Source organism: Schistocerca piceifrons, chromosome 3 (genome assembly GCF_021461385.2).
Source record: "Schistocerca piceifrons isolate TAMUIC-IGC-003096 chromosome 3, iqSchPice1.1, whole genome shotgun sequence".
Classification (NCBI taxonomy): Eukaryota; Metazoa; Arthropoda; class Insecta; order Orthoptera; family Acrididae; genus Schistocerca; species Schistocerca piceifrons.
In genome coordinates, this window is record NC_060140.1 from 893307756 (window position 1) to 893596113 (window position 288358).

A 288358-nucleotide genomic window follows, 5' to 3' on the forward strand; every position below is an offset into this window, starting at 1 on the left:
TGCAATAGTGCAATCATTTACATTGACGAGAAAATATTTCAACCTAAATTTGAGTGAAATCTTTATTAATAAGACTTATATTGTCCCCTTTTTGACTTACGATTATACATCCTATTACAATGGAACGCGGTAAGGTCGAGATAGTTTCGGCAGATGAGTTAAGTGAAATAGATTCATCGTTCAACCAACAAGAAAGTCCGTGTTTCCCTCCGTGGACGAGTTCACAGATCAATGCAATGATCTGGCCTCAAACTCGCAACATTTATGATAATACACAGATAGCGCCTTTAAATGACGAAATGTGGAATGGACGCGAGACTAGACCGTCAGCGCCATTGTTAACATCAATGTCGGAACCGAATATGAGACAAATTCAGCAACGTTACACAAATAAGACACAGGAGACTGACAAAGTGGACCGACTATTAGTTATTTGGAGACATGAAACGAGACGTTAGTCAGAAAATTGACATATTAAACCATACTATGGCCTTAAATTTTGAACGAACGACAAAACAGATGACAGAATTAAATACCACAACTCAACAGCTCAGCCAGCGATTTGAGACATTGTCTGACCGAATCAATAAACAGGAAGAAACTTTGGTTGCATTCACACATGAAACAAAAAACAATATCACTCGATGTGAGAACCAGTTAACTCAAATCGTTAATGTGCAGCAGGAAGTCAACACCCATGTGGAAGAGTTAGCTCAAGCCCACACTTCAGCTAGCTCCACCCAAGAAAAGGTGACTGAAGAAGTGGGAAATATTACCCAACAGCTCACAATGGTAGTTCTTGAAAAAACCCACCTCAAAGAAAAGATAGAAAAATTAGAAGACCGAGCGGACCTCGCGTCACTAAACAACGACACCAATTGTACATGAATGTAAATTGTGTGACGACTATCTGGACAAAAAACTTGAAACAATTACACAGGACATACCTTCAAAAACAAAGATACATGTTAAAGACGAGACAAAACACATAGAAGACGAAGTGACAAAATTACGAGACAATGTTGTGCCATGTTTGACGATTGGTGCAAACGCATCGTCAGGGAACGACAGAACAGCTAAAGCCATGGCTAATGACACAGACAGAACACCTATTGTGGAATCACCCATTTCCAATCAAAATTACAATGTGCCGCTTTCTTTTCCACCAAACGAACAATATTACGGTACAACACCTAGAGTAGCAAGTGACACAAACCACGTCAGTACAGTTATGCCAACCGGCATGACCGATGACACGTTTGTAAGGCATGGTATTTCCAGACTTTTGCGGTGAGGACAAGCACAAAGTCCACCCTATTGTGTTTATTAGATCATTTGACGATTTTTTTCCACGTAGTTGGTCAGAAGTTGATAAAATCAGATACGTCCCCAATCTCATGCGAGGACGAGCAGCTAAGTGGAGTGCCGCTATGAAACAGCGGTGCCTTACGTTTGAACAGTTCGAACAAGCCTTCCTGGACGAATTCTGGTCCGAGAATGAGCAACGGAGTCTAAGGAGTGAAGTGTGCAACCCGGAGACCTATGACCCTAAAAAAGAGACATTAAGACAATACTATGAGAGGTACCTAGACAGGATACTGTATTGCTCCAAACCTGCCGACTTGCCACCGACAATTGACACTTTAAAGAGCCACTTACCCTTTCCATACCGAGACAGATTAATAGGAGTACCGGAGAATGTGAAACGTCCCCTTAGAAAAATTATAAATGACTGTACTTAAACTGACACACAATATTTTTAGCGCAACGCAATCAGACTTTTAAAAATCCCTACAATGGCCCTGACTAACAATAGCCTATACCTTTCACAAATCAGTTACCTCACAAAAATCTTCGTTACTCGAACTACTGCAATACAGCAAGCGCCACTACTGCCAGCTAAATAAAAGATTCAAACTACGGAAGGCACTAACTACTGATAGGCATAGTTAGCAGATGAAAGATTTTAATAGAGAATAAACAATGTATTTACCTTAATAGTCATAATATAGTATATAGCAGTTCATGACATCCATTCTTACAAATGTACTGTTTCTGATGGACACAACTCCAGATTATCCATTCTCAAAAATCCGCCATCTCACTTCCCCACATCCCCCACTGCTGGCGGCTCACCTCCAACTGCGCAACGCTACGTGCTGTTAACATCCAGCTGCCCAACACTACAATGGCAGACAACAATGCAAACTAGCCACAGACTGCACACAGCACAGCCAGTGATTTTCATACAGAGCGCTACGTGGAGTTACCAATAAGAAAACCTAAACAGCCTACTTACAAATGACATTAATACTTTCTTAAACTTCTTAGATCAAATGGGTGTAGTTTAGAGAGGCGATTCACACCATTCAAATTTTACTCATATAGTAACCAAAATCAGCACCCACCCCAATGGAACCGTAGTGACGGTTGTTGGTGGAACCATTCGTCCGTGCCGCGACATAATACGATGCCTGCGCGCGAAACATATTCAAATGGAAACGTGTATGACGGTAGGAACAACCGCAGAAATTTGTGGAATAATAATAATAACACTAATTATCACCCATATCAAAATGGTAACTACATGCAAAATGAAAATCACAGACAGTACAACAACAACCGCAATAGGAGACGTGAGAATAACCGGTACAACCCAGGCTACTTTGACAGGAACATGCCATATAACAGACATAATTACCACCAAAACAACAACAATCACCGACAGAATATGTGGAACACAAAAAATTCACGCATTACAAATCATAACCCTCCACGGAATCCGCCGCCGTTCCCCAGTACGGTTATGCACTCCACGCCACGAATTAGCAGTAACAATTGCGGCGCGACATCAGCTGACGCGTGATCGCCAACCGGCCGGAATGTAAACATTGTGGAGCTGGTCAATGAACCCATCCAAACACAGCAGACGACGGAAAACAGTCGACGACCGAGCTAAGCGCTCGTGCTTCGGTCGTGAGGTGGTGCAAGAGCGCAACGGCTGAGACGGTTTGTTTCCTCAGGTACGACGACAAAATGACAGCAGAACAGGAATTAACAAACCTATCAGGTTGATGACCTTGTTATTTTGCGTTCACAGCCCAAGTCTACAAAATCAAAACAACTGAACAGAAAATGGCAGCTGTTATATTCAGGTCCATTCAGAATAACAAGCATACCTCACCCAGGTTGTTACTCCCTAGAAGACCCGTTATCTCACAAGCCGAGGGGGCTGCATCCCCACAGGCATTTGAAACCCTTTGTGCACTAAAACAACATAATATAATGACAACTAATTTGAACATGAGCAAGTCGTTGTGAAAACGAGATCTTAAATATTTATATTGAATACACGAACATTAAGTTATACAGCCTAAGAACACAAACGTTAATTTGTGGAAATTATATACTGCAGTTACACTTGTACACGTAATTATGAAGAGAATGTAAACCCAGGTAAGTACACTTACTGAATGAGAAAAGGTATTCATATAGGAATGAGATCTACACAGGTTACATTTGTTGTTAATTGTAAATTATAAGGCGAATCAACAACTAGTTAGTTATTTCAAGGCACTCTAATGACAGGAGATAATAGCTATTGAGATCAGTAATGACATAGGTATGTAGCAGTATGAATGAGGATGTAAGAATGTATGATTAGTATGAATGAGTTAATATTTAGGTTAATATGAGAAGGTAAGTTACTGTGAAGTAGTTGATGGAGACAAGAGATTGTTTGAGGAAGGTATTAATGGAGTTTATGAGAATGGAAGTGCCAGATGGCCGCATGTATGTGATATATTAATGTTTGATGAGGAATATGTTTAATGTATAAGGATATATATATTATGATGAATATGTGAGTAAGGAATGAGTGAGAATGTTTTGATAATATTGTGCTACATAGAGAAGTGAGTAAACAGTCTACATCTTTAAGATTACATAAGAATTTCAGTTTGAAAGAAAACATTTGTGATGAGTTAGAACACGTGAGTACAAGACGTTAAATGTGAATCTATTTTCAGTTCCCTTGACAATGAACGAATGCAAGAAAAGCAGAGTGAACATAAGGATGATTACAGCTGTTGAAAGAAGTGTGATAAGAATGTAACTTGGAAACACATTAGCTATAATTTATTTCAGAAGTGTAACTTAGTAACCTTTTGTTAAGTTTTGTTAAGCCACTGTGTGGAAGAAAACATTTATAGTTCGTGTTCAGACAGGAGAATGATATTTTAAGGAACTTAAGCTGAAATATAATTTTTACACAGCCCTCATGTGAATACATTTGTATAAAAGTTTTTTTACGAAAGTGAAATTTAGTGCCATGTTAGCCTTTATTATACTTGCATACAACAGAAAAACCTGAGGAAAAAAAAGATAGAGTTATTAAGGCCGTTTTGCGACTCGTACAACACCTCCACTTAAGCGAGCCGATGACAAAATTACATCTACGTTGAAGACAACATTTGACTTTTCAGGCTATGCAAGGTACATTATGTTTAACCTTTACTAAAGTAGAAGGAAGTTCATGGTTGAACTCTTGAGAGGAAATTTGATATGTTATTATATAATACACATTATGAGAGAGACAATCTCTGTGAGATATATTTTCCATTTATATAGGCGGTATGCATAAGAAGTGGAGATATCGAGGCAGTACTGAGCAGATATGTGATTTAATCATGCAAGGATTGGTTAACGTATAATACGCTTAGTCGTATGAACAGTCAGAACACAAACTGAGAATCTGTCATTATGTTACACTACACAGACTTGACGTAAGGACACTTACATTTACCCACGATTTGGTAAATTGTAAGCACCTCCTTTCAAACACCCCTTGAAGGTGATGCAAACGTTATAATGTATTATGTTCTCTTTTATGTAGCAGCTGTAAGATTTGGTAGTTTATAGGTAGTGAATAGCTTCTTCCATTCTATCTTTCTTTCTTACTCCATTATCTTACCACCACCTGCAGATGGGTATTGTTTGTTTATGGAATGTAAGAGTATGTTGTGTGACAGTAAACTTTCAGATATGAATTAAAAGACATGAAGAAAATTAAGTATGGCATTACAAGCCTGGTCAACCACTAGCCAGATATGGAATCAAAAGAAAGAAATAATAAATGAAGGAAAGCCCGTGCTTTAAATATTAAGTCTGATATCCCTTGGCACGCCCAAACCTGAATAAATAAACTCAAAATGACCATAATCCTCAGTTAAAAAAAAGCCAATGGGACTTAGTATAATTTTTTAGTGTAAATATTTCACATGCATATTCTTGTAAAATTATATGTATGTGTGTTAAAACTTCGCATATTGTCAACATATTTTGAAATGTGACCACGAAGAGTAAGCTTTCATAATTAACGATGTAAACATGCTGGGACACAGTGAACTTTGTTGAAATGTAAATACGGTAAAAAGTGTTGCAAGCTGTGTTAAACTGCGAACGTTATAAACTACGAATTTTGTGTTATTTGTGAAACTTATGGTGCATAAACCAAATAACTGTTTGTAAACCGATATAAACTGCGAACTACTTCGACGATAATGAGGATTTTCACACTGCAAATGAACGTTTGTTGGCGAGTGTTAACAACATGATGAAACACCTACCTTCGCGAACTTCGACGCCGTTGTTCCCGGCCGGCCTTCAGATGGTTTGGACACAACAAACTCAGCACCTGTTGTAGACGATGTGGAGGCTAAAAAACTACATCGACCACATATGCCCCGGGAACAATAGTCATCAAAACGCACAAGGACCTGCAGTGTTGTGTCGTAACACAAGACATGGACATTGCTTCAGATCACGAACACGCTCAATTTTATGGTGTCACCGGACTTAGCATGCCATTTATGCTGGAATAATAACTTGTAATCAACACTATGTGAAAGTGAATACTGTGCAAGACTGTCATAACACAGCGATTTTGAAACTGCCGCACGCGAAATTCAGTGATGCTATTGCGCACGCACCCTTTCCTGAAGCCGTCCATCTGATTGGCTACGGCTTATTCAACATTATTTTACATTTTAACATATTTAAATAATCAAAGCTTGACCACTTTCACATTCTAAATAAAGTAACAATTGTAGCGGGACTTTGAATTTCTCCGCGCTACACTCGTTCCCTCAGATATAAATTATACCGTCGCAGCTGTATGAGCGCTCGACGGCAGAGAAAATATTTATAAGAAAATGACGGTACAAAAATTGTAACTCTTTTTGTTTTCTATCCGCTTTTGTCTTTTGAGAGCGGAAGCTTAACTTACTTATTAGCTAGTCTTGGTCTGATTAAGATAGAACTAACTTATTACTGTGCAGACGTACTGTGGAAGTTTATGTGAAACTTGGAGGATGGAAGCAGCAACGTAAAATACATTGCATTCAACATCAAGACGGTTTTAATTTGTGTACATTATTAATTCCTGGACAATGAAATTTATTCCAAGATTTCGGAGCAGCTACTACTTTTCCTGCAGAAATGAAGTAGGAGATTTTTGAAGACCTGGACGCCGCACGAAAGAAGACATGTTAACATGGTAAAGGATGAACTCTTATCTACGCCCTTTCCCCTGTTAATCACATTTTGTTATTCTCTGTTCTCTTTCAAATAATTTTTGTAGTGGAAATTGGTTTGACTTTTGCTCAGAAACGCCACAAGGACCACCCCAACAATAAGCTTTTCCGAATCACGAAGTCCGATAACTTCTCTGTAATACGAAGTCCGATTTGCATTTCATTCTTTCCCTTTGTCACGGTCATTAACGATTTTAAAACCCCCTTTTTATTCACCATTTCTTGCCACATTTTCAACCTTTTTGTTTTTCTCTTTTTCTTTTTTATTAACCACTACACAATAATATTCATTACATAATAAACGTTAAATTCTTTTACATAAAACCAATACCATTTCTTGTTAGCTTTGAATGCGATGGTCAGTAGCCTTGCACCAATGTGCTTTCTGATAAATAAATAAAGAACAAAAGTAACTATTATACACTCAACTTCACAACAAATATTATATTACCTAATGATTCAATAAGGTGTCATGCTGTCATAGTTCAATGCGTTTTGTGTGGAGGAAATGATGATCTCATGCTTAACTGAAAATACAGATAATTTAAATTTACTATATCTTTTAAACAAATAAAGTTACAGAGTTGAAATTTACAACATTTGTCTTTTTAATGATGCGCTTCTATATGAAACGTCGATCGTTAAGATCGACGAAAGCGTTCAGACTTCGGCATTCACGTCTTTGTTACAAAACTTATTAATTTCACTTTAACAGTAAATCCTCAACTATTATAGATATGATCAATATTAAAATTTTGCTGCGATCACAATGAAAATTTATGGAGAATGGCACATGACAATTACTGTGGCTTCATTCCCTGTATTACTGCAGAATTAAATAGTTTTCATAAACGTTTCCCTTTATAGGCGATCTTAGGTCCGCCATATTTAACGCTACTACGTCTCCTCAGCCACAAACGGCTTCTACGGGGTTTGCCTATGAACTAGGTTCTCGTCTGTCTCACTCACAGACTACAGCAATTAGGCCTCAGTAGACAACAGATGCCTGTGAATTTCCCCAATTCGTGGTGAATCTGCTCCACTGTGGCACATGGACCTCGACGACAGGGTATGTTTCACAATTCCTGTAGGCTATTTCTTTCGGCCGTATATTTAAATGAGAGTGCAATGCCCATTAACTCACACCTAGGACCATAAAATTTTGCACGAGACGAGGTGTACAAGCAACTTTACACGAGAAAATGCGAAAAGTAATAATTTCTAATAATATCTTAAGCAAACATACCGTTTTTGTTTTGGTTGTCGAAAACTAAATTATTGACCTTTTCAAGTGCTATGCAGTTGACCTAGGACCATAATATCTGGCACGAGACGAGGTTTAGCAGCAACGATACACAAGAAACTACGAAAAGTAATAAATTGTAATAAAGTAAACATTCCGTTTTTGTCATTTATTTTTTTGCTGTCGTAATGCTCTATGCGAGTGCAGGCTATTTCGGCGAATTTCATATCTAAAGTCTTCAAGGGTTTTCAGCCAACGCTACTCGGCTAACAACCCGTGAAGAATTCATATAACACATTGCTCTCCTTTCTCTCGAATATTTTTAAATTTATCAGGTGGAAATTTATGTCACGTACTAAGGTATCCGGTCTCTTTACTCTGAACAAAATTGAAGCTTCTAAGTTAATGCAATCGACAAGTACGCTGTATTACGGTTCATGCTTTGGTTAGGGAAAATTCAGTTACTGACCGTTTTTAGTGCCAGGCAGTTGACCTAGTACAATAATTTTGGCTCGGGACGAGGTGTAGCAGCAACGTTACACGACAGAACGCGAAAAGTAATAAATTGTAAAACCTTAAGTAATCGTTCCGTTTTTGTCATTTGTTTTCCTCCTATCATAATGCCAGAACATCACATTGCTCGCCTTTCTCTCGGGAGTGGTTATTGGTAAGTGGTGGAAGTTGTGTCACGTACTGAGGTATCTAGACACTTCGATATGTACAAAATAGAAGCTTCTAAGTTAATACAATCGACAAGTACGCCATATTATATCCCATGTTTTGGTTATCGAAAAATCCCTTACCGATCGTTTAAAGAGCCACGCATTTGGCCTAGGAACGTAATATTTGGCACAAGACGAGTTGTAGGAACAGCTTTACACGAGAAAACGCGAAAACTAATAAATTATAACAAATTATTAAGGAAACGTCCCGTTTTTGTCATTTCTTTTTGTATTGACGTAATGCCAGGAGATCACATTGCTCGCCTTTCATCGGGAATGGTTACATTTATCGAGTGGAAATTTATGTCATGTACTAACGTATCTGGACTCTCCGTTCTGTACAAAATCGATGATTCTAAGTTAAAGCAATCGACAAGTACGCCATATTACGGCTTTTGTTTTGGTTATCGAAAGCTCAATTACTGACCATTTTCAGTGCCTTGCAGTTGATCTAGGACCGCAATATTTGGCACAAAACGAGGTTTAGCAACAACGCTACACGAGAATTCGCGAAAAATAACAAATTGTAATAAAACTTTAAGTAAACGGTCCGTTTTTGTGATTTATTTTCGTGCTGTCATAATGCCAGAACATCACATTGCTTGACATTCTCTCGGGAATGATTATTGGAAACGAGTGGAAATTTGTGACACGTACTAAGGTATCTGCTCCCTTCGGTCTGCACAAATCAGAACCTTCTAAGTTAATGTAATCGACAAGAACGCCATATCACCACTCATGTTTTGGTAATCGAAAACTCACTTATTGACCGAATTTGGTGCGATATAGTTGCCCTAGTACTGTAGTATTTCGCATGAGATGAGGTGTAGCTGGGACATTATACCAGAAAACGCGAAAAGTATTAATTTGTAATAAAATCTTATAATAACGTTCAGTTTTTGTCATTTGTTTTCGTACTGTTGTAATGGGTAGTGGAGCAGCCTCCCCCCTCCCCCTCACTCTCCAGTCTTTTCAAAGAGGGCCATCTGTACAAGTTCCTCATGTGAGGTGATGGCTACTACCAGTGGATAGCCTTCCAGGATAACTTCTATCTTAAAAGCCGAGACTGCAGTACTATAGGTCTGTTTCCCTATTTCTTGCTTTGTTTTTTTTTAGGCTCGCTTACCCAGTGAGAAGGGAGTCTTAGATGCCTCCCTTATCCCCTAGCTGGCTGTCTTCGATGTTGTGGGGGCATTCGTATTCCCTTCAACTTGAGACGTTATTTTTTGGGGTCTTAGGTTCAAGCACCTTTAATTCGCTCCACTTATCTTTAGGAAGCCATTCTTTCCCTTCCTTTTTTCTCTGTTCCCTGAGTAATTTCCCCCTCTGTGCCCCAGACAAGGCTTTAATCTTCATCTGGTCCAACTTCTCGGTTACAGTTCCCACTTCTCAGATGTAGACCCTGATTCAGTAGTGGGAATACCTTTCGTCAGTCCTGACCCCGATATTTGGGTGTGTGAGGTCTCAGTTTGCTCCTCAGTTTGTTTTAATTTATTTTTTTAGTCGTGTTCATATTAGTTCCACGATATTTGGGGATCTACACGGTCCACACTACGAATACCCCACGCAGTGTAAGGCTACTTACTCAGGGAGGTCGCCTGGTATCTCCCAGGCTCCATTTGCGGCCCATCATTCCATGTGCCATGCATCCCTTGGCACAGATTGCATCACACCTTGGGTTGGAAGGGGAAATGGGTAAGGACTAGGAGTGAACAGGGAAGATGGGCCGTTGTGGGACCTCTTAGTCTGATCCATCAGCTGAAGCCTTTCCAACAGTAGGTCTTCTACCTTCGGCATAGCCCTCAGCTTCACGCAGATATACAAACCTTCCACCTCCATGGACAGAGCTTCGTCAAGGTGGTGTCCCCTAGAGCGATGTGATTATGATTGTACATTTATCTAGATTAAAATTTAATAATGTAATTTATTATGCTTCCATTCTCTCATAATCATTATGTTCTAAAAGTAATTCACCAAGCATGATTAATTCTCCTGAAAGAGGTACAGTTTTAACAGATTCATTTAGATATATAAATATTTTATAGTTCTTTTTCATTTCCAGTGATGGATTATTGAATTGTGTTGGATATAAAATTTGCAGTTCGCCAACATTGAATCTTTTGATCTCAATTTTAGAATCAGTAGATGACAGGTCACTACTTACATTGGCTCCAAGTAAAATAATTATTTTGATTTTTACATCATACCCAAATTTGTATTTCACTATTTCTCTACCAGTATTAAAATCAAATGTTTGTCACACATTTTTTTCTGATGATCACTTATCTGACTCAGATATGGTGTTAAATCTGGTTTTGAAAAATAATCTGTAAAAGCTTTTTCTACCTCCTCTTTTGTAAATTTTTCATAGTGTTATAATTATCTTGATGAATCTGATTAATTCTTTCATTAAGCTGTGCAGCAGTGACATAATTTTTGAACTATGTTAGTATACTACTATATTCAGGTTTTGTACATATTCTTTTTCTATGCACTGTTTAGTAACTGCATCATAACCAATTACTGGATATTTTATATCTACTATTCTTGTGCCTTTAAAATCAGTATATCCTTTAGCTACTTTAAAAATGGTTTGTAATTCTCTGTGAAATTGTTTAGTTAAACTTTCTACATTTGAATCAATATCACTTGATTTTTTTCTAATTCTTTATTTTTTATTTTCCCATTACTCACATTATTAGACTTATTTCCAAAAATGTCAATTTATTAAACTTAAAATATCATTAAATTCGAAATTATCATAGAATAGTTTTAAGACAAACATAAGTGACCACATATTGCTTCATCAAAATTACGTATTCTATCAGCCGTGTAGAACAGACCTTTTTTCCCAAATAATTAACTAGTTTAATTGGTATACTACCGCCAAACGAAGCAAAAACAAATTTTATATCTTTATTCTTATAATATCAAATCCAATGAGAACCAACATGATCAAATGTTTTAATATAATCCATTATGGAGTCGAGGTAGCAGTTGTCGTTATACTGGTTATCACTGTTAGCATTCAACTGCGATTCTTATACATATATTTTAACAACACGTTTCGAGAGACAATGCTCTCATCATCAGGTTGTAAAGTCTATGTAATGAAATTAAACAGACTAAAAAGACAAAATACCATCACAAATAGTTGGGAAGTCCATAGAGTAAAACAGAATTAAAAGTATATTGGACTGTGGGTCCTCGTCTTACATTGAAGTTGTTGACACAAGTCGATGGCCGTCCCATAGCTACCAAATATGCTGTCGCAATGTGCAGGCTTGGGAGCTGTTGTGGCCTCACGTGCCTAGGTGTTGTGGCGTGGTTACAGCCGTGTGCTTGATGGTAACGCTATGCTATTGGGCGCCTTATTTACTTATTGCATTGGTCTGCCATCGTTAGCCTCTCGCAGCTCCGTCAGTGACATGCTACAAGTTTAAAGTCGCATTATTAAACGAAAAATAATTAAAACTTGTAATGAGCTGTAGGAGTTCAATAAATTCAATTGTCTCTTGCGTTGAAATTTTACTATGGTGGACATTTTTATCAACGACCTTGAAGATAAAGTTCTAAATACTGACGATAACATTATGGATAAAATTGTTTATTACAAACGTTATGTTGACGACACTCTGTTACTTGTTGATGGTTCCCGTGAGGACATTGAGGAAAAAGTAAAAAAGTTCAACGATGCACATAATAAAATAGAATTTACCATGGAGTATGAAACTGACAATTGTTTACAGTTCCTGGACCTGAATATAAAAAAGCAGGGCAACAAACATGCGTTCTCCGTTTATAGAAAACAAACTACGACTGATGCCCTGATCCCGAATGATTCATGCCATCCGCAGGCTTATAAAGATGCTGCTTTCCGTAGTCTCATGCATAGGGCAGTCAATATACCTATGACCGAAAAAGATAGGGAGACTGAAATTAATACCGTTAAGAGAATAGCGATGAATAACGTTTACAGAATAGATATGGTTAAAAAACTGTTACAGAAAAGTAATAAGCGCAAAAAGAAAAAACCTGATGGAGAGAAAGTGAAAATTATCACGACGCCATACTACGGAACAGTCTCACAAAAGATAGCAAATATTTTTAAGCCAAACGATGTTAAAATAACTTTTCAGACTAATAACCTAATGAGGTATAGCCTTAAGCACGATATTGGCGAGAAGAGAAATAAGTTTGAAAGATCGGGAGTTTATAAGGTTCAGTGCAGAACTTGTGATGCAAAATATGTAGGGTAGACAGGAAGATCATCCGCGATCCGGTATAAAGAACATAAAGATGCGTCCAGGTTAGGAAATTATGACAAATCAGCTGTTGCGAACCATATATATGAAACAGGCCATCCCCTTAATAGCATAGAAGACAACGTAGAAATATTGCATGTAGAAAAGAAAGGGAGGAAACTTGATTTACTAGAGGAATTCGAGATAGCTATCCATGAAAAGAAACAAAGCAATATTCTAAATGCACAAGATAATTTTAAAGAAATTAGATTTTTTAACGGATTTTTAGAATTATTTTGGGGCAGGTATGCGACTTTAAACTTGTAGCATGTCACTGACGGAGTCGGCAGACCAATGCAATAAGTAAATAAGGCACCCAATAGCATAGCATTACCGTCAAGCACACGGCTGTAACCATGCCACAACACCTATGCACGTCAGTCCACAACAGCTCCCGAGCCTGCACATTGCGACAGCATATTTGGTAGCTATGGGACGGCCATCGACTTGTGTCAACAACTTCAATGTAAGACGAGGACCCACAGTCCAATATACTTTTAATTCTGTTTTGCTCTATGGACTTCCCAACTATTTGTGATGGTATTTTGTCTTTTTAGTCCGTTTAATTTCATGACATAGACTGGTGATGAGAGCATTGTCTCTCAAAACGCGTTGTTAAAATATATGTATAAGAATCGCAGTTGAATGCTAACAGTGATAACCATGATCAAATGTATCTAAACTAACTATTCCAGATTCATAATCTCTAGGATAACTTGATAATTCATCAATCATAAAAACGCCATGAAAGTGTTTCATTTTTAATTGTATAGCTAATTCTTCTATATCGAAATTTGATAATCGATTATAATGTTTATTAATCATTTCTTCAATTTTTTTTACTATTTTTCCTTTCTTTTCCATTGCTTCATGTCTTTTCTGTTCTTCCAATTCTGCATCAGCTTCTTTCTTGTTTATTACTGCATTTGCAATTGCTGCTGATCCACCAGCAAGTGAACCAATAGTTGCTAGATATGGAAATGCAGCTAATAGTAATGGAAGAAATCCATCTTAGTGTTGTGTTGTATTAGTCCTTTTCCTTCTTTCCTTTTTGCTAGGTATTCAATTATCTTTTTCACAACAGGAATATCTAGTGTAATTACCACCACTTTTCTCTTTCTTTTTTTTAGCATCAAATAAAAATGGTTCAATGCTATTTAACCGATCATTATTCAATTTAAATTTAATTGATTTTGATTTAGTCTTGCCACTTGGTAGCAAAGTATAATCGATTGAAAACTGATTCATTTATATAGATTAAAAATTTATTTTTTTCGTAATACCAACCATTGTCATCCACACCTAATCCAGCGCCAGCTGAAGCAGGCTTGGCTGCAGCCATTCCTAATTTTCGTTTTCCATACATTATTCCTCTAACTGCAGCTGCAGCTATTTTTTCACCAGTTGAAGCATCACTTGCATACATTCTTTCTTTCGTGGCTAATTAAAGTTCTTTATCTGTTTCATGTCTAGATTCTAAATATTTACTATCTCTGTATGCAATATCATGCTGTTTACAAGCCTCATCTAGTGGATTAATTCCTGGATCACCACATGCTAGTCTTTCTTTAAGTTTAGTGAAACGTCTGCAGTACGAGTAGCCTGGTAAATGCATGTTTGGCACTGGTATATTATTTAAAGCCCAAATGATTAATCCTCCATATTTATCACTTTTCCAAAATGTGTGGGGAAGATTATTGAAAAATCTAATTAAATATGGAATTCCTTTTGGATTATTGATTATGAAATCAGTGAATTTATTTGTTGTCATCTGTGCTATACCAACTTTTCCATTATGATAATTTTTATTTCCAGTTAACTCTTCTCCATGAATCTATCCATTAAATCTCTAACATTATTTATCCAAACCTATTCAACTGGGTTTTCTGTATATTTATTTATTAAACCCTTACTTTTTTCTCAGCGACAGTTGAAGCAGTCTTAGAACTGCATTCAGGCGAGCTTGTTTCTGAATTATCTGAAGAATCTATGAGATGTGAATAATCTTAAGAATATATACTCAATCTTCTTGAGTTTGAGAAATAGTTGTTGTATCAGATATTTATTACCTTTACTTGATTCTATTTTATTTGGGTTGCTATCACAATACAGTGCTCCTAAACTGAATAATATATCTACATAATTTGATTAATCCACTATCAAACTTTTTACCCACATCATCCATGGTAATCTATTTTCAGTTAAGAGACTCATTAATCCATCAGTTCCTTCATATGTTTTTTCACCAATTGTTAATTTATTTCAATCAAATTTTTCTGGATATTTGCCAACATAGTTAAAAGCTCTGGCAGGTTTCAATCCAAAAACTTTGTCTTCGCTATGATTAATGTACTTTAACATTCGTTCACTAACATCTATCTTTTTAGCTTCATCCCGATAACTGACAGACTGTCTTTGTTTTTTAACTGTTTGTTGAGATTGTCTCTGTTCATCATAATTCTTCAAAATGTTTTCAATCTCTGATTCACTTAATCTATAGTCATATTTACAGGAATATCATCAGACAAATCTTTTAATGGTTTAATTGTTGATATATCTCCAAAATCTTCTATATTATACCGATATGTTATCTGTTTCTCAACTTCTCTATTTTCTTCAGCCGCTTTCAAAACAATGTCACCTAAACTTTCAGTTCCTTATTTTACTTGTTCAATAGCATCAATGACTGGCTGATCTTTTTTATATTTTTTGTACTCTGTTCTTGGTTGTTTTTCCAAAGCTTGAATTGTTATTTCAGTTCTTCAGCTTTCTCTCTATTTCCATAAGCTTTTCCAACAACCTCTGGATAGTATTTTGCGACCATTTATTAATGAAAAAACATTAAACATTTCTAAGATTTGTGTTGAATGTTTATGATTTACATTTATGTTTAACATTTGTGTTATGAAATGTATTTTATTTCTGAACCTCTCTTCACTTTGTTTCTTAGTAATGTCTATTGTAAAAAATCCAAACTCATAATTTCAACATTTACTACACATTTCTTTAAGATCACCAAACTTTAAATCACCTACAATGAACTCTTGGTAAATATAATTTAAATTTATATCATCCTGTCGAAAAATACTTAAAAAAATAAGATTACCTCCGACTAATTGTTTTGGTATGTTTGAATATGTCTGAGATAAATAAAAACATTCCATTCCTTTGTATCTTCCTCTAATAAAATATTCTGTAACTATATCCAGATTTTCAAGAATGTAATGGAATAATTTCATAATTAATTTCGATAAAAGAAGCAATTTTCTCTTTATACTTATCTTCAGTTTTTTCACACCTTTATAAATTCTTGATATTTTGGTTGATCAAAACGTTTAGAATAGACATACAAATGATTTATTTGATTCCAGTTCAATCATCCAGGTGCTAGAATATAATTATCTATCATTAATGTTGTTTTTCCACAACCACTTGGTCCTATGATTGCACATCGAATAGAATTTGATAGTTTACCATGTTTATTTTTTGATTACTTTTCAGAAATTCTTATTTTTGGTTCCCAATCAGTATTCATTTAATTAAATAATTTTTTTATAATAAATGACCGGATTATTTCAACTCAGTGACAAATCATCTATTCTGAAAAAGAGATAGATCATACCTATGTGAGACAGCTTTAGTAATGTTGCAATGGTTTGTTTTTATTCAACTTTAAACCCATATCTTACATTGAAAAATAAACTATTGTGATGGAGAAGCGATAGAAATTCCAACTCGTCAGTATAGTTTGAAAAAATTATAAAATTATTCATTCAAAAAGTGGATGAAATTAAAAAAAGGCTCTAAGCACTATGGGACTTAACTTCTGAGGTCATCAGTCCCCTAGACTTAGAACTACTTAAACCTAACTAACCTAAAGACATCACACACACCCATGCCTGAGGCAGGATTCGAACCTTCGACTGTAGCAGCAGTATGGTTCCAGACTCAATTGCCTAGAACTGCTCAGTCACAGTGGCTGGTGGCGAAATTTTAAACAGATCTACTATTGAGAGTGAAGTAAAATTGTATATGGATAAAAAGATAGTACTGGAAGTGTACTTGGATTTAGTAACCATATTGTTGAGTAATGAAAAAACTGTTGCTAACAATGTTTCTAAAATTATTCCATTTGAATTAATAAATACAAATTTTAATTTGGCTGATGGGATGTTTGTAAAGCATACTGATCACTTTCATCGATAAACTAATATTATTGCCTCATTTAAGCATAACGCAGAATTTGATGGGCCAATAATTCATGAACCACATCATCATGTAAACATCCCAATTTTTGATCCTATTAAAATTTTAGAAATAGCTGTAGATGATGAAAATCACAAATTGACTGACTTCAATGGAGCTACTGTAGCGGTTGTTTTAGAAATGTCTTAATAAATTTTTTCCTTAATAAATCAGCAATACCTGAAGCAGTTTTTGTCTGCATCATGAACAAAATCGAGATTTATCAGTTTTACTCATTCCATGTGAATGAGAAGACTAAAAATAATTTAAATGTGCCAAAAAAGATACTGAAATTAACGTAAATATTGCTGAAGGATGGGTTCATCCTAATCATGTCCAATTATACATGAATTTCAATATTATTGGAAGTTACAGCATAAATTATCCAATTTATGATGGAAAATCCAATAAAAAATTAATTGATAATTATGAGGCAAAACTTGATTTTATAACCATACGGAAGGGAAATAATGTTATGTCTAAAATAGAGCATCCTCCTTTTTCAACAGTTTTACTGCATTTGAATTCATCTCTGGCTCATAAAATATGTATGGAAGGGTATATTCTTAATAATGGAAAAATAAAGAGCAAGAAAAATGAAGTGCTTTATCCATTAGCAATGCTTGGTAGATATATTAAAGATAAGGAAATTATGTGGGAAGGAGATTTAACGAAGTTTTACAAGGTTATCAAGTGCTGGAGATTCTAATCTCCGATGGTCTGATTATAATGACAGTAATTGAAATAAAAGACACTCTTCCAAAAGAAGGTAAAATAATTGTAGAATCCATGGAAATTCGTGTACCAATTGTTATATGAGACAGATCAAGAGTTAGAACAAAGGCAAAATATACTGAAAAATCTGAAACTTCCAATATATGTTTATGAACTACAAACTGTAGAAGTTGCTGGATGGAGTAGTAAGAACAATTTTGAACTAGATATCACGAAATACTGTAACTCAGTAGAATTTGATATGCCATATTTCGTATTTGTTATATTTCTGACAAATCATAAAAATAATCAATTAGAAGACTCTATTATTCAATCACGTTAAGCTGCAGAATATAGACGCGAAAATTTCCCACAGGAGATGTGGGATATTAACCCTCCAAATAATTTACTCAAAGCATACAATGCATTTCTCTATTTTAAACGAATTACACAACAAAGCAGACCTGGATATTAGTCCATATAATTTCACAACGAATTATCCAATTTATGTCAATACGACTTTAAGGAAGTATACTGTAACATCACAGAAAACGACTATGAAACTGTGTGCAACTTATAATGACAAAATTCCAGGAAACACTTTAGCATATGTAGTTATGTATCGAAAGATGAATTTTACACATGATGCTCAACACAGAATACTTACTGAAATTTTTATTTCTACATAAATGAATGAAAAAATTACAGAAGTGTTAACTTCATGTTTATATACATTTTTGAAACATTTTAAAACAGATAGAGAAAGTAAAAAATGAAAAGTGAAAAGTGAAAATTTTGAAAAGCTCAGCTAAAGCAGTTTTTGACTCCATCATGCTAGCACTTTGAATTTTTAAAATTGGTTGATATTTGAGAAATTACCAAAAATTTGCTCTATAGTGCCGCTATCGAAAGCTCAGTGTTATGTAAGGTCTTGCTCTAAGTGAAGACTAACTCAGACTGACCATGGCAGCAAACAGCGATGGCTTGCGGCGCGTGTCCTGTGGCTTCTTATCTGAAGGTTGAACCTTCTCGCTTGGTGACTAGTTCTTACTCTGCCAGTGTGAGACTCGTGCTCACTGATCATCGCTCTCAGTCAACTCTCGCTGTGACAGAAACACGCTACCTCTTTAGACATTCTACTAGCCTAGTACAGCAGCTCACTTCTAAGCTATTAAAATGAATTGGCGTTTCGAAAGTTTCGAGGCTGTATGATAGATGGCATTGATGCAAATTTCATTTCAATTAACAGAGGAACATGTTTGATTTGTAACGTAAATAATTCTTGTTTTAAAATTAATTTTTATGATTACACTCACATTAATGTTTTTCACATGTGTTCTGTATTTACAAAGTGTAGTAAAGTGAAAATATTATCTATTTTCGTCAGAATTTGTTCACAAAAGTAGAACTTTCAGAAGGTGCTTTGAAACTTAAATACCAGCTACATATACGGATTCCCAGCGCTATTGTTTTGCCCTGTAGGGACAAAAGCTGAATTGCTATAGAATTGGTTTGGCTGGCCAATACTATTTTAATTTTGTATTGTCGTCCACTGCTACAGGCCATCAAGAAGAAGACACCAACATCCACTGTCAGCAGTTCTTCCATGTGTTCCAGAGATAGATGACAAGATGCTGCCAGAAGATAATGCTGGGTGGGCGATGAGAAGCAATGAAAGTCTCAGAACAACAGCGACTTTCAGCAAAAAACCCAGAGGGCGAAAAATGAAATAAGAAGAGTACCATGAAGGAAAAACCTCCAGGTTTCCTTCAAATGGTGCTGAAGGTTTTGCACTTTTTGACAGTGACTTACGGCTGCTAACCAATTCATTTTATTTATTTTCTTACGTGCATCTTTTATAAACAATTTTATTAAATTCATTTTCTTACATGCACCAAACATTTTTTACATGCACCTTTTATAAAAAAAATTAAAAATACATTTTTCTTATGTGCACCTTTGTAAAAAATATATTCCTTTGAATGAAAGTGGGATGAGATGGACTTGAAAATTTGGAGGATTGTGGATCACTAGTTTACTTTTTGGCGAACCCAGAGGGTTTGTCAGAAAGTGGACTAGTGGGGTACAATCCCCTTTTTCCTCCTAATGAACATATGAACATTGTCTTACTTTGACCATAAGAACTTCTCAGAATGTTTGTTATAAATATTTACAAACAACATGAATGATTTCACTCCACACTGTCAATCGCACGAAGTACTGTTGTCGTTTTGAGATGTGAGATTACTGCTTGAGTGGAATCTAAACGCAGTTGATATAGGAGAGTGAGTGACACTTCTCCTGCTTTGTTTACAGACCAGGCGAAAAGACAGCAGTCAGAAAGCTGGTGATGTGAGCCACACTGAACATGTACGAGCAGGAACTGCTGGATCAGGTGAGTGGCAGAGGGGACTGCCATTGGTTTCCTGGAGTCCTCTAGTGCAGTTCACAAATGGGGGTTTTTGTGATAGACGCTAAATTGAAAGAAAATGACACACACACACACACACACACACACACAGAGGGAGAGAATGATGAGTAGGGAGAGGTATTGATACAGTTATCAGGTTGTATGCATTTATAATCCATGTTGTCTTTCCTGCCACAAGTGTTGGTTTTCTGCTGTACTTCTCTCCATGCACAGCCACTTGAACTTTAACCACCTTCAACTTTCATAATACTTTGGGAACAGTTCTGAACCTTGGAACACTTCTCAGACTTTTGCCCCTAAACAGCCCTGTAATAAAGGTTTAATAAATTTTCTTATTCCATTTTGAAATGATGACATTCACTGTGTGTGCTGCAATCTTTTTCTGAAGCTACAAAACTTACTCCAGAAAATTAAGTTGCTTCAAATGTGGGAACAAGGTCAGGTACATAGGAATAAATATTCCATTGAAATTTGAAAGTGTTGTAAACGAGAAAATTTTGTCAGTATATTTTAGTAATCTATGTTCATTACTAATCTACTACACACCAATAATCAGTAAATAATACCAAATTAAGTAGTATTATCAATAACCAGTTACAATTTAAAAACATTTTAATGTAGAAACTATGGACACCTAACAAATTTCCGTTTTGAAGCAGGAAAAAATGTTAATACATTAAAGAAACTATGTTCATTTGCAAATATCATGTGTTCCATTATAGAAGACCTTCTGTTTCAAGGTACAAGATGGCACACAACTGATGTATGGCTTAACTGTCCAAACATTATGTAGCTAGTTTTAGAAACATCCAGAATTTTACTCACCATAAAACTCTGTATCTGAAGAATTAACTGTATGCTTCAAATGTCGTTAATATATTCTGCATTACTTATATATGTATAAACACTGCACAAAACACAACCTCATGTCTCACAAAAAACAAAATTAGAAAATGTCAGAAACTGCTTACAACCTCTAGATGATATTCCTTTATGTGATTGTAAAATCATTAAATAGACAAACAATGACAAGGAAACATTAGATGTACCTAGGTTGAGAGATGGCAGAAGCCCTCTCTCATATTTCTATCTTACTCTGAGTAATTCGATTTTCCTCTCTAATTGCATGCGGTGAAAAGTTGCTATTCCTTCACACACGGACTTCCATGCAGCATCTCTCGTCACCCGGGTGGTTCAGTGACAGGCGAGTTTGCTGAGTTTGAAAGGGTTAAGCCGATGGGTGTGAAGGAGTCGAGTGGATGCTTTCCAGAAGTCGACATTGTCAGAATTGTGCAGATTACGGGAATCTGTGGCAATGCAGAGGCCAGCCGCAGCAAAAACAAGAGGTCATCAGCTACCTGCAAGAAGGGGAGCGTCAGCGCGCCACCTGACGAGAAGGGCGCGGGAGTGTCTGGTCCTACAAGCTGACAGTCACCGGCCTTATACCTGAGGGATTAGGTGGGGGCCAACCGTCGCCGGGCCACAAGCGAAAGTGAGGCTGGCTGTTGACACTGACATGCGACCAGCACACAACAGCCAGCTAGCTCTCCGGACGCGGCAGCCGTTTGGAGGGATTCCCTGCGGCAGACCACAGTATCGTGAGTACACGAAGAAGATCACATAAGGTGTCAGAACCTGCGCCTCATGTGCCTCAGGACAAAAAGGGACGTTATATAATCACCTGTTTGAGTTTTACAACTCACTAGCATTGGCCGATCTGCATACACAAAGCAGTATCATGCCACAAACTCTAACAAATGAATTGTCTCATTTCTAACTTCTCCTCTCACTTAGAGAGCAGTTGTAGCAATCGTCGCTCCTGGTTCAATCCTGTCTGGATGACACACACTTGTGGAGTCACTCCATGTGCCATCATCCCTCATCGAACTGCAATATTGGGAAACGTACTGTCCAGGGAGAGAAGAGATCTGGACTAGTGATGTATCCCAACTAGTAGACCTCTCTGACAATTAATCGACGTGAGGAGAGCCTATCACTATGTCTTCCTACTGTACCGCCGTGATCATATGCGTGGGTCTTGCTGCAATCTCAACAGCATACTGCAGATGCTCCAGCACACCCTATTACTGTTGCAACAACGTTGCAACAACACCCGACGTTTAGCCCTATGTGATGTCAGTACTGTGGCCCCATCCCAAAAGCCCCCTCCGATGCTCAAGACATGGAACCACATGCATCAATGCATGTGACTCAACATACCAACCCCTTCAGAGAAACTAACGAATTTCTGAAGTGCTTCGAATATTTCTAACAATGTGATTTAGTGCCTCATTCTCAGCACAGTCGTGAACATTGTGTAATGTGCAAGCACAACTTGACACCCTATGAACCTTGTTTTTTTCTTAAATTTCTTTCTCTAGTGTTTTTCTAATGTATGTTATACCTTGTATGTGTTTGTGAATTTGCACTGTAATTCTTATGTAAGTGACAGAGTAGGGCGCACAAATTACAAATTACTGTATTGTTCTCTACACCATGTTTTTTTTTGTATTCTGTATTTTTTTGTTGTGTGTATGCAAACAGTGTGCCTGAAGCCCCATAAACTGAAGCAGATACCACCACTGTCATTGTGAATGGACCATCAGTTCAGGGAACATTTTGTAAAGGTTATTCTTGCTGCATGGAGACGGAATGAATCGGAGGTTGTAATTAGATTCTGAAAGCTCACAAAGAGTTGTTAACTTAAATAGTATCATGTGTGAGTGAGTTCAGGTTAGTTTAATGATTCAAATTGTTGTAACATCTTGGGCATTTAATTGTGGAGCACTCCAACTCTGATTGTAAAGAATAAACTGCTCCATATTTGGCTCACATGCCCGGGCCATATTTAGAGCGTGAATGTGTGTGAATCGGTGTTTGGAAGGGGCTCCCTGGGTATGGATGTGTGATGTGAGTGTTACAGTTCCATTTTAAGAAGGTGGAGTTGGCTACATCATAAATAATCCTCCCTCTATGAGCTGCATTTTTCAGTTGCAGTGATTTGTTTTATAGAGTGCAGCATGTGGAGCCAGTTTGCAAGATTGTTCTTGGGCGATTGACTCACTACCTTGCTCCTAAGTGAGCCAACAGCTCACCAATTACAATCTAAAATGGCGTAGGGGCTATGAGAGACGGCAGAAGCCCCCTCTCATATCTCTGAGTAATTCGATTTTCCTCTCTAATTGCATCTGGTGAGAAGTTGCTATTCCTTCACATGTGGATTTCCCACGCAACATCTCTCGTCACTCGGGTGTTCCGGTGACAGGCGAGTTCCGCTGAGCTTGAAAGGGTTAAGCCGACGGGTGTGAGGGAGTCGAGTGGATGCTTTCCAGAAGCCGACATTGTCATAATAGCGGCGGAGACACGCCCGCAGGGGCCTGAAGGAGCAGCTGGGCTAGAGGTTCCGTTGCTTCGCAGAAACTTAGCGAAAACACTTTCTGGCGGGCTACCAGCGAGGCGTGTACCCAGGCAGTCTTGGCGGGCAAATTCCCGCGTTTTCTGCAAAATCGTAACTGTGATTGGTTTGCTCAGGGCATAGCTCCGTGACGTAGCAAAATCGGCGCAGAAATTGGCGCCAAGAATCTCCATTGGTGGAATGGTAGTGCTTCGGCAATAGAGTGGAATTTTCCACCGGTTTTCGAGTTGCTGATAGGAACGTTTAACCACGGCCACTGTCGTGGGGGCGGGAATGTCCTGTGTTCGGCTTGTACGGGTGCTCTTGAGAGAGTTGGCTCTCGCCTTTTGGTCGGAGTAGGTTACAAGACTGAGCTCTCGCTGCTCTGGACAGCCTGCCTTCCGTTGGCTGTCTAATATACTTTTATTTAATTGTAACTGTTTGACGAAGTTTCGACTTGAAAGTAACTTTCCGAGTACAGTTGGTAATTGAGCGTTCTGCATATAAGCGGCCTATGTTGTCTGTCTTGAGCAGTTTTGGCTAAAGTTGACTATATCGGAGTTACTGTGTGACTTTGCTTGTTAAAATCAATCACTATACCGTCAGTGATTGTGTGGCGAGCCTTTTTCGTCTCCCTCAGAGGCGCATTTGTATTGCTAGGAAGTCTTTAGTCTGGAACAACCAGACCAGGATAATTTGTTTCGGGCTATACTCGCGACATTATCATCACCACGATGGGACGTCGAAGCAACCAGCCATCGCCTCCGGTACGCCAGATCGTGTTCTTGCAGTTAAGAAGACAGTTTGGTAATGTATGTCCGCAGCACCGGCAGATAGGGATTTTCCTAGGTGATAATCAGAGCTCAGCAGAGCGCGCCTGTTCGTCTTTTTCTAACTTTGTTCTGTCTTGGGTGTTCATTGTCTGAGTTCTCACTACTGTAGCAGCAATTAATGTCAGGTTGGCTGTGTGTTTCTCTTATGATTTGAGTTGCAAGGAATTGGCTCCACATACCACTTCGTCATAAATGTCACAACCTAGTTTAGGGACAACTTCACCTTCACAGCATTTATTTGCGTATCCAATTTGATCAATTTGATGTATTGTAAATGTTTCATATCTTGTTTATTATTTTGAGTTTAGTCATAATAAATCAATTTCTTATTTTGGACAGAACTTTCATTCTGTTAATCGGTAGAGCAACCTTTCATTTCTCACTACGTCAATGAAACTTCCCTTAATTTGTATCCAATTAAATTATTGCAGGTGCCAAACTCTTTTCTACTCCACTTGTAGGGTCGATCACAGTCAGTTCGCGTTTCTCCTTAATCCCTGTGCAACAGCAAAAGTAGGAGTTAGAAAAGGGGGGGGGGGCTTAAAGCATCATTTCCATATGAAGATTCGAGAAGAATTTAGTGTTAAATACACTGCTAGCCCTGGCACCTCGCAAGGTATACTGAACTCTAGATGCAACGCTTTCTGCTACTCTGGTTTTTGTCCACATGTGTAATATTCTTCTCCTTCACCCTTGCCAGTAATGTTACCAACAAAACTTTTAATTTCTGCCTTTATCAGTTGGAGCGCATAGCTGACGCTTCGGAGGACAATTCACTACACAGAGCTGCACAGTGGCACCATGACGTCCTCGCCCGTGGAGAGATGGTGCATAAAAGAGCAGTCCTCTGACTCAGAGGTGATGGCAGCGCCTCTGAGTGGGAGGGTTGTGCATCCTTCACATGACAGCAGCAGCAGCAGCAGCAGCATCACGCTTATGCGAAATTCAGAAAATAAAATTATGACTGTTACTGCATTATGACTAATTGTTTTTCCTCCAATCCTCAGATAGGTCATATCTTGCTACTTCAACTATCTTTTGTTGTAGAAAATTGTTTACAATATACACTTTCAAAACCAAAGGGTCCTTGGAGAATGCTTTTGATCAGTGAACATCAAGAGACGTCGCAGAGAAGAAGAAAAAATGGTGAACGTTTAAACAGTTTTGTGGAACAGATGTTATCGAAGAAAGGCTGCCAGTACTTTGAGAGGACAGCTCACTTCAGAATGTTATGTTCGCTTCATTCGTCACAGAACCGAAACTTCATCTTCCACGGTCTTCATTCATATCGTTCGTCATTGTTTATACAAGACTGCCGTAGATAGTTTTCTCCAAGCCCTGGAGGCTTCTCGTTGGAGCACTGGCCATCCATCAATCTTTGGGAAAAGCTTGTTGGCTTAGTAAAGAAAGTCTCAAACATAAGCCGTTTTTCCGGTTATAAGTACTTCGATATCTTTTCCTCTATTCCTTACTGCTGTGTTTTATAGTTAGCCAACGTTTTCTCGAGAAATCTCGAGCATTACATGAAAAATCTCTATGTTGCATGCATTGGAAGCAAGTCAGCGAGTGAAAATCTTATTTAGAGTCGCATCCATAGCTGGCAATACACCTTCCGTTCCGTGTGTATCGGATGGTTCTTCTGGTGCCCTACTTCCTTGCTCTATTCATAATCGTTGCTCGAGAGGAACTATTGTGGATATGCCCTTGTATGATCTGATTTTTTTTTTTATTTGTTCGCAGTGATCATTTCGTGAAATGTGCGAGCATGGAAGTGCGGTCCTGTAATTTTAGCATGAAACATCATTATGACGCACAATACCGTAGGTCTGAGGCAGGCTATTAAAGTTCAAATGAACCACCGATTCAGGCAACTCACTTCCATGCATTTGCTCTAGATCCTTCATTAAAACTGAAGTAAGTGGGTTCGAGTGACTTAACACTCGAGAATCGGTCTAAAAATTGTTATTAATCCTCTTTTACGAGGATGAATTACATTTGATTAAGCTTCTTCGAGTGAATCTCATGGTTTTATTGTATGGATTTTAAGGTTAGTACTGATTTCAGCAAATTATCGGCAGTACTTATGTGGATACATTGTATTTATTTAAGTTCAGGGTCAACTGCCAGTGCTTCCACCAATCATCAATCCACAGTAGGTCTCCATTTCGCTATAGTCTTCTGGCGTTGCAACCTTCCATCTGCGAACAATCGCAAAGAGTTTTTGATCTGTTACGCTAAATAATACGCTACATTATGTATTTGTGTCTTATGTCATATCTGGAGACCCACTGACCTGAGTTCTTGGTTTATCCCAGCAGCTAGATGTAGGATGAACCATGTTATAACCATTCTTAAGCATAATTTGTCCTTTGTAAGGAATGAAGTTCTTATCTTCCCTATACCTCAAAAGGTGAGAATTTGACAGTCCTATTGGCGGAATATCAATGCAATGGGAATGAAGATCCAAAGTCGGTGTCTTGTGATGCATGATTTTGTCACAAAGACTATGACAGAGGCCTGATAAAACATGATAGGCCTTCAGCTCGGGAATGAGCAGATGGTTAATGCCTAGCTGTCCTAAAAACGTAGCTGCTTTCAGATCCAAGTTTTGCCTCGGAAAACAGGGAGTATCCACGATAGCAAACTTATACGGACAAAGTGAAAATTAGTGACATTTTGTATCCCACCTGGAAGGCGGCGCGTGGGTAGGAGAAGGAGCAGGAAAATTACGTCGGTACTGCAGTGAGTAAAGGTGGTTTACTGGCGCAAGAAAGAATACATAACTTTGTACACATGCGAAGTCAGACCCGTCGTACGTAGAGCAAAGCTGAAGCGAAGTGTCCTGGTTGTCTGCACCTGACGAAAATGGGCTGAAGCAGTCGTGGAGCTTGTAGATTGCGACAGCACCGGCCAGAGGGCACTGTCGGTGTCTCAGTACCAACCTAGCAGAGCGAACCTACATTGTGGCATCGTAGCTATCGATACCACATCCTCACCCCTGAAACGACGCGCCGTCGTTGAATATGGCTTCCGACGGGGTCTGGAGGGGACCCTGGGGCGGCGCAGCTGAGGCGGCGGACAGCGCGTCCACCCGACGTGCCCTTAGCGCTAGGATTTCACACGCCCATCCACCCCCTCCATGCCTATCCATAGTGTAAGGCCCTCCCCTAAACTGCCGCCAGTTCCGCAAACTGGAAGCTACATCAAAGTTGTTATCGTCACAGTCCAACACACGTTACACTGTGATGAGATTCAGCAATGATAAGAAATTCGGCAATGATAAGAAATTTAAGTTTTTCTGGACAGTAAATATGAATGTGCATTATTAAAGAAATAAAAGTATTTATAGAGAATTGAAAGCATCGCCAGCAACAGAAAACAAAAAAATAACGTGATGTTATTTAAGGGCAATAAGGAAAAATTTTCATTAACTAATTCACTTATTGTAATACGTTTGAGGGAAACAGCAGAGCAAACATGCAGTGCGAAAACAATGGTCTTGAATCTGTCATGTCGGTAGTAAAGCCACGGATGCAGTCTACTCACCCTTGTCTGAAATCAACATTATATAGGAACAAGTGAAAATCGTTTTGTTTACGTAGGCCCTCAGTAGCTCGCGATTAAAGAATATAAGAATGCCATAAAGTAGGAATGCCTAATGAAAGCAGTAAGATTATTGCTTATATGCCATATTTCGTTAGTATTTGCATGGGTAATGGGTAATGGGTGAATTTTAACTTGTAAATTCTTCCAATGCCATGCCTGCGCATTATAAACGAGGTTATGAAGAATTGTGACTGTTTATGTCTGAGTAGTGTCCTATATGCTATTGCAAACGTCTCAGGAAAATATTCTGTCGTTATTCTTTGTCCTGTCCGTTTTTAACCAAAAAATTTATTAATTTCGTAAATGTAATTCAAACCATTTTTTTAAAAAAAAACGATGATGTGTATGTTTGTCAGAGCAGTTATGGAGGAAATAAATGCTGCAGTGTTTCACGGCTGTAAAACGTCCTTCATGCTGTGCTAGTTCTTCTTGCACCCCCATAAACTTTTCAGCAAAACTATTCAGTGAATAACTTGCAAAAACAGCTTGGATCGATCCAGCAAAAACAAAGTAATTTTGATGCCATCTGGAAGTATAGTGAACATTGGTGCTTGTTTCACATATACTGTCTGAGTTCTGAAACTTAAGTGTCAAGTATACTGTGGTTCCTCTTTCTCCAAGCAAATTCTTTGAGGGTAGGATTTTCCTGTTGTAGCTTTCGGTGCTTTTTCTCACATAGAAGTATGTTTCTTCATAGGCTATTCATCTGAATACTGAGTTTTCGCATTTAAAGAATTCAGTGGTAAATCGTTCTCTCTTATGTTTGCTGTGGAAGTACCTGGCACAGCTGAGGCCAACTGTGCACGTTTTTTGTAACGTGTCTAACTATCTGGCAAAATTTAAGACCTAGCAAGATATTAATTTAACATTTACTCCAAGTGCAGCCGAATGCGGTAAACCACATGGGTCAACTGAAACGATGCCCAGGCGCCGAACAAAGACCGGGAAAACCGGGGGTGAGTGGGTGGGACTTGTTCCGGGTGAAATCCTAGTGCTAACGATTCCTGTCCACCTGCGACCCCGAATTGCTCGCTAGGGGGCGAGGAAAACGGCCCGTGGAAAACCTGCCCAGGCCGTGCACCGCTACCGGGTATGCTCGGATGAGGAGGCGGAGCAACGAACTCCATGGGCGGCGGCAGCGGCGACGACTGGAGGCGCGCCCGCAGCGGAGGCGTGGGCCGTGGCGGCGGAAACCGCGAAGCCTCCAATTCTGCCGAAAAACAACCAGCAGCAGAAAACCGAGGACGGCACAAACTAATCTGGTTCCAGTGTCGCTTGACAGTGCCGGAGGGACCAGAAAAGGCGCGGCCAAGCTGGCGAAGAATGCGCCCCTGCTCCCAGCGCTGCCTGCCAGAGAAAACGCGATAGAACACCAAATCGTGCGGCGCCAAGCCAGAACGAGGCGAAGCAGCGGGAGCGCGCGGCGGCGAGTGCAAGAGCTGCAGGAGCGACCGATGGGCGCGGCCGTGTAGCAGTTCCGCTGGGGAACGGGTGCCGCGCGGCCGAGAGCGATAGGAAGCAAGGAAAGTCCAGAGCGCACGCTCGCGAGAGTGTGTAGCGCGCAACTTGCTCATCTGAGACAAATGTACGCACAAAGCGTTCAGCCTCGCCGTTCGACTGGGGGTGGAACGGGCCTGAGGTCAGATGGCGAATGCTGTTAGCAGCACAGAACGCTTCAAACTGAGGACACGAATTGGGAGCCATTGTAAGAAAATTTCAGGAAGGCCCTCAATGCGAAAAATAGATGTCAAAGCCCGAATAGTACTCGCAGATGTAGTGTAAGGTGTCAGGCAAATCCAACACCTTCCATGAAAACCCTGACACTATAGCAAATCCGGCAGTGTGTCACGTAGCTCCGAATAAATCCTGACATTAAATTAACCAAAGTAACACGATCAACGAGTGAGCAAATGGAATACCACAGACTAACTCAAGAACGCCTAAATGCATGTCATACCTTCCCGCCGTGAAACAGATGCAGTTCCGAGGGGAGAAACGAGAACAGAAGCCGGGAGCAGAGTCGTGTAGGCTAGGAGGCCCTACGATAAGGGACGGACACCCACGTTGCCAGCCGACCGCCAAGACCACCCCCAGCCCATGTTAAAAGATAGAGCCCTCCAGAAGAACATTATAGATCTTGCGATAACACTAAAAGGGGCTCACCAGCTGCAAGCTTTAGTGTGAGACTTTAAGCGTCTGTTACGTAGAAAACATTAAAAACATTGCCCCACCACGAAAAGTATAACGTTTCTCATTGGATCGACAGAATTTTTGTAGGCAGAGCTTATGGTTAACATTGAGACCCTGATTGGTCAGTTGAAAACACAGCCAGATAGCTTTTCTTAAACCAACTTCGGTAAATTGTAGTAAGGAGAAGTTAGAAAGAGTTGCTTCCAAGACGGCGAGGTGTGTGGAGCTGCGCCGCCCACCGCCCCCTGATGCTGACTAACCACCGACAAGGTAATGAACACACGTGATGCCGCATGGGAGTGCATAAGGCTTCACTCAGAACTGCAGAAATCTTACACCCCCTTTTTACGTAATACTAGTGTCGATCGTCAATTAAACTTCGTGGTATTCACATTTGCTACTAGAAGTTAAAAATCTGAAACACCGTGATTTTTCTGTTATATAGTTATTGAGAAGCCACATCAGCCACTAATTTATGACAAGTTAAATAAGTAATTAATGATAATTGAGGGTCACTAGACCATTTTTGATAGTTTTCTCTTTTATGATGGCTCTGATCACTATGGGACTTAACATCTATGGTCATCAATCCCCTAGAACTTAGAACTACTTAAACCTAACTAACCTAAGGACAACACACAACACCCAGTCATCACGAGGCAGAGAAAATCCCTGACCTCCCGGGAATGGAACCCGGGAACCCGGGCGTGGGAAGCGAGAACGCTACCGCACGACCACGAGATGCGGACTCTCTTTTATGAAACTTAATTTAAACCTGGATTATAGATGTGATATGGCATAGGTCATCCTTCGATCCATTGTAGAACTTGGAAACCCATTCAGGGAATATTCGTTCACATTTTTGTTGAACGCAGTTGGTTTTTATCATCCTGTATTAAAATATTTCCTTTTATCAATAGTGCAATTTATAAACAATGTTTTGTGAGTAGAATAAAATTTACAATGGTAAACTTAACTGCTTTTTCGACGTTATTTTACCAGCTAACTAAAAATAGGAAAGCCTTGAACCCCTTCCACTAAATTTAGTTAGTATTAAAATTCTTTTACAGGAAGTGCAGTGGAGCTGACGCTGAAATCATTAAGTATTTGATTATATCACTAGTCTCACTGAACTCTACATGTCATGTGTGGTCTGGCGTCTCCTTACCAGAAACAGGTCCCAGGTTCAAACTAGTCAATTCCCTAAAAAACACGCTCAGAGCGTCGTTGCGCGAAAGTGGTAGGGAGACACGACTTAGAACAAACAGACACCACGCAGGATGTTAGAGTAGTAGAAGACATAGGTACAACAAAAGGAAAGTTGCTGTACGCATAAATAACTATCAACCAGCGGGTGTCCCAGAAAGGACCCGTAAAATCAATATGAACGCGCTGCCAAGGTGCAGTAGGAGTCAGCCACGCAAAGAAGCGCTGGCGGGGAGCAGATTGACGGTCCGCTCAAGATCGACAGTTAGCAAGCAAACTCTCAATTTGTTTATCAATGCCGAGCCAAGTGAAGTGACGACGCGCTAACTGCTTCGTCCGCACTATACCCCAATGACCAGCGTGCAGCAATCGTAGGATTTCCGGCTGCAACGAACGAGGTACAGCCCCACGAGACTGATGTCAGTTCGTAACAAGATAACACCGTGGTGTACAGACAAGTTGTGACGTTGCGCAAAGTAACGTCAAACAAGTGGATCACGAATTTGCGTAGCAGATGGAGGCCACTGAGTACGAATATACGGCAAAAGAATCTGCGAAGAAGCATCGGCGGCTGTCGCGGCAGCAATGCGACGAAGATCCACCGGAAAACCATCAGCTAAGTCCTTATCTTGCGAATCAGTAAACATACAGGACAGTTCGGAAGAATCAAACTCCTCGTCAGGACCGATAGGTAGACGAGACAAAGCAAAATTTCGTGATTGTAGTTGGACAAAAACAAAGACCAACGTTGCAACTTTTGTGCAGTACGGGCCGGAACTGGCTTTGACGGGTGGTACGACGTCAAAGGCTTATGGCCGGTGATCAAATAGAACTTTGTACCGTACAAAAAATCATTAACGTCAATCACTCCATATACAATAGCTAAAGCTTCCTTCTCGATTTGAGAATAGTTTTGCTGGGCAGAATTGATGCAGTGTGAGAGAACCGCTCCGACGCCGTGAGAAGATTTATCGACAGCCTAAACAACTGGTTTGAAGGGATCGAAAGGAATCAAACAGCGATCACTGAACAAAGATTTGAGCTTGTGGAAAGCAGTGTCACGTTCCGAAGACCAAACAATGCGAACGTTCTTACGCCAAAGGTGCTGCAACCTGCGCTGCATTTGGTATAAACCGAATATACGTAATTTTGCCCAACACAGACTGAAGTTCTTTCAAGTTGCTGGGTGCTGGCAAGTGTCTAATCCCACTGAGATGTGACGGTGAGGGGTGGATACCCTGTCCAATAATCATGTGTCCTACATACTGAATCAGTTTGAAAAAATTTACACTTGTCTCTGATACACTTTAGTGCTGCCTGCAAAAGTACAGTAAATAAGGCAGGCAAATTCTGCCAATGTTCGTCAGGGGTGCGACCTGAGAACACTATCGTCCAGATAATTGGAACAACCAGAGACTGGCACACAACTGCTGCAAATAAGACCGAAAAATAGCAGGATCCGAAGCACAATCGAACGGAAGGCGGCGAAACTTTAACAAGCCATGGTGGGTGTTGATCACAAAATAACGTTGCGACTGTTCGTCGAACGGAATCTGAAAGTAGGCGTCCCGCAAGTCAATCGTGGAAAAGAATTTTTCCACACCAAGCTTGTCAAAAATATCTTCAGGACGCGGTAAGGTAAACGTAGCTACCACTGTAGACTTAAAGTCAGCACAAATACGGAGACCACCGTTTGATTTCTTCACACACACTATAGGCGAAGCCCATGGCGAAGCTGAAACAGGTTCAGTTACACCACTGTCTTGCAAATGCGTAAGTTTAGCAGCTACGGCGTCGCGCAGGGCGTGCGGTACACGCCGGAAAATAGGCATGGCATTGTCTTTAACTACAACAGGCGCTGCAAAGTCTGTGGCACAACCAAGGCCATCAGAAAAGAGTTCAACAAAATCGCATAGTGCGGCAACACTGTCTGCATGGTCACTAGCGCTGATGCAAAGTACATTGACCTGAATGGCGAGGCCAAAAAATTCAAATGCGTCCATGCCAAAAATGTCCGTAGCATCACCAGAGGGGAGCACATGGAAAGACACTGTACGGATCGTTGCACTATACGTGGCTTGCAAACTACACACGCCGAGCACAGATTTCCTGTCCAGTAAATGCAGTCAGTGTGGAATGTGAATGTCGAAGCGGGGGCGAACCAAGCAAGTCATACGTTGATTTGTTCAGTAAAAAAACTGACGCACCAGTGTCCAGCTGCAAGCTAACAGAACGTCCACAAATGTTCAAACTCACAAAAAGTTTCCTCGCATCGCTCTGAATGCGAGAGGAAGTGTCTGGCAAAACTTGATTCACACGACGAGTTGTAGAAGCACGTGAAGCAGAAGGCTTTGAATAAATGGCATTAACGTCCATACGCTGATATGAATCATGGTCATGGTGGTTACCGTTGCGGTGACGCCCACGCGAGTCACGGGAACGGGAGACATGTTGTGAATCAGAGTTTCTCTGATTACACACAGCCTGCACATATTATTACAAAAATAAGACTGTGCTTGACGGGATGGGCAACTGTCCTGTGAGTGGGCACGAAAGTAGTTCGGACATGATGTGAGTTTCGTAGTGGGTGCCTAATTTGAACCATGTTTACCTGCGCGCGAGCGGCGCGGCGTGGCTGGCTTGGAGGACACGTGTTGTGCCGCGCTAACGGCACACACACCCGGAGTCACGTCGAACGCGGACGTAGCCATGTCTAATGTATCTTGTCTGTCTAGCAAATCCACTACTTCCTGCAAAGACGGGTTTTTAAATCTGGGGATTTGTTCGCGGATCGGTGATCCGCCACATTCTGCGCAATAGCGTCTCTAATCATTATATCCGCATATGAGCGTCCACAAGAGCAATTAAAATCACAATCAGAAGTTAGTCCCTGAAGGTCCGCTAACCAAGGCTTATTAGACTGAGTATGGCCACGCCGGAGACGAAAGAATTGTACCGTGCAGCACTGTCATGGAAGTGGGAGTTCAAAGAATCACTTTAAAAAAAAAGTTCAATGTGTGTGAAATGTTATGGGACTTAACTGCTAAGGTCATCTGTCTCTAAGCGTACACACTACTTAACCGCCGCGAAGGATTAGCCGAGCGGTCTAGGGCGCTGCAGTCATGGACTGTGCGGCTGGTCCCGGCGGAGGTTCGAGTCCTCCCTCAGGCATGGGTGTGTGTGTTTGTCCTTGGGATAATTTAGGTTAAATAGTGTGTAAGCTTATGGACTGATGACCTTAGCAATTAAGTCCCATAAGATTTCACACACATTTGAACATTTGAACTACTTAACCTAAATTATCCTAAGGACACACACACACACACACACACACACAAACACACGCACACAAACACACACACACACACACACACACACACACACACACACACACACACACACACACATGCTCGAGGGAGGACTAACCTCCGCCGGGACCAGCCGCACAGTCCATGACTGCAGCGCCTCAGACCGCTAGGCATTAATCACTTCGTCATAAGTTTTAGTTTCTGGGGGGGGGGGGGGGATGGTGGGAAACAACTTCCACGAGCACACGGTACAACACTCGCGTTGGCAATGAAAAAAGCAAGCCGCTCTGTACCTGGTACGTTGTAAGCTGTGAAGTGTGCCTCGAGCTGGGCGATGTATTCTGGCCAGCGTTCAACATCGAAGGCACGAAATTGCGGCGCCGTCGGCGACGGCATCGGTACAGGCGGTGGCGTTGGAGACGCCGAAGTAGCCGCAGTTTGTAGCGTGACCAGTCCATTTATGGCAGCAAGCAGCTGCGTCATTTGCTGAGCCTGAAAATGTACAAGATCGGACAGCGAAGCCTGTTCCTGTGGCGAAGCCATGGTGTACACAAATGAAAGTCTTATACCGAAAGATGGGAACACTCAGATACAGTCACTCAGGCACACGGGAGTATCACAAAAAAGCTAAAGCAGTACCGAGCAAAAGAGAGAATTGATAGAAGATGAAATGCGGCATCCTCGTTGCCAAAATTTTGTATCTCGCCTGGAAGGCGGCGAGTGGGTAGGAGCAGCAGCGGGAAAATTACGTCGGTACTGCAGTGAGTAAAGGTAGTTTACTGGTGCAAGAAAGAATACATAACTTTGTACAGATGCGAAGGCTTAGACCCGTCGTACGTAGAGCAAAGCTGAAGCGAAGTGTCCTGGTTGTCCGCACCTGATGAAAATGGGCTGAAGCAGTCGCGGAGCTCGTAGACCTCGACAGCACCGGCTAGAGGGCGCTGTCGTCCGTGTCTCTCGCAGTGCCTACCTAGCAGAGCGGACCTACGTTGAGGCATCGTAGTTATCGATACCACATGACAGGCAGAACTGTGTTAGCAACATGGAATGTAAGAATTGTTACTCTTAAGAAAGAGAAAATTTCAGATGTTTTGATGCAACAGAAAACATATTTCGTACACATCTCAGAAGCATTACATTGGTAAATACAGGCTTAAAAAATAAAAAAAATAAAAAATCACTCACCACGAAGGAATTATCGCAATGGAACAAAAAAACTGTAAATGTGGTGAACATGTATAGACAAACAAGTGATTACAATTTCTGAAAAACTGAAAGATTTATTCAAGAGAAAGAGCTTCACAAATTGAGGAAGTTCATAACGCGTTGGTCCACCTGTCGACCTTATGCAAGCGGTTATTCGGCTTGGCATGGATTGACAGACTTGTTGGATGTCCTGCTGACGGATATCGTGCCGAACTCTGTCCAACTGGGTCGTCAGATTGTCAAAATCCCGAGCTGGTTGGAGGACTCTGCCCATAATGCTCCAAACGTTCTCAGTTAGGGAGAGATCCGACGACGTTGCTGGCCAAACTAGGGTTTGGCAAGCACAAGGGCAAGCGGTAGAAACTTTCGCCGTGTGCGGGCCGGCTTAATCTTGCTGAAATGTAAGTCCATAATAGCTTGCCAGGAAGGGCAACGAAACTGGGTGTAGAATTTCGTCGACGTACCGCCGTGTTGTAATGGTGCCGCCGATAACAATCAGAGGAGTCCTCTTATGAAATGAAATGATACCCCACACCATCATTGCTGGTTGTCTGGCCATATGGTGGCCTAGAGTCTCATTGAGTGGAATAGAATTGTCTTCAGTGACCAGTCCCGTTTCGACCAGAGACTCAATTTGCAGCAAATGCGGGGACAGTTGTGGGACATCAACCTGAGTGTCACCCGCTGTATGTCACGACAACCAAGACTGATGGTCTGCGGTGCCATTTGTTTTCGTGGCGTGATCCCTTCGGTTGTCATTCGCATCAACCTCACAGCACAGCGGTACGCCGACGATACTCTACGCCCTGTTTTGTTGCACTTCACGGCAAGCTATCCTGGGCTTACACTGCAGAAAAATAATGCCCGCAGGCAAACGTCAAGAATTTCTACTGCTTGTCTTCCTGCTTGCCAAACCGTACCTTGGCGAGTAAGATACCCGGATCTCTCCCCAATTGAAAACGTTTGGAGCGTTATGGGCAGTGCCCTCCAACCAGCTCTGGATTTTGTCGATCCAATAACGCTCTAGTTGGATAGAATTTGGCACGATATCCCTTAGGAAGACATTCAAGAATTCTGTCATTCAGTACCAAGCCGAACAATTGCTTGCATAAGGGCCAGAAATGGACCTTTGATTTGCTAAATTTGTGAATCTCTTTCGCTTGAATGAATCATCCAATTAATCAGAAATCGTAATCATTTGCTTTTCTGCACGTGTACATCATGTCCAATGACGTCCGTCCCATTTGGATAATTCCTTCGTGGAGCACCATTTTCCCCTCTTAGTGTGTACATTGTAATCTCCATATTTCTGTAAAAATATTGCAGGACTAAATTTAAGAGTAGGTAAAGGTGCAGTAGTCTTCATACACAGCAGCTGGTAATAGACTAGTAAAGACTGTGAGCATGCCAATGACAGAAATGTAATAATAATAACCAAATCAGAAAGGTAGAATTTAACTCTGATTGTTGTGCACAGTCCAGAAGAGAGAATATGACGAATTCTAAGCCTTTAATGAAATTCGTCTAAAATGTATTTAATTATTCCAATCAAAATCACCAAATAATTTTGTTAGGCAATCTATGTGCAAGAGTAGGACATAATCTTAAGTGGAATGTAGTGGGTACATTTCGAGGAACCTTTTTGACGTAGCACTAATCGAAACGTTTCTTAAGAAATAAGCTCAGGGTTATGCATGGATGACTAAAGTGGTTAAGGCAACTGCTAGCCGTAAGTGGGAGATCGAGGCTCGTGTCCTAGTGTGGCACAGATTTTCATATGTCACTATTGGGTAGTGAATCTATATCTAATACATCTAAAATAAATAAAAAATGGAGTCAGCGAAGTAATTTCGAAGTATTTTGTTCTGATGTGGATCGTCAACAGTGTCTGTTCATTCAGACATTCATGAAGTAAATGGTGATTTGCGTATGGTGTAAGTGCCAATACGCTAACAGTGTTCTTAAAACTTTTAAAACCTTATCAGAAAACGAAAATCATCTGAACTCAGTAAACATTTTAGACCCTCTGCTGGCAGAAATGGAAAAAGCGAAATAGGTGCAAACTGTTAAAAATAAGACTGTGCAATCGAATGTGCGGTGCCTGTACCCAGTTTGGATGCAGATGAACATTTTGTTGTGAAGAAGCTGAAAGTGCTACAGATAACTAAAAACAATAGTTAATATGACAACAAAACTATGATAGTAGCTAGATGTTTGTATTCTGTATCTGCATACAATGCTCTCTGAACTAGCAGTCAAGTGATTTAACACATCCACGTGCCTTACAAAACCTAATTTGTATTTACCACTTGACCCAGCCATAATTAGTGTAAAATATTTGAAAGCCTATGAATGCCTTGTGTCTCTTTTGATGGATGAGATTTATATCCGGCCAAGACTTTAATTTAAGCGTGGTATGATGTATGGCGGTAATATTTTCTGATGATGAGACTTGTGCTAAAAGAGGACAGGCATTTATAGTACTTTCATTTTTGTCTAAGTATGGTGCTATAGTAGTTATTATTCTTGTTACTAATATAACAGGTGGGCAGTTTAAATCCTTAACCAGACATGTCTTGTGTGTGTTGAAAGAGATGGTTTCAAAGTAATTACCCTCATTGCTGATAATTATAGTGTTAACAGGAAAACGTGTGAACTTTTCAGCACCAGTAAAATCCTGCAGCCTTCTACTGAAGCTTTTTTTTAGTTGGTCGACACTAAGCACATTTTGAAATGTCTCAGAAACAACTAGAAAAAAATGACATGTAAACAAAACTTTGCATTTTCCTGATATGAAGGACCATTCATTAACGCTGTCAGCACAGTATCGACATTTGGAACTTGTTCTTAAGAAAGAGAAAATGTCTTTCGTTCAGTATGGCCACATTCCTTCATCAGTTCAAAGGCAGATTGTGAAACTCATTAAGAATTTTTAATAACAATAATGGTAATGAGAGGTGACATGGTCACTTTAAAGATAATAGCGATTCAAAATTTGACAATAAGTAAAAACCAAAACAGCCTCTGATCACAAGTATGCAAGTATGTTGTAGAATTGACACATGCCATAAGAGATCTGCCTAATGATTCCAATAAATGAACCAAACAGTAGTTTTCCTTCAATTTATTGTGAATTGGTAAAAGACCATTAATGTCAAAATCGTATTTGAAACGCAGAGATTTAATGATTCCAGCAGAGAAGCTATCAGAGGAACACCGCCTAGTCACACGCAGTTTTATGTGATATTATGATTGGATGAAAATTTTGTGACTATCAACCCCACCATGTGCTGATTTATCCTCACAGACATTTCAGTCTTTAATCTGAATTACAGGAACTTTCATTCAAATAATCCCATGTTTTTCAGATCTACATAAAGGACTACATTTTGCTCGGTAAGATTCAATCTGGCCATCTTGAGAGTCACTTTGGTCCCTACTGACAACTTTGTGGGGCCAGCTATCACGTAAATTATGTTCAAGTCTTGGAAAATGAAAAGAAGGTAACATTTAAAAAATATTGTGGTATTCGCTGTCCACAATACTAATATACATTTGAAAACTATAATTCCTGTTCAGAAAATTCCGGATCATAACACTGATTTACGGATGCTTTCAGAAATATTGAATTTAAATTTCTGGTGAAAACTTTTCAAATGCTAACATATATATGTGGCTACACAATGAGAAAATTTCCCCAAAAATCTAAATGTGAAATATGTATTGTATGGTTACATTTTACTTTTTATTGGTGGTGCCCACACACACACACACACACACACACACACACACACACGAAACGCCGCTGCTTGCATGCCGATAAGAGTAATGCAACGCTGGTACGTTATGTAGCTCACAGCGTCCGTCTTAAAACTATTTTTAGGACAATATCTATTCCGTTCTACTGGTCGTCCAAGACCTTTAGTGTATCTGACTGGGAGAATGACATCTGGAAAATAGAACTATCAAATACAATCAACTATTTTTAAGACTTTTTCTGTCAACATTAGTATTTGGAAATGACACACGGCTGACAAATAAGAAGAATGGAGGACATATTCAGAATACAGAGTGAATATGTCTGAGAAGTGTAAGTGAATGCAAAAGAACAGAAGTGGCAAGGGATACAAGAGTACTGAATCTTCAAGAGACGCAAAAGAGTAGGCAAAATCAGGAATACAGGTAACAAAAGATATAAACATATGCAGCGTAAAATACGAGACAGAATGCACCAAGAATTGATCCTGGAAGATCACAATAAAAATAAATAAATATTAATTAGAAGGAAAACATTGTCTTGGAACACTGAGAAAAGATGGGATCCGTAATAGGAAAGAAATAGCCTTAAACGAAGTGAACAAGAAGATAATCTAAATCAGAGACAGAGTTCACAGCTTGACACATTTTTCAAGTTTATATCTACCCAATAAGCATCATTATTATTTGCTGACCAGTCGTCAACAGAATACTTGCCACAAAAACACAGAGGAGCATGCTATACGAGTAATAGGACGATGGTTCAAAGCCGCGTCCGGCCATCCTGATCTGGGTTTTCCGTGATTTCCCTAAATCGCTTCAGTCAAATGTCGGGATGGTTCCTTTGAAAGGGCACGAGCGATTTCCTCTCACATCCATCCCTACTCCGAGCTTGTGCTCCGTCTCTAATGACCTCGTTGTCGACGGGACGTTAAACGCTAATCTCCTCCTCCTCCTCCTCCTCCACAGAGTAATACAGAATCCAAAACGCGGAAGCTTCACACACTGAAATTACATCATAACCCGTGTTTACACAAGGTGTTAGGATGAAATAGGCATGAAGAAACACGGAAGTTCACTTTAAGCGTGCACACTAATACCATTGATCCACAAAATCTGATCGTTTTAAGTGGAAATAATATGCACTACTGGCCATTAAAATTGCTACACCAAGAAGAAATGCAGATGATAAACGGGTATTCATTGGACAAATATATTATACTAGAACTGACATGTGATTACATTTTCGCGCAATTTGGGTGCATAGATCCTGAGAAATCAGTACCCAGAACAACCTCCTCTGGCCGTAATAAAGGCCTTGATACGCCTGGGCATTCAGTTAGACAGAGCTTGGATGGCGTGTAAAGGTACAGCTGCCCATGCAGCTTCAACACGATACCACAGTTCATCAAGCGTAGTGACGAGCCAGTTGCTCGGCTGCCATTCACCAGACTTTTCAATTGGTGAGAGATCTGGAGACGGTGCTTGCCAGGGCAGCAGTCGAACATTTTCTGTATCCAGAAAGACCCGTACAGGACCTGCAACATGCGGTCGTGCATTATTCTGCTGAAATGTAGGGTTTCGCAGGGATCGAATGAAGGGTAGAGCCACGGGTCGTAACACATCTTAACACATCTGAAATGTAACGTCCACTGTTCAAAGTGCCGTCAATGCGAACAAGAGGTGACCGAGACTTGTAACCAATGGCACCCCATATCATCACGCCGGGTGATACGCCAGTATGCCGATAACGAATACACGCTTCCAATGTGCGTTCACCGCGATGGCGCCAAACACGGATGCGATCATCATGATGCTGTAAACAGAACCTGGATTCATCCGAAAAAATGACGTTTAGCTATTCGTGCACCCAGATTCGTCGTTGAGTACACCATCGCAGGCGCTCCTGTCTGTGCTGCATACGTCGTCGAACTGTTCGTGCAGATGGTTGTTGTCTTGCAAACGTCCCCATCTGTCGACTCAGGGATCGAGACGTGGCTGCGCGATCCGTTGCAGCCATGCGGATAAGATGCCTGTCATCTCGACTGCTAGTGATACGAGGCCGTTGGGATCCAGCACGGCGTTCCGTATTACCCTCCTGAACCCACGATACGATAAACCCACGATACGATAAACCGCAACCGCGATAGGCTACAATACGACCTTTATCAAAGTCGGAGACGTGATGGTACGCATTCCTCCTCCTTACACGAGGCATCACAACAACGTTTCACCAGGCAACGCCGGTTAATTACTGTTTGTGCATGAGAAATCGGTTGGAAACTTTCCTCATGTCAGCACGCTGTAGGTGTCGCCACCGGCGCCAACCTTGCGCGAATGCTCTGAAAAGGTAATCATTTGCATATGACAGCATCTTCTTCCTGTCGGTTAAATTTCGCGTCTGTAGCACGTCATCTTCGTGGTGTAGCAATTTTAATGGCCAGTAGTGTAGGTATTTGCCTGAGTGTTAGGCAACCCATACTACAGTTGTGTGCGTCGTGCGACCTGATATCACTTCTACGGTTGTTATGCTAAAGCAACCGATTTAGAAGACGCAGGACATGTGGGGTTTTGCAATGACACAAGCTGTGTAGAGGTTGTCTCTCTATTGCCATTGTGAGGGTAGTTCACCCAGCAATCGCGTCTACATTAGATATACTCTGCAGTAGAGAGATGAGGAACTTGGCGATGTTCATCCAACCTGAAGTGCGTCAGCTGTATGTCACTGATGGGTGATGTTCTGGCGTAATGTCTAGCGCCGGCACGCCGGTCAAGAACGGGAGAGCAGAGAGGGTTGTGAGATTACGTCAGCCAATAGTACGCTTAGCGACCTCTCTCTAGGACGACACCGAGACAGGAGCGGCTTCTAGGTGCCGCCCCGCCCGGCCGCGGGCCAATTGAAGCCTAGCCGTTCCACGAACGCTACAGCAGTGACTTACGAACTGTATTGTTTCGCTTGTATTACGAATTGCATATACTGAAAAATTTCTTATTTGTCTGTCGCCCATTGCTTGCGACACTTCTGTATTTCACAAGTTTTATAATCATTTCCTTGTGTAATAAACTATATTAATGGATTTACTTGAATTGTCTAGCGATACGAGAAGCAGGTTTCCTTGGCACTCCATATAGGACGAGTGGGTAGGACACAACAGATGATGAACATTTTAAGCACTAACTGTTTTGCATTGAAAATAAAATCAATAAAATACAAACACTGGAATTTTTTTGCACTCTACCGCCATTAAATAGAGATATTAAATTGATGCAGACACCCATTCTGGCAGTAGGTAACGTCTCCAGCATAGTAAATATTACAGACTGCCACCATATCGGTTCCCACAGCATTAAAGACAATCGCTTATCTGTTCACATCTACAAAGCGTGATATCTATGTTAACAGTGAGGATTACGGTTACGACAAAGGTTATGTCTATCAATTTTTTACATGCTTCTTCCTCACACAACTTGTGATCTTGCTTCGACTCTAGGTTAAAAGTATAAACTCGAACCGCTAGAATCGAAGCACGGGCGTGAGCTCTTCCTTACTTTGCCAAAAAAGATTTCCATCCTGTCATCAATTAAAATATTTCAAATCACGACCTTTCTGGGCTCGTAGATGACACGAAAATCAATCTATTCAATTTATGGTAGTATACAGTATAGGTTTTCCTTTTTATTCATCACGAGGAGCTATACATCGGTGGTTAGCATAGAACAATGAAACTCTCTCTTCTGAACTGGTAGCGATTTTAACTAACTAAACTCCCGGACAGGCCATGAACGCGCAACGGTACTGACCAGCCGCCGTGTCATCCTCAGCTCATAGGCGTCACTGAATGCGCAAATGGAGGGACATGTGGTCTGCACACCGCTTTCCCGGCTGTATGTCACTCTCCAAGACCGGAGCCGCTACTTCTCAATCAAGTAGCTCCTCAGTTTGCCTCACAAGGACTGAGTGCATCCCGCTTGCGAACAGCGCTCGGCAGACCGGTTGATCATCCATCCAAGTGCTAGCCCAGCCCGACAGCGCTTAACTACGGTGGTCTCACGGGAACCGGTGTTACCACTGCGGCAAGGCCGTTGGCATGGTAGCGATTTTAGCTTTTGAGTTTTCGAATGCTGGGCAGTAACGATTCATTTGAGGTCGCGAACTATGACCCAAGTGAAACATACAACTTACATTACTATAATAAGGAGAACAGAACACTGTCTTAGAAAGACTACACTTGCAGCTACAAAAGCCACTACATGGTGTGAAGCATAGGGTACTTTTGCCCTCTCTCCTCAGTGACCTCATTGTAGATGTGACGTTAAAGAAAAATTGTCCTTCCTTCCTAATATGAGACGCGAAGATACTGTGAAAGCACATTCGCACACTACTGTCAACTGTTTTGTAACTAGCATTGTTACAGAAGACAGAGACATTTTATGAAGAAAATATGGTGATATTTTTGGAACAATATAGTAACAATTTATTGCAAATATGAAGATGGAAGCTTTCTAGAATGAAATTACAATCAAATAAGTACCATTAGCTGCTGACAGGCGTTGATATACACCAACGGGGACAGTTGAAAACGTGTGCCCCGACCGGGACTTGAACCCGGGATCTCCTGCTTACATGGCAGACGCTCTATCCAGCGGAACCACCGAGGGCACAGAGGATAGTGCGACTGCAGGGATTTTTCGCGGGCACGCTCCCCGTGAGACCGACATTCTCAACTTATAGTCCACACACTACATTCGTAGTGCTTCTGCCATTATACCCATTACTCGCGGCAGACAATCCACCGAGTCCCGCATGTAGTGTGTGGACGATAAGCTGAGAATGTGGGTCTGACGGGGTGCGTGCCAGAGATACGTCGCTGCAGTCGCACTATCCTCTGTGCCAGATGTAAAGAGCGTCTGCCGTGTAAGCAGGGGTCCCGGGTTCGAGTCACTGTCTGGGTACACATTTTCAACTGTCCCCTTTGGTGTATATCAACGTCTGTGAGCAGCTAATGGTATTGATTTAATTATAATTTATTGCAAATGCTGTTACAATCTTTTACAAGTACTGTGTAGTCATTTTCGCTGAAATCCTATCAAGATACAGTTTGTTAGCAAAAAAAGAGATTTCTATTAACATAAAGCCTGGTCTGGTTATTTTTCGTGAGAAATTGGTGAAGTACAAGTTCGATGTGTTGCACTGAAATAGAATGTACTTAATTTAATTTGCTTAGCTTCTCAAGATAAAAGTAAATTCAACCAGAAAATAATAAGTAACTTCACTTTTGTGTGAAACGATTCGTTCGTTTGACTGCTAAAAAATATTGATCCTAAATGTTTTGTGAGTTTTATTCTGGTACTAGAAATTAAAGTTGCATTCACTCAAAGACAATCTCATTAACTATTTCAAGTTCGATTAACAGAATGTTTTCCAGAACATGTCCGTCCAGGACTAGTGACCGATTGTCAGTAGACATTATCATTTTACTACTCAAGGTTAGTTTGTACTGGTTTCTGACCCAGTTGTAAGTACTGCACGGTGTTTAAAAGGGATATTCAGAGCTACGAAAATAATTACTAAGGTAAGAGTGCGGTATTAAATGTGTTTCTAGAGAGAAAAACACCCTAAAATTCCACTAAACACTCTAGAATATTTACCACACCCTTAACACAGTCAAGCAGGTTTACATATGGTTAACTTTTACTACAAAGTTCAGTTTAAGTAAAAGCAGTTTTGAGTACATTGTTTGATGGTTCGACAACCACTCTAGACTGTAGCAAGGCCACACAGTTTAGCAGAGCTGACCAGTAAATCTTAAAATAGAGAATAAAACTTCACGATATTGAGAGAAGACTGAGCGAAGGATCGTTACATGTTGCAACTGACGTGACAGCACTACATCAGATTTTGTGGTCCTGTGGCGCGGAGTGTATAGTCAATGATAGGTCACAAGAAGCGGAAGTATCATGCGTTATATACGACCGGTGTAAAAGGGCTGTATCACATTTGATATGTTCTAGTAGAGCAGACAGAGTAACCAACGATAGGTAGTAAATACGCAAAAACGGGATTTATTGCCTTTGATGGGTTGAGGAAAAGGATTATACCATATTTGGTAAAGTCTAGCATGACGAATTTGCAGACACTCCAAAACCAGATTTCATTACATTAAGTAAACTGTTATTGGATTGTATTTACATACTACTACGAGAAGGAAGGGATCGGCACTGTTGAAGTTGAAGAAACGGAATGGCAGAACAGATTGAAATTAACATAGAATCTAGTGATGACTGGCACAACATAGTTAAAATGATGAACCGGATAAAGAACAAGGATTCATTGACGTATTTCAAACTCTTTTGGCAGAAGGGCAAGTGGTCAGTGATATTTTTGCAGCTCTTATGGGAGAACGTGAAGCAAAGGTAACATGATTACAAATACTGGGGCAGTAGGGCTACGAAAAGCTCTCATCGGAATTGAAGGAATGAGTGATTAAAACATGGGGGATGTAGTGAAGATTAAAGCCGAGAAACCGATGAACGAATTTATGACATTAAAAGTGGGCCAGAAGGTTTCGAATATGAAAATGGTGAAACCATTTAGAGAAAGAATTTTTAACGGTAATCAGTCTTCTTCTTCTCACTTCACTGATTAAGTGGTTTCCTCTGTTCTGGTCAACAAGGTCCAGACGTCTTTTCCATGGTCTTTCCCTCTGTCTCGTCCCTCTAGGTTTACAGTCATGATTTTGTTTTGCAAGTCTATATTTATGCTTTTTATGTACATGCCTCCACCATCTGTTTCCGTTTAGATCAATTCTCTTTGAATCCGCTTGTAATTCATTCCCAACGACTTCGTTCCTGAACTGATTATTTCTGGTGCACCCTTTAACGCTATAGAGAAGTCACGTTTCTCCAACCTGTATCCTGTTCATATCCTTTTGTGTGGGAACCCCAGTTTCAGCTCCGTAGAGCACACTAAGCGCTGCCATCACTTTATAAAACTTCGTCTGTGCCTCTTACATGGCTTTTTGTGGCGTACATCTAAGTGTTCCACAGATTGTGTTAACTTTTCGGATCGTGTTATCAATTTCACTGTCGAAAATTTTATTCTGTGTCACAACCAATATACTGAAACTGGATCACCTGTTCCGTTGTTACATTATTTATTACAACTTTACATCTTATAGGCGATTTTCAATCCAATGACATAACCTTTGTTTCAGTAGTAAAGATGTTCAAGTAATATTTAGAAGCCAACAAATTAAGATGAGAAACAGATATTTCAAGATTATCTTCATTTTTATTGAATAATTATTTGATCATCTCTGTATATTAGACTATTAAAACCTTTCCCTCTGTTGATCTTTATTCCATAGGTGACATTTCACTTCCAAGCCCTGAATAGGTCATCTGTATCGATGCAGAAAAGATCTGGATTTAGGCCATATTTTTGTCTCCCTGTGTTGGTGTCAGTTGTTTAGACAAGTTATCAGAGCTCGATTTGTCTGAGTTCTGTTATAAAAGAAGTAAACAAGATTCAATATCAGGTCATCAATAAAAAAGAATGAAAGAGAATGTAAAACCTATGTTATAAACGAAAGTACAAGAATCAGTTTCAAATGTGAAAAATGAAATTCATGAAGTAGTCGGCGCTGAATTTTCAAATATGCGAAATATTATTTCTAGTATGCAGAGTAGCAAAGAACAATATATACTACGCTATATCGATAATTTTTACTTATGGACCGTCTGATGGTAAAAATTATCACAATATACCGTAATATTACACGCAACTGAGGAAGACAGGACTACAAAAGTTGAAGATAACAATATATACGTTCATATGAAAGTGCGACATTAGAAACTCGCTGTAAATTCGAATCTTTGCAAAATCTGGTACAAAATAAGTCTATTAGTTTACCATGGTTGGTACACAATGATAAACTCTTAAAGAAATAAAAAAAGTTTCATCCACAGAAGAAAACAGGAGTTAGGCGTGCCATGAATTTCATAAAGAATTGCAAGAGAGTTTTGCAAGCAGAAGTGACTGACTGGGAAAAAAATCACTACTGTAACATTACCTGGCCGGTTATGCAAAAACGTTGGGAATTAAAATTGGATATACCTATTACGACGTTTTCTGAATTTAAGAATTAGTTCTTACAAGAATTTTGGACAGAAAAGGAAAAAGTCGCTTTGTGGCGTGAGTTTGTAGTCACGCAAATGCTCATTCTCCTTGGAAAAAAATCCTTGAAAGTACAATCATTGTTACTTGAAAACTCTTGGGTTGGTCAGCGCCTGTGTAAAACAATATGGGATTGTGTATCCGCCTGGATGCGAAACGATTTCCACTGATTTCTTCCCTGAACTAATTCTAGTGAACATATCGCCAACAGCAGTGGGTTTCGTTATTCTAAATATGCGAAATTAGCATCGTTATCGAACATTATAAAAATCGTTATTACAGGCATTCTCTTTGGTTCCAGACGCTGTAGTGTGTGAATAGTTCAGTAATACATTTTTACTTTCGAGGTATTGCATGGTTTATACGTTTGTCACCGTTTCTTTGTGAAAAGCATGGAATTGTGAACATACTTACACCAGTGGAATACTATTGGGGATTGCGGTAGTCTTGTGGATACTACGATGGGTTGACAGAATTCATGGGATAGCGATACGCTCATATGCAGATGGCGGAAGTCAAGTTCACACAAGATATAAAAGGGCAGGGCATTGGAGGAGCCGTCATTTGTACTCAAGTGATTCACGTGAAAAGGTGTTCGACGTGATTACGGTCGAATGATGGGAATTATTAGATTTTGCCGGCCGCGGCGGTCTCGCGGTTCTAGGCGCTCAGTCCGGAACCGCGCGACTGCCACGGTCGCAGGTTCGAATCCTGCCTCGGGCATGGGTGTGTGTGATGTGCTTAGGTTAGTTAGGTTTAAGTAGTTCTAAGTTCTAGGGGACTGATGACTACAGATGTTAAGTCTCATAGTGCTCAGAGCCATTTATTAGATTTTGAAAGTGGAATGGTAGTTGGAGCTAGACGCATGGGACATGGTATGTCAGAAATCGTTAGGCAGTTCAGTATTCCGAGGTGTACAGTGTCGAGAGTACGCTGAGAATACCAAAGTGCAGACACCACAGACAGCACCGTGGCTGACGGCCTTTACTTAACGACCGAGAGCAACGGCGTTTGCGTAGTTGTCAGTGCTAACAGACAAGCAACACTACTTGAAAGATCCGCAGAAATCAATGTGGGACGTATGACGTACGTTAACAGTACGCCGAAATGATGCGTCAGTGGGCTATGGCAGCCGACGACCAATGCGAGTGCCTTTGCTAAGAGCACGACATCGTCTGCAGCCACTCCCCAGGTCTCGTGACCATATCGACTGGACCCTTAGACCAGACTGTAGAACCGTGGTCTGGTCAGATGAGTCCCAATTTCAGTTGGTAAGAGCTGATGGTGGGCTTCGACTGTGGCGCAGATACCACGAAGCCATGGCCGCAAGTTGTCAAGAAGCCACTGTGCAAGCTAGTAGTAGCTCCATAATCGTGTGGGCTGCGTTTACATGGAATTGATTGGGCCATCTGGTCCAAATGAACCGATAATTGACTGGAAATGGTTAAGTTCGATGATTTGTAGCCATTCGTGGACTTAAAGCTTCCTATCAAAGATGGAATTTGTGTGGATGATAATGCACCATGTCACTGGCCAACAATTGTTCACGTTTGGTTTGAAGAACATTCTGGACAATTCGAGCGAATGATTTGGCCACTCACATTCGATTCTTGCATAAAATTCTGCACCGGCAACATTTTCGTAATTAAGGATGCTGTAGAGGCAGCAGAGCTCAGTATTTCTGCAGTGGACTTCCAACGTCATGTGGAGTCATGATACGTCGATCTACTGCCCTACGTCGGCAAAAGGAGATTCAGCACGATATTAGGAGGTTATCCGATGACTTTTGTCGTCACCACAGCGTATTTTGGTGGGTACTTGATTGTAGTGTAATCTGTCGTGTACCCACGTTCGTTGGTCGGCTTGTAGTTCTCTAAAAGCACAAAAGTACATCACATATAGCGAGAAGGCTTTGAAAGCTGTAACGGGAGTTCTGACGAATTCCTTCATAGGTCTCTCTGTGTTATTAGAGATTATATATATATAATGTGTGATTAGACCCTGTTGGATCACGCAAAACTTCTTTATTCTTTTTCCTTTCTTTCCACACTGCTCTCATGTTTTCTGCATGGACTCTCTCCGTTTCCTCTGTCCATTTTGTTCTTGCTTTCTTCGGAGCTTCGTTTTCTGACTTAACTTCCCGTCTGTCAACTTTCTGCTTAAATATCTGCTAAAATATATGACTAATTTATCTGAGCTTTTTGTAGGTCCTTTTTGACATCTTGCATCCAACATAATTTTAACTCCTTCTATGTACTTAAGAATTTTTTTTCGTAAGTCTTGTTTTGGGAAGCCTACAGACGCGCCCATAAAATTTTAATCACCTTTTCCTAATGTCCGCTGCAAGGTTGGACAATTTCTAGTTGTTTGACGATAATGTAGTCTATAGCCCTCGTCTGTTTTCTTTGGCCTAGTATCTTTCTGATAATTTAAGTTCTTCCTTTAATAAATTTTCTAGGTCACCTTTTATGTGAACTGTCAGGGTTTCACTGGCTTACAGGACTTAAGGTTTTAGTACTGTATTATAGCGCCAAATTTTAGTGTTTTTGGACAAGCATTTTTTATTGTACACGTTGTAAGTTATTCCACAGACTCTCCTTATTTTTTGGAGGCGCAAGTTTTGTGCTATTTTCTCTCGTCTCGTAGGTTCAAGGAATTCAGCTAAGTATTTAAAATATGGGACTCTATTGATACGACCGTATTTTGTAGTCAAGTTTTGGGTGTCAGTTTTTGTGGTGATGAACTCAGACTTTAGGAAAGGTATTTGCAGACCAACTTTCTCTGCACATTCTTTACGGGTTTCAACCTATTCGATTGCTGTTATCTAATCATCGGCTAGTAAGGCTAAGTCATCAGCAAAAGCTAAACATGAAATTCTTATGTCATCCTAGACTCGCCCCATCTGCACAGGTTTCCAGCAATATTTATTTTTAAGTTCCTTTTTCCATTCGCAGATGACCTTATCCAGCACAAGGTTGAACAGGAGAGGAGACAGACAATAACCTTGTCGAACGATAGTTTTGATCAGGACGGGCTCGGAAACTTCACCAATGAATTTCACCTTGGAGGTAGTATCGGTCAATGTTTCTTTGATGAGGTTAAGGGTTTTTGGATCTAACCCTTGTTATTCAAGGATATAAAAAAGTGCTTGTCAGTCAGCTGAGTCGTATGCCTTTTTAAAGCCACAAAAGTGCAAATTATTGGGTTGTTGCTGACTGCTTTGTATTTTAGCAAGGTCTTTAGACTGAAAATTTGTTCTATGCAGATCTACAGGGGCAAAAGCCACCTTGATATTCACCAATTTTGTCTTCCAGTTGCTCTTGTGCTCTTTGAAGAAGACAGACTTTCTATACGAGCTGAAGTAGGGATATGCCTCGATAATTATTTACATCGGATTTCCAGTGCACATACACACTGTCAGCTTCTGGTGTTATAAAACTCTTTAAGATCCAGCAGCTGACACCTATTTTCATGTTTTGGCACATACTATTTGAGTTCTGAAGACATAATTATTTTGAAGTGTCAACTATGATTGCCTTGCCTTCTTAGCATGTTGTCCTGTTTCAGTTTTCCAACTGTTGTGCCATGCGTCCGTCTGCTGAAGTGGATGACTCTTAAGACCAATTCAGGAAAATGTGGTAGTGAGGAGGGCGTTGCAAGACACTTCAGTAACTAGGTGCACTGGCGCGAGAACATGTATTCAGCACCCTGAAGGACTATTAAAAGGAGAAGTTCGGACACCATTGCGGTACTAATGGGACTGTGGAGTTGTTGATATGATGGTAAAAACTTCAGTAATGTTCCACAGACGAGCCTTTCGCCTCAACAAAGACTTCTACTATTTCAGAAGTGATAGCAGGCTAGCAAATATACCACCAAATAAACCAAATTTAGACACTCAGGCTATCATCTGCTGTTATTCATGAGGGGACATATGCGCCACTTTTTGATAGAGGATGAGTCAGCTAACGACAGACACTGTCTTCAATATGCCCAGGATACTGTCTGTGCTGAGTCTGAATGTGGCCAACTTGACACCTTCCCAATGGCAGGCCATCTATTGGATGACTATCATCTGCTGTCAGCCACCATCCAGCCCAGATGTCATCACCCCAATGGGCAAATAATTCTACTATTCATTGCTCTGTGCAGGGACACAGTGTTACTGTTCATTATCACCCTGTGTGGGCATACACTGTTGTCATTCAGCATCATACCATTCGGGCCTAAGCCACCGTCATTATCCATGCTAGGGCCTATGGTTTGATTCTGACTGGCCCAGTACACTTAATGCTCCCATGAAGTGGGAGCTTACCAGCTGCTTCAGGTGTCATGCACTGTCTGACACATACCACTCCACTTCATTCCTGATTCAGTGCTACAGCGGCTGTACTGATGGCATCACCTCGCCGGCTGTCACCATCACGCGAGGGAAGACGCCAAGCGCTCTCCATTCACTGGGTCGCTGCTGATACCACCACCATTAACCAATCAAGGACAGCTTTCGTCACAGAGGACACTGCCTGGTTTCTCAGTACCATCTTCACTGCTGTAGCTTTCAATGAAATGAAGGGATCTTCCTCAACCAGTACTATTATGGATCACCACATGACACCTGACACCACACACTGCAGCCACGCTGAGGATCTGGGATTGTAGACATCCTGCTCTGTCATGGCCAGCCTCACTACCTTCTGTAGCAGTCACTCATCCTGGCCACTAAACTATTGTCACGGGGAAAGAAAAGGGAAACGAAATTCTCCAATAAGAAGAACATCAAAAGCTGCAAACTTCGGAAATTAAAAAAAAAAACAAAAAAAAAAAACGAGATGCCCATAGAAAGTGACAGTAAACTGTACAAAGTTTCTAGAACAACTCCTATATGTAAAAATATCTTGAAATACCCTGTTGAAAGGCAGATGGACCCACCTGTATACTGTGTGAAGAACGTGGAGCTCAGGTAGTTAAATGGATCACAGAAAGTCGAAAGATGAAGGAAACATGGTAAGAAATGGATGTAACTATTTTTGTAAAGACACCTAGAATTAAACAAAAAATCCCAGAGACAGTGACTTCGAGACGCAATGTTAGTGATAAATGACCATGGAGTAAGCATTTATCATATTATGTGATATCCAAAGGAAAAGGTGAAAGTTTAGGGTCTAACGTCCCTTTGAGACCATTTCATATATTGGGAAGGAAATCAGCTGTGCCATTCCAAATTACGGAAAAATTAAATTAGGATTGTCGTCTTCCGGGACTGCAGGCCGATGAATCCCGCTTCGAACTGAGCCCTTATGACCAGCGAAGACGTGCCTGGAGACGTCCTGGACAGTGGTGGGGTACCAACCTGACTGTCACCTGCCATATGGGCCCGACAACCAGGAGTGATGGTGTGGGGTGTCATTTCATTTCATAGCAGGACCCCTTTGGTTCTCATCCGTGGCACCTTTACAGCACGATATTCTACGCCACAGTTTGTTAACCTTCATGGCAAGTCATCTTGCGCTTACATTTCAGCAGGATAATGCCCTCGACACATTGCGAGATAGTTTCTACTACTTGTCTGCGTGCTTGCAAAATCACACTTTGGGCAGCAAGGTCGCCAGATTTCTCCCAAATTAGTTACTTTTGGAGCATTACGAACAGGGCTCGCCAACTACCTCGGGATTTTGACGATCTAACACGCCAGTTGGACACAATTTGATCCAATATCCCCCAGGAAGGCTTAGAACAACTCTGACGACCAGTGCGAAGTCGCATAAGCGCCAGACGTGGATCAATGCGTTACTAACCTGTTCAGTTTGTGAACCTTTCCTCTTGAATAAATCATCCCATTTTTCTGAAGTTGTAATAACTTTTTGTCTCTATATGTACATCAGATATACCGATTTTCGTCACATTCTGTTAATTCCTTACAAGCGAACCTCCCCATCGCACCCCCCTCAGATTTAGTTATAAGTTGGCACAGTGGATAGGCCTTGAAAAACTGAACACAGATCAGTCGAGAAAACAGGAGAAGTTGTGTGGAACTATCAAAAAAAAAAAAAATGAGCAAAATATACAAACTGAGTAGTCCATATGCAAGATAAGCAACATCAAGGATAGTATGAGCTCAGGCGCGACGTGTTCCCGTGGTCAGCGTGAGCAACTGTTAAATATTTAATTTTTTATTTTCAGACAATTATTATCTGTCCGTCTGTCCGTCCGATGGGAGGTAACTGCGCCGTAGTATGGGGACGCTACACCCAAACAAACATCGAAACAAAACATATGTTTTAATAGAGCACAGGGAAAATTGTGCGACTGTGAAACTGTTGCATTTATTTGTTGCAGTTTATGTGACAAACTCTTATGTTTTCATCACTTTTTTGGGAGTGGTTATCACATCCACAAGAAAACCTAAATCGGGGAAGGTATAAGAATCTTTTTACCCATTCGCCAAATGTACAAGTTAGGTGGGTCGACAAAATATTCCTGTCATGTGACGCACATGCTGTCACCAGTGTCGTATAGAATATATCAGACGTGTTTTCCTGTGGAGGAATCGGTTGACCTATGACCTTGCGATCAAATGTTTTCGGTTCCGATTGGAGAGGCACGTCCTTTCGTCTACTAATCGCACGGTTTTGCTGTGCGGTCGCAAAACGCAGATACTAAACTTACTACAGTGAACAGAAACGTCAATGAACGAACGGACAGATCATAACTTTTCGAAAATAAAGAAAGAAAATATTTCACTTGAGGGTAGACTTGAACCAAGGACCTCTTGAGAAAATAAAGAAAGAAAATATTTCACTTGAGGGTAGACTTGAACCAAGGACCTCTCATTCCGCAGCTGCTCACACTAACCACGGGACCACGGCGCCCCTGACCTCTGATTAACCTTGATGTTGCCTATCTTGCATATGGACTACTCAGTTTGTATATTTTGCTTATTTTTTCATAGTTCCACACAACTTCTTCCTGTTTTCTCGATTGATCTGTGTTCAGTTTTTCAAGGCCTATCCACTGTCCCAACTTATAACTAAATCTGAGGGGAGTGCGATGGGGAGGTTCCCTTGTTAGTAGTTCGTCGCTTTTTTCTGAGAGTGTATAACCAAATCATTAATCCTTTTTTTTTTAGATAAGTGGTGGATCATTAGTGAGAGATGATGAAATACATATCGACGAGGGGGACAACGAATATGCACTCGGCATTCAGGACAGGAAGACGATGTCCTGCAAATCATTAGCACTTACCGACTTCATCCATTGGTATAATCTGAGTGAACTGATGGAACGATTAATTTTCTTGACAGCTTCAAAAAGGTTGGTCAATGGTTGTCATGATAATTAAATAATATCTATTTAAGAGGAGCTTCAGGAAGCAGTGAATATGGTTTTAATTTTGAAAAGGCTATCGAAAGTGATAAAATTAAAGACTCAACTGCAAAATGCGAAGTTGGACACGAGATCATTCCAACATTTGAAATGCATCCCCAAAAGATACATATTCGAAATAGTTGGAAACAGTTCACGTAATTATTGCTTGGGATTTTGTGTAAAGGACACCATGAACTGGGAGTGGTTGGCAAGTGATCTTATTGGATTTCAGAGGAGAATTGAACATCTACGCAGAGGTCTAGTGCCATTTTTGCACGCTGGTTGTCACAGAAGGTGAGAGTTTAGCAGTGTTCCTAGTTCGCTCGCAGTTCAGTATCAGCTTGATTTTATAAAGGCACATAGAGCTGTTGGAACTTGGTTAGCTGCTGAAGAAGTTTCACTATTTACTTGAGTTGTAACATCTTACTATTTGCAATAGATGATATTCTGAAACGTGTTGAGGGCGAATAAATATGTTAAATTGAACGAAGAAGAAATGTAATAGTTTTGCAATAAATTTACATGTAGAGTAATTCTTGTTTGTGATGTTCGATTTTCTTTCTCTTCCATGTAATATATTTGATTGTAGTCATCATATAAACTGAAGAAATGACCAGAAATTTGATGTATACTCCAAACCTGCACGAACTGATGCTCTAAAGGAAAGAGTGAAACAGGTACTGAGATTGCAGATGTACTTAGAATAATTTATAAATAAACTTAGCTACGAGGTGCATTCAAGTTCTAAGGCCTCCGATTTTTTTTCTCCGGACTGGAAGGAGATAGAAACATGCGCATTGTTTTAAAATGAGGCCGCGTTCATTGTCAGTACGTCCCAGAGATGGCAGCACTGTATGGCAGATGGAATTTTACCGCCAGCGGCGAGAATGAGAACTGTTTTAAATACTTAAAATGGCGACGTTTTCCTTACTTGAACAGCGTGCAATCATTCGTTTTCTGAATTTGCGTGGTGTGAAACCAATTGAAATTCATCGACAGTTGAAGGAGACATGTGGTGATGGAGTTACGGATGTGTCGAAAGTGCGTTCGTGGGTGCAACAGTTTAATGAAGGCAGAACATCGTATGACAACAAACCGAAACAACCTCGGGCTCGCACAAGCCGGTCTGACGACATGATCAAGAAAGTGGAGAGAATTGTTTTGGGGTATCCCCGAATGACTGTTGAACAGATCGCCTCCAGAGTTGGCATTTCTGTGGGTTCTGCGCACACAATCCTGCATGACGACCTGAAAATGCGAAAAGTGTCATCCAGGTGGGTGCCACGAATGCTGACAGACGACCACATGGCTGCCCGTGTGTCATGTTGCCAAGCAATGTTGACGTGCAACGACAGCATGAGTGGGACTTTCTTTTCGTCGATTGTGACAATGGATGAGACGTGGATGCCATTTTTCAATCCAGAAACAAAGCGCTAGTCAGCTCAATGGAAGCACACAGATTCACCGCCACCAAAAAAATTTCGGGTAACCGCCAGTGCTGAAAAAATGATGGTGTCCATGTCCTGGGACAGCGAGGGCGGAATCCTTACGTTCCAAAGGGCACTACGGTAACAGGTGCATCCTACGAAAATGTTTTGAAGAACAAATTCCTTCCTGCACTGCAACAAAAACGTCCGGGAAAGGCTGCGTGTGTGCTGTTTCACCAAGACAACGCACCCATACATCGAGCTAACGTTACGCAACAGTTTCTTCGTGATAACAACTTTGAAGTGATTCCTTATGCTCCCTACTCACCTGACCTGGCTCCTAGTGAGTTTGGCTTTTTCCAACAATGAAAGACACTCTCCGTGGCCGCACATTCACCAGCCGTGCTGCTATTGCCTCAGCGATTTTCCAGTGGTCAAAACAGACTCCTAAATAAGCCTTCGCCGCTGCCATGGAATCATGGCGTCAGCGTTGTGAAGAATGTGTACGTCTGCAGGGCGATTACGTCGAGAAGCAACGCCAGTTTCATCGATTTCGGAGGAGTAGTTAATTAGAAAAAAAATCGGAGGCCTTAGAACTTGAATGCACCTCGTAAGTATAATTTAAGATGCAGTACTAAAATAACTAATCATCAATAAAGTATAAAGCAGAGAGATGGGATTTTCTGACAAAGCAGTATAGTAATTGACATAAACTTTAGTGGATTATAAAACAGAGAGGTCAAATTTACTTACGAGATAGTACAGTATTTGACATAAACATTTTTTTTTATTAGCGAAGTATGAAAACAGAAATGAAATAGAGGTGTGTAACGTTATGCAACCTGTGCCTGCATACAATGTGTGTGTGTGTGTGTGTGTGTGATGAATGTACCTAATTTATGCAGTTCAGGCGAAGTAATCTTTTAGAAATACTGTAATACTGTGATAAATAACAGGATACTGTTGAATGTGATGTGCTGCCAAAAATTTTTTTAAGCTCTTCCATCCACGTCATCTTACATTTTTTTGCTTTTTCCTACACCAGCATCTTACAATCTTTTATAAATTTCCCACCGCTGCCATCTTGTCTTTATTAAATTTCTTATTACAACCAGCATATGTGCATGTGATGGACCTGGCGATTTTCAGCACCCGCTTGAAGGCGAAAATGAAGTGGACGGTTGGTAGTCATACTACTACCGTGTATTACTGTTAACGTACCACCAACACTATTGGAAAACCAATAAGACACACACCACATACCGTCGAGATTTACACTGTTGTGCATATTTTCTCGCTGCAATAAAATTGCAAATGTACATAAATGGGGTAAGACATGAAACGAAATATACTTATCTTTCCATGGGTTGCGCCCACAGTCACATGATACTGTTTAGATGAAAGTTCCGCCATTCGATTGTTGTATAGATTGTTTATTCTACTGTACATGATTTCGGCAGTTGGTCATTTTCAAGTAGCACAATGTTAAGCATGATCAGATTTCTGTAAACGAAGTCATCGTCGAAATATATTAAACTTGGTTACATAATGCAGGTGTCACAACATATAAATGCGACATATTCACAGAGAAGTTAAAATCTTCTGCGTTATTAGGCCGCGTCATGCTTCTTCTAAGATGTTCGACCTTTCGACCCCTCTGCTGGGATCTTCCTCAGGATCTTTTGGTGTCCACTACTGCTAGAACACTGTGTTCTAGCAGTAATGGACACCAAAAGATCCCGAGAAAGATCCCAGCAGAGGTGTCGAAACGTCGAACATTTTAGAAGAAACATGACGCGGTCTAATAGCCCAGAAAATTTTAATTTCAGTGACAACGGCCACAAAAGCTTGCAGACTTACATATATTCACAGAGAGTCTGGCAGAAACTGGCAAACATGTTTGACATACACGGAGTAACTATACCATAAAATGATAATCAAAATCCGTTACCAAATGTCCAGGCACTATTATCTAAAGCAACTGTTATGTGTGCAAGTAGAATAAACAACATGTATATTCAAATGGCGGAACTTTTATTTAAACAACAAAGTTTTTACTTTGTAACGAGCTACTGGAGACACAGGTCACTTCGTTTTATCAAACTACTCAGAAAATATCCTTGTACAGTCTCCAAATTATTATGGGTTATGTTCAGGTTCATACTGTGTATGTATTAAAGTAAATTAATAATATACATCAGTATCTTTTCGCTTAAAAAGACATAACACAACCGTGAGTAGTTCAGTTACTGATGCCTACTCAGAGCCCTTGTCTTCCTGGCGCTGGTGCCGATGTGTCGTGTTCGTAGACACCACGTGACACCGATTACGCTGGGGAGTCGTCTTTTTGCACGATCGCTTAACTTTCGCTCACAAATCACGACACTTATGTCCCCCAACTACAATAACCTCCTCTCTCACTTTCAGTAGTGTGTCTGGAGATTTTCGGGATCCAGTGTAATTGGTCATTGATATCTGTCTCATGAAAGAACGTGCAACGTTGTTGATAACGATTTTCTCGCCTCTACATATGATGCAACATGCGTTCCTCTTCGCTTCAGGAGATAAAAGAATGATATCTCTGTAATCAGTTTCTATCAAAGAGCGCGACAAATCTCGAGATGTTATTTGGAGTACGACTTAATCGAGAATGCAAATGGCTCACCGAAGGTCAATTGCTTCTAATCATAAGGAGAAGAAAGAACGCAAATGGCTCACCGAAGGTCAATTGCTTCTTATCATAATGAGAAGAAAGAAAGCAAATGGCTCACCGAAGGTCAATTACTTCCTATCACAAGGACAAGAAAGAACACAAATGACTCACCGGAGGTCAATTGCCTCTTATCAAGAGGGCCAGGGCCCTTGTTACTGTCTTATGTCTAAGATATCACTTGCGCTGTGTTGCACATATAACATCTTGCGAAAGAGCGAGTTAAAATGAATCAGTAAATCTGATTATGCTTTACATGAGTGTGCGTAGTCAATTGTTAACGAAGTGGAGGATAGTTCTGTTGTTACCAACCAAAATAGCCTCGCTGTGCTGGTACAGGGAAGGCTGAAAGCAAGGGGAAAGTACAGCCATAATTTTTCCCGAGGGCATGCAGCACTACTGTGTGGTTGAATGATGATGACGTCCTCTTCGGTGACATATTCCGGAGGTACAATCGTTCCCTATTCGGATCTCCAGGCGAGGACTACTCAGGAGGATATCGCCATCGGGATAAACAAAACTGGCGTTCTACATATCGGAGCATGGAATGTTAGATCCCGTAATTGGACAGATAGGTTGAAAAATTTAAAAAGGGAAATGGATAGGTGAAGTTAGATGTAGTGGGACTTAGTGCAGTTCTGCAGGAGGTACGGAACTTCTGGTAAGGAGAATACAGGATTACAAATACAAAGTCACACATGTACAAAGTCCCAGTGCAGTGAACGCATTGTCATAGCCAGGGTAGGCACGAAGCCCACACCAACTGCAGTTATATAAGTTCTTATGCCAACCAGCACTGCAGATGATGAAGAGCTTGAAGAATAGTATGACGAGATAAAAGAAATTATTCTTTTAAGGGAGACGAAAATTTAATACTGATGGAGACTGGAATTCGATAGTAGGAAAATGAAGAGAAGTAAAAATATTAGGTGAAATTGAACTGGGGAAAGGATTGAAACAGTAAGCCGCATGGCAGAATTTTGCACAGAACATAATAGAATCATCGCTAAAAATTGGTTGAAGAGTAATGAAGGAAGGCTGTATACGTGGAAGAGATCTGAGACACCAGAGAGCTTCAGATTGATTATGTAATGGTAAGACAGAAGTTTCTGAACAGATATAAAGACCTAAGGCATTTCTACGACATGTGGACTCTGACAAAAATTTATTGGTTACGAACTGCAGAAACAATTTGTGAAAGCCTTACCCAAATATGGAGATTGTTCTCTGCAAGGCGTTTCTTCGTCTATAGAAATTATATTGGGAGGAGGTTTTTTTGTTGTTGTTGTAGCTTTCATAAATTGTTTCGCCAGACTGAAATTTATGTAGAGATCCTTCTTAAAGGTCAGTTCAGTATGGACCAGTAGGCCTACTGATCCCTTGCCCTGCTATTCCATTCACAGAATCAGGAGTATTTAGGAAAGCAACTCTTCTGGCAAAGGAGCGGAAACGACACTCTGAAATCGGCACATATATGGCAACGATGAGTGGAATAGTTTATGTAAAAGTATATCAAGATTTTGTACATATCTACAGATGGACGGTATGTACCGATGCATAAGTATTACTATTGTGCAACAAAAAAGACTTTAAGTTTCTTCTAAAATAATTTTTATCTACATGTTTCCATTTTTGCCAAACTCAAGTTCTGTTATCAAACGGGCTATATCTGTGTAACATATGATTTGAAAAATTGTGAAATCATCCGCTCTGTTCTACTATACAGGGTGCTCCATTGATCGTGACCGGGCCAAATATTTCACGGAATAAGCATCAAACGAAAAAACTACAAAGAACGAAACTTGTTAAGCTTGAAGGGGGAAACCAGAAGCCGCTATGGTTGGCCCGCTAGATGGCGCTGCCATAGATCAAACGGACATCAACTGCGTTTTTTTAAATAGGAACCCCCATTTTTATTACATATTCGTGTAGTACGTAAAGAAATATGAATGTTTTAGTTGGACCACTTTTTTCGCTTTGTGATAGATAGCGCTGTAACAAACATATGGCTCACAATTTTAGACGAACAGTTGGTAACAGGTAGGTTTCTTAAATTAAAATACAGAACGTAGGTACGTTTGAACATTTAATTCGGTTGTTCCAATGTGATACATGTACCTTTGTGAACTTATCATTTCTGAGAACGCATGCTGTTACAGCGTGATTACCTGTAAGTACCACATTAATGCAATAAATGTTCAAAATGATATCCGTCAACCTCAGTGCATTTGGCAATACGTGTAACGACATTCCTCTCAACAGCGAGTAGTTCGCCTTCCGTAATGTTCGCACATGCATTGACAATGCGCTGACGCATGTTGTCAGGCGTTGTCTGTGGATCACGATAGCAAATATCCTTCAGCTTCCCCACAGAAAGAAATCCGGGGACGTCATATCCGGTGAACGTGCGGGCCATGGTATGGTGCTTCGACGACCAATCCACCTGTCATGAAACATGCTATTCAATACCGCTTCAACCGCACTCGAGCTATGTGCCGGACATCCATCATGTTGGAAGTACATCGCTATTCTGTCATGCAGTGAAACATCTTGTAGTTATATCGGTAGAACATTACGTAGGAAATCAGCATACACTGCACCATTTAGATTGCCATCGATAAAATGGGGCCAATTATCCTTCCTCCCATAATGCCGCACCATACATTAACCCGCCAAGGTCGCTGATGTTCCACTTGTTACAGTCATCGTGGATTTTCCGTTGCTCAATAGTGCAAATTATGCCGGTTTACGTTACCGCTGTTGGTGAATGACACTTCGTCGCGAAACAGAACGCGTGCATAAAATCTGTCATCGTCCCGTAATTTCTGTTGTGCCCAGTGGCAGAACTGTACACGACGTTCAAAGCCGTCGCCATGCAATTCCTGGTGCATAGAAATACGGTACGGGTGCAATCGATGCTGATGTGGCATTCTCAACACCAACCTTTTTGGAGATTCCCGATTCTCGCGCAATTTGTCTACTACTGATGTGCGGATTAGCCGCGACAGCACCTAAAACACCTACTTGAACATCATCATTTGTTGCAGGTCGTGGTTGACGTTTCACATGTGGCTGAACGCTTCCTGTTTCCTTAAATAACGTAACTATCCGGCGAACGGTCTGGACCCTTGGCTGATGCCGTCCAGGATACCGAGCAGCATACATAGCACACGCCCGTTGGGCATTTTGAGCACAATAGCCATACACCAACACGATATCGACCTTTTCCGCAATTGGTAAACGGTCCACTTTAACACGGGTAATGTATCACGAAGCAAATACCGTCCGCACTGGCGGAATGTTACGTGATACCAAGTACTTATACGTTTGTCACTATTACAGCGCCATCTATCACAAAGCGAAAAAAGTGGTCCAACTAAAACATTCATATTTCTTTACGTACTACACGAATACATAATAAAAATGGGGGTTCCTATTTAAAAAAAAACGCAGTTGATATCCGTTTGATCTATGGCAGCATCATCTAGCGGGCCAACCATAGCGCCATCTAGTTCCCCCTTCAAGCTAGACGAGTTTCGTTCTTTGTAGGTTTTTCGTTTGATGCTTATTTCGTGAGATATTTGGCCTGGTCACTATCAATGGACCACCCTATATATGTGTAACTTTATTCCTGCTACCGAACAAGTTCTTTCATTGATACAGAACCAGGAAGATCTGTTTTTCCTTCATTGGGTCCAGTTGTCTAACCAAATCAGTTCAAATTTCTAGCACGACAATTTATACCACCACACTAGTTGAACTGGAGCGCCGAATTTGGATCGCACAGGTAGTAGCACAGGACATCCTGGCGCCTCTTATCTGTTGGAGGTGGTACTGAGGCCCGCTCCCCATTGCTCAGCATTTGCTTCCTCTGAACGGAGCGTCAACCTTGTCACAGCTTTTTCGCGAGTCCGTGATGTCAGTGGCCATTGGCTATTGGAAGTCTCAATTGCTACGTAGCCATTTGCATGTGTGGGCTATTCATGCTATTTAGAGAGACACAAAAGGTTTCTTTTTAAAGAGGGTTAAATTATCCTTCTAATGAGATCAAGATATCATCTAGGTGTTTCATATAAAAGAATTTACTGAGGCAAATAAATTAACTTACAAAGTAAGCACATTCTAGCTTAATGCCACTCAAGCTAAAGCAAAATCTATGAAAACTGGTATCTGACTTCACACAAATAAAAAAATACGTTTTTCAGTGTTTTTGGAAATTGAATCTGTAAGGAGATTAGAGTTTAATGACGAGTTCATGACAGACAAGGCACAAACATGGATTACAGAAGGATGGGGAAGGAAATCCGCTGTGCCCTTAGACAGGAACCATCCCGCCATGTGCCTGAAACAACTTAGGGAAATCACAGAAAACCTGAATGAGGATGGCCAGACGTGGTTTTGAACCATTATCACTCTGAATGCGAGTGCAGTGTGCTGACATGTGAGGGATGAAATAGGGAATGAAGAATGCTGTGAAAAAATTTCATTACGACAGTATTTCTAAACATAAATCTATGAAAATTCGTATTTGGGAGTAGTGGAACGAAGTTTGTTTCAGTGCATTCTGTTAGTGCAGGTTGCCTACATCAGGGGCAGGTATGCACTCAGGGGCAAACCTATTGTTCTCCTTTGATTGACATGTCATTAACCTAGTGTTCTCCTTTGATTGACAGGTTCTTAACCTATTGTTCTGCTAAAAGGAACCTTAATTTTCATTGACAGGTCCTTAACCTATTGTTCCCCCACCCCCTACCCCCACCCCTCAGGAAACCTCCCCCCTCGCTGATAAAGGTACACTTTCAGGTCTGAGTTATTGGAATAACCCGTCTTATGCTTATCAATTTCATTGACTACTTAATTAAATTCATAAATTAATTAACCTCCCCACCTGGTAAACGCACTCCCTCTCATCCTCCCTCCCAGAAATTAGCGAGAAAAAGACTGATTTGATCAGTCATTTGGAGGGAATTCGATTATAGCGTCTGGAATATTGTTTAAGCAATTAAGTCAATGTATAGAATATAGTTTGGTTATTTATGGCAATGTATGAAATATAGTTTATTTATTTATTTAATGAATTTTTCAGGAAATCAATTCCTGTGTACGGAATATTGTTTGAACAATTTAGACAATGTGTGGAATATTGTTTATTTAAGCAATTTAGAGGATTCAAGGCAGTGTATGGAATATAATTTATTTATTTATTTAAAGAATGTTTCAGGAAATCGATCACCACCCCCGCCACCCCATCCCCACCCCCCTCGCCCCCTCCCCTACCTGGAAACTGACGTCTCTGTGAAGGAGACGAAGGAGCTCATGAAGAGAAATTAAAGGGTATATTGCTTTTTTTTTTATAAAAAAGAATCAGTTTTCGGGGCTTGGATTTCACTTGCTCATCATTCTCTGCTGTTTGGAAAGATGCAGGACTTTTGAGAAGTAATTACTTCGATCGCATTTCTTTTTTTATTCTGATTGCGCAAGGAATACCATAATGAAACATACATCACATGTAATTACACACAGTTAAAAATCTTTCGATCGTGAAGCAAGCACCACCCGCCATCCCCTGTCCACTGGACTGCACAGGATGCTACCGCACACGCTCCCAGGAGTCGGGATGCACCGGCGTCCACCAAAAAGTGATGACGCAACTGTCTGCTGCCAGACCACATGCAGGTGTCAGTTCAGGTCCCACAAGGATGATGTGGCAGCATCCATTTCATACTTGATAGCCGAGAAATTCCTGTCAAAATACGTGTTCACCTAGGCACTGTTGCTGGTGCGATGACGGAGAGCCGTGGGTCCAGCATTATAGAAATCTGTGTCAATGCTTCCAAGAATAGTTTAGGATGCATTGTTCCTAACGGTCCTAACGGGACACGTGAGACGCCACAAGCCACCACTGGACACAAGCCAGTGCCAGAGCGCAAGCTACTGCTCTCAGGTCGCTGCCGACGGCAGGTGAAAGTCGCGTCTACAGTTAGAGCTCTTCAAGTGTTATACTGACGGCACATGTCCAATGTAAATAAGAGACACGTCACCCTCTGGGCCGTGCGCGTGTTTACCGTTGCCGAAGCAATACTTCTCTACCTATGGATACTGCCGACACAGCTCACACTATAGAAATCTGTTCCAATGCTCCCTCGGGATCCTAACGGGACAGCCCATCCATTACTTATCAGCCCTTTCTCGGAATTGGTAAATTGTCACAGAAATAATTAACCGTAGCTTTTGTTGTACTTCTCGTAACGTCTCAGCTTGTCTGAATGGAAATTCTTGTCCTAACAGGACCTGTTGACGAAAATAGCCCACAATAACACCGACTGCTTTCTCCCTCGCGACCCTAATGGCACACCCCATCCATTAATTATCAGTCCCTTCTATGAATTGGCAAAGTGCTGCTGCTGCCAGTATGGGAGCACTGTCCCCTTTCTTATCTGCAGACGAGACTTTCAGTGGCCAAGAACCTATTTTGTACAGATCGCCATATTGCACTGACAGTTACACCCTGCAAAGAGTGGTCTACAGATGGTCAAATACATCCCACTGTAACATCCACGAGATAAATTTTAGTTACAGTGTGACAAGAGCAAATTATGCCTCTAACAATTATAAACATTATCTATTTAACATATGAAAAAACAGTGAAAACGATGATAAATATTAATTATTTATATAATATTTTATGATGTAATTGGACATATCTATGTGTATCATACAAAGACATTGATAATTGTAAATTTCTTTTATGATCTGCGTTTGTCTTCCTTTGTTTTTACCTTTTGTTGGTTGGCTTTTGTAGGTTGCGGACGCATATCAAACTGAGGTCTGTTAAGAAATTGTAATTATTTGTTAATGATTACTTGAGAATAGAGTTCATTATTATTATAAATTTGAGTGAATAATTATTTGTAACTCTAATTCCTCTCTCAGTAAGCATTATCTGTGTTAATTATTTCTTTCCGCTCCAAGGAGCGCAGCCATTGATGATAGCGATTTGTATCGCGTTTCTTTGTCTATGTTTTCCTTAGAAAGAAATCAAATGTTTGCTTGATGAAGTCTAAATAGTGCAAAATACGAAAGTTAAGTTTAATAAGCATTTCAAATACTTATCCTATTTGCTCTAACAATAGAAAGTCTCTATCAATTGTCTGCCGCCATCTTAACAATTATCTCAGCGGCAAATTCAAATTACGCAACTCTGCAGACGTAAATGCGAAGGTAATACAAATGCGTAAAAATAAATGTGCACCGGTGGTCCCGAACTCATTTTAATGAAAATAATTCGAATCAGATTGGTTCTTTAAAAACAGTGCTCATAACACGATCCTTATAACAAACTTTTCTAGCTGATTTATGGAGCCGAAATTAATTACGCACGAGTTGCGAAGAATATTGTTTCAGGTAACATACGTCAGTGTTGTGCGCGGCTGACATTCTGTGGTTTTAATGATCATTTTGCTGAAGATAACTTTCCATCATAATCAATAGTTGTATAGAATCTGTTGTATGACTGTGATTTAGTGACACTTACACAGCTTACAGACAACACTTTAACACAACGTTAACTTGGAGTTCTTTAGCCGGGAGAAAAATTATTTAGTAATTACTCAATGTAATAAAATAAGATTATCATTTTCATTTACAAATTATTTAAATACAAAACCACTGAATAAAACAGCGAACGTCACACCACGTACTCACTGTGCCGCAGTGCAGCGCCGACGCAGGAGACTGCCGGCATCAACATGGCCCATGACGACAGCCATAGAAGCATGTGTTAGCCAGTGAGAGGCCAGCCGGTTGTGGACAACCCCTCGCCCCAGGAGGACTTGAGTAGTAAGAGTTCGAAGGCCATCAATACTCCCAGCCCAAACACTCGTCGTATTGAATCTTCTCAAATTTCCACAGAGTATACACATGACACACGCGGTCCCAATGGAAACTGGATATTAGTTTACTAATCTTACGCCCAGGGTGTGCCGCGAGCCAAATTGTCGTAAGCCGGAAGCTTTCTCAGACTCTCTGACCTGGTGTACAAAGGATGAGCAAGCCCCATCTCGGAACAAAGACGTTATTGTTTACGGCCCCGACCTGCTTGTTTGCTGCGACCATCTCCAGACTCACAAGAATATTGGGAACAAGACATATATTTATCAGTGTAACTAAAATTAAATATTAGGGTTGCTGCCACAGTCTGACACCGAGCAATGTACTGGATATGTCTCCTCTTAACAACTGTGGTTCTGAAACGAATCTCAGCATCATGTAAAAAAATCTTTCATTCCCGTTACAGCTATCGATGTGCTGAATATATACCTCCCTCACGATAGGGCACGCAGTAGCGACCACCAGACACTTGTACATGTATCGCGAAGACTGTTGTACAAAGGGTAGGTCGGTTCCCCTCGGCGCAAAGGTGTCACTGTTTCTGGCCTCGACCTATTTGCTTTCTTGCTTGATTTCTACACACATCTCCAGACTCTGGGATCACAAGAAAGCATGTATCTTCAGATGGTTTGCCAGAATATCATACCATTTTTTTCACGATACTTCTCGATATCAAGCACATTGCAGTAACCTACTGATCACTCGCACAACGTAATTCCGAAGATATAGAATGGAAATTATTTCTCTACAAACCCCAAACTTTAGAGAGGTGGAGCGTGCTGCAAACCATCGAGAAACTAGAAATTTTTCCTGTTTGCGGAGACCTTTACGTGAAAGCTCGAAAAAAAAAAAGAGGAAACTGATATTTCCACTCGCGAATACCGATGTATGTGATATGACAGATTCGAAATCATCCCTATAATTTACAAAGTCAGCTAAGGTGTTTCTCACGTCCAGAGAACCAGCAAACGTATCCTCCACCCGTCTTTCACCTGCTAGACGCACTCAACACACACCACAATCGATGTTCTCTCAACCAAATAAAGATGGAAAATGTGAACAAGCAGTCATTCGGACAATTTACATGGGAGGGAATAATCGTCCAGCGCAAACACTTGTCCATATTGTATCTTCTCAAATTTCCACGTGATCACGAAAGCTGTCCAACACGTGCTACACATTAGTTCTCTATTCGACCATCTAGAGTTCGACACAGTTAAATCAGCTACATTCTTGTATCCGAACAGGCCTTTCCAATCAGACGGCTCCTGCCGTTAATGGGAAACGTGAATCATTCTCGACACAGGTCACCACCGGCATGCCATGCACCCATAGACAGAATTGTCCTAGGAAGTCGGTTACATATATATTTGATCGCTATGCTTACAATTAAATGTTACGATTTCGGTCTCAGTTGAATGACATTCGACAATGAGCGGAATTTCGGAAATACACCCTGCTGACGGCTCTGGCTCTGGAAATAGAAATAGCTGTACCTTGAACCATGGACCTTGCCGTTGGTGGGGAGACTTGCGTGCCTCAGCGATACAGATAGCCGTACCGTAGGTACAACCACAACGGAGGGGTATCTGTTGAGAGGCCAGACAAACGTGTGGTTCCTGAAGAGGGGCAGCAGCCTTTTCAGTAGTTGCAAGGGCAACAGTCTGGATGATTGACTGATCTGGCCTTGTAACAATAACCAAAACGGCCTTGCTGTGCTGGCATTGCGAACGGCTGAAAGCAAGGGGAAACTACGGCCGTAATTTTTCCCAAGGGCATGCAGCTTTACTGTATGATTAAATGATGATGGCGTCCTCTTGGGTAAAATATTCTGGAGGTAAAATAGTCCCCCATTCGAATCCCCGGGCGGGGACTACTCAAGAGGATGTCATTATCAGGAGAAAGAAAACTGGCATTCTACGGATCGGAGCGTGGAATGTCAGATCCCTTAATCGGGCAGGTAGGTTAGAAAATATAAACAGGGAAATGGATAGGTTAAAGTTAGATATAGTGGGAATTAGTGACGTTCGGTGGCAGGAGGAACAAGACTTCTGGTCAGGTGACTACAGGGTTATAAACACAAAGTCAAATAGGGGTAATGCAGGAGTAGGTTTAATAATGAATAGGAAAATAGGAATGCGGGTAAGCTACTACAAACAGCATAGTGAACGCATTATTGTGGCCAAGATAGATACGAAGCCCACACCTACTACAGTAGTACAAGTTTATATGCCAACTAGCTCTGCAGATGACGAAGAAATTGAAGAAATGTATGATGAAATAAAAGAAATTATTCAGATAGTGAAGGGAGACGAAAATTTAATAGTCATAGGTGACTGGAATTCGAGTGTAGGAAAAGGGAGAGAAGGAAATGTAGTAGGTGAATATGGATTGGGGCTAAGAAATGAAAGAGGAAGCCGCCTGGTAGAATTTTGCACAAAGCACAACTTAATCATAGCTAACACTTGGTTTAAGAATCATGATAGAAGGTTGTATACATGGAAGAAACCTGGAGATACTAAAAGGTATCAGATAGATTATATAATGGTAAGACAGAGATTTAGGAACCAGGTTTTAAATTGTAAGACATTTCCAGGGGCAGATGTGGACTCTGACCACAATCTATTGGTTATGACCTGTAGATTAAAACTGAAGAAACTGCAAAAAGGTGGGAATTTAAGGAGATGGGACCTGGATAAACTGAAAGAACCAGAGGTTGTAGAGAGTTTCAGGGAAAGCATAAGGGAACAATAGACAGGAATGGGGGAAAGAAATACAGTAGAAGAAGAATGGGTAGCTTTGAGGGATGAAGTAGTGAAGGCAGCCGAGGATCAAGTAGGTAAAAAGACGGGGGCTAGTAGAAATCCTTGGGTAACAGAAGAAATATTGAATTTAATTGATGAAAGGAGAAAATATAAAAATGCAGTAAATGAAGCAGGCAAAAAGGAATACAAACGTCTCAAAAATGAGATCGACAGGAAGTGCAAAATGGCTAAGCAGGGATGGCTAGAGGACAAATGTAAGGATGTAGAGGCTTATCTCACTAGGGGTAAGATAGATACTGCCTACAGGAAAATTAAAGAGACCTTTGGAGATAAGAGAACCACTCGTATGAACATCAAGAGCTCAGATGGAAACCCAGTTCTAAACAAAGATGGGAAAGCAGAAAGGTTGGAGTATATAGAGGGTCTATACAAGGGCGATGTACTTGAGGACAATATTATGGAAATGGAAGAGGATGTAGATGAAGATGAAATGGGAGATACGATACTGCGTGAAGAGTTTGACAGAGCACTGAAAGACCTGAGTCGAAACAAGGCCCCCGGAGTAGATAACATTCCATTGGAACTACTGACGGCCTTGGGAGAGCCAGTCCTGACAAAACTCTACCATCTGGTGAGCAAGATGTATGAAACAGGCGAAATACCCTCAGACTTCAAGAAGAATATAATAATTCCAAATCCCAAAGAAAGGAGGTGTTGACAGATGTGAAAATTACCGAACAATCAGTTTAATAAGCCACAGCTGCAAAATACTAACACGTATTCTTTACAGACGAATGGAAAAACTGGTAGAAGCCGACCTCGGGGAAGATCAGTTTGGATTCCGTAGAAATACTGGAACACGTGAGGCAATACTGACCTTACGACTTATCTTAGAAGAAAGATTAAGGAAAGGCAAACCTACGTTTCTAGCATTTGTAGACTTAGAGAAAGCTTTTGACAATGTTGACTGGAAAACTCTCTTTCAAATTCTGAAGGTGGCAGGGGTAAAATACAGGGAGCGAAAGGCTATTTGCAATTTGTACAGAAACCGGATGGCAGTTATAAGAGTCGAGGGACATGAAAGGGAAGCAGTGGTTGGGAAGGGAGTAAGACAGGGTTGTAGCCTCTCCCCGATGTTATTCAATCTGTAGATTGAGCAGGCAGTAAAGGAAACAAAAGAAAAATTCGGAGTAGGTATTAAAATCCATGGAGAAGAAATAAAAACTTTGAGGTTCGCCGGTGACATTGTAATTCAGTCAGAGACAGCAAAGAACTTGGAAGAGCAGTTGAACGGAATGGATGGTGTCTTGAAAGGAGGATATAAGATGAACATCAACAAAAGCAAAACGAGGATAATGGAATGTAGTCGAATTAAGTCGGGTGATGTTGAGGGTATTAGATTAGGAAATGAGACACTTAAAGTACTAAAGGAGTTTTGCTATTTGGGGAGCAAAATAACTGATGATGGTCGAAGTAGAGAGGATATAAAATGTAGACTGGCAATGGCAAGGAAAGCGTTTCTGAAGAAGAGAAATTTGTTAACATCGAGTATAGGTTTAAGTGTCAGGAAGTCATTTCTGAAAGTATTTGTATGGAGTGTAGCCATGTACGGAAGTGAAACATGGACGGTAAATAACTTGGACAAGAAGAGAATAGAAGCTTTCGAAATGTGGTGCTACAGAAGAATGCTGAAGATAAGGTGGGTAGATCACATAACTAATGAGGAGGTATTGAATAGGATTGGGGAGAAGAGAAGTTTGTGGCACAACTTGACCAGAAGAAGGGATCGGTTGGTAGGAGATGTTTTGAGGCAATCAAGGGATCACAAATTTAGTATTGGAGGGCAGCGTGGAGGGTAAAAATCGTAGAGGGAGACCAAGAGATGAATACACTAAGCAGATTCAGAAGGATGTAGGTTGCAGTAGGTACTGGGAGCTGAAGAAGCTTGCACAGGATAGAGTAGTATGGAGAGCTGCATCAAACCAGTCTCAGGACTGAAGACCACAACAACAACAACAACCCTGCTGACGACTGTGGCTCTGGAAATAGAAATAGCTGTACCTTTCTTATGACTTGACATACTCCTCCCTTTGCTATCACAGTATTCCACGTCAAATCCATACCTTCCTTACGACTGGACATAGTCATTTCCTTTGTACATGTCGGAACACAAACACATACTTTATAAGTCTGATGCTCAAGGTGAACCTATCACACATCCCCTACTACTAAGTATAATATTTCGTCAATAACTGATTGCTCACGATACGAAATAATACTAACTGAAAAGCAACAATGAGTGGACATGTCTCATAAGTTTTTCTTGCAGGTGGTAGCACTGTGTCTTAGAAAGAGAGGCGTAATTGTCTTACAAACCGCCAGATGTTAAAAAACCCGATCTCAAAAACTACTGTTTGTTACTGTCACAAGCGATCTTGGTTCTACAGATGCATACAAGTATCCATATTAAAAGCTATACTGCTTCATAAATCGAGCTATGCCATTACCTCTGAAGCAAGTGGATTTTTCCAGACAAATACCGTTTTACTGAATATAGATGGTGATAGCCAGAGTGTATAGTATCAGACCAATTGTGCGGTTACACGTCGCCGACGGTGCAACCTCGAAATAAAAGTACCGAATTTAGAAATTGATTCTGTTAAGGTACGTGATGTGAAATCGGTATTTGCAACTCTCTCACACCGCCGCCGCTAGATATTTCTCCAGTATTTGCAAAGAACTGTGTCTCGATGCCATGTCGGAGGTTTGGTGATATATCATTGGGTTATAGGCGATGGTTGATTGAGAAGGGTCACAAACAGTAGATGGTGTACTGATTGAGGCTTTTCAGATTTCTAGTGTTATGCTATCCGCTAGAAATGCTGTCTGGCATTCGGAATCAAGTCTCTCCATTCAACCACATACCTGCATTGGACCCTATAGAGAAGTCCTTTAATGATTACAGCCACCAGTGAATCATATTTCTGGCACTCTCAAATCTGGAAACGAGTCACGTTTCTTGAACCTATCTGCTACAGTAAAATTCCAATATCGTTATAGGTAGTCCCTATGCATCTTGCAACTGCTGGCATTTCTGAGCTTTACTCACGCGATCGTTCAAATTTAAGTCAGAACAGAGGAGAAGTCAGAGATAGCTGTATCTACCACCTTCTGCAACTTGTGTAGAAGCAGGCTAAGTTGAGTTAGTGCAATAGGATTGTGTTTTGATCATTCGATGGAAACAGGAATATATTTTAGTAGCTCCACCAACTGTGCACGATGTGCAAGGTCAGCACCAAACGAAGCCCACTGCTGCAACACGAAGTAGTATAAAAGACAGTATGGGAACTGGGAGAAGGACGAGGATTTTTGCTACTGCATTGTGGTGCGTCCCCAAACTACATTCATGCTCATAAATTAAGGAAAATTGGAGAATGTTGTGCCACACAACGTGGTACTACACAAAACAGGTGCTAGTAGTATAGGCACATAGGGAACACACATGACAGATCTGTAAGTCCACAGTATTCGTGATAAGTTGAGAAAACCGTCCCGAAACACATGTGCTACAAGACACCATTGTTTTCTTTGCATGTACCCGGACATCAATATGGGATATGATCACCATGCACATGTACACAGGCCGCACAACAGGTTCGCATACTCTGGATCAGTTGGTCGAGCAGCTGCTGGGATAGAGCCTCCCATTCTTGCGCCAGTGCCTGTCGGAGCTCCTGAAGTGTCATAGGGGTTTGAAGACGTGCAGGGATGCATCGACCGAGATCATCCCAGATGTGCTCGATGGGGCCTAGGTATGGAGAACAGGCAGGTCACTCCATTAGCCTGATATCTTCTGTTTTAAAGTACTCCTCCACGGTGGCAGCTCGGTGGGGCCGTACGTTATCATCCATCTGGTGCAAAATAACGTCCCTATACATCTGATCTGTTACAGTTCCTCTGTCAAAGACATGCAGGGGTTTACGTGCACCAATCATAATCCCACCCCACAGTTCAAACCACGACCTCAATACAGGTCCCTTTCAAGGACATTAAGGGGTTGGTATCTGGTTCCTGGTTCTCGCCAGATGAAAACCCGGTGAGGATCACTGTTCAGACAATACCTGGACTCGTCTGTGAACTTTACCTGGGACCACTGTTCCAATGACCATGTACTGTGTTCTTGACACCAGGCTTTACGGGCTCTCCTGTGACCAGGGGTCAGTGGAATGCACATTGCGGTTCTCCAGGCGAATAAACCATGTTTGTTCAGTAATCTGTAGACTGTGTGTCTGGAGACAACTGTTCCAGTGGCTGCAGCAACGTCCCAAGCAAGGCTATCTGCAGTACTCCGTGGCCGCCTGCAGGCACTGATGGTGAGATATCGGTCTTCTTGTGGTGTTGTACACGGTGGATGTCCCACACTGTATCGCCTGGACACGTTTCCTGTCTGCTGGAATCGTTGCCATAATCTTGAGATCACACTTTGTGGCACGCAGAGGGCCCGTGCTACGACCTGCTGTGTTTGATCAGCCTCCAGTCGTCCTAGTGTTCTACCCCTCATAACGTCATCAATATGTGTTCTTTGAGCCACTTTCAACACACAGTCACCATTAGCACATCTGAAAATGTCTGCACACTTCCTCGCTGCACCATACCCTGCTATGTGGACTGCTGCCAGCGCCACCGTGCGACGACCGCAGGTCATACCCCAAGGTGATCTAAACCTGGAAACTGTCCACCAGAACGTTGTCTCACCATGTATCAGCGTTATCCATAATTTATGAGCATGAGTGTACATAGAAATACTGCTGTCCGAGGCAGGTCTGTGTGCCTCAGGGCCCATTCACTTCTGTCACCTCAACATGCTATTTTCGTTATTCTGTACCATCCAACTGAGAAAAATTACAAACCATAATATCTCCACTAATTTCATCCAATAGAGAACTCAATAAGATTTTTACCACATCTCTCTCCTCCCATATATCGAAAATAAACACCGTCTGCGTGGCAGCTTCAAGCACATGGGATGATCCTATTAAATATACAACTACTGATCCATTGCTTGGACCAGTGTAAAAGTGCATCGTCTGTGTTGTAGGAGGATGACAGTATCTCACCAACTATACTATAAGTCGAAGAGAATCTCCCTGTGACCCTGTGTCCTTATTTTAAACTTTGTTTTTTTTTTCTGTTGTAACGTGCTTTGTACGCTGCCATACATTTTATTTTATCCAACACGACTTCGAGGTCTGTATCAGGTTCTGAATTAACGCATTCTGGTCCATCGCTTCTCACAGAAAACTAGACGTCGCACGTTATAAGTCATGTTGTTACTGCTGCTACCATAACACGCCACAGACACTGGATGATTTTAAATAAAAGACAGTTACAACATAAGGAAACTGGAAGGGGTTTGGCTGCATGGTGGAGAGTTTCCAAACTGCTGTCCGAGGGTGACTGACGATCTCTACATTTAAACTCATCTGTCACAGTGACGGAATAACTGATGGCTCTGCGATCCATTTTGACTGATAAATCATACTGCAGTCATGCATGCAATCACTGTTTCGGTGCTAGCCATCCCCAAAAGGAATTATAATTATATATTAATACCTTCAGCTGCTGACAGGCGTTGATATATATCAACGGGGACAGGTGAAAATGTGTGCCCCCACTGGGACATGAACACAAGATCTCCTGCTTACATGGCAGCTGCTCTATCCATCTGAGCCACCGAGGGCACAGAGGATAGTGAAACTGTAGGGACTATCTCTCGCACACCTCCCGTGAGACCCACATTCTCACCTTGTATGTCCACACACTACATTCGTAGTGTCCCTACTCAACACACTCATTACTAGTGGAAGACATTCTTACCAAGTCCCGTAAGAGTTCAGGTAAATGTGTGCATCCGCACAGAAGAGGAAGGTCATAGCTGTTATCGCCAGAACGATATGCTTATATGGATATGGTGTCTGTTCTTTCGGACATGCAGAGTAATTTCAGGTGTCGACATACATTCCAGTACTTAGTCTTACTTCAATGTATTCTGGTCTCGTATCCCGTTTGTCGTTTGCAATAAACATGTAACAAAAGGAAGATAATGTAGTACATATAACAATTCGTCCAGACACTGAGTCACCAGTTTAATTAATTTTTTTGGCTCATTTGTAACTGGATCGAGACCATATAATGAATTATAGTAATGAATATTAAATATTATTATTATACAAACTCTCGGCGCTTGAGCATGGCATTTTCGTTACAGGTCCGTTCATGTATTTTTAACCGTGTTTCTTCTCTTTGTGTTTTCACTAAAATCGGACTTCGTTATCAAACAACACCCGAAGACCACGGTGGATCGAGCTGGACGACTTTTGCTTAGAAGTACAGAACCTTTTGCCATGCCAACTCATCCAACAATCTTACAGTGACTAAAGACACAAAATAAAACATACATAGGTTAATAATAACAACATAATTTAAAATAAAAACACAGTTTAATCTACGACACTTACATTATACAATTACGAGCACCGTTTGGTAGCAACTTGTGAATGAAATAATGTAATATTAATGGCAGAGTGACACATACGTCCGATCTGGACTAGATCTAAAACACAAAGGGTGACTCTTCCTCTTTCGTCAATAATATGACGATCAAAAATCTGCAAATGTTTCCAGATTCCGCATACAATATTTACACAGCTGTGGGTTATAGATATAATAAGGCTCAATTTCTTCTTCATTTCATTACTTATAATTACGTTTTCTGCTAATAGAAGCCCAGCATGCAAATGTACCTTTTAATAGTCAAATTGAAGAGAGTGACAGGAGCTATTCCAGTAGGCGCTACAGTCTGGAACCGCGCGACTGCTACGGTCGCAGGTGCGAATCCTCCCTCGGGCATGGATCTGTGTGATGTCCTTAGGTTAGTTAGGTTTAAGTTGTTCTAAGTTCTAGGGGACTGATGACCTCAGAAGTTAAATCTCATAGTGCTCAGAGCCATTTTTGAGCTATTCCAGTAACTGAGAGCTGAAAGTGTGCCTGTAGCAGCGAGGGGGAGGGGGGAGAGTTGGAGGTTTCCTGAGGGGTCGGGGGGCGGGGGGAGGGGGGGTTAGAGGAGTGGGGGAACAATAGGTTAAGGACCTGTGATTCAAAAGGAAGGATCCTTTTAGCAGAACAATATGTTAAGGACCTGTCAATCAATGGGAAGGATACTCTTAGCAGAACAGTAGGTTAAGGACCGGTCAATCAAAGGAGAACAATAGGTTAAGTACCTGTCAATCAAAGGAGAGTGCATATCTGTCAATGATGTAGGCAACCCGTACTAAAAAAATGCGCTCATACGAATTTTGTCCCACTACCTCCAGCATTGCTGATGTGGGTCTGTAGACAGCTGGCGGCCTCTTCAGGCTACGGCCGCGACATCGTTGGTACACTACCTCTCCAGCAGTGAAGGCCCCTGGAGAGGCTGCTCAACCCTGCACTCGTTCACTGCAGTGGCAGGTGGAGACTGCTGTGAGCGGGATTCGACTGGCTGCCCTCTGGCATTAGTTGGACTGCAGCTGATGCTGAAGCAAAAAGCCCTGTGCTAACTCAGTGTTAGGAGCAGCAGGTGCGGACGGCAGGTCGAGAGTGTTGCGGCACTAAGTCCCGTGTGAAACTCATTGCTACCAGCAACAGGCACAGCCCGGGCTCAAACACGTGGTTAGCACTGGTGATGCCCACTCCCCTCACGGCCCAGTGTGCCCGTGGCGTTGTGGTGGTGATGCTGCTGCTGCTGGACTCTGGAGAAAGGGAGTGACTCTGCCTCAAAATTCAGACATGTTTATACACCACTGGCCATTAAAATTACTACACTAAGAAGAAATGCAGATGATAAACGGGTATTCATTGGACAAATATATTATACTAGAACTGACATGTGGTTACATTTTCACGCAATTTGGGTGCACAGACCCACGGAAATCAGTACCCAGAACAACCACATCTGGCCGTAATAACGCTCTTGATACGCCTGGGCATTGAGTCAAACAGAGCTTGGATGGCGTGTACAGGTACAGCTGCCCATGCAGCTTCAACACCATACCACGGTTCATCAAGAGTAGTGACTGGCGTATTGTGACGAGCCAGTTGCTCGGCCACCATTGACCAGAAGATTTCAATTGGTGAGAGATATGGAAAATGTGCTGGCCAGGGCAGCAGTCGAACATTTTCTGTATTCAGAATGGCCTGTACAGGACCTGCAACATGCGGTCGTGCATTATCCTGCTGAAATGTTGGGTTTCGCATGGATCCAATGAAGGGTAGAGCCACGGGTCGTAACGCATCTGACATGTAACGTCCACTGTTCAAAGTGCCGTCAATGCAAACAAGAGGTGACTGAGACGTGTAACCAAAGCACCCTATACCATCACGCCGGGTGATACGACAGTATGGCGATGACGAATACACGCTTCCAATGTGCGTTCACCGCGATGTCGCCAAACACAGATGCGACCATCATGATGCTGTAAACAGAACCTGGATTCATCCGAAAAAATGACGTTTTGCCATTCGTGCACCCAGGTTCGTCGTTGAGTACACCATCGCAGGCGCTCCTGTCTGTGATGCAGCGTCAAGGGTAAGCGCAGCCATGGTCTCCGAGCTGATAGTCCATGCTACTGCAAACGTCGTCGAACTGTTCGCGCAGATGGTTGTCGTCTTGCAAACGTCCCCATCTGTTGACTCGGGGATCGAGACGTGGCTGCACGATCCGTTACAGACGTGCGGATAATATGCCTGTCATCTCAACTGCTAGTGATACGAGGCCGTTGGGATCCAGCACAGCGTTCCGTATTACCCTCCTGAACCCACCGATTCCATATCCTGCTAACAGTCATTGGATCTCGACCCACGCGAGCAGCAATGTCGCGATACGATAAACCGCAATCGCGATAGGCTACAATCCGACCTTTATCAAAGTCGGAAACGTGGTGGTACGCATTTCTCCTCCTTACACGAGGCGTCACAGCAACGTTTCACCAGGCAACGCCGGTCAATTGCTGTTTGTGTATGAGAAATCGGTTGGAAGCTTTCCTCATGTCAGCACGTTGTAGGTGTCGCCACCGGCGCCAACCTTGCGCGAATGCTCTGAAAAGCTAATCATTTGCATATCACAGCATCTTCTTCCTGTCGGTTAAATTTCGCGTCTGTAGCACGTCATCTTCGTGGTGTAGCAATTTTAATGGCCAGTAGCGTATCTCACCGAGTCACATTTCTTCCAGTAAAACCTGACGTCCAGTCACGTCGCCCATAATAAGAGACTTGCCTGCCTACTGTGGTCATCACCACTGCGACGCACGTGGCACCACATTGTGGTTGACAGCCTGGAGCTGCTAATGCACTACTTCACGGCAGTTTTCTCACTACTTCTTATTCCTGTTGCTAAAAGGCTTCTTACTTTTGTTAAAAGACTGGGTAGTTTCGGTAGATGTTGCGTTTTTGCAGTGCGTATACGGTTTCAGTGCAAACACAAACTGCCCATCACAGTGTCGATGGAAAGCGTCGATTTGTTTCCTGTAATAATCCACAGTATTTTAAACACAGGATTTTACGTGCCCATTCGAAAGGTCGGTTCCACATTATTTTAGTCTGATATTAGTTTTATCGATACGTGTAACAGGCTCAGCAAAACACGAAAAACAACCAGTTTATCCAACAGTGACAGCATTCCACTCTCCCGCGCTCACTGCTACCGCCAAGCACGCAGCACTATTGAGTCATTGCTGGACTGCTGTTTATTCTCCCTGTAAATATATATCGATAAAACGAATTTCGTACTAGACTAATTTGCGAGCGCTTTATCGAATGGGCACGTAAAATTACGATTTTAAAATAATTTTCTTTGCAATGGGAACTAAACCTACACTTTGTATTGCTGCTGGCCGTCGAATGAAAGACGTGATGAGCAGTAATTGTTTGGGCTGAGTCCAGATACGCAACACCAAATCGAAAATGCAAATATCTGTCAAAACACCAGAGAAAATTGGCCTGAAGACTCTTACGAGAGACACCCCGTGTATAATGGTAGGCAGCTCTCTTAGACTATTTGAAGACGATCTGTTTAATGAAGTCATCAAAAGATGGGAACCAGTTGCAAAATAATTTATGCAAGATATCTGTATGGTGCGAAAAGTGGCAATTCACTCTAAATGACGAAAAGTTGGTCAACCACATGAGTACTAAAAGGGATCAATTAAATTTCTGTTACACGATAAATAACACAAATCTAAAGGCTTTTAATTCAACTAAATGCCTAGGGATTATAATTACAATCAACTTAAACTTGAGTGATCACATAGATAACGTTGTGTGTAAGAGGAACCAAAAACTACTTGTTATTGGCAGAGTACGTGGAAGATGCGTCAAGTGCACAAAAGAGACTGCCTATACTACGCTTGTTCGTCCTCTGCTAGAGTATTGGTGTCGATATGGGATGTTTATTAGATAAGATTGATGGAGGACAACTAAAAAGTTCAAAGAAAGGAAACTTTTTTTGGGGAGACAGTGTCACGGATATAATACATGAGTTGGGGTGACAATTCATAAAACAAGTGCAGTTTTCGTTGCGGAGAGATGTTTTCATGAAATTTCAATCTCCAACTTTCAACTCCGAATGTAAAAATATTCTGTTTACGTCCACCTACATAGTGAGAAATGATTGTAGTACCACAATAAGAGAAATCAGAACTTGCATCGAAAGATTTAAGTGTTGGCTTTCCCGTGCGCTGTTCGCGAGTGGAACGGCAGAAAATAATTTGGAAGTGGTTCGATGAACCCTCTTTCAGGTACCTAAGCGTGAATTACAGAGTAGTAATACAGGTATAGTTGTAGATGTATATCAAGTCGACAGTTTCCAATATGTTTTACTAGTTGGCAATGACATCACACCTTCAGTAAGCAAATGAGAATGGGAGTTCGTTTCCTAGTTCTGTGCAAATGAAGTTGCGAATGGCAATAAGCAGAAGGCCAGCATTAAAGTCAGATCAAGAATACACGTAGGGCAGCATTTACGAAATTTGTTAGTACAAACTTAATCTATTACTATGTCATAAAATCAGAACGTGCCAGATCTGTCCCTAACTTTAATGCACAATGTTCAATATGTAAAACAAAGTAGTGTAAACACAAGTATATATTATATATTTTAGGCTACTGATGATGGCTTTCTAATAACAAAGGAGAAACGCATATGGCACAAAAAATTCGTTTCAATCAGTCATAATTAGACGAACCAAAAGTAATAATTATTAACGTAAAAGATTGGAGTATATACGCCACAAATAACTGATGTTAATGCAAATACTATTCTCAGATGAAGAGTTTAGAAGAGGAGAGGAAGTTATAGCTGGATGTATCAAATCGGCGATATGGGCTAGTGAAATCATTAACTGACTCTGTGTTGGGATACACATGCCAACGTCGCAAGCTGAAGATGAAAAGGTAGATGGTATATGAGGATATTGAAAGGGTAATACAGTACGTAAAGGGAGATGAAAATCTAATAGTCATGAGGGACTGGAATCAATTGCAGCGGAGAGAGCAGAAGAAAAGCTTACAGGAAAATATGGGTTTGGGACAAGGAAAGAGAGAGGAGGAAGACTAACTGAGCTCTGTAATAAACTTCAGCTAGTAGTAGCGAATACTCTGTTCAAGAATCACAACAGGAGGAGGTATACTTGGGGAAGGAAAGGTGATACCGGAAGATTTCACTTAGATTTCATCATGGCCATACAGAGATTCAGAAATCAGATACTGGATTGTAAGGCGTGCCAAGGAGCGCATATAATACAGATCACAATGTAGTCGTGATTAAGAGTAGGCTGAAGTTAAAGATATTAGTCAGGAAGAATACATACGCGGAAGTACTAAGGATTGACGAGATACGCTTGAAATTGTCTAAGGCTATAGATACAGCAATAAGGAAGAGTTCAGTAGGCAGTACAATTGAAGAGGAATGGGCGTCTCTAAAAAGGGCAGTTGGTACAACAATTTGTATTATAGCAGTACTAAATAAAACTTCATGAATCCTCTACAGGCTGAAGACTTTTTCTTTCAAATTTCATACTTTAATCTACACTCCTGGAAATGGAAAAAGGAACACATTGACGCCGGTGTGTAAGACCCACCATACTTGCTCCGCACACTGCGAGAGGGCTGTACAAGCAATGATCACACGCACGGCACAGCGGACACACCAGGAACCGCGGTGTTGGCCGTCGAATGGCGCTAGCTGCGCAGCATTTGTGCACCGCCGCCGTCAGTGTCAGCCAGTTTGCCGTGGCATACGGAGCTCCATCGCAGTCTTTAACACAGGTAGCATGCCGCGACAGCGTGGACGTGAACCGTATGTACAGTTGACGGACTTTGAGCGAGGGCGTATAGTGGGCATGCGGGAGGCCGGGTGGACGTGCCGCCGAAGTGCTCAACACGTGGGGCGTGAGGTCTCCACAGTACATCGATGTTGTCGCCAGTGGTCGGCGGAAGGTGCACGTGCCCGTCGACCTGGGACCGGACCGCAGCGACGCACGGATGCACGCCAAGACCGTAGGATCCTACGCAGTGCCGTAGGGGACCGCACCGCCACTTCCCAGCAAATTAGGGACACTGTTGCTCCTGGGGTATCGGCGAGGACCATTCGCAACCGTCTCCATGAAGCTGGGCTACGGTCCCGCACACCGTTAGGCCGTCTTCCGCTCACGCCCCAACATCGTGCAGCCCGCCTCCAGTGGTGTCGCGACAGGCGTGAATGGAGGGACGAATGGAGACGTGTCGTCTTCAGCGATGAGAGTCGCTTCTGCCTTGGTGCCAATGATGGTCGTATGCGTGTTTGGCGCCGTGCAGGTGAGCGCCACAATCAGGACTGCATACGACCGAGGCACACAGGGCCAACACCCGGCATCATGGTGTGGGGAGCGATCTCCTACACTGGCCGTACACCACTGGTGATCGTCGAGGGGACACTGAATAGTGCACGGTACATCCAAACCGTCATTGAACCCATAGTTCTACAATTCCTAGACTTGCTGTTCCAACAGGACAATGCACATCCGCATGTATCCCGTGCCACCCAACGTGCTCCAGAAGGTGTAAGTCAACTACCCTGGCCAGCAAGATCTCTGGATCTGTCCCCCATTGAGCATGTTTGGGACTGGATGAAGCGTCGTCTCACGCGGTCTGCGCGTCCAGCACGAACGCTGGTCCAACTGAGGCGCCAGGTGGAAATGGCATGGCAAGCCGTTCCACAGGACTACATCCAGCATCTCTACGATCGTCTCCATGGGAGAATATCAGCCTGGATTGCTGCGAAAGGTGGATATACACTGTACTAGTGCCGACATTGTGCATGCTCTGTTGCCTGTGTCTATGTGCCTGTGGTTCTGTCAGTGTGATCATGTGATGTATCTGACCCCAGGAATGTGTCAATAAAGTTTCCCCTTCCTGGGACAATGAATTCACGGTGTTCTTATTTCAATTTCCAGGAGTGTAGTTAGTTGTGTATATGAAAGTACCAGTTCTACCTTGCGATGTGCGATGTTGGTAACGGAATTGCAGTTGCGTTTCGTTGTTCTTTCTTAAATGGGTGAATACGGTACAAAGGTCTCAGTAGACAAGGTTAGTGAAAAAGGAGTGCTTAGTACTGAATTACTGTAAAACAGTTAGCGAAATGTTTATTAATGTAATTACAAACACGTTTTCCGATTCTCTTTACAAACAGACGCTTCGTAAGGTCAAATCTACGTTCTCCTGATGTATTTTGCTATAGCGCACAAATATCGAAAAACTAAAGCAGTTTGCACAAAAATGTTCTTAGTTTGGATAAAGATCGTTGCGTTAAATGTGTGCAAAAATTTCTCTTATAAGAAACGAATCCTCATTAGTCTGTGTTCTAGCGCATTGGCGACTGTATGTCGCATATTCTATGAACAACTAAAGTAGTTCAGTTGCAGTCATTCCTTTTAAACGCGATCCTTACTTACCGCGATAGTACAGAAAGTTAGCCTAGTTCAGTACGTTAGCAAACAAATTCAGTTCATACCTGACATATATTGGTGAATGATGGCAAATAATTTACAGTTGACAATGCGTACCATGACCCGACTAACGAGTGTCGAAAATAGATAGTACCGTTAGAATGTGTCATTTACAACAGTAGCATCTGATGCAACACGCATTCCGCTTCGCACCAGATGGTAATCTATATCAGCGACCTCTTTCTTTGTCAGTGAGTGATAAAGCTCGAGAGGAAGTTAATTGTTAGCAATCCGTAATCATGAAATCAAGTGCTTGGCAAACGTCAGATGCCTCTTATCGTAAGAAGCAAAACTGGTTACAGTGTTACGTCTAACGTACCGGTGGCGCAATCTCACATGACATCTATCACTAGGAGATAACCGAATGTCGAAGGAACACAATTACACTGCACGTAAGTGCGAATTGTCAGTAGGTAGTACAGATGCGGATAGCTCTTTTGATTATGGAACGACAGAGTACCGTATTGTTCGTTTATGTTCTGAAATATCGTATTGTATTTTGTATATTAGGGAACGTCTCCTCACCATGAACGGCACCGCGAAAACCATTTATGCATTCAAATGAAGTATCTTTAAAGTGAGGGAATAAGAATGAAAAGAATGAAATATAGACAACTTTGCACAAGAATATCGAATGTAAGTAAAACTTTTTTTAACAATTCCACGAATGTTCTTAAAGTGGATTGCACCTATCTGCCCATATCCCGACTTTCTAGAGTGCGTTGCTAGTTATCGACCACATGTTCAGTAACTGATGCAACGCTCCTACCGATATTTAATATGTACACCGGAATACCATATTATTGAGAAATAAGTGAAGGGTGTACCACGAATTTCAACAACTCAATTTTTCATAGGCATCTAGAAGCATCTCTCACTTCACAAGGTCTGTATTTCGTAAGGGGAAGTTGCTCCACAGAACGGCTTCTGGTGCAATTTTGATATCAAATAAACAATGCAGATTAATTAACTGACCAATTAATTACCCCATATCACCAGATGGCCTCATGAGCTTTCCCCAGCTGGCATGTGGGTTACCCTCAGGGAACTTCCAGCCAATCCCCTCTCCTAACCCCTTGTGATGCAATTCAAGGTGATGGCCCAGAAAAAATGGCGGGAAATTCAAATTTATTGGCAGGAATATCGAGTTCTTTGTGTTCGCCGTGAGGTCCAGAGACCAGCTGACCTAGTTCACAACATCGCCAATGGATGTAAGTCTTTAGTATTTTTTATGCGGTGTAATATATTGTTTATTTAAAATATATGAGTTGCCATTGATTGAGCACAATACAGTAGCTCCATCCAGTTTCGTCAGTAACTGCTAGATGTGGAGTTGATATTTTTTCTATTAGTCTAGCAGTGGAGAATTGCTCTAGCCAGTCTAGCCCATAATCCTACATGGCAAGGATGAATGGTAGCGGTGGTGATGGTGGAGGTGGTGGTGATAATAATAGGACAGCGAGCTATCACATCAGTATATGGGAGTAGCCTCCTGCCAATTTACAAGTGAATACATGCTGGATGTGGAGAGGAAGATGGGAATATAAGAACATAATAAGGGGAGACAGTGGGGGTTAAAATATACACTTTCACAGAGACGTTCATTCTTGGACACTGTTTAGAAAGTCCACATAAAAATAAGAACACAGTTGGCTATGCGTGTAGCATGGACAATACACCAAAGTCACACACAAAAGATAAAAGTTAGCCACATTATTAAAAATACACCATAATGATGATGCTGTAAAAAACCTCTGCACGAGACAGAGCACACATTACAATGAGCAAAACTGATGGGGGGGGGGGGCCCTGCCGAGGGAGGGGAAGTTTCAGGGAGGGGAGAGGAGTGGGCAGCAAGGGAGGAGGGGCTGGAGAGGGTGGCAGGAAAAGAAAAGGGGATGGGGGCGCACTAAGGGGCAGGAGACAGGCGGGATGGGAGAGAGAAGGAAACTCAGCAGATAGATGTGGAAGGGGTGCACTGGAAAGGGAGTGGGCATACTAGGGAGGAAAAAACCGCTCAGGGAAGGGGAAAAGAGGGGAGAGGGAACTCTAAGGAGGGGGGATGGTGGGATTAGAGTTGGTAGGAGGGGTATATATCAGGACGAAGCTCATCATCTGGGAGGAGTAGGTGCAGGAAGGTACAGCAGTGAAGGAGGTGGAGGACATAGATATGGAGAGGGGGCAGGACACAATAGTAAAGGCACGGCAATTGGTAGAGAGGATAGGAGACACCAGGGTGTTGGGGGTGATCGAGTCTGCGGATGATGTACAGGGCGTGGAAATGTTCGATGAAAAGAAGAAGATGTGGGAAAGGGAATAAGATCATACAGGATCCATGTGGAGGACAGGTGCCAGGTACAAAAAGTGAGGCACAGGGCATGGTGTTTGAGGATTTGGAGGACTTAATGGAATCTGGAGGAAATCCAGGTGATACTGGTGTAACAAAGGATGGGACAGATTAAAGAGTTTTGATTGTGAAGGATGGTGGAAGGATGCAGTTTCCATGTCTACCCAGAAAGAAGTTTCCGAAGGCTTTGCGTTGGATTATAAGGAGTTGGGTTGAAACGTACAGGATTGTTATTGTGGATAGTGCTATAGGAGGGATGATGGGAGTGAAAGGAAGCAAAGAGACGGACGAAATTGATAAGAAGGACATAGGTCTGGGATACCAGACGCAGTCATAAACGTTATGGAGGTCAAACGAAATAAATGTAGCAGAATGACAGGAGTTAAGTTGGAGGGAAAGAAGATTGGGAGCATTAAGGAGCTGGTCATGGCTGAGAGGGAGGGCCAGAAGCCACACTGAGTAAGGGGTGATGAATATGTCAGGGGTGATGAATATGTCAGGAGAGGGTTGTCTCACAGACCATACTGAATGCAGAGGTGAGGCAGATGGGATGACAGGAGGAGGTATCAGAGGGGGGGAGTTGTTGAGTTTAGATAACAGCAGGACACGGGAAGTTTTCCACAGGTTGGGGTAAAAGTCAGTGGAGAGGATGACTGTATACAAAGTACCAAGGACAATCAGGAAGGAGGGTGGGGGGGAATTCCTTGAGGTGGCGGTGTTGTGTTTGGAGTGCAGTATGAGTTTGATGTTGCGTGCTGTAATGGGAATATTTAAATCTGAGGGGGGAGGGTTAACTGATCCAAGTACAGGGAACTGGAGGGGCGAGTAACAGGATGGAGGTATCGGAGCATTCAAAGACCTACAGGAACTTTCTTTTTTTTTATTGTATTTCAATTCGCCATCCAGAGCAGGCTGGTAGCAGCATAGGTGCTGCTCTTCAGGTGAGAGACATTAAGTATATAACAAGAAGACATTTCAAACAATATAAAGGAGAAAATATGGTGGAACAGGGAAATAAAAATGGGGAACATAATGGAAGAGTGCATACAAAAGGTGGTGACTGTAAAAATGGAGATAAAAATCTAAAAAAGTACTTTACACAAATAATCACACACTGTAAGGATTAAAAGAAATCAAGGCGAAGTAAGACTGGAGTATGAAAGTTGTAGAATGATTAAAACAGCCATGCGATAGACAGCGTAGAATGGGGAACATAATGGAAGAGTGCATACAAAAGGTGGTGACTATAAAAATGGAGATAAAAATCTAAAAAAGTACTTTACACAAATAATCACACACTGTAAGGATTAGAAGAAATCAAGGCGAAGTAAGACTGGAGTATGAAAGTTGTAGAATGATTAAAACAGCCATGTTATAGACAGCGTAGCACAGAACAATCACAGACAGCAAAACTATTTACAAGTCAAGCATATGATAAAAACCACTTGATGTCACTGTAGATCGGAACTGAACACAACAGTGACACAGCACACTAATGACAAAGAACAAACTGGGAGAATCTGCCAGGGGTGGGGATTCAAGTGAGAATGGAAGAAAGGGGGGAAGGGGCAGTGCTAGAGGGGGAGAGAAGGAGAGAAGGGGAGATGGGGCAGTGTGGGTGTCAAAGGGGGCTGGGTGGGGGGGAGGATGGGAGAGGAAAACAGCCAAGGAGGGAGTGCAGAGACTCAGGAGAGAAGGAGGGAAAAAACTCTGGGGGAAGGAAGGGAGAGGAAATGGGGGCCCTGGGGAGGGTAAGGGACAAGAGTAGGCTAGAGTTGGTAGGAATGGTAGATGTCATGGTGAAGTTCATCATCTGGGAGGGGGAGGTGCTGGAAATTGCCCTGATGAAGGGTATGGAGGGTGTGGAGGAGGAGAGATAGGGGGATACAGTGATAGAGGCTTGGCGATGGTCTAGGGTGGAGAGGAAGGAAGACACCAGGGTGTGGGAGGGATCAAGTCTGTGGACAGTGTAAAATATGTGGATGTGTTGGAAGAAAGGGAGGAGGTGGGGGAAGGTGATGAGGTCATATTGGAGCCATATGTGGGACATGAGGAAGATACGGAAGGCAAGGTGGAACACTTGGCGCACAAGGTTTTGGGTGGCCTTATAAAAGTGGAGGAGGGGGGCGGAAATCTGGGCAATGCTGGCATAAAAGAGGATAGGACAGATGGATTTGTAGGTGTGGATGGTGGTGGAAGGATGGAATCCCATGTCTGGCCAAACAGGAGTTTCAGGAGGCAGAGGCAAATATGAGCTTTCTGTTGCATGGTCAGGAGGTGAGGGGTCCAAGTGAGGTGACGGTCGAGAGTGAGGCCAAGATATCTCAGGATGGGGGTGAGCTGGATGGGACGACCATAAATGGTTAGGTAGAAATCAGGGAGATGGAAGGAGCGGTCACAGCAACTTTTTTTCCTTTATTGTATTTCAATTCGCCATCTGGGGTGGGCTTGTAGCAGCATAGCACTGCCCTTCAGCCAAAAGACATTAAGTATATAACAGAAGACATTTAAAACAACATAATGGAGAAAATACTGCGAAACAGAGCTATAAAAAGGGGGAACATAACGGAAGAGAGCAGACAAAACGGGGTGACAGTAAAAATAGAGAAAAAATCTATAAAAGTACTTTACACACTGAAAGGATTAAACGAACGTAAGGAGAAGTACAGCTGGAGCATAAAAGCTGCTATGGGCGGCGTAGCACAGAAAAATCACAGACAGCAACACTATGTACAAGTCAAGCACTTGATTAAAATCACAGCACTTGATGTCACTGTAGAACAGCACTGAGCACGACACTGACGTAGCACCAACGACAAAGAACAAATTTAGAGGATCTGCCAGGGGTATTGATATGAGGGAGAAGGGAAGAAAGGGGGGAACAGGCAGTGCTAGAGGAGGGGGGAGAAGGGTAGATGGGGCGGGGAGCCCGCCGATGGAGGCCTGGGAAGGAAGGACAGGAGAGAAACAGCCAAGTGACATAGTACACTGATGCCGATGTACAAACTGGACCTGCCATGCAGGCAGTGTAAAGGATGCGGATATGTTGGAGGAAAAGGTGGAGTTGGGGGAAGGGGAGGACATCATACAGGAGTCGTGTGGGGGACGGAAGGTGGATACAGAAGGCAAGGCGGAGTGTGTGGTGTTCTAGGATGTGGAGGGCCTTATAAAATTCGAGGGGGGGGGGGGGGGCGGAGACACAGGCAATGCTGGCATAACAGTGCGCAGGCTGGGATGGCCGAGTGGTTCTAGGCGCTACAGTCTGGAACTGCGTGACTGCTACGGTCGCAGGTTCGAATCCTGCCTCAGGCATGGATGTGTTTGATGTCCTTAGGTTAGTTAGGTTTAAGTAGTTCTAAGTTCTAGGGGACTGATGACCTCAGAAGTTAAGTCCCATAGTGCTCAGAGCCATTTGAACCATATGGCATAACAGTGGACAGGATGGTTGAGGGAATTGTAGGTGTGGAGTATGGTGGAAGGAGGCAATCTGTATGTCTGGCTGGACAGGAGTTTCAGGAGGCAGAGGTGGGAATGGGCATCAGCATACTGGGTGAAGTCTACAGGTGACGGTGGCTTGGGCATATTGGTGGCGTAGAGGAGACAGAGAAATGTGGGGAGAGGACAGAGCCTTGAGGGATGCCAGCAGTGGGATGAAAGATGCGGGAATTGGTATCATCTAGGGTGACATAGGAAAGACGGTGTGAGAGGAAGAAAGTGTCCAGATAGACAAGATTGATAGACAGGGTGTAGGTGAGATGTGGGACTTAGGGGAAACAGGAGAGGTGTGGATGGAGCCAAATCAGTTACCACCGTTGGTTGCACAGAAAACGAATACACTTTATTTAAAAAAAAAATAAAACTCTCAACAATCATTTTTAAAAAGATTTTACTACACTGGAAGCTGAAAGCCTTATTAGAAAAATTGCAAGTTATTGTCGGCTGAAGGCCACAATCAATGTTACACACAATCAATGGCTGAAGGCCTGATTATGAAGGTTCAAAATTATTCGTTAGCTGAAGGTCAGAAGCAATTTCAAAAATGCACAACAGCTGAAGGCCTGATGTAGCGGGACTTTGAATTTCGCCGCGCTACACTCGTTCCCTCAGACATAAATTATACCGTCGCAGCGGTATGAGCGCTCGACAGCAGAGAAAATACTAAAATTGTAACTCTTTTTTTCTATCCGTTTCTTTATTGTCTCTCGAGAGCGGAAGCTTAATGCTGACGTAAAAACCTTAATAGCTAGTCTTGATCTGATTTTAATGTGTAGACATATTGAGGAAGTTGTTATGAAATTTGGAGGAGGGAAGCAACGTAAAATAAATTGCATTTAATATCAAGACAGTTTTGTGTACATTAGAAATTCCTGGACAATGAAACTTATTGCAAGATTTCGGAGCAGACTTTTCACGCAGAAATGAAGTAGGAGATTTTTGAAGACCTGGACGCCGCACGAAAGAAGAAGACATGTTAACATGGTAAAGGATAACTCTTATCTACGCCATTTCCCCCTGTCAGTTACATTTTGTTATTCTCTGTTCTTTTTCAATATTTTTCGTAGTGGAGATTGGTTTAACTTTTGCTCAAAAACGCCACAAGGACCACCCCAACAATAGCTTTTCCGAATCACGAAGTCCGATAGCTTTTCTGTAATACGAAGTCCGATTTGCATTTCATTCTTTCCCTTTTTCACGGTCATTAAAACCCCATTTTTAGTCACCATTTCTTCCCTCATTTTCAACCTTTTGTTTTCTTCTCTTTTTCTCTTTTATTAACCGCTACAACTGGCTCCCGCGACGGGACGCAATTTTCGGATGTGACGTTTTTGAGCAAAATTGAAACTTTAATTCGTATTTTTTCCCAACAGAGAATAACCAAAAATCCTGAAATTTAAATGGTAACTAGAAGACCAACTTTATTGTACCTAAGCAAATGATCATACAACAATATTGTAAAGAATTTTTGTAACTAATTCAATCTGTTTTTCATTGCATGACATATATTGATGCAAACCTGTTATTTTGAGACCTTTTGGTGATTATACGATGGAGATGCATTAAGAAAAGCCATATTTTGACGAATACGATTTACGCAGAAGTGATTGACCAGCCACTGCAGGGCAGAAAATTTAATGGTGAGTCACACAATTATGTTTCATTCAAACATTCAATAGCTAACTGCAGAATCCATTTTTCCCTTTCCACACATCCTGTAGTTTTCTTCTAGATTTTTCCAAAATTATCTATCTCTATTGTAGTTTGTGGTAATTATAGTATTATTGTAGCATATGAAGATCGTGAATTTGACCGCCAAACAGTCATTTGTTACGAAAAATTTTGTCCACCCTGCTGCACCTTTCTCAACCATTGTTTGCAATAGAGCAATCATTTACATTGACGAGAAAATATTTCAACCTAAATTTGAGTCAAATCTTTATTAATCAGACTTATATTATTCCCTTTTTGACTTACGATTATACATCCTATTACAATGGAACGCGGTAAGGTAGAGATAGTTTTGGCAGATGAATTAAGTGAACTAGATTCATCGTTCAACCAACAAGAAAGTCCGCGTTTCCCTCCATGGACGAGTTCACAGATCAATGCAATGATTTTGCCTCAAACTCGCAACATTTGTGATAATACACAGATGGCGACTTTAAATGACGAAATGTGGAATGGACGCGAGACTAGACCGTCAGCGCCATTGTTAACATCAATGTCAGAACCGAATATGAGACAAATTCAGCAACGTGACACAAATCGGACACAGGAGACTGACAAACTGGACCGACTATTAGAGTTATTTGCAGACATGAAACGAGACGTTAGTCAGAAAATCGACGTATTAAACCATACTATGACCGAAAATTTTGAACGAACAACAAAACAGATGATAGAATTAAACAATACCACTCAACAGCTCAGTCAGCGATTTGAGACATTGTCCGACCGAGTCACTAGACAGGAAGAAACTTTGGTTACATTCACACCTGAAACAAAAAACAATATCACCCGATGTGAGAATCAGTTAACTCAAATAGTTACTGTGCAGCAGGAAGTGAACACCCGTATGGAAGAGGTCCACACTTCAGCTAGCTCCACCCAAGAAAAGCTGACTGAAGAAGTGGGAAATATTACCCAACAGCTCACAATGGTAGTTCTTGAACAAACCCACCTCAAAGAAAAGATAGAAAAATTAGAAGACCGAGCGGACCTCGCGTCACTAAACAACGACACCAACATGGCCGAAAGAATTATACATGAATGTAAGTTGTGTGACAACTATCTGGACAAAAAACTTGAAACAATTACACAGGACATACTTTCAAAAACAAAGACACATGTTAAAGACGAGACAAAACACATAAAAGACGAAGTGACAACATTACGAGACAATGTTGTGCCCTGTTTGGCGATTGGTGCAAACGCATCGTCAGGGAACGACAAAACAGCTAAAACCATGGCTAATGACACAGACAGAACACCTATTGTGGAATCACCTATTTCAAGTCAAAATTACAATGTGCCGCTTTCGTTTCCACCAAACGAGCAATATTACGGTACGACACCTGGAGTAGCAAGTGACACAAACCACGTCAATAGAGTTATGCCAACCGGTATGGCCGATGACACGTTTGTAAGGCATGGGTATTTCCAGACATTTTCCAGTGAGGACAAGCAAAAAGTCCACCCTTTAGCGTTTATTAGATCATTTGACGGTGTTTTTCCACGTAGTTGGTCAGAAGTCGATAAAATCAGATACGTCACCAATCTCATGAGAGGACGAGCAGCTAAGTGGGGTGCCGCTATGAAGCGGCGGTGCCTTACGTTTGAACAGTTCGAACAAGCCTTCTTGGACGAATTCTGGTCCGCGAATGAGCAACAGAGTCTAAGGAGAGAAGTGTGCAACCCCGAGACCTATGACCCTAAAAAAGAGACATTAAGACAATACTTTGAGAGGTACCTAGACAAGACACTGTAGTGGTCCAAAACAGCCGACTTGCCAGCGATAATTGACACTTTAAAGAGCCACTTACCCTTTCCATACCGAGACAGATTAATAGGAGTACCGGAGTATGACATTAAGACTTTCTTAAACTTCTTATATCAAATAGACGCAGTTTAAAGAGGCGATTCACGCCACTCACATTTTACGCATATTAGTAACCAAAATCAGCACCCACCCCAAAGGAACCGTGGGGACGGTTCTTGGTGGAACCATCCGTCCGCGCCGCGACACAATACGATGCCTGCGCGCGAAACATATTCAAATGGAAACGTGTATGATGGTAGGAACAACCGCAGAAATTCGTGGAATAATAATAACAACAATAATTAACACCCATATCAAAATGGTAACTACAAGCAAAATGAAAATCACAGACAGTACAACAACAACAGCAATAGGAGACGTGAGAATAACCGGTACAACCCGGGCTACTTCGACAGGAACAGGCCATATAACAGACATAATTACCACCAAAACAATAACAATCCCAACAGTCACCGACAGAATATGTGGAACACACAAAATTCACGCATGACAAATCATAACCCTCCACGGAAAAAACTTAATAGCTAGTCTTGATCTGATTTTAATGTGTAGACATATTGAGGAAGTTGTTATGAAATTTGGAGGAGGGAAGCAACGTAAAATAAATTACATTTAATATCGAGACGGTTTTGTGTACATTAGAAATTCCTGGGAAATGAAACTTATTGCAAGATTTCGGAGCAGACTTTTCACGCAGAAATGAAGTAGGAGATTTTTGAAGACCTGGACGCCGCACGAAAGAAGAAGACATGTTAACATGGTAAAGGATAACTCTTATCTACGCCATTTCCCCCTGTCAGTTACATTTTGTTATTCTCTGTTCTTTTTCAATAATGTTTGTAGTGGAAATTGGTTTAACTTTTGCTCAAAAACGCCACAAGGACCAACCCAACAATAGCTTTTCCGAATCACGAAGTCCGATAGCTTTTCTGTAATACGAAGTCCGATTTGCATTTCATTCTTTCCCTTTTTCACGGTCATTAAAACCCCCTTTTTATTGACCATTTCTTCCCACATTTTCAGCCTTATCTTTTCTTTTCTTCTCTTTTTCTTTTTTATTAACCACTACCCTGAATTACCAATAAGGTGGACAACTACACGTTGAAAATACCAAAAACCCTTTTGACAATCTTAATAGCTGTAACAAGTTATAGAGACAGCTGAAAGCCTTATCAAGACAGGACTGAAACTATTTGTAGGCTGAAAGCTACAAGCAATGTTACAAACAATTAACGGCTGCAGACCAGCAGCAATTTCAGAATACACAATAGCTGAAGGCCTGAATTACAAGTGAGGAAGGCAGCTACACATTAACCAATACAAAGATATTTTCTTCTTAACAATCAAAACGGTAATAGGCTATAGTAATGGCTGAAGGCCTTATTAAGAAAAAAATTGCAAATTATTGGTCAGCTGAAGGCTACAAACAATGTTACATACAATCAACGGCTGAAGGTCTTATTAAGAAGGTTGAAAATTATTTGTGGGCTGAAGGCCACAAGCAATTACAGAATGAACAAGGACTGAAGGCCTGAATTACAAATAAGGTGGACAATTACACATTAAAAATACTAAAACCCTTTTTAATAATCTTAATAACCTGTACCAAGCTATAATGATGGCTGAAAATCATTTGTCAGCTCAAGCCCACAAGCAATGTTACAAACAATTAACGGCTGGAAGCCTGATTAAGAAAGGATTCAAAATTATTGGGGGCTGAAGGCCAGAATTACAAGTGGGGAAGGCAATAACATGTTAAAACATTAGGGTAAATTTTAAGTAATTATGAGAACTTGTCCAATAAGATGGATCGATCCCTGGATCGACCTGTGGAAGGTGACTGCAGCTGTGTAATCGGTGAGACAGGCAACCAAGACTTGTACTCAAGTAGCAGGATGGCAACTTTCACTACAGGTGTCTTAAGCGCCGACCGACCGACTAACCAATCCGCCTAAAGTCCGATCACCAGTACAACGATGGAATATTTTTAGGCGAGGGCGAAGAGACGGACAGCACCACGTCTTCAGAAACACACACAAGGTCGAAGGAAACACTAGAACCAAGGTAGACCTCCCAAAAACATATGCACAGTACAATTCAAGAGGTTGTAGAACTACACCCCGTGTTGGACAGCATCAACACGACAAGGAAAGGTACACAGCCGCAAAAGTATGCTAACCTCCAGGGCAGATAACTGGGGCCTTAGCGGCCACAAGGCAAAAAATACATCTGGTTGCACTTCACTAATAAGAATACTACTGAATCCAAACTAACATCAAGGAGTAGAAGGTGGCTAATAGCTTCCACCAACCAAACAGACTCCGGCCGGAGTGGCCGTGCGGTTCTAGGCGCTACAGTCTGGAACCGCGTGACCGCTACGGTCGCAGGTTCGAATCCTGCCTCGGGCATGGATGTGTGTGATGTCCTTAGGACCACAGCAGTTAAGTCCCATAGTGCTCAGAACCATTGAACCATTTTTTTGCAGTTGGTCTCACCGACCCTGGGAGCAGCAATACGCAGACAACAGCGAGATCTCAAACACTAGAGGTTTCAGAACTGGATATGGTTCACTCAGCTTCAAACGTTCTGGGTTCGATCGTCAGCTACATCTCCTCGATCCGACAGTGCCTGCATGCCGCCAGTGGTCCCGGCCTGCCCTCACGCTGCGCACCTCCTCACTGTTCTGTCTGAAGCCCCGAACTGCCTGACGCACCTGACGACCCAGAAAGCAGACAGCATATAAATAACTACACACTAAAAACCACACAAGATGCACACGGATTGGCGAAGACAATTCCACAATGTCTCAAACAATACTAAAATTAGTCACTGTGAAACAACATGGATGAATCATAAGTCAGCACAAACACAGGGAAGCCAGAAGTGGTCGGAAAACCAAATGCACGTCGTCCGCTGCGACGACCGACCGAACGACCTATGAAACGTTCCATTAGAAAAATTTATGAATTATTGTGCTGATAAACCTCTTACATTATTTCATTTTCAAACAGCTGAGCAAAACCGAACGTACTCAGACATTTCTCACTTTACTTATTCTGAACAAAACTAAACTGACAAACAATATTTTTAGCGCAACGCAATCAGACTTTCAATAATCCCTACAAAAGAATGCCCTGACTAACAATAACCTATACCTTTCATGAATCACTTACCTCACAAAAATTTTCGTTACTCGAACTACTGCAATACAGCGAGCACCACTACTGCCAGCTAAATAAAAGATTCTAACTACTGAAGGCACTAGCTACTGATAGGCAGTCAGCAAATGAAAGATTTTGATAGTGAACAAACAATGTATTTACCTTAATAGTGTTCAAAAGTCATAATATATATACATACATATACACACACACACACACACACACACACACACACACACACATATATATATATATATATATATATATATATATATATATATATATATATATATATCAGTTCATGACATACAGTCTTACAAATTTACTGTCTCTGATGGACACACTCTGCCATCTCTCTCCCCACATCCACCACTGCTGGCGGCTCACCTCCAACTGCGCAATGCTACGCGCTGTTAACATCCAACTGCCCAACACTACAATAGCAGATATTGCAACAATGCTGACCAGGCCCAGACTGCACACAGCACAGTCAGTGATTTTCATACAGAGCGCTACGTGGCGTTACCAACATAAAAACCTAAACAGCCTACTTACAGACCAACCAACGGTCGTCCCCACTCAAGTGAGGCACGGAAAAGATCCCAGTATAAATCGTCAACTGACAACTTGTTGCCATGAGGGCACTTCAATGGGCAGACACACACACACAGATGAAAGTTGCACTACTCGAATATCACGGTCCATTCAACTAAAACTCACTGAATCTGGTCCTTGACATGGTCGTACTATCTCGCGACCACATCCTTCCGTCGGACAGTCCATGTGTGTTGCCAGCGGTCGGGCGAGTACTAGCTGTCTGGCCTTCACTGCTGCTCCGTCTCAACTCAACTCTCCTCGACACATGATGACACAGAAATGCTAGAGGCTGTTCCAAAGATGGCATCATAGTATGTGCTATCGATAAGCGGTGCTGCTGCCACTCATGGACAGACAAGGTGAGTAAATGTAGTGGCGCCAGTGAACACATTAAGAAAACGAGACGCCACTGTCACTATTACAAGATGCCAAGCTATGAACGGCATCAACATAAGCCACACACGGCTCAGTAGGTTTGGAGTTTAAAGAGGACACCTGGATGCCATGAAGCAGGATCAGATGCGACACTGGGTAAGGGGGAGGAGGTAGTGTTGATTAAGATGGTAATGGATACGACAGGAGAGGATGGATTCGACGACATTACTGAAGACAGCGTTAATGCAAATATTATGACAGGAAGAGGCGACAGAAGGGGGTTTTTTGGGTTTGAGGAACAAGAGAATGCGGGAAATCTTCCGCTGATTGGGTTAGAATCCAGGACGTTGTAGAAATGTGCAAGGACAGTCAGCAAGGAGAAGGGGCATACTCTGAGGTGGCGGTAGGTGACACAGTCGTGACCAGGTGCCTTGTTGCATTTTGACTGGAGGATAAGTTTAATGTCTTATACTGTGACTGGAGTGTTGATCTCATCAGGTGGGGTAACTGCCCCAAGTACTGGAGACTGGGAGATAGTAGAGCAACTGAGGTATCGGCATGTTCCCTGATGGTGAGGAAAAGGGAATTATCAAAGTGTGGATCATCAGGGACGGAGAAGACCTCAGAAAGGCTGGAAGCGTAGTGGTTGACCTCACTGAGGTTCTCAGGAAGGGTGTGGTTATTACGGAGAAGGGGGTAATGGGGTGAGGAACTGGAACCATTAAGGCGATGGAAGGTAGACCATTGAGTTGTGTTCAGGTTTGATTACACTCCAGCATTTCTTTGCTGTAATGAGGTTCTGTACGTGTCGGTGTATTTGCCGGTGGCGTTGGAGTGTATCCCCATCAGAAATGTGCAAGAAGGAGCATTAGAGGCAGCGGGATTCACGGAGGAGGAGGACAGCCTGTGGAGAGAGAGTGGAAAGGTGGGTGTGGATGATTTTAGTAGGAACATGGGCCTCCATGGCATCAGTAATAGCGTTCTGAAGGAAGAAGGTGTGTATGATGTCGTCAGGATGGTGGTAGGTAAGAGGGTGGCTTTCGACATGAGTGGCGATGGACTCCCGGTAGGCCTCTGAGTTGGCGTGATGGTAGTCATGGACTACCTTGGGACGGGGTGCTGATTGGGGAGCCAGAGTGGATTGGTGGGCATATGGAATGGTGAGAAGGACATGGAGGTGGTCGCTACTTGTGAGGTCAGGGATGTCGATGGCGATATGCCCATGGAGATTGGTAGAGGCAATGACAACATCAGGGGTGGTGTTGCTTTCGGGATGGGTGTGCTGGGGATGGGGAACAACTTCACCTTGGATCATGAGGAGGAGCTGATGCTACTGCCGAAGGGTGGCTGGGGAGCAGTTATAGATGTTTCTTGTCAGCAACAATCACATAAGTGGAGAAGGCATGGTCAACATGGGAGAGGAAGTCATAGGGAATAGGAGCAGTGGAGCGGATGTAGATGGTGGTGGAGGTAACGGTGAGGGAGGGGAAGAAGACACTGAGGGTAAGGTGTTCTGTGGGGTCATTGAGAAGGGGTTGCGGTTGTACGGGAATGTGCTTAAGGTGGCCGATGGTGACTCCACCCTGTGCTCGAGGACCAAGAACATCAGTTTGGCGGAGGATATAGGAAGAGGTGGGGATAGTATGGTGGGGCTGGAGAAAGGTTTTCTTCAGGAGGAAGGTGTCGACTCCATGATGGGAGAGGGTGTCCATGAGTAGTTATTTGTTGGTGCAGAAGGGCAGATGTTCTGGAAGAGGATGCAACACTCGTGCCATGCCATGATAGGAAGAGAGAAGGTGAAGAAAGTGGAGGGCAGAGGCTTAATCTAGGGTGTCAAGGCGGGTGAAGGTGAAGTGAGCTTGGTTGTGGGAGTAAGTGGTGAAGGTGTTGAGGTGAAAGACAGGGTGGTGGCGAGGGAAATCTGTTGGAGGGTGTGGGGGTGTTGGAAAGGGTGAATGTTTTGGAGGACTGTGATGAGGAAACTGATTATGTCTTCAGCTGTGGGGGGTGGATGGAGGGAATTGTTGTGGTGGATGGGGGATCGATGGGAGAGGCAGGGACAGTAGGCTTGGGGGTGGCAGGAGGGGGCTTAGCTTTACACTTGTGGGAGTAGATGGGATGGGGGACATTGCAGGTGTTACAGGAAGGAGTGATGGCGTGGTTAGGGCAGTTTTTAAGAAAATGGGAGACCTTGCAATGGGGACAGGTGGGAGGGTTTTGCAATTGGGGATCAGGTGATCATTATACACGAGCCAGAGCTGGCAGTGGTAGGATTTTGGAGGGGATTTGGAGGATTCAACAGGGTGGTGGCAGTGGAAAATCAGGGCAGCCTAGGTGAGGAGTGGTCAATGGAGGGGGTGGACTCCAAAAAGTCCCACATGAGGTAGGTGGGACGAAAGGCATTGTGCATATGGTGGGCAGAGCGGATTTCCAGGTTGGTGTGGGAGTTCAGTTCAGCCAAGATCTCATCCTCCGTGACCACCGGGCTGAGTTTGGTGATCTCGGCAGTGTAAGTTGGGGGGCGATGGGGAGGCTGGGACTGACAAGGAGAGGAAGAGGAGAGGAAGGGTGTCACAGACACTTGGGGGCCAAACATGACGCAAGGGAGTTTACAGAGGAGATCTGTATGATAGGAGGGGGAGGGGGACTTATGAGTACAGAGTCCCTGCAGGGAATCAGTTGGGAGATGGGAGCTTTTGTATCTCAAGGGAGAGGGTACAGGCATCAAGGAACTTGGGGTCCAGGTTTGACAGGTTAAAGGTGTGGAAGGTGGGGGCTGGAGTATGGGTGTCAGAAGGATGGGAGGTGTCCATGGACACGACAGTGGGAGGCTGGTGACTTTTAGTGGGGAGTGGCAGGAGCAGAGTCGGCAATAGAGCGCTTCTGGGATTTTTTGGAGAGTGTAGGCTGGGAGGAGGGATGGGGAGGAGAGGGAGGTGGCAGGCAGAAGATCCTGTAGGTGCAGTTGAGGAGCTTGGAGATGCAGCTGGTTCAGTGGTGGCGATTGTGTCCCAGTGTGACGTGATGTGGGCGGGGCAAGCAGATGATGAAGTGACAGAGCGGGGGGGGGGGGGGGGGTTAACTTAGAAGAGTCATGCGGAATTTTCAGAAGCTGCATATCAACGATGTGGCCACGGATACCAACCATTAACTCTTTGCCCTACTCCCTACTATGCCTGCTCTGAGCAGCTCTACTTTGGAAATCAAACCAGAAGATCCAATGGGCACCAGTTCACAGACTGGTGATCGCGTACAGCACGCAGCACATGTCCTCCAGATAGGGTGTTCACGTTACTTCCTTGTGGCTAGCAGCAGATCAGAGCCCCCCAAATCCGGCGCCAGCCAGCAGGCGAGCGAATCCAGGTTGCCTGGAGGATGGACATCCTGCTCAATCCCAGACTCTGGTCACCGCGAGTGGGCTGTCAAAGGAGATGTGACCATAATAAAGAGACTGAATAACCAACAAGAAATATATTACGAGTCGGTGCTTGCATTATCAAAGATGCTGTAGGGAGGCTAGAAAATCTGAAAACTGCCATATGTAGACACAGTCTAGATGTAGTAAGGTTCCATGAAGTGAAATGGAACGAAGGTAAGGAAGTTTGGCCAGATGAATACAGGGTAATATCATCAGAGGTAAATAATAATATAATGAGAGTAGGGTTCATTATGAGTAGGGAGGTATGGCAGAGACTAAGTCATTCTGAATACTTAAATGATAGGATTATTCTCATTTGAATATACAACGAACCAATACCGCTAACAATAGTTCAATTATACAAGCCGACATTAAAGCAAACATGAGAGAGCAAAGTTAAAAGTGTAATGAAAGCGTAATTCAGTATGTAAAGGGAGATGAAAACTTAATAATCGTGAGTGATTCAAACTATGTGGTCGGTGAAGTAATAGCAGGCAATGTTACGGGAGAATATGGGTTCGATATAACGAATGAGAGAAGATATCTGCAACAAATTTTCTGCTAGCAACAGCAAATCAAGATTCATAAGAGGAGGATTTATAATTGAAACAGGCCCGACAACAAGGAATGACTCCTGTTGGATGACAACTGTGCGAGACAGATTTCAAAACCAGGTACTAGATTGTAAGGCGAACCCAGAGGCAAATACAGATTCAGTCCAAAATTTATTAATCATGAAGAGTAAGCTGAAGTTTAAGAGAATCACTAGGGAAAATCACCATGTAAACAAATGGTATTCGGAAGTACTAAGGAATGATAAGATGCATTTGATGTATCCCAAGGCCATGGGTACTACGATAATGAATGCCAGAGTAGACAGTTTATTTGAATAGGAACGGACGTCACTAAAAAGACCAATCACCGATGCTGTCCAAAGAAATATAGATACAAGCAAACTAACTGCGAAGAAACCTTAAATAAGAGACGAAATGCTCCAGTTGGTCGGCAAAGAAGACAGTACAAAAATGTCCAGTAAAAGACAGAAACAGACGAATATAGCTCAATTAGAAATTAATAGGAAGTGCAGGCTGACTAAAGGGTAATGGTTGCTGCAAATGTGAAAAAATCGAAAAGGGAATGGACTTTTAAAGGACAAAAAAATGGCTCTGAACACTATGGGACTCAACTGCTGAGGTCATTAGTCCCCTAGAACTTAGAACTAGTTAAACCTAACTAACCTAAGGACATCACAAACATCCATGCCCGAGGCAGGATTCGAACATGCGACCGTAGCGGTCTTGCGGTTCCAGACTGCAGCGCCTTTAACCGCACGGCCACTTCGGCCGGCTTTAAAGGACAGATTCAGCATACATAAAAATCAGAATAACCTTCAGTGTAAAGGAAAAGCATAGGCATAAATATTAAGAACGCAAAAGAAATTCTTATGTTTAACGTAGACGTGAGAAGAGTACAGTGTAGGCCTATAAAAGGAGAGGAACTGCCTGATTACATGATATAAGAAGAAATGGAAGTCATTTTGGATGGCGTAAAGGATCCAATATTAGTTACAGGGTTTGATACAGCTTTGGAATACCTGCGATTAAATAAGACAGAAGGAACAGATAACATTCCCTCGTAATTCATAAAATATTTGGAGGAGGTGGCAGCTAAACGGCAACTCAAGTTGAGTGGCGGGACCTACAAGTCTGGAGTTTAGCTTCAAGAAAGATAAATGCATTGGAGAGATACGTATTAACGTTATTGCACTTGATAGTGGTAGTAAGCCATTAGAATGTTTTGAACTAAATAAAGCAATCGATCAATGAAATTCTCATAAAATTACACACAAGTTGTAAGGAAAGACGAATAATATATATGTAAAAGAACCGATAAGAAACTAGAATAATAGAAGATCAAGACAGATGAGTCCGGATAAAGAAGAGCCTAAGGCAGTCCTTCTGCCCTCTCTTCAACATATGCCCAGGAGAAGCAAAGACGGAAATGAAAGGAAGCATCTTAGGTGGATTAAAATTCAGAATGAAAAGATTTCAAACATAAGTACCGGTAATAAAATTTTATCCTTAACGACAGTCACGAAGAATTATAGGACCTGGTGGTTGGAATGAACAGTCTAATGAGAAAGGTATATGGACTGAGAATAAACCATATGAAGTGGAGATTAACGAGGAATTCCAGATACGAGATTAGCGATAAACTTATAATCGCAATAAATGAAGCCTACAAGTATCAAGTACAGGCCATAATTTGAGGAAAAAGTTTCTGAAAATGAGGGGAACTTCGATGCAAGGAAATGTAACGTGAACTGCGGAAAACTTAAAAAAGAAGAGAATTGTGGAACCATGGAAGGCTGTTTAAAATTATGCGGAGTGACTAGATAAGAATGAGGCAAGGAAAAGAATATGTCGAAATCGCTGAGAAGAAGAAGGAACAGCATAATAGGGCATTTGTGAAGGGATCAGGGAATAAGTTTCTTGGTGTTAGAGAGAGCTACAGAGAGTAAAATCTGTGGGAGAAGGCAGTGACTCGAGCCAAATTCATTCGATCGTTGCCAGAGAATTAATTGGCGTTCATGTTTGTCGAGTTGGTGTAGCCTTGTGTGTGTCGGTGTAAATACGCCTATCGCAGCCTTCGTGACGCAAGCTCGATATTCACTTGCACTTAACCTGTTATTGTCAACAGCTCCGGAGATAACTGGTTTTGAGATACTTGATAATTACTTTTAGCAAAAACACGTGAAATCTTACTCAAGTGGATCTACACTTGACAGCAGAAACTTATCACTGTGTTATCTCGTATCGTTTTATGCATCCATGATGCAAATTTTTTTCTTGTAATACTGCAAGATATTAAAAGCCTGACGAAACAAGATAAGTATAAATGTCGATTATGATAAAATTCAGAGCACAAAAAAGTGGAAATTTCTCTGCATTACCTCCCAGCCTTTGTACCACGGAACTTGTGGAAATTAATACACTCTCGATAAGCGCCATTGTGAGTTTTGTCCGCTAATGTTGGTACACTAAATTAATTGCCATGCGAAGTTAAAGAATGTAAATGGTTCATAGTAGAATGAAATTATAACGAAATCCAGACTTTTAGCTGCTTACAGGCGTTGATAAATATCAACGGGGACAGTTGAAAAATGCGTGCCCCGAGGGGGACTCGAACCCAGGAACTCCTACTTACGTGGCAGACGCTCTAGCCGACAGAGCCACCGAGGACACAGAAAACTGTGTGACTACAGGGACTTATCTCTGGCACACTCCCCGTGACACCCACAGTTTCCAACTCTCTTTACTTTACTGTGTCCAGATCAAATTTTACTTTTCCAATGGTTAGCCACCTCTACGGCTTTGTCGTTGGCTTGTAGCAGGTCACTAAAACTGCAGGGCTCCGGCAGTATTCGGCACATGAGCAGATGTGCCTCGTCTTGTACCTCTCCGCATCCGCAAAGAACGTCGTCACCGTTAGACAGCAGTCCCCACTTGCACAGATTAGTTTTGCATCTGGGTACACCAGCCCTCAGCCTATTTAGTGTTCTCCACACTGTATAAGGAAGTTTGTTTCCAGGTGCCATTTGCTCTTTTGGTATTATCTGCAGTGCGGTTTGTTCATTCTCCCATTTACGGACTATTATCTTCCTGTGAACCGTCAAGGATCTTGGTTCTTGCAATAAAGCTATTTCTAGACTTAAGCCTCCGAGCCTGAGTGACGTGCCATTCAGTGGGTGTAGAGAATCTGTTTCTTTCTTTGTTCTCTCAGCGTCTGCTGCCACCTGCCTTCTGATCTTGGATGGGGCAATTCCAGCAAGTAGGTACAAATTACCCGTTGGTGTGGGTCTGAGGCAGCCTGTAACAATTCACATTGTCTCATTTACACTAACATCAACCAGTTTAGCATGTGCAGATGCTTCCCATACTGGCGCTGCATAGTCTGCTGCAGAAACACACAGAGCAAGTGCTGATGTTCTCAGTACTGATGGTTGAGCTCCACATTCATAGTTTGTCAGCGTGTGGATGATGTTATTCCTGGAGCAGACTTTATCCTTGGTATTTTGGCAATGCTGCTTGAAGGAAAGCGTTCTGTCAAGTACAACCCCAAGGTATTTAGGTGTAGGACAGTGCTTTAGCTTCTTACCTTGCCATGTAACGCCGAGCTCAACTCCAGCATCTCTATTGCGCAGATGGAAAGGACATACTTGGGTTTCTGACAGGGTTTGGCTTGAGGTGATTGGCGTCGTAGTATTGAGCCAGTTCTTCAAGCGCTCTAGAGAGATTTCCAGATGCTGCATCAAAATTGGACCCCTGGACCACCACAGCTGTGTCATCAGCATATACAAACAGTCTTGCATCTTGAGGTATAGGTTGGTCATTAGTGTACACATTAGAAAAGATGGGAGAAAGTACACTTCCTTGTGGTAAGCCATTCTTCTGCAGTCGCCATCTACTGTTCTTACCATTTAGGGAGACATAAAAATCTTCGATTCTGCAGAAGACTACCAATAACCATCGTCAACCTACAGTCCCCTGTGAGGTGATATAACTTGCGCAATAGCTTTCTGTGGTTTACTGTGTAGTATGCAGCAGTAAGATCTATGAAAGTTGCTCCAGTTATTAATTTTTTTTTCAAACCCATCTTCTATATGTTGCGTCAGATTAAGTATTTGCCCACAACAAGATCTTCCCGGTCTGAAACCGGCTTGTTCCTTTATGAGCTTTCCATCTATAGTTTCTGCCACCCGGTTGAGAATCATCCGCTCCAGTATCTTGTAGAGATGGCATAGAAGTGACACTAGCCTGTAACTTTTGGGGTCCTTTATCTCCTTGCCAGGTTTTAGTAAAGCCACCACTCTCGCCTGTCGCCATAGTTTTGGAATATTCAGCTCTTTAATACAGGTGTACATCATTTGTAGTAACCAGTTTCGAACTTTGGGCCCAAACTATTTTATCTGCTCCGTTCTAAGGTCATCAGTTCCAGCGGCCTTATTCAGTTTCATACTCTGAATGGCGTCTTCCAGTTTGGTTGCTGTGAATGAAGCATTGAGGAGTCCGTAATCTTTTTGTTCTTGGGGTACAACTCTTTCCCTTTCTCTTTTCCCTTTGGTTTTCCCATTCTTCAGAAGTTGGCTAGCAGTCTGATTTGCTGTTACCCCGTTGTTCTTCTGCTGGTGGTCAGTTAGACCTCCACTTAAGTTTTTCAGGAATTTCCATGCACGTCTGCTGTTTTGTTTCATGTCAAGATTCTCGACTAGTTTGCACCACCGTGATCTCTTATCCTCAGCAATAGCCTGCATTAGTTCCTCCCCAGCTTCCATCGTACCTTCGCTGAAGGGGTCCTGAGTGAAAAGCTTTTTGTACCTGTCAAGTAAGACCTTGCTGCTGGCGGTCAGACCCTGGATGTACTGGGTACGGCAGCTCCTTGGGATGTTTTTCCTTGAGATCCTTTTCACAAGATCGATAAATCTACCATACTCATCTGGTCGAGGAGCGATTTTCTCAATCTCTTCATCCAATTGCTCTTTAAATTTCTGCCAGTCTGCCTTTTTGAAATTAAACCGTCTTCGGAAAGGCACCTGCTCTGGTTTAACCATGGCATTCACAACACAAATGACGGGTCTGTGTTGTGTACTTGGGATAGGTTCTTCAACAAGCTTCATGCACTGTGCTGCCAACTTCCTACTGACAAAGATGTTGTCAGGATTATATCCCCTTCTCCATCTTCTGCTGTTGAACGATGCTGGCTGTTTTGGGTCATGAATGAGTTGTAGGTCATTAGTGTCAGCCCAGGATTCAAGCTGTACACCATTCTCATCAGTCTCATTATATCCCCAGGCTTCACCATGGCAGTTGAAATCGCCCATGACAAAATTATTATGGTCATATGTAAAATTGATTGGTTCATGGAAAACAAAGTCCACATCTGGTGGTTTGTACACAGACGTCACAGAGAACTTCTGAGCGCGAATGGTAAGTACTTCAATGTTATTTACTTCTGTCATTGCGGCTGATGTTACGATGAGCCCGGGTCTGGTGAAAATCGCACTCCCATACTTGTCGTGAGGTCTTTCATTGGCCAAATCCATTCCTGCTACTTTAGGTCTATGGCTGGTGGCTCCCCGGTGTGTTTCCTGCAAAAACAATACGTCGCATTTATGCTTATGGCACATGTCTGCTAATAAAACACTCTTATGACTCGAGAATCCCTCAATATTTATCGAGATCGTCACAAGGGGTGGTCTTGATAAAGGCCGTTGCATCTTGATGTTAAGTTGGTTTTGGACTTTAACTTGATCTGGTGTTAGAAGGATTAGCCGGTGAAATTTTTCACCGTTTCCGGGGTACGCCCGATTGTGCCCGTCTTCAGTCTTTAGGCTCACAATCTTCTAGGAGGCTCCTTCTTTGTACCCCAACCCTCTGTCCACACAGTACATTTGTAGTGCCCCTGCCCACCATACTTATTAATCGCGGCAGTCAATCTGCCGATTCCCGTAAGAGTTCGGGTAATTTGAGTGCATCTTCACTGAAGACGATCATTGGTTGATAAGCCTTATCTGTATAAAGCTGATATCTGTACAGGTATCACTGGTGATCTGGCTGCTCTCGAAGAATGAAATTATAATGAAATCTAGGCCTTTAGCTGGTTACAGGCGTTGATAAATATCAACGGGGACAGTTGAAAAATGTGTGCTCCAACCGGGACTCGAAAGCGGGACCTCCTGTTTACATGGCAGACGATCTATTTATTTATTTATTTAATCTCAATTTGTTCGCTTTCGTTTGTTGCATCTGATCGGGGCGGACGTCGAAAGACACCCGTTTAAGTTCGTTGTTGATCGATTAACTCAGTTTTTTTTATTACAGAGAGCAGCTAACTATCTTACCGAACACGGTGAGCTACCGTACCAGCATCTGACTGACCACTGAGGACACAGAACATGGCGCGACTTATCTCTGGCACGCTCCCTGTAGCACCCACTGTTTCCAATTTTCTGTCCACACACATTTGTAGTTCCCCTGCCCGCCATACTCATTACTCGCGGCAGTCAATCTACCGATTCCCGTAAGAGTTCGGGCAATTTGAGTGCATCCGCACTGAAGAAGATCATTGGCTGTTAAGCCATATCTTAATTACTGTCACAGAGAATTGTTGAAATTCATCTTTTATATTATAAACAGTTGCACTTAAAAAAAAATGTAGAAAGCTGCGCGTCACTTCAAGGTGGCCAGCTTTGGCTCATTTCGTTCATAAGAGGGTTGCCCTAAAAGTAATGCAGCGCATTTTTTCTTCAGTATTTCTTTATTGAACATAATGAGAATTACACACACAGGAAAGAATGGTGTTTTATCTACACACCCTATTTTTCCACGTAATCTCCATTTGATTCTATGGCCTTCCTTCAGCGCGAAACAAGGGCATATATGCCCTGTCGGTACCAATCCTTGTCCTGGTGGCGCAGCCAGTGCTTCACTCTGTGAATCACCTCCTCATCGTCCTCAAATGGTCTTGCACGAATGACATCCTTTAATGGCCCAAACAAGTGGAAGTCACACGCCCGGGTTCCCGGGTTCGATTCCCGGCGGGGTCAGGGATTTTCTCTGCCTCGTGATGACTGGGTGTTGTGTGCTGTCCTTAGGTTAGTTAGGTTTAAGTAGTTCTAAGTTCTAGGGGAGTGATGACCATAGCTGTTAAGTCGCATAGTGATCAGAGCCATTTGAACCATTTTGAACCAAGTGGAAGTCAGAGAGGAATAGGTCAGATGTGTCAGGTGTGACACGCCATTTTGAAACAGGCGCCATTTTGAAAATGTCCTGCAGCTACGCTGTATGTCGAAAGTGACGAAAACTTGGCGTGCTCACTCAGGAGACTTCAGATAATACATACGTAACGTTTCGCATTCGTAGCATTGTTTTCGACTGAGAAAAAAATGCAGTGCATTACTTTCTGGGCAACCTCGTATTTCTTGCTTTCTTTTCTTCGTCTTCTGATAGTTTTTTGTGCGTAAGACATGTTTGTTACCAAAAGGCATCTGACTGAAATTGTGACAGTAACACACGACTGATCGTGTCTGAAGCTCGTACAATATTTGATCGCCGTCTTCTTATCTTCGTCTTCCGTTTCATATTGATTAATTAATTTTTTTCTTAATTGGTTCCACACTGTCTGCTTGGAACCATCGTACTCTTATTATTCTTTTCCACCCTCTTCTACATTTCACATGTCCTTCCGAAAAATCTCCGACACACATTTCAGTCTTCAGGAAACATCTTGAGAAGTAATAATTCAGAAGAAGTTGATGAAACAGATGTGAAGGAAGTAACGGATGACGTCAGAGCACAATGTAAATAGAAAAACAGGGAGAAGTATAAAAGCCATCCGATTATGAGGCAATGAGACAGTTTCAGGAAACTGTTTCCAAATGAGAAGTATCGTTTTGCACTGTTTAGATTACTGGTATCGCCTGCATTATTGACACAGAACTTAATGAGTTCTGAAATCTGCTGTGTAAGATGGAGAAAGCTCGATCTCACTGCTTTTTTATCCGACTCCTAACAGGATGAAAATAGCTGTATGACTCACACTGTGGAGTAGGTTTTCGGTGGATAGAGATTCGGGCTGTGCAAAAATGGGCTCAATTTCACAAAGAATTTATTAAACATAAGATATTCTTCTTCATGATTGAAATTTTGCATGTGGTTAAGGGCTATAAAATGAACCTTTTAGAAGAATTTGAAATATATAAACATTCCCAGTTAAATTCAAAAGATTTGGTGCATGATCAACTCGCATTAAAAATTAGATTGAGGCGCTATTTGATTGAGAAGTAGCGGCTCCGGTCTCGGAAACTGACACACGGCCGGGAGGGCGGTGTGCTGACCACGTGCCCCTCCATATCCGCATCTAGTGACGCCTGTGGGTGAAGGATGACATGGCAGCCGGTCGGTATCGTTGGACCTTCACGGCCTGTTCGGGAGGAGTTTAGTTTTAAATATAACTTAGCTATACTTTTTAAATGTCTTATACATGTTCCTCTGCTGCTTGTACCACAGCTTGACATGTAAATAGATATGATTCAGTTACTGTAAATTGCCAATCTGTGTTTGTGATTATCAATACGATACGTACATTTTGGGACATATCATAGCATTTTGCTTTTATGTATAAAGTATTGACATCTGTTAAACCAATACTAAGTAAATTTTTATAATACAGTTCTTACTCTTTACTTAAGTGTATAGCCACATTCTAAACATTTGCAATATCCTAAAATTTGTAGGCTCTTGAAGATCACTAATTAATTTGGGGAAACCAGTAAAACGAAATAAAAATATATTTTCATCCGACGACTGAATATTTATTCTGAAATATATAGTACATCTGCTGAAAATTACAACCATGAATAACATGACAAGAGAGGACTTAATTTAAAGCTCTATACCATTCTTGAAAAAGGGGTTCAATAAGAAAATAGCAATATAAAATGAAAACGAATATCAAATCGACTCCTCCCAACCAGGTAGAATCGGGCCAGTAATAGTTTACAATGATAGTTTACAGTGTCTGGCCCCTGGCCACAGGCAAAAGGTGACATTGCAATTAACTTTTGTAATTACCTGAAGGACAAGAAACTAGAGGACAAATTCCTGTTTATATAATGGCACTTACATTGGCACTCAACTAAATACTGATATACCACCACTCCCATCACCAACCAGTCACTAGTGTCAACCATCTACAGGACTGCCTATGCAAATTTCTCAATACAACTTTCTGGGTAATATGGCATATAAAACGGATCACTTCTGGGCATAATAACAACATAATCTTTGATACAAAGGCATCGGCAAAAATAGTCACGCTCACAGCATAATAACAAGATCAGCTTCTATACAATGATACATACAAAATCAATCACGCTCACGGCATATAAAAAACAAAATAAATATGGCTCTCTTTTTTAGAGAAAACATCCAACCACCCACCATGCCACAACATAATAACAGTGACATCGCCACACTATACCCAGGAACCTTTAGTAATACTGATCACCCGGTATACTCAATGCACAGTCTGTAGTCTTCTCGTTACACTAAGTTGTATCACTCGTCCGACCAAATTACTGCTGTGGCTCAATAAAAGCAACCAGTTATTCCTCCTCTTGTAATTTGGAAGTTCGTGCCTGCACCTCCACTGGAATCGCCATCCTTGCGCGCGGGACAAGACACCAACCGCCCCACCGTGTCGTTTGCTTGCACTCATCGGATACGGGCCACACTGACCTCTGGTGAGAGCACTGACAGATCCCTGGCTTACCAGTTTAAAGAAGACTTCCTGTTCTAGGTTCTTCACAAGCTGACTGCAATCGTCGACAGCCCCTTCCGGCTTGCACCCAGCTGCTCTAGCGTCAGACACAGGCATGGGTAATGCGTCAATTCAGGGCCTCAAGCAGCCAAGCATAACACTGCCCACAGGCGAAGCAAATGTGCCGTTTGCTCGACACAGCATAATCTCCACCAACATCCCCTCACCCTCTCACCCCCCACAACGAAACTCCTGCCTCATCTCACGATAAGCAGGCCGTTGTGGCCGAGCGGTTCTAGGCGCTTCAGTCCCGATCCGCGCTGCTGCTGCGGTCGCAGGTTCGAATTCTGCCTTGAGCATGGATGTGTGTGATGTCCTTAGGTTAGTTAGGTTTAAGTAGTTCTAAGTTCTGGGGGACTGATGACCTCAGATGTTAAGTCCCATAGTGCTCAGAGCCATTTGAACCATTTTTTTTTTGTTAAGTCCCATAGTGTTTAGAGCCAATTGAACTTCTCACAACAGCTGACAGAAGGAGGCACCACAAACCGTAATACAGTAAATTATATCAATAACTTGTAGCAACATTCAACGTCGCACACAAAACAACACTTTAATGGGCCATACGCTGGTTTATGTTCAGAGACATGCGCCCTGCATTTCCTTGCTGCAGAAAGATTCCTGGTTATAACAGTGACCTGGATCACAAAAAGAACAATCTAAAAGGATCCTGGAAATAATGCCATTTCTTGCCCGTCAGCTTGCAAATTTTGGAAATTTATGGTAAGTTCCTATGGGCCTAAACCGCTGAGGTCATCGGTCTCTAGGTTTACTCACTACTACTTAATCTAACGTAAACTAACTTACTCTAAGGACATCACCCACACATATGCCCGAGGGAGGACTCGAACCTCCGGCGGGGGGAGCCGCGCGAACCGTGGCAAGGCGCCTGAGACCGAGCGACTACCCCGTGCGGCCCGTCAGCTTGGCCTCCGTTGTTCTTAGCTTCCTGAATTTTATAATATAGCTTTTTGGAATGGGGGATCCATCAGTCTTTTTACTGGTTTGATGCAGCCCACCACGAATTCCTCTCCTCTACCGTCCTTTCATCTCAGACTAGCACTTGCTGCCTAAGTCCTCAACTGTTTGCTGTATTTAGTCCTATCTCTTCCTCTACAGCTCTTACCCTCCACAGCTTACTCTAATTCTGTGGAAGTTATCCCGTGATGCATCGTGCCCATTTTTCTTATCAATTATTTATATATATTCCATCTTTCCCCAATTTTCTCGAGAATCTTATCAGTCCACCTAATTTTCAACGTTCGTCTGTAGCACCACATCTCAAATCCTGCGACTCTTTTGTGTTCTGGTTTTCCCACAATCCACGCCTCACTTCCATACAACGCTATGCTCCAGAGGTACAATCCCAGAAATGTCCTCCTCAAATTAATATTATCTTTGATACTAGCACACTTCTCTTGGCCTGGAATGCCCATTTTATCAGTGCTTGTCTGCTTTTTACGTCATTCTTGCTATGTCCGCCATGGGTTATTTTGATATGTAGGTAACAGAGTTCCTTAACTTCATCTACTTTGTCATCACCACTTCTAATATTAAGTTTCTCGTTCTTCTGTTTCCTGCTACTTCTCATTACTTTCGTCTTTCTTTGATTTGCTCTCAATAGATATCCCGCACTCACTGGGCTGTCCATTCTTTTCAACATATGCTTTAATTCTCCTTCATTTTCAATAAGGATAGTTCTATCGTCAGCGAATCTTATCATTCATATACATTTGCATTGAATTTTAATCCAACTCTTAAACCAGTCTTTTATTCCCATCAGTCCCTCTTCGATGAACAGATTAAACAGTAGGGGCGAAACTCTGCATTCCTATCTTCTACCCATTTCTAATCCGAGCACTTCGTTTTTGGTCTTCCACCCATATTATTCCCTCTTGGTTCTTGTACAAATTGTAGTGTATACTATCATTCTTCCCCTATAGCTTACCCACATGCCGTTTGACATTCTGGAACGCTTTTCCCATGTTGACAAATCCTATGAAAGTGACTTGATTTTTCTTCAGTCTTGCTTCCATTATCGACCTCAATGTTAGACTGCCTCTCTGGAGCCTTTACCTCTCCTAAAGACAAAATAACCGTCATCTAATACATAATAAATCTTTTTTTCCATTCTTCTGTGTATTATTCTTGTCAGCAACTTGGATACATGAGACGTTAAGCAGACTGTGCAATAGTTCTCGCACGTATCTGCCCTTACAGTCTTCCGAATTGTGTGCACGGTTTTTTTCTCATTTTTCAGGGTACGTTGGCAGTCTGATACATTCTACACACCAATGTGAATACTCCTTTTGCTATTACTTCCCCCAACAATTTTAGAAATTCCAGTGGAATATTATCTATCCCTTCTCCTTATGCAGACCCAATTGGATTCGAGAGCCTTTCCTGCTCGTAAGTCTGAGCTTCTTGCTAACAGGTCGCCACTATACTTTTCCTGGCATTACGACCCCTCCTCCCTATCTCCTAAGGAGATATCTTGCTGGACAACAAATCCTCGACCGACCACAAGTTAGCCACAGCGTAGTTAGTTCGAAAGTCTGTTAATTCCCGTACTGCGGCCACAATCGAGTCGAAAGTCATTTCACGTGAATCGCCTAATTAGAAATATCAGCTCCGCCAGTGCACTACAGTTTTATATCTTGTGTACTCGATATTACTGCCACCTGCATAAGTACATATTGCTGCCCCTTGACTTGTCACCTCAGTGTAATATAGAATCTAAAACGGGTGAGGTTTCGCACCCTGAATTACAACATTGTAACACATGTTTATGCAATGTGTTAGGAAATAGAAGTCAACAAGCAATATAGAAGGTTACCTTAATCGTACGTACTAATACCCACAACTACTACAGAAATCACGTTGCTTCAAGTGGAAGTGATATAGGCCTTCGTCTGGATGTTACGCAAACCACACGACAGTTGTGCGTGTTGTGTGACCTAATATGACGCCTACGGTCGTTATGCTGAAACAACCGACTTAAAAGACTGCTTAGTCACTAAGGCCATAAGGATTTTCGCAGTGACACCAGCTGTCCGTCTGTTACCATTGTGATGGTAGCCTACCCGGTAAACGGGTCTACATTGAATATACTCTTCGAGTAGAACAATGAAGAATTTACGCATGTTCATCGAATCTGAAGTGCTTCAGCTGGATGTCATTGATGGATGATGAACATTTTGAGCACATACTATTTTACACTGATAATCAAATGAATAAAATGTTAACGCTGGAATTTTTTTACACACTAAAAAGAAATATTAAATACCACTATTTTGAACCGTACATCCAATGTGTCTGTAGGTAACATTCCCAGGATTATAATGCTACAGACTGCCACCATATCTGTTGCCACAGCATGCAAGAATCATCTACCCAACCACATCTACAAATGTGATATCTAAATTAACATTAACAGTAATTTATCGTAAATCGCTTGAGTAACCATATGACCGGAAAAAAGCGCAGGTCATTCCCGTTTTTAAGAAAGGCGTAAGACAGATCCACACAATTATAGAACTACATCGTTGACGTCAATCTGTTGTAGAATTATGGGACATGTTCTATGCTCAATAATTATGATGTTCTTGGAAAATGAACAGCTCCTCTATAAAAATCAACATGGATTCCGCAAAGAGTTCCTGCGAAACTCAGCTCGCTCTGTTACTCCATGAGATCCACAGCGCAGTGGACAACGGCGCTCGGGCTGATGCCGTGGTCCTTGATTTCAGTAAGGCATTTGACACCGTCCTGCATTGCCGTTTAATGAACAAAATACTAGCTTACGGAGTATCGGAGCAGACCTGCGATCGGATTCAAGACTTTCTTGCAGACAGAACTCAACTCGTCGCTCTTAACGGAACTAAATCGACAGATGTAAAGGTAATATCTGGAGCACCACAGGGAAGTGTGATAGGACCGTTGCTGTTTACAATATATATAAATGATCTAGTAGAAAGCGGCGGATGCTCTTTAAGGCCATACAGAGATGATACAGTTGTTTATACCAAAGTAGCAACGCCAGAAGATAGTAAGAATTTGCAGAACGACCTGCAGAGAACTAATGAATGATGCAGACTCTGGCAGTTGACACTGAACGTAAATATATGTATCATATTGTGCATACATAGGAAAAGAAATCCACTACTGTACAGCTGCACTATTGATGAAAAACAGCTGTAGACAGCGTCTGCCGTAAAATATCCACGCATAACTATCCAGAGCGATCTTAAGTGGAATCAAAATATAAAACAGAAAGTGGGAAAAGCGGACACCAGACTCAGATTCATCGGAAGAATCTTAAGGAAATGTAACTCATCCACGAAAGAAGTGTCTAATAAGGCGCTTGTTCGCCCGATTCTTGAGTATTGTTCACCTATCTGGAATCCCTATCAGGTAGGACTGATAGAAGAGGTAGAGAATATCCAACCAAGAGCATCTCGTTCCATCACGGGATTGTTTAGCTGGTGAGAGAGCGTTACGGAGCTGCTAAACAAACTCCACTGTCAAACGTTACAGGAGAGGCGTTGTGCAACACGGAGAGATTTATTATTGGAATTTCGGGACAGCACTTTTCAGGAGGATTCAGACAACATATTACTTGCTCCAATATACATCTTGCGTATTGACCAAGAGGAGAAAATTCGAGAAAGTAGAGCCAATACAGAGGCTTACCAGCAATCATTCTTTCCATGCACTATTAGCTAGTGGATAAGAGTTGGAGGGATCAGATGGTGGCACCGAAAGTAGCCTCCTTCACACACCATTAGGTGGCTTGCGGAGTATGATGTAGACGTAGATGTAGAAAAGTTTCCTTAGAACATCAAAGGTACGTAATAGCACTGCTGAAAATACCGGGGTGCAACTTTGTAGGGATAAGACTTCCCTTCCCATTGGTTGGAAAAGAGTTTCTGAACCTCAGCCACCAGGACATAACGAGGAGTGGATGACCTGGAAACCGTTGATTAGGCGGAGATCAGGAGTGGGTAGATCAGGTTTTAATCTGGCAAGATTGAAGTTCAGTACAGAAAACAATATCAGGTATGATTGTGGGGAAGTCCAGACTGTCCAGCACATGCTTCAGTGCCGATTGTGTCCAGCCTCCTGTATTGCAGAAAACCTCCACCAAGCGACATAAAATGGTCTGCAAGTGGCCAAATTTTGGTCAAATACTGTATGACATGGGAACTGTGCACCTATAAATGTTTCTGACACGAAAATAGCAATGTATTCCGTTGGTGTGGTTTGTTAATGTATGTAAAGTCTGTAAACTTCCCCTTTCATTGGATAAGTATCTAGACATATTATACTGTTACACCAATGGAATATCGCAACTACTATCTTCTCTATAGTTACATACAAGCATTTATAGTGAATATATCCATAGTGGCTGCGAAAATGGGTACAGTAGTTAAAACTGTGATTGTGATAGTAATTCTTTAGAAACTGTATTGCACACAACGCACACTATTTACAAATATGAGACTGGGGAAAAGCACAACATCGACACGATTCGCTAGTCAAAATATCATCTTGAATCAATAGTCGATAATCGAGGGACATCAGAATTGCTTATGGAGATCTTCAAGGGCTTAGTAACACATATTGGTGTCTCAGCAACTGTCCCAAAAATTCTAAATGCAGCTGCTGTTCTGCAAACGATCAGACCACAGAATATCGTCCAGTTCCCCTGATACAAGGCATAGCAAGAAGTAGTACCAAAGTGGGTGACAGACTAACGACACGCTTCTTGTCAGTAACTTGCCTTTATCATTATAGAGGAGATAAATCAGTACACCTGCAGCTTTAATCAGTGTAATACGAGCATCAGTTAAACGAGATCATAGAATGCCCTTAATTCATTTCAGGCACAGATAACACACAACATATACCATACGATGCTCTCAGAGAGGCACAACTCTCAAGACTGAAACAGAAAGCTATGATACCTCCAGTACTTCCATCGTCATTCATTCACACACACACACACACACACACACACACACATATATATATATATATATATATATATATATATATATATATATATATATATATATATATATATTTTAACATGGAAAGGAAAAGTGGTGTACAGTGATTCCTAACCACAACGATGTGCATAAAGCCCAGATCTCTCCACAGTTTTGTAGTGTCAGACCTTCAGCCATGGTTGATGACGGACATTTCGTGGGGTACAGAAGCGTCATTTGATAGCTTAAACGGTGTTGTTAGAGAGGAGTAAATTTTAAGGGGATACTTGTATTCTTTTTTGTATTTCAAAATCACGTTCAGAACATAACATTGCGCTCGAGAGTAACACACATGGCCATATACCGGATTATCACAGAGTGTATGTTTCCAGATAGTATAGAAGACGTATTATGAAACGCATTAAACGTTTTGTTAGAGAAGAGTAAATTTTTAGGGGGATACATATACTACTTTTTGTATTTAAAATATATATATATATATATATATATATATATATATATATATATATATATGTGTGTATGTGTGTGAAGTGATTTTGAAATACAAAAAGTAGTATATGTATCCCCCTAAAAATTTACTCTTCTCTAACAAAACGTTTACTGCGTTTCATAATACGTCTTCTATACTATCTGGAAACATACACTCTGTGATAATCCGGTATATGGCCATGTGTGTTACTCTCGAGCGCAATGTTATGTTCTGAACGTGATTTTGAAATACAAAAAAGAATACAAGTATCCCCTTAAAATTTACTCCTCTCTAGCAACACCGTTTAAGCTATCAAATGACGCTTCTGTACCCCACGAAATGTCCGTCATCAACCATGGCTGAAGGTCTGACACTACAAAACTGTGGAGAGATCTGGGCTTTACGCACATCGTTGTGGTTAGGAATCACTGTACACCACTTTTCCTTTCCATGTTAAAATCTGTTCATTCCTTCCACAACCAGTCTTATATCAGTGATAGGAAGCTCAACAACTCGCAGCACAAATACTTTTCGTTTGCCTTTGGCAACTATTACGCCATTTGAAGCCCACAACGTGACTTATATCCCCAGGTGTTCCAGCATGAGGGTTGTGTGGTGTTTGGTGGCCCTGGAGCAGCTGGTGGTGGTGGCCCACGGAAAAGACGACCGCCTGCCGGGGGAGAGCCGACCCAGTTCCCAGAGGGTCGACATCACGGTCTACCAGGACAACGAGGGGTGAGTCACCCACCTCCTTCCTCGCTACTAGTCTAAGCTACACATACTTCTGCTGCACAGCCGATCTCGATGACTATTGATACTCAGTTTGCTGTACATGTCACACCCGTCTTCCACAGTGAAGAATCATTTCCTCTGGTTTCTGGATTTCAAGTGACTAAACAGTAGCACAATCAGTTAGCGAGTTAATAAGGCAGATGTAAATCTTGAAAGATACAGGTGAAGGCGATGGAGCACTGCCAGATAATTGTGTCTTTTGTGAATCTAGTAGAGTACAAACTGTGTATATTTCTTCAGGTAGTGTGGCTCACAGAGAGCAAATTAACCTGAACGATATTTATTCAGTTTTTGAGAGTAAGAGCACTTAGCGACTTCCAATGAACTTTAATTGTAATTTGAGGCATTTATGAAACCTATTTCACTCTGCCGCCCCCCCCCCCCCCACCCACGACAAGATATTAAAAGAAAAAAACTTTACCCCTTACTACATTATCGTTGTTCATGCGGTAACATTTCCGCATCAGATGTCTTGTTTTAATTCATTACTCATTTACTATTACCTCTGTATACATATCTATATAACTGAATATGCCTGCAAAGTTATATCATTATACGATAAATGGTTTAGGAAATTTAACGTCACAGACATCGAGACTGGTGAATAAATGGCTATTGTTTTTAACGGATTGCAAATTATCCAGAATATACTCATATTCAGGATTCTATAATGAGAGCACTTAGTTGCCCATACGCTTCATGTAAACATGTAGCACATTAACATATTTGTAAAGTTATCACACGTTTGAAGATGCTCTGTACACGGGAGCTCGAGTCATTAAAGAATTGTGTGAGAGGGGTTTGCTGGTAGTTAAGGAATTCATAACAATTTACATGAGAAAGCATGTCCTACTACTGTGGGTCGCATGAAACATTTAAACACTATTTTGTATCACTAGAGTAAAGTCGTACGGCATGATTCGTAAGGGGCGTCGAAAGGCAGCTTCAAGCCACCTAATTGGAAAGGTTTTCCCCGTCGTTCATGCCCGTTGGCGTCTTCCCTTTGCAAAGCGTGAGAGTCATGTATTTAAATGTACACTCCTGGAAATTGAAATAAGAACACCGTGAATTCATTGTCCCAGGAAGGGGAAACTTTATTGACACATTCCTGGGGTCAGATACATCACATGATCACACTGACAGAACCACAGGCACATAGACACAGGCAACAGAGCATGCACAATGTCGGCACTAGTACAGTGTATATCCACCTTTCGCAGCAATGCAGGCTGCTATTCTCCCATGGAGACGATCGTAGAGATGCTGGATGTAGTCCTGTGGAACGGCTTGCCATGCCATTTCCACCTGGCGCCTCAGTTGGACCAGCGTTCGTGCTGGACGTGCAGACCGCGTGAGACGACGCTTCATCCAGTCCCAAACATGCTCAATGGGGGACAGATCCGGAGATCTTGCTGGCCAGGGTAGTTGACTTACACCTTCTAGAGCACGTTGGGTGGCGCGGGATACATGCGGACGTGCATTGTCCTGTTGGAACAGCAAGTTCCCTTGCCGGTCTAGGAATGGTAGAACGATGGGTTCGATGACGGTTTGGATGTACCGTGCACAATTCGGTGTCCCCTCGACGATCACCAGTGGTGTACGGCCAGTGTAGGAGATCGCTCCCCACACCATGATGCCGTGTGTTGGCCCTGTGTGCCTCGGTCGTATGCAGTCCTGATTGTGGCGCTCACCTGCACGGCGCCAAACACGCATACGACCATCATTGGCACCAAGGCAGAAGCGACTCTCATCGCTGAAGACGACACGTCTCCATTCGTCCCTCCATTCACGCCTGTCGCGACACCACTGGAGGCGGGCTGCACGATGTTGGGGCGTGAGCGGAAGACGGCCTAACGGTGTGCGGGACCGTAGCCCAGCTTCATGGAGACGGTTGCGAATGGTCCTCGCCGATACACCAGGAGCAACAGTGTCCCTAATTTGCTGGGAAGTGGCGGTGCGGTCCCCTACGGCACTGCGTAGGATCCTACGGTCTTGGCGTGCATCCGTGCGTCGCTGCGGTCCGGTCCCAGGTCGACGGGCACGTGCACCTTCCGCCGACCACTGGCGACAACATCGATGTACTGTGGAGACCTCACGCCCCACGTGTTGAGCAATTCGGCGGTACGTCCACCCGGCCTCCCGCATGCCCACTATACGCCCTCGCTCAAAGTCCGTCAACTGCACATACGGTTCACGTCCACGCTGTCGCGGCATGCTACCAGTGTTAAAGACTGCGATGGAGCTCCGTATGCCACGGCAAACTGGCTGACACTGACGGCGGCGGTGCACAAATGCTGCGCAGCTAGCGCCATTCGACGGCCAACACCGCGGTTCCTGGTGTGTCCGCTGTGCCGTGCGTGTGATCATTGCTTGTACAGCCCTCTCGCAGTGTCCGGAGCAAGTATGGTGGGTCTGACACACCGGTGTCAATGTGTTCTTTTTTCCATTTCCAGGAGTGTATTTCGTAAGTGTAGATGACTGTAATGAGTGTATGTGTGGTCTGGTGTCATGTTTATTGAGTCATAATGAGAGAAGGGAGTGCTCTCGAAAAGCACCTAGGCAGCCGCTAAGGTTGAGACATTGTGGAGAGGTTCGGAATTTAATCTAGGACAATGTCGCAAAGAGTGGTGATTAGGAACGTTACGCAACTACCTCTCCTTCCCTTTACTCTAAAGGTAAAGGGAAAGCAGGAAACAGCACACGGCATTCACCTATGCAAGCTTTGCCGTTAACCATAGTTCATTAATTTCGGTGATGTGACGGGAACCTGTGTGTTCCAGGAGCCAAGGCCGTTGGCACTGTAGTATTTACCTGGGATCCGTCTCGTAACTTTTGTATGTCACCACTATATTTAGTCAGAATTGGAGCAAGCACTAAACATCGCCGAGTTTCTCAAGAAATTCACTAGTTACCATTCACTGTATTATATCTTATTTATGTTCATCGTCACCGTAACATTAAACAACGGGATTTCCACAGATCCAGCAGAAAGGTTCGTAGTGTTATTTAAATAAATTGCACTTCATTTCTGCTAAATGGCTATAACACATGTCAGATGGGCAACGTTTTCACTAATAGATGTTTAAAAGGAGAAAAACTTACATAACAGGATGAACAGAAATTTCATAACTTGGCTTGATCAAGTTTTAAACACTGTCTAAAAATTCACAGATCAGAGTAAAAAATTAGAGTGTGATCTACATCTCCTTCTACCACAAATGTCAGCATCATAGTTGCTGTTACTTGTGTAATGACTACCGAGCCAATTTGGTACACTAGTGCTTCTCTCGTCGTTTCGCTTTGTCAATACCATATCGAAACAACGTTTCTTCCTCTTACAAGTTTTAACACGAGATTTTACAGTATAAGCTACAGGCCACAAACCGATATATCGATAACTAGTTCGTTATTGATGACATAATTCTACTGGCGTCACTGGAAATAATGGACACACTTCGCTCTTGATTCATTCTATTGTTATTACACCAATAATGAATCTCCCATATTTTAGAAATAATCATAGTTTACCTGGCATAACATGATCAAATATCACATATGATGCTTCAACAGCTACACTGAAAGTAAAGGAATTTTCTGAATCATTGACTTGAATCTAGGCATCTCACCAAATTTCATCCCATTCAAATAGTAGAAGAATAGTACAGCACTGAACAGCCGCCAGAAATGCACCAGCAATGCCATACTTGACGATCAATACTGCACGAAGTATAAACACGAAATTCTAAAAACTGCTTCATCATTATGTCAAGTCCTCAGGTTTGATATACATAAAATTAAAATATGAAGAGATTGATTAGGGACGAGAGGAGGGCAGAGAAAAGTAAGAGATATGGTGAAAATACCAGGAAAGGAAAGTTAGAGCAAGTTCGAATTGATGAAGAAATGAGAGCAAGTGATGAAAGTGATAAGAGAAGTTAGCTCTTTGTCATGCACCCAACAGCAGATAATGTTTGTTTCCTTGTGTTTGTCACTCACTGCTTTAACGACTGTTGTGTTGGCTGCCCTGGCAGGGAGCGCAGCTTCACCTTCGAGGGCCAGACGAGCGTGACGGTAGAGGTGGTGCGTGACACGGCGCAGCTGGTGCTGCACGCCGCAGTCAACGTCTCCTCCCTCACAGTTCGGTGCCAAGGCGGCGACGTCATCGCCTCCAGCTACGAGCAGCCTCAAGACGGCCGGGACTTCTTGGTGGTGTCGCTACAAGAGCAGGTGAGAGATCATAAAATTTCTGCAGCAGAGTTCATCCACATTCTACGCCAGAATAAATTCTTGGTAGCCGCATATCTGAACTGCTACGAAAGAAGTGAGACCATCACACAGGAAGGTAGTATGTATCATCATTTAATAGTGTAAACAAATGTGGACATTGAGGAACTTATATTAAGAAACACAAATTTTTCTCCAGTTCCAATTAAAAAATATTCTAGACTTTTAGCTCAAAATAATAAGAAAGACAACAGTTGATATATTCTATTTCTTCCGTTTACCTTCAGGGAAATATTCACTGAAAAGGTACATTTAATTGAGTTTCATAAAGTGTGTACATTGACTCTCTGAATTAGCTGTTTCTGCATTTTACTCTTTGCTCTCACAAATTTTTAATTCCACTAGCTCATATTATGTACACTACTGGCCATTAAAACTGCTCCAACAAGAAGAAATGCAGATGATAAACGGGTATTCATTGGACAAATATATTACACTAGAACTGACATGTGATTACATTTTCTTGCAATTTGGATGCACAGATCCTGTGAAATCAATACCCAGAACAACCACCTCTGGCCGTAATAACGGCCTTGATATGCCTGGGCATTGAGTCAAACTGAACTTGGATGGCGTGTACAGGTACAGCTGTCTATGCAGCTTCAACACGATACCACAGTTCATCAAGAGTAGTGACTGGCGTATTGTGACGAGCCAGTTGCTAGGCCACCATTGACCAGACGTTTTCAACTGGTGTGAGATCTGGAGAATGTGCTGGCCAGGGCAGCAGTCGAACATTTTCTGTATCCAGAAAGGCCCATACAGGACCTGCAACAAGCGGTCGTGCATTATCCTGCTGAAATGTCGGATTTCGCAGGGATCGAATGAAGGGTAGAGCCACGGGTCGTAACACATCTGAAATCGGTTGGAAACTTTCCTCATGTCACCACATTGTAGGTGTCGCCAACCTTGTGTGAATGCTCTGAAAAGCTAATCATTTGCATATCATAGCATCTTCTTCCTGTCGGTTAAATTTCGAGTCTGTAGCACGTCATCTTCGTGGTGTAGCAACTTTAATGGCCAGTAGTGTAGTTTATCAGATATTATTAGAATTCCAGTTGCAAATCTACAAATAACTGTCGAACAGACAGTTTTACAATGTTCATTTGTTTCTGACACATATTTTAAAAAGTATATTTTTTGGCTAAAAGGTAATGGAGGATGAAGAGAGAGCTGGTTAGAGACAAAATAGTGGTGGTTACGATTATAATGTTACGGGTTGCATACTCCACAAATCAAGTAATTGACGCTAGATCAGGGGTAACGGGTTCCACCGTTCTCGCTGCAGTTAATCGAACATGACGAGCCAGAGCTGTAGCGCTGCGGTCGCTTCGTACTCGTCGACACGTTCTCTCTTACTCAAGCATGCTGGAGCGTAAGGCTAGTTGTGACTTGTTGTTAGCACAGAAGATGAGTACACAATAGTACTGCTGTAATGTAGCAGTGACAAGGCGAAATGACCGAATTCTGGGGTCAGATAGCCATTAATGAAGATGTGTTCTATAAGACTAGAGGGGGTGCGACGAAAATTACCTGTTGCAAAAGACACAGTTGCAGATCCGTTCCACTAGAGGAGGAGTGATATCTGGAATAAGTTCAGATGAAAAGCATACAAATTTCGTCCAGTGCAAACAAAATTGTTCTATTCTTTATTCCACCTCCACCATGAGAAAACAATTGCGCTGTGACAAACGGAAACTGGGCGCAAAGCAAAGTCACTCTTATAGCCCTGTGACAAAAAAGCTCGCTATTTCTGTATTCATTTGCTCGTGGCAACTTGCGTTTGTGGGCTAACGGCGAATTATGAGGCTTATAATTCATTTCTATAATTTATTTTAATAATCAATGATCATTCTGTGACTGTACGTAATCCTCATGTCATGTTTTCTGATACTGTCGTTTAAGACTCGTTAACACCTGGAAAGTCTTCATCTGCCAATGTAATCGTTAGACAATTTCGGAATAGGTATTAAATATTAAATTTGCAGTAGTCTTCGAAAAAGTTTTATATATATTAATGTTTGTATAAACAGAACTATATTTACTGCTCACCGAACGGTCATTATACTGGTATATACCAAACGTCATGCCCAATGGTTGGTTTTGCCATTTAAGGCAAGACGGACGTTTTGTGACATTTCAACTTGCTCTTGAGAATGCTTTCAGAGCCGAAATCATGACTGTATGAAATAAATGAATAGTAATTTACAGTTCAATGGTGGAAATTTATTTCAAAACGGTTTTGTATGTAGCGGGAGTGGCGCGAGTCCGCCGTTATACCTGCGATCTCGTGTACTTACTGTCCTTCGTAAGCGAATCGAGTGAACTTGTGCCCAGCAACAGACGCAGATGATGTGTGGGCTTTGGAAACGGTTCACGAGTCTGGTCTACGGACCCACGGGGACAGCGAGTTCCGAGATGGCTTCACAGGATACGCTGACGAGTTTAAAGCGAGTTTCTAATCTCTAATGGTTGAGTTACTTCGTTTCTAAACTTCGTTACTAAATGAAGGGAATAAAAACATTTGAGTCGTTCACCGAGAGAACAGACCAGCTAGTGGAAGTGATTTGTGTAGTTAGATGTAATCAAATTCTTTCTCCCACAATTTTCCAGTTGAACTAACATCTATCCTCAGTACCTAACAAAGCGTACCATGGTGCTGCTTCGTGGCTCATTCACGTCTCCATGTTGCAGGTAGCAGAGGGCAGCCTTTTGGTGCTGGACATCGTCTTCAGTGCCAACATCGGCGACAGGGAGCCCGGCTTCTCTCGCTATGACTATCAGGGGCGGGACGACCAAGCGTGAGTATCGTACAGGTCACAGTGCTGTCACCATCAGACACACATTGTGAGACACTACTCTTGATCCTTAGAAACCGCAATAACCTCTAACGCTATTTGCCAGCTACAAAATGTCCTCATGCAATCTATTTTCTAACACTACCCAAATGCATGTTTAGATACTTGTTCGATGTGTACACATTTGGTTGTTGTAGACGAGCAATAATTGGAGACTTGTCTAACTTGGAGGCCATAGGATAGTCAGGTAGAGAGGGTACTAGCAGCTATATCAACGATTGCTGTTATTTTAGTTGAGTAGCAGCGTGCGAGCTGGTGACAACTCGTAGAAATCAGTGGTCACTAATAAAACCTTACATGTATTCTCATATATACTGCATCCTTACTAATTTCAGCTACATGTAAAGTGATACGGTGGTTCTAGTGCACACTTTTCAAAGATACGTTTATTCCTCTCACAACATATGTCAAGGCCAGTTGATAAAGCTTTCATAGCCCTGTACAGTTCTTGTACAAAAGTTTTCTAGTTGTATTTGTTCCAACCAATTCCTTCAAACAAGTTTCTGTTTTGCTCTTAGCTAAATATGTTAATCTACTTTCTTTTCTAAGGAGTTGACTATTATTTGTTACTCATTATTAGCATGCTTCAACTAATAATAATTATTGAGACTACCATTTCATTTGAAGCATAGTAGTGATAGGATGGGTTGATATTGTGCATGTTGCCTTACTGGCAACTACAGGCGGAGAGTGGGGCGGAGGGGGGAGGGGGGAGGGAGAATTGCAGGGGGAAATGCAGTCGTACTATCCGGAGACATGTGTTATCAGTTCAATCAACACTTCATTCTCTTGTCCACAGTGTACGAAAAATCTCGCCTTCAATCTGTCCTCAGACATTATGGATATTACACATCCTAACTCGGACATAAAGTGATACGTTCCTTTGGCTATATCCCCAGCACTTCCTTATGAAATCGTGTTATGTTCAAATATAGCAATACATTATTATCATTACTTGGAGCTTGTAATACATAAATCAATGAAGAACGGTGAAATCTCCCCACCAGAAAAAACTCACAAAATGCTTCAGACATTTTTAAAAAGCAGGAATTTTTTCTCGGTGTTTATTCATCAATAGAAACTGTTCACAGTAGGAAGTTTGCGCTTTGTGCTTTTCAGTATGACGTGTACCAGGACGAATTTGTTATTCGGTATGATTGCGACGTGTAATGTTGTCTTTCATTTCTCACTCTTCACTGTAGCATTTATGGGCAGTAACACAACTTTATCAGGGAAGAAGGTGACATAGAGTACCAATGGCAAGATTAAAAACGATACACTGCAGAGAATAGTTATCTAACCCGACAGAGCACATTATCAGATACTTTGTAAGTAGGCTGTTTATGTTTTCTTATTGGCAACGTTACGTAGCGCCCTGTACGAAAATCACTGGCTATGCTGTGTGCAGTCTCTGGCTAGTTTGCATTGTTGTCTGCCATTGTAGTGTTGGGCAGCGGCAGCTGGATGTGAACAGCGCGCAGCGTTGCGCAGTTGGAGGTGAGCCGCCAGCAGTGGTGGATGTGGAGAGAGAAATGGCGGAGTTTTGATATTTGTAAGAATGGATGTTATGAACTCCTATATATATTATGACTTGTGATGATATTAAGGTAAATACATTGTTTGTTCTCTATTAATATCTTTCATTTGCTAACTATCCCTATCAGAAGTTAGTGCCTTCCATAGTTTGAATCTTTTATTTAGCTGGCAGTAGTGGCGCTCGCTGTATTGCAGTAGTTCCAGTAACGAAGATTTTTGTGAGGTAAGTGATTTGTGAAACGTACAGGTTAATGTTAGTCAGGGCCATTCTTTTGTAGGGATTTTTGAAAGTCAGATTGCGTTGCGCTAAAAATATTGTGTGTCAGGTTAAGCACAGTCCAGTATAATTGTTCAAAAGGGGACGTTTCAACTTTCTCAATCGAATTTCTATGTCCTTTTGTCATGATCGTGGCAGCTTCTGATTGGAATCTCCTTCCAATGAAATATGAGTGGTGCTTGTCGAAAATTCAGCTATAAGATTTGGTAATAGGACAACTCCTATAGATGCTAGACAGTTGATTGCGTTCCCAGTACTTGATCTCCACTCATACGTTGCAGAGTTCGTTGTAAATCGTATGTCACTGAGTTTTCTTTTTGGGTTTTCTGATTCATTTCTCTTATAGTTCCACACATTTGCTGTAACCGTGCCTCTTAGAGACTAACTTTCATTTTTGTTCATCTTTTGTAGCTGTTGAAATACATCTTCTGCAGCCGTCGCTCACCTTCTTTCCAGGAAACTTACACCTAGTGTTACGTTTAAGTAAAAGGGTGTCTGCTTTGATTTCACTCTGTTTGTTTGATTATGATGCTGCCCCCCTTTTGTAGTTGGTTAATTGGTTCTACTGAACGATGAAATGAGTAAAATACAGGGTGGTCCACTGATCGTGACCTAGCCAAATATCTCACGAAATAAGTGTCAAACGAAAAAACTACAAAGAACGAAACTTGTCTAGCTTGAAGGGGGAAACCAGATGGCAAAGTGGTTGGCCCGCTAGATGGCGCTGCCATAGGTCAAACGGATATCAATTGCGTTTTTTTAAAAATAGGAACGCCCATTTTTTATTACATATTCGTGTAGTACGTAAAGAAATATGAAAGTTTTAGTTGGGCCACTTTTTTCGCTTTGTGATAGATGGCCCTGTAATAGTCACAAACGTGTAAGTACGTGGTATCACGTAACATTCCGCCAGTGCGGACGGTATTTGCCTCGTGATACATTACCCGTGTTGAAATGGACCGTTTATCAATAGCGGAAAAGGTCCATATCGTGTTGATGTATGGCTATTGTGATCAAAATGCCCAACGGGCGTGTGCTATGTATGCTGCTCGGTATCCTGGACGACATCATCCAAGTGTCCGGACCGTTCGCCGGATCGTTACGTTATTTTAGGAAACAGGAAGTGTTTAGCCACATGTGAAATGTCAAACACGGCTGTAACAAATGATGATTCCCAAGTAGGTGTTTTAGCTGCTGTCGCCACTAATCCGCCCATCAGTAGCAGACAAATTGCGCAAGAACCGGGAATCTCAAAAACGTCGGTGTTGAGAATGCTACATCAACATCGACTGCACCTGTACCATATTTCCATCCACCAGGAATTGAACGTCGTGTACAGTTCTGCCACTGGGCACAAGAGAAATTGCGGGACGATGACAGATTTTCTGCACGCGTCCTATTAAGCGACGAGGCGTCATTCACCAACAGCGGTAACGTAAACCGGCATAATATGCACTATTGGGCAACGGAAAATCCACGATGGCTGCGACAAATGGGACACCAGCGACCTTGGCGGGTTAACGTATGGTTCGGCATTATGGGAGGAAGGATAATTAGCCCCCATTTTATCGATGGCAATCTAAATGGTGCAATGCATGCTGATTTCCTACGTAATGTTCTACCGATGTTACTACAAGATGTTTCACTGCACGACAGAACGGCGATGTACTTCCAACATGATGGATGTCCGGCACATAGCTCGCGTGCGGTTGAAGCGGCATTGAACAGCATATTTTATGATGGTTGGATTGGTCGTCGAAGCACCATACCATGGCCCGCACGTTCACCGGATATGACGTCCCAGGATTTCTTTCTGTGGGGTAAGTTGAAGGATATTTGCTAACGTGAACCACCGACAACGCCTGACAACATGCGTCAGCGCATTTTCAACGCATGTGCGAACATTACGGAAGGCGAACTACTCGCTGTTGAGAGGAATGTCGTTACACGTATTGCCAAATGCATTGAGATTGACGGACATCTTTTTGAGCATTTATTGCATTAATGTGGTATTTACAGGTAATCACGCTGTAACAGCATGCGTTCTGTGAAATGATAAGTTCACAAAGGTACATGTATCACATTGGAACAACCGAAATAAAATGTTCAAGCGTACCCACGTTCTGTATTTTAATTTAAAAAACCTACCTGTTACCAGCCGTTCGTCTGAAATTGTGAGCCATCTATCACAAAGCGAAAAAAGTGGTCCAACTAAAACATTCATATTTCTTTACGTACTACACGAATATGTAATAAAAAATGGGGGTTCCTATTTTTAAAAAAACGCAGTTGATATCCGTTTGACCTATGGCAGCGCCATCTAGCGGGCCAACCATAGCGCCATCTGGTTTCCCCTTCAAGCTAGACAAGTTTCGTTCTTTCATTTGACGCTTATTTCGTGAGATATTTGGCCCGGTCACTATCAATGGACCATCCTGTATATACGCAGCGCGCTACAACGTAACTGTCACGCTATGCTCTTCTGTTCACAGGGCCGTACATGCGGCGCAGTTCATGCCGAACTACGCGCGGCGAGCACTGCCGTGCTACGACGAACCAGCACTGAAGGCGCGCCACCAGTTCAACATGCGACTGCGGCCCAGAACTTACCAGGGCTACAGGTCCAATGCTCGGAGCAGCTACGATGGTGAGTAAGCAAAAGTGATGGCCTCCCACTATCACATGTGCGCTATGTAGTTTGAGTGTGACTTAATAGTATACAGTCAGCAAGAAGCATCAATGCAAATATTTCACTTTCCACGACAGCAGTTTCGTGGATACTGATGGCCGACATTTAAATAAAGGGTGTGCATGCAAAGAAAGGGAGAAACTGATAAATATTTTGCTGTCGTAAGGTCCACTGAAGGAACCAAAACAAGTACTGGCATTCGAAGACCTTTCTCTCATTCAATGCGTTTAATATCTCGAACAGGGTGACCTAGCGCTTGACAGCCAGAATGGATTCCGAAAACATTGCGCTTGAGATACTCAACTGGGGCTTTTCACATGTGACATTCAGAATTCAAGGTTCAAGGCAGTCATGTTGCAGCAATATTTCTTGACTTACAAAACTCATTCGTCTCACAATCAGTGGCATATTAACAATTATTAACAAAAATACGATCGTATGCTGGATCAACCTAAATTTGTGAAAAATGATGATTCCGTTTTAGAAAGGTCACAGCATGTAATCTTGGATGTAGATTTAACTGCAGGCGTGGCCCATGGAAATATGTTGGGACCGAAGCCGTCATGTTGCACATTAATGAGCTTGCAGACAACAGTTACCTAATACGTTTTACGGATGATACACTTGATAAGATTTCAAAGTGGTGAGAATGTTGGCCACGCACATCGCAATGCTTATGAGAGTATAGATGTAGATGTACACAACGTTCTGTCAGCTGCTTAGTAATGGTGTAGCATTTTAAATATATGTACTTCCAGAATCTCACAGAATGTGACGCGGAGCACTTGTCATTTGCAGATTGGACGCTGAGGGTTTCCGTGGCTACTACTTCGAACAGACGCCCCCGATCAGCGCCTACCAGCTGTCCTGGGAACTGCACGACATGGTTGGTAGGGTGTCGTCTGCGGACGTCAGCACTGTCGTCTGGCAAGTGACCTCCAGAAGCGACCAGAACGGTTTCGCGAGCTACATGGGACCTCCTTCTGTGGAAGCTATGGAGCAGCTGCTGGGCGTGCCCCTTTCATATTATGATACCAACAAGATGGATCATATGGCCGTACCTGGATATATAGAGGAAAGCACGTAAGGACAACATCAATCTTGTCTAAAGCACGGGCAGTGCAGACAATAATTTGACATACCTACTGAGCCAACTCTCATGGCAGACACATTTCTGCATCCTTTGTATTTGAAATGATAGGTTCTACTGGTTACGACGATATGAATAATTAATTTACTTCGATTCAGGAAGTCCTTTCTAAATGTTCTTTATAAAACTCACAGCTTTGCAAGTTACTACTGCCCCCTCTTGGTTAGACTACTAAAACTTCATGCATGCACTTATCGTGAGTGTCGCTAATACTCCATTTACTGTTTAATGTTCTAAGAGAAGTTTTAAGTTAGTATTTATCTCCATGTGGCGTCAGAGTCTAGGAGAAAATTACAGGTAAAAAACACCACCATATTAAAATTCATGAAGACAGTTTATCTTAATAACTAAAGCATTTTATTGTGCTTTAACTTTGACCTTTTTATTTCGACGAATTCTTATCACATGGTGTGATTACAGCAGGACTTGTTCACAAAAATAAAAGATACAGTTTTTCCTCACAGGAGATACAAAACAAAATACATTCTACATGTGCAGTATAAGTTCTTAGTGGTCATAGCCTGACTGACACAACACTGAGAGATAACGAGGAGTGAGTGTTTTGGCGCACGTTTCGATGTGTATGTAAAATAGTATTGCTTCCAGAATAATCTAGAAATTTCAGTACGTCATATTAGTAAGTCGTACAATTTCTTTTGTTGAGGTAATAACAAAATGAAGAGAAAATATATATTTTATAGCTGCTAAATTCTTAGAAATATAAAGGAAATAAAAGGTATTAGTATAGTTACGAAAATAAATTCAGCAACTTTAAAAGTTTCCCACTTTAAAATGTTTGTTTATATTTAGTTTTACACCAAGATAGTTCCTATCTGTACTTTAAGTCTCTTTCTGAAGTATAATGAAGATTCTTACAAGGAACCTCTTGAGTGCGAGGTTGCAGAAGGCCAATGTTGTTTGCGGCATTCGACACCCTACATATTGTCTACCATGCCACAATAATAATGGCTGGTAATGGTACTAGGCACCTTAACTGGAGGTAGCCATTGGTGAGCATAGCATGAGGCTGCAGAGCGTGGCTGAACTGCTTATTCTACGAATAACTCACAGTGCTAGCGGAGTTGATACAATGCAGAGCAATGGCAAAGATAAACGAAGCCGCCATTGCATTATTTGTGCCACATCAGTTGCCAAAGCAACCCAAGGAATTTCGCAGACTTATGAAGTTTTAACGCTTCTGCAACTTGAGTCAGTGCAATGTGGTGCCGTATACGCTCGAAAGTGCGGACAGTGTGGATGAGGAGTTCAAATGTTCAAATTTGTGCCGAGGTCATCGATCCCTAGACTTACAATACACACACCCATGCCCGAGGCAGGACTCGAACCTCCGGCGGGAGGGGCGTCGTAATTCGTGACATGGCGCTCTAAACTTCGCGGCCATTCCGCGAGGCATATGAGAAGTACAACGATGGCGATCTGCACTTAACAAGTGAAAGTGATACTGAAAGGTGTCAAGCCACGTAGTTCATCATCCTTGTCGGACACGGAGCCACAAATCCTATTCCCAGTCGAACGTAGTACAGGCTAATCGTTGTCCTAGGAGAGAGTGGTAAACATAATTACGTACATGGGAGATCATGAACAGTTATGAACAGATTTCGAATAAGTACGCAGCAATATGACCATGTAGTGCATAAGGCTTAACCTCGATATTGTGGGGATCAGTGAAGTGAAATGGAAAGAAAGATTTCCAGTCAGGTGAGTATAGGGTAAAATAACAGCAGCAGGAGATTGTATAATGGGAGTAGGATTCGTTATGAACAGGAAGGTAGGGCAGAGGGTGAGTTAATGTGAACAGTTGAGTGATGGTGTGTTCTCATCAGAATCGACAGCAAACCAGTACCGACGACGATAGTTCAGGTATACATGCCGATGTCGCAAGTGGAAAATAAAGAGAGAGAGAAAGCATACACTGAGCAGCCAGAACATTACTACCACCGACCTACTATCGATATAAATACGTCCAGGCGGCGGCAGCGTCACCTGGCGATGAATGACTGCTATTCAGACACATGCACGACGCATGTAGCGTCAGTGAGTGTACTGTCCGTGTGCACAATGGGGAAGACGCGCCATGTGAGTTTGGCCAATGGCAGACTGTAAGGGCGTGGAGTCTCGGTACGACAATTTCGGAAATTGAGCGACTTGTTGGGTGTTCGCAGAGTGCTGTTGTGAGTGTCTTCAACACATGGCGAAACCAAACTGAAATCATGTCCAGACTTGAGGGGTTGGGCGATCACATATCATTAAGATATCAGACGTCGTAGCCTGAGCAGACTGGTAAAAGACTTTAATGCTGGGCGGAGTAAAGTGTGTCTGTACATGCAGTGCACCGATCACATCAAACGATAGGCCTCCTCAGCTGATGACCCATCCACATGCCAATGCTGACACCATGATATCGACAGTTACGACTGAAATGGCCACGTGACCATCGGCACTGGGCGTTGGCCCAGTGGCAGAGCGTTGCATGGTCTGATGATCCAGAGACTTTCTTCATCATGCCTATGGGAGGACGCGAACCCTTTGTCTTCCAGGGGAACAGCTCCATGACACCTGTATTGCAGGATTGAGGCTAACTGCTGGCGGCTCCATTATGCTCTGGAGGCATCCATGGTCCCAGTGTTGCTCGTGCAAGGCACCATGACGGCCAAGAAGTGTTGAACATGTCGATCATGTTTCCCAATGACAGTGACATGTTTCAGCTAGATAATCCGTCATGTCACAAGCGCAGGAGTGTCATGGTGTTGTTAGAGGATCATAGTGGCGGGTTTCAGTTAATTTGCTAGTCCCCCAACTCGCCAGATCTGAAACCGATCAAACAAATCTCGGATGTGTTGAACGTGGCGTTAGAGCTCATCTCCACCCTCTCCAGAATTTTCGGGAATTTGTGTGACTAGTGTGTGCAGATGTGGCGACAATTCCCTCCAGCAATCTACCAAGGCTTAATTGTTTCTATGCGACGACGCGTCGCCGATGTTATCCGTGGAAAAGATGGACATCCGGCTATTGGGTAGATGGTCATACTGTTCTGGATGATCAGTGTACGAGGATATTGAACGGGTAACTCATACGTAAATGGAGATGAAAATCTAATAGGCGTGGGGGACTGCAGTTGTAGGGAAGGAGTAGAAGAAAAGATTGCGGGACAATTGGGCTTGGCAGTTGGAGAATCGAAGCATTAGAAATGTGATGCTACAGACGAATGTTGAAAATAGGTGGATTGATAAGGTAACGAATGAGGAGATTCAATGCAGAATCGGAGAGAAAAGGAATATGCGAAAACAGTGGTGAGGAGAAGCGATAGGACGTCTGTTAAGACATCAGGGAATGACTTCCATAAAACTGGAGGGAGCTGTAGAGGGCAAAAAGTGTAGAGGAAGACAGAGACTGGAATACATCCAACAATAATTGGGGACGTAGGTTGCAAGTGGTACTCTGAGATGAAGAGGTTGGCACAGGAGAGGAATTCGTGAAGAGCTGCATCAAGCCAGTCAGAAGACTTAAGACTCAAAGAAAAAGTAGGAATGAGAGAGGAGTAAGACTAATTGAGTTATGCAATAAATATCAGTTAGTAATAGCGACTACTCTGTTCACGAAGCACAAGAGGAAGAAGTATACTGGGAAATGACAGGGAGACACTATAAGATTTCTGTTAGATTGCATCATGGTCAGGCAGAGATTCCGAAATCAGATACTGGAATGTAAGGCGTACACAGGAGCAGACATTGGTACAGATCATAATTTACATGTAGTTTAGAGTAGGCTGAAGTTTAAGAGACTAGTCAGGAAGAATCAGTGCTCAAAGAAGTGGGATATGCTTGAAGTTCTCTGAGGCTATAGACACTGCAGTAAGAAATACCTCAGTAAGGTTTTCAGTTGAGGTAGAATGGACATCTCTGAAAAGGAAAATCACAAATTTTGGGTAGACAAACGTTGGTACCAAGAAGGTATACGCGAAGAAATCATGGATAAGAGAAGAAATACTTCAGTTGATCGATGAAAGAGTACAAAAATGTTCAAGGAATTCCAGGAATACAGAAATACAACTCACTTAGGAATCAAATGAACAGAAAGTGAGCGGAAGCTAAAGGAAAACGGCACCATGAAAAATGTGGAGAAATTGAAAAAGAAATGATTTTCGGGAGGACACACTCGGCATATAGAAAAGTTAGAACAGGAAGGGTTGTAACATTAAGAGCGCCATGTGAATTCCACTGTTAAATGCAGAGGAGAGAGCTGGTAGTCGGAAAGAGTACATTGAAAGCCTCTATGAGCGAGAAGACTTGTCTGACAACGCTTGAGAAGTAGAAACAGGAGTCGATATAGAAGCGATAGGGGATCTACTATTACAATCAAAATTTAAAAGAGCTTTGGAACACTTAAGATCAAATGAGGAACAAGATTTCGATAACAGTCCATAAGAACTTCTAAAATTATTGCGGGAAGTGGCAACAAAACGAATGTTCACGTTGGTGTGTAGAATATATGAGTCTGGCAATGTACTATTTGACTTTCGGAAAACCATCATCCACACAATTCTGAAGACTGCAAGAACAAACAAGTGCGAGAATTATCGCACTATCAGCTTAAGCATCATGCACACAATTCTGAAGACTGCAAGAACAAACAAGTGCGAGAATTATCGCACTATCAACTTAACAGTTCATGTATCCGAGTTGCTGTCATGAATAATTTACAGAATGGAAAAGAAAATTGAAGATGTGTTAGATGACGATCACTTTGGTTTCAGGAAAGTTAAAGGTGCCACCAAAGGTGCGGTTAATAAATAATGGAAGCAAGACTAAAGAAAAATCAAAACACGTTCATAGTGTTCGACAACACGAAATGGTGCAAGTTATAAGAAATTCTGAAAAAAGTATGAGTAAGCCATAAGGAAAGACGGGTAGTAGAGTATATGTACAAGAACTAAGAGGGGAAGATAAGAGTGAAAGACCAAAAACGAAGTGGCCAGATTAAAAAGGGTGTAAGACAGGGACGTAGCCTTTGCCCCTCCTGCCCACTCTATACATAAAAAAAGCAACGATGTAAATAAAAGAAAGGTTCAATAGTGAAATTAAATTTAAAGATGAAAGGTTATCAATGACAAGATTTGCAGCTAACGTTGTTACTCTCAGTGTAGAAGAAGAATTACAGGACCTGCTGAATGGAATGAAAGGTCTAATGAGTACAGAATACGGGCTGAGAGAAAATCGAAGGAAGACGAAAGTATTGAGAAGTAGCAGAAAAGAGTACATCGAGAAACTTAACATCTGGATCGGTGATCACGAAGTTGATGAAGTTAAGGATCTCTGCTACCTAGGGAGTAAAATAACTCGTGACAAACGGAACAAGGAGGACGTAAAAATAGACTATCACTGGCAAATGGGACATTGTTGGCCACGAGAAGTCTAATAGCAGCACTTCGTTTAAAAAAGAAATTTCTGACAATATACGTTTGGAGCCCAACATTGTATTGCACGACCATTTCGGAAACGGCGCGACTTGCTGGGTGTTCGCGGAGTGCTGTGGTGAGTGTCTTCAACACATAGCGGAAACAAGCTGAAACCACATCCAGACGTGGGCGTTCACATCTCATGAAGATGTCGGACGTCGTAGCTTGAATTGTGAATCGTATTTGTTCCCGAAAGTATTAAATACGCAATTATCATTTCGTTATGACTTTCTACTGATTCTAGGACTGCTTTGTGTTAATTAAACCAATCCTATAGAAGTGGTACGTTGCATGATGTTGTGGTGATGTCTGCAGGGAGAGCAGTGTGCTGGTGGACGACGACTACACATCGGAGGCGACCAAGGAGCGAGTGCTGGGCGTCATCCAACGCGAGGCCGCCCACCAGTGGTTCGGGGGCCTGGTCAGCCCCAGCTGGTGGAACGACCTCTGGCTGACCGAGGGCTGCGCCTCCTACTTCCAGTGGATCGCCGCGGCTCTGGTGAGTTCCGAGTGCTCGCAGCACACGGCCTCCCACTGGCCACTGAGAGAGAGCCAGCGACAGTGTAACGTGCGGCCCGTGTTAACAGGTGCAGCCCTGGTGGCAGCTGCGAGAGGTATTCAAGTGGTTCAAATGGCTCTGAGCACTATGGGACTTAACAGCTATGGTCATCAGTCCCCTAGAACTTATAACTACTTAAACTGAACTAACCTAAGGACATCACACACATCAATGCCCGAGGCAGCATTCGAACCTGCGACCGTAGCAGTCGCGCGGTTCCGGACTGCGCGCCTAGAACCGCGAAACCACCGCGGCCGGCACGAGAGGTTTTCTCGTAGTGAACACAGTGCTGCAGGCCGCCATGCCAGCAGACGTTGCCCCCGGTAGCTACCCGCTCTCCAAGAGCCCCAACATCTCTGTTCGGCAGGCCTTTGACGAGTACTTCTACGAAAAAGATGAGATTCAGTCTAAGCAAGAGACCAACGCAAAACGAATACTGCTACGGCATTAGCAGCGACTACTGCCAACACCAGTCAGTCAACATCACATATCCGTTCATAGTGGTCAGATTGATCAGCTGGGTAGTGCACAGTTTTGTACATTGCGTGATACAGATCATATGTCTTACTTGTACAGTATTACAATCGAGGAGATAGCCATCTGGTTGTGAACAGTGGACCAGGTATTTTGACTCATGAATACTTGAATGTGGAAAGTAAAGAATAAATTCAATAAAATCGGGAATTAACAGGATCAGTGAAATGACATGGAAGGACTAGGTCCCTCTAACTAACTTCGTTAATCCTTGGGCATCAACATTTATTTATATATATTTTTTATAACAACAGGTCCCTTTGAAAAACATGTAGAGGAATAGAAGATAATTTGCCATTAAAGGCGTTTAAAATGAGACAGCCGGTAAATTTAGTAATAATAACCTCAAACCAATTCAAGAAATAAGACGTTAACAATAGTGACGTTTTTAAAACTTTTAGATCAAAATTTTTTAAATAAATCAGCCAGGTAAAGTAACTAACACACTTCTAGATAAATTTATTCACGGGAATTCATGTCTGAGACATTAAGCGGATCTCCAAAAAATATTAAGAAAGATAATGCACGGATTACCCAAAAGGCTTACACAAAAAAACACCATGAAACAGAACAAGAAAATAGTATGTATTAAATTTTAAAGAGAAAGTTTCTTGTGTGAAGCCAGTCAACCAAAGACCCCTTGGCCGACAGCAAAATTTCGTTTACAATGTGGTACCTCAAAACCAAGATTGGGATAGATTTAAGGGAAGCATATGAAAGGTGGACCCAAATATTTCGTCATTTGTTGTCTCATGTATCATACTTTATTACTTAACGACAATAGTATCATTACAATTTTAAAAAATACCTATTAAAAGAATCCGAATTCTCGCAGTCAAAGCGTGAACAGACTCAATTCATTAAAAACAAAATTTAACAATTATACCATTAAGGGCAGGGCTTGAAACCGGAAGTATTTAGATCCCAAAGACAAGAAAAAGTCGCAACAATTGGACGTGGCTGCAAGAGAGTTAAAAAAAAAAAAGGTTCAAATGGCTCTGAGCACTATGGGACTTAACTTCTAAGGTCATCAGTCCCCTAGAACTAAGAACTACTTAAACCTAACTAACCTAAGGACATCACACACATCCATGCCCGAGGCAGGATTACAACCTACGACCTTAGCGGTCGCGCGGTTCCAGACTGAAAAGCCTAGAACAGCTCTGCCTCTCCGGCCGGAAAGCGAGTTCATCAATCCGTTTTATCAATCAAATGAATTACAGTCCAGCCATTACTAACAATTTCCACACTTAAGTAACCGTTACACAGTTGGATAACATTCATCCAAATACAGGAAGGATCACAAGTCCCGCTACTGATTGTAGCTGTTGGAATGCCGCTTAGAAATACGCAAGTCTCAACAAAAAAAATTCCTTAAGCAATAAAAAACACGTTCCCTCAAAATAGACAAACTATGTTCAGAATGTATGTGCATTCCTAAGGGACCAAACTGCTGATGTCATCGGTCTCTAGACTTACACACTACTTAAGCTAGCAACAGCACACACATCAATGCCCGAGGGAGGACTCGAACCTCCGGCGGACAAATTGGAAAGGTAAAAAATTTAAATATAGATTCCACTGACACACTGCAATCGAACATTGAAAATGACCTTTAATAAATATACAATTGCACAAAATTCAAGATGAGCTGAGAGTAAATGCAACTGAAATGTACTTCTAACTGGAACAAACCAGTAGAAACGGAGACAATCCTTAATAAATACACAATTGACCCAACTCCAAGATGCACTTCCAACAGGTAAAAACCAGTAGAAACGTTGACAATAACCTTTAACAAATGTACAATTACCAAAAATTCGAAGAAGCTGAGAACCATGGCAGATGAATGTCACAGCCAAAGCCAGTGAGGAACGAGCAGCCAAGTTTCACAATACCTGAGATTAACTAATGACTGTGGACCAATGTAAGGTCAGACAGTTGATACTGATAAGTAACATGTCTTAAACGTAACGCACTGAGAAGAAGTAATAAGAGTGTAAGGTTTAAACGAGTAATTATAGAGGTATAATGTCTTTACTCATATGGGTATATGGACAATGGTACTTTTTTCTGAAGTTATCTGCCTTTGAAGTTGCAGGTAAATAATATCAAAACAGGTAACATTTCATTGATTGAAATAATTGAGATGCATGTTCCCTTTTCCCGTTGCAGCTCGTAGATATTCTGCTTTATGGCTGATCTAAGAAAATGCTCAAATGGTTCAAATGGCTGTAAGCACTATGGGACTTAACATCTGAGGTCATCAGGCCTCTAGTCTTAGAACTACTTAAACCTAACTAACCTAAGGACATCACACACATCCATGCCCGAGGCAGGATTCGAACCTGGGACTGTAGCAGCAGCGACTAGAACCGCTCGGCCACAGCTGCCGGCCTAAGAAAATGAACCTAGAGTTCACGATACGCTTTTTTCATTGACAACTGTCACTACTTCGACTACAAAACGATGGTTGTTAAGTGTTTCATTTCAGAAGATCAAATATTAGTCAGATAGTCCTGTGAGAGTGTACTACACCTCCTGGACCTAGATAACGTGACCTCCCATTCCAGTCATCCGTTATTATCTCTCCAGTGACGAAGGTCGAAATGTAAGGTAGACGCAGCTTTGACATTTCTGATCCGTTGATTTTCTCCTAATTTGTATCTCTGTTGCAGGTGCATCGATTGTCTGGATGATAGAGAATATAATGGGATCAGAACCATTCTACAGAGCCCTCAACAAGTGCCTCACACAGAAGTATGTATTATTTGTCAGAATTCAAAAGATAACCTTTTACTTGCAGACTCTATTAAATAAAGCTTTTAGCTGTTAATGTTTACTTTCTGCCAATCATTCACTGAAATTTTCTGTTCAGTAGATATATCTGGAATAACAATACGCAAAATATTCAATTTTGATAGCCTCTTCTAAAATACTACGTCACAGTTTTGTTTGCTTGTTAGTAGAGCTCTTTTATCCTTGCAAATGTAGGCACGTTTGTTAGAATGTAAAATATGTTTCATAGGTATGTGGAAGCCACTGCTCAGAATTAATGGAGTAGTGGTTATTTGGTCCTAATACCTCACTTCTGCACAGTAGACCTATAATTTTATTGTCAATGAATAGACATGATACTGTTCTGTATTGTCAAAAATACATTAAGTAATATTGATAGAGGTCGTCTATCTCACAATATTGGGACATTGCTCAATTTACTTGTTGATAAGACAAGGAGAATTATCTCAAATGGAGTGAACATTTCAGTTTATTGTTAAAAAATATTAAAATAAACACATTTTAGCTTTATTTTATCGTCTGTACATGACAGAACTAATCGCTTTCCCCTAGCATATACATGGACATATGGGAGGATCTGCTCTTGGCTGCCCTGGACTCAGAGTCACCTGCATCTTCCCTGCCAGAGGGCAGCTCCCTGTCCTCTGTGGTGCAGCCGTGGCTCATCTCCGTCTCCAGGAACTACTCTGACGAATCAGCTGTCATATCACAGGTGCTTTGACTTCCCCACCTCCTACGGAGGTCTACTCAGCTGTCCCTGTGGTGGTCCATTGCAGCCCTCGTATCACCTCCCATGTGATTTTGCAGGCACCGTACCTGTCACAAGTGGACGCCGTGTGGCCAGTGTCCATCAGCTACACATCCCGCTCTGAGGCGAACTACTCGGCGACCCCCTCACGGCTCTGGCTACTGGACTCTGAGCTAGTGGTGCCGGGTGTAGCTCAGCCAGATGACTGGCTACTTCTCAACATGAATGTGACTGGTGAGTGTCTTGTACTCCCACCTCTTTAGTACATTGATACTGTTTATGCAATGTGCTAACTTTTGTCTGCATTATCTGAAGATTTCAGTCTGCATATTACATTGACAACTACACTGGTTGGTTATAAAGAGTACACATTGCTGTCATTAATTTCAGCCATTAGTCTCATGAACTGCGATGAATCTATTCGTCATGTCCTCTGCTGTAGTTATAGCTCCGCTGCTACGTATCTCACTCCTCAGAAGTTTTTCCAGATAGATCCTCCCACAATTGTACATGGAAGCTACACAATCTGTTCATTGGAATATTGTCCACCCTGCTGTTTGACTTCACCTGTGTCCTTATACTGCATATCCAGTAGAATCTGTACCATATTATATCATTTTCAGACTCATACTTAATTTCTTGTAGTTTTAATTTCATACAACTGTGATGAGAAATACTTTTCTCATAAAAATTATTTTTAGTGTAGGTAGAAATTCATTGTATTGGTGTTCTGTCACAGTGAAAGAGTTTTAGGAAATCAATCCCTTCTGTTTTTATACACTCTTCTTGGAAATTTAATCAGTGTGATCAGAAATCTGTACTGGGAAGCAAACTGCTGCGCATATTGTCCATCTTGCCTGCTCAAGACCATATTACTGAAGGTGAGAGGGACATAGGTCAACTCTATGAGGAAAATTTTTCATCTCCATCATTTGCAACATTACATGAAGCACATTGCAGATAATGAACTGAAAGTCTTGCTCTACAGTTATCATGTCATGATCGTTGATTCTACTACAGGCTGAATGATAGAACAAATCCAAATACAATCAAGAGACAATAGATACGATGATAGGATCTTAGGGAGGATCACAAGTGAGCGATCAGGTTATGGCTTAAGGATAAGTGGGAACAGGGGTGTGGATGATGCTTATCAAATATAAACACCATATCAAAAAGTAGTCAGGCCTACGAGACTTCAGTCTTATACTGTGCAACACTGCATCTAGCCTTGGTAATGGCCACTGTTCGGTGAGGAAGGAAGCCCACAAACTTCTTCAAGTATAGCACATCCAAATGAGACCACATATTGATAAATACATTCCATAGCGTTATCAAACTGCGGGGTTAATGATCATTGCATTTCATCTACTGTTTCAGAGATGTCAGGTATTTTGTATGGAATTAAAATCGGATGATCTGGAAGGCCAGGTAGTAAGCCAAAATTTTTGTCAAACCAGCAATGTCTGTTGTAGCCCTGTTGCAGTTGTAATATTATAAGATAGCAGTTTCCACAACATGCTTATATTTGTGAGTGTGGTTTGGTAAGTCAGGTAAATTTCAATGAAAAAATGGAACATTTTAATTGCGCCTTCGTGGTTGGTGAGCCTGATTGCTCCAAGGACCATATGAAGTATTTCAACAATGTACAGCATACAGTGCATTGTTGACTGCCAATGTTCTACTGTGATTCAAAGTGGGTAAAAGATTGTTTTACTAAACATTTTCACTTGAAGTGTTGGATTCTGCACAAATCAAAAAACAGAATTGGATAAATTTCTTGAGGATTCTGCACCATCACTGAAGAAAATTTACTTTTGGATTAATGAATTTAAATGTGGTCAGACAAGCACCAAAGACGAATGCTCTCCTGCCGTCGAAAGGAAACAATTGTCGAAATTCATAATATGGTAATGTAAGACGGCCGAATTAAATTTCATGAGAGTTCTATGACTGCAGGCTTCTCAAATGAGCGAGAGCATAACATTTTACACAGAGAATAGGCTGTGAATAAGCTGTGTACAAGGTGGGCGCTCCGATTGCTCACAGTCGACCAAAAGCGCAACTGGCACAACATTTCAACACAATGTATGGTGCTGTTTAATCACAGTCCGCAAGACGTTTTGCACCTATTTGTGACTGTTGATCAAACCTGAATCCATCTTTACAACTAGAGTCAAAACTTCTGTGAAAACAATGGATCAAGGCTGATGAAAGTGCAGCAAAGAGAGCACAGACCATTTCATCAGCTCATAAGGTCATGGTAATCTTTTTTTGGGATTCTCAAAGAATAACCCTCGTTGATTACTCAGAAAAAGACAGAGCCATAACTGGATCTTATTATGATTCGTTGTTGGATTGTTTGAAAATTGCGTTGGCTGAAGAAAGACCAATATTGGCACACAAAAAAGTGCTCTTTCACCAGGCAAATGCATCTTCCCACACATTAGCAATAGCAATGGTGAAATTGCTTGTCATTGGCTTTGTATTAGGTACTCCAACCTGAACAGAAACCTCGAGACCCCACTCCTCATTGGGCTGTCTGTGGCTTCGACACTTTGCATCATTTGAAAAAGAAGAAAATTCTCGACATGGTGGATCATAAAACACGCCTACAAAACAACAACAAGAAAAACAAGAATGATAAAAACAACACAAACCTACAGCAACAACAACTACTACTACTACCATTATTAATAATAGTAAATAAAAAGTATCCATAGGAAATACTACTGTTTTTCGACAGCAGGTGACTGCCTTTGTGTGTCGGAGTTTAGCAGTGTCCACTGTGTGCAGGCTACTACCGGGTGAACTACGACGAGCAGAACTGGGCGCTGCTGACAGCGCAGCTACTGCAGAACCCCTTTCTGGTGTCGGCGGTGGTGCGCGTGCAGCTGCTGGATGACGCGGCCAGCCTGGCAGGGGCGGGCCAGCTGCTGCCCGCCGGCACGGCCCTGCAGCTCGCCTCCTACCTGCGTCTCGAGTACGGCTACATCCCGTGGAGGGCCGTCCCTGGCGTCCTGTGGAACCTCGAGCTTCTTGTCGATGAAGACGTGGCGGAGGACTTCAGGGTGAGGCCTCGCAACCTGACATCACTAGCAGTCAATATATTCTCACTGCACTTACTGGTCTGTCAGTAAGTCTGGTTCCAGCAAATAATTTCTGTTCACACTTATGTTAGTGTTTGCTGTATGTGGTTTTCCAAGCACTACAACACTCTCCATTGTTTTAATCTGTATGAAACAAATGCCGGCAGGAGTTTGTGCTGTCCATGATCCAGCACGTGGCGATCCTGCTGCTCTACCAAGAGCAACCTGGAGAGGACCACACGACTCGCATTCTACGGGCCATCATTGTCAACATCGCCTGCAACTATGGTGAACCGTCGTGTCTCAGCTCCATGTATGAGCAGTTGCAACACTTCATGGCTGCCCCCGGCAACTCCAGTAGCCAGTGAGTGACCTGCTCAAAGTGCTTTGTCCTTTGTGTCACAATTGGAGTGCAGAGAATCTTGGCTAGTGCCTGAACTAATCCCATGATAGAGAACTCTCTCAACAAAGTACAGTTTCTACCTGAAAAATTCAATGTAGCTTTTGAACTACACGTAATTTAAAAGCTTATTGTTGAAGTAGAATGAAAGAAATTGATAGTCTGCGAAACTGTCACCTACATTTGGCTGCAGTAAAGGACGCATAATTTTATGTGCTCTGTTTCATATCGAAATCCATTCTTCCAATACATCCATCGTCAGTTACATAATAAGGCAACCTTTTTCAGTAAGACAATTTGCACTTCAAAAAGATGTCCATTACTTTGTAGCCTTAAACACTAATACGAATTTTTAGCTTTCTTTAAATCAGAAATAAGTTCCTACAGCTGTTATCCTAAACATTTCTTTTGGTAACTCTAATACCAATAAATAATCAATATTATAACGCACAAGTACACAAGTTCAACCATGGGATGTCACTTATTCATCAATGAAAATTGGTATTTACCTTTCAATACATACCTGCATTTCATAAGGTTCCTTAAGTTTACTTTATTGCATAACAGAAGGAACCAGCTGTGAATGACATCATATGCATCAAGTTACCTCTACCTGGACGTCACTGGAGTATCGTTTATATGCCACTGGATAGAGCTTCAAACGTAGTATAGGTACAGGACCAACTTACATGTAATTATATGAATGTGTGGTGTCTGTTATTTCGGACATGTCTGAAAGGACAGACACGACACATTCATATAATTTGATAGGCCTAGCTGGGCAAAGAATCCACCTTTTCAGTGCAAATGCACAAACACGTCCAACCTCCTGTGTGAGAATCTCGGGAAAGCGAATATGAAGGAAATGGTCAGGGGCAGCGGATAGGTGGTGCTCCATGGGAGCGTGGATAGGCCGTGAGGCGAGCCGAGATAGTCCATGCAATGGCTACAACACTGTGTCCCGGATGGCTCAGTGGTTACCCCACCTGCCTAGTAAGCAGGAAATCCTGGGTTCGAATCCTGGTCCAGTACGCATTTTCACTCGTCGTCACCGATTCTGCGTAATATGCCAGTGCAGATGACAGCAGTGATCGCTCCCCTTTCCTTTCCTTCTTCCTCTCCCCACCTTCAATTTATATGAAGGCCTTCAGCAACAATTATACATGGCATGTTCAATAGGTAATGCAACACGTTTTTTTGATTTTATGCAGTATTCGAATAGATCATATCATTCTCCATGTTTTTGTTACAAAACCCTATTTTTCTCTATTTTCTCTATTCCATGTGACAGCCTTACACCACCATACTGGCGGGGCAGTATGCCCGCATGGTACCACTCTACTTGCTGCATCAGTAACCTCCCCATCATCCACGTATGCCTTCCTGTGGCGTGCATCTTTCATTAGTCAAACAAATGGAAGTCAGAAAATGTGTAATCCAGGCTGTATGGTGGATGGAAGAACAGTCCAATGAAGTTTTGTGAGCTCCTCTCGGGTACAAAGCTTTGTGGTAGGCCTCACATTGTCATGGTGTCTGATTGTGATCCAGCATTTACCTCGAATAAGAGTGTCTGCCCTTTCTAACGATACTGGAGTCACAGCTGTGTACATCTGGCTGACATGCGGCAGATTGAACAGGTTCACGCGACTTTGTTGCAATGACGATAGACTTCTCATCGTTTGCTTATTTCCAGGTCGTAGACATTCTGCAAGTGCATATGAATATCTACAATGCTCTGGTTTTTCACCAACACAAACTTAATGACAGCTCTCTGCTTGGAATGCAAGTCTGTTACAGAGGCCATTTTGAAGGCTATGTATATCGCCACGACCTGTCGAAATTTCGTGAAACTATTGGGGCTGAAGTGGGAATATCCCACGATGTCCCACTACAAATCCCGCATTTCTTCTGTGGTGTCTAGGAAACCTGTTCACTGGGTTCGCTAGATACATCTACATATACATCTAAATCCATACTCCGCAAGCCACCTGACGTGTGTGGCGGAGGGTACCTTGAGTACCTCTATCGGTTCTCCCTTCTATTCTAGTCTCGTATTGTTCATAGAAAGAAAGATTGCCGGTATGCCTCTGTGTGGGCTCTAATCTCTCTGATTTTATCCTCATAGTCTCTTCGCGAAATATACGTAGGAGGGAGCAATATACTGCTTGACTCTTCGGTGAAGGTATGTTCTCGAAACTTCAACAAAAGCCCGTACCGAGCTACTGAGCGTCTCTCCTGCAGAGTCTTCCACTGGAGTTTATCTGTCAACTCCGTAACGCTTTCGCGATTACTAAATGATCCTGTAACGAAGCGCGCTGCTCTCCGTTGGATCTTCTCTATCTCTTCTATCGACCCTATCTGGTACGGATCCCACACTGCATAAACATTCAAACAAATCATATTAATGAGTTTTATTACAACATGAAAAGATACAATACTTTTGAGATTATATAGATGTGTCCCAAACAAAAGGCGACATACAAAATAATAAATCTTCTTCAGTATAAACAGTTCCAAGTCTGTGCTACATAGAGAGTACCAGCGAACTGAATAGAGTTGACACTGCTACTGTTGAACTGGCTGTCACCAGTCGGTCGCGGCGCTTATGTCCTCTTCGCACAGGGCCCGCTGGTGTTGCGTTGTCGTCCTGGAGGGAGGTCGGTCAGCGTGCGATTGGCTGACTTCTTATCACAGCCATCTCTTCTCTATCGTTCCCGACTGGGTGCCAGCACTTGACTTTACGCTGTACCATTTTGAACTGAAATTGGCCGAGAAAAAAATTGTGCTAAATTACTTATTGAACGTCCCTAGTACATTCCAATATTATGTGCTACACCACGCCTCCAACATGAGTATAGAAATTCGTTCTTCCATGTGAGACTTTCCAGTTACACCATCGTAACACGTACCACAGATCACAGATTTACCGAACATTCTATGTTATTATCGAAAAAAAAACAAAACGATCCGTATCAGAAATTGAGTCATACTGCGTCAAGAAGTTCAAGTTGTATCTTCAACTGCCTTACGTTTTTTCAGGGTGGGACCAGACTTGAAACGTGTCGTCTACTGCTACGGTGCCCAGCAAGGTGGAGAAAACGCGTACAGTTTCCTCATGGATCTGTACCAAACAACTGATATCGTCTCTGAGCTAAACGACATCATGCTGGGGGTCACCTGCTCACAGTTAGTGGATGGGCTACGGTAGGTACAATGTAATAACATTGTCTCTATGATGATAGGTGCTACTGATTTATCTTTCAACCCAGCTCCAGCAATATGCACTATAAGTATACATGGCACATATGCAATGGACTCAGAAAGCTTCTTGTACTTCAGTTGGTCTTAAAACATTCACTGCATGAATTTTTTCGAAATTACGTGCTGACCGCCACTGGAGCCAAGGGCGGCTTCCGGAGAGAGCACCTCCAGTGGCTGCTGGAGGGACTGCTGCAGCGCCGACACACCCTTGCATCCGCTCTCCAGTTTCTCAGCCGCGGCGCAAACCTTCTCTCCAGGTGGGTACAGCCGCCTTCTCCCTCAGCAGGCTCTCTGCGGCTCTCTCCAGAGAGACAAAATCAGCGCTGCAACACAATAACAAAAAATAATGATGAATAATAATAATGTGAGATGAACTTTGATGGTCACGCAAGAAATGTGCCTTTGTATTGGTAGTGCAGATAATCTAATTAAAGCTTTTTGTTAGGTCATCTGCTTCTATGTTTTCAGTCTGTATGGTTCAAAGTAGAAAGCTTTCCAAGCTGTCCAAAATCCAGGAACATCGAACACATACAGAGACATCCTTGGTGGTTATATAAATATAAATAATAAAGCATAATGAATAATATAACCAACACTGCCAGCGGACGAATAGATATCAACATCTATCTCTCAGTATCAATGAATATCCCCAATTTGCCTAGGTTGTACATTAGCACTCAAGTTTTGATCCATCCATCGCACTATTGACGAATATTAATTCACATAAACGACAGTGTGCATCTGTTCCTGTGATTCCTCCGACAAAATCCCAATATTGTCCAGCAGAGACATTAATTCATGTATCGAAAGGTTTATACTGACGTGACACTAAACTCCAAAATGTTGTCCTGGTCGACCCCTGCCTGACGTCACTGCTGCGTGTCTGCAGGCCAGATGAGAAGCAGGCAGCCAGGAAGTTGCTGAGGCAGGCCCCGCTGGAGATGCGCGACGAGCAGATGCTGGACAAGGTGAGTGGCGGGGAGGAGGCTGTGCTGCTCATGCACCCACTTATGTTTGCGATAGAGAGAATGTGGGAGCAATAGTTAACGATAGCATCACTAACGCCACACAAACACACACCACACACACACACACACACACACACACACACACACACACACACACACACACACACACAGGGTGGGGAGCAGAGAGTGAAAGATAAACAAATTGCTCCTATAAGGAAACATTAAACTAGGGACTTTTATGGAAAGATCAGGGGTCTTTATGCTGCAAATAACACATTAAAGGGCATCATTGCATTTCTACCCAGTATAATAATATAAAAATATTGTTGCAGTAGTCCAAATGCTAGTTAGTCTCAAGACATAATCACGGATTTCTATGAACATGCATCATACTCATATATATTTTGATAGTGTTGTAATTACATGTTCATGAGTGTGAATAAAGTTAACTCCAGAGGATACAAAAGTCCTAGCACTGGGTGAGAGGGGGATTACACTGGTTTGGGATATTATTACTTTTATTTAATGAGATTTAGATTCAATTTTTATATGTCATGTACCATACCATCAGTAATATGCAGAAATAAATGCAGTCATTTAGACATACATGGACATCATATAATCGTTTATTGAGATAAAGTGTTTCATCCCCCCTTTTCCGATGTACTCTTGCCGCACTGAGCCTTCACCTTATCCTCGTGACCTTCATCAGGCGCAGCAGGCAGTCGTCGCCCTGGAGGACGAGTCGCTGGCCGCAGCCGCACAGTGGAGCCGTGACGTCATCGCCAATGGAGCAGCCGCACGCCGCGATGCAGCTCGCTGGCTCAAGGGAAAACCATGGCGCCTCTGAAATGGGGGATGGTCTGAATCCCTGTATGCTGTGCTACCACAGTGACCAGACTGGAAAACTAGCAGAAAACAAAATGTAGCGAAATTTACACAGTAAAATGGTATCAAAATCTGGCTGAAATTTCTTTTGTGTATTTCCCTACCTAATTTACATAACTAAGTATGTGGTGATTACTCGATATATTAAGAAAACCGACTACAAAGACATATTGTCATATTAATCTCTACATATAAAAGGCAATAACCAGACTAACTGACTGACTTATCATCGCTCAGCCAACCCCTAAGGATAGAAACTTGAAATTTGCAGATGTTGTTGACCTTAAACTGTAGGCGTCATTTGAGAGAGATTTTCCGAAATTAAGGGTATGAAATAGGGGATTAAAATTTGTAAGAAAATATTTAGTTGTATTAAAAATCCTTCAAAGCTAAATCTATGATTATTGGATTTACCTTCTCGGTTAGATACAAATGGTTGAGAGTGTCTTGGAGATATCACCTTAGGAACGCCAAATTTATGAATAATTATAACCTTCGATTCCAGGTAACAGAATCGCTTTTTGGCCAGAAGTACATTCGCAAAAGACGATGCTTCTATGGCCCTCATTAGAGTGAAAAGTTTAGGTGTAGTAACAAAAAAATTTGAGCAGGTCATACAGTCTATGCGTGTGAAGCAGCAGGCGATAAGCTAGTAAATAATGTAGTGTAAAAGAGCAGTTAAAAATTCAGATGTTCAGAATAATGTCCTCTACCATAAACAGTTAAGTGCAGAGAATAGGGTACTTCCGATAGTACTGTGTAGTAGAGTTTATTCCTATTTCAGGGAGAGCGAGAAGAGTGATTGGTTAAATGCCTCTTTTCGTGTTGTAATTAATCTTGTGTTCACAGTCCGTGTTGTAACTATATGTAGAAGGGTATAGAAAATTTCTACATTTCACACATAAAACTGACTCCTGTAACTTTAGAAGTTGATTGCTAATGGAGAGTTAACGTCTATTTTCAAGCGTCTAACAGTTACGGTTTTCCAATATCTCTGTGAGGCTCTTCCATCGGTCAAATAAAACTGTGACGATTTCTGCTGGCCTTTTTTATCATTCAGTATCCCCTGTTCGGACGTTTTGTAATTAGTACTTTAAACTTCCGTATTGATTTAAGGTTGGCTGAATGACTGTTTTGTCAATTGATTGCATTCGGCTAGTATCATTTCAATGAACTGGAGTCTTCAAGCCGCATTCACTACGGCAGAGCCTAAGTGCCTATTCTGTTTCTTATGTTCATGAATTGTTACAGTCAGGCTACTGCAGATTTCTCCACATTTTATTCTAAAATTCTAATTCCCTTATACTTTTGGTGTAAACGCCACTCAAGCTAATTTCAGTCTCAGCTGCGCTATCAGTCACAAAATCACATAAAATAAACAAGGCATTTTATTTTATTTTATTGGCGGTGTTTGACGCGCCAATACATAAATTACATTGCAAATAGAGTAGATGTTACAAAAATTGTTTAGTAGGACGTGCAGAGGACACAAACTTGCTATTTGTACCAATATGCGTACATAACAATCTCTTAGAAAATCCGTCAAGACTGTTGTCGTCTCGTATGAACTATTTATGAAATCTTTAACGCATTTCCTTCCGATGCCAATAAAGAAGTAAAAATAGATAATATAAACATTAGTTTTAAAAGTTAAAAAACAACACCGGTCAATTTCCCATGACGTTAGATGTCGTCTGCTCCATGCCTAATCCGTGAACTACGGCTTTTGGGTGATTGTGTTGGACATTGCAGTCTTCACAGCCTCGGTGACGTCGTGTTTCTTCCCACAATTCATTCCATGAGTTATAATTCCAGCGATGTCGTCGAATAGATTGAAATTAGAGATAATGAAGTGCGCATTGTGTGTTGCGGTATTTGTGAGGAAGTCCAAGTACTCGATTCGTACGAGGCCACTGTAAGTTGGAATCCAGAGAAAGTTTCATGCCACAGCAACTGTACCACATAATGAGCAATTGTTACCCTTCTATACTGCTGAAACGTTTCGAGCTGGTAGTAGAAAAACGAATCTGCTGGAAACGGGATATCGTTTAGTCCAAGTAGACCGGCGAACTGGTGAGCGTACAGGAGAGCCACTGCCCCACAGGAAACTCACGCGTTCTGGGGGAAGGAGTACGATCGTCCTTTCTGAAGTTGAACTAAAGGTGGCACAAGTCACAATGTTGCGTGTAGCTGCTACATTTCTTCGAATATTTTATTAATATATGATCTTCCACTTTTTGGGTACCTGATGGATGTTGTACGAGCTGTGAAAAATATATTTCCAAGTCCTCATAAGTCTAGTGATGTTTTTAGTAAGGAAATGTTCTGTTAAGTATAAATTTCTTTTGCTTTACGTTTATGGTCACAAATTTTTGTCATCAGACTACCGGTTTCGGTCTATAATGGCCGTCTTCAGATCTACAGCAAAATATAGGAAAAAACGTAAATACACTAGGAGATTGTCTACAGCTTAAAACAAAACAGACCATAATAAAAAGTACTTTTTTTTTTGGTCCTCAGTCTACTGACTGGTTTGATGCGGCCCGCCACGAATTCCTTTCCTGTGCTAACCTCTACATCTCAGAGTAACACTTGCAACCTACGTCCTCAATTATTTGCTTGACGTATTCCAATCTCTGTCTTCCTCTACAGTTTTTGCCCACTACAGCTCCCTCTAGTACCATGGAAGTCATTCCCTCATGTCTTAGCAGATGTCCTATCATCCTGTCCCTTCTCCTTATCAGTGTTTTCCACATATTCCTTTCCTCTCCGATTCTGCGTAGAACCTACTCATTCCTTACCTTATCAGTCCACCTAATTTTCAACATTCGTCTATAGCACCACATCTCAAATTCTTCGATTCTCTTCTGTTCCCGGTTTTCCCACAGTCCATGTTTCACTACCATACAATGCTGTACTCCAGACGTACATCCTCAGAAATTTCTTCCTCAAATTAAGGCCGGTATTTGATATTAGTAGACTTCTCTTGGCCAGAAATGCCTTTTTTGCCATAGCGAGTCTGCTTTTGATGTCCCCCTTGCTACGTCCGTCATTGGTTATTTTACTGCCTAGGTAGCAGAATTCCTTAACTTCATTGACTTCGTGACCATCAATCCTGATGTTAATTTTCTCGCTGTTTTCATTTCTACTACTTCTCATTACCTTCGTCTTTCTCCGATTTACTCTGAAACCATACTGTGTACTCATTAGACTGTTCATTCCGTTCAGCAGATCATTTAATTCTTCTTCACTTTCACTCAGGATAGCAATGTCATCAGCGAATCGTATCATTGATATCCTTTCACCAAGTATTTTTATTCCAGTCCTGAACCTTTCTTTTATTTCCATCATTGCTTCCTCGATGTACAGATTGAAGAGTAGGGGCGAAAGGCTACAGCCTTGTCTTACACCCTTCTTAATACGAGCACTTCGTTCTTGATCGTCCACTCTTATTATTCCCTCTTGGTTGTTGTACATATTGTATATGACCCGTCTCTCCCTATAGCTTACCCCTACTTTTTTCAGAATCTCGAACAGCTTGCACCATTTTATATTGTCGAACGCTTTTTCCAGGTCGACAAATCCTATGAAAGTGTCTTGATTTTTCTTTAGCCTTACTTCCATTATTAGCCGTAACGTCAGAATTGCCTCTCTCGTCCCTTTACTTTTCCTAAAGCCAAACTGATCGTCACCTAGCGCATTCTCAATTTTCTTTTCCATTCTTCTGTATATTATTCTTGTAAGCAGCTTCGATACATGAGCTTTTAAGCTGATTGTGCGATAATTCTCGCACATGTCAGCTCTTGCCGTCTTCGGAATTGTATGGATGATGCTTTTCCGAAAGTCAGATGGTATGTCGCCAGACTCATATATTCTACACACCAACGTGAATAGTCGTTTTGTTGCCACTTCCTCCAATGATTTTAGAAATTCTGATGGAATGTTATCTATCCCTTCTGCCTTATTTGACCGTAAGTCCTCCAAAGCTCTTTTAAATTGCGATTCTAATACTGGATCCCCTATCTCTTCTAAATCGACTCCTGTTTCGTCTCTATCCCTCATAGAGGCTTTCAGTGTATTCTTTCCACCTATCTGCTCTCTCCTCTGCATTTAACAGTGGAATTCCCGTTGCACTCTTAATGTTACCACCGTTGCTTTTAATGTCACCAAAGGTTGTTTTGATTTTCCTGTATGCTGAGTCTGACCTTCCGACAGTCATATCTTTTTCGATGTCTTCACATTTTTCCTGCAGCCATTTCGTCTTAGCTTCCCTGCACTTACAATTTATTTCATTCCTCAGCGACTTGTTTTCTGTTCTCCTGATTTTCCCGGAACATGTTTGTACTTCCTCCTTTCATCAATCAACTGAAGTATTTCTTCTGTTACCCATGGTTTCTTCGCAGCTACCTTCTTTGTACCTATGTTTTCCTTCCCAACTTCTGTGATGGCCCTTTTTAGAGATGTCCATTCCTCTTCAACTGTACTGCCTACTGCGCTATTCCTTATTGCTGTATCTATAGCGTTAGAGAACTTCAAACGTATCTCGTCATTCCTTAGTACTTCCGTATCCCACTTCTTTGCGTATTGATTCTTCCTAACCAATGTCTTGAACTTCAGCCTACTCTTTATCACTACTATATTGTGATCTGAGTCTATATCTACTCCTGGGTACGCCTTACAATCCAGTATCTGATTTCGGAATCTCTGTCTGACCATGATGTAATCTAATTGAAATCTTCCCGTATCTCCCGGCCTTTTCCAAGTATACCTCCTCCTCTTGTGATTCTTGAGCAGGGTATTCGCTATTACTAACTGAAACTTGTTACAGAACTCAATTAGTCTTTCTCCTCTTTCATTCCTTGTCCCAAGCCCATATTCTCCTGTAACCTTTTATTCTACTCCTTCCCCTACAACTGCATTCCAGTCGCCCATGACTATTAGATTTTCGTCCCCCTTTACACACTGCATTACCCTTTCAATATCCTCATACACTTTCTCTATCTGTTCATCTTCAGCTTGCGACGTCGGCATGTATACCTGAACTATCGTTGCGATTAGAACAACCCGGTCATTGAACTGTTCACAGTAACACACCCTCTGCCCTACCTTCCTATCCATAACGAATCCTACACCTGTTATACCATTTTCTGCTGCTGTTGATATTACCCGATACTCATCTGACCAGAAATCCTTGTCTTCCTTCCACTTCACTGACCCCTACTTCAGCCTACAGAAGTTTTAAAAACATAATAAGAAGATAATAAATAATAAAAGCAGGCAATAAAAAAGGTAACTTTCAAATTGTAAAATGACGAAAAATTGTGGCAATTAAAGTATAAAACAAGAGTTGGCAACGATAATTAAAAAACACAGTAAGCAAAACAGGTACAATAATAGACAGGCAATTAAAAAACGTGGCGACAGTCTGGTTTCTGTTCACAAGAGATAAAAATTCACCCCAAGCAAGATGCCCAATACTTAACACTCACTTAAAATACTGCATTTAAAAGTTAGCACAGAAATGACACACCATACCCTAGGGCAGATAGGGGAGGGGGTGGACCCAGACAGATGAGGGGAAAGAAAGGGTGAGGAACCAATGGAGGGAGAGGACTCATAGGGGGTGGGGGCACAAGGTGGACACGAGAGGGAGTGTGGAAAGGCAGAGGAGCGGAATTCAAAAGGACTCGGCAGAGACAAGGGAGTCAAAGAGAGGGTAGGTGGTGAAAAGGGAAAAAAACAGAAAGGGAGGTCAGAGGGAAAGAGGGAACCCGGGAAAAGGATAGAGGTAGGGAGGGGGAGGTGAGGATCAGAGTTGATAGGAAGGATAAATGGAAGAAGAGAAAGCATCATTTGGGAGGGGGTGTTGACAGAAGCCACCTTGGAAAGGAGATAAAGGGTGTAGAGGTGGAGGGTAGGTCGGACATAGCGGTGAAGGCATGGCAGTAGTTGGGGGTTTGAGAGGAGAAGGGCAACCAGGGGATTGGGGGGGGGGGGGGTGGACGGGATCAAGCCTGCAGGAGGCGTAGTCAACTAGGATGTGTTCGATGAAAAGGAAGAGATGTGGCAAAGTAATCGGGTCATAGAGGATCTGTGTGGGGGATGGGAGGCATATACAGAAGGCGAGGCAGAGTGCAAGGCGCTCGAGGATCTGGAGGGACTAATAGAATTTGGGGGGGGGATTGGATATTCATGTGGGACTGGTATAACAGAGGATGGGATGGGGCAAGGAACTGTAGGTGTGGAGGATGGTAGATAGGTTCAACCCCCATGTGCGGCCAGAGAGAAGTGTAAGGAGATGGAGGCAGTTGTGGGCTTTGGATTGGAGAGGGTGGAGCTGAGAGGTCCAGAGTCAATGGTCAGTCCTAGGTAGGTGAGGGTGGGGAAGAGGCGGACAGGACTGGAGCAGATGGAAAGGGAAAAATGAAGGAGCCAGAAGGAGGGAGTGGAACAACCTATGACGATTGTCTGGGCCTTGGAATGATTGATTTTTAGGAGCCACTGGTTATACCATATGGCAAAAAGGTCAAGGTGATTTTGGAGAAGGCGTTGGGATCAATGAAGGGTATGAGCGAGGGCAAGGAAGGCGGTGTCATCAGCGTACTTCAGGAGGTGGACAGGATGGGGGTTGGGGCATATGTGCTGTGTACAGGAGCTAGAGGAAAGGGGGAGGACAGAGCCCTTGGGCGCACCTGCAGAGGGGTAGAAGGTGTGGAAATCGATGTTATGGACAGTGATGTAGGAGGGGCGGCAGGAGAGGAAGGAGGCAATCAGACAAACATAATTGATAGGAACAGCATAGGTCTGGAGTTTAATTATGCAGTCATGGCTGGGGGCAGTGTTGCATTTAGTGTGGAGTGTGAGGATAATGCCCTGTGTAGTGATGGGAGTGTTAAGTTGTGATGGTGGTGTGTGGCTCAAGTACTGGAAGCTGGGAGCAAGGGGAGGAGCAGAGGTATCTGTACATTTGATGACGTCAGTTAAGGGGAATAATTAAATTGGGGATCTTTTGGAATGGAAAAGACTTCAGATAGGTGGAAGGCGAAGTAGTTGGCCTTTCTGAGGTTGTCAGGAAAGTGATGGTCATCATGGAGGAGAGGGTATTGTGGGGCAGGATGGTTTCCAGTAAAGTGGTGGAAAGCAGACCAATACTCCATGCTCTACGCTCATAAGTAGCACACCATTCCTTGTACATTTCCACCACTCAGGTGTCACAGCACCAAGGTGCGCACCTGAAGATACACATATAAGAGCCCGAAAACGGTCGTGTGATAACAAAAAAACTTTACAACTGTAGCCGTATTTTCAACCTCTGGCTGGAAGAGTTTATTGGGAGCATGACGTTGAGTTGTGTGCATGTCTGTCGCCAGGCACGGCGTTTCTTCGCAGTAAGCATGTTGTGAATGTGTCATTGTAATTGCCAGTGGTGAGTGTGTTCCAGTCACAAGTGCGGAGGAAGGATCGGTAGAGGCGATGGGGCAGGGTTGGACAGTGAGGGTGGAGGGCCTTGGTAGGAATATGGGTGTCTACAGCGTCAGTCAAGGCATATGAAGGAAGGTAGCAGTATGGAAGATGTCATTGGGAGATTGGAGGGCAAGGTTGTGGCGTTTGATCTGGGTGTGTATGGAGTCATGGTAGGCATCCCGGTTGGCAGAGGAGTAATCGTGGAGAAGTTTAGGGGAATGTCAGACTGAGGCACAGGAAGGGATGGCGTCCCTCAGAGGTAGTGTGGAGGACAGGGACGTGGTCGCTGCCAATGAGGTCAAGGACTTCTGCAGTGAAGTGCCCAAGGAAGTAGGGAGAGGGTAGGATAACGTCAGCAGTGGTATTGAATTCGGGTCAGAGTTGGGTGGGGGGAGGGGAACCAAGTCTCCCTGGAGGGTGGTGATAAACCGATGCCACTGCTGGAGGTTGGTGGGAGCATGGCTGTGGATATTGAGGTTTGGAGCAATAACATAAGTGGAGAAGGTGCAGTCAATGTGGGCCAGGATATCGTACAGGATAGGGGTGTGAGGGCAGATGTGACAGTAAGGGTGGGGAAGAAAAGGCTGAAGGTGAGATGTTTGGTTGGATTGTTGAGGAGAGGTTGGAGCTGAACAGGGAGGTGTTATAGCAACGCTACCATGCACTAGGGGCTATGGGTTATAAGTGTGGTGGGGGGTGTAAGGGGCAGTGGAGGTGAATGGATGGGTTTGGAGGAAGCTTTCATTGAGTATGAAGGCATCCATGCTGTGTTGATTGAGGGTGTGCAGGCAGAAGTGTTTGGGGGTGGGCAGGGAGCATATATTATGGTAAAGGATACTGTAATGTTGTCACATCATGGTAGGGGAGATTAAGATGACGATGGTGAGGGGGGTGAAGGTGAAGTGGGCCTGGTTGTGGGAGTAGGTGGCTTAGGTGGTAAGGTGAAAGATGGAACAGGCAGCGAGGGCGATTTGGGAATGGGTGAGGGGGTGTTTGAAAGGGTGGATGTTTTGTAGGACTATGGTGATGAAGTGGATGATGTTCTCTGTAGTAGGAGGAGGGGGATGAAGTTGTGGGGGTGAATGGGAGCATCTACTGGATGGATGGGGACGGTGAGCTATGAGAAGGTGGGAGGAGTATTTGCTTTGCATTTATACAAGTAGGTAGAATGGGATTCGTTTCAGGTATTACAGAAGAGGATGGGGGGAGAGGCGAGGTTGGGGCTGTTCTTGAAGAAGTGTAAATCCTTGCAGTGGGGATAGGTAGGGGGACTCTTACAATCGGCAGTGACATGCAGATTATATTTAAGATATCGTTGGCAGTGATAGGATTCGAGGACGGAACAGGAGGGGCGAACTTTGTGGCGTCTGTTAGAGATGAACGCTACCTCTATAATGAGGCAATCCATGGAGGAGGAGGATCTGGTGAAGATCCTCATAAGGTAAATCGGCCTGGCATCATTAAAGATGCGACGGGCCGAGCGGATTTCAATGTTTGGGTGGGAACTGAGTTCGGCCAACACCTCAGCCTTCGTGACCATGGGACTAAGCCTCATGATCATGGCAGTGAAGGTCAGCGGACGCTGGCAAGGTTGAGGCTGTTGGGGGAGGAGGGGTTGTGGTAGGGGGTAAGGGTGGCTCATGAGCCAAAGTGAAAACATGGGATTTTTGAGATCATTGTGGAAGGATGCATTGGTGGACTTGATGAGGACCGAGTCCTTGCTAGGAATGACAAAGGAGATGGGGGCATTGGGGAAGTATTTATGGATGGCCAGGGTGAGGGTGCAGGTGTCGAGGAATTGATGGTCAGGATTTGAGAGGATGAATGTTTGGTCAAAGGAGATGTAGGGGGGATGAGGTCAAATCAATGTGGGTGAGTGTGTCGTGGGCACCAGGGGTCTCCTTTGTGGAGAGGGTGGGGCAGGGTCAACATTAGGGCGTTTGGTAGGTTTCTTGGATAGGACAGGGTGGGAAGGGGGCTGGAGGATGGATTGGGGGTAGGTGGCAGGGGCAGGTGATGCAGGGGGTGGGTTTGTGGGTGTAGCAGAGACTGTGGTGCAGTGTACTGAGATTTGTGCTGGCTGGGAGCCTGATGTAGGTGGTGCACAGACTGGTAGGAATCCTGGAGATGACGATGGGGTAGCAGCAAAGGGTGGGGGAGAGTCAGGTGAAGTGATGGCTGAAACCAGCACGGGAATAGGACAGACAGGAAAGGAAGCGCTAACAGGGATGGGGTCTGCCGATGAACTCCATGTGATGTTGTTGGAGCAGTGGAAGGGGAGGTGAAAATTATTGAAGTGGTAGAATGGGCCATGTTGGTGGTGAGTAAGTGGGAGGTAAAGATGGCAATGGTGGTGACAGCGATAGCAGTGTTGATTGCAACAGGGGCGAGAAAAGGCGGCGGCGGTGATGACAGCAGCAATGGTGGCAGCAGCAGTGGTGACAAGGTAGCCCTCAGTGAGGGGAAGGGGGGGGGGTATGACGGTTCAACCAGGGAGAGATGGCAGCCCTTATAGCAAGTGGTGAAGGTGGTCCGGCGAATCCCCTGGTCAGCAGCTGGAAGTGACAGCAACAGGGGAGACTCGGTATCCCAAGCGAGGGACGGTAGCGGTGGCAGCAAATGGGATGGGGCAGAGCCCCACCAGGGCGGTAACGGTGGCGGCGACAGTGGCGGCAGCAGGGGGCGCTACCAAAGGAGTCAACTGCACCCGGAGAACAGCCCAGGCAGCGTAATCCTCCGATTTGGAAGTGAGGGGATCCAACCCTAGAGGTACAGTAATATTTTTTTTCTTTGCTGTATTTAAAGTTCCCCATACAGGGCGGGCCAGCTGCAGCATATGCATTGCTCTTCAGCTGAAAGACATTACAGATAGACAGGAAGAGATTTAAAACAATATCATGAAGAAAAAGAACATAGAAACAAAAAAGGAGGAATGTAAGAGCAAAAAGTGTACAAAAAGCGGTGACTCGAAAACGGATGTAAAAATCTAAAAAAGTATTGTACACACAAAAACACCCACTGCAAGGATTAGAAGACGCCAAAAGAGCCAAGTGACGGACGGTGTAACACAGAACAATCATGGACTATATACAGGCCGAGCACACAATTAAAACCACATCACTGATGACACTATAGAACGGCACCAGACACAGCACTAATACAGCACACTTGATGAATAAAAACCTGGGAGGATCTGCCAGGGGAGGAACATGAGGGAGAAGGGAAAGGTGGCGAGAAAGAGGGGAGAGAAAGGTGGATGACGTGGGGGGCATGCTGAAGGGGGACCAGGGAGCAAAAGGACAGGTCTGCCATCAGTCCCGGCGTTTTTTTGCTATAATGAGGTTCCAGATGTGTCGCTATATTTGCCAGTGGCGTTGGAGTGTATCTCTGTCACGAGTGTGCAGGAAAGAGCCATAGAGGTGATGGGATTCGTGGAGGAGGACAGGCAGTGGAGGGAGAGTGGGATGGTGGGGGTGGATGGTTTAAGTAGGAACATGGGCCTCCATGGCGTCAGTAACGACCTTCTGATAGAAGGATGAGGCATGAACAGTGTCGTCAGGATGGCGATAGGTAAGAGGGTGGCTTTCGATATGGGTGGTGATGGATTCTCAGTAGGCATTCCAGTTGGTGCGATGGTAGTAATAGACTGCCTGGGGAGGGGGTGCAGGGTGGGGAGCCAGAGGGGGTTGATGAGCAGATGGCATGGTGAGAGGAATGGGGAGGTGGTTGCTACCTATGGGGTCAAGGATGTCAACAGCGATACCCCCAAGGTGGTTGGTGGAGACAATAAAAACATTGGGGGTGGTGTTACTTTCAGGATGGGTGTGCTGGGGAAAGGGAACAAGGTCACCTTGGATCGTGAGGAGGAACTGATGCCACCACCGAAGAGTGGCAGGGCAGCAGTTATGGATGTTGTCAGCGGGGTGAAGTCAATGTGGGAGATGAAGTCATAGAGAATAGGAGCATTGGAGCAGACATAGATGGTGGTGCAGGTGACAATCATGGAGGGGAAGAAGTCGCTGAGGATAAGGGGTGGGGTCACTGAGGAGGGGTTGTGGCCAGACGGGGATGTGCTTAAAGTGGCTGATAGTGACTCCACACTGTGCTTGAGGATCAGGAGCATTAGTTTGGTGGAGGATATAGGGAGAGGTGTGGATAGTATGGTGGGGCTGGAGAAAGGTTTCGTTCAGGAGGAAGGTGTCGACCTGCTGGTAGGAGAGGGTGTTCATGAGTAGGTATTTGTTGGTGTAAAAGGAGCAGATGTTCTGGAAGAGGATACGACACTTGTGCTGCGCCACGACAGTGAAGAGAGGGGAGGGAAGAGGCTTATATTAGGGTGTTGTGGTGGGTGAAGATGAGGAGGGCTTGGTTGTGTGAGTAAGTGGTGAAGATGTTGAGGTGAAAGATTAGCAACGAGGGAGATATGTCAGAGAATGTGGGGGCGTTGGAAAGGGTGAATGTTTAGGAGGACTATGGTGAGGAAACGGAATATGTCTTCAGCCATGGGGGTGGTTGGAAGGAGTTGTTGGGGTGCACACAGGGCTCAATGGGATGGACAGGGACAGCAAGCTCAGGGTTGGCAGAAGGGAGCTTAGCTTTACATTTGTGGGAGTAGGTGGGATGGGGCCATTGCAGGTGTTACTGGAAGGAAGGGTGGCGAGGCCAAGGGTGAGGAGCTGCTCAATGGAGGGGGTGCACTCCCAAAAGACCTGCATGAGACAGGTGGGACCGGAGGCATTGCAGATACGGCAGGCAGAGCGAATTTCCAGGTCGGGATGGGAGTTCAGTTCAGCCAACACCTAATCGCCCATCATCACCGGGCTGAGCTTGGTGATTTTAAAATTTAAAACGCTATCATAATCGACTCATTAAGAGGTATAACCATATCTTAAAAGTTTGATACAATAACACAAGTATAACAGTTATAAACTGTGTATTTTGTCTTGAAGTTGTGTAACTGACAGCTGGTGGATATGCGGAAGTTCATTATTTGAGAAGGCGAGCATTTAGCGACTTCCAATAAACTTTACACATAATTTCAAACCTTTACGACACTAGTTCTTGCCAACAGCCCAAGAACCTTCCACAAACACACACATACACAGAGACACGCACAAATACAAATTATGAAACGAGAAAAGTTTATTTCTTGCTGAATTTTCCCTGTTCATGCAGTAAAATTAAAGCGTCAGACATGAGGTTCTAATTTATTATTTCCTTACTACTGATTCTATTCGTAACATATACTTCTGGGACACATGACGTCATAGACATTCAGATGCGTGAGAAACTAACGTCTGTACAAAATGGTGCTCAGTAAAACTCCAACATCATGCATGACGTTTGAATTTATTGCTTTTTTACTAGTACCTCTACTCGCAATACAATATAGAGACGTTATCCACACCTATCGCTAAATGTACCTGCGAAATTCTATCATTGTACAACGCACAGTTCACGAAATATGACGTCATAAACATTGAGATGCGTGAAAACTAGCTTTTGCTTAAAAATGGAGGATTAAATTTATTATTTCTTTACTTCTAACTCTATTCGCAATATATTCTAAAGATTGTATATACCACTGAATTTTCCTTGGGTATAATTTCACTGTACGTCACATAGTTCAAGAGACATGACAACAAAAATGTTGAGATGCATGAAAAACTAGCGTTTGGATAAAATGGAACGTAAAAAATCAGCGTAGAAAGGGAGGATGAACAGCTTGCAACTTCCTAGAGACAGCATTACTCTACTACAACGATGGAACATCTGACGTGGACCGCACTCCTTGCAGACACTTCACACCTACTCAGACAACGCGGACATTGTTTCGCGTCTGCACATAGCGGCCATCACCCACCACACAAAGTCCGTAGTTAGTTTCTGGCATCTGTTGTCCGACTCTTTCCACAAATTCCAGTCCTGATCGTTGCACGCACAATAGTGGTCTCATTATGACAAGATTCTTTCTCTGAGCCAATGGTGAACGTTTTGCAAAATAATAAAATAAAGAGCTCATGGTAACAGCAACGATGGGATAAAAACCAACTGCACACCACTCACAATTCTGCCCACAAGAGCGTGCCTGAACAGGACTACAGTCAACTACGTCAACGACCTTAGCTAAACACTTAATAGAAAACCTAAGCTACAACTCCGACCAAACCGACTTAGCTTAAAGGAACGGTTGTTGTTGTTGTGGTCTTCAGCCCTGACACTGGTTTGATGTAGCTCTCCATGCTACTGTATCCTGTGCAAGCCTCTTCATCTCCCAGTACCTACTACAGCCTAAATTCTTCTGAATGTGCTTAGTGTATTCATCTCTTGGTCTCTCTCTACGATTTTTACCCTCCACGCTGCCCTCCAATACTAAATTGGTGATCCCTTGATGCCTCAGAACATGTCCTACCAACTGATCCCTTCTTATAGTCAAGTTGTGCCAGAAACTCCTCTTCTCCCCAATTCTGTTCAATACCTCCTCATTAGTTATGTGATCTACCCATTTAATCTTCAACATTCTTCTGTAGCACCACATTCCGAAAGCTTCTATTCTCTTCTTGTCTAAACTATTTATCGTCCATGTTTCACTTCCATACATGGCTACACTCCATACAAATACTTTCAGAAACGACTTCCTGACACTTAAATCAATACTCGATGTTAACAAATTTCTTTTCGTCAGAAACGGTTTGCTTGCCATTGCCAGTCTACATTTTATATCCTCTCTACTTCGACCATCATCAGTTATTTTTCTCCCCAAATAGCAAAACTCCTTTACTACTTTAAGTGTCTCATTTCCTAATCCAATTCCCGCAGCATCGCCCGACTTAATTCGACTACATTCCATTATCCTGGTTTTTGCTTCTGTTGATGTTCGTCTTATATCCTTCTTTCAAGACGCTGTCCATTCCGTTCAACTGCTCATCCAAGTCCTTTGCTGTCCATTTAGTAACTGGGTATCTGCATTTTGGATCAACGAACCGGCACATTATTGTAACACAGTCCTTTCAAACTAATAACTTAGATGAGTCAAGCAGAAATTCACACCAGAAGGTCCAGAGGGCACCAAGTCACAGAGCCGACTGATGATCGCCTCCAGCACGCACCTTTGTCCGCCAGAGAGGGCCCTCACGATACTGCATTGCGGCTAGCTGCAGATCAGCGAACCCAATCCGGCGCCAGCAAGCGACGCGCTAATCCAGGTCGCCGGAAAGATGCATATCCCGCTCAATACTACACTCTGGTCGCCGCGAGTGGACTCAGGGGAGATGTGAAGGTAATAAAGAGACTGAATAACCGCGAGAAAGATTTTACGAGCCGGCACGTGGATTATCAAAGTCTAAATATTGTAGGTTCTCTATAAAATCTGAAAAGGACCATACACAGACACAGTGTAGGTGGATTGAGGTTGCATGAAGTGAACTGGAAAGAAGGTAAAGAAGCTTGGTCAGATGAATACAGGGCAATATCAAGTGGAAGAACATACTATAATGAGAGTAGGGTTCATCACTATTAGGAAGGTATGACAGACACTAAGTCATTGTGAATACTTCAGTGATAGGCTTATTCTCATTAGAATCGACAACGAACCAACACCGCTAACAATAGTTCATTTATACATACCAACATTGCAAGCAAAAAAGAGACAGGAAATTTTGTGTGGATACTGAACATGTAATTCACAATGTAAAAGGAGGTGAAAATGTAGTAACCGTGAGTGATTCGAACGTTGTGGTCGAGAAAGTAATGGCATACAAGGGTGTGGGAGAATATGGGGTCAGTAGTAGGAATGAGAGAAGATATCTGTAACAAATTTTCAGCAAGTAAGAGTAAATTAAAGCTCATAAGGATTTATCTTTGAAACAGGCCAGAAAACATAGAATGATACCAGTTGGGTCACAACTCTGTGAGACAGATTTCAAAACCATATACTTTATTGTAAGGCGTACCCAGAGGCAGATACACTGTTCAAAATTTATTAATCACGAAGAGTAAACTGAAGCTTAAGAGAATCGCCAGGCAAAGTAAACAAGTGTGATACTGAAGTACTAAGGAATGATAAGTTGCATTTGCGGTATCCCAAGGCTGTCGCTACTACGATAACGAAGCCAGAGTAAACAATTTAGCTGAAGAGGAATGGACATCTCTAAAAAGACAAATCACCGATGTTTCCAAACAACTGAAGAACCAAAGAAACTGGTACACCTGCCTCATATCGTTTAGGGCCCCCGCGAGCACGCAAAAGTACAGCAACACGATGTGGCATTGATTCGACTACTTTCTGAAGTAGTGCTGGAGGGAACTGACACCATGAATCCTGCAGGGCTCTCCATAAACCCGCAAGAGTACGAGGGGTAGAGATGTCTTCTGAACAGCACGTTGCAAGGCATCCCAGATATGCTCAATAATGTTCATGTCTGAGGAGTTTGGTAACCAGCGGAAGTGTTTAAACTCAGAAGAGTTTTCCTGGAGACACTCTAGCAGTTCTGGACGTGTGGGGTGTCGTATTTTGCTGCTGGAATTGCCCAAGTCCGTCGAATTACACAATGGACATGAATGTATGCAGGTGATCAGACATGATACTTACGTGCGTCTCACCTCTCAGAGTCGTATCTAGACGTATCAGGGGGCCCATATCACTCCGACTGCACACGGCCACACCACTACAGGGCCTCCAACAGCTTGAACAGTTGCTGCTGACATGCAGGGTCCATAGATTCATGAGATTGTCCATCCGCTCCATCGTTAGCCTCTCGCACTTCCGTCAGTGACATGCTACAAGTTTAAAGTCGCATACCTACCCTAAAATAATTCTAAAAACCCGCTAAAAAATCTCTTTTCTTCAAAATTATCTTGTGCATTTAGAATGTTGCTTTGTTTCTTTTCATGGATAGCTATCTCGAATTCCTCTAGTAAATCAAGTTTCCTCCCTTTCTTTTCTACATGCAATATTTCTACGTTATCTTCTATGCTATTAAGGGGATGGACTGTTTCATATATATGGTTCGCAACAGCTGATTTGTCATAATTTCCTAAGCTGAACGCATCTTTATGTTCTTTATACCGGATCGCGGATGATCTTCCTGTCTGCCCTATATACACTCCTGGAAATTGAAATAAGAACACCGTGAATTCATTGTCCCAGGAAGGGGAAACTTTATTGACACATTCCTGGGGTCAGATACATCACATGATCACACTGACAGAACCACAGGCACATAGACACAGGCAACAGAGCATGCACAATGTCGGGACTAGTACATTGTATATCCACCTTTCGCAGCAATGCAGGCTGCTATTCTCCCATGGAGACGATCGTAGAGATGCTGGATGTAGTCCTGTGGAACGGCTTGCCATGCCATTTCCACCTGGCGCCTCAGTTGGACCAGCGTTCGTGCTGGACGTGCAGACCGCGTGAGACGACGCTTCATCCAGTCCCAAACATGCTCAATGGGGGACAGATCCGGAGATCTTGCTGGCCAGGGTAGTTGACTTACACCTTCTAGAGCACGTTGGGTGGCACGGGATACATGCGGACGTGCATTGTCCTGTTGGAACAGCAAGTTCCCTTGCCGGTCTAGGAATGGTAGAACGATGGGTTCGATGACGGTTTGAATGTACCGTGCACTATTCAGTGTCCCCTCGACGATCACCAGTGGTGTACGGCCAGTGTAGGAGATCGCTCCCCACACCATGATGCCGGGTGTTGGCCCTGTGTGCCTCGGTCGTATGCAGTCCTGATTGTGGCGCTCACCTGCACGGCGCCAAACACGCATACGACCATCATTGGCACCAAGGCAGAAGCGACTCTCATCGCTGAAGACGACACGTCTCCATTCGTCCCTCCATTCACGCCTGTCGCGACACCACTGGAGGCGGGCTGCACGATGTTGGAGCGTGAGCGGAAGACGGCCTAACGGTATGCGGGACCGTAGCCCAGCTTCATGGAGACGGTTGCGAATGGTCCTCGCCGATACCCCCAGGAGCAACAGTATCCCTAATTTGCTGGGAAGTGGCGGTGCGGTCCCCTACGGCACTGCGTAGGATCCTACGGTCTTGGCGTGCATCCGTGCGTCGCTGCGGTCCGGTCCCAGGTCGACGGGCACGTGCACCTTCCGCCGACCACTGGCGACAACATCGATGTACTGTGGAGACCTCACGCCCCACGTGTTGAGCAATTCGGCGGTACGTCCACCCGGCCTCCCGCATGCCCACTATACGCCCTTGCTCAAAGTCCGTCAACTGCACATACGGTTCACGTCCACGCTGTCGCGGCATGCTACCAGTGTTAAAGACTGCGATGGAGCTCCGTATGCCACGGCAAACTGGCTGACACTGATGGCGGCGGTGCACAAATGCTACGCAGCTAGCGCCATTCGACGGCCAACACCGCGGTTCCTGGTGTGTCCGCTGTGCCGTGCGTGTGATCATTGCTTGTACAGCCCTCTCGCAGTGTCCGGAGCAAGTATGGTGGGTCTGACACACCGGTGTCAATGTGTTCTTTTTTCCATTTCCAGGAGTGTATTTTGCGTCACAAGTTCTGCACTGTATCTTATAAGCTCCCGATCTTTCAAACTTATTTCTCTTCTCGCCAATATCGTGCTTAAGGCTATACCTCACTAGGTTATTAGTCTGAAAAGCTATTTTAACATCGTATGGCTTGAAAATATTTGCTATCTTTTGTGAGACTGTTCGGTAGTATGGCATCGTGATAATTTTCACTTTCTCTCCATCAGGTTTTTTCTTTTTGCGTTTATTACTTTTCCGTAACAGTTTTTTAACAATATCTATTCTGTAACCGTTATTCATCGCTATTCTCTTAATGGTATTAATTTCAGTCTCCCTATCTTTTTCGCTCATAGGTATATTGACTGCCCTATGCACGAGACTACGGAAAGCAGCTTCTTTATAAGCCTGCGAATGGCATGAATCATTCGTGATCACGGCATCAGTCGTAGTTTGTTTTCTATAAACGGAGAACACCTGTTTGTTTCCCTGCTTTTTTATATTCAGGTCCAGGAACTGTAAACAGTTGTCAGTTTCATACTCCACGGTAAATTCTATTTTATTATGTGCGTCGTTGAACTTTTTTACTATTTCCTCAATGTCCTCACGGGAACCATCGACAAGTAACAGAGTGTCGTCAACATAACGTTTGTAATAAACAATTTTATCCATAATGTTATTGTCAGAATTTAGAATTTTATCTTCAAGGTCGTTGATAAAAACGTCCGCCATAGTTCCTGAAATACTGGACACCATGGCTAACCCATCGTCCTGAATATAAAATTTGTTATTAAACGTAAAATAATTAAAAGTTGTAATGAGCTGTAGGAGTTCTATAAATTCAATTGTCTCTTGCGTTGAAATTTTACCGTACTTAAGGAAATTTCTCTTAATGATTTCTATAGTTTCGTTAACCGGAACACTGGAGTATAAGTTCTTAACATCCAACGAAACCAAACGGGAAGTGTCCGTGACTGGCGTATCTTTAATTTCACCTATCATGGTCATACTACCACGCACCGAATAGTTATTTTTATACACGTAAGTCTTTTTCAGAATTTGGTTCAACAATTTCGTCATTTTATATGCTGGACTATTTCGACCGTTAACAATCGGACGAACCGGATGCAGATCTTTATGTATCTTCACCTGTGATCTTAATTTGGGGGCCGTTGGATTCATGATAACGCCTCTTCTTTTTTCGGCTTCTGTCAGCACGAAGTGTGTGCGTTTAAGAACATTTTTTAGTTTAATTTGGAAACTGGCTGTTATGTCTTTCGGAATTTCCGTAATGTTATTTTATATGTTGAATAATTCGCACGCTGACACATGCTGATTGCCTACCATTGAAATCTGCAGCAATTTGAGGAGCGGTTGCACTTCTATAGCGTTGAACGATACTCGTCAGTCGTCTTTGGTCCCATTCTTGCAGGATCTTTTTCCGGCGGCAGCGACCTCGGAGATTTGATGTTTAATCGGATTCATGATATTCACGGCACACTCGGGAAATGGTCGTACGAGAAAACCCCTACTTCATAGCCACCTCGGAGATGTTGTGTCCCATAGCTCGTGCACCGACTGTAACACCGCGTTCAAACTCATTTAAATCTTGATAATCTGCCATTATAGCAGCAGTAATCGATCTAACATCTGTGCCAGGCACTTGTTGTCCTATATAGTCGTTGCCGACCGCCGCCCCGTATTCTGCCTGTTTACATATCTCTGTATTTGAATACGCATACCTATAACAGCTTCTTTGGCGCTTCAATGTAGATATAAGCAAAATAACTGCGAAGCTACTTCAAGTAAGAGACGAAATACTGCAGTTGATCGTCGAAAGAAGAAAATACAAAAACGTCCCAGAAAAGACAGAAATAGACGAATATAAGACAATCAGAAATAAATAGTAAGCGCAGACGGACTAAAGGGCAATGGTCGGCCTGGTGTAACGCTGTGTGTCTCCGATGTCAGTACACCTCTCGCGGGGTTTCTGATGCAAGCGCGATATTCACTTGCACTTAATCTGTCATTGTCAAAAGCACCGGAGATAACTAGTTTTGTTGTATTTGACCCGTACTTCTGGCATAAACACTTGAAGGCACACTCAAGTGGATCGAAAGTTTTTAACAGCAACTGAGCACTCTGTTATCTCGTATCGTTTTAAGTATCCATGACGCAAAATTCATTCTTTTAACACTTCGATATATTAAAAGCCTGACGAAATAAGCCAAGTATAAGTGTGGAGTATGATCTAATTTAGCACACAAGGCAGCATTTCCATCCACAAGGGAATTCAGTAAAAAGACTATAAAAAGAATGTGGAAAATTGAAAACAGATTGCAATTCTGTCTAAGGGCGCAGAGGATTATTGCAAAAAGGAAGTCAGTTATACGAAAGGTAGCAGCGTAAATGATGAAAAAGCGCTTACTGTTGTATGAATGATTATGGTTTCAGAATTTTGCAAAAAAATTGTATTATCTCTCAGCATTTACATCAGGAAACTTGTGGATATTAATACAGTCTCCCTAAACGACATGTCGGTTCACTGATAAGTAAATTGCAATGCGAAGTTAAAAAAATGTAAAAAATTCTTAGCACAATTGTCAACAAATACCATGGGTTAAATGGATGCTCACCTACTCTTAGTCCTTTGTCTTTACCACTAACGTCCACTTTTTCAGATACCACAGTGCTTTAACAGAGTCCAAACAAATTAAGCCAATTTTGCACATCAGAGAACCTGTATTTCGACAAACCTGCAAAATAGTTGCTCGTCCTCAAGATACAATGAAGGTAAGTAAGATTTAGTGCAAGAACTACTATCGTTATTAAATTTAAATTTTAGAAACAAGAAAGTGATAATGACAGATACTCCATACGAGGAGTAAAAAATAATGTATGCAGAGTTAAGCAGGATTGAGTCAAGTTGCTGTTACCTATGTCTGGCAGATTACAATAAATAGTTATTCTTGCCTACCTGTTTCTAGACTAATCGAAAATTACTATAAACCCAAGAGATTAAAACAATTATGCGTGTCGGTCGTTTTTATTTACTTTTTAGACGCATTTCGATAGCTTATACTCTCATCCTTACATGTTGGCTAGTGGATTACGTTATAACTTCAGTTGTTGGATGTTGTGAGTTTTCTTTTTTTAATTTCAGTTCGAAGATGTCACAGCAAAAATAGCCCCGTGCGTCGTTATAAATTTATAAATTATATAAATTTATATACTCATAATTAAATGGCACACAAGACAAATTATAATAATCATAATCATTAAAAGACATACAAGACGAAATGATATCGCACACATCTGTTTTCGGTCCATATAATGAAGAGAATGTATACTTCTAATGATTGTCAGAGTTCTTTCGCCAGAGCACCTTCGAATTAAGTTCAGAACAAACAAGTGGCTACATCCATCTGAAATTATAATGAAACTCACTGATCCACCTGAAGATGAAGGTGAGTCATCTAAACGCATCGTAAAAGTAGATAAAAATTGTTGTCGCAGATAGTTGTTTAAATTCATCTTTTATGTGATAAACATTGGCACTTTCAAAACAAAAAAAATAAACCCGATGTTTATCATGCATCGTTTAAATGTGGCCAGTCTCGGCTCGTTTCAGTCATATTTCTTGCCTTTTTTTCTTCGACTCCTGATGGTCTTTTGCTCGTAAGCTGTGTTTGTTACCAAGAAAGGCACTTCAACGAAATTATGACAGCAGGTACGACTGAAGGTGTCTGAAGCTCGCACGTTTTATCTCGTCTTTTTATGTCCCCTTCCGTTTCCTATTGATTAATTTAATTTTTATCTTAATTGGTTCCATGTCGTCTGCTTGGCACCATCATACTCTTATTATCCTTTTCGACCCTCTTCGTCATCTCACCTGTCCTTCTGCATAACCTCCGGCACATATTTCAGTCTTCAGAAAACATCTTGAGAAATAATAATTCAGAAGAAGTTGATGAAACAGATGTGAAGGAAGTAATGGATGACGCCAGAGCACGACGTAAATAGAAAACCAGGGAGAAGCATAAAATCCAGCCGTTTACAAGGGCAATAAAACAGTTTCAGGCAACTGTTTCAAAATAAGAAAGATCGTTTTGCACTATTTAGATTACTGAAACGCCTGCATTATAGACACAGAACGTTGCGATTTCTGAAACCTGCTGTGTAAGTCGTCGATCCTACTCCGTTCTCGTCCGACTCCTAACAGGTCGGAAATAGCTGTATGACTCACACTGTAGCGTAGGTTTTGGGAGGAAAGAGATTCGGGTTGTGCAGAAATGGGCTCAATTTTACAAAGAATTTATTAGACATAAAAAATTTCTTGACAATCGAAACTTGCATATAGTTGATAACGGCTACAAAGTGATCCTTTTAGAAGAATTTGAAATATATCAACATTCCCACTTAAATTCAAAATATTTGTTGCATGATCAAGTTGCATTGAAACATACACACTGTTTGGATCGCGTAACATCTCTTACAAAATGTGAAAATTAGTCCATTTCCTTTTATATTATAACTATGTACCATGTTTTTTAAATTTTCAGAATAAAAGTCTCTACACACCTTTGTTTTACTTTTTATATGTTTTATGTATGTTTCTCGCTGGTAGCTTGACATGTGAACAGATGTGACTCAGTTAATTGTAAAATGTCAATCTGCATTTATGATTATCACACACAATATGTTCATTTTTGGACATACCATGGAATTTTGTTTCTATGAAGAAGGTACTGACGGCTGCTAAACCAATACTAAATAAGTTTTTGTAGTACAGTTCTCATACTTTACGTGAGTGTATAGCTAAGGTATAAATATTTAAAATATTCTTAATTTTGTAGCCTTTCGAAGATCACAAATAAATTTGTTAAAATCACAAAAGTGAAATAAAAATATATTTGCGACTAACGACTGAATTTTTATTCTGAAATATATACTACAGTTGCTGAAAATTACAACTATGAATAAAATAACAAAAAACTTAATTTACAGCTATATACCATTCTTGAAAGAGGGTTTCAACAAGAAAACAACAGTATAAAACGAAAATAAAATTCAAGTCGAGCAGACAGAATCCAGCCAATAATAGTTTACAATGATTTTTAGAGGAAACATCCAACCAACCACTACGCCACCATAACACGCCACGTTATACCTAGGGATCTTTCGCTTTTAGTAATACTGATCATTCGGCACACTCAATGCGCAGTCTGTAGTCTTCTCGGTACACTGTGTTGTATCACTCGTCCTACCAAATTTCTGCTGTTGCTCACTAAAAGCACCCAGTTATCCCTCCTCTTGTAATCTGGAAGCTCCAGCCTGCGTCTTCACTGGAATCCGCCCGGGGCAAGACACAAACTGCCCCAATGTGACGTCTTCGTGCATAAATCGGGTATGGGCCAACTTACCGCTGGTGAGAGCACTGACAGATCCTTGGCTTACCAGTTTGAAGAAGACTTCCTGTTCTAAGTTCTTCAGCAACTGACTGCAATCGTCCACAGCCCATTCCAGCTTGGTCCCAGAGGCTCTCGCGTCAGTCACAGGCATAGGAAATGCGTCAATTCAGGGCTCCAAGCTGAAAAGCATAACTCTGGCCACAGGTGAAGCAAATGTGCCGTTTGCTCGACACAGCATAATCTCCACCCCCAGCCTCTCACTGCTCAACTAAATCACTACGTCCTCCCACCACAATAGCTGACTGAAGGAGACCCGAAAACCCATAGTACAATAAATTATACAAATAACTTGCGGCAACTTCCAACACCGCTCATATATCAACATGCTAATTCACTATATGCTGAATTACGTTGAGAGACATGCGGCCTGCATTTCCTTGCCACAGAAACATTCTTAGTTAAAACAGTGACTGGAATCACAAACTGAACAACCCCAAAGGCCCCTTAAAACAATGCAGCACCTTTTCCATCAGCTTGCCCTCCGTTCTTCTTAGCTTCTCGAATTTTCTATTGTAGTTTTTCTGTGGGGTGTCATCAGTCTTTTGACTGCCACGAGTTTCTCTCCTGATTCAACCTCTTCATCTCTAGTTATTCCTCTACAGTTTTTACCCTCTACAGCTCACTACAGTACCATGGAAATTATTCGCTCATAAATCCTATCCCTCCTTCTTGTCAGTGATTTCCATATATTCCTTTCCTCTCCAATTCTGCGGAGAATCTTACCAGACCACCTGATTTTCAACACCCTTCTATAGCACCACATCTCAAATGATTCCTTTCTTTCACATTCTGGATTTTCCACACACCCTTCTCACTGCTATAAAATGCTATGCTTCAAATGTACAATCTCAGAAAGTCCTCCGCATGTTTCATACCTGTAGGCCTCTCTTGGCCAGGAATGCCCCTTTTTCCAGTGCTTGTCTGCTTTTAATGCTTCTTCTGCTTCGTCCGCCATGGGTTATTTTGCTGCCTAGGTAGCAGAATTCCTTAACTTCATCTACTACGTGATCACCAATTCTAATGTTAAGTTTCTTGTTATTTGTTTCCTGCTACTTCTCATTACTTTCGTCTTTCTTCGATTTGCTCTCAACAGACATCCTGCACTCACTGGACTGTAAATTCTATTCCACACATCCTGTAATTCTCCATCATTTTCAATAAGGAGAGCAATATCATCAGCGAATCTTATCATTCATATACTTTCACCTTAAGTTTTAATCCCACTTTTGAACCTTCCTTTTATTTCCATCACTCTCTCTTCGATGTACAGACTGCATTGTAGGGACGAAAGACTACATTCCTGTCTTATACCCTTTTTAATCGGTGCACGTCGTTCTTGGTCTTCCACTCATGGTATTTCTTCTTGGTTTGTATGCTATCGTTCTTTCTCTTTAGCTTACCCCTATTTTTCTCAAAATTTTGAACATTTTACACCATATTACTTTCAACGCTTTTTCCAGGTTGACAAATCATATGAAAGGGTATTATAAATTTCAACGTCAGAACTGCCTCCCCGGTACCTTCACCTTTCCTAAAGCCAAAATGACTGCATCTAACACAACCCCAATTTTCTTTTCCATTCTTCTGTAAATTATTCTTGTCAGCAACTTGGATACGTGAGCTGTTAAGCTGATTGTAGGATAATTCTCGCATGTATCTGTCCTTTCAATCTTCGGAGCTGTGTGGATGGTAGTACGTCAGAGGTCTCATACATTCTATACACAAATGTGAATAGTCGTTTTGTTGTCACTTCCTCCAATAATTTTAGAAATTCAGATGGAACATTATCTACCTCTTCCCCTTAGGTAGATCTAGTCGGATTCGGACGTCTTCCGTGGTCGTAAGTCTGTGCTTCTTGCTGATAGGTCGCCACTATACTTTTTCGTGCATTACGACTCTTCTTCCCTGTCTCCTAAGGAGATTTGCTGGGCCCAAATCCTGGACTGACACAACTTAGCCATTGGGGAGTTAGTTCTAAACGCAAACTTAATACACCAATATATCCTTATGCATCTAATATGCAACTGTGTCAAAGGTATGCGTTAAAAATTCCAGAGTTTCGTCCAATGTAGTGTCGTCGGTGATGAGCAACCACACCCACTTTCACGTTATGTCTCACTCTTTCCACGAACAAGTTGTGGTGACAGAAGGCCGGATTCCCAATCCAAAAACGAACTCCTTACAGTCTCTGAAGGTAAATGTCGTGTCATTGTCAGAAACTCTCGACAAGGATCAAATGTACCGTTTACTCCCTTCATCGAGTATATCACAGTCTGTTTTGTCGCTGATCTAGTAGGGCACAACGAAGAGAACCTTGAGTAGGTACCTACGTACATCAGCGTGTGCTTGATTCTCACCCGCGATCTGGGTAACGGAAACGTAAGACACTGCTTAAGTGCTAGAAGTTAGTAACTGCAGTTGACGACTATTGCCTTCTGGTGTATACAGCAGCTCTGCACATCGTCTACAGGGGTAACAAGTGGTGTCACCCACTGGTCTGAAAATGGACTCCTGAGACTGAAACCAGTGACCACTGGCGAAATAAAACACCATTTGCAATCACGACTGATTATTTCCAACAGAATAATACAGATCGCTGCTGCCGGTAGCATGAATTCAAAACTTATTGACGTACACAATAGGCGTTTAATAAGTACTGAAACTCATTTTTTTCTCTCCAGTTTTGGTTGAAAATATGCGGAATTTGTTGTGGGGCATCTTGGAATAGTCCCGCTCGGCTCCTAAACTTTCATGAGGTGCCGACAGCTGGCGGTACTACATGTATCCTTCAAAGTGGCGTCTGTAACAGGGAAACGTTCCAAACAGAGATCTGTCACTGAGCTTCCTTTGGCGGCAAACCGTAGTATCGCAGATATTCATAGGTGTTTGCAGAATGTTTACAGAGACCTGGCAGTGAACAAAAGTGCGGTGAGCCTGTCATCATCTCAACAAAGTCGCGCGAATCTGTCCGATCTCCTGTGTGCTGGCCAGCCTCACCCAGCTGTGACTGATGCAATGTTGGAACGTGCGGACACTCTCACTGGAGCTGATTGACGGATCACAATCAAACACATCGCTGCCCCACTGGACGTCTCTACTGACAGTGCTGACACATTCGTCCACCAGTTTGGGTACTCAAAGGTGTGTGCCTTCTGGGGTCCTCGCAGCCTAACAGAACACCATAAAGAGCAATGAAGGACAATTTGTGCGGAACTGCTTGCTACACTCCTGGAAATGGAAAAAAGAACACATTGACACCGGTGTGTCAGACCCACCATACTTGCTCCGGACACTGCGAGAGGGCTGTACAAGCAATGATCACACGCACAGCACAGCGGACACACCAGGAACCGCGGTGTTGGCCGTCGAATGGCGCTAGCTGCGCAGCATTTGTGCACCGCCGCCGTCAGTGTCAGCCAGTTTGCCGTGGCATACGGAGCTCCATCGCAGTCTTTAACACTGGTAGCATGCCGCGACAGCGTGGACGTGAACCGTATGTGCAGTTGACGGACTTTGAGCGAGGGCGTATAGTGGGCATGCGGAAGGCGGGCTGGATGTACCACCGAATTGCTCTACACGTGGGGCGTGAGGTCTCCACAGTACATCGATGTTGTCGCCAGTGGTCGGCGGAAGGTGCACGTGCCCGTCGACCTGGGACCGGACCGCAGCGACGCACGGATGCACGCCAAGACCGTAGGATCCTACGCAGTGCCGTAGGGGACTGCACCGCCACTTCCCAGCAAATTAGGGACACTGTTGCTCCTGGGGTATCGGCGAGGACCATTCGCAACCGTCTCCATGAAGCTGGGCTACGGTACCGCACACCGTTAGGCCGTCTTCCGCTCACGCCCCAACATCTTGCAGCCCGCCTCCAGTGGTGTCACGACAGGCGTGAATGGAGGGACGAATGGAGACGCGCCGTCTTCAGCGATGAGAGTCGCTTCTGCCTTGGTGCCAATGATGGTCGTATGCGTGTTTGGCGCCGTGCAGGTGAGCGCCACAATCAGGACTGCATACGACCGAGGCACACAGGGCCAACACCCGGCATCATGGTGTGGGGAGCGATCTCCTACACTGGCCGTACACCACTGGTGATCGTCGAGGGGACACTGAATAGTACACGGTACATCCAAACCGTCATCGAACCCATCGTTCTACCATTCCTAGACCGGCAAGGGAACTTGCTGTTCCAACAGGACAATGCACGTCCGCATGTATCCCGTGCCACCCAACGTGCTCTAGAAGGTGTAAGTCAACTACTCTGGCCAGCAAGATCTCTGGATCTGTCCCCCATTGAGCATGTTTGGGACTGGATGAAGCGTCGTCTCACGCGGTCTGCACGTCCAGCACGAACGCTGGTCCAACTGAGGCGCCAGGTGGAAATGGCATGGCAAGCCGTTCCACAGGACTACATCCAGCATCTCTACGATTGTCTCCATGGGAGAATAGCAGCCTGCATTGCTGCGAAAGGTGGATATACACTGTACTAGTGCCGACATTGTGCATGCTCTGTTGCCTGTGTCTATGTGCCTGTGGTTCTGTCAGTGTGATCATGTGATGTATCTGACCCCAGGAATGTGTCAATAAAGTTTCCCCTTCCTGGGACAATGAATTCACGGTGTTCTTATTTCAATTTCCAGGAGTGTATTTACGAGGCTGGCCGTGACAATTTTTTATTGAGTATCATCGCGCGCTATGAAACGTACTTCATCACTTCAAATGGTAAGCAAAACGGCAGTCTGTGGATGGCGCCACACTCTGAAGAAAACGTTCAAAGCCACATCCACAGCCAGTAAAGTCATGGCGACAGTCTTCAGGGACTCTGAGGGGATCCTTTTGTTTGATGTCCTCCCTCAAGGCGCAACGATCAACTCAAAAGTGTATTCTGCTACCCTCAGGTAATTGAAGAAACGGCTTCAGCGTGATCGTCGTCACAAAAATACAAATTATTATTATTATTTATTATTATTGTATGCATCAATTACAGTAATACACTTTAAGCAAAACAAAGAAATATATATAAAAATGAACATGTGAAATTATATATAGTACACAAGTTTTAAAACGGCTCAGACTACACTCGGATGTTGATGGACTCGATCCAGCGGAGTGCCTAGTGGGATGCTTGTTGGAGCTTCTCAATGCCACCTGGGAAGCGTCTGACTGGACAGTCATTCACAATGTGGCTCATTGTATGGGTGTTACCACAGTCACACACACTGTCACTTGAAAAGCCCCACTTGTGCATGTTGTATTTACACTTACCCTCTTCGGTCTGATATCTGTTTAATTGCACCCACACATCCCTTTGTTGGTGGAAGCCTGGAATTGGAACTGTTGGACTGTCTACAAATCCTCGCACAAACGAAAAAATGGCTGACATCGAAATAAGTGTCCAAGGAATAGAAAAGCAACTGGAATCACTCAACAGATGAAAGTCCACTGGACCTGACGGGATACCAATTCGATTCTACACAGAGTACGCGAAAGAACTTGCCCCCCTTCTAACAGCCGTGTACCGCAAGTCTCTAGAGGAACGGAAGGTTCCAAATGATTGGAAAAGAGCACAGGTAGTCCCAGTCTTCAAGAAGGGTCGTCGAGCAGATGCGCAAAACTATAGACCTATATCTCTGACGTCGATCTGTTGTAGAATTTTAGAACATGTTTTTTGCTCGAGTATCATGTTGTTTTTGGAAACCCAGAATCTACTATGTAGGAATCAACATGGATTCCGGAAACAGCGATCGTGTGAGACCCAACTCGCTTTATTTGTTCATGAGACCCAGAAAATATTAGATACAGGCTCCCAGGTAGATGCTTTTTTCTTGACTTCCGGAAGGCGTTCGATTCAGTTCCGCACTGTCGCCTGATAAACAAAGTAAGAGCCTACGGAATATCAGACCAGCTGTGTGGCTGGATTGAAGAGTTTTTAGCAAACAGAACAAAGCATGTTGTTATCAATGGAGAGACGTCTACAGACGTTAAAGTAACCTCTGGCGTGCCACAGGGGAGTGTTATGGGACCATTGCTTTTCACAATATATATAAATGACCTAGTAGATAGTGTCGGAAGTCCCATGCGGCTTTTCGCGGATGATGCTGTAGTATACAGAGAAGTTGCAGCATTTGAAAATTGTAGCGAAATGCAGGAAGATCTGCAGCGGATAGGCACTTGGTGCAGGGAGTGGCAACTGACCCTTAACATAGACAAATGTAATATATTGCGAATACATAGAAAGAAGGATCCTTTATTGTATGATTATATGATAGCGGAACAAACACTGGTAGCAGTTACTTCTGTAAAATATCTGGGAGTATGCGTGCGGAACGATCATATAAAATTAATTGTTGGTAAAGCGGGTACCAGGTTGAGATTCATTGGGAGAGTCCTTAGAAAATGTAGTCCATCAACAAAGGAGGTGGCTTACAAAACACTCGTTTGACCTATACTTGAGTATTGCTCATCAGTGTGGGATCCGTACCAGATCGGGTTGACGGAGGAGATAGAGGAGATCCAAAGAAGAGCGGCGCGTTTCGTCACAGGGTTATTTGGTAACCGTGATAGCGTTACGGAAATGTTTAGCAAACTCAAGTGGCAGACTCTGCAAGAGAGGCGCTCTGCATCGCGGTGTAGCTTGCTCGCCAGGTTTCGAGAGGGTGCGTTTCTGGATGAGGTATCGAATATATTGCTTCCCCCTACTTATACCTCCCGAGGAGAGAGATTAGAGCGCGCACGGAGGCTTTCTGACAGTCGTTCTTCCCGCGAACCATACGCGACTGGAACAGGAAAGGGAGGTAATGACAGTGGCACGTAAAGTGCCCTCCGCCACACACCGTTGGGTGGCTAGTGGAGTATCAATGTAGATGTAGATGTAGATGTAGAAGTTCGTGTTTTCGGGTTCTTGTAGCTTGCCACTCACATTTCCACTCTGCATCCTGGTCGAATCCTGTGGATAGCATTTGGACTCCCATTTCATATGCTGGTCTTCTAGAAAAGTGAAAAGCAGATGGCATGCACTCTGTAACGTATTACCTCAGGGCTCTGTTCTTGCTCCAGTGATTTTCAACCTCTACACAGCTGAGCTGCCGAATTTGACCTACCGAAAATTTCAATATGCAGATGACCTGGCAATTTCATGTCAGAGTGAAGACCTTTCTGAATGTGAAGAACACCTAACGAACAGCCTTACTAAACTTTATGAGTATTTTGAGACATGGCGACTGAGACCACATGTTTCTAAAACCGAGGTAAGCCTGTTCCACCTCATTAATCGCCTTTCATCAGCAAAGATCAGTTCACAGTTCGGCCCTCTTGGCACAGTCAGATACAACGAAAGCCCAAAATACCTGGGAGTCACTCTAGAAAGAACTTTAACATACAAAAAACATCTTTCCAAGTTGGCCAAGAAGATACAATCACGAGTGAACCTTGTGAGAAAATACAAATGAACTTCTCTTTCTCCACGACAACGCAAGGGTTCACACAAGTCTGCGCACGGAAGAGGAGCTCACAAAACTTCACTGGACTGTTCTTCCTCATCCTCCCTACATTCCGAATCTCGCACCTTGCGGCTTCCATCTGTGTCACCCAATGAAGGATGCACTTCGTGGGAAGCAGTATGTGGATGATGGGGGAGGCTGGCTCCGACGTCGGCCAATAGAGTGGTACCGTGCCGCCATATAGGGCCTCCCAGTAAGTAGGCATAAGGCCGTCGCATTGAACGGAGATTATGTTAAGAAATAGGGTTTTGTTGCCAAAAGAGTGGGGAATAATATGGTGTATTGGAACCCTGAACAAAATCAATCTACTTTCAAAAGTAAAGTGTTGCATTACTTTTTGAACGCCCCTCGTAAAATCAATCACGCTTACAGTATAGAAACATCAAAATCAATATGCTTTTCACTTTTAGAGAAAACTTCCGCACATTCACCATTCCACCACACAATAACCATAACACGCCATACTGTAACCACATGGGTAGTATTACTGATCATTTGTTACACTCAGCGCACAGCCTGTACTCCTCACAGTACACAACGTTCCACCTCTCAGCCGGCCAAACTACTATTGTGGTCACTAAGAGCACCCACTTACTCCTTCCGTGGTAATCTGCAAGGCCCTGGCTACGCCTCCGCTGGAATGTCCGTCCTCTCCAGATGGCACATCTCGAGTGAGGTTCTAATGTAATGTTACACGATCTAGTGAGTAAAAGAGACCGATATAGAGACCATTTGTAAATCAACAGGCGTCAAAAATGTATGATTTAGGGATTTTCATATTAGAAAGACGTGCATTGTGTCCAAAAAACTATTTAAAGGCCGTTTTCATATTTCCCCTCATTACACCTGGTCAAGCATACGAACATCATAGATGCCTTTCGCACGAATACTAGAAGCAATGAATCCGATACTCAGGATCTTAAGCCTAACAAGGGAAAACGGGGAAAAAGATAATCATTGTTTCAACTGATACTACGTTAGACAGCTGCTGTGATTTGTTTAAAGAGAGAGCAGTAAGCAGGTACGTAGTCTGAGGTTGGTTAAGATCAAAATTAACTCGTCGAAGGTAAAAAAGGGATCAGAACATCAAGCAGATACCACAAACAGATGAGAGATGATGGTGAACAGGATTCCTCATAAGACTATGCACGGGAACGATTAGGAGACACTGGAGTGAATGAGAGACCAAACAGGAGATATGAACTGGATTTCTTTATTATTACATTTTCTGCCACGTGACGCATTTGTGCAAAATTACGATTAAGTCTGAGGAGCTGATATGTTTTGGGATATATTATTGAGCCGCGTCGGATTGTATCGACTTCTCTGCCGGCCGAAGTGGCCGTGCGGTTCTAGGCGCTGCAGTCTGGAACCGAGCGACCGCTACGGTCGCAGGTTCGAATCCTGCCTCGGGCATGGATGTGTGTGATGTCCTTAGGCTAGTTAGGTTTAATTAGTTCTAAGTTCTAGGCGACTGATGACCTCCGAAGTTAAGTCGCAGCCGGCCGGAGTGGCCGAGCGGTTAAATGCGCTACGGTCTGGAACCACACGACTGCTACGGTCGCAGGTTCGAATCCTGCCGCGGGCATGGATGTGTGTGATGTCCTTAGGTTAGTTAGGTTTAAGTAGTTCTAAGTTCTAGGGGACTTATGACCACAGCAGTTGAGTCCCATAGTGCTCAGAGCCATTTGAGTTAAGTCGCATAGTGCTCACAGCCATTTGCACCATTTGAACCATCGACTTCTCTTCCGGGCGACTTCTTCTGCTTCGTGTTTCCCCTGGTCGTCTGGAGGTTCTGCTGCCGCGACGCAGCGCTGGGAGGAAGTTGGCTCCGAGCTGAAGCGGTCGGGACTGGGGTTGGTCGATTGTGCGGGAAGTGACCAAAGCTCCATTCTGCGAGAGGATGACGGCTGCTGGTTTTCCATCGAAAGTGTGTTGCCGCTGCCGCCCATTGTGTTGCCGTCCGCCTAAGTGACCTCTTGGCAACAAGTTGTCAGTTGGTGGCCACAGGACTACATCCAGCATCTCTACGATCGTCTCCATGGGAGAATAGCAGCCTGCATTGCTGCGAAAGGTGGATATACACTGTACTAGTGCCGACATTGTGCATGCTCTGTTGCCTGTGTCTATGTGCCTGTGGTTCTGTCAGTGTGATCATGTGATGTATCTGACCCCAGGAATGTGTCAATAAAGTTTCCCCTTCCTGGGACAATGAATTTACGGTGTTCTTATTTCAATTTCCAGGAGTGTATTTTAAACCAAAGGTAAAGCCTCACCTAAGCCTTGTGCTGTTAAATCTCTGAGTAAGTTTCGTAATTAGAAATATGAACTGACTTTAATATTGGAAACCGACTGTCAAAATTCATAAAAGCACTTAGGATTATTTTCCTTTCAGAGAGAATCTCGCAGAAACTGAAATATTCTTTAGTATACGTAATAGCGTACTCAGCATCATTGAAACAGTCGAAGCCAGATGGGCAATCGACAGCATTAGTATTATTTTTAAATAAATGTCACGTCGAGAGAGAAGTATTTTTAAAAGGAAACATACGATATTTTCAGATAACAATATATTGTAACTTTGAAGTTCATAAAATAATACAGGCAGCGAGTTATACACACATCGACCCACAGGCGAGAGAGAATAACCAAGCGGAAAACAGACAACAAACAGGGGGAGCAACATGGATCTTATGTATACACACACATTAAAAAAAGTTTTGCATCACCCCTGTTCCCAGAACTCCTGAAGACAGATGTTGACTGTGGATATTGTATCACAGATACAGTCCCTTTGACTGTTCGGAGATGCCACTAAACCCGCCCAAAGATGTAAACAACCATGCATGAGCAGCGCCTATTAAACGGAGGGGGTCCGACAACCGATCACTTCCATTCATCCACCAGGAACGAGGTACACGGCTCGTGTTGTCTGTAGTTCAACCATGCCTAGACGGTCAATACCGCGGTTCGATCGCGTTCGCATTGTTACTTTGTGCCAGGAAGGGCTCTCAACAAGGGAAGTGTCCAGGCGTCTCGGAGTGAACCAAAGAGATGTTGTTCGGACATGGAGGAGATACAGAGAGACAGGAACTGTCGATAACATGCCTTGCTCAGGCCGCTCAAGGGCTACTACTGTACTGGATGACCGCTACCTACGGATTATGGTTCGGAGGAACCCTGACAGCAACTCCAACATGTTGAATAATACTTTTCGTGTAGCCACAGAACGTCGTGTTACGACTCAAACTGTGCGCAATAGGCTGCATGATGCGCAACTTCACTCCAGAGTCCACGGTGAGGTCCATCTTTGCAACCACGACACCATGCAGCGCGGTACAAATGGGCCCAATAACATGCCGAATGGACCGATCAGGATTGGCATCACGTTCTCTTCACCGACGAGTGTCGCATATGCCTTCAACCAGACAATCGTCGGAGACGTTTTGGACGCAACCCGATCAGGGTGAACACCTTAAACACACTGTCCAGCGAGTGCAACAAGGTGGAGGTTCCCTGCCGTTTTGAGGTGGTATTATGTGGGAACGACATGGAAGGCGCCGTAACGGCTGTACGATCCATGAATGCCATCCTCCGACCGATAGTGCAACCATATCGGCAGCATATAGGCGAAGCATTCATCTTCATGGATGACAATTCGCGCCCCCGTCGTGCACATCTTGTGAATGACTTCCTTCAGGATAACGACATCGCTCGACTAGAGGCCAGCATGCTCTCCAGACATGAACCATATCGAACACGTCTGAGATAGGTTGAAAAGGGCTATTTATGGACGAAGTGACCCATCAACCACTCTGAGGGATCTAAGCAAGCCGAATCGCCGTCGAGGAGTGGGACAATCTGGCCTAACAGTGCCTTGACGAACTTGTGGATAGGATGCCACGACGAATACAGTTATGCATCAATGCAAAAGGACATACTACTGGGTATTAGAGGTACCGGTGTGTACAGCAGTCTGGACCACCACCACTAAAGGTCTCGCTGTATGGTAGGACAACACGCAATGTGTGATTTCCATGAGCAATAAAAAGGGCGGAAATGATGTTTATGTTTATCTCTATTCCAATTTTCTGTACAGGTTCCGGATCTCTCGGAACTGAGGTGATGCAAAACTTTTTTTGACGTGTGTATATATTACACTTGTAGTTCCATGCTTTCGTGGAACTTACCGAAATATCGTATTCCTTATCTTTGAGATGAATGGATAATATTTACAATATTTGTCGCAGAATATTATACGACTCGACAAAATGACTCATAATACCTCAGGTATTATTTTCTCTGTTTACTTTACGCTCACGTCAGTTGACTAAATCGCGTCATACATTAGGTAGACTTCCAAGTGAGACCACAACGAGCGTTGGTTGGTCGGTTGGTCGTCTCAGCAGATGACGTGTATTGGGTGTTTTGGCCGCTTCTGGCCTCTGTGTGCCCCTGATTACTACCAGTACATCCCTATTGCTTCAGAGTGACTGGTTTTGGTATTGTTTGAGTTGCTTGTGGTATTGTTTTTTGTGGATCTGTGAAGGGGTCCAACTAATAGTAGTCCTACTGGGATGAACAGGCCAATTATTGCGCCGAGTTGTTAAACTTTTTTTTCAAACTGTGTTTGAGAATTACATCGGCCATCCAATGGGCTGTTCATTAGCCCTAGCCGTACAGGAAGATGGGTGTCATGTAGCGGATACTGTGAACATTCGTAAAATGCAGTTTTTGTATCCAGTGAAACTTTTGAATGAGCAGTGAATCTTAACGCTGGACAAGTACCGGATTTGTGTAGACAACATGTTTTAATTACCTTGGATTAATCTTGTGTTTAAATATTACCCTCTTGTTTAAATCTTCGTCAGTAAATATAATAGTTTTATTACAATCATCTTGGTTATTTCTTGGGCTTAACTGTTATAACCTTTTTTAATTTTTATCATTTAAAAATAATGAACAAATTTGTACAAGGTTAAAGTGGCGAATTATTCTTCTGCTTTGCTTGGTTACTGTGTAAGTTGATCTAACACTAATATCAGATTGACAGTTCTTCTGATCCAGGTACTAGTTGTCCGACTGGCCAACATGCTTTTCTGGTGTGCCTCACCAGTCGCCCAACTTGACGATGGGAGTGGAAGGGGGCACGTTTGTGGGCAGAGGCCGATAGTAGGACCTCATTGGGGTCGTCATTCCCTGCCGAGTTGTGGTTGTGGGTCGTCGGTCATTTAAGTTCTTACGCTTACTGCGACTCTCTGCCCCAGGGATCTTCCTAATTTTCCGTTTCTCGTTAAATTTGCACCTGCCTGCCTTCCCTCTCGGAATCAAGCCTTAGACGTTTGCTAATGGGAAGGTTTCAAGCAACGAGAGAGTTACTAAATTTAACCAAGTTAAACTCTAATGTAAGTATAGTTCACGACAGACACATGTAGGTCAGTTTTTTTTTTTTTTAGTTTTTCTAAAGGTGATATTTCTAAGCCTTTTGCGGCTTCGTATTGATCTTAACCTTCTTTTAATGATTGAAAACTTCAAGACAATTTCTAAGCATTCTGTCGCTTGGTAATTATTGATTTTAATCTTGTTGTAAGCTTTTCAAAGTAAACTCTAAGCCTTCTGGCGCTCTGTGATTATTGGTTGTTGTTAACTGGCTTTTCGCTTCATTCTATTGTAAAGGAAAACTTTAAAGGTTTTCACGACGTAAATCTAGATGTTGTCAACCACAAGTGGTGTTAAACTATGGGCTTGATCCATCCATGAATTTCTGGCGCCACTAATGAAAGAACATTTCACTCATATTGATGTTGGGAACAAAGTAAATAACCAGATATAATCAATCTTCAACAGGAAAAAATTATCAACTTATGAATCACAAAAAGTTATCTCTATTTCTGAACAATGTTGAAAATAATTAATGAGTAAAAACAAATGACACAAATAACAAATTTGTGTTATACATTTCAAATAGTATTTTGATGCTGCACTTCGAATATCAACCACCAAAATAAGATAATTAACTCGTATGTAGGCTCCAAATCAGGAACTGCAGGATTTCTGATCTTCAAGCATGGAGCGCAAGTGAAAACTGAATTAGAACATTCAGTAGGATTCACTTTTATTCATTACAACTTTTGTCCTACTACGAATCAGGCTGCTGATTCATGCCTGTTCAAGCATTAACAAAGTTGCGGGCCTCGTCTTAGGTGTTAAAGTGGAAGTAGCGTCTTTCCTCTTAAAATGATCATAAGTATTGAGTGATTTGGTTCTGACAGGGAATTAATGCGGTTTTCGTTACCACTCATGGGAAATTCTTATACCAGTTTATGAGTGGCTGAAAATACTCGTGGCTGTTACTACATCAATCACTGCTACTATCATAACACAGTTCAAAGTTAGAAAAGGGATAATATTACTTAATCGAAACATTTAATTTATAAGACCGCATTGTAAGTATCATCTCAACAGAAACACTAGAATAAACAATCAGATAATGGATTCAAACTGCATGTTGTATCATGTTCAGAGCATATGTGGAACAATTTTTTGATCAATAAATTTATTGTAATATTTTGGCTATCGACAACTGTTATCCAATACATTTTCTAATCTTGAAATAAGATTTAGTTCTTTACTCCCGTACCATAACTATGCACTCTCTTTCTTTCAAGTATTCAAGTTTCACGTTGCATTGAAGATTTTTAAAATTAAACGGTCTGTATTACTTAATGGCGAAAATGATCACCCCCTCCCAACGGCTTTCAGCAACAAAATCAATTTGATTTTTCAGTATCTTAAGAAATTGTTTTTATAATTACAACTGAGTTTAAAATTTTAAAGGGCTACCATGTATTCATTAAGAGGAATAATCTTACATCTAACTTTTAACACAATAAGTCAAGTGTTACAGGTACAAACTGTGTATATGTCCTGCAGCAGCATAATTTAGTGTGTTAAATCTTCATATGTTTGAAACTGGATTATACTTGGGAGTTTGCTAGTATTCCTAATAATTTCTTGGGATGTTGCAACTCTTTATTTGTCATTTACGCGAAGAAAATAGAAGCTATGAGACATGTAATGCAGGGTACCTGGTTTGTGTACAAACTAAACCATCCGCAATTTACATTATTCCACGATTCCACTGAATCTCTGCACTGTGCCCCTGGGACAGAGAGTGAATAAAACCACCACCCTTCCGTTCTTGGTGTGGGAACGATCTCACAGTGAAAGTCTCCAGAACTTTCTGAGGAAACCTTGCCTCTCGAATGTCATCCCGCCATTAGAGATCTTGATAGCGAATCTCACGTAACATTTCCATATGATCAGACAGACAGACAGATGTTACTTATCACTGGTGTTGCATCGGATGAGATACGGCGCATCTCAAGGTCTCCACAAGAAGTTCACATTTCGCCCAGATATATAAGTTGCTCTGATTGATAGATCATCAGTGCCTTACTGATACACAGCCTGCAGTGTTGTATGCGCTTCGTGGTGCCAACCAACTGTGTCTGAATCGTCAGATCTGTCTCCAGAAACAGGTCAGTCACTTGCACCCTACTGTTATGACAATGATGATTATTAACTACTATATACCACAGACTGTGGGCTCTGTTATACAATATTTACAAAAGTAAGATAATATGTAAACTAAGAACGTTATATAGATTTATGTACATCAGGAAAGTATTTTAAAGTATTTTCTTTTAATAATAATTCTGATTATCACTAGCATGCTGAATGACAGTATTTCTACCCTTGTTGACCTCAACAGAATAAACTGTCCTGATTTTATATTGACATAAAAATTGTAAATGTACAGGCTTCTGCATTCACGGACAGTAAGCTTAAACGTTTTCTGGGTATGATGTCACGTCATATTGTGACGTAACTGCCACTAGATATAAGCGACATTTCAACCATAGCTGCGCCAACCTTCGTCTGGTGTTAATTGTACAATGTGTTGTCAACCGTCTACTTACAGTTTGTCGTCTACTGAACACGACATTACAATTAAAAAGAAGTGATGATATGATTGGTTTCCTATAGCAGAAGGACTGGAAAAGTTCGTTAGATTGCTTTGTCGTGATGGAAGGAGCGGCGGATTGCTGTTGTCCCTTGTGGCATTCAGTATGAGCTATTATTCCCACTGGCAGTAATTTTACCACATTATGCAGTACAATGCCTAGAAAAAGTTATGCTAGTAAACTTGTGACTGAGGCTACAAATTTAGAAATAACTGATGACTAAGAAACACAGTTATTATCAGCAGCATATTTCACTGTAATATGGATTAAGTGAATAATGTGATGACACTGACTAAACAAAAGAAAACTGATGTATTACACTCGAGGCAGTCGTGCACAGATAACCAGCATGATGACTTCGTCTACTTATCAGTTTGCAGTTGGCAACAAAAGATTCAATGAGTTGGTAGGTCTAGCAACCTACCAATACTCAAGCCATGAAAAAAGGGCTGTAGCACTTCAGGTTATATTGAAAGAGAATACCTGTGACATTTCACATGTATTCTCTTGTTGATTTTTAAATTTATTTAAAGATTTCAAATATTCTCTTGCTTTGTTCAGAATTACACATATTATACTTTTATTCTTATAGTTTCGCATCTACTTGCTTTAATACACCTGTTTCGTAATGCATCTATAGTGACCTTAGAAAGGTGGAAACAACAATAGCGTGTACTGTGAATGGACTCAGTGTTTCAGTAACGATGAGCCACATAACACATACTGCCAACAGATATGCGATACGGAAACAGCATAAGATCTTCATGACGCATAAGTCAAAGTATCACCCTACATCAATATGTGAAGGCAGAGAACATTAAAATCGCTTGTGGAGATCTTGAATAAGGCATTATCACATATCAGAATATCAGTAGGTATCTGGAAACATGTAATCTTCATTAAGGTCCTATGTGGACGGTTATGTACTACCCTTGCAGCATAATTAAATATTATGTTCTGTATTACCTTTGCAGCATAATTAAATATTATGTTCTGTAAGTGATTTTGAAATACAAGGAAGAGTACAAGAACTGAAATTGTTTCTCCCTAAAAATTTACTCCTCTGTAAGGGCATCTTTAAAGCAGTCAGTTTTCACATTTCTGTCCTATGAAAGATCCATCATCAATCGTGGATTGTGGTCTGACTCTGCGACTCTGTGGAGAGATTTAGACTTTGTACCAGAGCAGTGATGAGCATCGTGGTGGTCAGATAGAATATGAGACCACTTTTCCTTTCCATTACAAATACCTGACAATTTCTTCCACAACCAGTATTGTAAACAGTGACAGCAACCTCAGGCACTGGTTCTAAAAACATTTTCAGTTTGTCGTTAGCAGTTCTTCCATTATTTGATTCCCACTGTGAGGCTTATATCCCCAGGTGTTCCAGCATGAGGAGTGTGTGGTGTTTGGTGGTCCTGACGCTGCTGGTGACGGTGGCCCATGGACAAGACGACCGCCTGCCGGGGGAGAGCCGACCCAGTTCCCAGAGGGTCGACATCACGGTGTACCGGGAGAACGAGGGGTGAGCCACCCACTGCTTGTCTTTCTACTAGCCGAAACTACAAGTATCCTGTGGCACAGCAGGAGTTGATTGATACTCAGTTTGTTGCATATGTCACTCCTGTCTTCCTCAGTAAAGAAACCTTTTTTTCTGGAATTGTATTTTACCTGGAATAACTTGAACAAATATCATTTACTATGCCTCAACAGCTACATTAAAAGTAAAAGAATTTTCTGAATCATTGGCTTTCTTGCTAGACATGTCACCAAATTTCATCTCATTCAAATAGTACAAGAATGACATAGCACTGAACGGCAGTTACACCTGCGCCAACAGTGCCCTGCTTACCGATCAGTACTGTACAAAATAAAGGTGTCCCAAAAACAATGACCCGAATTTAAATAGAATTATGTATTAGGAAGAAGGGCTTAACACCAACAAATTGCATACTGAATTACTCCGAAAAGACAGAAATTTATAAAAATCCATCATAAATGTTCAATATGTCCTCCACTGGCTGCACAGACGACATATAGCCGATAGCCGAATTCATCCCAAACTGAGCGTAAGGTGTCTTCTGTCACCGAAGCCACGGCAGTTGATATTTCGGTTTTAGTTCATCAATGTCATGAGGTAAGGGAGGAACATAAACACATTGTTATCGTATCCCCATAGAAGAAATCACATGGTGTTAAGTCTGCGGACCTAGGAGGCTAAGAGTGTAAAGCATGATTCAAAAATGACTCTGAGCACTATGGGACCTAACATCTAAGGTCATCAGTCCCCTAGAACTTAGAACTACTTAAACCTAACTAACCTAATGACATCACACACATCCATGCCCGAGGCAGGATTCGAACCTGCGACCATAGTGGTCGCGCGGTCCCAGACTGTAGCGCCTAGAACCGCTCAGCCAGCCAGGTCAGCATAAAGCATGGTCTTGCAGTCCTGTATGCACTGTCCAACGTTGAGGCACGTTGGCATTGAGGAAACTGCGCACGTTGTTATGCCAATGCGGTGGTGCTCCATCTTGCTGATAGATGAAATTGTCAGAGTCAAGTTGTGGGAATAACCACTTCTGTAGCATTGCAAGATATGAGTGTCCTGTTATGGTTTATTCCTCAAGAAAGTAGGGTCCATTAACCTTGCTTTGCGAAACAGCACAAAAAACATTCACTTTTGGTGAATCACGTTCGTGTTAAATTGTTTCATGAGGATTTTCGAGCCCCTATATACGCACATTATGACGGTGAACCTCACTGCTAATATGGAAAGTTGCCTCATCGCTGAATGTCAACTGTGACATAAAAGCGTCATCTTCTATGTCCTCTAAAATAGCGTTTGTAAAGTCCACTTGCTTCACTTTGTGAGTATCTCAAAGAGCTTGTACCAGTTGTAATAGGTATGGTTTGAGGGGTAAACGACGCCATAACACACGCCACACTGTCATACACTGTTACGCAAGTTCTCGGCTAGCACGACGCGTAGGCTTGCGGGAGCTCTGCTGGAATGCTCGTCGGATTTGTTCCACTGTTTGTTCAGGAGCTCGTGGCTGGCAAGGACTTTTGCCTTTACAGAGGCAGCTTGTTTCTTCAAACTGTTTATACCACCGTCGAATGTTCTTTGGTGATGGTGGTTTATGAAATCGAATATGAAATGCCCGCTGAACTGCGATCAGTGATTGAGTACGACTAAATTCAGTAACACAATACGCCTTCTGTTGCGCGGACGCCATATTGCGCGAAACTGGTTGCAAGCTTCAGGTCACCGCTCGCAGCGACATCTATCGGATTTTTTCTGAAACTCTAGACCATGCCGATTACATCTAGCGCTGATTCAGTTACATAGTGACATTTGTCTCAATATTATTACAAGTTAAAGTCGAGTCATTCTTTTGGAACACCCCGTAAAAACTCTTACATCATTTCATCAAGTCTTAAAGTTTGATATACATAAAGGTAAAAGTTTAAGGGTTGAATTATGGGTGAGAGGAAGGTAGAGAAAAATAAGAGAAATGGTGAAAAGACTGGAAAAGGAAGGTAGAACACGGCCGAATTAATGACGAAACGAATTAATGACGGTATGAGGGTAAGTGATGGAAAGAGACGAGGGAAGTCAGCTCTGTGTTGTGCACCTGGCAGCAAACGATATCCGTTGCTGTACATTCGCCACTCACTGCCCTAACGGCCGTTGTGTTGGCTGCCCTGGCAGGGAGCGCAGCTTCACCTTCGAGGGCCAGACGAGCGTGACAGTGGAGGTGGTGCGTGACACGGCGCAGCTGGTGCTGCACGCCGCAGTCAACGTCTCTTCCCTCGCAGTTCGGTACCAAGTGGGCGATGTCATCGGTTCCAGCTACGAGCAGCCTCAAGACGGCAGTGACTTCTTGGTAGTGTCACTCCAAGAGCAGGTGAGGCACCATAGAGTTTCTGTAGTAGAGATGATCAATTCTGTGTCAAAAGTAATTGTTGGCAGCAATATATCTGAAATGCTATGAAAGAAGTGGGACCCCACACAAGGAGGTAGCACATGTCATCATTTAATAGTGGAAATATAACTGAACCCTGAGGAATTTATACCGTGAAATAGAAAATTCTCTCCTGCTTCAATTAAAAAATTTCTGCACTTTAAGCACGGTGTAATGAGAAAGACAGAAGTTGGTGAATGCTATTTTTTCCGTTTTCCTTCAGGAAAATATCGACTGAAAATATATATTTAATTGATTTTCATACTGTATAAATTTTGACTCCTTCTGGATTAGATGTTACTGCTATTTACTCTTTGCTCTCTTAAATTTTTAATGGCACTTATCCATATTATGTTTTTTATCATATGTTATTAAAGTTCCCACTGGAAAATCTAAAAATACCTGTGGAATAAGAAGTTTCGCAATTTTCCTTAGCGTCTGACACAGCAAATTTGAGCTAAACATAAACGAAGCGAAGACAGAGTACCTCGTTATGACGCGTGGTCATTGTCAGACTGCTGATCATCTACAACCACTGCAGGTTGGGGATCAGTCCTACAAGAGAGTGCAAGAATTCAAATACCTAGGGGCACTTTTCGCTGAGAACTCGTCATGTGAAGCAGAGATCAGTGCCAGAATACAAGCAGGAAACTGATCTTACCGCAGCCTAGCACAACTGCTTCAGTCCAGATATCTCTCCAGACAGTTCAAGATTCGACTGTACAAAACCCTGATCCAGCCTGTTGTTCTATATGGCTGTGAGGTATGGAGTATCCGGAAACAGGACTTTCATAAGCTCCTTGTTTTTGAGAGAAAAGTGCTTCGGAAGATCTTCGATCCGATTCTGGATGCAGATACAGGGGAATGGAGGATCAGATACAACCAAGAGCTTGAGGAACTATACCAGCAGCCCAACATAGCAGGAACTGTCAAAGCCAAACGAATGCAGGGGGCCGGCCATGTGGCCCGGATGGAGGATCACAGATGGCCTCGGCTCCTGGATTTCACACCTACAGGAAAGACACCGCCAGGGAGACCCAAGAAGCGTTGGAAGGATGGACTCCGTGAAGATTTAAACCAAGTGTCAATAGATGTGGACGGATGGCTGATAGCAGCAATGGACAGAATACAGTGGAAGGGGAATCTTGTAGATGCATGTGGTCCACTGGGCCTGATCACGTAGTAGTAGTAGCACTAGTCTGACACATAGTTTAAAGAATAATTTTTTTTTGGTTAACGGGCATGGGGACATGAAAAATGAGCTGGTAAGTGGCCATAAATGGAGCGATTGTGAATATAATGTTGCGGTTTGCATACTCCACAAATCAAGTCGCCGCTGTCAGATCAGTGCTAACGGGCTCCACCGTTCCCGCTGTACTTCAACGAGTATGAAGAGTCTGAGAGCTGTGCCGCTGCGATCGCTTCATACTCGTCGACTCGTCCTCTCTTATTCAAGCACGGAGGAGCGTAAGGCTAGTCGTGACTTATTGTTAGCACAGAAGATGAGTACACAACCTTACTGCTTAAAATTAGCACTGAAGAACCTAAACGACCGATTGTTGGGATCAGACTGCCTTAATTGCAGCTGTACATTGCGAGACTGGAGGGGGTATGACTAAAATTAACTGATGCAAAGTACACAATTGCAGATGTGTTCCAGTAGAGGAGGAGTGATATCTGGAAGATGTTTCATGCTACAATCCACGCTTCAGACGAAAAACATACAAATTTGTCTAATGCAAACAAAATGGTTGTATTTTTTACTCCACCTCCACCATGAGAAAAGTTGTGCTGTGTCAAACAGCAAGTGGGCTCAAAGCAATGTCACTCTTATAGCCCTGAGACAAAAAAGCGCGCTATTTCTGTATTCATTTGCTCGTGACAAATTGCGTTTGTGGGCTAACGGCGAGTTGTGAAGCTTATCATTCATTTCCTTTTTTTTTTTTTTTTTTTTTTTTTTATAAATGACGGCCATTTTGTGACTGCACTTAATCGTTATGTAATGTTGTCTGGAAGTTTGGTTTAAGACTCGTTAAAATCTTGAAAGTCTTCATATGTCAATGTAGTCGTTAAAAATTCTTTGATCGCTGTTAATTATTAAGTTTACAGCAGTGTTCGAAAAAGTTTTATCTATGTAAGTTTTTGTGTAAACAGAACAATATTTACTGCTTACCGAACGCTTATTATACTGGTATGTAACCATTGTCATGATAAATGGTTGCTTCTCCCATTTAGGCGAGCCGGACATTTCGTGACATTCCAACTTGCTCTTGAGAATGGCTATAACGCCGAAATCATGACTAAGTGAAATAAATGAATAGTAATTTACAGTTTAATGGCGGAAATTTCTCTCAAAATTGCTTTGTATGTAGCGGGAATGCCGCGAGTTCGCTGTTATATCTGCGATCTCTTGTACTTACTCTCCTTTCTGAACGAATCGAGTAAACTTGCGCCCAGCAGCAGACTTATATGACGAGTAGGCTGCGGCAGAGACTCACAAGCCTGATCTACGGTCACACGGGGACAGCGAGTTCCCAGATGACTTCACAGCATACGCTGACGAGTTTAAGGCGAGTTTCTAATTTCCAATAGCTGAGTTTCTTCGTTACTAAATGATGCCACTAAAAACATTTGAGTCGCTCACTGAGAGAGCAGACCAGCTAGTGAAAGTGATTTGTGTAGTTAGATGTAATCAAATTCTTTCTACCACAATTTTCCAATTGAACTAACCTCTATCCTCAGTACCTAACAAAGTGTACCATAGGCTGCTTCATGGGTCATTCATGTCTTCATGTTGCAGGTGGCAGAGGGCAGCCTTTTGGTGCTGGACATCGTCTTCAGTGCCAACATCGGCAACAGGGAGCCTGGCTTCTCTCGCTATGACTATCAGGGGCGGGACGGGCAAGCGTGAGTATCGTACAGGTCACACTGCTGTCACCATGAGACACACATTGGGAGACACTGCTCTTGATCCTCGAAACTACAATAACGTCCAACTCTACTTGTCAGCTACAAAACATCCACATGTAAGGTATTATCTAACACTAGCCAAATGCATCATTTCGATGCTTGTTGGATGTGTAAACATTTAGCTGTTGTAAACGAGGAATAATGGAACACATATCTAACTTGGAGAGAGGGAACTAGCAGCTACGTCACCTATTGCCGTTATTTTAATTGAGTAACAGCGTGCTAGCTGGTGACAACTCGCAGAAATCAGTGGTCACTAATAAAATGTAACATGTATTCTCACATATACAGCATACTTACAAATTTCAGCTGCATCTAAAGTGGTATGGTCATTCCAGTGCTAACTTTTCAAAGGTACGTTTACGACTGTCACTACTTTCTCAAAAGGTGAAGGATAGATTCAGTGCATTTGTAGTGCCTGCTTTTCAGAGAATCAAAATATCCACTTTATATACCGTTCTGCACCTTTTGACCCACCTTCTGAAAAATGTGTCATAGTCCTGGCTGCTAATGTACAATTCTTATAGGAAAGTTTTCTAGTCATGTTTGTTCCGACCAATTCCTTCAAACAATTTTATTTTTTGCTCTTATCTAAACATGTTAAACTACTGATTATTAGCATGCTTTAGCTAAGAAGAGTTATTGACACTACCATTTCATTTGAAGTGTAATAGTGATGGGTTGGGTTGATATTGTGCGTGAAATAAAATTAATACTGACTGACAGATTTAAGGCCAAATTCTACTCTCTTATCGTAAAAAGCCAGGAGTCAACATAAAATCAGAGATTGGTTTAGCGTCCTTTCGTTGTCTTTCTGGCAACAACAGGAGGCTACTTTTCCGCTAATATGACGGGGGGGGGGGGGGGGGGGGGATGGCAGGGGAAAGGGTAGGGGGAGATGTAGTCGTACTATCCGAAAACATGTTTCCATGTGTCATCAATTCAGTCAATACTTCATTCAAAAAAGGATGAGAAGATATCTCGCCTTGAATCTATTCTCAGACATTACGGATAGCACCATCCGGCCATAAAGTGACACATTCTTTTGACCATATCCACAGATCTTCATTATGAAATTATGTACAAATATAGCAGTTCACTATTGGCGTTTCTTGGTGCTTGTAACACATAAATCAATGAAGAACGGTGAAATGTCCCGAACACACACGACTCAAAAAATGCTTCAGACATTTTTTAAAAAGCAGAAATTTCTCCTCAGTGTTTATTCAGCAATAGAAACTGTTAACTGTAGGATGATTGCGCTTTGTTCTTTTCAATACGACGTTCAAAAATGCGAATTTATTATTTAAATCAAGAAACTAATTCGTTTCAGAATACAGCACTTTTTCATTGTGCAGGACTCTGACTGAATATAGTGAAATCCTTTTGTTCTTATTTGTAGTTAATATCAGACAGTCTCTGAAGTTACTCATACCATTTACACTTTACTGGGCATTCTTTGGACATTTAACGACACTATGGTTACGTTATTACTGTACATAGTTATCTTTTTCAGCAATGTTGAAGCCATTTGGTCATTAAAATGCTGTCATTCACCTCTCACTTTTGGATTTTCCTTTCACATATCACGTTGTAAGCCTTATTACATTCCATCTACATTCTGATTCGTTGCGGTTGATGCTATATTACTATGAATTACATTTACTTTTCCCTGAAATTATAAATTTTGTTGAAATGCATTATAGTACGAATCTACAGAGACCGCAACCTCATAGTATGTGCCCCATTGTTGTTTCATTTATTCGAAACACTTCCACCGAAACCACATTATTCAGTATAACTGCAACGTATAAAGTTGTCTTTCCTTTCTCATTATTCACTGTAGTCTTTATGGGCAGTAAAACAGCTTTATCAGGGAAGAAGGAGAAAAGAGTAAAATATCAATGGCAAGGTTAAAAACGATTCACTGCAGAGAATTTTTATCCGTCCCTGCATAGCCCATTAGCAGATACTTTCTCTGTCGAATTTCTATTTGTTTCACCATGATCATGATACCATTGGATTGGAATCTCCTTCTAATGAAATATGAGTGCCGATTGTCGAAAACTGAACTATAAGGTTTGTTCAAAGGACATTTCCTACTCATGCTAAACAGTTGATCGTGTTTCCAGCGCTCGACCACCACGCCTACACTGTAAATCGTATGCTGTAGGGTTTTCTTTTTTTTATTTTCTGATTCATTTTTCTTATAGTTACATGTAACTGCCGTAGTTCTTATAGTAGCGACTAACTTCAATTTTCATTCATCTTTTGTAGCTGTTGAAATACGTCTTCTGCAACCGTCACTCACCTTGTTTTCAGGAAACTTACACCTAGTGTTAGTTTCAGTAAAAGGGTGTCTGCTCTGATTTCACTCTGTTTATTTGATTATGATGCCCCCCCCCTCCCCTTATGTTCTTGGTAAATTGGTTCTACTGTACGATGATATGAGTAAAATACATACGCAGCGCCTCAGCTACAACGTAACTGCCACGCTATGCTATTCTGTCCACAGGGCCGTATATGCGACGCAGTTCATGCCGAACTACGCGCGACGAGCGCTGCCGTGCTACGACGAACCAGCGCTGAAGGCGCGCTACCAGCTCAACATGCGGACCAAACCCCACCTGTATTTCGATTCCAACACTCGGAACAGAGCCGATGAATAGTAAGAAAAAGTGATTTCCTTTCAGTAGCATATGTGCGCTAAGTAGGTTGAGACTTTGTTGTTGTTGTTGTTGTTGTGGACTTCAGTCCAGAGACTGGTTTGATGCAGCTCTCCATGCTACTCTATCCTGTGCAAGGTTCTTCATCTCCCAGTACCTACTGCAACCTACATCCTGCTGAATCTGTTTAGTGTATTCATCTCTTGGTCTCCCTCAACGATTTTTACCGTCCACGCTGCCCTCCAATACTATATTGGTGATCCCTTGATGCCTCAGAATATGCCCTACCAACCGAGCCCTTCTCCTGGTCAAGTTCTGCCACAAATTGCTCTTCACTTCAATTCTATTTAATACCTCCTCATTAGTTATGTGATCTACCCATCTAATCTTCAGCATTCTTCTGCAGCACCACATTTCGAAAGCTTCTATTCTCTTCTTGTCTAAACTATTTCTCGTCCATTTTTCACTTCCATACATGACTACACTCCATACATATACTTTCAGAAACGACTTCCTGACACTTAAATCTATGCTCGATGTTAACAAATTTCTCTTCTTCAGAAACGCTTTCCTTGCCATTGCCAGTCTCCCTCTCTACTTCGACCATCATCATCAGTTATTTTGCTCCCCAAATAGCAAAACTCATTTACTACTTTAAGATTGAGTAAGAAGCACGAATGCAAAATATCTCACTTTCCAGGAGACCAGTTTCATGGATATTGATGATCGACACTTAAATAAATAACTGCGTGCAAAGAATGGATTTCGAGAACTTGGGTCTTGCGAAACTCAGCTGGCACTTTTCAACCGTGACATTCTGTGGTCATGGGTCTAGGCAGTCATGTTTATGCAATATTTCCTGACTTCCAAAAATTATTTGACTTAGTGACATAATTATTAATAAATATACTATTGTATACCGTACCAAACTAAATTTGTGAAAAATGAGGATTTCATTTTAGGGAGGTCACGACATGTAATCTTGCAAGCTTGGGCCATAGAAGTGTGTTGGGACCGTCGCTTTTCATGCTGTATATTAATGACCTTTCAGACAAGAGTTACCTAATACTTTTATGGGTGATACACTTGGTAAGGATTTCAAAGTGGTGTAAAGGTTGGCATCTTGTTTTAAATGTTCAAAAATGAAAAACTGTGCTCTTTAAACAATCGTAAACACATAACTCATATAAACACATACCTGTAACAATACACGGTAATTGAAGAGGTCCAGAGTAATTTTAGATTTAGGGCAGTGCATGGTACGTTGGACTGGTACATACCTCTTAATACAATATTTTCCAACATTTTAAATGAGCAGTGGAACTATATAGCGGTATTCTACGATGGAGCTATACGGGGGACTCCATTGACTGCCCTGCTGTTATTCCAAGATTCGGTTACCTCAAGACTTCACCGTCTTTGAAGCCTTATTAAACGTAATTTTGAGGTCGTTGGAGCAGATGAGATATGTCGTGCTTGCTAAATTCCTCGTCTGTTCTGTCTATGTGAGTGCCCTTCATAGTTTACAACACTTCTGCCCAACAGATAATGTGGTCCAGGATATATAGGACACCCTTCTCCATTTACTGTGGCTTGAGAAAGTGTTGCCTTTCTGCTGTGTGCCACGTCACTTGGGTATTAAGGGGAACGAACTGATGGACGGAGCAGCTAAGCAGGTGTGTCGCAATCCTCATTTCGTTCACTGTAGCATTCCTCTGCGTAGTGTCACCTCACTGTTGAGATACATGCGCAGATGCGAAGAAGATTGGCTGGAAGTGACAAAAAATAAACTGCATCTGGTTAAGCCCACAACTTGTCCGTGGAGTATCTCCTTCGAATCACCTAAACGGGATGAGGCCCTTCTCACTTGTCCAGGTCTGGGACACAGCTCTCATTGCTTCTTATTGTGGCGAGAGCATCCTCAAACGCATGGTGCTTTGGGCGTACAGATCACGATGCGTCACATCTTACGTGGAGCGTGTTTTAATTGACAGTTTTAGAATATACGATCATTTTAATGCTATCTTCCATGATAGTGTGAGTGTGCGAGTGATCGTAGATGAGATTGGGAGACAATGATTATAAATTTATTCTCAAAATGGTTCAAATGGCTCTGAGCACTATGGGACTTAACATCTATGGTCATCAGTCCCCTAGAACTTAGAACTACTTAAACCTAACTAACCTAAGGACAGCACACAACACCCAGCCATCACGAAGCAGAGAAAATCCCTGACCCCGCCGGGAATCGAACCCGGGAACCCGGGCGTGGGAAGCGAGAACGCTACCGCACGACCACGAGATGCGGGCATTTATTCTCATTGGTTGTTACTTGTTTTATCGCGATTTCTACGTCGAAACACGCAGTTTTGACTAATTTTTATATGGGTGCTGATAACCTCGTCGTTGAGCAACCCAGCCCACGAAAACAACACAGCAAAAATATGGAAAAAAGAAAATCAAACTAGCTCAGTCGTAGGGACAGAAGATGGCTTCACTTCACTGGCATGATATTGAATACATTTAATAGGTCTATAACGAAGTTTGTTTACAAAACACTGGTACGGCTTACGCTACAACGTTCTTGAAGTGTCGAGACCCATCCCAGACAGGGCAAACATGGGGTACTGAACGCTTACAAGGAAGCACGAATGGTCACGAATTGATTTGACCCAAGGGAGAGCCACACGGATACGTCAAAAAATCTGAACTGGCAGATCCTTAAAGATATCGCAAACTGTTCAATGAAAGGTACATTACAACTCTTACAGGGGATGTAAGTAGTCGTTCTTCTGAAGCAGCACTCGTGAATGGGATGGGAAGCACTTTTGTCAATGGTAAACTGAAAGATACCCTCGGCCAAAGCACTTCACAATGCTTATGAGAGCAGAGATGTTGATGAACACCACTATTCATTTTCCGGCAGCTGCGTAGTATCGGTATATCATTGTAAATACGTGTACTGAGAGAATCTCACAAAATGTGACCTGGAGCGCTCGTCATTTGCAGCGTCGACGCTGAGGGTTTCCGCGGCTACTACTTCCAACAGACGCCGCCGATCAGCGCCTACCAGCTGTCGTGGGTGCTGCACGACATGGTTGGCTTGGTCTCGTCTGAGGACACCAGTACTGTCGTCTGGCAAGTGACCTCCAGAAGCGACCAGTTCGGATACGCGAGCCACATGGGACCGCGCTCTGTTGCAGCTATGGAGCAGCTGGTGGGCGTGCCCTACGCAAATTACGATATCGACAAGATGGACCATATTGCCGTACCTGGATATATAGAGGAAGGAGTGAGCTGCTTGGGTATCATCACATACACGTAAGGACAACATCAATCTTGTCTAAAGCATCGACAGCGCATACAATTCTTGTCATTCCTACTGAGTTATCTTTCAGGGAGACACATTCCTGCGTGGTTTATGTCTGGAAAGATAAATTCCACTGGTTACGACAATACGAATAGCTAATTGACTACAGCTCAGAAAACAATTACTAATTGTTCTTAACAACACTTACAGCTTTGGAAATTATAACTGCCCCCTCTTGGTTAGACTACTAAAAATTCATGCATGCACTTCTAGTGAGTAAGGCTAATATTGCATTTAGTATTTAATGTCCCAAGAGAAGATTTTATGTTAGTACTTATCTTCATACTGCGTCAAAGTCTAGAGGAAGATTACAGATAGCAAATTCCATCATATTAAGGTTCATACATGCATCATATTAAGGTTCATACATGCTTTAATTTTGATATTTGTATTTCGACAATTTACATTACTGGGTCTGATTACAAGAAGATTTGTTCACAAAAATAAAAAAAACACAAAACAAAAGATATTCTGCATGCGTGGTAAAAGTTCTTACAGATCGCAGCCTGACTGGCCCAACACAGAAAGCTAACAAGAAGTGCGTGCTTTGATGCGCGTTTCAATGTATACGTAAAACAGTATTGCTTCCAGAATGATCCAGAAATTTTAGTACATAATATTAGTAATTTGTACAATTTCCACTTTTGGGGTAGTGACAAATTTAAGAGAAATTATATCTTTCGCGACCTAAGATTCTTAGAAATATAAAGGAAACAAAAGGTATTTATATAGTTACAATAATAAATTCAGTAACTTTATGTTTCCCACGTCAAAATGTTTGTATTTAGTTTTTACATCAGGATAGTTTATTTCTGATGATATTCAGCGTGTTTTTGATGATTCTTACAAGGAATCCCTTGAGTGCGAAGTTGCAAGAGGCCAATGGTGTTTACGGCACTCGACGCCCCACGTATTGTCTGCCATGCACTCACAGCATTGGCCGCTAATGGCAACAGGGGGCTTGAGTGGAGGTATCCAATGGTGAACACAGCATGTGGCTATGGTGCGTAGTTGAAGCAATTAGTCAACGAGTAACTCACAACAGTGCTACAGTGCTAGTGGTGTTGATACAATGCAGAGCAACGGCAACAATGAACAAAATCAACATTGCATTATATCTACAACAACAGTTACCTAAGTTGACATTTCGTCAGAAAGGAACCCAATTAATTTCGCAGGGTGAGAAAGAAGCGGTAGATGAAGTATTAACGCTTCTGCAAGATGAGTCAGTGGAATGTGTGGTGTCGTATACGCTCCACTGTGCGGACAGTATCCATGAGGAGTCGATGATCGTGCGGTTAGTAATGGAAGCAAGACTAAAGAGAAATCAAGATACGTTCATAGGATCTGTCGAGCTAGAAAAAGCGTTACACAGTGTCAAATCGTCAATTTATTGGAAATGCTGATAAAAGTAGTGGCAGACAATAAGGAAAGATGGTTAATATACAATATGTACAAGAACCAAGAGGGAACCATAAGAGAGTAGGATGTAGTCTTCCGCCCCTACCGTTCACCTACACATTGAAGAAGCAATGACGGAAATAAAAGAAAGACTCAATACTGATATTAAAATTCAAGCTGAAAGGATTTCAGTGATAAGAATCGCTGATGACATTACAGGGATATGCTGAATGGAATGAAAAGTCTATTGTTTGTTGTTGTGGTCTTCAGTCCTGAGACTGGTTTGATGCAGCTCTCCATGCTACTCTATCCTGTGCAAGCTTTTTCATCTCCCAGTACCTACTGCAACCTACATCCTTCTGAATTTGCTTAGTGTATTCATCTCTTGGTCTCCGATTTTTACCCTCCACGCTGCCCTCCAATACTAAATTGGTGATCCCTTGATGCCTCAGAACATGTCCTACCAACCGATCCCTTCTTCTGGTCAAGTTGTGCCACAAACTTCTCTTCTCCCCAATCCTATTCAATACTTCCTCATTAGTTATGCGATCTACCCATCTAATCTTCAGCATTCTTCTGTAGCACCACATTTCGAAAGCTTCTATTCTCTTCTTGTCCAAACTATTTATCGTCCACGTTTCACTTCCATACATGGCTACACTCCATACAAATACTTTCAGAAAGGACTTCCTGACACTTAAATCTATACTCGATGTTATCAAATTTCTCTTCTTCAGAAACGCTTTCCTTGCCATTGCCAGCCTACATTTTATATCCTCTCTACTTCGACCATCATCAGTTATTTTGCTCCCCAAATAGCAAAACTCCTTTACTACTTTAAGTGTCTTATTTCCTAATCTAATTCCCTCAGCATCACCCCACATAATTCGACTACATTCCATTATCCTCGTTTTGCTTTCGTTGATATTCATCTTATATCCTCCTTTCAAGACACTGTCCATTCCATTCAACTGCTCTTCCAAGTCCTTTGCTGTCTCTGACAGAATTGCGTCATCGGCGAACCTCAAAGTTTTTATTTCTTCTCCATGAATTTTAATACCTACTCCAAATTTTTCTTTTGTTTCCTTTACTGATTGCTCAATATACAGATTGAACAACATCGGGGAGAGGCTACAACCCTGTCTTACTCCCTTCCCAACCACTGCTTCCCTTTCATGTCCCTCGACTCTTATAACTGCCATCTGGTTTCCGTACAAATTGTAAATAGCCTTTCGCTCCCTGTATTTTACCCCTGCCACCTTTAGAATTTGAAAGAGAGTATTCCAGTCAACATTGTCAAAAGCTTTCTCTAAGTCTACAAATGTTAGAAAAGTAGGTTTGCCTTTCCTTAATCTTTCTTCTAAGATAAGTCGTAAGGTCAGTATTGCCTCACGTGTTCCAGTGTTTCTACGGAATCCAAACTGATCTTCCCCGAGGTTGGCTTCAACTAGTTTTTCCATTCGTCTGTAAAGAATTCGTGTTAGTAGTATGCAGCTGTGACTTATTAAACTGATAGTTCCGTAATTTTCACATCTATCAACACCTGCTTTCTTTGGGATTGGAATTATTATATTCTTCTTGAAGTCTGAGGGTATTTCGCCTGTTTCATACATCTTGCTCACCAGATGTTAGAGTTTTGTCAGGACTGGCTCTCCCAAGGCCGTCAGTAGTTCCAATGGAATGTTGTCTATTCCGGGGGCCTTGTTTCGACTCAGGTCTTTCAGTGCTCTGTCAAACTCTTCACGCAGTATCATATCTCCCATTTCATCTTCGTCTACATCCTCTTCCATTTCCATAATATTGTCCTCAAGTACATCACCCTTGTATAGACCCTCTATATACTCCTTCCACCTTTCTGCTTTCCCTTCTTTGCTTAGAACCGGGTTTCCATCTGAGCTCTTGATATTCATACAAGTCGTTCTCTTATCTCCAAAGGTCTCTTTAATTTTCCTGTAGGCAGTATCTATCTTACCCCTAGTGAGATAGGCCTCTACATCCTTACATTTGTCCTCTAGCCATCCCTGCTTAGCCATTTTGCACTTCCTGTCGATCTCATTTTTGAGACGTTTGTATTCCTTTTTGCCTGCTTCATTTACTGCATTTTTATATTTTCTCCTTTCATCAATTAAATTCAATATTTCTTCTGTTACCCAAGGATTTCTACTAGCTGTCGTCTTTTTACCTACTTGATCCTCTGCTGCCTTCGCTACTTCATCCCTCAAAGCTGCCCATTCTTCTTCTACTGTATTTCTTTCCCCCATTCCTGTCAATTGTTCCCTTATGCTCTCCCTGAAACTCTGTACAACCTCTGGTTCTTTCAGTTTATCCAGGTCCCATCTCCTTAAATTCCCACCTTTTTGCAGTTTCTTCAGTTTTAATCTACAGGTCATAACCAATAGATTGTGGTCAGAGTCCACATCTGCCCCTGGAAATGTCTTACAATTTAAAACCTGGTTCCTAAATCTCTGTCTTACCATTATATAATCTATCTGATACCTTTTAGTATCCCCAGGGTTCTTCCATGTATACAACCTTCTTTCATGATTCTTAAACCAAGTGTTAGCTATGATTATGTTGTGCTCTGTGCAAAATTCTACCAGGCGGCTTCCTCTTTCATTTCTTAGCCCCAATCCATATTCACCTACTATGTTTCCTTCTCTCCCTTTTCCTACACTCGAATTCCAGTCACCCATGACTATTAAATTTTCGTCTCCCTTCACTATCTGAATAATTTCTTTTATTTCATCATACATTTCTTCAATTTCTTCGTCATCTGCAGAGCTAGTTGGCATATAAACTTGTACTACTGTAGTAGGTGTGGGCTTCGTATCTATCTTGGCCACAATAATGCGTTCACTATGCTGTTTGTAGTAGCTTACCTGCATTCCTATTTTCCTATTCATTATTAAACCTACTCCTGCATTACCCCTATTTGACTTTGTGTTTATAACCCTGTAGTCACCTGACCAGAAGTCTTGTTCCTCCTGCCACCGAACGTCACTAATTCCCGCTATATCTAACTTTAACCTATCCATTTCCCTGTTTATATTTTCTAACCTACCTGCCCGATTAAGGGATCTGACATTCCACGCTCCGATCCGTAGAATGCCAGTTTTCTTTCTCCTGATAATGACATCGTCTTGAGTAGTCCCCGCCCGGGGATCCGAATGGGGGACTATTTTACCTCCAGAATATTTTACCCAAGAGGACGCCATCATCATTTAATCATACAGTAAAGCTGCATGCCCTCGGGAAAAATTACGGCTGTAGTTTCCCCTTGCTTTCAGCCGTTCGCAGTACCAGTACAGCAAGGCCGTTTTGGTTATTGTTACAGGGCCAGATCAGTCAATCATCCAGACTGTTGCCCTTGCAACTACTGAAAAGGCTGCTGCCCCTCTTCAGGAACGACACGTTTGTCTGGCCTCTCAACAGATACCCCTCCGTTGTGGTTGCACCTACGGTACGGCTATCTGTATCGCTGAGGCATGCAAGCCTCCCCACCAACGGCAAGGTCCATGGTTCATGGGGGGGGATGAAAAGTCTAATGAGTACAGAATGTGAACGGAGAGTAAATCGAAGGGAGACGAAAGTAATGGGAAGTAGCAGAAATGAGAACAGCGAGATCATCAGGATTGGTGATCACGAAGTGGATAAAGTTAAGGAATTCTTCTATCTAGGCACCAAAATAACCCATGACAGAAGGAGCGAGGAGGGCATAAGAAACAGAGTAGCACTGGAAAAAGGCTTTCCTGGCCAAGAGAAGTCTACTAGTATCAAATACAGGCCTTCATGTGAGGAAGAAATTTCTGAGAATATACGTCTGGAACACAGCATTGTATAGTAGTGAAACATGGGCAGGGGAGAACATCGAAGCAATTGAGACGTGCTGTTGCAGAAGAATGTTGAATGTAAGGTGGACTGATAAGGTAACGAATGAGAAGGTTCTCCGAAGAATCGGCAAGGAAATGAACATATAAGAAAAACAATTATGAAAGGAGGGACAGGATGATAGGATATCTGTTAAGACATCAGAGAGTAACTTCGATGGCACTAGGGGGAGCTGTAGAGGGTGGCTACTCTGAGAGGAAGGTGTTGGCACAGGAGAGGAACTCGTGGAGAGCCGCATCGAACCTGTCAGAAGACTGATGACAAAACAAATGAAAGTGCATAAGAGAAACTACGGATGTTCAAGGGAAGACAAGGCGCACTTGTTACAGAAAGTGATGTGTGCGCGTTGCAAGACTGCTCGATCCAATTTTCAGCATGTGCATCAAAGTGACCTGCTATGTTGTGCACATCAAATTCCTTGGGACGTGGATTACAAAGATAAGCAGTGCGTAGTTGCATAATTTCAAAAAGCGCTACAGAATTGGAAGACATAAGATACCGAAATGTCGAACAAAGCGTCAACTTTGCGATGCACAGAAAAGTGCGAAACCGGCCCGAAAATTTGTGGATTAGTTAAATGAATTTATCCCATCGCTCAGAAAGGAATTTTTTTTCAACTCCGACCAATCGGGAACTCTGGAAAGGTACGAAGAGAGCTGTATCAAGGTCAACTAACATCAATGCCTTCGTACACAATTATGCCGACTGTTAATCGGATGATAAACTGGCTGGACGTTTATTTATTGTGCTGCGAGAAGTTGGAGGTGCTCTCCCCCACGATTCTTTGTAGTATGCGTATTCTTTCAAGAGCAGTAGGGAATATTTACGTCACACCAAACAAGAGTGGGAAAAATGGCGTAAGAGAACTATAATACGGAATGAGCACTGCTTTTGGCCAATAGCTGGTCAAAATAACTTTCTTTTGTTTGAATTCTGATCTGCCTATAAAAATCATACTCCTTTAGAGCAAACTAACCCTCCTGAAAAGAGTGTCACTTTGCAATTCATGTTGTTGTTGTTGCGGTCTTCAGTCCTGAGAGTGGTTTGATGCAACTCTCCATGCTACCCTATCCCGTGCAAGCTTCTTCATCTCCCAGAATTTACTGCAACCTACATCCTTCTGAATCTGCTTAGTGTATTCATCTCTTGGTCTCCCTCTACGATTTTTACCCTCCACGCTGCCCTCCAATGCTAAATTTGTGATCCCTTGATGCCTCAGAACATGTCCTACCAACGGGTCCCCTCTTCCTGTCGAGTTGTGCCACAAACTCCTCTTCTCCCCAATTCTATTCAGTACCTCCTCATTAGTTATGTGATCTAACCATCTAATTTTCAGCATTCTTCTGTAGCACCACATTTCGAAAACTTCTATTTTCTTCTTGTCCAAACTATTTATCGTCCATGTTTCACTTCCATACATGGCTACACTCCACACAAATACTTACAGAAATGCCTTCCTGACACTTAAATCTATACTCGATGTTAACAAATTTCTCTTCTTCAGAAACGCTTTCCTTGCCATTGCCAGTCTACATTTTATATCGTCTCTACTTCGACCATCATCAGTTATTTTACTCCCCAAATAGCAAAACTCCTTTACTGCTTTAAGTGTCTCATTTCCTAATCTAATTCCCTGAGCATCATCCGACTTAATTCGACTACATTCCATTATCCTCGTTTTGCTTTTGTTGATGTTCATCTTATATCCTCCTTTCCAAGACGCTGTCCATTCCGTTCAACTGCTCTTCCAAGTCCTTTGCTGTCTCTGACTGAATTACAATGTCATCGGCGAACCTCAAAGTTTTTATTTCTTCTCCATGGATTTTAATACCTACTCCGAATTTTTCTTTTGTTTCCTTCACTGCTTGCTCAATATACAGATTGAATAACATCGGGGAGAGGCTACAACCCTGTCTTACTCCCTTCCCAACCACTGCTTCCCTTTCATGCCCCTCGACTCTTATAACTGCCATCTGGTTTCTGTACAAATTGTGAATAGCCTTTCGCTCCCAGTATTTTACCCCTGCCATCTTTAGAATTTGAGAGATAGTATCCCAGTTAACATTGTCAAAAGCTTTCTCTAAGTCTACAAATGCTAGAAAAGTAGGTTTGCCTGTCTTGTAAGATATGTTGTAAGGTCAGTAGTGCCTCACGTTCCAATATTTCTACGGAATCCAAACTGATCTTCCCCGAGGTCGTCTGCTACCAGTTTTTCCATTCGTCTGTAGAGAATTCGTGTTAGTACATTGCAGCTGTGACTTATTAAACTGATAGTTCCGTAATTTTCACATCTGCCAACACCTGCTTTCTTTGGGATTGGAATTATTATATTCTTCTTGAAATCTGAGGGTATTCCGCCTGTCTCATACATCTTGCTCACCGGATGGTAGTGTTCGTCAGGATAGAGGTCAGGAGCGGAGGGCGTTGTAAAATAAAAAGTAATGAAGTGGAATGGACCCAGTTTATTCTTGTAATGATGATACAGTGGTGCCTACGTAGGACCGAGCAGCCCCAAGAGGGGTTGCCGTCTGCTCATCAGAGAGGCAGAGGCTAGAGGAGCGACTACTCGGGGCAGAGGTCTGAAGCTAAGAGAGCGCGGAGCTGTTTCCAAGCCGCCCTCGCCGCTCCCGGCCGCGTCTCCACGTGATCACACGATTAGTCTCTGATTGATTGATTCCGCCAACGCGCCTTGCTAGTAGCGTACCCTCGTCAGCGCAACCAACCCGTGGGACTTGAGTCTGACCGAGGAGCACGTGGCAGGAATGTGCCGACCATTGTCTTCCGGCCAGCACCTTCCACCAAAGTATGCCCAAGCCGGCTACGGCCGAACATTATGCATGGAAAATTCTATTTAATAAAATTTTGTCGGCAATGATCCCTCTTGGGGGGTCTCCTCCCTGCACAGTAGAGTTTTGGCAGGACTGGCTCTCGCATGGCCTTCAGTAGTTCTAATGGAATGTTGTCTACTCCCGGGGCCTTGTTTCGACTCAGGTCTTTCAGTGCTCTGTCATACAATACGCATTCTTTAAGAGTGGATGAAACGGAAAATGAAAATTTCTTTAAAAAATCAATACAGCCATTTTTATTAATGAACAAATGTACAATTTTTCATGTGTAAAGTAAAAGAGCTGTGTTTTAACGGAAAAATATAATAAAATATGCAGGATTAATATTTTATCAGAAATTGTCTTTTTTTATAAAAAGCCATAACTCAAATTCTAGTCACGCAATTAATTTGAAAATATTATTGTAATTTCCTGAAAAGGTTGTAAGACCATTGAACTACAGTTATTAATTTATGGTACAAACTGTATCATTACCAGAGTTTTTAATTTTGCACATCCAAAATTATCTTTTATTCTACATACAATCATTAAAAATCAGAATGTAATTGCCAGATCTCGTATGTTTTAGTTCCAGGGAGACAGCAACACTTTGCGATCAGTGCCTGAAGATTTCATAGTATTAGAGCATATACTTCTTTGAGAAACTGCTTCTAATAGCGTTAAAAATGTAAAACAGAGAAAATGAGGTTCAAAGACTTTCTTCTCATATTTCTACATGTAATAAGTTTATCTCAATTTTAAAAGCCTTCAGGTTTCTCTTCTCTCCTCTTCGAATCTGCCTAACCTGTATTTGCCGGTAAGACAATGATCTGTTAGCTTTCTTGACCCTGCTCTCGTCAATGGTGTAAAATGCTTTTGTTGTAAACAGACCAGGATCTATACCAACTCTCTCCAGCACTTCAATTCTGCCATTATTTCTGTTATTGTAACGTAAAACTGCATCACAGACACTTATTTTGAGTGCTTCAAGTCCACAGAATGTCCCTTTTTGAGCACCTAATTTAAAATAAATTACTGAAGCTTTCACTTGCATTTTGTCTTTTCGTGAAGAGGCTTCCTCAATAAATCAGGGTTTGCAACAAACCTGAATGGGGCTTAATTGCATTCATAACTGGTTCAGATAATGAGTTTTATTTTACAATAACGGAAAGAAGTATGAGAAGAAAATCTTTGAACCTCATCTTCTCTGTTTTACATTTTTTTTTTTTACATTATGAGAAGCAAGAGATATAGATGTCAGCCAAAGATATCGAAAGAAAATAGCCTTCACACTGACAAAAATTCCACTGAAGCAAGCGGTTTCCCAAATGTCGGAAAAGGTAGGCGTGGCCGCCAGTGCAGAGTTAATCAGTTTAGCATTTTAAGTCATTTCTAAAGCTGCTTTCACGATAACATTAACACACAACATAGATTAAACTGTGTAGATCAAGAAAATAATGTTTTAGAAAAGTAGATTTTTTGGACCAAAATCTATTACACACAAAACACGATCAGTAATGTTTCAGATTTCGATGTACAATGGGATAGGACTGATGATGGAAATAGGACCACATTTGAGGACGTGGAGAAAATGGTCAATAGATTACAGTGCAATAAAGCGTCTGGGGTGGATGAAATTAAGTCGGAACTCATAAAATACAGTGGAATGTCAGGTCTTAAATGGCTACACAGGATAATTGAAATGGCGTGGGAGTCGGGACAGGTTCCATCAGACTGGACGAAAGCAGTAATCACACCAATCTTTAAACATGGAAACAGAAAAGATTGTAACAACTACAGAGGTATCTCTTTAATCAGCGTTGTGTGTAAAATCTTCTCAGGTATTGTTGAAAGGAAAGTGCGAATATTAGTTGATGACAAATTGGATGAAAATCAGTGTGGGTTTAGGCCTCTTAGAAGTTGTCAGGACCAGATCTTTAGCTTACGGCAAATAATGGAGAAGTGTTACGAGTGGAACAAGGAATTGTATTTTTGCTTTATAGATCTAGAAAAGGCACATGACAGGGTTCCTAGGAGGAAGTTATTGTCTGTTCTACGAGATTATGGAAGAGGAGGCAAACTTTTGCAAGCAATTAAAGGTCTTTACATAGATAGTCAGGCAGCAGTTAGAGTTGGCGGTAAATTGAGTTCATGGTTCAGAGCAGTTTCAGAGGTAAGACAAGGCTGCAACCTGTCTCCACTGTTGTTCATATTATTTATGGATCATATGTTAAAAAAAATAGACTGACTGGGTGAGATTAAGATATGTGAACACAAAATAAGCAGTCTCGCATATGCTGATGACTTAGTTGTGATGGCAGATTCGATTGAAAGTTTGCAAAGTAATATTTCAGAGCTAGATCAGAAATGTAAGGACTATGGTATGAAGATTAGCATCTGCAAAACGAAAGTAATGTCAGTGGGAAAGAGATATAAACGGATTGAGTGCCAAATAGGAGGAAGAAAGTTAGAACAGGTGGACGGTTTAAAGTAATAGTGAAAGAACTGGAAGCGAGGTGTAGCAAAGCTAATGCAGTGAGCGCTCAGCTACGATCTACTCTCTTCTGCAAGAAGGAAGTCAGTACCAAGACTAAGTTATCTGTGTACCGTTCAATCTTTCGACCAACTTTGTTGTATGGGAGCGAAAACTGGGTGGATTCAGGTTACCTTATCAATAAGGTTGAGGTTACGGATATGAAAGTAGCTAGGATGATTGCAGGTACTGGAAATGGAAATGAGCGTTTGGCGTCATTGGCCGGGAGGCCCCTCGCGGGGCAGGTCCGGCCGCCATATCGCAGGTCTTATTACATTCGGCGCCACATTGGGCGACCTGCACGCCGGATGGGGATGAAAGGATGATGAACACAACACAACACCCAGTCCCTGAGCGGAGAAAATCTCCGACCCAGCCGGGAATCGAACCCGGGCCCAGAGGACGGCAATCCGTCACGCTGACCACTCAGCTACTGGGGCGGACATTGCAGGTACTAGTAGATGGGAACAGTGGCAGGAGGGTGCCCACAATGAGGAAATCACGAAAAACTGGGAATGAACTCTGTAGATAGAGCAGTCAGGGTGAACAGGCTTAGATTGGATATCTAGCTGAACGTTATGCACGGTCTGTAGATCCCAAGGAGGTCGCCTTTCATCTTGATTGTGCCAGCCTTTGTGATAATTGTTCACACAACATTTTAAATGAGCCTTTCTAAAGATTCAAATTGAGACCTCGATCTCAATGGGTTCCTTGTTACTTTGAATAACAATAAAGGTCTGTGTATCAGCACGTAAATTCAATTTAGAAAATAATTATGTCTACGAGGCATTAGTTGTGAATGATATAAAAAATAAAAACATGATTACTTTTGCGTAGGTACTTACTCTATTTTGAATCTACGTTACTGTAAAGTGGATACTTCGCATTTATATGTGGAATTCCCTGTTAAAATTTTCCTATATGGCAACAGTGAGTGCTTTTTGCACCCAAATGATCAATTGTTTCCTTGAATTGCTGCAAGCAGTAAATGATAATGTTACCGACAAAGCGAGCGAGGCAGCACAGTGTTCAGCTAATTGCAATCGCTTTCGGGAGGACGACGGTTTAATACTGCGTCCGGCCATCCTGATTTCCCAAAATTGCTTCAGGAAAATCGTTGCTTTGAAAGGGCATGGCCGATTTCTTTCCCCATTCTTCCCTAACCCAATGGAATCGATGACCTCGCTGTTTGGTCCCCTCCCCCCAAACTAACCTGCTACCGACAAGTATCTTTTCAGATACAACCGGAAATGGGTTGCAGCCAGAAGGAAATTTACAAGGAAATATGTGTCTACCATCTCGAGCAGCCTCTCAAATTATGACAGCGCAGTACACCGCCAGTGAGATGGAACTTGCGTCGGTCACACAACATTCTGGTGGCCTGCCTGTTACACGGCTATCGCTGCTATGTAGTCACCAACACTGCACCCAGGTTTGAGGCAACCTGTGTCGGCCTCTTTCCTCATGAAAATAGGCCGACAGCAGACGGAAACTGTGTAACATTAAGGGATGCATGTACCAGGCAGCAGAGCTCTGTATGGCCGCAGTGGCCTTCAGCGATCAGAGACTGACCGTGTGGTCACGTGGCGACAGTATCATAGGTGGGCCTAGCCCACAGTTAGGAGACACACCTGGCTGTCGCAAGTCCCTGTTTCTGTGTCGCTTTGTCAGAACGCGTTAATGGCCGCCGTAATGTAGCCTGAGAATGGTGAAGCATACCTGTTCATGCAATTTGAAACCCAGTAAAATTCGGTGAACACTCATGCTTACAAAGCTAGCAAGCCCACCATTGCAAAGTTTGTACTATGACGAAATTTTGTTGCAATGACCACGTTTTTATGATGATTATTACGTGATCTACTAATGTAAACGACTGACAATTGCTGAAAGGAGGAAGCATTGTACATCCAGTGACCAAATCAAGATCAGTACAAAGGCAATGTTTTAGGCAATAAGGAGCACTGTCATATAATGTAATCAGCAGTATGCTTATATTCACTACTGACCATTAAAAAATTGCTACACCACGAAGATGATGTGCTACAGACGCGAAATTTAACCGACAGGAAGAACATGCTGTTGTGGCGGGTTTTGTGTATCATCAACATCGACAAGTGCAATGAATATGGATGATACGATACTCTATGGTATTCTGCGGTTTGAATTCACTCTGGTGTTTTTTTTTTTTTTTTTTTTTTTTTTTTTTTTTTTTTGCAGTTGCATTGATTTGATTTCGCAAATGATACTGACAATATTATACACATGTATAATGCATTATTCAAACTACAGCTTCTCCCGGATAATTATTTTGTTCAAATTGCACAAGAATGCCACCTGACGTAGTGTAATAATGTTGACTGTAAGCTGTGTTCATATCACTAAAATTACAGAAACTACAGCTTCTCCCGGATAATTATTTTGTTCAAATTGCACAAGAATTCCACCTGACGTTGTGTAATAATGTTGACTGTAAGCTGTGTTCATATCACTAAAATTACAGAAACTACAGCTTCTCCCGGATAATTATTTTGTTCAAATTGCACAAGAATTCCACCTGACGTAGTGTAATAATGTTGACTGTAAGCTGTGTTCATATCACTAAAATTACAGATCGTACATCAGAGCTTTCATAATTTTTTGTCTTCGATGGATTTAATTATTCTTAGCAAATTGATCATGAAAAGGAACCACAGAATACCACCCGCACAAAACACTGACGTATGCTACTAAAATTTATTTTTCTCCGTGATTCGTCCGTAGTTTAATTTTGGCCTCATACATCAGCAATGAAATCTTGTTCAACAATAAATACCATCAGCACTGTTCTTAGAAAAAACAGTCTGATTCGATTAATTTTTTCTTTTATAAATAGGGTTCAGTACCACCGGTGTACATTTATTTCTTACACATCGTAATATTGAAAGTTTGCAGTTTCAAGTAATTTAAATTTGCCGCTGTAATAAAAGTTAAGATTGCGGCCAACAAAAGATAGAGGATTTCTTTTTTAATTAAGATTTTCCTTTTCCCAATAAATAATCATTTAAATTGATGCTACTAATAAAAAAATTATTAAATTTTTTGCAAATTAGTTTAACACAAACCCATGCTGTCTTCAACTAGAAGTACAGACGAAGTTGCTATATTATCGCAACTAACAATGGCTGCGCTTCTTGCAGCTATGATAAAACAATTAATACAAAATTATAATTAAAAGAGGAAGAGAATTTTCAATAATTAATCATACATAGTATTAACGTATTTGGCTCTATTTGTTTTACCAGCAAATGAACGTAAAAGTACAATAATTTTACATTAAATGTTTTTCATTTAACAGACCTCAAATCGATTCGCGTCTTGCGTCGGCGATGTACATCATAAGAAGACGACAAGAGGGTACAAAACAAAAGAAAAGGACGACATAGATTAACAAGGAATGTGAGACAAATATTGTCTCTGTTTTACATAATTATCATATTTTTAAGAAATAATTACATAATTGAATGAATATTATCCACACGTTCATATTCCACACGTAATAAAAAATATATATATCGTGGATGTTATACTGTGATATGCAAATGATCAGCTTTTCAGAGCATTCACACAAGGTTGGCGCCGGTGGCGACACCTACAACGTGCTGACATGAAGGAAGTTTCCAACCGATTTCTCATACACGAACAGCAGTTGACCGGCGTTGCCTGGTGAAACGTTGTTGTGATGCCTCGTGTAAGGAGAAGAAATGCGTACCATCACGTTTCTGACTTTGATAAAGGTCGGATTGTAGCCTATCGCGATTGCGGTTTATCGTATCGCGATATTGCTGCTCGCGTTGGTCGAGATCCAATGACTATTAGCAGAATATGGAATCGGTGGGTTCAGGAGAGTAATGCGGAACGCCGTGCTGGATCCCAACGGTCTCGTATCACTAGCAGTCGAGATGACAGGCATCTTATCCGCATGGCTGTAACGGATCGTGCAGCCACGTCTCGATCCCCGAGTCAACAGATGGGGACGTTTGCAAGACAACAACCATCTGCACGAACAGTCCGACGATGTTTGCAGCAGCACGGACTATCAGCTCGGAGACCACGGCTGCGGTTACCCTTGACGCTGCATCACAGACATGAGCGCCTGCGATGGTGTACTCAACGACGAACCTGGGTGCACGAATGGCAAAACTTCATTTTTTCGGATGAATCCAGGTTCTGTTTACAGCATCATGACGGTCGCATCCGTGTTTGGCGACATCGCGGTGAACGCACATTGGAAGCGTGCATTCGTCATCGCCATACTGGTGTATCACCTGGCGTGATGGTATGGAGTGCCATTGGTTACATGTCTCGGTCACCTCTTGTTCGCACTGACGGCACTTTGAACAGTGGATGTTACATTTCAGATGTGTTACGACCCGTGACTCTACCCTTCATTCGATCCCTGCGAAACCCTACATTTCAGCAGGATAATGCACGACCGCATGTTGCAGGTCCTGTACGGGCCTTTCTGGATACAGAAAATGCCCGACTGCTGCCCTGGCCAGCACATTCTCCAGATCTCTCACCAACAGAAAACGTCTGGTCAATGGTGGCCGAGCAACTGGCTCGTCACAATAACCCAGTCACTACTCTTGATGAACTGTGGTAGGGTGTTGAAGCTGCATGGGCAGCTGTACCTCTATACTCCATCAAAGCTCTGTTTGACCAAGTCCCCAGGCGTATCAAGTCCGTTATGAAGGCAGAGGTGGTTGTTCTGGGTACTGATTTCTCAGGATCTATACACCCAAATTGCGTGAAAATGTAATCACGTGTCAGTTCTATTATAATGTATTTGTCCAATGAATGCCCATTTATCATCTGCATTTCTTCTTGGTGTAGCAATTTTAATGGCCAGTAGCGTGCATAATGATCATTTCATTGTGACTCTCAACTGATAGTAGGGCTGCTTTGTGTTGATTAAACCATCCTGTGGATGTGGTACGTTGCATGATGTTGTGGTGTTGTCTGCAGGGAGAGCAGTGTGCTGGTGGACGATGACTACACATCGGAGGCGACCAAGGAGCGAGTGCTGGGCATCATGCAACACGAGGCGGCCCACCAGTGGTTTGGAGGCCTGGTTAGCCCCAGCTGGTGGAACGACCTCTGGCTGACCGAGGGCTTCGCCTCCTACTTCCAGTGGATCGCCGCGGCTCTGGTGAGTTCCGAGCAGTCCTCGCAGCACACGGCCTCCCACTGGCCACTGAGAGAGAGCCAGCGACAGTGTAACGTGCGGCCTGTGTTAACAGGTGCAGCCCTCGTGGCAGCTGCGAGAGGTGTTCGTGGTGAACACTGTGCTGCAGGCCGCCATGCCAGCAGACGTCGTCCCCGGTAGCTATCCGCTCTCCAAGAGCCCCAACATCTCTGTTGAGCAGGCCTTCGACGAGTACTTCGAGGAGAAAGGTGAGATTCAGTTCAAGGAAAAACGAATATTGCTACAGCCTTACCAGCTAGTATAAGCAATACAAATCAATCATCATCCATGTGCTGCAAGATTGGTCAGTTATAAACTAAACCTTGCATTTTGCAGATATATGAGAGCATGTTATTTTTTGGAGTCTTTCTTACCTTGATCCATTGAGTAGTGTGCAGTTTTGTACATTTCATGCTGCAAGTCTTATGTCTCAATTCCACTATATTACAGTCAATGAGACACCCTTCTGGTTATGAACAGTGGATCAGTTATTTTACTCACGAATACTTGAAACTGATTAGTAAGGAACAGATTCAATAAATTCTTAAATATGGCATCGTTATTTTCAGAATCGCCACTTCCTTTTCGACAAACAGCTTACAAAGTGTAGTGCACTGTTTTCTACCATGACTGTAACTGGGCGCTGTCGAGGTGGGAGGGCTGGATTCAGAGTATGTGTGCTGCATAACTGAAGAATGGATATATAGTTTCCTTGTTTCAATTGGATGAAATACATACATAGCAACAATACTATGAGACGTGTATGATGGTTTCATTTATTCATCTTGCTGCATCTGAAACAGATTTTCACGGTTCATGGCTGACAAAGTGTTATTTTCTAAAATTATGCACATAGAAGCACATACATACTTCTCAGGCTAAGTGTGGATTTTAAATATTCTGGATTCCAAGTATTTGTTTCTGGTGTAATAATAGAAAATGCACCTAGCGTCCATGATAAGTTTCTCTCATTGGTAACTGTCACAGCTTCGACTACAAAACGATGGTTGTTATCTGTTTCATTGCAAAAGATCTACTAGTCAGATACTCCTGTGGAAGAATGCTACACTTTCCGGAATTAGGTAACATGACCCTGCACTCCAGTCAACCGTTATTATCTCTCCAATGATGGAAGGTCGAAATGTAAGGTAGACGGAGCGTTTATATTTCTGGTGCGTTGCATTTCGCCTAATTTGTATCTCTGTTGAAGGTGCATCGATTGTCTGGATGATAGAGAACATCATGGGATCAGAAGCATTCTACAGAGCACTCAACAAGTATCTCACACAAAAGTAAGTACCACACTGCAGATGCTGTGAGCTTGTCCTCCATGCAGACGTGTTTAATGGCTGTTTCTGAAAATTATTTGTCAGAACTCGAAATATAGCCTTTTCTTGCATTCTCCATTAAATAAAGCTTTTAGCTGTTAGCGTTTACTTTATGTCAATAATTCTGAGTAAATTTCTATTGACACAGTGAAGAGACGTACCTATAATACTAAAAAGCCAAAAACATACAATTTACACAGTCTCCTCTAAAAGACTACATCACAGTTCAGTTTGTCTCTTATATGTAGGCGCATTTGTAATGATACAAAGCTGTAATAGTACTTTCAATGAATACACGTGATACTGTTCTGTATTGTCAAAAATACATCAAATGATTTTGATAAAGGTGGCCTATCTCACAATTCTGGGACATAATTTGGTACTTAGAGAAGTTGAAACAATATGTAAAATTACCCTTGTGAATGCTGACAAAGTGACCAACTTACTTGTGCTAATATTAGTGGTGAAACCAAATACTTGATAGCGCAGAAAGAGGTGGTCATTACACTTTGTCTCACATAGAGCGCAGAAAGAGGTAGTCATTACACTTTGTCTCACATAGAGTCTACCTAACTGTCCCCAATATTTTTGAACCCATCTCTGTCTTTAAAAGTGTGCTCTCAGCCTGCGTCCCACCTACAAGGATAATTAACTCAGTTAGAGTGACTGTTTCAGTTTAGTGTTAAAAAATATTCAAATAAACAGGTTTTAGCTTTATTTTATCGTCTGTAGATGACAGAGCTAACGGCTTTCCCACAGCATGAACATGGACGTGTGGGAGGATCTGCTGTTGGCGGCCTTTGACTCTGAGTCACCTGCATCTTCCCTGCCAGATGGCGGCTCCCTGTCCTCTGTGATGCTGCCGTGGCTACAGCAGAGCGGCTTCCCGTTCATCTCCGTCTCCAGGAACTACTCCGACGGATCAGCTGTCATATCACAGGTGCTTTGACTTTCCCACCTCCTATTGAAGTCTACTCAGCTGTCCCTCTGGTGGTCCACTGCAGCCCTCGTATCACTTTCCCATGTGCTTTTGCAGGCACCGTACCTGTCACAAGTGGACGCCGTGTGGCCAGTGCCCATCAGCTACACGTCCCGCTCTGAGGCAAACTACTCAGCGACTGCCCCACGGCTCTGGATGCTGGGCTCTGAGCTGGTGGTGCCGGCTGTGGCCCAGCCAGATGACTGGCTACTCCTCAACATGAATGTGACTGGTGAGTGTCTTGTACTCTCACCTCTTTAGTACACTAATACTGTTTATGCAATGTGCTAACTTTTGTCTGCATTATCTGAAGATACCAATCTGCACCTTACATCGACAACTCATTGGTTGATTATACAGAGCACACATTACAGCGACTCATTACTGCCATTAATCTCATGAATTGTGGTGAATCATATTGGTCATGTCCCCTACTGAGGTCATAGCTTTGTTTGTCAGAAATGCTATTGCCAAAGTGTTTCCATAGATCCTCCCACAGTTTTACAAGGAAGCTACAGGCTCTGTTCACTGAGATTTTCTTTGCTCTGTTCTTTGACTTAAGCTGTGTCCTTATACCACATATCTAGCAGAGTCTGTACCATGTTCTATTATTATCAGACTTGTGATTAACTTCTGAAAGTTCTAATTTCACACAACTTCGTTGAGAAATATTTTGTCTAGTAGGTAAAAATTCATTCTATTGGTGTTCTGTCGTAGTGAAAGAGTTTTGGGAAATCAGTCCCTGCTGTCTTCATATATGGTTTCTGGAAATATCATCAGCTTGATCAGAAGTCTGTACTGTGCATATTGCCCATCTTGCCTGCACAAATCCATGTCACTGAAGGTGAGACAGATGTACGTTAACTCCACAAAGAAAGTTTTTCTTCTTCATCGTTTGCACCATTACTTGAAACACATTGCAGAAAATGTAAGTTTTGCTCTGCACTGACTATATCGTGATGGCTGCCTCCACAATAAGGTAAATGCCGTAACAAATACAAAAACGATGAAATCACATTAGATAAGACGACAGCATCTGAGAGATCACAATTGAGCGATCATTTTGTAGCATTAGGAGAAGTGGGAACAGGGTTGTGGATGATGTTTATTAAATACAAACACCAGACGGGAATGTAGTCACCCCTAGAATCCTTCAAACTTATACTATGCAATAATGCTTCTAGCCTTAGTAATGGCTTCAGTTCAGTGACGAAGGAAGTCCACAAATTTCTTCTGGTGTAGCACATCCAAATGAAACCACTTATTGATAATTATGTTACATAGAATATTACGTAGAATAACCACATTGCTGTGTTAATGTTCGCTGCATTCCACCAGCTGTTCCATAACTGTGTCAGGTATTTTGTATAAGATTAAAACTGTGTGATTTAGAAAGCCACTTGAATTATGGTTGTTTGCCTTAATTTTTGCAAAACCGCCAATGTCTACGTGCAGACCTGTTGGTTTTGACTTGTTGTAAGGTAGTAGTATCCACAACATGTTTATGTGGATGGTTTCAAAAGTCTGGTTAATTTCCATGAAAAAATGGAACATTTTTGTTGCGTCTTCACGGTATGTAGGCTTGATTACTCCAAGGATTGCATGAAGAATTTCAGCAATGAACAGTGTACGGTTCATTGTTGACAGATGTCTGAAATGAGCAGTGTATCCACTGCAATTGAAAATGGAGAAAATACGGCTTTGTGCCGTTGTTAAACATTTTATCTTGAAGGGTTGGACTGCCACACAAACCAAAACGAATTTCACGTGGACTATACACCACTGCTGTAGACCATTTATTCTTGGATTCATGAATTTTATCGTGGTGATACAAACACCAGAGCCGAACGCTCTCTGGCCATTCAAAGGAAACCATTACAAAATCCATGATATCGTAATGCAAGACCGCCAAATAAAATTTCGTGAGCTCCCTGAGACTGTAGGCTTCTCAACTAAGCGAACGCATAAAGTCCTGCACAGAGTTTGGCCATGGGGAAGCTGTGTACAAAGTGGCTGCCGCGATTGCTCACCGTCGACCAAAAGGCATCCGACAGAACATTTCAACACAATGTCTGGCGAAGTTTACTCGCAATCCGCAAGACATTTTACTACATTTTCTCAATGTAGATGAAACTTGCATCCATCATAACACACCAGAGTTAAAACGGCAGTGAAAACAACTGGCAAAGACTGGTGAAAGGGCACCAAAGAAGGCAAAGACAATTTTAGTATCTGGTAAGAGGATTGCCACTGTTTTTTGGGGTGGGGAGAGGGGGGGGGGGAATTACAGGAAAAATCTTCACTAAGTACCTGGAAAGCCACAGAACCGTACCTGGACCCAATTGTGTTTCATTGATGGATCGTTTGAAACTTGCATTGGCTGAAAAGAGATCAAGTTCGGCAAGCAAAAAGTGCTCTTTTATCAGATTAATGCACCATCCCACACATCAGCGATAACAAGGGCGAAGTTGAATGAATTGGGCTTTGACTTAGTTCCTCATGCATAAAATGGCTCTGAGCACTATGGGACTCAACTGCTGAGGTGATTAGTCCCCTAGAACTTAGAACTTGTTAAACCTAACTAACCTAAGGACATCACAAACATCCATGCCCGAGGCAGGATTCGAATCTGCGACCGTAGCGGTCTTGCGGTTCCAGACTGCAGCGCCTTTAACCGCACGGCCACTTCGGCCGGCACCTCAAGCACACTATTCGCCAGACATACCCTAGTAACTTCTTCCTGTTAAAACTTGAAAATTAGCAATTCTGGGAAGATGTTTTCTTCAAATGAGCAAGTGATAGTTGTAGTCAACGAGTATTCTGCAGAGTTTGAGAAATCCTGTTTTTCGATGGAATGAAAAAGCTGGAGGATCACTGGATAAAGTGTGTATCCCGTAAGCAGAGACTATGTCGAGAAGTAAGATGAGTTTACGAAACAAACTTTTTTCTTCCCTTTTTTTACCAGATTTATAAAACCACTGTTGTATCATGACAGTATCCTTTTAGTCACCAAGTATATTGTAGCAGCAATCCTGGTACATGCTGTTTCTTCTGATGTATGGGCCCATGTTATGGTACCAAACACACTTCTAAAACGTCATGAAATCACCACTAGCCTAAACAAAAACCTTGAGACACCATACTTAATATGAGAAATGTATATCAATGTCTTATATTTAACAAAAAATTGTAAATAACATATTAATGTCATTGTAATAAGATTTAAGTAAATTGCTTCCCCATTTGGGACTGGTTCGAAGTTGTTCCGATGCTCTTCTACCTGGAACAGCCAGGTAGTGGGACACTTCCTTCCATTAAAAACCTCTCCTATCATGTATTAGCTTCTTCTTAAATTTTTAATTCCTTCTGTTTTCTTTCCCTCATTTTATGTTCATTTTATTCATTATTGTTACACTTATTTTACTGCTTTAGGAAAAAAAATGTTAGAAAGTATGTAACAATGTGTTAAAACATGTAATATTGTAAAATGTACAACCCACTTTTTAAAATAGGCAACAGGTCTTCCAATATGCAATAAATGAACCAATAAAAAAACCTCATTGGAGTATTGGTGCCCTTGACACCATACATCATTTGAAAAAGAAGAAAATTCTCGACATGTTGGACCATATTACTTGCCTACAAAACAACAACAAGAAAAATAAGACCAGTAACAACAAGTACAACAACACAAAACTACTACCACTGGTGCTACGCTACTGGCCATTAAAATTGCTACATCAAGAAGAAATGCAGATGATAAACGGGTATTCATTGGACAAATATATTATACTAGAACTGACATGTGATTACATTTTCACGCAATTTGGGTGCATAGATCCTGAGAAATCAGTACGCAGAACAACCACCTTTGGCCGTAATAACGGCCTTGATACGCCTGGGCATTGAGTCAAACAGAGCTTGGATGACGTGTACAGGTACAGCTGCCCATGCAGTTTCAACACAGTACCACATTTCATCAAGAATAGTGACTGGCGTATTGTGACGAGCCAGTTCCTCGGCCACCATTGACCAGACGTTTTCAATTGGTGAGAGATCTGGAGAATGCGCTGACCAGGGCAGCAGTCGAACATTTTCTGTATCCAGAAAGGCCCGTACAGTACCTGCAACATGCGGTCGTGCATTATCCTGCTGAAATGTAGGGTTTCGCAGGGTAGAGCCACGGGTTGTAACACATCTGAAATGTAACATCCACTGTTCAAAGAAACGTCAATGTGGACAAGAGGTGACCCAGACGTGTAACCTATGGCACCCCATACCATCGCGCCAGGTGATACGCCAGTATGGCGATGACGAAAACACGCTTCCAATGTGCGGTCACCGCGATGTCGCCAAACACGGATGCGACCATCATGATGCTGTAAACAGAACGTGTATTCATCCGAAAAAATGAAGTTTTGCCATTCGTGCACCCAGGTTCGTCGTTGAGTACACCATCGCAGGCACTCTTGCTTGTGATGCAGCTTCAAGGGTAACCGCAGCCACGGTATCCGAGCTGATAGTCCATGCTGCTGCAAACGTCGTCGAACTGTTCGTGCAGTTGGTTGTTGTCTTGCAAACGTCCCCATCTGTTGAATCAGGGATCGAGACGTGGCTGCACGATCCGTTACAGACATGCGGATAAGATGCCTGTCATCTCGACTGCTAGTGATTCGTGGCCGCTGGGATCCAGCACGGCCTTTCCGTATTACCCTCCTGAACCCACCGATTTCATATTCTGCTAACAGTCATTGGATCTCGACAACGCGAGTAGCAATGTCGCGATACGAAAAACCGCAATCGCGATAGGCTACCATCCGACCTTTATCAAAGTCTGAAACGTGATCGTATACATTTCTCCTCCTTACACGAGGCATCACAACAACGTTTCACCAGGCAACGCCAGTCAACTGCTGTTTGTGTATGAGAAATCGGTTGGAAACTTTCCTCATGTCAGCACGTTGTGGGTGTCGGAACCTACCCCCAACCTTGTGTGAATGCTCTGAAAAGCTAATCATTTGCATATCACAGCATATTCTTCCTGTCGGTGAAATTTCGCGTGTGTAGCACGTCATCTTCGTGGTGTAGCAATTTTAATGGCCAGTAGTGTATTAATACAACTAATTGAAAAGTATACATGCTAAGTACTAACGTTTATGAACTGCAGCTGACTGCTGTTGCGTGATGGAGTGCACCAGTGTGTGCTGTGTGCAGGCTACTACCGGGTGAACTACGACGAGCAGAACTGGGCGCTGCTGACAGCGCAGCTGCTGCGTGACCCCCTGGTGATACCAGCTGTGGTGCGCGCGCAGCTGCTGGACGACGCGGCCAGCCTGGCAGGGGCGGGCCAGCTGCTGCCCGCCGGCACGGCCCTACAGCTCGCCTCCTACCTGCGCCTCGAGTACGGCTACATCCCGTGGAGGGCCGTCCCTGGCGTCTTGCGGAATCTCGAGCTTCTGGTCGACGAAGACGTGGCCGAGGACTTCAAGGTCAGGCCTCACAACATGGCATCACTAACCTTTCAAACATACTCTTTGCACTTACTGGTAGATTATTAACTCTGGCTTCATGAAATAATTTTTGTTCAGCCTGTAGCTACAGTTCCTTATGTATTGTTTTTCCTTGTGCTTCAAGCGTCTCCATTAGTTTTCATCTGTTTGTAATAAAAACTGGTAGGAGTTCGTACTGTCCCTGATCCATCACATGGCGATCCTGCTGCGCTACCACGAGCGACCTGGAGAGGACCACACGACTCGCATTCTGCGGGCCGTCATTGTCAGCATCGCGTGCAACTATGGTGAACCGTCGTGTCTCAGCTCCATGTACGAGCAGTTGCAACACTTCATGGCTGCACCTGGCAACTCCAGCAACCAGTAAGTGACCCGCTCGAAGTTCTTTGTCCATTTGTGTAACACATTGACTGCCGACGATCTTGGCTAGTTCAAAATGGCTCTGAGTACTATGGGACTTAACATCTGAGGTCATCTGTCCCCTAGAACTTAGAACTACTTAAACCTAACTAACCTAAGGACATCACACACATCCATGCCCGAAGCAGGATTCGAACCTGCGACCGTAGCGGACGCGCGGTTCCAGACTGAAGCGCCTAGAACCGCTCGGCCACTCCGGCCGCCGATCTTGGCTAGTACCATAACTTATCTCATCTACATCTACATTTATACTCCGCAAGCAACCCAACGGTGTGTGGCGGAGGGCGATGATAGAGATCTCTCTCAACAAAGTACAATCTCGACCTGCAAATTCAACGTACAATTTGAACTAAACATAATTTTAAAACTTATGTCCTGATCTTCATGTAATTGAATTAGAATGAAAGAAAATCACAGTCTCTGAAAAAGTCACCTACATTTGGCTACAATAAAGCATGCATAATTTTAAATGCTCTATTTCATACCGAAATCCATTCTTTCAGTACATCTATCGTCAGTTACGTAATAAGGCAACCTTTTCCAATAAGACAATTTGCACTGTAAACAGCACTCCCTTATTTTCTAGTCTTCAACAGTAATACAAATTTTAAACTTTTTTAAAAATCAGAAATAAGTACTTATCACTGTTGTCATAACCATTTTTAACTGTAAAATTAATAAATAACCAGTGTTATAAACCGTAAGCAATCTAACTCAGAGCGAGAAAGAACCTGTCATAGAGCCATCAGATGTCACTTACCCATCAACGAAAAGCGGTATTTACCTTTCAATAGATACATGTATTTTGCTTTACTGTATAACAGTAGGAATCTGCTGTAAAGGACTCCATACGCTACAAGATATCACTACTCAGACGTCTCTGGAGAATGATTTATACACCATATAATAGAGCATCAGAAGTGGTACAGTTACAGGACCAGCTTAAAATAAGACTTTCAACAACAATTATACGAGAGGAGTTCAGTAATGCAACACAATTTTTCTGAAAAACTGATTGGCTTTATTCAGGATTCCATATATCACACATCATTCTCCACTCCTTTTGCTACAAAACCCGATTTTACTCTATTATCTCTGTTCCGTGCGATAGCCATACACCACCTTATTGGGAGAGCCAGTACGCCCATATATTACCACTCTACTGGTTGACGTCAGAGCCAACTTGTTGCTGCATCAGTAGCCTCTCCATCACCAATGTAATACTTCCTGTGGAGGCCAAACAATTGGAAGTCAGACAATGCGTAATCCGGAGTGGATGGAAGAACAGTCCAATGAAGTTTTGTAAGTTCCTCTCGGGTATGTAGATTTGTGTAAGGTTTTGCATTGTCATGGAGGTGTTTGATTGTGATCCATCGATCACCTCAAGTAAGAGTGTCTGCTCGTTCCAACATTACACAAGTCACAGCCCTGTATGGCCGGCCGGCATGCGGGAGATCGGACAGGATGACGCCATTTTGTTGCAATGATGACAGACACCTCGACATGCTTTTGTTCCCTGCCAGATCGTAGGCATTCTCCGAGCACCTATGAGTATCTGCGATGCTGTAGAAACTTAAAGACAGATCTCTGCTTGGAGTGCATCTCCATTACAGACGGCATTTTGAAGGGCACATATAGTACTGCGACCTATCGGAACTTCATGAAACTATAGGGGCTGAAGCGGGAATATCCCACAATGTCCCACAACAAATTCCGCAGTTTTTCAACCGAAACTGTCCGAGGAAAAAATTGTGTTGCGTGACGTATTGAATGCCTCTCGCACATGATATGTGCTAGACAGGACCTCCAATATGAGTACCGAAATTCGTTCTTCCATATAAGATGTTTCAGTTATATCATCGTACGATATATCACACATTTACCAAACTTACACTGCTACTGTTGAAAAAAAAAATTCCTAACGAAAATCCTTATTAGAATTTCAGCAGTACTGCATCAAGAAATTCAAGTTGTAGCTTCAACCATCCTACATTTTTGCAGGGTGGGACCAGACTTGAAACGAGTCGTCTACTGCTACGGTGCACAGCAAGGTGGGAAAAACGCGTACAATTTCCTCATGGACCTGTACCAGACTACCGACATCGTCTCTGAGCTGAACGACATCGTGCTCGGCGCCACCTGCTCACAGTTAGTCGACGGGCTACGGTAGGTACAATGTCATACCATTATCTGTGTGACGGTGGGGTGCTACTGATTTATCTTCCAACCCAGTTCCAGCCTCCAGCAATATGCGCTACAAGTTTAAATGGGTCATAAGCTAACGACTTAAAAAGCTTCTTGTTCTTCAGTTGGTGTTAAAATATTCACTGCATGCATTTTTTTCGCATTCACGTTTTGATCTTGGACTATTTCCTTTACTGTTGTTTCTCATTTCGGATATCATGAACATCTGGAGCAAACTAAGAAAGATTATTAGGAAGAGGTCGTATCAGAACTGTACTTGAAGGGTTACAAACTGTAGACCTGTAAGGAATCGTGTGTCCTCAAGTGCGAGACTGTGAGTGTAAAGTGTCCCCTTTGTGCAGGCTGCTGGAGCTGACCGCCACTGGAGCCAAGGGCGGCTTCCGGAGAGAACACCTCCAGTGGCTGTTGGAGGGTCTGCTGCAGCGCCGACACACCCTTCCATCCGCTCTCCAGTTCCTCAGCCGTGGCGCAAATCTCCTCTCCAGGTGGGTGCAGGCGTCTTCTTCCTCATCGGTTTCTCTGCGTCTCTCTCCAGAGAGACAGCATCAGCGCTGTATCATAATAACAAAAAATTCTAGTGAGTAATGATAATGTGAGATGAACTTTGATGACCAAATAAGGGGTGTGCGCTTCTCTTGACTTTACAGGGAATCTAATTAACTCTTGTTGCTAGCCCATCTGCCTGCATGGTTTCCGTCTGTATGTTTCAACGTAGAAAGATTTTCAAGTTGTCCAACATCCAGACACATTAGAAACTTCACTCGAGTAGAGTATCATGTCACTAGTATTTGCACTCACGAATGATCCGCCATTGAAGTTGCCCATTAATCATCCTGTCTCTGGCATGTGCAGTTTCGAATTGATCGCAAAGTTGCATGGAGTAAGAGGCATAAGTATAATGTTATGTTGCATTGAAACGTCTGATCAAGGAGTGATATGCGAAGTGATATGAAATAAATAATTATAATAAAGTTCTCTTATAAATGTACAATAATATTAGTAAAACTATCATGAAAAAATGCGGGTAAGTTCTGTAATACAGAAATCGTTACACTGAAACATCTATTACATTTCAGCTTGGAAGTGTTTGACAAACAGTAAGTCGTTTATTTCCGCACTCCCACACAGCTCCTGTTGCCCAAATTTTGGCTAGGAACAGAAGCCACCACATTTAGAATAGAATGCCCATTAGCCTGATGGAGTAACAGAACTGAATTTCCTCCTTCAAAAAAATGACTCCATTTAGAACAAAGCAGTTAAAATAGTTGAAAATTTAAATGTCTTATAACTATCGGAAAGTAAAGGGGTTATAAGCACAGTCACTTGGTGATTATATAATGCCCAGTTTAAACCAATACTGCCAGTGGATGACTAGAGATAAACATCTGTCTCTCAGCATCATGGAGCACCCCAGTTTCCCCATGTTGTACATCAGCATTTATCCATCGCACTATAGCCGAATTTTGTTTCACCTAAACGACAGTATGCATATGCTCATGTGATTCGTCCAACAAAATGCCATTCGATTATTTCCACAGTATAGTCTATCAGGGTCGGTAATTCATGTATCTTGATCCTGATACCGACATGACACTGAACTCCAAAATGTTGTTCTGCTCGACCCGTGTCTGATATCACTTTTTGTGTCTGCAGGCCAGGTGAGAAGCAGGCGGCCAGGAAGTTGCTGAGGCAGGCCATACTGGAGATGCGCGACGACCAACTGCTGGAGAAGGTGAGTGGCGGGAGGGGATTGTACTGTTCATGTGTTCCTTATGTTTGGGAGAGAGAGCATTTGCAAGCTGTACATAATGACGACATCACTAACGTCACACACACACACACACACACACACACACACACACACACACACACACACATGCACACACATGGGTGTGGGAGAGAGGAAGGCAAACAAATTGGTACTATAAGAGTCAGAAACATTAAACTAGACAGTTTTATGGATAGATCACGTCTGTCTATGCTGCAAGTAAAACATTAAAAGACATCATTGCATTTCACATCATTATAATAAAGTAAAAATATTATTGCTGTTACCTAAATGCTAGTTAATCTGAAGATCTAATCATGAATTTCTATGAGCATATGTCATACTCATACATGTTTTGATAGCATTGTAATTACATGTTCAGGAGAGTGAATAAATTTAACTGTAGAGGATATAAGTGTCACAGCACCAGGCGAGGGGGTCTACGCTGGTTTATAAAGAGAAATAATTACTTGTTTACCTCAGTTTTATGTTTATATGTCATGTAACATTCCATCAGTAATACAAATAAATAAATGCAGTCATTTACACATGGACATCGTACAATCTTTTATTGAGATAAAGGATTTCATCCCCCCTTTTCCGTTGTACTCTTGCCGCACTAAGCTTTCACCTTATCCTCGTGACCTTCATCAGGTGCAGCAGGCAGTCGTCGCCCTGGAGGACGAGTCGCTGGTTGCAGCCGCACAGTGGCGCCATGACGTCATCGCCAATGGAGCAGCCGCACGCCGCGATGCAGCTCGCTGGCTCAAAGGAAAACCATGGCGCCTCTGAAATGGGGGACGGTCTGAATCCCTGTGCCATGCAGTCTACACATAGTGAGCAGGCTGGAGAACTAACAGCAAACAACATGTAGCGATATTTACATAATAAAGGGGTATCAAAATCTGACTGGAATTTCTTTTGTATATTTCCCTTCGTAATTTATGTAACTAAGTGTGTCGCCGTTACTCTATATATTAACGCAACCGACTACAAAACAGATACTGCAGTAACGACCTCAGCATATGAAAGGCAGTGACTCAATGACTCGTCTTCACTCAGTCCAAACCATAAGGATAGAAACTTGAATTGCAAAAGTTGTTGATCTTATACTGTAGGCGTCGTTTCGGAAGAGAGCTTTGGATATTCCGCAAATATGGGGGTGAGAGGGGAATGAAAATTTTTAATTAAATATTTCGTCATAGTAAACATTTGTTGAAGATAAATCTGTGATAGCTGGTCTTCCCTTCTCAGTTAGATACAAAGGGATGAGAGTCTCTAAGGAAATATCACCTTAGGAACGCAAAATCCATGAATAATAACAATCTTGGACTCCAGCTAACGGAATATTTTGTTGATCAGAAGTACATTCGGAAAGACCATGATTCTATGGCCGTCATTAGAGTGAAAAGCTTAGTTGTTGTAATTTGTGACCAAAATAAAAATTCGAGGAAAAGAAAAACAAAAAAAAAAAAAATCTGAGCAGAGCTTACAGCTTAAGCGAGTAAAGCAGCAGGCTATAAGCAAGTAGATAAGGTAGTGTTAAAGAGCCGTTAAAAATACAGATGTTCATTGTCTACAGTATTACTGTTCGTTTTTTTGGACTATATCCACTAACATAGCCTTCAGACCAGTTAAGTGCAGAGAAAAGGGTACTTCCAGTTTTACTGTGTAGAAGTGTTTATTCCTCTTTCATGGAGAGTGAGAAGAGTGATTGCTTAAATGCTCTGTTCATATTGTAATTATTCTAATCTTTTTCCTACTGTCTCTACTAGAGCTATGTCAAGAAGGCTATAAAAAATTTCTTTATTTCGCACATAACACTGGTTCCTGAAAAACTGGAAGTTGATTGCTACTGTATAGTTAACGTCTGTCTTCAAGTGTCTAACAGTTAAAACCTATAGAGCTGGTCATCTTCGTAACTGCCATTATCTGTGGACTGACAAAAATATCTAGTTTTTCTGGAAGTTATAACTCGTGTGTACAAATATTTAGTTGGAACTACAAAACAGTTTTACGTTTTTTGGACTTCCTTCTTTAAACAGACGTATTTTGAGATTGGTATTGCTAGAAATGAAACCACAGATGAAACCTCAATTTAACAGCAGTTACATGAAACGTATTCGCAGTTGCGAACACGAACAACCATCAGATGTGTAAATGAATGACGACAGTGAAAATTGTGCCGGACCGGGACTCGATCCAGGATTTTCCGTTTCACCCGAGCGGTCGTCATCTGCTTTGGACATCCGTGCACGACTCCCGGCCAGTCCGTATGTCATCGTTCCTCCATCACAGGCTATACTCGTACACACACTATGTAATTCCCGAAGAGGGGAGGACATTTTAATTGAAAGTCGCTACCTGATATTGGCAGGTAAATGCAATACTGCGGTGCCTCTGTTGCTAAGAAGAACGATACCGATGTGTGCCTTACGGAACAGTGCATCATTCTTCTTAACAACATGGGTATCAACAGTAATTATCACAGAAAAAAATTGAAAAGGAATTCTGGTATTCAAATACGAGTAGATACCATTAAAAACAAACATGTGAGCTTTCTATTTAAATTCTTTTTACATCCTATTTAAATCTAAAGAAACACACAAAAACAAAGAAAAATTTAGCTTTCATAGTGGAGTATAGTCTGGTATAAATTGAACATGGAGGCATACATACTGCAACGTTACATTCACCGGAATCTTATGCTTAGATTGATTTTCTGATTAAGTTGCAGGCAAATCCTTCATAGCAAGACAGTCTGCAAAAAATAATACGATAGACGTGTAATCCGAAGCGTCATCAAATATTTCGTCCCCATCATCTGCAGGCTTTGTGAATCATTTGTTCCAGACGTTTCTCCTCTCCATTGTGCATTCTGAACACAAAATCAACACAAAAGCATACAAGACGCGCGGGACAGAGAGAATTTGAACGTCACGTAAAACCTACGAAACAGAGACGATAAAAAAGGTTTCAAAAACGACTAGATTAGATTAGTACTTGTTCCATATATCATGAATACGACACTTCGTAATGATGTGGAACGTGTCAGGTCAATAAAAGGTGTCTATACAAGATATTACATTACACAAAATATTACATGACACTTAATATTTTTATTTATTTTTTATTTTTTTTATCTTTTTATTTTTTTTGGGGGGTGTGGGGGAGGGGAAATTACCCACTAACTATATCCAAAAATTCATCTAATGAGTAGAAGGAGTTGCCATTAAGAAATTCTTTTAATTTACTTGTAAATGCTATATGGCTATCTGTCAGACTTTTGATGCTATTAGGTAAGTGACCAAAGACTTTTGCGGCAGCATAATTTACCCCCTTCTGAGCCAAAGTTAGATTTAACCTTGAGCAGTGGAGATCATCCTTCCTCCCAGTGTTGTAGCCATGTACACTGCTATTACTTTTGAGTTCGTTCGGATTGTTAATAACAAATTTCACAAGTGAATATGTATATTGTGAGGCCACAGTGAAGATCTCTAGCTCTTTAAATAAGTGTCTGCAGGATGATCTTGGATGAGCTCCAGAAATTATTCTGATTACTACTACCATCTAGCGTAAACTACGGAACCTGCACACCTGGCAGACGTTTGCGGGAGCCGTAAATTACGTTCGACACGGCAGAGGATCACACAACTCGTGCGATGTAATTTACGTCCGTCGCACATTCCCATTTCCCGCAAGAGCCTTAATATTATGTCAGCCGCATGCTAAATGTTAAGGGTTTCCAATATCTTCGTGAGGCTGTCCCATGGTTCAAGCAAAAGTAAGACCATTTCTGCTGGCCTTCTATGTATACGTTCTGCAGTTAGTACTTTACACTTAAGTGTTATTTGAATGTTTTGTCAATTGATTACATTTTCCCAGTATCATGTCAATGAACTAGAGTCTGCGAGATACATCCTCTGTGACTGAGCGTATGTGACCATTCTCTTTCGTGTAGTCATAAATTGTTACAGTCAGGCAATTGTAGGTTTTTCCATATTTAATTCTAAAATTGTAATTCACTTAGACCTTTCTAACCAGTCATGTTAATCTCAGTCTCTCAGTCACAAAAACCCGTAAAACAAACAAGGCATTTTATTCTATTTTATTGGCGTTTGCTGGACGCACCGCTACACACAGTACATTACAAATACAGCTGATGTTACACTAATATTTGATAGTGCATGCAGACAACACAGAGTCTGCTATTTGTGTTAATATGCGTACGAATCAACCTCTTAGAAAATCCTTCAAGACTGATGTTGACTCGCATAAACTATTTACGAAATCTCTAGCACATTTCCTTTTGATGTGGCTGCTATATTTTCCATGACGTTAGACATCGTCTACACCATGACTAATCCGTGAACGACGCTTTTTGGTTGGAAATTACAGTCCTCACAGCCTCGCAGACTTCGTGCTTCTTCCCACTCTTCATTCCACACGTTACGTAAATTCGTTATAATTCCAGCGATGTCATCGGATGGATTGGAAATAGAGATAATGAAGTACCCATTGCATCTTGCTATATTTGTGACGAGATCCAAGTGACGCTATCCAGAGAGAATTTATCGATGCTCCATACCACAACAGCTCTACCATAGGATGAGCAATTGTTAACCTTTTGTACTGATGGAATGTTGAGAGTTGGCAGTACAATTAACAAATAGCTGTGATCGGGATCTCGTTTAGTCCAAGCAGACTGCCACTGCCCCTGCAAGAAATACTGACGCGTTCTCGTGAAAGCAGTACGACCGCCTTTCTTGAAGGTGAACTAAATGTGTCACCAAACGTAATCTGTCAGCGAATATTGTAATTGCATCCAGATGCTACGTTTCTTGGAATATTTTGTTAATATGTGATCTTTTACTTTTTAGGTAGGTGATGGATTTTGACGAACCGAGAAAAAATACTTTGAAGTGCTGGTTAGTCCAGTGAATTGTGTAGAAAGGAAATATTCTGGTAAGTGTTGTCTCTATTCAGCATCGCGCTTTTTGTTGCCAGAGAGAAACATTAATTGATCCGAGAAACTTCTTTAGGGCGGTTAATTTATAAACAATGAGAAAATCGGGAGTTCTAGTCCTCGGGAACAGCAGTTCACCCTCCAGGAACCTCCATACAGAACGTTAATTGGTGATGAAGACACCAGCAATTGTTTGTTATAACACACAGTTACTATATTTTGCCGAAGTACATACCAGTAAGAACGTAGGTCAATCTAGTTAGTTTCGCGCCAGAACACAATTCAGTTCACATCACAATCTAACTGAGTTCCCACCAGTGATCGGTGTGATGTGTGCTCCAACAACTATGTGTGTACATGCTGAAAAAGTTTATCTCGTATTCTAGCTTCCAAAGATCATGTATGATGCGATGATGTCACGTCACTCGTAAATTGTCGATTGGACCCATAAATTGTGCATTTGAACGTACTTATAGCGGATGGTCATTCACTTTCGATTTTCGAGCGAATAACGCTATTAGATTTTGTACTAGCCAGTCGCAAAATATTATCACACCATAATTTATATTATAGAAGCTATCCTGGAGAAACGGCCTTGAAACGTTGGCATATATTATCTACAGATTGAAATATTTTAACAGTCGGTAACAGAGAAGTTTCAAAACCAGCAGAATATATTTCAGGGTGACTGAGCATGGGATGTCCGAGGCTAATGGTAGGAGGGAGGGTGCTAATGGTATCTCATATTAAACAGGATGAATTTTCCTGAATAACACCTACCAGATCCAGATGAGGTACGATACAGCTGAATACACTACTAGAAAGTAAATTCATAGAAAAAACGTTGGATGCAAAGGGGAACCGATCCAGTGAAAGCTTTAGATGCAATTCTTATTTCAAACTGCATAATTTGTTAATTCACTATAATAATAATATCTGGCAAACAAACTTTGATACAGTGATCAACTAGTTCTTCCTAGATAACGTGTCTCAAGCACTGCTGGACGGTATCGAGATACTTGCAGCATGCTTCTTTACCTGGTAATGAGTTGTGGTCTACCACTAATAAACTTTAGTAATTAATTCCGAAGTAACGCCGGTTGAAAGCATAATAGCACATGTTGTAGGGTTAGTAAACAGTAATAATAACAATAATAATAAGAATAATAATAATAATAATAATAATAATACAAGTTTAGCTATACAACACTGAATATTTGGTTCAGTCTGCAGGTCTTTGCTTTTATTTCGAAATTACCGGTTTCAGGCAATTTTATCCATCTTCAGATGAAATGTAATTACAAAGTAAAGGAACTGTCAGTTCGGAGTTATTGATCAGCGATCTGCAGATTGAAAAAAAAAGATTATTTTGTTTAATCTTTTTACTGCCAATTTTATTTCAAAAACGCTTATGTATGGTTATTTTATTTAATGTCTCAGCCCTAAGTAACAATATGAAGAGAATATATCCCACCGTTTCGTTTTACAAGGGGACTGGGGGAAGAGTAGGACATAACACACAGTATTATTCGTAGTTACCTCCAGGGTTTCAGAAGACGACTGCGGAAAAACCACAAGACCTACTGAAAATAGACACATATCAGTGGACAAAGCATATGTCCAAGTTGGTAACACACACTACAGACGCTCAGAATGGGCCTCGTTTGCGATGTGGCAAACGTCAATTCGTGGGTGCAAGTCGTTGACGCGCTGTGTCCGGGCATCTGCAAAAGCAGTCCACCTTGTGAAACTTGCAACTGGGTTGCCCACATGCAGGTGCTAACTAATTCGATACCGAGGTGAGGGTTAGCAATAAAACTAGAGGACAGGGTAACCTACATGTGCAGCCTGCAATTATAAGAATTCTGCTAAGCATTAGTAGGCTTCCCTTTGCCAGTGGGCGACTAATACATAGCAGTAACATGCAACAAAATCAAATTATTTCCAACTCGTTCTATGATGACCTCTCGTGGGACACACACGCTCGGATGTTAGTCAAATGGTCAAACAAGGATCGTAGACAACCCATGGTGACGAATATGTTCAGCTTTAATAACCTATTGTTGACTTAGGCAACATTATATCGTTAATTATATTACAGGTAAAAATACGAAGTATGCAAATTCTGTAAGAGTACTCCAAAAAAGGAAGCGAAGAATTACGGGACCTGTTGGTTCCAATGAACAGTTTAGTGAGCAAGGAACATGAACTGAGAGTAAACCAAAGGTAGGTGAGATTAATGAGGAATTGCAGAAATGAGATTTGCGTCAAACTTATAGTCTTGCTAAAAGAAGCCTTCACGAGCAGACCTTAATTTGAGGAAACAATTTCTGAGAGAGAGTACAACTTGCTCGTAAGGAAGTAAAATGTGAACTGTGGTAAAGATAAAAGCAGAGAATTGAAATGTTAGATATGTGAAGCTATAAAAGAATGTTTAAAATTATGCGGAGTGATTAGAAAAGAACTGAGACGAGGCCAATTGCATGAGGAAATTATTGAAAAGAAGAAGGAGCAGGATAACAGGACATGTATGGAGACATCAGGGAATAACTTCCGTGGTACCAGAGGGAGCTGCAGAGGATAAAACCCGTGGGGAAGACAGTGACTGGAAAACATGCAGCAAGACCTCAAGAGCCAGATTCATTCGGCTGTTGCCATAGAAACAGATGGAGGTCACAACACATGTTTGTCCGCCTGGTGTAGACTTGTGTGTCTCCTGTTTAAATACGCCTATCGCAGCCTTTCTGATGCAAGCACGATATTCACTTGCACTTATCTGTTATTATCAAAACACCGAAGATAACTGGTTTTGTGATACTTGATTCATACTTCTAACGTAAACACGCGGACGCATACTCAATTGGATCCGCATTTTTAACAGCAACTTATCTATCTGTTATTTCGTATCATTTTAAGTACCCATGATACAAAATTCATTCTGTTAACACTTCGAGATATTAAAAGCCTGACGAAACAAGGCAAGTATAAGTGTGAAATATCATCTAATTTAGTGCACAAAGCTACATTTCATCCACAAGGGAATTTAGTAAAAATGACATTAAAACGAATGAGAAAATTAAAAACAGATTGTATTCAGTCTGATGGTGCACAAGATTATCACAAAAATAAAATTAGCTTCATGAAAGATAGGAATGAAAAAGATGAAAAACGATTACTGTTGTGCGAACGATCATGATTTCAGAATTTTATGAAAAAGTGGAAATTTCTCTGCATTACCTCTTAGCACTTATATCGCGGAACTTGTTGAAATCAATACTCTCCCGTGAGATGCCACTGTAACTTTCGTCCGCTAATGTTACTACACTGATAAATTAGTTGCAATGAGAAGTTAAAAAATGTAAGGAAGTTCTTAGCAGAATTGTCACGAATGCCATCGGTTAAACTGATGTTCACCTACTCCTTGTCCTTTGTTTTAACCGCTAACAGCTACTTTTTTTGCATACGACAGAGCTTTAACTGGTTCCAGACAATTTACGCAAAGAAATGAAGCCAATTTTGCACATAAGAGAATCTGTATTTTGACAAACCTGCAAAATAGTTGCTTCTCCTCAGGATAAAATTAGGGTAAATAAGCTTCAATGCAAGAACTACTAGCTTTATTAATTAAACATATAAGGAACAATCTCCAGAGGTCAGCAGCTACAGAGATTACAAAAAAGTCATAACGACAGATACTCCATACGAGGATGAAAAGTTAGCATCTACAGAGTTAAGCAGATTTCAGTCAAGTTACTCAAATTTACGTAGGACGGACCACAACAAATTGTTGTTGATGCCTAGTGGTTACTAGAATAATGGAAAATTACTATGAACCCAAGAAATTAAAACAATTATCAGTGTCAATCACTTTTATTTGCTTTCATGACTCACTTCGATAATTTCCACTCTCATCTTCAAGTTGATTAGTGGATTACATTAATTTCAATTGTTGGATGTTGCGAGTTTGCTGTTTTCGAACTTCATTTCGAAGATGTTACAGCAATAAAACCCTTTGTCATTATAAATTTATATTTTCGTCATTGAACAGCACACAAAATATATTGGGACAATCATTATGGTTAAATGACACACAAGACGAAATATCATCCCACACACAGGTCAATGATGAAAATATACTCATTACGATTCTGAGGGTTCTTTCGGCCAATACAATTTCGAAATTAAGTTCAAAACAGTGAAGTGGTTACATCCATCTGAAACCGTAATGTAACTGACTGGTCCACCTGAAGATGAGAGTGTAAGTACTCGAAATGCGCCGTAAAAGTAAATAAAAATTACTATCATAGTTAATTGTTTAAAGTCATCCTTTATATGATAAACAGTCGCACTTCCCAAAAAACATAAACCCTATATAGAAAGCTTCGCACTGCTTCAAGGTGGCCAGCCTTGCCTCGTTCCAGTGATATTTCTTCCTTCTTTTCTTCGGCTCATCTTGTTTTTTCCGCGTAAACCATGTTTGTTACCGAGAAAGGCACCTCACTGAAATTGTGACAGTCAGGTACGGTTGAACATGTCTGAATCTCGTACAGTGTCTGATCGCCGGCATTTTATCTACGTCTTCGTTTTCTATTGATTAATTAATTTCTTTTTTTCTTAATTGGTTCCAAGCTGACTGCTTGGAAGCATCATATTCTTACTATCCTGTTCCATTCTCATCGTCACTTCGCACGTTCTTCTGCATAATCTCCGAAACATATTCCAGTCTTCAGCAAACATCTTGAGAAATAATAATTCAGAAGAAGTTGATCAAACAGTTGTGAAGGAAGTAATGGATGACGTTCCGAGGTAACATCCCAAAGATGTTCGGGCTCAAACGCGGTTACTCTTCGTCGAAATGTCTTGGCTCAAACTCGTCTAGGGATTGAACCGCTCGTGTCGCATTACACTCCCTAAATTAGACACTTGTGACCGTTTGGTTAAATTGTCTGACTGATGACAAGTTTGTGAAATTGTATGAAACATACACATTTAATATAACTTATAATAACAGTAATAATAATATAGGGAACCAAATTACAGACCCATAAATGATGTAGGTCACACAGTTGCGATTCGATTAGAATAATGTTTATTCAGAAAGCAAACTAATAGCGAAAGTGGTCGTATTTGGAGTTACTGTTACATTCGAGCGCATATCCATTTGACACAGTTCGATCATTCACAATCTCATCGCGAAACACAAGTTCGATACTCCACCTCGTTAACTATGTGAAAAGTTCACCAGGTGCGCGACTGCTCACCGCTCAGAGACTTATGTCCAGCGATCCCACACAACGCGAAATTCTCTAAATCGTTTCCCTTCCTGGCTACCTAAAGACCGACTGTCCACTTTCGCGTCTGCGCCAGCACCGTCCCTCTGCCCGTCTCCGGCTGCGTCTCCCGCGTGCCGAACATCGTCGTTCAACTGACTAGCGCAGTTCCCTGTCCTGAAGCCGCCCATCTGATTGGCTACAGCTTATTCCATATTATTTTACATTTTAACATATTTAAATAATCAAAGCTTTACCACTTTCACGTTCTAAATAAAGTAACAATAATATCCATTACAAAATAAACGTTAAATTCTTTTACATAACACCAATACAATTTCCTTCTTAGCTTTGAATGCCACGGCCAGTAGCCTTGCGCTGCACCAATGTGCTTTGTGATAAATAAATAAAAACCAAAAGTAACTATTATGCACTAAACAACAAATATTCTATTACCTAATCATTCAATAACGTGTCATGCTGTCATCGTTCAATGTGTTTTGTGTGTAGAAAATGATGATCTGATGCTTAACTGAAAATACTGATAATTTGTATTTACTATATCTTTTAAACAAACAAAATTACAGCGTTGGTATTTACAACATTTATTATTTTAGTGATGCACTTTTTTATGAAATGTCGATCGTTAAGGTCGACCACAGCGTTCAGATTTTAGCATTCAGGTCACTGTTAGAAAACTTGTTAATTTCACTTTAACAGTAAATCCTAAACTGTTATAGATATGATCAATATTCAAGTTTTATTCGGATCACTATGAAAATTTAAGAAAGATAGTAGATTAAAATTACTGTGGCTTCGTTTCCTGAATTACAACAGAATTAAACAGTTTTCATAAATGTTTCCCCTTATGGCCGATCTTAGATCCGCCATATTTAACACTGCTACGCCTCCCTGCGCACAAACAGCTTGTAAGGGGTTTTCCTATGACGTAGGTTCTCGACTGTCTCATTCACACACTATAGCGCTTAGGCCTGATCAGCCTGGCCTCATTCAGCACAATTGACGCCTGTGAACTTCCCCATCTCGTGGCGAATCTGCGCTCTTTGTGGCACACGGTCCTGGACGACAGGGTTCGTGTCACAATTCCTGGAAGGCTGTCTGTTTCGCCCATATACTTAAATGAGAGCGAGATGTTCGTTACCTCACAACGTTAGAGCACAGCGCAAATAGAAAACCAGTTAGATGTATAAATGGCAGCCGACTGTAAGGGCAAATAGACAGTTACAGGGAAATGTTTCCAAATGAGAAGTATCGTTTTGCGGTATTCAGATTACTGATAGCGTCTGCATTATAGACAATAGAACTTATGAGTTCTGAAACCTGCTGGGGAAGACGGAGAGAAACATCTCTTACAAAATTTGAAAATTAGCCCATTCCTTTCATATATTAGAATGATGCGCCGTGTTTTTAAATGTATTTCATACAACTTCTTTATATTTCATGGTTATACTTTTTATATGTTTTATATATGATTCTCGCAGCTACCTTGACATTTACACACAGTAGCTGCGATTCAGTTACTGTAAACTGTCAATCTGTTTTTATGATTATCACATGCAATATGTACATTTTTGGACATATTCTATGACGTGATTCTATGACGAAGTTGTTGACATCTACTAAACCAATACTAAGTAAGGTTCTCTTTTATATACCGTTCTCATACTTTACGTAAGTCTATAGCCATGTTCTAAACATTTATAATATCCCTAACTGTGTAGACTTCTGAATATCATAAAGTAATTTGACGAAACCAGGAAAGCGAACTAAAAATATATTTCCAGCTGACGACCGAATTTTTATTTTGAAATATATACTGCAGTGGCTGAAAGTTGAAACCATCAATAAAATCACAAAATAGAACTTATTTGACAGCTCTATACCATTCTTGAAAGATGGGCTCAACAAGAAATTACCAGTCTAAAACGAAAAAAAAAATTGAAATCGACTTCGCCCGAGCATGTAGAATCAGGCAAATAATAGTTTACGCTGATAGTTTACAATATCTGGCCCCTGGTCCCAGGCAAAAAAGTGGCAATAAAACTAACTATAAGACAACTCTCTGCCTATACAGGGCTACTTAAGTTAGCATTCCATTGAATATTAGTCTACCACCATTCCCATCATCCACCAGTTCCTAGAGCAAAGCTACTATGGAACATCTACGGGACTACCTAAACAAATCTCTCAACATAATTTTCTGTGTAATATGGCATTTAAAAAGGACGACTTTTGGGTAAAACAATAACATAATCTCCAATACAATGGCATCAATAGAATCAGTCACGCTCACAGCATAAGTACAAGATCAGCTGCTGTACAGTGACACATACAAAATCAATCACGCTTATGGGATATAAATAACAAAATAAATACGGCTCTCGTTTTTAGAGGAAACATTCACCCACCCAGCATACTACCACATAATAACCATAACATGCCACACCATGCCCAAGGACCTTCCATTTTTGGTATTACTGATCGTCGGGTACACTCAATGCCCGTTCTGTAGTCTTCACGGTACATTATGCTGCATCACTCGTCCGACCAAATTCCTGCTGTCGCTCACTAAAACCATCCAACTACCCCTCCTCTTCTAATCTGGAAGCTTCTGCCTGCGTCTCCACTGGAATCCTCTTGTTATCGCCTGGGATAAGACACTAACCGCCCCAAAGTGTTCTTTGTGTGCACAAATCGGATACAGCCCATACTGACCACCGGTGAGAACACTGACAGATCCTTGACTTATAAGTTCGAAGTAGACTTCCTATTCTAGGCTCTTCACCAACTGACTGCAATCGTCCGCAGCGCGTTCCATCTTGGTCCAGCAGCTCTCGAGTCAATAGCATGCCTGAACAATGCGTCAATTCAGGGCCCCAATCTGCCAAGCAAAACTCTGGTCACAGGTAAAGCAAATGCGCCGTGTTCTCGACACAGCACAATCTCAACCCCTACCCCGTCCATCCCCCAATGGAATTCCTGCCTCATCCCACACTAGCTGTCAGAATGAGGCCTCAAAAACCGTAATACAATAAATTACACAAATAACTGATGGTAACATCAACGCCGAACACATAACATACTAACTGACTATATGCTGGTTTACGTTAAGAGACAAGCGCCTGCTATTTCCTTGCGGAAAGAAAAGTTTTTAGCTGAACAGTAACCGGGATTAAAAACCGAACAATCGGAAAGGCTTTTTAAATCATGGCATCCGTTTTCCCGTCAGTTTGGCCTCCGTTCTCCTTTGCTTCTCGTATTTCCTAATGTAGTTCATGGGGAATCATCAGTCTTTTGACTTGTTTGATGCTGCGCCCCAAGAATTTCTCTCTTGTGCCATCCTCTTCCTCTCAGAGTAGCCCTTAAGCCCACACCCTCAATTATTTGCTGACTATAGTCCTGTCTCTTTCCTCCTCTAAGTTCTTACCCTCTACAGCTCAATCAGGACCGTGGAAGTTATTCCGTGATACAACCTGCTCCTTCTTTTTGTCAGTGAGTTCCATCTACACTCCTGGAAATTGAAATAAGAACACCGTGAATTCATTGTCCCAGGAAGGGAAAACTTTATTGACACATTCCTGGGGTCAGACACATCACATGATCACACTGACAGAACCACAGGCACATAGACACAGGCAACAGAGCATGCACAGTGTCGGCACTAGTACAGTGTATATCCACCTTTCGCAGCAATGCAGGCTGCTATTCTCCCATGGAGACGATCGTAGAGATGCTGGATGTAGTCCTGTGGAACGGCTTGCCATGCCATTTCCACCTGGCGCCTCAGTTGGACCAGCGTTCGTGCTGGACGTGCAGACCGCGTGAGACGACGCTTCATCCAGTCCCAAACATGCTCAATGGGGGACAGATCCGGAGATCTTGCTGGCCAGAGTAGTTGACTTACACCTTCTAGAGCACGTTGGGTGGCACGGGATACATGCGGACGTGCATTGTCCTGTTGGAACAGCAAGTTCCCTTGCCGGTCTAGGAATGGTAGAACGATGGGTTCGATGACGGTTTGGACGTACCGTGCACTATTCAGTGTCCCCTCGACGATCACCAGTGGTGTACGGCCAGTGTAGGAGATCGCTCCCCACACCATGGTGCCGGGTGTTGGCCCTGTGTGCCTCGGTCGTATGCAGTCCTGATTGTGGCGCTCACCTGCACGGCGCCAAACACGCATACGACCATCATTGGCACCAAGGCAGAAGCGACTCTCATCACTGAAGACGACACGTCTCCATTCGTCCCTCTATTCACGCCTGTCGCGACACCACTGGAGGCGGGCTGCACGATGGGGCGTGAGCGGAAGACGGCCTAACGGTGTGCGGGACCGTAGCCCAGCTTCATGGAGACGGTTGCGAATGGTCCTCGCCGATACCCCAGGAGCAACAGTGTCCCTAATTTGCTGGGAAGTGGCGGTGCGGTCCCCTACGGCACTGCGTAGGATCCTACGGTCTTGGCGTGCATCCGTGCGTCGCTGCGGTCCGGTCCCAGGTCGACGGGCACGTGCACCTTCCGCCGACCACTGGCGACATCATCGATGTACTGTGGAGACCTCACGCCCCACGTGTTGAGCAATTCGGCGGTACGTCCACCCGGCCTCCCGCATGCCCACTATACGCCCTCGCTCAAAGTCCGTCAACTGCACATACGGTTCACGTCCACGCTGTCGCGGCATGCTACCAGTGTTAAAGACTGCGATGGAGCTCCGTATGCCGCGGCAAACTCACTGACACTGACGGCGGCGGTGCACAAATGCTGCGCAGCTAGCGCCATTCGACGGCCAACACCGCGGTTCCTGGTGTGTCCGCTGTGCCGTGCGTGTGATCATTGCTTGTACAGCCCTCTCGCAGTGTCCGGAGCAAGTATGGTGGGTCTGACACACCGGTGTCAATGTGTTCTTTTTTCCATTTCCAGGAGTGTATTTCATTCCTCTCTAGTTCTCCAAAGACTATTATTTTCAAAATTCTTCTGTACCACCAAATCTATAATATTTCCATTCTTTTCTGTTCTGGTTTGACCACAGTCCTTGTCTCAATACCATACAATGTTACGCTACAAATGTACAATCTCAGAAATGTCCTCCTCAAATAAAAAACTATCTTTGATACTGGTAGGCTTCTCTTTGCCTTGAATGCCCTTATGTCCAGTGCTAGTCTGTTTGCTCCGTCCATCATTGGTTATTTTGCTGCCTAGGTACTAGACTTCCTTAATTTCATCTACTTCGTGATCAGAAATTCTAATGTTAAGTTTCTCGCTGTTCTTATTCCTGCTACTTCTTATTACTTTCGTCTTTCTTCGATTTACTCTCAATAGATGTGCTGCACTCACTGGACTGTTCATTCCATTCAACAGATCCTATTATTCTCTTTAATTTTCACTAAGGATAACAACATCAACAGCGAATCATATCACTCATATCCTTTCATGTTGAATTTTAATCCCACTCTTTAACCTTTCTTTTATTTCCGTCATGCGTTCTTCAGTGTACAGACTGAATAATAGGGCCGAAAGACTATATCCCTGTCTTATAGCCTTTTTAATCCAAACACGTCGTTCTTGGTCTTTCACTCATATTATTCCTTCTAAGTTCATGTATAAACTGTATTGTATACTATCCTTCTACCCTACCGCTTATCCCTATTTTTCTCAAAATTTTTAACATTTTGCGCCTTTTTACATTCTCGAATGTTTTTTCCAGGTTGAAGTATCCTATGAAAGTGTCTTGATTTTTTCAGTCTTGCTTCCACTATCAACCGCAATCCAGAACGAGACTTTCACTCTGCAGTGGTGTGTGCGCTGATATGAAACTTCCCGAGAGATTAAAACTGTATGCCAGACCGAGACTCGGACCCGGGACCTTTGTATTTTGCGGGCAAGTGCTCTACCATCTCAGCTACCCAAGCACGACTGATATCCCCTCCTCACAGCTTCAGTTCTGCCAGTACTTCGTCTCCTACCTTCCAAACTTCACAGAAGCTCTCCTGCGAACCTTGCAGCAGAGATTTCTTTCAGGAGTGCTAGTTCTAGACCGACCACAAGTCAGCCTTTGGGGAGTTATTTTGAAATGCAGACTTAATTTCTCCGATATGTCCTTATGCATCTAATGCGTAACTGTGTTAAATACATACGTTAACCTCCACGTTATGGCTCACTCTCTCGGCGAACAAGGGGGCTGGGGAATCTGCATGGTGGCAGAAGGCCCGATTCTCGACCCAAAAACGAACTCCTTATGGGCTCTGGAAGTAAATGTCGTTACATTGTTAGAAACTAACAATGGCAAGGATCAAAGGTAACCTAAACTCCGTTGAACCAGTATATTACAATTTGTATTGTCGCTGATCTGGTACGAAACAACCAAGAAAACCTTCAGAAGGCATGTACATATATCAATGCGTACTTTATTCTCACCCAAGATCTGGAGAATGGAAACGTAAGACAATGGATGAGTGCTAGAAGCTAGTAACTGCAGTTCACGACTGGTGCCTTCTGGTACATACAGCAGCTCTGCTCATAGTCTACGCGTGTCACCAGTGGTATCACCTATTGCTGAGGAGGAAATTACTCACCAATAATGAATAAAAACAGCATTGGCAATCACGACTGATTATTTTCATTCGACTAATACATATTGTTGTTGTTCATAACAAGACTTCAAATTTATTAAAATATATGACGGGCTTTTCATAAGTAATGAAACACATTTTTTCCCTTTCATTTTTTGTTGAAATGATGCGGAATTTGTTGTGGGACATCATGAAATACTCCCGCTTCTGCCCCTGTAGTTTCGTGAAGTTGCCGTGGACAGTGGGACTGTTTGTAGCCTTCAAAATGGCGTATGTAACGGAGGTGCGTTACAAGCAGAGAGCTGTCACTGAATTCCCTCTGGCGGAAAACCAGAGCATCACAGCTATTCATAGGAGTTTGCAGAATGCCTACGGACACATGACAGTGAACGAAAGCACGGTGAGTCGTTGGGCTAGGCGTCTGTCCTCATCGCAACGAAGTCGCATGAACCTGTACGATACACCTGTGCCAGCCAGCTGACACAGCTCCGATTGCTGCAATCTTGGAACGTGTGGACACTCTCATTCGAGGTGAGCAACGGAGCACAATCAAACACCTCGCTGCCCAACTGGACGTCTCTATTAGTGGTGCTGACACACTCGTCCACCAGTTGGGGTACTCGACGGTGTGTGCCTCCTGGGTTCCTCGCTGCCTAACAGAAGACCATAGAGAACAACGAAGGGTGATTTGTGCGGAATTGTTCGCGAATTAAGTGGCTGATCGTGACAATTTCTTTCATCATCATCACACGCCGTGAAATACGGGACCATCACTTCGAACGGAAAACAAAACGGCAATCCATGGAGTGGCGCCACACCACCTCTCCTCTGTAGAAAAGTTGAAAGCCTCATCCTCAGCGTGTAAGGTCGTGGTGACAGTCTTCTGAGACTCTGGAGGGATTATCCTGTTTTACGTCCTCCCTCAAGGTGTAACGATCAACTCAGAAGTATTGTGCTACCCTCGGCAAACTGAAGAAACGGCTTCAGCTTGCTCGTCGCCACAAAAATGCAAGCGAACTTCTCTTTCTCCACGACAACGCAAGGCATCACACAAGTCGGCAAGGAGGAGCTCAAACTTCACTGAACTGTTCTTTCGCATACTCCGTACGCCTTTGGATCAAGCACCACTTCCATCTGTTTGGCCCAAACAAGGATGCACTTTATGGGAAGCAGTACATGGATGATGGGGTAGGAAGTTGATGCAGCAAGACGTTGCCTTCGACGTCGACCATTAGAGTCGTACCATGAAGCCATACATGCCCTCATAGTAAGTAGGCGTAAGGCCATCGCGTTGAACGGAGATTATGTTGAGAAATAGGGTTTTGTAGCGAAAAGAGTGGGGTATAATATGGTGTATTGGAACCCGAATAAAACCAACCTGCTTTCAAAAAAAAATATTTTGTATTACTTATTGAAAGCCTCTCGTAAATCAGTCACACCTACAGTATAGAAACAACAAAATCAATAGGGCTCTCACTTTTAAATAAATCGCCAGCACACTCACCGTCCCACCACACAGTAACCATAATACGCCATGCTGTAACCACGTGGATAATATTACTGGTCATTTATTACACTCAACGCACAGCCCCTGGCTACGCCTCCACTGGAATGGTCGTCCTGTTGCCCAGCAAAAGACACCAACTACTCCACTGGGTTGTTTGCATTCACACAGCTACCAAGCCTTACACTGAGTGTTGGAGAGGTCCTGCAGACAGCTCCTTGGAATTCAAGCTCAGAGAAGACTTCCCACTCCTGGCTCTCCACCAGCTGACAGCATTCATCCCTCCGCCAAAGCCCCAACGCAGCCCACGTCAGTCACATGCGCCGACAGCACACCCTTTCGAGGCACGAGCGTGACAAGACACTAGGCAGAACTCTGGCAGGGGGCGAAACAAATTTCCCGCTCGAACTGGCACATAATCTTGATTTATATTCATATGTAATGCTACACTATTTAGTGAATGAAAGAGAGCGATGTAGAAGCCACTTGCAAGTAACAGGCGTCAAAAAAAATATGGTTAAGCGATTTTTATATTAAAAAGGCATGCATTGTGTCAAAAAACTATTTAAAAGCCATTCTCATATTTCCCCTCGCTAGACATGTTCAATTAAGTAAACATCACAGATGCCTTTCATACGCAATACTAGAAGTAATGAAACCGATATACAGGAACTTAGCATAATAAATTTTTGTCGCTATATCCGCATGAGAAATCGGAGAAAAAGGGAATTATTGTTTCAATTGACACTTAAACGCTTACTTCAAAAAGTGTTTGTTGGCGTTCACCACCAGTCTACGTTTGTTACCTGCTGTAATTTGTTTAAAGACAGAGCAGTAAGCAGATACGTAGTATGAGGCTGGTTAAGCTCAAAATTTCCTCATGGAATATAAAAAACGGATCAGAACAACAAGTAGATGTCATGAACAGATGAAGTATCATGATGAACAGCATTCCTCAGAAGACTATGCAACGGGAACGAATTAGCAGACACCGAAGTGAAGCAGAGACAAATAGAAATTGTGAACTAGAGCTCTTTATTATTAAATCTTTTGACATGTTGTCCTTTTGTGCAAAATAATGATTAACACTGGAGACCTAAAACGTTTTGGAATGTCTCATACTGCTGCTGGGAACAAAGTAGATAATCAGCTATAATTGATCTTCAACAGGAGAAAATTTATCAACTACTGGATCACAAAAAAATAATCCCTAATTTTATACAATGCCGAAAATAGCTAATGAATAAAAAGACATGACATAAATGACAAATTGGTGTTATACATCTCAAATACTCATATTTTTAAAGTGTGCTTCAAATATCAGACATCAATGTAAGATAATTAGCTCGTATGTATGCTCCAAATCAGGAACTGTGAGGAGTTGTATTTGCTGATCTGTATTTAAAAAATAAAAAATTCCGATAATAAATAAATAAATAAATCCCGTCAGGAATTCAAGCTACTGATTCATGGCTGTGTAAGCGTTATGAAACCTGTTGCCCCTATTCTAAACGTTAAAGTGCAATGTAGTGCCTGTCCTCTTCAAACTGTCATTGGGAGTGTGTGATGCGGTTTTTACAGCGAATTAATGCGTTTCTTGTCACCATTCACGGGAAATTTTTATAATAGTTGATGAGTAGCTTGAATTACTCATGAAAGTCATCACATCAGTCACTGCTATGAAGACAAAATATCATAACAGACTTTAAAGTAAAGATCAACAAGAGTAATATTAGTTGAGCAAAACATCTAAATTATAAGAGATAATTGTAAGTATCATCTCAAAAGATATACTAGAATTTTCAATCAGATAACGGATTCAAATTGAAAGTCATATCATGTGCATTGTATATGGGAACAAACATTTGGTCAATGAATTATTGTAATAATTTTGACTATCAACACCCATTATCTAAAACATATTCAACATTTAACACAATAACTGAAGTATTATAGTTTGAAACTATGTGTACGTGTTCTGTCAGTGTAATGTATTGTGTTCAACCTTTAGAGATTTGAAGCTGGTTACACATGTGAGTTCGAATCTTTAAAGAATTGGTGCTGGTTGAGAGGGGGGTGTGGGGTGGGGGTAAGGGGGACGAGGCTGGGGGGAAGGGTGGAGGGGTGGATAGGGTTACTGGCTTCTAAGAGAAGAAATGTCAGGAAATAGACTATTGTTGTACTGGGGAACTTTTATCACTGTTGTCATTGCAACTTGTATGTAATGGCAGTTTCATTGCACCACATTAGATTTCTAAATAGTACTGTAAAACAAGAAAAATAATGTGATTACTTTCGATACAGGCCATGTTGCTTTATTAAATCGTGATATTTGGATGAAAATGACACCTCACATACCATGGAACAATTTACGTCTATTTTCCTATGGTTAATGTTTAACATTATAGTTTATTTTACTATGATAGTTTACTTAACTATGCTGATTTTTTTTGTCATTTATCATGCAGAGAATTCTAGCTTGTGGTTGCTAAAGTATTTGTAAATGTGTTACTTGCACACAATACATACTCCTACACCGTTCGCTAATATTCGTAATAACATCTTGGCTTGTTGCAACTAATTATATGTTAATCTTCAGGTTTTCGCGGCGCAAAGACTGCTCCATTAAATTTCGGGAATGCAGCCGCATAAATTCTGCTTCTTCTTCTAATATTTCGGCTGTATATCTTTCAGCCATCTTCAGAGAGAGCCGTACGACTGACGCTCCAGCGCTCGCTCCATCCTTTTAAACTCGCGGACCGCGCCACTGCGCATGCGGCCACAGATGAACAAGGCGCCAGTGATGTTGATCGGCGGCAAAGACGTAACATATGCATGAGTTACGTCTGTGGCTGCGCATTCGATCCATGCTGGGAGATCGATGTATTACTGGGAGCTGAACTGTAGCGACGTCTTTGTAAGTTCAATATTGAAAGTGCCGGATTCCATGATTTATCTAATGTGAAACCGCTGTCTCTATTAATTAAATTCTTCGCCAAGCGGATTTCAATGGCCTCTTTTACTACGGAGTCCCAGAAAGATGAAACAGAAGTCAGAATTTCGACATTTTCATATGCCATAGAGTGACCAGAATCAATACAATGCTCTGCCACAACCGATTTACTGGGTTGTAAAAGCCGAGTGTACCTGCGATGTTCCGTACACCTCTCTTGAACTGTACGATTCGTTTGTCCGATATATGAAAGGCCACATTCACATGGTATCTTGTAAACTCCAGGTTTGCGGAGTAGTAAGTCATCTTTAACGGAACCCAGGAGTGCAGCCGTCTTCGCCGGTGGACGAAAATTCACTTTTACTTTATGTTTAGTGAGGATCCGTCCTATTTTGGATGAAAGGCTTCCCACATACGGCAGGACAGCCATGGATTTAAATGTTTCCTCGTCATCTTCTGCATTCCTTACGGGCACCTTAGGTTTTATTTGTAGTGCCTTACGTATCTGTTGTGGAGAATACCCGTTGTCCTCAAAAACTCTCTTCAAATGTAAAAGTTCGTCTTTTAAACTACTTTCATCAGATATGACGTGTGCTCGGTGTACCAAAGTTCTTAGAACACTACTCGTCTGCGAAGGATGGTGACTGCTATTTGCATGTAAATATAAGTCCGTATGGGTCGGTTTCCGATATACTGCATGACCCAGAGTGCCATCTTCTTTACGCCGAACCAAGACATCCATAAATGGAAGACATCCCTCGTTTTGGACGATGCTATGATGATGGTCTTAAGCAAAGGACTGAATTTTGCACCCACGCCAAAGGTTTTGCCTATACCTGCATTCATCAGTGCCGTTGAAGAAGCTGTTCGACCACACTCTACGGATGCTGCAGATGAAATAAGACGCGAAACTTGTCGAGCTGTTATGAAGGCTCGCCCACAAAGAAGCAATATATCTGTGGCAGAGAGGACTGCACTACGTATGCTCCGCCAAGATACCGAAACGGTGGTTCTCCCTGCTGATAAAGGTAATGCCCCTGTTTTAATGTTACGTGACGACTACCATGATAAGATATACAGCTTACTGAATGATAGTATGTACCGGAAGATCAGTAAGGACCCCACCAACAAGGTGGTAAGGAAGACGGCGTCGCTTTTGAATGCCTCCCCATTTCCACCGGAAGTCATACGAAGACTGAAACCAAGTGGTGCAGTGCCTCCAAGGCTTTATGGACTCCCAAAGATCCATAAGAAAGACGTTCCTCTACGTCCTATCGCGAGAAATATTGGTTCTCCCAACTATGATTGTGCCAAGCACCTGGCGTCGCTATTGAGGCCGCTTGTGGGAAAATGTGATCATCATATAAGGAACTCTGCAGATTTCATTGGCAAATTGAAATCTTTGAAACTGAACACCTCTGATCTATTAGTCAGCTTTGATGTAGTGTCGCTATTTACTAAGGTACCTCTCTCTGAATCTTTAAATCTCATTGGAAAAACTTTTGATAAGGAGATTTTAGCTTTGTTTCACCATGCCATGACCTCCACATACTTTTTATTTAATAATGACTTTTTTGAACAGACTGACGGTGTTGCCATGGGTAGTCCTTTGTCACCCTTGGTGGCCAATTTATTTATGGAGGATTTCGAGGAGAAAGCCCTGGAGTCTGCTAGTTTGAAGCCTACAGTTTTTTGGAGGTACGTTGACGACACCTTTGTAGTGTGGCCCCATGGCGAGGACAAATTGCAGGACTTCTTAAACCATCTGAATTCCATCCATGGACAAATTCAGTTTACAATGGAAGTGGAAAACGAGGGATGTCTTCCATTTTTGGATGTCTTGGTTCAGCGTAAAGAAGATGGCACTCTGGGTCATGCAGTATATCGGAAACCGACCCATACGGACTTATATTTACATGCAAATAGCTGTCACCATCCTTCGCAGACGAGTAGTGTTCTAAGAACTTTGGTACACCGAGCACACGTCATATCTGATGAAAGTAGTTTAAAAGACGAACTTTTACATTTGAAGAGAGTTTTTGAGGACAACGGGTATTCTCCACAACAGATACGTAAGGCACTACAAATAAAACCTAAGGTGTCCGTAAGGAATGCAGAAGATGACGAGGAAACATTTAAATCCATGGCTGTCCTGCCGTATGTGGGAAGCCTTTCATCCAAAATAGGACGGATCCTCACTAAACATAAAGTAAAAGTGAATTTTCGTCCACCGGCGAAGACGGCTGCACTCCTGGGTTCCGTTAAAGATGACTTACTACTCCGCAAACCTGGAGTTTACAAGATACCATGTGAATGTGGCCTTTCATATATCGGACAAACGAATCGTACAGTTCAAGAGAGGTGTACGGAACATCGCAGGTACACTCGGCTCTTACAACCCAGTAAATCGGTTGTGGCAGAGCATTATATTGATTCTGGTCACTCTATGGCATATGAAAATGTCGAAATTCTGACTTCTGTTTCATCTTTCTGGGACTCCGTAGTAAAAGAGGCCATTGAAATCCGCTTGGCGAAGAATTTAATTAATAGAGACAGCGGTTTCACATTAGATAAATCATGGAATCCGGCACTTTCAATATTGAACTTACAAAGACGTCGCTACAGTTCAGCTCCCAGTAATACATCGATCTCCCAGCATGGATCGAATGCGCAGCCACAGACGTAACTCATGCATATGTTACGTCTTTGCCGCCGATCAACATCACTGGCGCCTTGTTCATCTGTGGCCGCATGCGCAGTGGCGCGGTCCGCGAGTTTAAAAGGATGGAGCGAGCGCTGGAGCGTCAGTCGTACGGCTCTCTCTGAAGATGGCTGAAAGATATACAGCCGAAATATTAGAAGAAGAAGCAGAATTTATGCGGCTGCATTCCCGAAATTTAATGGAGCTATTTATATGTAGTTTACGGGAAGAAAGTAAAATCTATGAGTCAGGTAATGCTGACGGCCTGGTTTGTGTCCAGATTAAACCGTCGGTAACTTATGTTATTTCACGGTTCCGCTGAACCGCTGCAGTATGTTCCTGAGCCGATAGAATGAGCAAAATCACCACCCTCCCATTCTGTCGGTCTGTTCGCAGACAGGAACAGTCTCACAGTAAAAGTTTATAAAATTTTGCACAGGGAACCCTGCCGCTCGAATGTCACCCGGCCAATAGAGATCTTTGATCCTGATAGCGATTCTCACGTAACATATTCGTGAAGTCGGACAGACAGACATTCCTTATTAATGATGTTGCATCCGACAGGATGCGGCGCATCTCAATGTCTCCGTATGAGGCTCACATTTCATTTGGCTGTATAAGCAGCTCTGATTGATAGATCCTCGGTACCTTACTGGTACACAACCTGCAGTGCTGTACGCAATGCACCGTGCCAACAAATCGTGTCTTAATCCTCAGATGTCTCTCCACAAACAGGTCAGCCACTTACGCCCTACTGTTTATGACAGTGATAATTATTAACTGCTACATACCAAAGAATGTAGGATTTCAGGTATATTAGTTTTAATGTGGAACTGTCTGAGAGCTCATTAATTTCTGATTAAAGAGGGATCCAACATATTTACAAAAGTAGACTAATACGGTTATTGATAGTGTTATATTGATTTATGCACTGTGTAGTATTCACCAAAGAAAAGTAACTTGTTTCAACAATAATTTTGCTAATTACCATCATGCAGCTTGACAGCATATGAATACTTGCTGACCTGAACAGAATGCACTATCATGGATTTATATTGGCATAAAAATTATAAATGTGTAGGCTTCCACACTCACAAACAGTAAACATAATCGTTTTCTGGATGTGATGTCGGTCATATTTTGATATAACTACCACTGAAAATAAGCGCCTTTTCAGCCACGGTTGCAGCAACCTTCCTCTGGTTGCAATGGTGCAGTGTGCTACCGAGCGTCTACTTACATTCGTCATGACTCCTCTACTCCTTTATTGTATGATTATATGATAGCGGAACAAACACTGGTAGCAGTTACTTCTGTAAAATATCTGGGAGTATGCGTGCGGAACGATTTGAAGTGGAATGATCATATAAAATTAATTGTTGGTAAGGCGGGTACCAGGTTGAGATTCATTGGGAGAGTGCTTAGAAAATGTAGTCCATCAACAAAGGAGGTGGCTTACAAAACACTCGTTCGATCTATACTTGAGTATTGCTCATCAGTGTGGGATCCGTACCAGATCGGGTTGACGGAGGAGATAGAGAAGATCCAAAGAAGAGCAGCGCGTTTCGTCACAGGGTTATTTGGTAACCGTGATAGCGTTACGGAGATGTTTAATAAACTCAAGTGGCAGACTCTGCAAGAGAGGCGCTCTGCATCGCGATGTAGCTTGCTCGCCAGGTTTCGAGAGGGTGCGTTTGTGGATGAGGTATCGATTATATTGCTTCCCCCTACTTATACCTCCCGAGGAAATCACGAATGTAAAATTAGAGAGATTAGAGCGCGCACGGAGGCTTTCAGACAGTCGTTCTTCCCGCGAACCATACGCGACTGGAACAGGAAAGGGAGGTAATGACAGTGGCACGTAAAGTGCCCTCCGCCACACACCGTTGGGTAGCTTGCGGAGTATCAATGTAGATGTAGATGTAGATGACATTACAATTAAAAAGAAATGGTAATATTATTGTTTTCCTGTAGTTGAAGAAGTGGGAAAGTTCGTTAGATTGCTTTGCTATGACGGAAGGAGTGGAGGGTTGCTGTTGTCCCATTGAGTGTGAGCTAAGATTCCCATCAGAAGCACTTTTACCGCATGAGGCAGCACAACGCCCAGAAAAAATTATGCTAGCAAAACATGTAATTGAGGCTCCGAATTTAGAAATAACTGATGACTAAAAAATACAGTTACTGGCTGTAACATATTTCACTGTAATATGGGTACTCTGAGAATTATTTAGTTAATATTCATCTTTGGTTCCATGACAGTGAAAATATAAACGAACTAGTGTTTGAATTACAGCACAGTACCATAAATGAATAACGTGATGACACTGAATAAACATAAGATAATTGAGGTATCACACATTTGATGCAGTTGTGCAAGGAGAATCAGCTGAGTACCAATGATATTTATCATGTATTCTCTTGTTAGTTTCTTAATTTATTTAAAAGCTTTAAATGTTCTCTTACTTTGGGTAAGAGTTAAACATATTATACCTTTTACCAATTGTTTTCGCACCTATTCGGTTTTCGACACTCCTTTCGTATACGAATCTATAGTGACCTTGGAAATATGGGAACAACAAGAGCAGGTTTTGTGACTGGACATCAGTACATCAGAAATGATACAGCATATAGCGCACGCTGCTTACAGACGAGGGTTATGGCAACAGGAAAAGCTCTTCATGACTCGAAAAATCAAAAAAATTCTTTAAATCAATATGAGGTAGCAGCGGATATCAGGACTGCTTGTGGAGTCCTTGAATGACTCTTCATCACATATCAGAATCTCAGCAGTTATCTGGAAATATGCAACCTTTAATAAGCTCATATCTGGCTGGATGTGTATTACTCTTGCAGCATAATATTACGTTCTGCAACTGTTTTGGAAATACAGGGAAGAGTACGAGGATTAAACATGTATACCCCTAAAAATTTACTCCTCTCCAATTGCAACCTTAAAGCAGTCAGGTTTCACATTTCTGTCCCACGACAAGTCCCTCATAAGCCTTGGTTTATGGTGTGACATAACGAAACTGAGGAGAGATTTAGACTTCATACCTGAGCGGTGTTGCACATTGCGGTAGTCAGGAACCAATTCTCATTTCCATTACAAAAATCTGTCCATTTCTTCCACAACCGGTATTATAAACAGTGACAACACTTGCCGTACAAATATTTGTAGTGTGTTTTTAGCATATGCTCCATCATTTGCAGTCAACAGAGACGCTTATGTGTTGTGCATGAGGAGTGTATGATGTTAGGTGGTCTTGGTGCTGCTGTTGGTGGTAACCCACGGTCAAGACAAGTGGGTTTAGACAGAGGGCAGGAGAGAAGGTGCCCTCCGTCTAAACTGCAACATTTCACTGTCCGCCACTCCCACCGTACTATCCCTCCCCCTTCTCACCACAGCCTCATCTTTACCTGCACCCAGTCGCCACTCCCATCATGCACTGGTGCTGCTGCTTGCAGTGTGGTTTCAGCTCTCTGAGACTGCAGACGTGTGTGCAAGTTGCATTTGCGTGAGTGTGTGTGTGTGTGTGTGTGTGTGTGTGTGTGCGCGTCTACTGCTGACAAAGGCCTTAATGGCCGAAAGTTATAACTGTGTGAATCTTTTTGTTGTGCCTATCGCGACTCAGCATCTCCGCTACATGGTGAGTAGCAACTTTCCTTCTCTGGTATTGTTTCTGTTACATGTTACACCAACTGCGTACAAGACAAGAAAATTATTACCGAAATCAGTCCATAAAATTTACAAGTATTTATCCTCAAAATTTGGAAAATAAGGAAGTCTTGGAACATTAAATGTTAAACCTACTACCAAGAAAACCGACCGGCAAAAGAAAATACGTAAGGTAAGAGCAACAGCCCTACTATGCTTCTGGTTGATCGTGAATGTGGGATAGAACTGCATTTTTGCGGCACCCACTGCGTAGCATGCACATTTTTTTTTTTTTTTCAAATTTCTTTTTCAGGTAGTTGTGTAGATTTTTGTAAATATATTATACGTGCATATAACACAAGATGGCGGATCATTTTCATCGACTGCGCGAGTAGAAGTCACTTAGTCTCCAGTTTCACCTGAGACATTGAATTTCAAGAACGAGCGCGACGTCATCTGTCATTTGTTATGTGTAGTACGAGCCGCAATAGTAGTGAAATTTGGCTGCCCGTTGATTTACGGCTGTATGGTGAAATTAAGATCACAAATCAAAACGATGGATAATTCATCTGAAGAGCAGTCAGTTGCTTACCCTGTGCCTAACACAGAGTAGAAAACATTGCAGATAGTGATAACGCACTCGCAGCGACTAGTGGTACTCGCAAGCGACAGACGGTAATAAGTCAACTTTGGAAACTGTACCAGATTCCGCAAATGCATAAGGCCCAGTAGAGCCAGTCATTATGCAGATGTGTAGAGTAATGCAGACAGCTTTAATGTCACAATTTATAATTCAGATAACAGCACAAATTAATACACAGACGTTAAATGTCACAACAGGGACAGGGAATGTAACAACTCAGATAAGCAATGTAACTGCACAGGTAAACAATGTCACAACACAGACAGGGCGTGTAACCACTCAAATGAACAAGCTAGACAGTGATGTAAAAAACCTTACTGATATGCGCAATAACCTGCCAACACAACTGACAACTAAAAAGAGAGGTAGCGGATCAGGTAATAGTCATACGTGAAAATTTAAATTCCATGAATCAGGATACTGATAACTTGAAAACCACAGTTAAGAATGTGACAGATCAGATACGTAAGTTAACTGAAAATTTCAATGCTATGGGCGTACAGCAAACCGAGTTCAATACAAAAATGCAGGAAGTTGTAAGTCAAGTTGAGGACACAGCAAAACATCAAAAACAGCAGTTTGAGAACTTTCTAGAAGAAAAAGACACACGCATAAACCGTACACTAGAAACAGAATTACAAAAAGCAATAAGTAACACAATGGAACAAGTATGCACTACACAAAACACATCTGTAGTTAAACTACAAACTGATATAAGCACACAGAAAACTTTGACACATGACTTACCAGGCTGGCAGAATCATATAGTCGAGCTGCTAAACCGGAAACTTAGTACGATGAAAGAACGACACCAAGACGCAGAAGAAGAGCTTGACAACATACCCACAAGTAAGAGCGATAGCGCAATTAGTGACTATCCTACCCCAAATGTACATGTGTGTTCTCCAAATTATAAGATGCATGGTAACCAACGACACCGTGATGAAAGAAAGAAACAGCAGATAGCTGAACCCACTTTGTCATCAGTTTTGTTAAAAGACAGTCATAAAACACCGGCGATTTCAAGTGTTTATCGCTCAAAAGTCGTTCAAAAATGTATTCTCTAAAACGTGGTCGGCACAGCAAAAGATACAATATGTTATGGGGTACATCCAAGGCAATGGAGCGTTATGGGTGATGGAAATATCAGAAACTAGTCAGACATTAGAAGAGTTTGAAAAAGTGTTTCTTTCAAAGTACTGGTCACATGGCGTTCAAGACAAATTAAGAAAAGCCCTATTCAACCCTGAACAATGTAATCCAAAATTTGGATCATTGCGAAAGTATTTTGAGGACTATTTAAGTAAGACGAGGATCTGGGACGAGCCAGTGACACACACTGACGTCCTACGCATTCTGAAAGCTAAACTACCGCTTAATATGCGCGAAAAGCTAGTACAAGTGTCCGAAAGCATTTTGGTGTATTTTCTATCTGTTTTGGAATCTATTGAATTAATTAATGAAGATGCAAGACAGAGCCACACCAACCAAAATAATTTCTGTAGCAATGGTGGCAACCAGCCTCCGCGGCGCCAGCCGCAGTATTGCGTCAACAATGTAGCATGTGAGGCTGAGTTACGACCGGCTTTTGTCGATCGCGCCGCAGCAGTGCATTTGCCAGGCCCCGGAAGGCAGTTTTAGTAATAACTATAACCAAAATTTTAATCCAGGGTATAAAAGGAAAAGAAAAATTTGTGACCCAAACTACTCTGGCTACTCCGGTAACTTGATACGAAACTGGAATAGAAACGATAACGGGAATTAGTGGGGTAACGCTTACAGTAATTTTCAGCCTCAATTTAGCAACAACAACACGGCTGACCCACGAAATGTGCAGCGGCAGTTGCCGATTAGTAATCAACCCTATCAGTCCCAAGTGCAAAGTAACGTTATGCTTATAAGCTCAGGGCAGAATCATGATCGTAATGTGCAACAGAGGAGCAACACATCAGGAGTGAATATTATAGAAGTGACAAACACAACACCTACAAACAGTAAAAATGGGACGTTAAACTATACGTGGCCTCATTATGCTCCCCAATGTTGGCCATGGTAAGACACCTACTGGCGGCCGGGATGGCCGAGCGGCTCTAGGCGCTACAATCTGGAACCGCGCGACCGCTACGGTCGCAGGTTCGAATCCTGTCTCGGGCATGGATGCGTGTGATGTCCTTAGGTTAGTTAGGTTTACGTAGTTCTAAGTTCTAGGGGACTGATGACCTTAGAAGTTAAGTCCCATAGTGCACAGTGCCATTTTTGAACAGGCCTATTACAGAACGAGCTCAACGCCGTAAGAAACATTCTGACAAACAGCTACATGGTGTTACCAGATTTGTGGTTGGAGAAAAAGTATTACTTAAGACCCATGTGAAATCATCTCTGTTAAACACGAAAAACACTAAGTGGCAAATACGGTATACTGGTGCATACATTATTGTACATATTCCGCATGACGGACGTTATTTACTTGCGTATCCTCACAATGGTAGAATCAAAGGACTCTATGCACACAGAGACTTGAGATAATTCTACCATGTTTAAGTATCACGCTTCACATCTATCTATGCACACGCGTGAAATAAATAACCTATGGTAAAAAAGAAGGAATGCGATTAGGGTAAAGTAAGTATATTTTACGCAGCTACGTGAATCAGAGCATTTCACTACCTTTGTTCAGATTTTTCGGTAACTGTGGACACAATACACATGCAAGCTAGGACGTACACATCAATTGATGACTAGCAGTGTTAGCTCAGGGTGTACTTGGAAGGTTTGACTGAATAGTTTATGATCACAGTGGTGTTTTAGGTTTAAGTTTACGTAAGAAAGGTTTCTGGAGTAAACAATTAACACAGGCATCGGAACAAAGTAGCTGTAAGTTTTTTTATGCCACTTGTGCATCAAGATTGTAAGGTACAGGGTTACAGAATATACTGAACTCCCTAAGGTACTGCATAAGTATATGAGTAGAGGGACAACCTTCGTACGAGGGCACGCTGCATTGTTGCCAAATTTATCCAAGATGGTGGCAATGACGTAATCCAAGATGACATCATCCTAGATGGCGGCTTTTGGCGGGAAAATAGGTCAATTGTGCTATGTCCACTAACCTAACCTCAGGAAAAAATGGCGGGAAGTTTGAATTTTGGCGGGGAAATAGACCAATTGTGCTATGTCCACTAGCCTAAGCCTCCAGAAGAAAAAATGGCGGGAAGTTTGAATTCCAACAGGTAATGCATGCAAAACCATACTTGTCTTTATTATTATTGATTATCTTTTATTAACATTCACTATCATTTATTGTTATTTAAATAGACCAATTGGGCTACATCCACTAACCTAAGCCTCCAGAAAAAATAGGCCCCAAATTCCAATGGGATAATGCATGCAAAACCGTACTTCTCTTTTATTATAATTATTTATCATTTATTATTTTTATTATTATTCGCCTCCCTCCACTAAAACAGAATCAAGATGTCCGATTTCCGCAGTCAGAAAACCATTTCCTTTACACCCACAACAAAAATCTGTCCCAACTTCAAATTCCAACACCATAATCTATCACACTGTACGAAATAGCCCACATTCCCACTCACTTATTTATTTTTTCACTGCTAACCTATCAAAATCGCGTCAAATAATAAGAAATTGCACTTGTACTAACGTAAGTCACGTCCTATGAATTGGCAGGAAAAGAGGATTGAAGTCTTTATTTCAGTAAGTACGGTCATCAGTTGTTCTCCATCTCACTTAGTACACACATCTTGGAGATGGCAGCTGCACCCAGTGCGCTCACCACGACGTTCACACAAAAACTGGTTTAGTTGAAATCGTCGCCAACAGAGGGACCTACTCCTACCCACCACGGTCGCCGCAGGTAAAGCCGTCGGCACACGGACCGTGCATCCGAACGTTGGGTGTTGAGCGTGCCGAGTTTCTGACGTCATAGCGTGGAATAGGACGCTCGGGAGTCTTTCCGAACGTGCAGAGCAATATCTGGCATGTCAGATATTCTGAGCGAGCGTCTGAGCGTTGACCAATGAGACGTCACAAGCACGGCGTCTCCCTCCAGTACAGAGTTGTGAGGCGCCATATTGGTATTCATTTTCAAGCGTATATGTATATATGCCGTTTCTGAGCACCAGCAAATTGAGAATCACTGGAAAACCCGTTGTTAACTTTGTGATTCGTTCCAATAAAATAATGAGAAACATCATATTATTGTAACTTGCGTATTATGAGAGTAGGCTATTTGAAGGCAGCGACACACTGAAGATCCACACAAAACGTATTGTTCTTGGTACAATTTGTTATAATTAAATTTGAATTAGTAACATATCTACGATTACGGTTTTCAGCAAAGCGTAACACAATATGATATAGTGTGCAGCATCTGATGTTGGTTTAGCGTAATGAGTAGCGTCGCTGTACTATACGCGGTTATTAAACGGGGCGGCGGTTCGCGTCGTGAGACTGTCAATTTTTTTTCCTAACATTCGCGTTTTTATTAGGTTCTGATACTTAATTATTAGTTTAATATAAATATATACTATAATATTTTATGTTACGTAAATGTAAGTTTACCTTTTTTTGAGGGGTAAATTTGTTCGATTGGCTTACTCTATAGGACAGCTTGCGCTACTTGTATAAAGATATTTTGCTCCTTTTTCTTTTACGCTTCGTAATTCACGTGTTGCAAACATTATGCTACTGGGTAGGAACAGTGATCGAGTAAGACTGACCTTGGGGTTTTACTAAAATGTGGGAGTGATGAAATTATGTTTATCAGATGTGGAGAAGTATTCCAAATTTGTAATGCACTGTTTGTTATGGAACTTTTATAAACCTGTGCCCTTATTGATTGGACATGGTACTTCCCTTTGCGTGGACGATGGAGGAAATGTACGTTCTAATAGAGCTAGCGTGGGATTTTTACGCGCGCCCGTTGAGTAAACAGTGTGATTTACGAACTAGAAGCATCCCTCAACTGCCGCTGGAGTGCGTTGCGATCGCGTATATCACGTTGGGACCCACGTACCGTATGCACGAGTCGCATCGTTCCTGAGCGTTCAGCAGCACGTTGAACTTGGCACGCTCAACGTTAACGTTCGACAGCACGGTCCGTGTGCCGACTGCTTAAGGGAGCGACCGCATACCCCCACGTCACAGCCGGTCCAGCGTTCTCGTCAACAACAACATATTTTCCCGGACAGGGGAGTTCACCCCCTCCCCAAAGCAGCACGTTGAAACCTGCACATCTCTACGAAAGAAAGAAAGCCATGCCACACATTTCCCGCCAATTTTCCTCCTGCAGGACACGTTGCACCCTGTCCATACCTACCTCACGACCGCCCTTGTAAAAACTCGTTTTGCTCACAGATGCTGTCTACACGTTTCCCCCCAAAATTCTTTTTCCCTAACAAGTTAGTACCTGCCAAGACCAACCGTTCACCATCTACCACGTGTGTTTCTCGGACAAAGAACGCACTGCCACGCTTTTCGCGCCAGAAGCTATTTCCTTAAGACTGGAAACTTCGACAACAGCACGTGTGTTCGGCCCAACTTAACTGATCACCCTATTCTCGTTATCCAAACAATATCCTTCCATTACCAACACACTCCTGTACACATGAGCGATTGCACGTCCCTAGTCGAGTGCGCAATTAATTTAATTCAACACAAATTCCCATCACTACTTAATTAAATCGACTAATTAATTAACCTCTCTCGTCCGAAAATGCAAAGTCCACATCGACCTCGAATCAATTTTCGTCCACCTGGACTTCGAATGAAATAGTTAAACTCTCTACCGACCACTACATCCCCTTACTGATCCATGTTTATTTGCTAACATGTACTAATATGTACTCCACTTCTAGCAAACAAAGTCGCTAACCTAAGTCACCTTTGCCTCTCTCTCTCGTGCCACCAGCTCGAGGCTGCCCACGTCACAGTGTCCACCTTTATACTCTCGTCCCACATACTCTTCTGTAAATATTCTAACTATGAACCGAATACGGTTGTTCAACCCACTCCATCTAAAGTGCGCGTCATATATCTTGGCGGCCGAGTTTAGGTTCGTTCTGCGCATCTGACGTCACAAAACACAGTCAGCCAATGAACAGAGAACGACGTTGCCACATCTCGACAGCAGTGCAGATCACGGACGAGTGTCTTCTGTTTTAGAAACGTTCAGTCATAAATAAAGTAATAGAACAAAAGCAATGTCTTGATAGCAGACTTTCTTTTATAGAAAGTTTGGAAAAAGCATTCTTTATACCAATTGCTTCATATTCTATTAATTAAACCAAACAAGCAATAAGACTCCTAATTCAGGCGATAGCAAGGAAAGGTGTTTGTTTCAATCTCACGAACTGCTTTTTCACAATAAACAACAGTGGTAATTGTTTATTTCCTATCGTACTTCGATGAAGCGTGAGTAATTCATAGTCATACCAACAGTGTTTATAAGTAGTTGCGTGAGGTGTTAGACTCCTTATGGAGTTACACTGTCTGATGAGGTGAGATAGTGGAACGGTTAAGGTGTTGGGCTGCCAAGTGAGAGGTTGTGAGTTCAAACCTTGTGCAGTGCTTAATATTTTCTTTATTTAAAAACAATATTGGAATGGCTTACTTCACAAATTTTATTCGTTTGCACGAAATTTCTAGTGCTTTGCCTCTTCATTAACTTCTTCGCTGCTGCAGACACGTGCTCCCCGCATTCCGCGCTGTGCGCGATTTTTTCATCACTGCACTTCTCGCCTGTGCAGACACATGGTGTTCCCACTGCTTTGACACATTTATCATTCGATTTCCAAAAACTATTTGGCCAAAAAATTTTATTTTGCACGTCTTCTTGACTGATACCTTCCCCCCATAAATGACTTAATTTTGTTTTGATGTACAGCATTAAATGTAGTAAACCATTGCACGAAATTTTGAAGAGTTTGCAGAGGTAAAAGTCCATAGCGTATACTTTCCGCATGGTCGATTTTAGTTGCCACAATGTTGAGAATGAAATGTGGACAAGATACCTAAATTTCATATAATATTTACTGTATAACAATATCTCATTTAATTTAAGTACCACATAGGTGTCGTATGTAATATTGAGAAATATTCCGTCTTTCGCGACTGTAATAAAAGTTTTATTTACACACGGCGCATTTGGCTTTATTTTAAAGCACTTCCATCGGTGAAAGGTATGGCACATACACAATGGTATTCATGTTCTATTTCTTGTTTTTGTTCCACAGTCGCAGTTTTACCAATGGTATTGAAATATATCCCTCTTCTGCAACTGTAATAAGCGACTTATTTAGAGCAGACGAGTTTCTCTCTTTTGAAGCATCATGTATTTTGTGTCCTCCATTGCCAAGTCACCTTTCGTAGTTTTGTGCTGCGGTAGCACAATATTCAACGTTTGTGTTGGCTCATCAGTGTTTTAGCAAATAAATGCTGTTTGTATGTGCCACACACAAAACTATATTTGACATAGCTCTGAGCACTTCACTGACAGACGGTATATTCAAGTCCTAATGTTTTTGTAAGTCCACAGTTTTGTTTAATGTATTTTGTCTACTTCCTTTTGATTGATTGAAGTGCTTTAAAATAAAGCCAAATGTGCCCAGTGTAAGTAAAACTTTTGTTACAGTCGCGAAAGGTGGAATATTTCTCAATATTACATACGACACTTACGTGGTGGTTCAAATGGCTCTGAGCACTATGGGACTCAACTGCTGTGGTCATAAGTCCCCTAGAACTTAGAACGACTTAAACCTAACTAACCTAAGGACATCACACACATCCATGCCAGAGGCAGGATTCGAACCTGCGACCGTAGCGGTCGTGCGGTTCCAGACTGTAGCGCCTTTAACCGCTCGGCCACTCCGGCCGGCTACTTATGTGGTACTTAAATTAAATGAAATATATAGGTATCTTGTCCACATTTCATTCTCAACATTGTGGCAACTAAAATCGACTATCCAGAAAGTATACTCTATGGACTTTTACCTCTGCAAACTCTTCAAAATTTCGTGCAATGGTTTGCTATATTTAATGCTGCATAATAACTGCGTTGAACATCGAAACAAAATTAAGTCATTTATGCGGGGAAGGTATGAGTCAAGAAGATAGGTAAAAATCTAATTTTTGAGCCAAATAGTTTTTGTGGAATCGAATGATAAAAGAGTGTCAAAGCAGTCGGAACACAATGTGTCTGCACAGGCGAGCAGTGCAGTGACAAAATCGCTCACAGCGCGGAATGCAGGGAGCACGTCTTTGTAGCAGCGAACGGGTTAATGCGGCCGTGGTGGCTTTACTTCACGAACTGCGCGCTCCCCCCCTACACGTAAGCTTGCGAACTATGCTATACTATGGCGCTGCTTCTATTGGGGCGTGCGTCGTGTGCAACTGGCAACGCAGCAATCTCCCGCGTCTGGGCGGGCATGCGCGAGCCGCCAAGATAAAAGAATTCAACTATAGGACATGGGCAGAGCACGCCTTCCTGTACCTAAGCCGACAACATCGCTCGCTCCACATGTAGTTAACCGCGACTACTGCAATCCATTGCGCGCTCATAGCTACTCCCCTCAGCGAGTCGAACTAACGCGAAGTTCACAACTCAAATGCCCATCTGCACAAAATAAGAACTCAACCAAATTCTATATATCTGCTCACAAATACTTAACCTTCTCTTTACCAAGAAAAGAAAAACAGCTAACAATATTCATCTCCAAAAACATTTCCTTCAGCGCCATTCTTAATAGCGTCAACATCCAATTACACCTACATAACATACTTTTAATAATAAATCACCCATCCTAACACGCTTTATTATCTCAAATCCTCAATTCACTCTCCATTCTAAATACGATCAATTATTTTTCGATAATTTTATAAAGTGCTCAGCTCTCCCCCTTGTCCTGGAAGCATCTGCGTAATTCAGCGTTTACCCACCAGAGTTGCTAGTGAACTCATTCACCACCCCCACAGAATCCTCAACCCCCATTCGTTCATCACACTTATATAAGGAGTCACCCCCCACTCATCTTTCTCACTCGTCCGTTGTCCGCCACATCGTTCGTTTGTTTTTCACTGCTGAATAAGGTGAAGAGAGCTACCTCTACCAGCATGGTCTCATCAGCCAAGAGGTCCAGGGTCCACGATACGCCATTACCGAGTAAGTAAATAATTTCTATTTTTTCATTATCCATTTGCCTGTATATCTTATCTATTCTCCTTATTAATTATATATCTCGTTGTTATAGTGGCCCTCAAACATTTTATCCTCGATTGCGAGGAACACTCTGGAGCGCAACAGGCCCCACAGCCCCAGCCTCCTGTGCTCCACAGACAGCCTGACTTGCCTTGTGAGTATAATTTTAATTCTAGCTTGTTCATCATTTATATTAACCATTTAAAAATTTGTTTTCTTCTTTCGTACTTGTTATTTTTTTCTTTGTTTCTAGATCACTTAAGGCAATTCCAGCTCAAGCTAGAAGCAGAGCTCGGGGCTGTCCCACGTAGCCCCCTACATAACTGGGTTCAGCCTCCAGCTCCAGAGCACCGCCACTCACGTGAGTATACTGAAAAATATATCTTCTTTTACTCTATCTACCCTTTTTTTCCAAAATAACTAAAATTTTTATTTCGTTCTGTTACAGGAATCCCGATTGATGATGTCATAGCCGTTGATCGTGAGATTGAGACCATTCAACGGCCAATAGAACAACAACAACAACAGCCCACTCGTAAGTTTTATTTTTTGAAAATAACTATCTTTAATAATAATAATAATAATAATAATAATATTTCTTTTTCTCTAACGATTCTATTTATAAAATATCTTGTCTGGTTGTTCTAGACGATTATAAACAATTAATGGATGATGGATTCGATGAGATTTTTGAGGGAGCAGTAGACTGCCCCGATCAATTGTTCACGCCTTGGAGTCAGTGCCGAAAAGGTAATTAGTCCCTCTCCTTATAACCATGTGTGTGATCATTACAATTCACATATGTATACAATGTACTTACTTTATCTCTACAGAGATCGACTCTCAGCACACTGTTGCGCGCATGCCTGACGCGGCGGCTAAACCGGCAAATCAGCAGCGCCCCGGAGACGTGCATCGCCGTTCAAAGTGCCCCTTGTCGCCTCACGTGAAGCTGCCGCCTCTGTCAAGGCCACCGAAGCCGTGCCCGACCGCTCTCCCGCTGTGACTTCCCCCAAGCCACCACATGCATCAGCCGCCATCACGGACCCCGCCCCCGGCTGCTCACACTGGGGCACACCCGCTGGTCCCTCACAGCGGCTAGCACGTGCATCATCTCCATCGTACAGCGCGCCTCACCTACTTATAGCTCTAGTATTAGTGATCCTGTGGCTAGTGGCAGTTCTCTCTCCCGCCCTTTTAGTGAAGTAGAACAGGACGGTGACACCATACCGCAGTTACAGTACTCGGTGATTGCCGACGCCTTCGAGGAGCGTATCTCAGTCACTAGGGTCGAAAACCCGGCAGGGGCGTACCGCGATCCTGTTGGATTTTTAAACGCGTGCCTCCCTGTCCTAGAAACCGAGCTCCTGAAGGTTGTCCAAAATCCGCGTTATCCCGCCGTTACGTGCAAAGCAGAGCTCTGCATTGAGTTATCGCCCCCCCCCCCCCACCCCCCCACCCAAAGATCAGTCTGGTGATGGAGAGACCAGCATTCATTATCTTTGGGGGATACTGGCGTGATAACACAGAGCACATCGATCGCCGAGTGGTTTCGTAAATCCACCTTGAGTGTCATATTGGGCCGGTTTTCCGAGATGGAAGTCAACGGCTCAGCTAAGGCACTCAGCCGAATTCTACACCTGGACATCCATATGCCCACGATCCGTTAAATGGAGGGTCTAGCTATATCAAGCTCCCTAAAGATATAGCTAATAAACAAGCATGAATTAATGTCCAAAATAGAAAAGATCAGGCTTGTTTTGCATGGTCAATCTTGGCTTGCAAAAGAAAGTATAATTATAGAGATTGCCCTCGTCGTCCAGGTACATACTGAGTCAGTGATATTAACACATATTATAACTTGATGGTATTGAGCTCCCCGTCAAGATCCAGGACATACCTAAATTCGAGGCACAAAATACCGGAATATCGGTACACGTTTATGGCCTGGAGAAGAAGATAAGCAAGTCAGATGAGCAAGACAAGCTTGTCGTAGTCGGCCCCCTCCATTTCTCAAAATTTGCCGGTGACCGTGAGCTGCATGTAAATATCCTTCTCTTTTCTGAAGGTGACAATTATTACTGTGTCTGGGTCAAGGACATGTCCCGACTCCTTTCCTCCCAACTATCAGCTGCTCATAATGTAAAACACATTTGTTTAAGGTGTCTCAATTATTTCTCCTCTGAACAGTTATTAGCTACGCATCTAGTAGACTGTACTTCCAAGGATGTGGTACGTGTTATTATGCCCACCCAGGAAAACAAATTCATAAAGTTTAGGAAGCTCACCACCAGGAGCGGTGTCCGTTTGTAGTGTATGCCGACTTTGAGTGCCTCTTCGCTCCTGTGACCCGCTGTGAGGGTCACCCTACGATCTCTCACACCACCTTTACAGAAAAACACGTACCTTATGCGGCAGCGTACCAAATTATATCGTCATATGACACCAACCTTAACCGATACAAATCTTACGTCGGCGATAATCCATCGATCTGGTTGCTCTCTGAGCTTGAAAAATTTTCACTCAAAGTTGATAAGCTGTACAGCGGCAACATTCCAATGACCAAATCGAAGGAGAATGAAGATTTGTATAATATAGCCACCGAGTGTCATATTTGTGGGCTGCCGTTGGACAGAAAAGCGGAAACTCCTCGTAGGGACCACTGTCATCTTACAGGAAAATTCCGTGGCGCTGCTCACAATGCGTGCAATTTGAAGTACCAATTACCTAGGCACATACCAGTTTTCTTTCATAATTTAAGTGGGTATGACGCTCATTTTCTAGTTGAGCACTTGGCAGATTTCGGTTTGGAGAAATATCAGGTGAGTGTCCTACTTGAGTGCATAGAGAAGTTATATATCATTCTCCAAACGAATGATGCCAAGAATAACGCTGCACTTCCTCGATACACTACGTTTTATGCAGGCACCACTACAGAAACTTGTTGAAACTCTACCTCCGGCGAATATGCATGTCACTCGAACTGCATTTCCCGACGAGGAAAAGTTTCAACTTGTGACTAGGAAAGGGGTTTTCCCATATGAGTATGTGGATAGTATGGCCAAACTCGACTAAACCAGGCTACCCGACATAACTGCATTCTCCAGCAACCTCACAGGCGACACGATAACGAATGGAGAGTATGAGCATGCCGTGAATGTCTGGTGGGAATTCAATATTACTAATTTAGGGGAGTACGCACGTCTTTAAATGGACACAGACGTGCGCTTGCTTGCGGACGACCGAGCGAGGTGGCGCAGTGGTTAGCACACTGGACTCGCATTCGGGAGGACGACGGTTCAATCCCGTCTCCGGCCATCCTGATTTAGGTTTTCCGTGATTTCCCTAAATCGTTTCAGGCACATGCCGGGATGGTTCCTTTGAAAGGGCACGGCCGATTTCCTTCCCAAACCTTCCCTAAGCCGAGCTTGCGCTCCGTCTCTAATGACCTCGTTGTCGACGGGACGTTAAACACTAACCACCACCACCGCTTGCGGACGTTTTCGAGAAGTTCCGGAGCCTATGTATGACCACATATTCTCTGGACCCTGCCTTTTATTACATGGCACCTGGGTTGTCTTGGGACGCGATGCTCAAGAAAACGCAGTATCGAATTATTGACCGATCCTGACATGCTTCTTTCCTTTGAGCGAGGGATCCGTGAGGGGCTCTGCCAATGTATTCATAGACATGTGAAAGCAAATAACCCACGGATGGGTGACAGGTTTAACACATCCCTTGGGTCAAGTTACATACTGTATCTAGATGTGAATAACTTATACGGACACGCTATGAAGCAATGTCTGCCCATTGGCGAGTTCACGTGGCTGTCCGAAGATGAATGCAAGAGATTAGGTGGAAAAATCAGGGGTACGTTGTGGAGGCAGAACTCAAATACCCTATTAGTTTGCATGACGTGAATTCTGATTTGCCGCTGTGTCCAGAGCAACTAGTTCCGCGAGGAGGTTCCACATCGAAACTGATGACAATGCTGGGGGACAAGCAGAGGTACATCATTCACTATCTTAACCTCCAGCAATGCCTCAGCTTGGGTATGGAGCCGGTTAAAATCGCCCGGGACATCTCCTTCAAGCAGTCCCCCTGGTTGAAGGAGTATATTGATCTGAATACGAGACATAGAACTTCTGCGTCGTGTGACTCTGAGAAAGATTTTTATAAATTAATAAATAATTCAATTTTTTGAAAAACTATAGAGAATTTGAGGGAACAACGAGAAATTTTTATTAGAATGCAATGGGATGGGCGTTATCGCGTACGAAAATCCATTGCCAGACCAAATTTTTACAGGTCACCATTTTCAATAAGAATTTTGTTGCTGTGGAGATGGCTAAAACTGCAGTAGAGTTTACTAAAACTATCTATGTGTGGATGTGCATACTAGACCTATCCGAACTCCACATGTACCGCTTTCATTATGAGTTCGCGAAAACTCATTTCGCAGATCCTAAGTTACCTTATATGGATACAGATAGTTTCATCTATTGGGTGAAGAACTGCGATCCATATGTAGTAATTAGGTACCACGCCAATGAATTCGACACGTCTTCTTATGCGGCCGATAATCCTTATGGTAATGTTCTGCAAAACAAGAAGGTTATCGGTCTCATGAAAGACGAGTTGAATGGATTGCCGATTGTGGAGTTTGTAGGTCTTCGGTCCAAGATGTATGCACATCGCACATCGAAAGGTCCCACTCAGAGACGGGCTAAGGGGGTATGACGAATGGCATTACGAGCTCTGTCTATTGAAGACTATTTGCAGTGCCTACGTGGTGGTGTTCGCGGTGCTGAGCTGCAGCCGCCGCATATGGGCCGGCAAACTAGTATTCGATCGATAGCGCACGAGTTGTACGCTGTGCTGCAGTTTAAAATCGGTCCGTCGCCTCATGACGATAAAAGGGTCGTCTGTGATGACGGCACTGAAACTCGCCCGTACTCGCACTACTCACTTGTAGCGAGAGAAGGGGTGGGGGACTCTGATTGAGAGGGAGAGAGAGAGAGAGAGAGAGATGGCGAGAGTGTCTGCAGAGTAGTAGTATGACCCTTTTATCATAGTGTAAATACTGGATGAGAGTGTTTTGTAGTTAGCTTGCGTACTTCCGTGTATGTCTGAGTGTGTGTGAATGTGTGCGAGCCTGTGTTAAGTGTGCATGTGTGTAAATATTATTTATTCTATCAAAGAAAACAAAAAATCACAAAAAACTAAAATAAACCCATTTATAAAAAAATGTATATATATATATATATATATATATATATATATATATATATATATATTTCGCCACTATTACTAGTCAATGGCTATATGACTGAAACCAGATAAAAATTTTACATCTCTTATAATCAAATAGAAGAAGACGAAAATACAATTTTCGCAGTTCGTATCTGCTTTGATCATAGTAGTAGTTGTAAGTTTCACCTGCCTCTAGCCATCCAGTCAGAACTAGTTTTTTAAGAATGTGAGTTCCACCAGTTAAATTCTTTATATATATATATATATATTCACTTGACTGTGGAAAAAAATCTTTATACCGAGAAGAGAAATATGTGTTCACCCGCTTTTTGTAGTGGAAAATGTCTAGAGCCACTTACTTCAATGAAATATAATTTAAATTGCTAGTGGAAAATGTTTTAAATCCACTATCTTGAACTAAAAATACGTTTGCCATTAGTTAAAGAAGTGTTGCCGGTGTAACTTCACTAGTGATATTATTTACCTTGTAAGATACTATAATTACGTTCTAGTACCTCTGCTTTATATATATACACTCCTGGAAATGGAAAAAAGAACACATTGACACCGGTGTGTCAGACCCACCATACTTGCTCCGGACACTGCGAGAGGGCTGTACAAGCAATGATCACACGCACGGCACAGCGGACACACCAGGAACCGCGGTGTTGGCCGTCGAATGGCGCTAGCTGCGCAGCATTTGTGCACCGCCGCCGTCATTGTCAGCCAGTTTGCCGTGGCATACGGAGCTCCATCGCAGTCTTTAACACTGGTAGCATGCCGCGACAGCGTGGACGTGAACCGTATGTGCAGTTGACGGACTTTGAGCGAGGGCGTATAGTGGGCATGCGGGAGGCCGGGTGGACGTACCGCCGAATTGCTCAACACGTGGGGCGTGAGGTCTCCACAGTACATCGATGTTGTCGCCAGTGGTCGATGGAAGGTGCACGTGCCCGTCGACCTGGGACCGGACCGCAGCGACGCACGGATGCACGCCAAGACCGTAGGATCCTACGCAGTGCCGTAGGGGACCGCACCGCCACTTCCCAGCAAATTAGGGACACTGTTGCTCCTGGGGTATCGGCGAGGACCATTCGCAACCGTCTCCATGAAGCTGGGCTACGGTCCCGCACACCGTTAGGCCGTCTTCCGTGCACGCCCCAACATCGTGCAGCCCGCCTCCAGTGGTGTCGCGACAGGCGTGAATGGAGGGACGAATGGAGACGTGTCGTCTTCAGCGATGAGAGTCGCTTCTGCCTTGGTGCCAATGATGGTCGTATGCGTGTTTGGCGCCGTGCAGGTGAGCACCACAATCAGGACTGCATACGACCGAGGCACACAGGGCCAACACCCGGCATCATGGTGTGGGGAGCGATCTCTTACGCTGGCCGTACACCACTGGTGATCGTCGAGGGGACACTGAATAGTGCACGGTACATCCAAACCGTCATCGAACCCATCGTTCTACCATTCCTAGACCGGCAAGGGAACTTGGTGTTGCAACAGGACAATGCACGTCCGCATGTATCCCGTGCCACCCAACGTGCTCTAGAAGGTGTAAGTCAACTACCCTGGCCAGCAAGATCTCCGGATCTGTCCCCCATTGAGCATGTTTGGGACTGGATGAAGCGTCGTCTCACGTGGTCTGCACGTCCAGCACGAACGCTGGTCCAACTGAGGCGCCAGGTGGAAATGGCATGGCAAGCCGTTCCACAGGACTACATACAGCATCTCTACGATCGTCTCCATGGGAGAATAGCAGCCTGCATTGCTGCGAAAGGTGGATATACACTGTACTAGTGCCGACATTGTGCATGCTCTGTTGCCTGTGTCTATGTGCCTGTGGTTCTGTCAGTGTGATCATGTGATGTATCTGACCCCAGGAATGTGTCAATAAAGTTTCCCCTTCCTGGGACAATGAATTCACGGTGTTCTTATTTCAATTGAAATAAGAACACCGTGAATTCATTGTCCCAGGAAGGGGAAACTTTATTGACACATTCCTGGGGTCAGATACATCACATGATCACACTGACAGAACCACAGGCACATAGACACAGGCAACAGAGCATGCACAATGTCGGCACTAGTACAGTGTATATCCACCTTTCGCAGCAATGCAGGCTGCTATTCTCCCATGGAGACGATCGTAGAGATGCTGGATGTAGTCCTGTGGAACGGCTTGCCATGCCATTTCCACCTGGCGCCTCAGTTGGACCAGCGTTCGTGCTGGACGTGCAGACCGCGTGAGACGACGCGTCATCCAGTCCCAAACATGCTCAATGGGGGACAGATCCGGAGACCTTGCTGGCCAGGGTAGTTGACTTACACCTTCTAGAGCACGTTGGGTGGCACGGGATACATGCGGATGTGCATTGTCCTGTTGGAACAGCAAGTTCCCTTGCCGGTCTGGGAATGGTAGAACGATGGGTTCGATGACGGTTTGGATGTACCGTGCACTATTCAGTGTCCCCTCGACGATCACCAGTGGTGTACGGCCAGTGTAGGAGATCGCTCCCCACACCATGATGCCGGGTGTTGGCCCTGTGTGCCTCGGTCGTATGCAGTCCTGATTGTGGCGCTCACCTGCACGGCGCCAAACACGCATACGACCATCATTGGCACCAAGGCAGAAGCGACTCTCATCGCTGAAGACGACACGTCTCCATTCGTCCCTCCATTCACGCCTGTCGCGACACCACTGGAGGCGGGCTGCACGATGTTGGGGCGTGAGCGGAAGACGGCCTAACGGTGTGCGGGACCGTAGCCCAGCTTCATGGAGACGGTTGCGAATGGTCCTCGCCGATACCCCAGGAGCAACAGTGTCCCTAATTTGCTGGGAAGTGGCGGTGCGGTCCCCTACGGCACTGCGTAGGATCCTACGGTCTTGGCGTGCATCCGTGCGTCGCTGCGGTCCGGTCCAAGGTCGACGGGCACGTGCACCTTCCGCCGACCACTGGCGACAACATCGATGTACTGTGGAGACCTCACGCCCCACGTGTTGAGCAATTCGGCGGTACGTCCACCCGGCCTCCCGCATGCCCACTATACGCCCTCGCTCAAAGTCCGTCAACTGCACATACGGTTCACGTCCACGCTGTCGCGGCATGCTACCAGTGTTAAAGACTGCGATGGAGCTCCGTATGCCACGGCAAACTGGCTGACACTGACGGCGGCGGTGCACAAATGCTGCGCAGCTAGCGCCATTCGACGGCCAACACCGCGGTTCCTGGTGTGTCCGCTGTGCCGTGCGTGTGATCATTGCTTGTACAGCCCTCTCGCAGTGTCCGGAGCAAGTATGGTGGGTCTGACACACCGGTGTCAATGTGTTCTTTTTTCCATTTCCAGGAGTGTATATATATATATATATATATATATAGTTATCTCTGCACAATGCTTATATATTTATGAATAATGTAAAAACACGTGTGTGCAAAGATAACTCGTATAATGGGAAAAAAGAATCATTTTACTGTAAACTGATATGTCGCAAACAATGTTAAAAAAATCTGAATTGAATAATAAATTCAATTATTTTATTGTAAAAAAAATTGCCTGAGTTTGTTATTATTTCACCCTCAATCATGATCCATATATGTTGCACTGGCACAGAGAGAGACCTATAAGGTTTTTACTGATTTAAAGACAGAGATGAAAACTGAATGACGGGTGCTGGACTTCGTCCGCCGCTCACAAACAGACCCCGTCACTTTCTTTGTGGTCCTGTCACTTTAAACGGCGAGCATCTGGCAAAGCCGACCCTAGCACTCTCTCTTTCAGGTCCTGTCACTTTCAACGGTTGACTCATCGTCACGCCGGCGAGGTAGAAGCAGGTAAACTGGCTCAGACAGCTCCAGTGGAATGTGCTTTACGCACAGTATCACCAATAAACTTACTTCTATGGAAGTAGGTGTCACAGAAAGAAAACAACATGAATTCTTATGGAGAAAAAAAATTATTTATTTATTTGTGAGCCATTTTAAAAGTAATTTTACATTTTCAGATGCAGACACAAAACTTTTTTTTTTTTCTTCTTCACATGTTCGCTGTCTAAGCTGATGGATAGGTGGACAATCGTAGTATTCCAGGTTCTGGATATCCGCCAATTTGAAGATTCGACGCAGCCAGCTCCTCTTCTCATCCCCTTTAATGTAGGTTATTGTCTCCTTGTGATCAAATACTCTCAGCAATTTGCAGCAAATGTTAATGAGAGATGCCAGGGTCATCCCACATAATCCCATGATAGAACTTTGTTAGCCAAATCGAGCTTCTGACTGTCTTATTGCACTTGACGTCTTTAAATGGTTTCGGCGTTTCAACTCTTGATACAAATGTTCCTATTACTCCATCACTTTGCATGAATGCTATTAATGCACAGTCTTTAATTATGAAACGCATGCACTCATCATAGTAAAATCCTTGAATGTCAGCTACGATCCTCACATCTTCAGGTAACATCGTGATCTACGCTAGAGCTAACACAGTGCGTATTACTTTATACAACTCGTTGCACTGCATCAGTGAGCGGACAGTAGTTAACGAGACGATCATGCAGAACGAGAGCATATGCCAAAGTCTGATCAGGGAAGTTTGCTGAAGATTCAAATTCAATCCGTACATCTATAGGTCCTGATTTAATTATCTCATTCTGTTTTGAACAGTCAATCACGATTATTGGCACTAGCTTCTTGAAACTCTGTGGGCTGAGTAGGCATCCTTCATTTTCAACACCTTCGTAGTAGGATGCTCGGAATCTCGCATACATACCAAATGCCAGACTGTATACATTGTTGTCCCACTGTAGATGTAGATTCTCATATGGGTAGTATTCTGAATTCAAGTAGACTCTGGCGTTAGTTAACTTGCAGTGGTCAAATTCAGTTGAGTCCTTTGATACATTAGCACGCCTTTGAGATTGAAATGCGAGTATGATGAATCAAGGTGCCTCCAACTGCACTGATGTTTTAATAGCCCAAGTATGTGTAGACGCTGTAGGTAGGACTGGGTATTCAAAAAGCTCCCATGATCGAAAACTTAGTGGTAGGCAGGTGCCAGCATTCAGAACTTTTAAGAGCTTCAAGTGCTCCTCGTCGGCAATGGTGATATGAGGCATTTTCCATGATATGCTATTAATCTTGATTTGAACATTCTCTGCAGCTGTTTGAGAGAATGAATTCGCGTCACTTGCACTTCTCACCAAAATAAGTTCCTGTTTAGCGTCGGTAATTATTCGCTGCATATCCTCAAAATAACCCGTAAGCATTTTTAGTGGCACGCACGCGGTAAATCGGCTTTGTCCACCCTCGCCATCCGCTGCATCTATGAACCACCCAGCATTTTCCAAACTGTTTGAATCAGAGGGGGAGGCTGAAACGTACGTCTTAAGGGTTGATGTAGTACCAACACTGCGTGTTCGGTCTATTTCAATTCTGTTGAGTTCATAGCGTATGTCTTGAAACAGGAATGCTACGGCATTTCGAGTGAGCTTCGAAGCGCTACGGCAGCCCCGTCAGCTTTCTTAAATGTGTAGTCCAGATAGAGGAAACTCTTGCTAGGCAGTGTTACCGCGTCCTGATGCTGGATAACAATCCTAATTTCATCATTTTTGTTAAATGTGCTTGAAGCGTAGGGTTTGTGTGAGTGGTATTCATGACGAATAATTCGGTCATCATACTCTACTGACTGAGTTACGTTGAGCGATGTCATTCTGGGGTTTTAAACCTGCTGAAATGAGGAATTCGTAATTAAGGCGTGTTATTACCTTGCCCTTCCACGTTGCACTGACGGGTTGTGAGCCTGGTGTGCTATCTTTATACCTTATTCCCATCTCACCTTAGATGCAGGTGTACAATGATCTCTTCTCCTCTAAAGTTAACAAGCTGATTATTCTGGTCCACAATACGCAGTTCAAGGTAGTCCAGTGGCTGAACAGTCACCGGGAGATATATAGCGTTTGTGGGGGCTTGAACTATTTTATACCCTGTGCCGACTGTAGGAAAGAATCCGTAAATTGAGTGAATCAATTTATCGTTCAGGTATGAGTTTGTGGCAATATTACACTCAACGTGGATTGTACGCACTGGGAGTATATCTACAGCATGATCTGATGCATAAAATTTAGTTCCGTCCTTCACCAAAACACGATCCTTCGCAAAACCTACCAGTGGACCAATTGAATGTCTCTGTGTAAAGTCGATCGTAGCACTCTCTGTCCGTATTTCAGATATAAGGGTATTAATGTTTGCCCGTAGTTCAATACCTTTTCCTGACTGTTTTAAGAGTTCGTTTAAATCATCAATATCGTAGGCACCAGGTTGTATTTGTAGAATCTCCTTCCGGCCGTCAGTTTCTAGATGTAGTTTATTGTTGCTCTGTGTAATATTTGGAGTGCTGTTATACGTCTCTAGACCAATCAGTGCAATACTCCAGTCCCCTGCACTTAAAGCAATCGGCGGAAAGTAATTTGCACGTAATACTGATCCTCGCTCTTTTAAAGTCAGAGTGTACGACATTACATCTAAGCATCAAATGATGGTCATGTGTTCAATGACAGCTCTTTTATATATCGCGCACATGATCTGACGATGACGCATTCTAGGGGGGGTTCGCCGTCGCTGTGATGAGGAACATAACGCAGAGATGCCCACAGAGGTATGTGTTAAAGTCCTGATATCGCCGGAAATTGTAGAAGATGCATCTTTCGCTGGTGAAGTAGCGTTGTAATTCTTCAGGCGGCTGTAAATCACCGAAGGAATCGAAATACTGAACTGTATTTGGACTTTTCTTAACATACGCAACCCAATGGGTCCCTGGACCGCCAGCAACATCTAAATTTACAATTCCGCACTCATTAGTCCACCACATGGTCTTCGGTAATGTATTCCGCATAAAGACGCCGCGGAATCCACGAATGTGGAGTTTTTGTTTCACAATTTTAACTAGATCTTTATTCGTGATTGCTCGGTTGGGTAGGATAACTAACGGACTTTTTTTTTATTTATGAAGAGACCTAGTCCTTTCCTGTATGGCTTCAAGTAGAGGCCTTTTCCGATAGCTGCTGCCTCCATAGCGCGATTATGTCTTCTGGCTTCCTCTAGTTGGGCTTGTGCATTCTGTGCGTTTTTGACCGTTTTGGCGACAGCTGCGGCCCCGCCTGTGAGTGGACCTACAGCGGACAGGGCTGCAAGGGCTGGAACGAGGAACGGGATAATTCCGCCCGAAGTCTTTGGTAGTGGTAGGACCCTAGGTGGTTTAATTGAAGTCGTGTTTTTCTTCTTGTTCCCACCATTCAACACACATTTAGCTGCAGACATCGAGTTGAGAATACAGTTTTTCAAACAACCGGGTTTGTTGTTCTTCTTCCTGTTCTTCTTCGCTCGCAAAGCTGTTCGCGCTGCTTTCATAATACGTTTAAAATTTACCGCACCCAAGCCCAACTTAATTTTTCCACGCATGGTTTTATCAACCACGAGTGCAGAAACGCGTTGACCTATTCGGAAATCTTTTCTTCGCCTTATTTGCTTGGCTTTATCTGCTAATATCCGGTCGGCGACGTGGCGTGTTGGGAGATCCTTATTTGCAGCGTATGCGAGGTCGTGCTCAAGGCAGGCTTCGTCTAGTAGGTTAATACCTTTATCGCCTCGTGCCAGGCGCTTCTGAAGCTTTGTTCCAGGCCAACAGAAGTTATATCCGGGAATGTGCAATTCAACAGGCAAATTGAAGAGAACACCACCTCCGCCTCTCATCATGATGTACCTCCTATCTTGCATGGTACGCCACTGAGGAGATAGAGTTCTACTCTCCCTGTTATATACTAACATGTCAGCTTTGATCCAACTGTTTTCCGATGATGGAAATCCTAGCCATTTAACCAGTGCTCTATTCCCACGACGTCTTATCATGCGCTCGATGTGAAATACATCTGATTCAGAACTCTTCTGCAATTCCTCCGTGTAAAAGCATCCTGCAATTTCATGGCCCTTGCTGTCCTTTCAGATATATGTCCTAGGGTTAGTTCGCTGCACTTTGGATACTGTGAATATCTCAGCCGACCAGTTTGGTAAGTACGATTTATCGAACGCTGTCTTGTGTTTTTAAATACTCACTAAGTCGCATATATTGAACCTCTGTTTGCGAGGTCGAGCATTTTAATCCGGAAATATACTGTGTCCATGAGTGAATTATCGCGAACATCGATCGGTCTCATTTTTATTGTACCATGTTTGGTTCGATTATACTTTGCAATTATCAGTGGGAGGATATCTACCCACTTGTACGAACCGCGAAGATTAAACTGCATCCAAATTTGAGCTTTGACTGTTCTGTTCAACCGCTCGACGATACTAGCTTTAAGGTGGGTAAACGTGGAGTAGTGGTGTATGCCATACCGCTCCATCACAGTGTTGAAATGTTCATTGTAAAACTCTCCACCGTGATCGGTTTGAAGATTGGCCGGGCATCGATTTGTTCCTGTCTGCAGCAAACGCTCAAACACAACAGCAACATCTTTACCGGTTTTCGTTTTCACAGGTAATGCCCATGCGATTTTAGAGTATGTATCAATAACCATTAAAATGTATTTGAATCCATTATTATGAGGTGAATATCGATTCATATCTACAAGATCAGCTTGCCACAGGTCATCCAGCCCTTTAATCATGACGTGCCTACGAGGGTATGTTTTGCGTGCTGGCTTGTGCAGTTCTCTAACCATGCTCTCCATACTTATTCGATGATACCTCTCTCTCGAAGCTCGGAGATTATGGATACAACCTCATTCGAATGAGCTGTATTGCCTGCAGCAGCCGAAGCCATCAACAGTCGAAGTCTGTCTATTAGTTCATCTGGGCCATCATAATATATATACTGCGGGACTTGATTGCTCACTCCTTTATGCTGAAAGTCTACACCCTCACCAACGCTTTTAGCTTGCTCATTGAGTAAAGGTTGTATAATGGTAGCGCATTTAGAGTTTTCAGGCTTTTTCAGTGTTCCGTCGGGATTTTTATACAGATCAGTCAAGTTAAGTATTTCCCGATAGACTTTCCGATCATCGGCACAGTATTTTAACTTTTTTGATGGCCTTAGGAAGATTAGGTTCATTAAGCCAGGTGTTCTTTTAAACTCCGTATCCCCGATGCATATTGTGCTATCGGATAATGTTATAGTTTGAGAGCCTAGCATGTACGGTCTCGCCCTGCTGACACCAAATGTTCTATCTATCTTAACGGTCGGATACTGGTTAGTGAATTGTGCGATTGGGTCATTATTATGCAAAGCTATCTTGGCGATAGATTCGGTAACAGATTTAAAAATTTCATTTAGTGTTTGTTCGCAATCTATATGTCCCAACTTCAGCAAACGTAATTTCCCTCGAACTGCTTTGCGCGCCTGAATGACTTTATGCTTTGTCGACATCTCGAAGGATACTAATCAGAGCTCTGAATCTCACGTGGTTTTATATATGCTTTGTTGTACTTCTTCTTCTCCTTTTTTCCTACACCACCTTCTTCAATAACAACGGCCTCGGCTTCTATCTGGCCCTCAATTGCGCTAATTCTGTTCTCTATCCGGTTTTGGTTAATGGCAAGAAGTTTTTGGGTGTCCTTTAATTCCCTTGCAACTTTAACTAGTCTGAACTCAAGATTTTTAAATTTGATATCGGTGTACATTCGGGCATTCTGTCTTTGCACACCTAATCTCTCAGACTGAGCGTCCGCCATGCGTGCGAATTTGTCCATGGTGAAGTGTTAACTGATGGGATAAGGTATTTTCGTGCGTTTATATATGGAGAAAGCATTGGAAGTTCCGGCTATACCTACCGTCATTCAGTTTACGGGTTTTATCAATAACGAGAAAGCCGTATTGTGAGTGGTTCCAGCAATCGGCACATATCTTTACAAATTCATTGTATGACATGTCGGTCCCTATGTGAGCATGGTAAATGTGCTTTGAATTGAGGTTGTCTTGTTTGAATGCTATAATGAGATTTGCGTTGTCCCTCACCAGCTGTTTTGGGATCCTGGAATACGTTTCACTCAGATAAAATACATCAACACCCATATGACGGCCAAAGCAGAAATATTTACGGATTTGATCTTGCTTTTCAACAGCGACATCGTCAAATATGAAGGCAGTGTTAGGCTTTACCTCTTCAGGTGGGGGGACATCGTCGCTTTCACTGAAGGCTCTGTACATTACGCCGTCTACTCCATCTAATATTTTCTTCAGAAACTGGTACTTGGGCTGAAAGAGTGTTTTGGAGAAGACGAAAAGGTGCTCGAAGCGGACTCCGTCTATCTGCGGTAACAGAGCCATGAGGACATTTGTCTTACCACAGCTGGATGGACCTACAATCATAGCTCGTATGCTGTCAGGAAGGACTGGTCCGTTCTTGTTGGTCTTCTGGTCTTGGTCATCATCACAGGACCAGTCGCCCACAACAAAGCCCTTGAGGCGAGGTTGTTTCACCCAGCCCGCCATGATACCTACTGTGGTATGTCAAGGTGTGGAATACGCTTTAATATGATTAAAAATATGGGTTTGTGTGTAGTCACTGTAGCGCAGTCACCTTACCAACTGAGCTACAACGGCTACACAATAGAATGAACTCCAGGTGGTACATTTAAAGGGAAGGCTGTCATATAGATTAACATAGGTGACATTTTGTCTTGACAAATAAAAAAACACTCAATGACAAATTTAATATTATAAAATAATATATTTATTTATTAAAATATTTACAAATATGATCAGCATGAGAAAAAATCAGTACATTCTATTTTAAGTGGTGCAGCAGAAGTACAGTATTTCGAAAATAGCTGCTTCTTGTATGCTTGAAATTCAGCACGTATATCTCGTAATGTTATGGGTGAATTGTAATAGTCCGGTATTCCATCAGTACATTTGAGTTCGACATTTTCAACACTTATTCGAGGAATAGCACAAGACTTGGGCACTGGTGTTATACACATACTAAAACAATGTTCTATATCATCTATGTGGACGCTACATGTGTGAAGCCAGTTATTGATGTCGGTGTATACTGCCTGAACATATGGGCACCATCTATTTAGTCTCTCTATCGTACTAGTTAGAGCCATGTCTAAATTGAACAAGTTATCAACAGTGGAGTGATGCATGAAAATACTATAACCATCAGCACTTTTAATTTTTAGTGTAGCATCATCACACATTGATAGAATACTCACAGTTAGACTGCCACAGTACATGTCCTGGTAGGAGTGGGATGGATAATATTCGGTAGTCATATGATTCCTGATGTGTGTTTTTAAACGACACAGTTCATCCCACTCGTAGTCAGAAAATTTCACTTTAATATTTTTGAGCACATTTTCCAGCACTAACACAGTTGAGAGGCTACCATATTGTGAAACTTCAAGTCCTAAATGGATACATTTTGAACCACTAACTGTTAACACATAGCTTGAGGCGAATAGTAAAGGTTGAGGTGAAGCGGCGGTCGGTATCTTCTCATCCACGACATCTACACCAGCTCTGTTAGCCTGCTGTTCTTGCACTGATGGTGGGATGTCCCTTGTGAGATTATGATCAGTGGACGGTGCGTACGAAGGAGCCCAGTACTGTGAAGCCCCATCAATCACAGCCTCTGGCACCGGCATTAACACCTGGCTATCCTGCTCCAGCATGCTGAGAATCTGAGCCACAGGATCCTGCGTGGATGAGTCCGAGGCCTTCACATGTGTGGACCGGGACATGCTGGGACCTGCTGATGCTGGCGTCATGGGTGGAGCTGCTGGATGACCAAGACGAATATTCATAAGAAATGATGTGATTTTGGTAGAGAAATAATAATAATAGCAATAATAATAATAATAATAATAATAATAATAATTTGGGGACTTACTGTTCTGGTGCTGCTTGCTCCTCCTGCTAGTCTGTTGTGGTGGTGACTGACACTTCATCTTGACCGACTGGAACAGAGATGGAGGAGCTGCTGAGTGCTCCTTATATAGAAGCCACCTACATCATCATGATGCTGTGCTGCTATTGGTTGAATGAGGCGAACACGTGGCCTATCGAAGTGCCTACTAGCGGAGAACTCGTGAACTAGATCAGTTTGTCGCTCTGCTTGATCGGAGGCAGTCGTCTCTTGTGGGCTGGGAGCTTATATGTGGCCTTTAGAAATGGTAGACAGTTCCAAGAGTAGCAGATGAGATTGGTAATGCATTTTAAAAGCATTTCGTTGGAGAGAATTAATTTGGAGGACTGTGTTCTTGTTCTTATTCATATGTTCCAGGATTAATGCACGTTTCCATTCAGCATGTAGGAGGTTATGGGGGCAGTCCTCCGCTGTATGCTTGCAAACTACACTGCTGTTAAATTCATTGCGGTCAAACACCAATAACTCATCGATTGAACACATTCTGCAGGATAGCCTTCAATGGTATATACATTGTCTACGAATATGCTTACGTTGAAGCGAATTGGTGTCAACTGAACGTCTCTTGCGTTTTGGAAGAGTGAATGTTTGATGGTAAATAAGCCTGCAGTTTGCGCATGTGCATGAGCATATGCTGGTTACAGGATGCATCCTGGCTCCATCCCTCTGCATTGCCGAAATCTGCTGAACAGAATTCTTGTACTTATTGCTCTGACACTCCTCCATTATCATACGCTTCCACACCTCATGTAGTGAACTGTTGCTACAGTTCTCCCTCAAATGTCTACATGAAATGCAGTTATTGAAAGCTGCTCTATCACCCACATCCATCTCTATGATCGAACACATGGCAACGACAGCTCAGCAAAGACTGAATGTGCAGGAGAACGGTAATGGTAGTTCAGTGGAGGTAGCACAATTGGCATTCTTCCCGCCAAAATCAACCATCTTTAATGATATCATGGTGGCGCTCTCTGGTGGCAGGGGTATGAACTAACACAGTTGGATTGCATACACATGTGTATGATATAAATAATAATAAATAATAATAAATGATAATGATTGTTAATAAATGATAATCAATAATAATAAAGACAAGTACGGTTTTTGCATGCATTATCTTGTTGGAATTCAAACTTCCCGCCATTTTTTCTTCTGGAGGCTTAGGTTAGTGGACATAGCACAATTGGTCTATTTTCCCGCCAAAATTCAAACTTCCCGCCATTTTTTTCTGAGGTTAGGTTAGTGGACATAGCACAATTGACCTATTTTCCCTCCAAACGCCGCCATATAGGATGGTGCCATGCGCTGTTGCCAAGTCTACATGCCGCCATCTTGGATGACGTCATCGCCGCCATCTTGAATAAATTTGGCAACAATGGAGCGTGCCCTCGTACGAAGGTTGTCCCTCTACTTATATGGTCACGCAAGTACATGTCATGTTGCAGAGAGAATATATTTTTTTCTGACATATCCACACCACTAGGCATTATCCATGAATACATCGAGCAAAGCGGTGTTAATTCTTTTTGTATGCTGTGATGATTAAATTATTTCTGGCTGCTAATGAAAGTTTGGCCTGGTATATACCACACGCATGACAGCATAATCTAAGGTAAGTGCATCTAAAGATATAACCTATGAATGAAAACTAGTGTGATCTTACTGAAATGCAAATAATTTTTCAACTGTATACACATGTTAGAGTGCAAATACGCTATTGAGGTACGATTTATAAACGTTATCTGAGACAAACTTCACACCGCCTCTTATAACAATAAAAATAAAAAGAAATACGAGGAAAGTTACAGGAAACTGACCGGCAGAGAAATTAGGTAATGTCAAAACAAACATAATTCTTTACAGGTGGCGTCCATCGACATGCTGCGAGACTTCAGCTGGTGATGGGAAGCAACTAAGCTACACTAATGTCACTACAGTTTGCGATTGTGTAAAAATTATAAAATATTACCAAGATCACTGAGAAGTACACTACTTGACGCTCAATAACACAAGAGATTTTTAATAATTTGTCTTTTCTTCAGCATGAGAGTACTAAGAATCTATGTTGACTTCAGAAGAATACATACACTGATTTTCTCTTACGTTTATAATATTTTATCCAATCCGAGTTGAAGACATTTTGTGGAAGAAGTAAAGTAAGGAGTGACTAAGGTCACATTCAATAAAAAAATTGTGCACATACCAGTATTGATACATGAAAACATGTACAAACACTGACACAGACTTAGGAAGCAGTATAGCGTATAGCAGCCAAGCTTCATTATCAATCTGTTGTTCCTATTACCTAGCCTTCTAATTTTCTGTTTATTTGTGAATTTAAGTATAGTGATTTCTTTTTATTTATTTATTTACATAGTTTACGCCCACATTGGAGCACTAAAATCGAACGTAACACAACAGAGTCTACAATGATTAAGTTTAGGTCTTAGCAGTCAGCAATTTCTTCGTTTCCCAAAACTTCTTCATTCGCTGTGATCTGGCTGTTCGTTCTTCTGCAGAAATGATATCCTTCTTCCGTTCTGATGGTTTGAATGTCAGTTGTGTGTATTTGTTCTTCAGAAGCAGTTTCTCTTCTCTGTGTCGAATTTGGTGTGTGGTGATGTTCAGTTCATCCAGATCACTTTGTACTTCTTTAAACCAGATGTTTTTGGTTTTACTGTTCCAGAAGTAGTCAAAAAGTTGCTTCAGGATTCTAGTATTTGGTAGGCGAGATATGTGGCCAAAAAATGCAATCCTTCTTTTCCTCATTGTATCAATAATGGATTCACTTTCTTTATACACTACTGAATTGGGCAAAAAGTCTCCACTGCCCATTAACTTGGTGTTTCTTGCTGATAGTTGTTTGGAGCATTCTTCTATCAACTTTCTGCCGTTTTTCAGTTGTTGCTTGAGTATTTAGTCTGAATAGTGTTTCACTTACATATGTTGCTTCCGATTTAACGACGGAGGAGTAATGTCGAAACTTAGCATTTATTGAGAGAGATCGTTTTCTGTAGGTTGGCCATGTGGTTCTCTGCGCTCGCTGTAGTTTTAATGTTCTACTATCTATTGATGCCCCTTCATTAACATTCCCATTAATAATCTCACCAAGATATTTAAACTTTTTTACTATTTTAATTTTTTGATCATTATGGAGTATGATATGGGATGTGTCAACTGGGAAGCTGGGCATCATTTCTGTTTTCTCAAACGAAATTTGCAATCCCACCTTTGCCGCTAATCGTTCTAGTTATTCTATCTGAACCTTTGCTTCATCAATATTGTTTGCTAACAGCGTCAAATCATCTGCAAATGCAAGGCAGTTAAGTTGAATCTTTCTTCCAATTTTAGCAGATGGTGGGCATGTCTTGTT

The 288358-nt window shown here is 42.4% G+C and overlaps 2 protein-coding genes across 2 annotated transcripts; both read left to right on the forward strand.

Annotated features, from left to right (window-relative positions):
* Positions 1–20189: 20189 nt before the first annotated feature.
* LOC124789166 (aminopeptidase N-like) lies at positions 20190–150244 on the forward strand. The gene is made up of 16 exons (XM_047256459.1): positions 20190–20216; positions 55054–55238; positions 118566–118709; positions 122798–122993; positions 125745–125851; positions 130214–130372; positions 131209–131493; positions 137352–137650; positions 140808–140889; positions 141481–141640; positions 141736–141910; positions 144473–144747; positions 144933–145129; positions 148205–148369; positions 149316–149394; positions 150107–150244. The coding sequence occupies exons 1-16, from the start codon at positions 20190–20192 to the stop codon at positions 150242–150244; spliced, it is 2673 nt and encodes an 890-aa protein (XP_047112415.1).
* Positions 150245–190643: 40399 nt separating this feature from the next.
* LOC124789167 (aminopeptidase N-like) lies at positions 190644–231139 on the forward strand. Its single transcript, XM_047256460.1, has 16 exons — positions 190644–190777; positions 192968–193163; positions 196021–196127; positions 198706–198858; positions 201866–202177; positions 217878–218061; positions 218153–218306; positions 219308–219389; positions 220185–220365; positions 220462–220636; positions 225619–225893; positions 226081–226277; positions 228336–228500; positions 228881–229024; positions 230193–230271; positions 230962–231139. The coding sequence occupies exons 1-16, from the start codon at positions 190644–190646 to the stop codon at positions 231097–231099; spliced, it is 2676 nt and encodes an 891-aa protein (XP_047112416.1). The 3' UTR covers positions 231100–231139.
* Positions 231140–288358: the final 57219 nt, after the last annotated feature.

What these genes read in the sequence shown, in the direction of transcription:
- LOC124789166 (XM_047256459.1), top strand. Translation starts at nt 20,190, where the DNA reads ATGTACGAGCAGGAACTGCTGGATCAG. An exon ending in AACAAGTGCCTCACACAGAA is followed by an intron (nt 140,890 to 141,480) that starts GTATGTATTATT and finishes GCTTTCCCCTAG; the next exon opens with CATATACATGGACATATGGG. An exon ending in TCTCAACATGAATGTGACTG is followed by an intron (nt 141,911 to 144,472) that starts GTGAGTGTCTTG and finishes CACTGTGTGCAG; the next exon opens with GCTACTACCGGGTGAACTAC.
- LOC124789167 (XM_047256460.1), top strand. Translation starts at nt 190,644, where the DNA reads ATGAGGAGTGTGTGGTGTTTGGTGGTCCTGACGCTGCTGGTGACGGTG. An exon ending in AACAAGTATCTCACACAAAA is followed by an intron (nt 219,390 to 220,184) that starts GTAAGTACCACA and finishes GCTTTCCCACAG; the next exon opens with CATGAACATGGACGTGTGGG. An exon ending in GGCGCAAATCTCCTCTCCAG is followed by an intron (nt 229,025 to 230,192) that starts GTGGGTGCAGGC and finishes TTGTGTCTGCAG; the next exon opens with GCCAGGTGAGAAGCAGGCGG.